We start from the raw sequence: 205,243 nt of genomic DNA, 5'->3' as shown, positions 1-205,243 counted from the left end.
TAAAGCATCCAAGATTTATAGCCCAGGAGGAGGTGGAAATTGAGCTAGGTTTGGAAAGGAGCCTTGGGAATATTGAAAGACTTAGCCCTAAGACTCAAAAGGTAAAATTAGGACGGTTCATTCTGATGATAATTCTAACAATACTACATAAGCAATAATAAACAGGTAAAAATAATACTTTTCAAGTCTCTTCAAATTTAAAACAAAGAAAGTTAGTTCATAGCTCCCGCTCCTTTCCACTGACATAAGCACCTGAGATGCCTTTTAAATGTAGCACGAAGAATGTGGTTAAAACAGAATTTCCGGGCTTCCCTGGTGGCGCAGTGGTTGAGAGTCCGCCTGCCGATGCAGGGGACATGGGTTCGTGCCCCGGTCCGGGAAGATCCCACATGCCGTGGCAGCGGCTGGGCCCGTGAGCCATGGCCGCTGGGCCTGCGCGTCCGGAGCCTGTGCTCCACAATGTGAGAGGCCCACGTATCGCCAAAAAAAAAAAAAAAAAAACAGAATTTCCTTGAGGTGAGATATGGAAAATATACTAAAGATTTATGGAGAAAGAAGCTAAAATCTCCTGCTGGGGGTTTCTTCAAAAATCAGATTGACTTTAGTCTGTCGGGAAATTTGGGTGCTCAATTTACTAAAGGTGTTGAAATTCATGTTTTGCTACATCAACTATTTCTAGTTGTGTAATTCTGGGAATAACGTGAAGATGCTCTCTTATGGGGAGATTGAGGAGGGAATTGAGCTGTATTAATTTATATGCATTGTTTCCTCTCTCCCCATGAACTTCTTTCACTTCCCCAAATACACACACAGATGCTTTCCCAAAGTAACTATCTGCTCTCAATTCAGCAGCAAACGTGCCTCCAAGTACTCAGTTAAAAATCCAATTAAGGAGTATCATTGTCGTCCCTGCATTGTGGAAGCTCTAAACTCAAAATATAATAAAGGAAGAACAGTCGCCATTTACCTAGGAATGTACTTATGTATTTTTAGTCTCATTAAATTCAAAGTAAACTGTGGGATGATCTGTGAAGGATCTAATAGAAATAATAGACAGGTTTGAAACAAAGAAATGAGTCAGATGATCATTTAAAATTTGCAGTGAAAGTAAATTTGGTTATACAGAAAAGTCACTTTTATTACTATTATATATAGTCAATGCCTAGTTGGTTATGTGTATAGACCATGGTCTTAACTGTGTATGGTAAATTTTTACCCTTATGCTGTGTTTCCTTGCCTAGCCAAGAAGTTCTAGCTCACTTTTCTTAATTACTGAGAACTTCGTAAGGGATAAGGTTGTCGTTCTCAACAAAATATGTGGTGCATTCCAAAATTATACTGGGATATCTATTATTTTCAGATAATTGAGCGAGCTATTCTGTGCAAAGGAGGAAGAATCATACAAGGAAAGTAGTCTGTGAGACTCCCAGGCTGTGCATACGGTCCGCTTCTGACTGAAAGGCAGGCAGATGGTGAGAATTGATCAGTAACTGAGCCCAGTCATCAGACATGTGAAGAGCAAGCATCTCTTTTCTCACTGAAGCAGCCCCAGTGACCGAGAAATGCCCTCTCCCTACAGATTACACATTCCACAGTTTTATTTCTTTAATGGTCGTTCAGTAACACTCATTTAACAGATATTTACTAATCACTTCGAGTGAGCCCTGCTCTATGCTGGGACAGGTTTATAACGGTAAACATCCAACTGACATTTGTTGAGAAACTTTTCTTCTCACTTTAGCTCAAGCATATTCCCTTTTGCCTTTTCCTCCTTGGACAGCGAAAATAATTTACCAGTAGTTTCTGCATAAAAGCTATTCAGATGACATAGGCAATAACTGTCATTGCTTATTCTTCTTTACACTGGATTTGCTAAATGTGTTTGAAGAACAATAAACAAAATAAAAACAACATAAACCCAAACAATAAGAAAAGCCCACACGCCTGATGCTTGGATGTATGTCTACAGATGGGAAAGGAAAACCTCATATGCATTTTCACCCCATATGGAAGGTGTTAAATATATAGTATTCATTTTATAAACATTCACTGAGTTCCTACTATGTGCCTGACACTGGACTAAGTACTGAAAGTATAATGGTAGATAAAACAGACTGCTTGGAGCTTAAATTCTATGGAGGGACAAATAATAAATGTACACAGAGGTATTGTGGGGAGATAGCAAGTAACTGGGAGAGGCCACTTTAGTTAGGCAGAAAGCTTCCTTCTAGAAGGTGACAGCAGCTAACACAGTATCTGACTCACATTACGGAAACGTTCAGGATGCTTTAGATCAGTCATCCAGTAAATATTCTCCTCTGTTTGCTGTTGAACTTTGTTTTCTTGCTCGATTATAAATGTTGTTATTCAGGTCAGATAAACTAGACCTACAAGCAAACAAACAAATACAAATGAACAAAACCTGGCTTCTTTAGAGAGCTATGAAAAAGGAATCCTGCAAAAGCAAATAATGATTCTTTTATTGTAAATATTGAAAAAAGATTCTAATATTTGGCTAATTCTTTCAGGCAGAACATTGAATTCTGTTACATTTTTGCTTCCTTTAGATCAGTTATAAAGTTATTTGGGGTCACGGATCCTTTTGAGAATCTAATTAAGACTATGGCCCCTCTCTCTAGGAAAATGCGTGTCTATTTGAACCATAGGGTACAATTTCAGGAGAGAGACATTCTCTGTCTCAGGTCACAAACCCTTGAAATTATTACCAAACATAAAACTTACTTGCTAGATGTCAAAATGTCTTATAAAGCTGCAATAATTTAGTGAGTATGATTCTGGTACAAGAATTCAATAGAAAAGAATAAAAGTGAAGAAAGTCCAGTGCATACTTAGTATTTTAAAGGCATCTGGAATCAATGGAAAAAGTTAGATTTTTATAATAGTATGGTGAAAAGTAACTAATAACATGAAAACAAATATTAGATTTCTACCTCAAACCACCCACTGAAAGGAATTCTTGCTGAGTAAAAGATTTAAATGTAAAAACTAAAATTATTAAAGAATTAGAATACCAAAAATATAGGTGAGTATTTTTTTATCACAGGGTGGGAAAAATCTTTCTAAGCAGAGATCACAAGAAAAAGAGTGACATATATGATAAAATGTGTATTTTAAATTTTATAACAGCACAACAAAAACAGACACAACACCTTCCCCCATAAAGGCCAATTTAAATTGTAATGTAATTAACAAAAGTCTTTAACCCATAAATAAACCTTTAGTGTAAATCAACTATACTCCAATAAAAATTAAAAAAATAAAACAACTGAGAAATATATATATATATATTTTAAGAACCCTTTACTAATCCTTATATAAAAAAATGAAAGTACCAGGTGAAAAATGAGCCAGAAATATGTACACAATACTTGACCTCAAAGCAAGAGGTCAATATACGTTGATTAAATGAATAAATTGATGAATTGGCAGAATGTAAATGGCCAATAAACATATGAAAAATATGCAATTATATGAATAATTTCAAGAATGAATATCAAAACAAAATAGGATTTTTGACCATCAAATTGGCCAAGATTAAAACAAAATTCTGATAATGCCTGTGTTGGTTAAGAGTACAGGGATATGAACAATCATACATTCCTAGGCATGTAAACTCATACCTTCCTGAAGGAATATTTGGCATTATAGATCAAGCACTTTAACACAGGAGGCAGAATTTGCAAATCTGAAACTCCATTTAGTAGAAGTTTCTCCAACCTTCTATAACAATAAAAACAACTCCTTTGAGCATCTTCTGGAAAATTCCTTTCTGAAAGTAAGTATGAAAAGTCCACAGAGCAATGTCAGAAAAGCTTGTGGCACATACATGCCTTTTCTCTCTTTGATGGATCCAGTAAAATGTCCTACACCAAGGCAATAGCATTCAGAATCTGTTTCTAAACTGGAAGATACAATGGCCTTTTCTTTCTGTTTTCTTCCTTCTTTTCCTTTTCTTCTCTTTCTCCTTCAACTATATTGTTGGTGGTACATTATTGTTTGCAATTATCTGCAACCCGTCTCCCCCCACGCCCCCCACCAAGGTTATATACACATCCCCACCCTGTTAAACTCAGTAGTGGCTATGTAATTGGCTTTTGTCAACAAAATAAGGGAAGTGCAGTATAACGGATCTGAGCAGAATCTTTAGTAGCCAGCTGATAGTTTGCCATGCCTATTTTTCCTTTGCCATGAGACAAGCTACATTCCTAGTAGAGGCTGCCTGGTCAGATGTGAAGATAATGTAGAATCAGCACTAACGTGGATATGTAGTGTGAGCAAAAAATACATCTTTCTTGTGTAGAACTTCAAAAGGTACAGGGACTTAGTTAGTATAGGCTGTTTCAGCCGATCCTAAGAGGATTGTGGAGGAGCCTGAATTTGAATATTATCTCTGCCATTCACTGGTTAAGTTCAAATCTGGGTCTGCTCTTACTATGAAACGTTGGCCTTAGTTCTGTAAAATGGGATTACTAATGGTGTCTAGCTTTTAGGGTCATTATGAGGATTAAATAACTTAAAAAAAAGAATAAATAAGTTGTTATTTGTAAAGAATAGTACCTAGCAAATACTAAATACAGTATTAGTGTTTGTTAAATAAATCCGTGTGTGTGTGTGTGTGTGTGTGTGTGTGTGTGTGTGCGCACGTGTGCAGAACAAAGTCTAGGAAGGAATACAACACAGTATTAAGTTACTTTAAAATGTTTCCTCTTTTTGTTTAGCCACATCTAGTTTTTCCTCAACAGGCATGTATTTCTGGTGTAATCTAAAAACCTATTCAAAAACTCCTAACTACTTTGCATTGAGAGTCTGTTTTCAAAAATTTGTACTTTAAACAAAATGTATGCCTTAGTACAATTCCATGACTTCCACAGGAACATAGCTCTAATTATACTACGAAAGTCAATAGAAAAACAGGTGTCAGTATGCGGAAGTTCTATTAACAGCAATTTTCTGGAACCACAGAGCTGGCAACACTTGTAGCCAAAATCTTGAGAATGAGGTAAAATAGTTAACTGTTGTTATGCACATTTTACTTTGCATGCATGCTCTGAAAATATTTTGTTTTCTAATATGACTGAAATTTTTCTCCTTAAATAAGATAAAGTTGTCCCCTGCTTCTTTGGGCCAGGCTCAAAAGTCAATGAACGATAAGCTCTGGCTTCTAATATTACAACCATGGGGGAGACAAATCATTGAGGAGCAGCGCTGCTTTTGATGGACAAGGGTAGGGGTGAGACCAGGTCACTTTCTGGGATTGTTGTCACTGCAACAACCTTGCTGCCTGTATCCAACCCCTTTTATTTGCTCTGGCTGAGAAGAAGCCTTGGCAAGGATTTACCCAGAAAAAATCAAGAGCAATTGTTAATACCCATGTCTAGGACTGGCCACAGCCATTACAGCTGAAGAATTCCATGCCTGAGAACAAGGGTGGGCGAACAGTGGGATCACTTCCTTTTTTATTCTCCATATTCATCATATGGGCTTTTTTTTTTTTGTGGGTGGGGAAGGGGTGCTTTGAGTCACTTGGGGAGGATGGAGAAGACTCCTCTGGATGGTGCACATTCTATAACAGGTACCTAACCCCAGGGAAGTTAGGAAAGGCGTCCCTCAGGAGGTTGAGTTTAAGAACAGAAGGATGAATGAGATTATGTTAGTGGGAGGGGTAAAAGAGGCTATTCTGGGTAGTGGGAACAGCATGCAAAAACTCAAGGTAACAGCCTCAGAACTATCAAAGAATAATAAATAAAACATCTACTCTAAAAATTACAAAATATTGCTGAGATTAATTAAAGGAGATCTAAATGCATGGAAAGGTATATTATGTTCATGGATTGTAAGACTCAATATTGTTAATGTCTCCATTTCCCCTAAACTGATCTAAAGATTCCAGGCAATACCAAAAATCTCAGCAGCCTTTTTGTTTTTAAAAGAAACTGATAAGCCAATTAAAAAATTTATATGGAAAAACAATGGATTTAGAACAGCCAAAATAATCTGCAAAATAAAAAGTGAAATTGGAAGACAAACTACCTAATTTCAAGACTTACTATAAAGCTCCAATAATCAAACAGATGAATGGAACAGACCAGAGAATTCAGAAATAGACTCATACATATACATCTATCATTTTTCAACTGAGAATTCAGTTGAAAGTCAATTCAATGAGGAGGAAAGTTTTTTAAACAAATGGCACTGAAACAACTGTATATTCCTCAAAACTTACCTCTATAAGTGAATATTGATTTGAGATGAATCATAGACCTAAATGTAAAAAGCTAGAACCATAACGTTTCTATAAGAACACAGGAAGATTTTTATAATCTTAGGGTAGGTAAAGATTTATTAGAGAGGACACGGAAAATATTAACCATAAAAGAAAAATATAAATTATGCTTATTAAAAATTGAAACATTCATTATAAAAATGAGTAAGCAAGCCACAGACTGGGAAAAATAGTCTCAATACATTTATATGACAATGGACTCGTAGCCAGAATATATAATCAACAATAAAAAACCCCAAATTACCTAATTTTAAAAATGAGCAAAAGACTTGAGTAGACACTTTATAAATATGCTTAACATACTAGTTATCAGAGAAATGAAAATTAAAACCACAATGAGATACCATTTCACATCCACCAGAATGGTAAAAATTTAAAAAACTGACATCAAATGTTGGTGAGGATGTAGAGAACTAGACCCTTTATACGTTGCTGGTGGGAATATAAAACGGTACAACAACTTTGGAAAATTGTTTGGCAACTGACATTCATTTCTTCAATGACCCAGCAATTCTAATACTGGGTATTTATCCAAGAGAAATGAAAATATATGTCTACAAAAAGACTTGTACAAGCACATTCATAGACCTTATTCTTAATATCCTCAAAGTGAAAACAATCCAAATAAATACCAATAGGAGAATGGATAAACACATTTTGATATATTTATATAATGAAATACTACTTAGGAATAAGAAGAAAGCATTGATACACACAACGAAGTGGATATTTCTCAAAAAATACCATGTTGAGCAAAAGAAGCCAGACACAAAAGACTACATACTAAATGACTTCATGTATGTGAAGGACAAAAATAGGCAAAACAAATGTAGGGTGATAGAAATCAGAGAGTGGTTGCCTTTGGGGTGGGGGAAATTGAACTAAAAGCACATGAGAGAATTTTCTGGACTGACAGAAATATTCTATATCTTATTTCTGGTGGTGGTTCACGAGTATATATGGTTGTCAAAACTTCTCAAACTGAACACTTAAAATCTGCTATTTTATTGGCTGTAAATTTTTCCTCAATTGAAAAAGAAAGCCCTGGATAAAAGAGCATGGTGTGTTTATACGTGGAAATAACTAAGATACTCATGGCTGATGGTTAATTCTTTTCTTTAATTTTATCCCAGAAAGCAAGAGTTCAAACCCCCGTCCCCTTTATAAATTATTCCTGTATTTTAATCCACAGTGATGAAAGAGTTATTTATTAAAGCCCTTTCTCCTCATGATATGTGTCATACGGGGGGTTGAAAACATCAAAATCGATGAAATAAATCTCAGCTCAAGTGGAATAACCCAGGACACGTAAAAAATAATTAGCAGCATGTGAGAAAAGACCTGCCATCTGGTTTTAAAAACTTTGGCTGGTGGAATAAAGACAATTTGGGTGGAGAGAACTACTCAAATAAGCTTCCATACTCAACTCCTTCCACCTGCAATTTATACTCAGTACGTTTTACCAAAAAAATAAAAATAAAAAATGATTGGTATCTGAAAAACAAATCCTGTGACCATACATTATATTATGATGTAAAGAACTTAACTAATTCATGAACCTTTCTCTTGTACATAATTTACTTTTACAGGCAAGGCACTGTGTCTATTGAAACTCATCTTTGTATCCTTAGATGAATCTAGGTCAGGATCTTGAAAATAATGGATCTGCAACAATTATTTATTGACTTGAATTAATAAATCAATGTATTTACTGATTAGTTAGAATTTAAGTCCAAATTACATGTTCCTGTAATGGGAAATTTACTGAAATTGTTTAATATCTTCATATAAAATGTTTGAACCAGCAATGATCTTATTTGGTAATTTATGAGAAATATGTTTAAAAGGAGTATATGAAATGATATATAAGTCCAACTCACCCTGGCTTAAAAATATAAGCACACTGTAACTATCTGACTAGATTTTTGAAAAAATTATTTAAAAAGTACAATTGTTAAAAATATAAAAAACAAACAAACAAACCCCACTGAGTCTAGGTTTGGTCTCCACTTGAATGTCTAAATGATTTTAAGGCTGCAAGTACATTCTTTTGAACTGAACCCCACACTGGCAAGATCAGAAAAGCTGTGAACTGAGAAAGAAATCACTATTCCAGTAATGGAAACTCCTCTTGTGAGTATCACTCTGCTGGCAGCTGAGACTTCAGGGGATTCTCACTATGAAAACCAGCAGTCCTTTAATCACAATTACAAGAGCATTTGTGATGCTTTGCAGGCAGCCTTCCTCCAAGACTTTCCTGCTGTGTTCTTCCCTGAGCACAATAGATTCAAGATGGCTAATGCTGTTTCCTAGTTATGCCAAGACCCTCCTGAATGCCACTGGGCTTTCATCACAGAGATGGATGGCAAAACATCAAACGTGGAATATCTCATTCTAAATGGGGACTCCCACAATCATGTTATTTTTGGGAGAGCAGCTCTCTGGCTCCATGGACATCACTTGAATGGAGTAGCCACGTTCTTCTGCAGCTCTTGCTCGATCCAGATCCACCAGGAACATGCACTGTTTTCCTGAAATACAGTAAAATGGTAACATGAGACACGCTTCAGCTAACAGTGCAGCTTCAATTTGTTTAAGGGACTCTCTACAATGACAAAATCTACGAGTACTATGCAAAATGATGTTTGCCCCCAAGTTCTGTTCCGTCTCTTTCAATTTAATTCTTGATCAGTATGGACAGAAGACAATTACAAATATAGGACATTTCACAGATTTGTTTCTGCTAGTAATTTAAAGAATGTTAACCTTTTAAAATGTATTTATAAATAAATCTCAAATAAAAATTACAGATTCCATTTCCCACTTTGGTTAAAAATCCATTTTAACACTTTTCCTCTTCATGCCCTATGAAAATACATTATCTGCAATATTGCAAAAAAAAAAAAAAAAATCTGTCTTTAAGAATGTCTAAAATAACATCCAGACAAAGGGATACCTGAAAGACATATTACATTTTGCACATGGAGTTTTTAGAACAATGAAGAAATAACAGAAAAATATTTGAGAAAATTCTCGACTGTGTGCTGATTATTTCAGGTGGATGTGTAATGTTGAGTGTAATATAATCTTAATTTAATAGAGCTCCTGTACCCTTCTGAAATAGCGGTAATTCAATTTTCTTTCTAATCTTGGAAAACAAAAGAGGAAACTTGACTGGCAAGCAAAGCAGTTATTTTGTGTCCTTTGGCAAATGCAAACTTCTAATTCAAAGTAGTTAAGGAAAAAAAACTGATTTGGGCTTGAATATATTCAAAGCTAAGGTTTACTTTTACACTTTCAATTTCTTTAAATTCAATATATAAACGTTTTCATCTTCTTGGAAAAAGGTTACTGACTATGCAGAACTTCATTCGTTCCATTTTTTCCTCAATAATTACAATAATTCCTATACATTATTTTAAAATGATTTATTTGAATGACAGCAGAAATTGCTAAGCTAAAACAGCTTAAAGACGTAACTGAAATAGAAAAGTTCTTCTGTGGAAGACAGATGAATCCTCCCACAAAAACAGTGGAAGGTGAAATCAGTAGGTAAGAAATTGACAACGAAAGATTCAAATTTAAAATATGTTGTATGGACTTCCCTGGTGGCGCAGTGGTTGAGAGTCCGCCTGCCGATGCAGGGGACGCGGGTTCGTGCCCCGGTCCGGCAAGATCCCACATGCCGCGGAGCGGCTGGGCCCGTGAGCCATGGTCGCTGAGCCTGCACGTCCGGAGCCTGTGCTCCGCAATGGGAGAGGCCACAACAGTGAGAGGCCCGTGTACCGCAAAAAAAAAGAAAAAAAAAAAATATGTCGTACATTTCCCCTAAAAGGTCCCATGCCAAAAAGGATGAACTGCGATAGAAACGATATAAAAAGAGATGTCTAGGATTCTATTTAGGCTAAATGGCCCCCTCTTCATCAACAGCTGCATGGCTGACATTCTTTTTTTCCTTAAAATACTGTTCCTCCTTTAAGACATCTGTAAATGCTCCCCGCTCCACCCCACCTACCTTTCAATTTAAAATGAAACATTCTCTGTCAGAATAGGATGCTCTACATTCCTTCAGTACCCACTCTGGGTTTACACTGCAGCTCATTTACCCTTGGCTTTGACCCCAGTCCAGTTAATTTTTCCTTTTGCATTACGTAGAAGAGTCTCATGTTTTTACATGTTGAAGAAGTGTCTTCACAACTGAAAGTCAGTTGTTGGTAGTCTACCTTTCAGGGTCTGGGAAGCTTCCTAAAATGTTCACAGAACAAAAGTATGGTTCAAAGAATAGATGTAGACATTTCATGGGGTCTGTGACTTTGAACCTGACTTTCCCTCCCTTCATGCCAGCGATCTTGCCAAACGGTCCTCCTCTTCCACTCTAGCAATTTCCCTCCCAGCCACTCCCTTCTGGTTTGATGCCTAAACATCAACATATACACCCCCATCCATCACACCAATTATGCCTTCATTGACTCTAGTGGAGCTGTAGCAAATGTAACTTGATACACACACACACACACACACACACACACACACACGTAAATTATACCTCTCTCTCTATATAGATTCAACTGTGCATTCAACTACTCAAAATGTTGGGAATGGGAAAAAGAGGAGGAAGAGGGAAAGAGAATGAAAGAGGTTGCATGCAGGAAAGAGCAAGCTTCTTCCATATGTTTATGCTCCAGGGTGTAGAAAAAGAAGGAAATCACTTGTTCCTTCAGACTCACGTCTCAAATGCCTCACCAACTGTGATTATCTTGCTATGCTGACCTTGAGTTTACAGTTTAAAGATAACTATTTCTCATGCAACATGGTCCCTGAATGCAAGCTAATTACTACACCTGGTGCTGAGCCAAAGAAACAGCAATCTGTTTTCTGCTATATCATGATGGTCTCCAATGCAGGGCTTTTCTGAATAATTTTTAAGATTAGTTTTGACTTTATTTAATCATGTTAAGCCCTAATTTTGGAACCTAACCTTCCAGTGATGTGACTCTATCACTGGGGGTCATTGCAAAAATGGAGCTTTATGTCTGGAATCAAATAATTAGGGTTTACAGTATGGCTTCACCATCCACCAGCTGAAGGATCCTGGCCAAGCTCTCCCATCCATAAAATGTAAACAACAGCACATACTCCATAATTATTTTTATAAGAATTTATTGAGATCATGGGTGGAGGACATTTAGCTCAGAGCTTAAACGTGCAATAGCTGTTAGCTGCTATTATCCTTCCAAATGTGATTACTTTTTCTAAAGCAAAGTCTTGGATAAATGCATTACTTAAACTTGAAATGCTATTTTTCTTCCACGTTAGGTAATGTTTAATATTACAAATGTCAAATAAATTGGTCTATGATTAATAATATACGAGTATACTTTTTTCTGAAAAGAAAACATTATCATCCTTGTTTATACATTTTGTAATATATCAATTTTGGCATGCATAGCTGATTTTTCCATCTTTAATATTTTCTTCTATGGCTTTTGATAGATTCTTCAGTTTGTTTGTAACAATAAGATTTAACATAATAATTCTATTCAATGTACAAACACTGAAAATACATTGGAAAGTATTAATGTTGACAAAAATGGGACAAAATATTGTTATAGTTAGAGCCCTTTTCAAGACAGATTTTTTTTTTCTGGGAAAAACAAACTTTAGTGCCTTGTTGATAAATGGACAAAATAGAGGTTCCCTATTTTCCCGTATAGAGTTGGTCCATTGATTCCTAGGCATCTTGTACGTAATCTACTCAACAGCTGCTCTGTGAAAACACATACCTATGAGCCTTCGTTGGGGTGGAAGCTGGACAGCTGTCTGATCTGCAAATCTGCATAGGATCATGTGTTCCTAAAAGAAAAAGCAATAGACTGTAGCTTTATTTTAATCTGCTTCAAAATTAAAAAACAAAAAATGAACTCCTTTTTCTGGAACTCTACATTGTCTGATTGCATAAAGTGCTGCACAAATAGTATTTTTGAAAGAAGCACATTTTCAGAAAATGGTACTCAATAACTTTTTCTCCCTTCAAGTAGACTGTTCTTCAGATATAGTTCTTAAGAACAGATGCATGGAAGGGCCTCAGGGCTCCTTACCCAGCTGCTTTTAGCCAAAATATGCTTACAATTTTGTGGTTATAATGTGTTAAACTAAAAGACCTAAAAGTCACTTATATTTTCCTTTGAATAAAATTTGAGTCTCAGGAACATGGCTCCAAGAAGACATTCTAAGTGGCTTTGCCTCTACTACGAGAAGGAAAGGAAGTACTATAGAAGATCACTACTGTGGCCTCTGCAGTTCTCCCACATCCCCAGCAGGGTGCTGGCTCCTCTTCTGCTTGGCTGGACCCTTCCATTCCCTCCATCCCTTCAGAGGAGAGAAGGCTGGCCCACTCCCTCCTCCCACTCCAGAAGGCTGCAGGAGGTGCATTATTTGTGCTTTAAGACAGACTGTAAAGGGGGCTGGAGAGAATGGGAGGGAGATTATTGCTTCTGCTTAACAATTTTAGGAAAGATTAATTTAATGAAAAGAACAAGCCTTTAAAGGGACAGAGAGGTGATGAGTCTGCACTGCACTCTCATATCTACCTGCAAGTAGCCCAAGGTGAGTGATTACTCAGAGTTGAGATGACTGCACTGCTCCCGTGACAACTGTTCATTCAAAACAGCTGTAGTTTCCAAGTGTGTAAATGATCTCACCTGTCAGTTTAGCAAACAGTGTTGAACTCAGATCAATCATTTGTCTCCTTGGTCTTTTGTACATTCAACTTGAGGCCTACATCTTTTAAAAAGGTTATCATGATTACCTTATTAAATAAGTGATTTGCAGTGTTGGTTCTTTTTGAAGGGTTATTTTTGTCTCAACTTTTAAATAAGTTTATTCTGATTACCTTATTAAATAAGTGATTGTGTGATGTTGGTTCTTTTAAAAGGGTTACTTTTGTCTCAACTCTAAAAAAAAAAACTTCTTTAATGGCCACTATAAAATTTAGTGGCAATGGGTAGGATACTAATAAAATGATTCAAATGAATAACATTTACTAAGCTCCCATGAACTGGCATAAAGAGACTGAAGAATTTAGAATTATATAATTTGAAGAAAAGCATGCTCTTTGTCCTCATGTTTGTAAATTAAGGTTCACTTTAAGTAAAGGTAATGTCAAGGCAATCACAACCTCAGATGAGGTTTGTTTCCCTTGTCCTGATAAGTCTCATCATATTTTATCGGAATTATTTGTGTATGTGTTCTCCCCAGTAGAAGTTAAATTCTGAAAGGGGAAGGCACATAGTAGGTACTCAGTAAAGGCTTGCTGCCTAAATTGAACTATGGAGAAAAATACTTCCAAGGTGACTCTCAAGATATCCGGGCACTAGGTTCATTTAGTTCTGCCTGCCAGTCCACCCACCATGGTTAAGAAATACTGAGATACCATCTTTTTTTTTTTTTTTTTTTTTTGCAGTACGCGGGCTTCTCACTGTTGTGGCCTCTCCCATTGCGGAGCACAGGCTCCGGACGCGCAGGCTCAGCGGCCATGGCTCACGGGCCCAGCCGCTCCGCGGCATGTGGGATCTTCCCAGACCGGGGCACGAACCCGCGTCCCCTGCATCGGCAGGCGGACTCTCAACCACTGCACCACCAGGGAAGCCCTGAGATACCATCTTGCAATAGCATCCGAGAGGTTAAGACTTCTCTGTAGAGCATTTACACCTAAGACACTCAAAGGGCGGGTAGCCAAGCAGCTCTGGGGGTGTGGGAGAAAGAGGAGATAAAGATGAACTGAGGTACCAGGGAGTTTTACGCTCTCTGAAAGAGCCTGGGTGTCCCATCTCTCCCAACTCTAGAAAGTTTACAATTTTTTCCCCAGCCAGTGAGGCTGTGGCAGCCTACCTCCTCACTGCCCTAGGTTTTTCCCATATACCCTCTTAAGAGTTTGCTTTACCCAGCATCACTCAAGTACGGATTAAAAACAAAGGTCTAGTTTTTGGTTATTTATTTTTTGCTCAGACTGGTGACTCAAAACTATGTAATGTTCTGACTACCGCTGGAAGACAATTCTCTGTGGGTCTCTTGTGTTTCTTCACATCTTATAAGCAGAGGCACTGTCTCTGTTCCAGACCAGGGGCTGGCAACCCAAATCTAGCCTATGAACTGTTTTTGTATGGCTTGAAAGTTAAGAATGGCTTTTACATTTTTGAAGGGTTGTAAACCAATAAAAACAATGACAAGGACAATGTAGAGTATGTGGGAGATTTGCAAGTGGCTAGCAAAGCCTAAACTATTTACTATCTTACCTTTTACAGAAAAATTCACCTCTGTTCCAGATTATCTTTTCAAAGACATTTGTATAGTGAATGGCCTTGGAAGCTATACAGTGTCTCCCTCTAGAGAAAAGGGGAGGCATGCTTACTTAAAGACTACATCGTAAAACATTTGAGTTTCCTAAACTCAGGTTTCCTCCCCTATAATGCAACTCACTGTATATATGTAGGTGTCCGCTAGCCCTGTTTGTGCTGCCCTGTGGGAACTGGGCCTCAGAGAGTCAGTGTAAAAATGATGATAGTCTGGCTACTCCTACTGCTGTGAGCAATTCTATCCTTTGTCTCTGACTCAGGAGTTTCCTATCTTCTGCCAGCATCCATGAAACTGTGGCAGGCTAACTTGTTAGCTGGTGAGTCGGGTAAACTCTCGGACCTTTCACAAATCTTGTCAACTACTTGAAGATTAATCTTGATTTGCCAACAAGAAAAAAAATCCGTATTAGATGTTCATGAGTAATTCAAGTATAACTATAGATTGTATACTCCATTACAAATTTGAGAGGGAAAATAAAGAAGCAATGAAAAGTATGTGAGGAAAACATCTAGATCTTTTTAAAGTTACCTTGTATGATAAAGTTTTCTTGAATTGTTCACTGAAATAGAAAAGAGAAAAGAATTACTCATTTTATTTAAATACCAAAGATTAAGAGTAGAAATAGTCTTGAAGAAATTAAATTATAAACAAAAATATGTATTTTATCTGAAGAGTATATAATACTGTCCTGAACTAAAAACTACGCCAGTTTGAAATATCTTTACAAAAAGTATACCATCGGTATGTAATGAATTTTAAAGAATTTCTTTCAAAGTTTGTTTACACTATTAGAGCAGTATAACTTTTTTCTCTTCCCCACATGGGTGCACACAGATTCAGGCACTTTAAAAATGTAGGTTTTGGGCTTCCCTGGTGGCGCAGTGGTTGAGAGTCCGCCTGCCGATGCAGGGGACGCGGGCTCGTGCCCCGGTCCGGGAGGATCCCACATGCCGCGGAGCCGCTGAACGGCTGGGCCCGTGAGCCATGGCCGCTGAGCCTGCGCGTCCCGAGCCTGTGCTCCGCAACGGGAGGGGCCGCAGCAGTGAGAGGCCCGCATACCGTAAAAAAAAAAAAAAAAAAAAAAAAAAAAAATGTAGGTTTTATTGTTATTCAGATGCGGTGAGGCCAACAAATCAGGAGAGGACTGTCACTGAAAAGAAAGTTTGTTATTCAGAGTTCCCAAGAAGAGGGGGCAAACCATGTCATACAGGGTCACATGGGGAAGCACCAGGTTGATCAGGAGGCAGAGACAATGGGGTAAAACACGGTCAATAGTCTTTATTACGTATTCCAGGAATGGCAGGGCAGAATGATCAAGCTTAGGACTGGCCGGTTGGAACAATGTCAGTAGGTTCTGAAGCATAGGGGCTATCCTTAGTTGTCTGGCACCTGGCCCTAGGGTGATGAGGGCAAAGGGCTAGTGACCTGGGAGTTGTCCTCTAATGACAAAGGGGGCAAATGTCAGTAAATCTATAGAGATGTGAAAAAGTTGACAGTCCCTAAATTGAGGCTTTAAAATCAGTTAAGTGAGACTGCAGGCTGAACAACTCAAATTACTATTCTTAAGAATCTTTATAGTGCTAGACTTACAAATTTCTTGATGGGTTTAAACTACACATTTTATCTGTATAGATTTAGAATAAAATAAAGTTTCAAGTATTGAATAACCCTCAAATTATATTTTATTTTTTGCTTTTCCATAGATCCTTTGTTCTTCTCTCAACAGTTGCAAATTATAGGAAACAACAAAATAATGAAATAAAGAAAAAGAAGGCTATTATTTTTACTTTAAATTACTTAGAAGCTCTTAAGTACAAATTCAAATGGAAATTTCGAAGGTTTCTAAAAAGCAATGATGAAAATGATCAAGAAGTCTTTTTTGACACATGATAGGATAGACTTTCCAAAACTAGCATATTTAATCTCTCCTATAATTAAAATGATCAGCTGGATTCTCCGTAACTATAAGTCAGAGTGAAATGTCATAAACACCAAGAATGGCCCTCCACTAGGTTGAGTTAAAGTGGTGAGAATTAAAATGTCTCCCTTTTCTATGTGGGATAAGGAGGACTGTAAAAATGGTCATTGAGCTTGCAGGTTAACCACCACCACTTGCGGGCAGAATTTAAAACTACTACTGTTACTACTGTAGTTAGCAACAGCTCACATTTATGGAGTGCTTACTCTGTGCCACTTCTAAGTGATTAACATATATATTATTCAATTCTCATAAAAACCTGGAGGTAGTTACTATTATAATCCCCCTTTTGTAGATGAGAAAATGTAGGCAAAAAGAGTTTGAGTAGATTGCCTGAGGTGAAACAATTTACAAAAGCATGAGGAGTTGGACTTCCCTGGTAGCGCAGTGGTTGAGAGTCTGCCTGCCGATGCAGGGGACACGGGTTCGTGCCCCGGTCCGGGAAGATCCCACATGCCGCGGAGTGGCTGGGCCCGTGAGCCATGGTCGCTGAGCCTGTGCGTCCGGAGCCTGTGCTCCGCAGCGGGAGAGGCCACAACAGTGAGAGGCCCGCGTACCGCAAAAAAAAAAAAAAAGCATGAGGAGTCAGTACTTGGCATTCAGGTGGAATACTTCCAGGTCCTAAGCACTTAACCACTACACTCTACTGCCTCTCACAGGTGATGATTTCCATTTAGAAGTACACAGAGAAGTGCTGAAGCCGGCAGACTTCCAGTCAGCTGACTCCTGGATACACTCGCTTCCAAATTTCAGCAAGAGCTGGATTTAGGAGAAAAAAATCAAGGGCAGACATGGAGGAGATCCTCTCTTCCTTATACAGCTTATAAACAATACTTGCCATTGTGGAAAAAGGAAATGAGCTCAAAACTGAAACCTCCCTGCAACTTTATACCAAATGAGTTTTGTGTACCAATTTAATACCCATATTGGTGCCTTTGGCAGAATACAAGATTTCACCTTTTTGGAAAATTAAACTTTGAGGTGTTCTGAATGAAACCATAACAGCAAGGGCACGTGACAAAGGAAGCCCGTGTTTTGATGCACTGCTCAATCACCATGTCTGTTGCCACTCCACAAGCATGCAACGCCACCTGGAAAACAAAACCAGACCTCAGCACTAAGTTCTTTTTTAACTAAGAGTGCTACTTTGTGCCATTAAAAAAAAAAAAAAAACCTTTTGTGAGGACTGTTCCTTAAGAGGTTTCAAGTTACCAGAATATTATTTCATAGTAGTTTAAATAGTTCTCATTTGGACATACCAAAGGACTAATTAGCTATTCATATTAATTAAGAAAATTAAGCAAGAGGCTGCAAGATTACAAATGGAACATTTGTCATGAAGCACAGGATTCATTCAATGGAAAATCTGATGTCATGTTAAATATGGAGAATTCAATACGTATGCATGTCTAAACTAATGCTCTTGCTGACTGAAAATTCAGTTCAGCTGTAGCATTGCGGAAAGAACTCTACATTGGAATCAGAATTTCTACTCCAGAACTGCAATTGGCTGTGTGATCCTGGGCTGCTTAAAATTGAACTTCTTTGGGCCTCAGTCTCCTCAACCATAAACTATGGTTAATAATACTGACAATGCTGTTGCAAAGATTTAATAGAAGTGTATTTGAAAACAGTATTTCAAATGCTGTCTGAATAGACTCTAATCAGTGTTGTCTAAAACTGATCAAATCATATTTATGTAGCACCTGTTCATATTCATATAATTACAATTCTTAACACCGAATGATGAACTGTATGAAATATTTTTAACGGGTTTATCTAAAAAGGAAAAACATTACGGATTGAAGTCATGATTAGCACGTCAATAATTCATGAAAAGAAAAATAACTTTAAAATGATTTTAAAACATGTTTTTGGAACAAATCCCTTAAATATATCTATACTGTTTTACAATCTAAAGTAGACAATTGTGAAAATTATTAGACTAAATAAGGAAAACTAGAACCCTGAAAGAAAACCAGATGTAGGGATCTTGAAAGATGAAGCATTTTGTCAGAAAAATGCTCAGATCTCCATTTCATTCTGAACAGAGGCAAATTGTATTGGATAATAATTGTTCTTTCTAGACACAAATCTCTTAACTTCAGGGTAAGGAGGCACTTTTAGGGTAAAGACAAAGAGATTTTCTGGAAATTTCTGGATGTTAAGTATAAGTCAGATTCCCCTTTTGAACTGGAAAACCAAAAACAAAGTGGTACTGAGAAGAGGAAAGCAAGCTCTCTGCTCCCAACACTGTTCCTGAATTCTCCCCTCCTACCAGGCGTCCATCACCTCCATAGAAGTCAACAATCCCTATGGCTGCCGTCAACCTCCCTTCCTGCCCCACCGTGAAAAAAGAGCCTAGGCAGGCTGCCGTCCAGTGAAGGCAGCACCAACTACTGGAGAATTAAAGAATCTTGGTTTCTCATCTGCCCCTTTATTTAACCAGCTTTGCAGGGTGAAAATCGGGCTAGTTCTTATTTTCGTGAGTAGCTGGAGAAAACCTCATAGTAAAAATTATAGATGCATTTTTCCCTGGAGGGAGAGAGAAGAGACCCAACACTCACCTAGTGCCCTTTATGTGTTGGCAGCTATGCTGGGTGACGGTGTGCAGATCCTTCTGTGCTCATAACAGCCCTGAAAGATTTTATTATCTCCATCTGAGAAGTGAGGAAACTAAAGCTCGGGGAAATGAAGAATATGCTCACAACATAGCAGCTCCTGAAGGGTGGGAACCTGACCCAGAGCCTGAGCTCAAGTGTTAATCACATCAGGCTGCTTCCCCATGAAACTGTCTTAAAGAAAATTTTGACAATTTATTTTTATTAAATCTCCCTTTACTTAGGTTCACATTCCTTTTGCTACATGCTAAAGAGTGAGTTTATTTCCCTCACTTAAACAAAACAACTAATTCTAAGAACTATTTACATGATGGATTTTATTAGGTCTAAAAGGTTTATTGCATCACATGCTCCTAATTTCCATGCCATCAAACGCAGGTCAGAAAAAAACAGGCAAATAGGGCTTCCCTGGTGGCGCAGTGGTTGAGAGTCCGCCTGCCGAGGCAGGGGACAAGGGTTCGTGCCCCGGTCCGGCAAGATGCCACATGCCGCAGAGCGGCTGGGCCCGTGAGCCATGGCCGCTGAGCCTGCGCGTCTGGAGCCTGTGCTCCGCAACGGGAGAAGCCACAACAGTGAGAGGCCGGCGTAACACAAAACAAACAAACAAAAAACAGGCAAATAATGATATAGATCAATGAAACCATATGAATACAAAAATTTAACATGCAACAAAGGTGGCACTTCAAACCACTGGGGACAAGATGAACTTTTTAATAAGTGACGTTGGGTTAACCTGATAGCTGTGTAAAAAATAAAATTAGATCCTTTCCTCTCACCACACATAAATTTCAAATGGGTTAGAGATTTAACATGCAAAAACAAATTAACAGATAAAAAGACATAAGTAAATTTCTCCATAACCTAGGGGAGTGGGAAATAATTTCCTAACTATGTCTGAAAGTCCACATATAATAAGGGGTAAGGTTAATAAGTACATCAAAGTAAAAATGAAAAAAAAAGACCTTTCAAATGACAAAACCCAAAAATTATATGTAAAAAGACAAATGATAAAGAGAGAAAAAGATTTGCAATTTATAGCACAAAAGGTTAATATCCTTAATATATAACAAGCTTTTAAATATAAAGAAAAAGCCTAATAATCTCATAGTAAAATGGGCAAAAGATTTGGACAGTTCATGAACAATAGTATGCAAACAGGCCATAAACCAAAGTTGTTCCATATTGTTCAAAATAAGAGAAATAATTATTGAAATTATACTAAGATAATTATCTAATGATCACCTATTAGTGTGGCAAAAATCCTAAAATTTGATAACAGTCTATCAGCCAGACTGTAAGGAAACAGATACCATCATATATTGCTGGTGGGAATACAAAAATGTCACAACTCTTTGGAGGAAGAACTTAGCAATATTCAGCAAAATTATGTGTAATTCGTGCTTTCATTGTAATAAAATCTATCCAGTGGACACACTGACAAACATATAAAAAGATTTATTCACTGAAGTAATATTTGAAATAACAACAAAATGGAAACAAGCCAATTTCCCACTGACAGAGCACTGGTAGAATAAATGTAATGGAGTACTCTGCAGCTATAAAAAGGAATGAAGACTATACATGGCTATGGAGGATGCTATTGCATGAAAAATAACGTTTAAAAATTCTCAAAACTATTTTCAGTAATTATTGTTACTCTTTGTTGTTTTAGAACTCTAATGTGCATATTATGGGATAAAACAAGAAACATGCTATGTCATAAGGAAACAGAATTTTTTTTTAGCATAGAAGAAAATATAAGAGATAGACAAGTGAGGTTAGGTTAAAATCCCACAGCGCTGAATTTAAGTTGGAAGTATCAGTATGAACCCATGAAGGTTTTGTTTAATAAACAAACAAACAAATAAATAAATAAAAGGTATTGCCTAGTTCAGATGACTGAAAAGCCTAGAAACAAAGACCAAACCAGTAGCAATGACCATCCCGAGTACCTACACTGTGGTAAATAATAGCATCTGCTCTTAAAAGAATTTTGAGCTCCACGGAGACATAGCTGATGTCAGACATGAGGCAGGAAATACCCAAGATGAGCTGGAACGTCTTGTTATACTGAAAGCATGGATGCTATCAGATACCATTGAAGCCTTGTCAAAAACACTCAGGAGCCAATGGGAATATCTAAGCATCAATGAGAACTGTAACATCAATGGACTGAAGTATTTCAAATATTAAATTGGCGAGTCAATAATAATTATACCAAAAAAAAAAAAGCCTAACTGGTCACATCTGGCATAAAACCAATTCACTTTGAAAACTGGAAAATACAGAAAAATAATAAAGTTTTCTCTGGCCTTTCCTATGTGAACTGTACCTCAGTGTAACCAAATAGTTGATAAAGGAAAGTAAATGAGGCAGAATATTAAAATAGAATACTGTCAGCAATTTGCAATCCTTACTGAAATAATGAGCTGGGGCAATGACCATGAATGCTGCTCACATTATACAAGAGACAACCAGACATGGGTCTACTGATAGAACACACCACCACCTGTGATGTAGTCTTATCCCAAAAGTGAACCTGGATCTGATTATGTCTCTACAATCTAGACCTAAGTAACAATCTCTAGGCAATACAGGGAACAGGGTAGTACGTGAAACAAAACCAGGGGGATGAAATCAGCAAAATCCACACTGCAGGAAACTCTAAAGGACAAATGACATGGTTATGTAAACAAATAAATTGCAAAAAAAAGAGACAGGGATGGTATGGTAGGCAGAATGATCTCCTAAAGATGTTCACATCCTAATACCTGGAATCCGTCAACATGGCAAGAAAATTTTGCAGATGTAATTAAGATTAAGGACCTTAAAATAACAAGATTATTTTGGATTACATGGGTGGGCTCAATCTAATTATGTGAGGCCTTAAAAGTAAAGAACTTTTGGGCTTCCCTTGTGGCCCAGTGGTTGAGAATCAGCAGCTAATGCAGGGGACACGGGTTCGAGCCCTGGTCTGGGAGGATCTCACATGCCGTGGAGCAACTAGGCCCGTGAGCCACAACTACTGAGCCTGCGCATCTGGAGCCTGTGCTCCGCAACAAGAGAGGTGATAGTGAGAGGCCTGCGCACCGCCATGAAGAGTGGCCCCCACTTGCCACAACTAGAGAAAGCCCTCACACAGAAACGAAGACCCAACGCAGCAAAAATAAATTAATTAATAAACTCCTACCCCCAACATCTTCTTAAAAAAAAAAAAAAGTAACTTTCTCAGGCAGGAAACAAGAGATGAAATAGAAAGAAAAGTCAGAGAGAAGGACTTGACCCACCATTACTGGCTTTCATGGTGAAGGAGGCCATGAGACAGGGAGTGTGGGTAGCTGTAGAACCTGAGAACGACTCCCGTCTGACTCGGCAAGGGAACAGGAACCTTAGTCTTATAACTGTGTGGAGCTGAATTCTACCAACAACTTGAACAGTCCTGGGACCACTCCCTCAGAGACTTCAGATAAGAGCCGAACCAAGTCAACAGCTGATTTTGACCTAATGACACCTGGTGCAGACAAACTAGTTGAGTCCACCCGGATTTCTGACCTACAGAAATAATATAAGTTATTTTAAGATAACATTTGTTATATGTTGAGATAATATATGTTATTTTTAAGCTGCCAAATTTGTGGTAATTTGCTACAGCAGAAATAGAAAATGAATGCAGATGAAAACCTATAGCTATTAAGCCTTAAGATTCACATCAACCATTTCCATTTTTGTATCTTATTTCAATCCTTAGTAAAATAAATACACGAAAAAAAAATCATGAGACAAGTGGCATGGAGAGCTTCTGCAGCAACATGAAGTTGAGTGATTTTGTTGAGGAATTTGTTATTCTTTCTTATTGATCATTAAAGGTCTATAATTATTAATAGTTCTAGAAACTGCACAATTCATTGATTCATTAATCGGTTCATTCATTAATTCACTCAGCAATCACTGGGCATTTCCTATATATCAGTATTATGGTAGTGGCTTGGAATACAAAGGTCAAAACTATGATCCCTTTCTGATGCTCTGTCAACAGTGACAACTTAATCCAAATCACGTAATACATTAATTAACTCAAGTACAAATTGCATAGGTTTAAGCAACTCACAAAGTTCTGGTTATTTCATGTGCTAACATGTGTGACTCACAGGGGATACAAAGAAGAGTAAAACACTACACACCAACAGCATCCAAGTAGTACCCAAACCTGTATTATACAAAACAGAATGCATTAAGTGCCATTAAAAGTACAAACAGAAACATCAAAGGAGGGAGTGGGATATTCAGATGGGGAAAAATCAGGGATGGTGAACTGGAGGAGGTGGTGTTTGAGGAGGGCCTTGTAGGGTAGAAAGGAATTCCGAAAGCAAAGGAGCAAGAAGCACAGCAGCAAACAGCAGAAAGCACATTCCTGAAGCATGGAGTGACACTGATAATAATGCTAATAATAATAAAATAGATTTGAGTAATGCTAAGTGCTTATTCTAACTGCTTTACATGGATTTACTTGTTTAATGCACAACCCTATGAAGTAGGTACTATATATATTTATTCATTTTTTCTACCTATTTTATTGTGGTAGAAAAACAGAGAACATAAAATTTACCATCTTAACCATTGTAAGTGTACAGCCCAATAGTGTTAAGTATATTCACATCATTGTGAAACAGACCTTCAGAATGTTTTCATCTTGCAAAACTGAAACTCTATACCCATTGAACAACAACTTCCCTTTTCTCCCTCACTCCCTCCAGCCCCTGGTAACCACTATTCTACTTTCTGTTTCTATGCATGTGACCACCTTAGATACTTCATATAATGGAATCATATAGTATTTGGCTTTTTGTGACTGGCTTATTTCATTTGGTATAATGTCCTCAAGTCTCATCCATGTTGTAGCATTTGATAGGACTTCTTAATAATATTCCATTGTATACACTCATCCCTTCATATCTGCAGGTCTCACATCTGCAGATCAGTCAACCTCGAACTGAAAATATTAAAAAAAAATTCCGGAAAGTTCCCAAAAAGCAAAACTTCAATTTGCCATGCACCAGCCACTATTTACATACCATTTACATTGTACCTACAACTATTTACATAACATTTACCTTCTATTAGGTATTATAAGTAATCTAGAGATTATTTAAGGTATCAATATATGAAAGAATGTGTGTAGGTTATATGCAGATGCTATGCCATTTTTTATAAGGGACTTGAGCATCCTCGGACTTTGGTATATGAGGGGGTCCTGAAACCAATCCCCCATGGATACCAAGGGACAACTGTATATATATGTACCACATTTTGTTTACCTATTCACCCATCCATGGACATTTTGGTTGCTTCCACCTCAGCTATTGTGAACACTGCTGCTATGAACATGGGTGTACAAATATCTTAAAGTAGGTACTGTTTTAACATGAGGAAATTGAAGCCCAGAGAGGTCAAGTAACTTGTTCCAGATGACACACAAATTAAGGACCCCAACTCAGATAGTTTGGAGTCTTCCAGCCTAGATAACTACTCTATACAAATACAGTAGTCCCCCCTTAGCCACAGGGGATATGTTCTAAGACCCCCAGTGGATGCCTGAAACCAGGGATAGTACTGAACTCTATAAATACTGTTAACCCTTAACCAATGCGGAGTTTAGGGGCTTTGACCTCTCCCCCCTATCCCCTACCCCACGCAGCCAAAAATCTAACTAAAGCTTTAGAGTTGGCCCTCATTATCCATGGTTCTGCACCTGTGGATTCAACCAACCACAGCTCATGTAGTACAGTAGTATATATTTACTGAAAAAAATAAGTGGACCCATGCAGTCCAAACCCATGTAGTTCAAGGGTCAATCAACTATACTATGCTTGTTCCTATGCTGGGGGTGTGGGTGGTGGCTGGCAGGGGGAGAGGGTATACAGCATGGAAACCCTGGACAAAGGGGTGATTCATGTCCTGGGCTGGTTGGAGGAGAGTGTATAATTTCAAACTTATGAATTGTTTCTTTTTTGGAATTTTCCATTTAATATTTTCGGACCATGACAGACCAAAGGTAACTGAAACAGAGGAAAGCAAAAGCACAGATATGGGCGGACTATTGTATACTTCCTCTCATTTTATTCATCACATTGGTCCTACTATCTTCTGGAATTACAACACCATAGGGGACTAGCATGTATGCAGTGTCTGCTAGATGTCAAGATCTTTACATAGATTTTTTTCTTGATTTAATCATTTAATTCTTTTAAAAAAAAATTAATACTTTAAATAGCTCTTATTATCTCTTGTAATCACATGACAAGATCACCTAGCCAGCAAATATTCCAGATGAACTCTGAATCCAGGTCTGACTCCAAAGCTCACAGGTTTTCCATTACACCATGCTATGCCTTCTCTGACCAACATACTTGGAGCTGGAAGGAACCTTAGAGACCATCTTTTTTAACGAAGAATTTCTGGGTATCACTCTTAGGTTCACCACTGATTTAAGAGAAGAAGGAAGGGTATATGTGCTGGTTACACATAAAGGAAGTGACAAAGAAAGGAAAGGATGAAGAGAAATACATCTAAATTTTTTTCTTAAACCATTCCTATCTACAGAAACTGGTATGAAATCTAATTTCTAATTACATTTAAAGCATCTGACCCAGAGAGTTTGTAATATAATATACAATGGAGAGATAGATTTATTAATATACACACTGATAGATCTGACAACTGTAGAAAGAGTATCAAAACATAAACTGTGAGTATCTAATAAAGGTTAATGTGCTGGGGGAAAAACAACCATATTTAATCAATGGTTCGCTGACAACATAGCAAACAAGTGTTTCACTGACTGACTCCCCAAAATTCAGTATTGTAGTTCTCTGTACATACACTGAATTCTAATAAAGGATAAAAATTGAATTGTAAACTTATCTATTGGCCAAGGTAATTCATATTCCAAAGTAAATGTAAATATTTTTGATCCAAATAAATGCTGCAGAATTCACGGACTATAAATTAAGGACCTTTCCTTCACATTTCTATTTCAATTAATCTATATGTCATAAAAGTTTTAACTATAACACATCTTATGATGTAAGCCAATGAAACATAACCGAACAGCCAGGAAACCTCAATCCATGTATCCTTGCTATATGTGGTGGTAAATAAACAAAATTAATCATCACTCACTCTCAGAATGTCTTTCAACTGGCAGCTTCTAAAAAACAAGGCAAGATTCTAGACAAACTGATTGATTCTTCTCTAAGAAAATATATGTTGAGAAAGATACCCATATAGTCTAAGAACATATATGTTGGTAAAGATACACATATAGTCTAAGAACATATATGTTGGTAAAGAGTGTGTATTGCTTTTTAATGTAAGACATATTTTGACAGATAGTAAGACTATGCCTTATTCATACTCCCAAAACTAAGCTTGTGCTAGATGTATTTGTGACTGTACTAGGCATCCTGTCCTTGGGGGGTTTTTGTTTTACTTTTTAAAGATTCATTTAACATTTATTAGCCTTTTCCTAGTCCAAACCATGCATACAGGTGTTGTTATTCCCCATTTTACAAAAAGGCCAAGTGGCTGGTCCAAGGTCACAAATGATGAAGACAAGATTTAAATTCAATTTCTCTGACACCAAAAGTTATTCTAATTCTCTATGTTTCCATTTACTCCTTTCTTTAGATGTGGGGAGTGAACAGGAAGTCAATGACTGGATTCTAGTCCCAGCTCTCACATTAACTTCCTATGTTCCTGTTCCCCAGGTGGAGCTTCAACTTTTATATTTACAAAATGAGAAGGTTGAACTGAATGACCTCTAAATTTGCCCCAACCCAATCATGCTCTGAGCCTTTGCTTCTCAAAGAAGGATTCTTAACCAGATATCTTAGAAGCAAGCTTGGTCCCGGTTGTGCGCTTCTGTTGCTCCTCTTTAAAAACTTTCACGCAATTATGTTATAGGTAATTGGCTTTAAAATTCAAATAATGCCAAAAGCCACGTAATGACTCAAATAATGCTAAAAGGCATGTAATGACAAAAAGAGTTCCTTGTTCCGTACACACTTCTCTACCCCGAAAGAAAATCTGGTGACCAAAGCTAATGCTTTTCAACTCATTGGTTTTCTTTCCTGAAATCCACCTCTGTTTTTCTATATAATCAATGTATACTGCTCTTTCAAATCAAAACTACCTGTGCCGTACTTTTTTTTTTTTTTTTTAACATCCAAGACTTTTCCTGCACAGAAGTTCTGTAAAATGCTCTATGGTAAAATTTTCCACTGTGTGAAAACTGTCAAATAATTGGCCAGCTCCATTTTTTTTTTCCTGAAGACATCTTTCCTGGGCCTCCTGACCTTTTATTAAAACATGGACTCACTGCTTTCTGTGTCTGCTACCTAGCTCTGTCTGGTCCTGTGACTTCCCTTTGCCATCATACCAAGAACTCTCTTCACCCACTCTTGATTAGATACCACTTACTCCTTTTTATTATCTACTCTCTTATTTTATTTTTATTTTAAATTTATTTAGTTATTTTTGGCTGCATTGGGTCTTTGTTGCTGCATGCGGGCTTTCTCTAATTGCAGCAAGTGGGGGCTACTCTTCCTTGCAGTGTGCAGGTCTTTCATTGCGGTGGCTTCTCTTGTTGCGGAGCACCGACTCTAGGCACATGGGCTTCAGTAGTTGTGGTGTGTGGGCTCAGTAGTTGTGGCGCACGGACTCTAGAGCACAGGCTCAGTATCTGTGGCGCATGGGCTTAGTTGCTCCACAGCATGTGGGATCTTCCTGGACCAGGGCTCGAACCCGTGTCCCCTGCATTGGCAGGCGGATTCTTAACCACTGTGCCACCAGGGAAGCCCTACTCTCTTATTTTAGTGAAGCACATCTTTTTTTTTTTTTGCGGTACGCGGGCCTCTCACTGTTGTGGCCTCTCCCGTTGCGGAGCACAGGCTCCGGACGCGCAGGCTCAGCGGCCATGGCTCACGGGCCTAGCCACTCCGCGGCATGTGGGATGTTCCCGGATCGGGGCACGAACCCGTGTCCCCTGCATCGGCAGGCAGACTCTCAACCACTGCACCACCAGGGAAGCCCCTAGGTCATTTTTTAAGCAGGCTTTTTCAGTCAAGAGAAACACATCCTGACACATTTTCTTATATTAGTTTTTTGATATTTTCCTCCCCACCATTTTATCTGTTTTCTCTTTCTGGTTCTCCTATTATTGAGAATATTGAGGTATTGGATTCATGGACTAAATCTCTATTTGAAAAAAAAAATGCTTCTTTCAGCTCCTATCTCTATGTCTTTTTTTTTTTTTGTCCTGTTTTTTTCAGATGATGTCCTACACTTCATCTTTTAGATTTTCTTCTTGCTTTTTATTTTGGCTAACATGTGTTTATAAGTTCTTTCTTGTTCTCTGATGGTTCTTGTTCTCTGATAGTTTTTCTTTTTCATTCTATCCCTGTTTCATTAATGCAATATCTTTTCTGATCTCTCTTTTCGTTGTGTTTGTTGCTTTGGTCTCTTCTATTTTGGAAGTTTTCCACGTTTTGTTATTCCTTGGCTGTCAGTTCATATAAGAGTGAATCACTAAAAAGTTGATTGGAAGTCTGAATGAAAGGCTTGAAGGTGCGCTTCTATTTTGGAAGTTTTCTATTTTGGAAGTTTTCCACGTTTTGATATTCCTTGGCTGTCATTTCATATAAGAGTGAATCATTAAAAAGTTGATCAGAAGTCTGAATGAAAGGCTTGAAGGTGGGCCTCCTTAGTGATTGGGTGGCCAGCTGGCTTTTTTTTTTTTTTTTTTTTTAATTACAGCTATAGTATTTTCTCTGGGGATAGTTCTGATTCTGTACAGGAGGCTCTTTTAATCTCTGATTGAGGAGATGATTCTAGATTCTGAACGAATTTTGGAATTAAGGGCACTTAGTTCTTATTTTTGGTGTCACATCATTCTTGCCCTTCTCTCCCTATACTTGGAGTCTCTTATACTTTTCTCATAGAATAAACTTCCAGTCTCCTGCAGGAGTTGGGGGAAATAGTTACTTGCCTACACAAGGTGGTGGTGGGAATCTGGGTCTCTAAATAAAATTTTTAATTAAACATGATTCCAGCTGCTTCTTATACCCTTCCTCTGTGGTTTCTGGTATCCTGAATTCCTGAAATTTTCTGGGATTCTGTGAGAGCAAAGTGACTTGCTTCCTGATAGCCCTCTTGACCCTCCCTCTCCCCATGCGTTTAAGTTTGATTTTCCTCTTCTCTACTAATTTTTTCTTCAGTCTGCTTTCTATCTTCAAATATTGTAGTTCAAGTTATAGAATCTCGAACATTGTTTCATTAAGGATGGAGTATGATTTTTCTGGTTCTTGTTCTCTTTGTTATTTGGGGGTCTGATCTCTCTTGGGGAGAAGGGGGTTGCAATACCTCTATCTGCCACCTTCACCTGGAAAGTCCTTTATTGCCTTAATGAATTTTTAAAAATTGTGTTTGCAGAATATATAATTTCTCAAGTTCCTTTCCCTTTAAAACAAGGATTACATAAATCATTCATCAGAAGTGTTACTGAATTACATTCTATAATTGTATATGCTTCTTCTAATTGTATACTAACATACATAACTAGAAATGAGCTTGTAATTAAGCACTCAGTACTGATGAATCATAAACAATCATATTAAAAATTGTTTTGGTTAAAAAAAAGTAAATACAGATAACTCAAAAATGAACTGTTTAGAGATTTTGATATATATTGGTAAATAGAAAATATTCACCAATACTGTTAGAAATCAATCACCTGTTTGAGATGACTCTATGTTACTATTGAAATTACCCAACTAAAACATTTCAGTGGGCAAGCTGTTCAGCACTGACACAGTTTTTGTTTCTCAATGCAAAGTGTGTTTTTCCATAGTCATGGTCCTTTCCGTAATACTGTTTGACAACAAGGTTTTTGTTATACTGTTTGAGAGCATAGGTATTACTACACATAATAAATTAGGTCTTAAAAAGTAAAATCTTATAAAGTAAGTTTTCACAACAAGGAAGATTATTTGTATTGCACTAGACAAGAAGGTGATAACAGACTTCTTAAAAAAATAGCCTTAAAAAGTCCACTTTTAAAGCAATCTTTTCTAAGTTGCCCTTTAAGGGTATGATAATTGATATATATTGTTTTAGTTTGGGCTGCTCTTAAAAAACTATCATAGGGCTTCCCTGGTGGCGCAGTGGTTGGGAGTCCGCCTGCCGGTGCAGGGGACGCGGGTTCGTGCCCCGGTCCGTGAGGATCCCACGTGCCGCGGAGCGGCTGGGCCCGTGAGCCATGGCCGCTGGGCCTGCGCGTCCGGAGCCTGTGCTCCGCAGCAGGAGAGGCCACAGCAGTGAGAGGCCCGCGTACCGCAAAAAAAAAAAAAAAAAAAAAAAAAAACTATCATAAACTTGGTGGTTTAAACAGCAAATATTCTTCTTAGATCTGGAGGCTGGGAAGTCCAAGATCAAGGTGCTGGCAGATCTGATGTCTAGTGAGGACTCCCTTCCTGGTTTGCAGATGGCTGTCTTCTCACTGTATCATCATGTGGTGGAGAGCTAAGAGGGGGCACAAGCTCTTTTCTTATAAGGGCACTAATTCCACTCAGAGAGCACCACCCTTATGACCCAATTACCTCCCAAAGTTCCCACCTTCTAATACCATCAAATGAGGGGTTAAGGAATTCAACACATGAATTTTTTGGTGGTGGAGGTGGGGCACAAACTTTCAGTCCATAACACATACTCAATTCAGGGTCATACAGCTGCATACATTTAAACTGGAAGGAAAAAAAAAACCTTCTCAGATGTTTCTCAATTTTGAAAGGAGTTTTGTATTTAAAAACAAAACAAAAAGGTATTTCTATGATAATCAAATACTTGTTTTAAAAGAAATTATATATACATATATAATTATATACGTATGTTACGTATCTTATATGTTCAGAATTCTTTTAGATATCTTATAGTAATCCTTAGGGTCCTATTAGCCTTTCTTGGCTAAATAAGCTAGGTATCTATCTATAAAATATTAAGCACATATATTTATTTCTTCTATTTTTACGGCTTACATGATTTGAATATAAAATGGTAACGTTAAATATGGAATATTTTGAAAATTTTGAATAAAGAAAAATATTATTACCTAGTATATAGAGATAGCCACCTTAAAAAAATACATATTAGCATAATTTACTCTCATCCTTTTTAAGCAGTTTTCACATGGCTGAGATCACACTGCGCAGAGTAAAAACAGGACCAATTTTTTCAGTACTTCCTAAATGCTAGGCTACTTGCTAAGTGGTTCATGCACATTGTATCAACATCCCATGAGCCAGATATGTTATGTCCATGTCATAGATGAAAAAACTGAGGATTGAGGATGAGGCCATACAACTAGTAAGTGGCCAAGCTGAGACTTTAGCACAAGTTAAATTCAATGTTAAAATGCATACTCTTAACCATTATATTTATATAAATTTCTCTGTTTACCATTGTAACTAACATTTCATGTCATTAACAAATCATTACAAATATCATGTAAATGAAAAATTTCAAAGCTCCCATATGATTAGGCCCCCTTCACTGAAGCCTTACAGTCAATAATATTTTAAAAGCCTTACAGTAATAATATTTTAAAAATCTTTGCAAACGTTAAGAGCAAGAACGGAATATCATTGTTGTTCAAGTTGAAATGCATCTGGTTATTAGAGACTTTGAACGTTATTTATAAGCTTATTGGACATATAAAGAAATATATTTCTCAAGTAAGCACAACGTAAATCAGAAACTACAAAATGCTCTTTGGAACAGACACTGTATTACCTCATTGATTCTGGTTACATGGGGGAGGCACAGCCCTTGGGGGTAATGGAAGACCTTGTTTAAAGACCTGAAAATATTTAGATTTGTTCTCTTCCATTATTTCAAGTCACACTAGTTTATCAACATTAGTAAATCTATTCATTTTTGCCTGATATAGGTTGTTGTATTAATGGAGATAAGAATAATAATTAGTATTTCAATTCTCATGTATAATTGATTTGTTTTAAATTCTGCAAGATAGTCGGTTCGAAGACTTTAAAATTCTCCCCTTAAAATCTTGTTTACATCATTAACTTTTATGTCTAAAGAAAAACAGTAGAAGAAAAAGGCATTTACTGAGCAAAGATAAATGCCAACTAAACCCTTATTTGAAATACCACAAAATTGTGAATTAATGGAGTTTTCTTGCATTTCTGATACCTGTTATTCTGATTTCCTCTCTAGTTACAGTATTTTCATTGGAATCTATTTAATACAAGAGTTAGAGCCACTGGTGCATTTAGTTTATCTAGTGACAATACTTCAATTATCATCCTAGGCAAATTATATTCTTTTTTTAATAAATTTATTTATTTTATTTTACTTATTTTTGGCTGCGCTGGGTCTTCGTTGCTGAGCACAGGCTTTCTCTAGTTGTGGCGAGCGGCGCTACTCTTCGTTGCCGTGCACAGGCTTCTCATTGCAGTGGCTTCTCCTTGCAGAGCACGGGCTCTAGGCACGCAAGCTTCAGTAGTTGCGGCATGTGGGCTCAGCAGTTGTGGCTCTCGGGTTCTAGAGCGCAGGCTCAGTCGTTGTGGTGCACGGGCTTAGTTGCTCCACAGAATGTGGGATCTTCCCGGACCGGGGCTCGAACCCGTGCCCCCCAAGTTGGCATGTGGATTCTTAACCACTGCACCACCAGGGAAGCCCGCAAATTATATTCTTGAGAGTAAATCTAATTTTGGTTTAATCCTCCAAGTAATTTTAATTCATTTTCCATATATCTTGACAAAGTAATTATGAAAAAAAAACCAATTATGGATACATTACTATGATATTTGGGAAAAATATCACTTCCCAAAAGACATATGCATTGTTAGTTGGTGTTAGTGAATTATATGACCTTGAAAGTTACAAGACTATGCCAGAATGATTTATCAACTTTAAATCACAGAAGGGTAAAGAGATGTAAGGCTGATAGGCCAGGAATTTTGTGATTTGAGAGGTGAGTAAATAGGCAGCAATATCTTGCTACCTTATACATTCTGCCTGGTGTACTGGTAACATGGGCATTGGTTTAATGGCTTGTTTTGTGGGAGAAGCTTTATCCTCTACCTCATCATTTATGTAAAATTTAAGCAACATATAAATATATATTTAATTTGAATTTGCTGTATCAGATGTCTTTATTTTCCTGAATAACCTTATTAACAGTTTTCTTAAAAGTTTACTTCTCTTTCTATAAGCTTGGCTTCAGATAACCAATCTATATTATATCTACAAAGGAAACAAACTGTATACTTTTTTTTTTTTTTTTTTTAACATCTTTATTGGGGTATAATTGCTTTACAATGGTGTGTTAGTTTCTGATTTATAACAAAGTGAATCAGCTATACATATACATGTGCTCCCATGTGTCTTCCCTCCTGCATCTCCCTCCCTCCCACTCTCCCCCTCCCACCCCTCCAGGCTGTCCCAAAGCCCCGAGCTAATATCCCTGTGCCTTGCGGCTGCTTCCCCCCAGCTATCCACCCCACCACGTTTGTTAGTGTGTATATGTCCATGACTCTCTCTCGCCCTGTCAAAACTCACCCTTCCCCCTCCCCATATCCCCAAGTCCGCTCTCCAGTAGGTCTGCGCCTCCATTCCTGTCTTATCCCTAGGTTCTTCATGACATTTTTTCCCCTCAAATTCCATATATATGTGTTAGCATACGGTATCTGTCTTTGTCTTTCTGACTTACTTCACTCTGTATGACAGACTCTAGGTCCATCCATCTCATTACAAATATCTCAATTTCATTTCTTTTTAAGGCTGAGTAATATTCCATTGTGTATATGTGCCACATCTTCTTTATCCATTCGTCCGATGATGGGCGCTTAGGTTCTTTCCATCTCCGGGCTATTGTAAATAGAGCTGCAATGAACATTTTGGTACATGACTCCTTTTGAATTTTGGTTTTCTCAGGGTATATGCCCAGTAGTGGGATTGCTGGGTCATATGGTAATTCTATTTGTAGTTTTTTAAGGAACCTCCATACTGTTCTCCATAGTGGCTGAACCAATTCACATTCCCACCAGCAGTGCAAGAGTGTCCCCTTTTCTCCACACCCTCTCCAGCATTTATTGTTTCTAGATTTTTTGATGATGGCCATTCTGACTGGTGTGAGATGATATCTCATTGTAGTTTTGATTTGCATTTCTCTAATGATTAATGAGGTTGAGCATTCTTTCATGTGTTTGTTGGCATTCTGTATATCTTCTTTGGAGAAATGTCTGTTTAGGTCTTCTGCCCATTTTTGGATGGGGTTGTTTGTTTTTTTGTTATTGAGCTGCATGAGCTGCTTGTAAATTTTGGAGATTAATCCTTTGTCAGTTGCTTCATTTGCAAATATTTTCTCCCATTCTGAGGGTTGTCTTTTGGTCTTGATTATGGTTTCCTTTGCTGTGCAAAAGCTTTGAAGTTTCATTAGGTCCCATTTGTTTATTTTTGTTTTTATTTCCATTACTCTAGGAGGTGGGTCAGAAAGGATCTTGCTGTGATTTATGTCATAGAGTGTTCTTCCTATGTTTTCCTCTAAGAGTTTGATAGTTTCTGGCCTTACATTTAGGTCTTTAATCCATTTTGAGCTTATTTTTGTGTATGGTGTTAGGGAGTGATCTAATCTCATACTTTTACATGTACCTGTCCAGTTTTCCCAGCACCATTTATTGAAGAGGCTGTCCTTTCTCCACTGTACATTCCTGCCTCCTTTATCAAAGATAAGGTGTCCATATGTGCATGGGTTTATCTCTGGGCTTTCTATCCTGTTCCACTGATCTATCTTTCTGTTTTTGTGCCAGTACCATACTGTCTTGATTACTGTTGCTTTGTAGTATAGTCTGAAGTCAGGGAGCCTGATTCCTCCAGCTCCTTTTTTCGTTCTCAAAATTGCTTTGGCTATTCGGGGTCTTTTGTGTTTCCATACAAATTGCGAAATTTTTTGTTCTAGTTCTGTGAAAAATGCCAGTGGTAGTTTAATAGGGATTGCATTGAATCTGTAGATTGCTTTGGGTAGTAGAGTCATTTTCACAATGTTGATTCTTCCCATCCAAGAACATGGTATATCTCTCCATCTATTTGTATCATCTTTAATTTCTTTCATCAGTGTCTTATAATTTTCTGCATACAGGTCTTTCGTATCCTTAGGTAGGTTTATTCCTAGATATTTTATTCGTTTTGTTGCAATGGTAAATGGGAGTGTTTTCTTGATTTCACTTTCAGATTTTTCATCATTAGTATATAGGAATGCCAGAGATTTCTGTGCATTAATTTTGTATCCTGCTACTTTACCAAATTCATTGATTAGCTCTAGTAGTTTTCTGGTAGCATCTTTAGGATTCTCTATGTATAGTATCATGTCATCTGCAAACAGTGACAGCTTTACTTCTTCTTTTCCGATGTGGATTCCTTTTATTTCCTTTTCTTCTCTGATTGCTGTGGCTAAAACTTCCAAAACTATGTTGAATAAGAGTGGTGAGAGTGGGCAACCTTGTCTTGTTCCTGATCTTAGTGGAAATGCTTTCAGTTTTTCACCATTGAGGATGATGTTTGCTGTGGGCTTGTCATATATGGCCTTTATTATGTTGAGGAAAGTTCCCTCTATGCCCACTTTCTGGAGGGTTTTTATCATAAATGGGTGTTGAATTTTGTCAAAAGCTTTCTCTGCATCTATTGAGATGATCATATGGTTTTTCTCCTTCAATTTGTTAATATGGTTTATCACATTGATAGATTTGCGTATATTGAAGAATCCTTGCATTCCTGGAATAAACCCCACTTGATCATGGTGTATGATCCTTTTAATGTGCTGTTGGATTCTGTTTGCTAGTATTTTGTTGAGGATTTTTGCATCTATGTTCATCAGTGATATTGGCCTGTAGTTTTCTTTCTTTGTGACATCCTTGTCTGGTTTTGGTATCAAGGTGATGGTGGCCTCGTAGAAGGAATTTGGGAGTGTTCCTCCCTCTGCTATATTTTGGAAGAGTTCGAGAAGGATAGGTGTTAGCTCTTCTCTAAACGTTTGATAGAATTCACCTGTGAAGCCATCTGGTCCTGGGCTTTTGTTTGTTGGAAGATTTTTAATCACACTTTCAATTTCAGTGCTTGTGATTGGTCTGTTCATATTTTCTATTTCTTCCTGATTCAGTCTTGGCAGGTTGTGCATTTCTAAGAATTTGTCCATTTCTTCCAGATTGTCCATTTTATTGGCATAGAGTTGCTTGTAGTAATCTCTCATGATTTTTTTTATTTCATTTGAGACTGTGTTGGAAATTTACATGGTGTTTCTTCTCTCTTGAAACATCTCTCACGCTGTCACCGGGTCCCCGCAGCCAGCGTCGCTTCGCGCTCCCTCCGGGTCGCTGCTACCGGCGCCACGGCGGTCCTACCGCTACCGCCGCCGCCGCCGCTCCGGCTGGCTTACACGCCTGACTCTGGGCCCAAACTGTATACTTTTTAGGCTATAAAAATAACAATAAACCCCACAAATTTGCAGTAGTTGGTATTTAAGAAATGAATTTCATTGGACAAAAATTGTAAGTACTACAAAAGGTCTGAACTTCTGAGACTGGACAAGAATTCCACCTAGACAAGCCCACTGTATATGTTATATGAACATATACAGTTGGGAATGCAAATTAGCACAACCTACCTAGAAAGTGATTAGGCAAAGGTATCAAAACTCTTAAGTGATGCATAAGATACACATAATAGTAACAATTACATTATAATAACAACAAAAAAGAAATATGATTAATGAGTAAAGTATTTTTGACAATTTCAGGTAAAGCAGGACCTATGTAGTATGACCTCAACAATGTTAACATTTGTGTAAACGTGCATTTGTTTGTGTGCATAAATACATAAAGACTAAAGGGTTTTGACAGTATTTATCTCTCACTAGCAGAAATACTGGTGACTCTTCTTTATATTATTATGTAGTTTTCTATATTAAGCACTTAGTCCTATAAAAATAAGCAAAAATTATTTAAAACAGATACAAGAGCAGCAGCAATGTTAACATCTTAATGAAACTCAAATTCCACCAGAGCATACAACCCTGGGTTTAAGTGAACTGGCAGAATCACTTTATCTTCGGTCTTTTTAGTAGTATCAAACAGTAACAATTTGATCTGAAGGTTTCAGAAACATCACCAATATACTTTCTGTCTATTGGAAACTTAAAATACATGTAGATATTAAATCCTTGCTAAAGAAAGTATTATCTAAAAGCAACTCTAGTACTTACAGGCTGTTAACAAGCTAATTGTCCTATTATATTCTCTGTTTTTCTCTTCTTTCATTAACTTCTAAAAATGTAAAATAAACCAAGAGAAGTCACCTTCATTAGAATTCATTTACTCATTCAATTATTAACTATTTTTAAGTACTTGCTATGTGCCAAACAATGTTTTAGGCACTGGAGATTCTGCAGTGAAGAAAATAAAATTCTTGTCTGGTAGAGGAACAAATATTATCTCTACCATGTAATGATGATATGCTGTGAATGACGAAATATTCATTAATAGGCTAGGCTTTACAGACAGTAGAAAACAAAAGTTATAAATTTCTTGTTTAGCAAAGAAAATAAAATTATCACCTTTATTTACTCTAAGACATATTATTATTCTTATTTAGTTAATTAAAGAAATTGAAATTGCTTGATTACTTACCCCAATATTAAATGTCCCTGTAAAATACTCCATATTTGCTTGAATGAACCAAATGTTGCTTAACCCTAGTTCGTCACTTCTCTTCTTAGCACGAATTAATGATAATTCCTTGTTTTCTATTAATGTAACCTAGATTGTACCCAGGAAACAACAGTATATTCAGTAACATAATTCAGACATTAGGGCAAAGTATTATTACTGTGTTTACTAGCTTTAATAATGTAGATCATATTATATTGATCCTTATCCTATGCCAGGAAGTAGGCCAGATAATATAGTACAAAAATGAGGGCTTCCCTGGTGGCATAGTGGTTGGGAGTCCGCCTGCTGAGGCAGGGGATGCGGGTTTGTGTCCCGGTCCGGGAAGATCCCACATGCTGCGGAGCGGCTGGGCCCATGGGCCATGGCTGCTGGGCCTGCGCGTCCGGAGCCTGTGCTCCGCATTGGGAGAGGCCACAACAGTGAGAGGCCAGTGTACCGCAAAAAAAAAAAAAAAAAAAGAACAAGGTCCTTGAACTCTTGAAGCTCCTAGATATAGTGATATAAGTGAAACAGGCAATTATAATACAGTGAGTGGTAAGTGTTTAATGAAATACATATAATGTGTTATCAGAGCATGCAGACTAAGGGAGGTTTTAGTCATTTAATGTGAAAGAGTAACATATTAACTGAGGCCTGAAGAGTGAATAGAAATCAGCTGCGGGAATAAAGGTGTGTTTCTAGCAGAGAGAGAAACATGTATGAAGGCCCAAGGTAAGAAAGATACGGTGTATTTGAAGAACTGAAAAAACTGGTATAGCTGGGGTACAGTGTGTGATGGTGATGGTGGAGGTAGGGAGACAGGGTGTGGGATGTAGGAATCAGGCTGGAGAGGTAACAGGAGCCAGATCATGTGCAATGAAAGGAGGTCTGGTTGCTGCAATGCATAGTATGGACTAGTGGGGGAGAGGCAGAAGGCAGGGCAACCAGTTCAGAATTTCTAACAGTAATCCAGGCCAAGGAAGGTGGAAGACCATCACTGGTTTAGATGGAGAAAAGTGGGCAGCAAAGTTGAGTCACTTTCATCACTATCATTCCTAGTTTGGTCCTTATTTTGTCCTTATGCTTGTCTTTGTGGAAAAATCCTGGATCCCTTTGTATAAAAAGCCTGACAGAGGACACTTGGGGTCAAAGGTTTTCCAGGCTTTATTCTAGTCAAGATTTCCCTTTTCCAGTTTCAACATTTCTAAGTTTCCAGAGCTGTTGGGAAGGGTAAAAAAGACACCATATCCCTGCCTGACTCTACATCTCCAGGATTCTGCTCTATGAGCTTTATTCCTCTTACTCCAACCATGAAATTGTTTTTCTTAGTGATGAAATGAACATCTGCCTGTTTCTCCCAGTATTCCTCATTTATTTTGCTCTTTATTTTCTAAGAAAGATAAAGAAAAATACTCTCTACTCTCTATCATTCTGCTACATATCATTCTGGCTAGTCTATGAGTTCTTCCACATTTTTTCTTCTGAGAATAATCACTTTAATTATTTTGTAATTTCCGGAGAGCTCACAAACAAAGGATCTGCCCCGGTTCAATCATCAGATTCTAGACTTCTATGCTGAAAGATGGTCACTGTGAGGAAATGATTTAATATGACAGAAGACTAAAAGCAGCACACACTTCTAACAAATGGTGGCAACAATCGTATAAATTATGGTACATTTACTTAAAAACATATTATGCAGTCACATTTTAAGTGATATTTTAATGATGATATTTGAAACTATTTGCAATAGCGAAAAACATTTATGATATAAGATTGAGTGAAAGCAGGTGACTGAAATTGTACTTGAATTTTTAGAATTTGCAGCAATAAGCATCCTCATGAACAATGACAAAAAGAACATGGGGAGAAATGCATTTGGTGGATCAGTTGGTAGATTTGCGGTTTCTTTTTCTTTAAAAAATGTTGTTACAATTCTGATACAATGAATAAAAATCAAGCTACCAAAGAATATGCTCAACAAGTTTCAGAGCCTAGTATTTCCAGTATAAAACTATATTGACAATTAAACTGGCTTCATCATTAATTATTTTATTTGAGTGGAATAATTATTTCTTTTAAAAATTATTTAAAAATACAGCCCTTTTATAAAAAATAAAAAATGTAGTGGTCCTACTTACTCTTCTTCCCTATGATTCTGAATCTTAGAAGTTTAGTTCAAAGAAATATAAAATGCCTGTGCCACATATTTGACCTGGGTGAATGATTATAAACTCAAGGAGGAGGAAAAAGCCAGACTCAGCTAACTGAATTGTGTAGTTTCCTTTCGTCTATTATTCAGACTTTACCTGGCATGACGGCAGCATGTGAGCAAGGACAATCCCAACATGGCCCTGAAAAAGGAAAAAAAAGAAACAAGTTAACTTTGGTCTCTAAGGCTTTTGTTTATTCTGAGACAATAATCTTGCCAAATAAAAACATGACCTTTAATGTAGTATAGTAAAGCCACATTGTCTTGGAAAGGCTAAAGAGAATAAAGGAGATATAGAATACCCCACCGCTGCAGAAATCCACAATTCTGTCACCAGGTTTGGCCTGATTTGTCACCACATAAACAAGGTTGTTTAACTGTTGCTGCTTCCTCAAAGCTCGATCACTGGACATTTTACCTGGGAAAGACAAGAGATGAAGACAATGACACGTTATATGTTGTAGGGGACTGAGATGGCACTCGTGGACTAGACTAGCAGCCTACAGGAAGAGCGGTACAGATATAAGTGGATTACACATTCCATGTAATCCTCCACGAGAGGATTAGAGAACTGGAACCCAGAGGTGAACTCTATTTTGCTTCTTTTTACTTTTATTCCTACCCAACTTTTCTTTCAAGAGTCATTAACAGGAAATCTATGAAAAAATGTCTTTGAAGGAGAGGAAACAATAAGTGAAACATTAACTCCAGGGTCATAAAGTGTTCAATAAATGTTTACTGGATGAATAAAAATTAACAGTAATAATCTCTTCCCTCTATCCCTCTCAGAGACATAGTGTAAAGATTACCTAATTTCAGCACATTGCTTAAATCGCTTTGGAGAAAAGAGACCTATAATAATAAAAACATTTTTATTATTTAACTGGCACATCCGTGATCTCTTAATTCTTCTAGTTAGGACACTTGGAACACTTGGAACATAGGTGTCACATTGTTTAAAATATATCAATGGTTATTATATTTAGAAATAAATTAGATTTTCTTATTTCTGCTTTGAAACTTCCTTTCCTCATGAGTGTGTCAGACACAGAAACTTAATGCAATTAGGGATTGAGGACAGGGCATTTCCAAGTACAAAATGCCTTGGGCCTAGCAGCATGAAAACATCCTTACTTTTCTTTCAAAAGCTACTAGTCAAGTCCACTAAAATATCTTCAGAAGAATGCATAAAATTATTTGTTTTTACATATTTCAAATGCACTGTTCATAAGAGCAAGATTAAGAAAATGTAAGACAGTAGCTCCCAGTGATATAGATAAAAGAAAAAACCCAGATAATCTTTTTGGCTTGATCAAAAATTATTTAGATACAAAGTTTCCCCACTCCATTTTCACAGAAAAATTGCATGGATTTTTTTCTTTTCTGTTTTCCTTCTTTCTTACGTTACTAAAATTAAAACACTGGGAAACTTTTAGGAAAAAATAGAAAATGTGGATTTAAAAAGATCTATATGAGAGAAGAAGTCCATTATCTCATAATTCATAGGTAATATTTCTGTATATATGTACTTCCAGCTATCCCATAAGTTCATAATTTTCTAGATGGCATAGGAAACATTATAATATAAATCTTTCTGTGCCCATGAATTTGTTTCTACAAGTTTTAATGGCTGCATAGTATTTTATTAACTATCTATACACAACTTATTTAACCAATTTCCTATTGTAACAATGCGGTCATCATCATACAACTGAATCATTGTGTGTGTTCTTAATTATTTAGCATCGCCTAATGTGAATTTCAAACATGAAAAGCATTTAAATCAATCGTTTGGTGATTTCATTTGTGAAGTCAGTTTCATGTAGCTTTAAAAAAATTATTTTCATTTTTCTCTCATAATATAATGGCAAAATATTTAAACAGAGTTAGTGAAAGCCCTTGTGATCCCACCTTCAGTGGATAGCCACTCCTAAGAGGTTTTATTATGACAATTTTCAAACACAAGGCAAAGTTGAAAGAATTAAGATTCAGTGAATAGCTCTATACCCTCCACCTAGATTCTACCATTAGCAACTTACTAGACTTGGTTTATCACACGTCTATCTATCTATCCATCCCTCTATCCATTCAGTCATAAATCCACCTAATTATTTATTTTTATTATGGCAGTGCAGTTTTGATTTGGAGGAAGAAGAATAAGAACAAGGAAGGGGAGGAAGAAGGGGAGGATCAGAAGGCAAAAAGGAAAAGTACTTTTGAGGCCTTTGGGAGAGCGAGTCACAAATGCTGCTATTAAATGGAGCCACCACGAGGCAAGAAATGAGCACAAGCATTTTAGACTGCTCTGTTTGTGGATTTCTTAACAGATCTTAGACAAAGAATTTTCATAAAACAAAGTCAAAAGAAATTATCTTTTGTTAAGAACAAGGAGATAAGAAAATAAAATTTATTTAATGGAATATCTAATAGTAAGTTCTGTACTGTACTTCTATTAGATATTTAGAATGACCTAACTTTCTTAGGTCTGTTTCAAAAGCAAATGTTGATGAAGATCTTTTTTTCTTGCTAAGCCTGCCTCTTTGCATATGAAGAATCTGTGCTTAAATGAAGGTTGAAGGCAAAGAGGTACCTTTCAGGTTTGTGTTTAAATAGAGAGACTATTAAGGTGCCCATAATATTCACAGGTTGGGCTAAAAATACACTAGCATGATGCCTCAGTGCTTTATGGAAAAACTGCCTCTAATGAAGCATTCCTCCTCACCATTCTAGTTTTATAAGTGAGTAGGGTCTTAAACACATCGAACAAGGTAATAAAGTGTTATTTTGAGACACCACATTCATTTAAAAACCAAATCCTACTTTCTATTTATATCCAACATTCTTGTGCCTGACACTATTTACAAGCATAAAAATGTTTACATATTTATTTATTGATTTATTTTTGGCTGTGTTGGGTCTTTGTTGCTGTGCGTGGACTTTCTCTAGTTGTGGTGAGCGGGGGCTACTCTTCGTCGCGGTGCGCGGGCTTTTCATTGTTGTGGCTTCTCTTGTTTTGAAGCACGGGCTCTAGGCGCGGGCTTCAGTAGTTGTTGTACACAGGCTCAGTAGTTGTGGCTCATGGGCTCTTGAGCGCAGGCTCAGCAGTTGTGGTGCACGGGCTTAATTGCCCGGCGGCATGTGAGATCTTCCTGGACCAGGGATTGAACCTGTCTTCCCTGCATTGGCAGGTGGATTCTTAACCACTGTGCCACCAGGGAAGTCCCTATATTTTTAACTTGACTAAAAACGATGGTTCTTTAGGTGTCATCATGGAAAAACAAAACCCAAGAATCAAATGTTTTAATACAAATGATCTTATTTGTCCTGCAATGTAATCCTCCTACAGTGGAGTCTTCTCCTTGTCTAATTCAAGTTAGAAGGAACCTGATTAGACAACTTCAATGTTGTTTGCATTACCCAAAAAGAGTACAAGAAAAAGTAAAGGAGACAATTTTTAAACTAAGGGAGAGCCATATTAGGACATCTGCATCTTTGGTCAGTTCAAAGCATCAAAAAAAGCAGAAAAAAAAAAAAAAGCCATGGATGGAAAATGTGCACATGTGCAGCCAGGACACCTGTTCAGTCTAGTAAATTGTGCTTAAGATCAGGCAGCTCTTAATTTACTCTTTCTTAGTCTGAAGCAACAAAGTACCTTGAATATTATAATATACTGGTAAAAGGAAAGTGGTTGGGTGCTTGGATACATATTAGACTTTATTTGCTGTTTTGTTTTCCAAGTATTTCTTTGAGATGTAGTATACCACCCACATTCTGTGAATTTTTAAAAAATATAATTAAATATGGAGACAAAGAAAAGGGCTAAAACTAATAGTTCAGAGATTTTTTTTTTTTTGCGGTACGCGGGCCTCTCACTGTTGTGGCCTCTCCCGTTGCGGAGCACAGGCTCCAGACACGCAGGCTCAGCGGCCATGGCTCACGGGCCCAGCCGCTCCGCGGCATGTGGGATCTTCCTGGGCCAGGGCACAAACCTGTGTCCCCTGCATCGGCAGGCGGACTCTCAACCACTGTGCCACCAGGGAAGCCTGGTTCAGAGATGTTTAAAATATGTTTTTCTTTGAAAAGCTATAAAACCAAGAGAGCAAGAATAAATTTCTTCAACAGTGATGGGTGCAGTACAGAGGTGGTAGAGAAGGTGTGAGACAATTGAATACACAAGGTGGCACCGATAGAACCTTTGGCAGGTGAGAAGGAAGGTGACAAACACAACTTTTAATGTTTTTAAGAGGCCTGATTAACAACATTAAGACAAGCTGATGAATGGTCACTTATCATGTTTCATAGGGCAATGGACAGTGAAGGCCAAGCTCCACCTTCAGGGTAGCTATGGTTTTCATGCTTGGAACCGTCACTAAGCTCCTACTATATGCCCAGTACTTGTCCAGGTACCGAGGACACAACTCAAAGTGAATAAGACGGTCCCTGTCCTTCAGGAGCTAAGAAGGTATCTAAGAAGACAGTATGGGTGTTCATTATGTGCAAAGGTATGTGCACTGCAGATAAAGAACTAACTAAGACATCACAGAGGATTTTGCAGAGATGTGTGGGGCATTTCAGCTGAGTCTTTAAGGAGGAACAGAAACTTGCCAGGTAGAATGGCAGGGAAAGCATGATATGATATGGCATACTTAGGGAGAAAATGCAATTAGCTCACTTGTGCTTGAAAATGAGGATCAATGGGAAAGTGGTAGAGCATAAGATAGAACTGAAAATTTGTCAGGGACAGATGGGAAATGGCATTGCTTGTTATCTTGCCTCTCTGTGCCGTACAGAAAACATGGCCTTGCTTTAATACTTAATATGTATGCTTAGAGCTCCTTAGAGACAAGTTCTCTTTGAATAGACAGCTCTGTTATTTTTACATTATTCCATACGAAAGATGCTCTTTTATATTGCTAGCCTGCATCATTTTTATTCTGGATAGAGTATATCCCCAAATTAGATAGAATTATTCATAAAATTATGTGGAGCATTCAACCTCAACTGATGCTAATGTCATTAAATGATTTAATTAAGAAAATGGAATTGAATAAATTGAGCTCATTGAATCATTTTGAGCTCTGCTGTTCTAGACGAGAAAGCCTTTGGTCTCCTTATTGGATTGTCCTTCCCACTCTCCTTCCCAGGCTCCTCCCCCCATGGCAGTCCCTGAAATGCTGTGCTCACCAGGTTCTGTCTCTGTGCCATAGCTCATCACTGAGTGTGATTTTCTTGAGTATATTACTAAAGTCCCTTCCAAAACTGCCTAGGAAAATACCTGTCCTTGCTTAAAATACCTTTAAAGGCTTAAAGGTATTTAAGCCTTTATGCCTTATGAAAAAAGTCCTGACTTCTTGGCAAAGGCCTTTAATGATCTGCGCCCTGTTAATTTGCTGACCTTACCTTCTGCTACTTTCATAATATATCCCCTGTGTTCCAGCTGGTGGAACGTGGCTGGTGAGTCAAGTTGCTTTATGAATTTGTTCTCTTCGCTTGAAACCTATTCCTCACTCCTGGCTACACTGACATGTATTCCTTTTGTAATAAGTTTTTTTTTTTTTTTAAAGACAAAAGAGACAAATGTTACTTTTTCAAACTATTTATTATATTTCCTGTTATTATTAACTACTGAAGAAGTTTTCTTATTATAAAATGATTTACCTAGGCATTATTCATTATACCAACTACCCAAAAAGGACCGTTAGCGGAAATTGCTTCTGTGTGCATGAAACAGATACAGATGATTTTTCCTGGAACTACATAAACTTGGGCCCAATTAAATGGATAGAGTATTAGGAGACTGATAGGCATATAACAGGTGCTTAATAAAAGTTTAATGAATGAAATTTCTCTGTAATTATGACTTAGCATTTCAAGGCAGTAAGTTAACTTTTGCACATATTAAGTATGAAAACAAATTCAACTGTATTTGAAAATATACTGTATTGAAATAGAAAAGGAAGTCAACTATGAAACAATTTTAAAACTGGGGATGGAAAAGCTTCCAAAAACTTTAATGAGGGAATAAGAAAGCTGCCCTTTAAAGCTATACCAAAAACTAGAACAGCGTAAATAAAATTTCTAAAGAAACTCCTAAGAAGCATGAAACTAAGCGGCAACATAAAGTTTACATTTTAGGTTAGGGCAACCTCATTTTAAATTTTGGAAATGACTTGTTGGAAATACTGAAAATTTAGAATAGTTGGAATTTACATTTTTTAAAGCCAGTTGCAGGCTAGCATCACTAATCCTCTTAGCCATACTGACCCCAGAGTGACAATACTCTTGCAACAGTGGATACCTTTTCCCTCTCTCCCCCATCCCCAGCCCATTCACACATCCTACAGTGCAGTCTATGAAATCAGTAATACTGTAACAGTGCGATGGCATTTTCACTCTGATAGTTTTGTTATAGATATTATGAGTTGTCAATAATTATCAATTAGAAATTCAAAATTCAAAAGAAGCCAATTTATTCTTCTCTAAATTGAGGAATACTGACCTCATAAAATATCTTTATCAATCAATCATTCAACCAACAAATCAACCAACTAACTTGACCTACACAGAACTGTTCTAGACAATGTTAGGGTCACAAAGATGTCTATCGCTTGATTTCTGTCCTTAATGAATTTACACCTAATTTAAAACAGTACAAAAACATTATATATGACCTTAGAAGATGTATTTTACTAACCACATTGTACAGTATTTTTAATGACATTTTAACAGCCCTAACTTACAAGAATCCATACTTCTTTCCTTAAAGCTTCTAAAATGATTGATAATTGTTTATATAATGCTCTGCAGTTTATTAAGCACTTGCACATTTGATACATCATCTAACCTCAATATTTTCAGGTTGCTAGGTGGACAACCTGTTCCTTGTCTTACAAATGAGGACACAGCACTGAAGAGGTTGCTCAAACTTAGCATTTGTTTAAAGACACAGCTGGTAGTCAGTGAACATGGGACTCTAACCAAGGATTTCTAACTTTAGGTTCAGTCTTCTTTGCAATATGGTCTGCCATTTCTTAAGTTGATGACTTTGTGATTTCAGAATTTCAGTGTTGGTCCTTTTTTTCTTTTACCTGTTCAAGGAAACGAGGTACTTTCTAGCAGGGAAATGAGGGATATCCCTAGCAATTATATCAGGGAAAAAAAGTGAATTCTTCAGAATCAGTCATAAAATGCATTTTATTTCAGTTTTCCTCTAAATAAAATTTCCAAAAGCAGGCTTACCAGTAAAAAGGATCAATTTAAGTTCTGAACTTCAATATTTTGGAATATATCACTAAGGCATTATCTGCAGGTCTCATAAGTCACTCTGTTTAATGAATTGAACTTCGAGTGTCACCCTTTCCAGAAAAAGACCATTTCCTCACCTTGGAACTGTAGCAACCTTTTAAAAAATTTTATAGAAAAGTGATATGGGGAGGTTGAGCCATCAATTTGTTGCAAAATCGGATTATCCAGGAGGAAAAACTGAAAATAGACTGGGATGATCTTTCTCGTTATAGTACTGCAGGTGCTGACAAATATAGCATGCACCTTCACCCTTCCATATCTAATTCCAGGGCATCTTTTAAAAAAACAATAACTACAAGTACTTAGGCAAGATGCACAGTTGAGGAACAATAGTTGAAGAAAGTATAGCCACATTATTTGCCAAATCAAAACTTCTGTTTTGTTTATAAAAGAACTTAGATACACTGAATAGTGGAAAATTTAAAACTTGTTATTCCTGCTATTTTTTTTCTCTAAGATGAATAAAACATTTTGACTTCAGAATACCAGACACCAGAGTTAATTGAACACATATATTTTCATTTCATTCAAATGCTATTTATACCACACAAAGTAATTGTTTCTTTGCCCTGGAATTTAGTTAAAAAAACATTTCACAATATCTTCCAACTTGCCCACAAGACCAAATTGAAATGCTTTAGAACCAAAAAAGTTAACTCTAGAAAATAGGTATTTATTTCTTCTCCCTCTTTTTTTTGGAGGCTTAAGTTAACAACAGTAAGGTATTTTAATAGTTTCATTAACTTTTGAGATCATTCAAGTAATCCTCAATTTGAGTTCTAATTTGATGTGTTTCACTGTATTTCGGTTAAATGATAGTAGCCTGCAATGGTGAGTGTTAACTTTCCTGGAGTCTAGTGATTTTCTAAAAATCACTTCTCTTATATACATAGTATTCTAATTTCTACTATGATATGACCCATAGGTTTTCTTGTTTGATTTTTTTCATATATTTTATTTTGATTAAAAAAATGAAAATGAATATATCTAAGGTGACATGGCTCCATATTCTTTTATAATATTAATACTATATTAATATACAGTATTCCCATCAAGAGATGGCATCTGTGTCTGTTCCCTTTAATTGAGCTCTATGACCACTTGACCAGTGTAATATAGAAGAAAGACTGTGCCCATTTCTGGTAGCTTCCATGTCCTATCTTTTGAGACACTTGCTCTTGGACAGTACCATGCTTTAGAAAGCCAAGCCTCCCCAGCTGATGCTGTATGAACAAACAAGCTTTCCCACCAAGTCTTACCTAAGTTGAAGATTTGTGAATAAAATAGATAATTGTTATTTAAATGCACTAAGTTTTGTGGTGCATTTATGCAGCTATAGATCATCTGAACAACATCTTAAATTGGGCTTGTAAGGATTATCATCACTGAATAGTATTTATTAAGTCATCTACCTATACATGGAATGGTTCTGGATACTATGACAATAGCCAAAATAGAAAATAGTTATTATACCTAAGAGTTAACAGCTCAAGGCAGTAGTATTCATTGCAAGTTACAGAGGGACTCCTCTACAAACCTGAAAGGCAGTCTTGAATTGCAACCCTACTATTCTTTTTCTCTTTCTAATGGTCCTAAACCTCATGAGCCTAACTGTAAAGACTGTTGGGATCTCAGCAGCAAGGGATGGTTGAAAGAAAAGGATTATGGTAACTAACCCAGGTATAGGCATGGGTAGGGATGGGGACCGTGACCCAAATAGGTGTTGCACATGTGGGTGGCAGGGCTTATACTAAATCATAAGAGATGACAGATCTAAAAGAACAAGGCTGCACTGAAACTGCACCATTTGGGAGGTTGGAGTTTACTGATATACGGACACACAGAGCAGGGTAAGACAGGTATTGACCTTTTTTTTCCTAAACTGGAATTTTGTATCTTCCTCCCATTCTCTGGTTCTTTCATTATAACCTCTACAGAGTAGTTTATTAATTTAGCAAAAGTTTTTAAGCACTCATTATATGTCTAGCCCTGATCAAGGAGCTAGGACACCATGGTGAACAAGGGAGATTCTTATATGTCAGAGAAGGGAGTTTGACATCAAACAATTAAATCAAGTGATAAATGATATGCAGAAAATTAAAATAGAATGATGTGGTTGAAATTGACTTGGTGAATATTTTAGATTAGGTGGTCAGGAAAAGCCTTACTGAGCAAGCAACAAAACTGAGATCTGAATGACAAGAATCCGGTCACGGGAAACAGGAGGAAAGACACTCCATATAAAGAGAACTGCTGAGGTAGTCATCAGGTGGAGAGGAGCTAAAGAATGTTTGAGGAAGATAATTATAATTTTTTATATATATATTTATCCTTATCACTAATATATAAATAAAGTCACTGAATGGATATCCTTATTTGCTGGTATTAGCACAACTGAAGGATTATTATGTGCTAAGCATGTTTCATTTATTGTTTCAATCTTTTGTCATGAGGTTGGTACTGTTACTTCATTGTCAGATGAATAAATTTGAAAAAAAAAAAAAGGTAACTTGCCTTGGTCACATGGTTACTCCATGCTAAAGCCAGGGTTTGAATCTCGCCAGTCTCAGTCCAGGACCTGTGCGCCTATCCACCACGCCAGCAATCACAAATCTGTATTAGTAAAATTTTTTTGAATAGGACACAAATATATATGGGACTACCAATTTGTCTGTTAAATATTTGTCTGTTAAAGTTTACTGTCTTTTTTAGAAAAAACAAATAGAACTTTTCTCTATTTTAGTATATACTATGCTGTTTCCTCTGTGTGGTATAGATATGTGTTTCATCTGTATTTCGACAGCAGAGAAATTTTCATCATTATCAAATATCATTCTTTTGTATTTTGGTAATATACTTAATTCTAATCCCAAAATCAGCATGAAAGGCATGCTAAAGTCAACTTTTCAGGGAACTGTCATGCAATGAGAGTGCTGGAGTTGAATCATATGTGCATAAATGGCTTTGACATAGTAAAAAAAAGTAGTTCAGGACTTATCTGGGTAGTTACTGTATATTCAGGGCAAGTGCTCCTTTTGGTCACAACCAAAGTTCAATAAATATGAATACTTCCATATCTTCATTGCTTAGACTTTTAAGTGCAAAAGTAATGGTCAATAGCAAATTAAAAACTATAGTGTGTGAGTATGCACAAATGTACATAACAAAAACCAACCAACCAACCAACCAAATGGCCAAAATAATCACAGCATTCTTGGCATTTACTTGGTAAAGGAATGCTTCCCAGATTCACATGATCATTAAAAATAATTTTCAGAAACCCAGAACAGAAGAACCTGGAAGTAAATTTGAAGTAACAGGATGGGTAGACCTTCCTTATTAGAAAGAAGTTTTTTTTTCTTTCCCTCCTCTAGTGGTTTGAAATACCATATCTATAGCAAAGACACCAAATCTGTAATTCAGCTAACACTGCTCTCTGGAACGCTACATGGGATCTAGATCAGGTTTTCCAATTGTATCTTTAATATCTCTGTTTATGCCAGTCAGGGACCTCAAACCAAACATGTCCAAAACCCAAACTCACTTATCATCCATTATGAAAACTGTTTCTTTTCTGGAATTCTCTCTGTTAATGGTACCACCATCTATTCACCATCCTCTATTCATCATCCTGCGCCCAAAGCCATATCCTCAGTTCACAGTCTTTTTATTTCTCACTTTTACTACTGTAACTGTCTTCTAATTAAACACTCTGTCCTATATTCTCACCTTTTCGTACCCATTTTTTAAAAAATGCAAATGTGTTCATGCTACTCCCCTTCCTGCAAGTCTTCAATGGCCCCCGGCTGACAGACCAGATTTTAAACACTGAGACGTCATTGTCTGACCCAGCTTACTTCCTGCCGCCTCTTTACTCCTTCCCTCTCACCACTCTTTCGTCAGATAGAACCACCAGGTATTCTCCAAATGCACCAGGCTCTGTCACTTTTCTGAGGTTTTAAACATATTATTTGCTTTGTCATGCATACCACTGTCCCAGAAATTACAAACTGTTTTTGGAGCACTAGCCCCTTAGGATATTAAGAGATATTGGGAGGGAAACAAAGTGGCTTCCATCAGGTAGCCTTAGCAAATTCATATATTATCTAATTTTTTAGAGAATCACAATGCCCATTAGCAGAGTAAAGACTAAAGAGTCTCATGGTAGAAATACAGTATTTCCCAAAATTATCTGACAACTGACTGCTTTGACTATCTAATTCTCCTTAGGGACTATTTTAGGAACCCACTTTAGAAAACATTGCTTTACCCTACCTCTTTGCTTAAAAATGCCTACTCATCCTTCAAATTCACTTCCAATGAATGCAGTGAGACAACAGAGACACAGACTAGATTCTTCAGACTACACAACCTCCTACCTCAGGACAAGAGTATTTCTCAGGGACCTCCAGAAATTACTTAATATACAAAACCCTCACATGCTAGTTAGGCTCAAGTCAATGAGTCAGCAACAAAAAGCAACAAAAGGCACCAAAACGTTTTTCTTGAAAGTGAGTTATGAAAGCTGTGTTTAGAAGTTCAAAGACATTAGCTATCATAATATTTCTTCTTGAATATTAACTTAGAAAAGAAAATGACATGACATATTAATGTAAACTTTTGAAATATTCTGAGAACAGAGTCATAAGTAGTGTTCACCACAGTTAAAATAGATGCTCTGTTTAGTTATATACAGAAACAGCTAATTGCTTATGAGAATTCTTGAGGAAAATGCTTCAAACTAAACACTTCTAGATACCCAATGAAATATATAATATTAACATCTAAATATCCTCCCTAATGAATAGCCCTAAAATCTATCATCTGATGTTTGTGATACCGACATGGTAGCATAAGGACATTTATGAATAACACCTACATATCTCCATACCCACAAAAAAGGTGAGGAAATTTCCTCACTCTTTAAAACAGGGAAACATATCTTGGTCACTTTCAAGACTGTTAAAGTCAGATTTGAAGTCACATACATTTCCTCCCATTATTTAGATCCCACATATATGATACACAGAGACACCAAACATATAGAATAAAAAAACACCTGGAAATGGTAGTTAGTCAAAAAGTTCCATCAATTTCTACTAGTTTACTCAAATCTTATAAACATGTAATTAGTTTTTACTTTCAAGTTAGTAAAAGAAGCAAGAACTCCTCTCTTCATAAGCTAGTAGAAAACAGGTAGACTTCCTGGAGAATAGGACATTAAAATAAACACTTGTACTGATGGGCTTTAAAATCCATTATGCGGATGATTCAGCAAAAGACTTTGTACTTTCATTTATAGTAAAAGAAACAACACTAGGCTAACATATGAGAATTTTAGTTGCCTTTTAAGGAATCATATCCAAACACTGAGGAGAAACATATTGGGATTAGGAATAAGAAGCAGCAAAACTATAAATAACACATTAATTTATACAACCCACACAAAAGAATAATATTTTTGCTACAGTATACTTTGAAACACTGTAAACAACATTTCAAGAGGAAAAGGAGAGCAGTTATAAAGCTAAAACTTTCACTAGAAGTGGGAAAAAAATATTTTCTTTCTATCATTAACAGATAAGAGGAATTTCAACAGCCAATTAGTAAATATTTATTAGGTGCTAAGCACTGCTCTCAGGGTTGGGGACATAGCAGTACCTCCTGCCACAGAACACATATTCCAGTGAAGGTAGACAGATGATACACACAAAACAAACATATACTACATCAGGGGCTAGGAAGAAAAATAGAGAGAGGGGGCAAAGAGTGAGGGAGAGGAGACTTATTTTAGATAGGATGATCTGAAAGGGACTCTCTGATAAGATGACATTTGAGATCTGAATGAAGTGGTTGAGTCAGGCATATGGATTGTCTGGGGGAAGAGTTTTCCAGGCAAAGGGGATAACAAATAGAGTTACTAAATAGGAGACTGTCAGAAGAAAAGATCAAAGAAATAGCCAGGGGCGAGAGAGAGTATGCACGGCTCTATAATCTATGTAAGAACTTTGGATTTTATTTTGACTTAGGTGGATTCTGTGACATTATTTAACTTTTTAGAAAAAATTTCTATAGGCAAGCAAGGGTAGAAGCAGGGAGTCTGATTAGGACAGTACTGTAGTAGTCAAGGTCAGACACGATAGCTGCTCAGACTAGGGATAGGGCAATGGAAGTGGTGAGCAGTGACTAGATTTGGTGTATATTTTAAAAACAGAGTGGACAGAATTTGCTAATGAATTAGATGTAGAGGGTAAAAGAAAGAGGAGTCAAGCATGACTCCAGAATTTTGGGCCCGAGCAACTAGAAGAACCGAAGTGTCACATGTTGAATTGCAGTAGAGGTAGAGGTATGAAGTCTAAATCCTGACATTTTTCCATGTTTAGAGTTTAGAGTCTGAAGAAGAACCAGTAAAGGAGACTGATACGGAGTCATTCTATGGTTTCTCAGAGGTCAACTGAAGAAAGTATATCAAGGAGAAGGGAATTATTAATTTTGTCAATCATAGTTGGTAAACCAAGGAAAATAAGGACTGAGACTTGTCCATTGGATGTACTAAATGGAAGTCATTGGTGACCTTGACAACAGCAGTTTTGTAGGAGTGGTAAGGCAGAAGCCTGATTATCATGAGTTCACGAGAGAAGGACAACTAATAAACATACAAGGCCTAAAAGAGACAGAAAATCATCATGTTACAATAGCTACAGTAATGATTGATTTGAGTAAGAATCATCAATGGATGCTAAAACCATTGGTGAAAGACTACTGGGGAATAAGACAGTCTCAAAGTAGCTTCCCAGAGATTACCTATTATTACAAAGGAAAACGAGTATCTCTGCAATGGAGAAATGTGAGAGACACCAGCTTAACCTAGTGATAAAGTAATCATGAATAATGAGTAAAACTGATACCACGTTCTCCCTGCTATGGTGCACTCAGAGGGGTACAACATCCACTCTGTAGCATGCTTGCCAAAAATGTTCAGGAGTCACTTTACTGCAGACCTGCCAACAGTTTAGCCACCATCTAATAAAGGAAACAGATAAACCCAAATTGAGAATATTCGGTAAAACACTTGGCCGAGATTCTTAAAAAAAAAAAAAAAAGAGGCAATGTCATAAAAGACAAAAATTGGGGATAGGAAAAGATATTCCATGCAAATGAAAATCAAAAGAAAGCTGGAGTAGCTATACTCATATCAGACAAAATAGACTTTAAAATAAAGAATGTTACAAGAGACAATGAAGGACACTACATAATGATCAAGGGATCAATCCAAGAAGAAGATATAACAATTATAAATATATATGCACTGAACATAGGAGCACCTCAATACATAAGGCAAATGTTAACAGCTATAAAAGAGGAAATCGACAGTCACACAGTAATAGTGGGGGACTTTAACATCTCAGTTACACCAATGGACAGATCATCCACAGAGAAAATTAATAAGGAAGCACAAGCTTTAAATGACATAATAGACCAGATAGATTTAATTGATATTTATAGGATATTCCATCCAAAAACAGCAGATTACACTTTCTTCTCAAGTGCACACGTAACATTCTCCATGACAGACCACATCTTGGGTCACAAATCAAGCCTCAGTAAATTTAAGAAAACTGAAATCATATCAAGCATCTTTTCTGACCACAACGCTATGAGATTAGAAATCAATTACAGGGGGAAAAAACATAAAAAAACACAAACACCTGGAGGCTAAACAATAGGTTACTAAATAACCAAGAGATCACTGAAGAAATCAAAGAGGAAATCAAAAAATACCTAGAGAAAAATGACAATGAAAACATGATGATCCAAAACCTATGGGATGCAGCAAAAGCAGTTCTAAGAGGGAAGTTTATAACAATACAATCCTACTTCAAGAAACAAGAAAAGTCTCAAATAAACAAACTAAACTTACACTTAAAGGAACTAGAGAAAGAAGAACAAACAAAACCCAAAGTTAGCAGAAGGAAAGAAATCATAGAGATCAGAGCAGAAATAAATGAAACAGAAACAAAGAAAACAATAGCAAAGATCAATAAAACTAAAAGCTGGTTCTTTCAGAAGATAAACAAAATTGATAAATCTTTAGCCAGACTCATCAAGAAAAAGAGGGAGAGGATTCAAATCAATAAAATTAGAAATGAAAAAGGAGAAATTACAATGGACACCGCAGAAATACAAAGCATCCTAAGAGACTACTACAAGCAACTCTATGCCAATAAAATGGACAACCTGGAAAAAGTGGATAAATTCTTATAAAGGTATAACCTTCCAAGACTGAACCAGGAAGATACAGAAAACATGAACAGACCAATCACAAGTAATGAAATTGAAACTGATTAAAAATCTTCCAACAAACAAAAGTCCAGGACCAGATGGCTTCACAGGTGAATTCTATTAAACATTTAGAGAAGAGTCCCATCCTTTTCAAACTCTTCCAAAAAACTGCAGAGGAAGGAACACTCCCAAACTCATTCTAAGAGGCCACCATCACCCTGATACCAAAGCCAGACAAAGATACTACAAAAAAAGAAAATTACAGACCAACACCACTGATGAATATAGATGCAAAAATCCTCAGGAAAGTACTAGCAAACAGAATCCAACAACACATTAAAAGGATCATACACCATGATCAAGTGGGATTTATCCCAGAGATGCAAGGATTCTTCAATATATGCGAATCAATCAATGTGATATACCATATTAACAAATTGAAGAATAAATATCATATGATCACCTCAATAGATGTAGAAAAAGCTTTTGACAAAATTTAACACCCATTTATGATAAAAACTCTCCAGGAAGTGGGCATAGAGAAAACCTACCTTAACATAATAAAGGCCATATATGACAAACCCACAGCAAACATCATTCTCAATGGTGAAAAACTGAAAGCATTTCCTTTAAGATCAGGAACAAGACAAGGATGTCCACTCTCGCCACTATTATTCAACATAGTTTTGGAAGTCCTAGCCACAGCAACCAGAGAAGAAAAAGAAATAAAAGGAATACAAATTGGAAAAGAAGAAGTAAAACTGTCACTGTTTGCAGATGACATGATAATAGAGAATCCTAAAGATGCCACCAGAAAACTACTAGAGCTAATCAATGAATTTGGTAAAGTTGCAGGATACAAAATTAATGCACAGAGATCTCTTGAGTTCCTATACACTAACAACAAAAGACCAGAAAGAGAGATTAAGGAAACAATCCCATTCACCACTGCAACAAAAAGAATAAAATACCTAGGAATAAACCTATCTAAGGAGGTAAAAGACCTGTACTCAGAAAACTATAAGACACTGATGAAAGAAATCAAAGATGACACAAACAGATGGAGAGATATACCATGTTCTTGGATTGGAAAAGTCAATATTGTGAAAATGACTATACTAGCTAAAGCAATCTACAGATTCAATGCAATCCCTATCTAATTACCAATGACATTTTTTATAGAACTAGAACAAAAAATCTTTAAATTTATTTGGAGACACAAAAGACCACGAATAGCCAAAGAAATCTTGAGGGAAGAAAATGAAGCTGGAGGAATCAGACTCCCTGACTTCAGACTATAATACAAAGCTACAGTAATCAAGACAATATGGTACTGGCACAAAAACAGAAATATAGATCAATGGAACAGGATAGAAAGCCCAGAGATAAACCCATGCACCTATGGTCAACTAATCTATGACAAAGGAGGTAAGGATATACAATGGAGAAAAGACAGTCTCTTCAATAAGTGGTGCTGGGAAAACTGGACAGCCACATGTAAAAGAATGAAATTAGAACACTCCCTGACACCATACACAAAAATAAACCCAAAATGGATTAAAGACCTAAATGTAAGACCGGACACTACAAAACTCTTAGAGGAAAACATAGGAAGAACACTCTTTGACATAAATCACAGCAAGATCTTTCTTGACCCACTTCCTAGAGTAATGGAAATAAAACCAAAGATAAAGAAATGGGACCTAATGAAACTTAAAAGCTTTTGCACAACAAAGAGAACTAAGAACAAGATGAAAAGACAACCCTCAGAATGGGAGAAAATATTTGCAAACGAATCAAGGGACAAAGGATTGATCTCCAGAATATATAAACAGCTCATACAGCTCAATATTAAAAAAAACAAATAATCCAATTAGAAAATGGGCAGAAGACCTAAACAGACATTCTCCAAAGAAGACATGCAGATGGCCAAGACACATATGAAAAGCTGTTCAACATCACTAATTATTAGAGAAATGCAAATCAAAACTACAAGGAGGTATCACCTCACAGCAAAAAATCCAGAAACAATAAATGCTAGAAAGGTTGTGGTGAAAAGGGAACTCTCCTGCACTGTTGGTGGGAATGTAAATTGATATAGTCGCTATGGAGAACAGTATGGAGGTTTCTTAAAAAACTAAAAATAGTATTACCATATGACCCAGCATTCCCACTACTGGGCATACACCCAGAGAAAACCATAATTCAAAAAGACACACGCACACCAATGTTCACTGCAGCACTATTTACAATAGCCAAGTCATGGAAGCAACCTAAATGCCCATCGACAGACCAATGGATAAAGAAGATGTACTATATATATACAATGGAATATTACTCCACCATAAAAAGGAATGAAATTGGGTCATTTGCAGAGACGTGCATGGACCTAGAGACTGTCATACAGAGTGAAGTAAGTCAGAAAGAGGAAAACAAATACTGTATATTAATGCATATATGTGGAATCTAGAAAAATGCACCAGTTTGCAAGGCAGAAATAGAGACACAGATGTAGAGAACAAATGTATGGACACCAAGCGGGGGAAGCAGGGGTGGTGGTGGTGGTGGTGGGATGAATTGGGAGATGGGGATTGACATACATACACTAGTATGTATGAAGTAGATAACTAAGAAGAACCTGCTGTATAAAAAAATAAAATAAAATTCAAAAAAAACCCCCCAAATTATAAAGATCAGCATTCTAGATTAAAAGAGACTAAAGATATATCACAACTAAAAGCAATGCACAATCCTTGATTGGATACTCGGTATTAAAAGAGAGAGTGAAAGTGTTATTGAACAATTGGGGAAATTTAAATATGGTTAGTAAATTTGATAATATTGTTGTACTAATGTTAAATTTCCTGTAAGTATTGGATTATGGTTATCTAGGAGAATGCCCTTGATCTTAGGAGATACTTTTATTCTGTGAATTAAGAGAGAAGGGGAGAGAGTATAAAAATTTGAAGAGAGAAGATATATGAAAAAGTTATACATACTGAGTAGACTGAGAAATTCTTAGATAAGGATTATTAGTCCTAAGGACCCAAAGATCTATATAATTGTAAAAATGGAAGAAACCCTAGAATGCATCGTCTAATCCTGTCATTTTGTAGGCAGAGAAATGGAGACTTGGATATCCTTTTATAATTGATAGGTTGAGAGCAGGAAAAACAGAATATGTAGAGATAATGAACATGGTTAACTGGCCAAATATAACAACAGTACTAAGAATATAAACCATTTATTGGAATCCCCTTACATGACACTACCATGATAAGTACTTTGTATACGTTATCTCCCGTATCGAAAACTACTTATATAAAAACGTATAAAAGGTATACATTTTAACTTCCATTTTCCATATGAATAAAAGAGGTTCAAAAAGTTTAGATACCATCCACAAAGTCATATAGCTATTTTCATCAGTTGGTGGAATTTACATTTTTACTGCAGTTATCACAGTCCTATTTTAAGGAATTCTCAATGAGACTTCAAACTCTTATATCTTATCCAGCTCTATACTGATTTCATACTTCCTTGTACCAAGTAGATTTTCAAATATGCTTATTGAGTCAAACACTTTAGTAACCTGAAGGCTATTAAGAAATCTAAGACTATTCAGGGCATAGTGCTGATCATCAGATACTTAAGAGAAAAGGAGAGGTGAATGAAGAAGAAACAGCAGCAGAAACCGAAGAAGTGAATATCATGCAAAATCAACCTAAGTTTCTCCACTGATTAAACACACAGATGAAAAAAACTGGACTCAATGTTGCTTGATATTAAAACATTTCTAACAGATGCAACGAAAAAATTTCTAACAAAACAATGTTTCATGCATATATGAACAATTAAGGCTTACCTACTGAGAGGCAAGCTAGAGTAGGCAGAAGGAAGGGGTCTGAATTAACCGGTAATTTATAAACTCTCACATAACAAGGGGGAGCTTAAGGAGTGAAACTCATTGCTTCACTTTACTGCAGTGCCAGCCTTTTAATCCCTTCCTGACCTATTTTTATTCAGCACTGAAAAGGGTACATTGTTTGATTTGGGTATAGCTTTTAAGGAGATTAGTTTCTAGGAGTAAAGCATTTTGCATATAAAGAGAGACCCTCATACAAGGCATCTGAGTGTACTCTGTTCCCAAATCACCTGTTAAAAAGAAATAAAAAACAAAGTAGAATCCAATATTCATTCCCTCCCCAAATTACAGATGAAATTAAAATTATTGTGTATGAAAAAATATTTCTCCAAGAAATATTTGAAAACCTTTCAAAATATATATGTGCCTTCTACAGTTTTAACCAGAAGGAAGCTGAATCCTTTTATTCATAAGCAAGAAATGAAAATTAATAGGCTTTTCTTCTTAATCATGGATGTCAATCTGCATTAGATTATTAATTATGGATTATAATGCAATTAAAATACAAACACAATGGGGAAATACATAAAGCTTCCTAAATCTTCACATAATTTTATTTTCCTTAGAGACTTCTGGCTCGATCTTAACCCTTCAGAAAAATGTGTCCATGTATCCAAGTAAGTACAGATTATTTTTTTCTCAGCCCTAATAGTTCTAATACCCCTTTTATAACAATTGTTTTATAATATTCTCTTTAACTATTATGAAGTAAAATGCAAAGATAATATAGCTTACCTACCTATATAATCTAAATAAAAATAATCACTTAGCTATAATAATAAAGAAGTAAAATATTTTATAGAATGATAGTACTGTAATATGTCTAGTCATTACTAGAGGACCAAAATGTCCACTCAAATTTCTAAAACACTCTCAGGGCTTAACATTAAATATCACAACATGTAAATTCTCTGAATTAGGTGACCTTTTCTCTAGAATTTAAGGCAGTGTTTTGTTACTGGAATTTTGCTCTTTATTCACCCAAAGCACCATAAATTTTAGGAAACAGGTTTTCACGGAGCATATCATAATTTAGGGGATTTGACTTCTATTTGAAAAATCCCCCCCTATAAAAACCATCTTATGTACATTAGTACCCAACATTCCAGTATAAAGGAGTTTCTTTAGGTAAGTAAAGTAATAAATTTTGGTTTTGAAATGAGCTCCCTGATATAGCCATCTGGTTATTTTTATGTTTCTTTTTAATAATGATAATGAATCACATATCTGATATCTTTGGAAGTATTTCTCATAACTAAAATTTTCTAGATAACGAAAACATAAATTTCTTAAGAAGTAAAATTTTTTGTTATTAAATATTTCATACATACAACTGTATTTTATATATGTATATTATAAATACTACTACTGGTAATAAAATGAATACTGGGGTATCTAATACCTAACCTAAGAAATAGAACATTACTATTTCTCTTGAAATCCTATGTATATTTCACTACCCAACTGTACCTCTCTCACCTTTCCCTGCCCTAAGGCAATCAGTATCCTGACTTTTGTGCTTGCCATTGTATTGGCTTTCTTCTTAGTTTTGCCACATAGATGTATAACCCTAATACTATATTATTTAGTTTTGAATACTTCTAAATTGTAGGTAAATGGAATTATATTTTATCAATTATTTTTGCAAATTGCATTTTTCACTGTTTTCTAAGGTTAATCCATGTATACATATGAAGCTATACTTTGTTTTCACTATGCTAAGTATTCCACTGTAGAGCTGTAATATAGTTTATCTATTTTCCTGTTGCTAGTCATTTGGAATGCTTCATTTTTTTTTACAGTTACAAACAACTTTGGAATTTCTTAAGTTGGCTGCATATTTGTTAGCCCTCTTTTAAAAACTTGAATACAATTAAAATTTTCCTTACTGAGTCCAAGACATACTTATGACTACCAATTATATACGATCCAGCATTATGATAATGCCCTCAGAGGTTATAGAGATGTATATTCTATACATATGTGTATTTTTACTAGAATTAGTAAATTTTGTCTGCTTTTTATAGTTCTTCTCTCACTCTCCAGCTATTGGAAAGAAACTTCTTGCTGATACAATGTTTATTCTAACATTCTCTATTTTCAATTTCCTCCCTGTAGACCTGGAGCCTGGCCAATGAAATCTGAGTACAGTGCCAACAAGAAGAAAAAATAGATTATGAGTGAAAGACCAAATGGGAGCTTTTCTAGAGTGAATGTGATAAAATGGTATTATGGAAGGAACAAAGGTTTTGGTATTTCAAGTCTGGCTCAGGCATTTATTAGCTGTCTGACCTTGTCAAGTTACCAGATCTTTCTGAGAGTATTTGCTTTCTCATCTGTAAAATGTATGTAACAATCCTATCTGATAGGATTATTGTGAGAAATAAATCATACCATAGCATGGTCCCAGCTAAGCCACTGGCCTTCAGCAAATGTAGGTTGCTTTTCCTTCATATCTACTTTACATTAGAGTGTGGTATTTGCCCAACTATTGTACTTCAAGAGACCAGTGACTTTTTGGCTTAAACCCAGCTCAGAGATGTGTTCTACCCAGTTCCAGACATATGACATCCATGGAAGTGGGGGGTATTATTATAGCTTTAAAAATCACAGCAAGCACCTCATAAATGTTAAGAAGCAGAACTGCTACTGCAGAAAAACTGGTTTATGACTTAAAACCTTCTCAAATGCAAAAAAGATAGGCAAAGAAAAAAAGTTAAAGAAAAGAAAGAACTGAGGAATGTGGTGAAGAGACGATGAAAAGTCAATTTGTGGATAACCAGCGCTCCTGACAAGAAGACCAGAATAAATGGAATGAAAATTTTATTTGAAGAAATATTGTCTTGAGGGAAATAAATCTTCCTAGACAGATTATGAATTATACTTGAAAGAACTCACCTGCTACTGCGAAGTTAATAAAAGACTATTGCTTTTCCTAAGAAAAAAAAATTGAACTTAAGACAGAATTTGATCAGATGAAAAACTTTAAGTATTATGGCATGAAGGCAGGATAACTGTTTATCTACATATATACAAAAGACAGGTTGGCTTCAGATTTCTCTACAGGATTACATGAAACGTAAGAAAGCAATATTTAAAGAGTTTTGGAAGAAGACAGCTGTGGCTTAAGAATTCTTTACACAGCAACATTTACCTATGAAGGCAATAGAGCCATCTTCTCTGATACACAAGTGTTTAGAGTCTATTACTCTCTCTGGGGAAATGAAGAAAAAAAAAGCAATGTCAGGCTCTAGTTAGTCTGCATAGTTTTTATATAGTATCTCATTTCATCCTCATAATATTAGCTTCATTTTACAAGTGAAGATATTCTCATTAATATTATTCTCATTTTACAATTGGAGAAATCCCTCATTATCCTTATTTTACAGTTGAGGAAATAGCATGCTCAGGAAGTTAAACTTGCCCAGTCACATAGCTAATAAGTACAAAAAACAAGTACTAGAAACCACGTCCATCAGACTCCATCAGTTTGGCTTTGTAGGCACCCACTGAACGTCTGCTGGAAGAGAAAATTATAAAAAGAGAAGATAGAAAAGTAGACATAAATTATTATAAGAAAATGACAGGTGGTTTTATGTAATCCTGGTGTGGATAGCCTTTCTAAATCTGGCACCAAAAGCTTGCTTCTACTTGTATTTACTTTAAATTTTTGTTCCTGACATAATACCCATTTCTCTCTTTGTTAAAAAATCAGAGACTATTTCAGGAGTGTGAATCAAGTAATTTATTGATGAACTTCATACAGAAGTCCTACCACCCATAATAGATAACTATTTACTTCTTAATTCAATGTTATAAAATTAGAGTTTAAACTTGTCATTTTATTTTGTCATTTTATTAAAGAAATTTTGAAGAAGATGAAAAAAGAGGGAGAGGAGGAGGAGGAAGAGAAGGAAAACCATCTTAACACAAAAACCCTAACACAATCCACTTAATAAGGTCTGCACTCATTCATCTTGATATCGCTAAGGCCTGGCATAGAATGAAAACATCAAATAGAGTCAATTCTCATTATTCACAGATTCTGTATTTCTCAATTTTCTTACTCACTAAGATTTATTTGTAACCTCAAAATCAATACTTGTGGTGCTTTTGTAGTCATTTGTGGACATGCACAGAGCAGCAATAATTATGAGTTGCCTGATACACATGTTCCCAGCTGAGGTTGAACGAGGCAATGATCTGCCTTCATGTTCCAGCTATCATACTGTAAACAAGTGTCCTTTTCATGGTCTATTTGGCCCCGTATTTTCATGCTTTTTTGTTGGTGATTTTGAGATTTAAAATGGCTCGCAAGCACAGTGCTGAAGTACTGTCTAGTGTTCTAAGTGCAAGAAGGTTGTGATGTGCCTTATGGAGAAAATACGTGCAGTAGATAAGCTTTGTTCAGGCACGCATTATAGTGCCGTTGGCTGTGAGTTCAAAGTTAGTCAACAGTATATATTAAATAAGGTGTCTTTAAACAGAAACACACATAAAGTTATGTATGCTCAGTTGACAAAAATGTGACCAGAGGCTTGCAGGAACCTAATCCTATATTCTTCCAAGAGCAATGGTTCAGTTTCTGCTAAACTGATTGCAGTGATTTTATAGAACATAACTACCATGAATAATGGAATTTACTGTCATTATTGGGCAAATATTATGCATCAACAGCAACTGATATAATTTTTGAGTATTCCCTTCCACACTTTGCCTCTCGGTGAAATAATTCAAAATATTTTAGCATTTTGTGTAGTGAATTTATAAAAATCATTACTTTGTAAGAATAAAATTGATATTTCTAATTTTTCTTCATGTCCATGCCTGAAAGAAATTTCAAACTCAAGATTCTTAAAACCTAGAAAAGTCCCCAAGAAATCATAGTGACAGGAGGCAAGACTGCTTACATGGTATTTACAAATTTTTATATAAGGTCAAAAAAATGGATTTTACAACCTTCTGTGAAACCTACTTCAATGGCTAATATCTCTTGCTTCTAATTTAAATTGATTCCATAAGCATTTATTTCTACCATCGACCATGCACTGTGATATATCCCAGAGGTCACAAAGATGAATATGATATAGTCACTACCCTTTGGGATCTCAAAGTGTAGGGAAGGCTATATATAGGAACAGGCAGGTAAACAGACCATTATAATGCACTGTGATAAGTCCTAAAACAAAACTACATAATGAGTGCTATGAAAGCATATATGAGAAGTACTCTCCTCTGGGTATCTGTGTGTGTGTGTGTGTGTGTGTGTTGGGGGAATGAGAGAAAAGGAGGGAAGTCTGGGAATGACTTCTGAGGGTGACTAAACCTCAGCAGGTGACAGCTAGACAGAAAAGTGGTAGAAGGGATGAAGAAGAGATGAAGAATTTGAGAAATCAGTAAAATGGTCAAATAAGAATGAGGGAGAGGGGAAGAACTGAAGATGCCGCCCATGCTTCTAACTTGGGAAATTAAGGAGATGTTAACACTGCACTCTTAATAGAAGAGAAACAGTTTTAAAAGGAAGCACAGACCACAGGAATGGAATTGAGCATATGGGCAGAGGAAATGATGGGTTCAGCTTTTGGCATGTCCAATTTTTGATACAATGGGACCTCCACCAGAGACACCAAAACACTCTTGGAAATATAGGTCAGGAGCTCAGAAGAGAAATGAATTTGAGAGTTAACAGCACATATGTGGTGATCGAAGCCATGGAAGTAAGATAAAGTATCCCAGGTAGAATGTGGGATTTAGAAGAGAAGAAAGTGGAATCAGACCCTAGGGAATACTAGTATTTAAAGAGCACAGCAAGGAAGAGAAGTCAATGAACGAGATTGGGTGAAGTCACAACCAGGAGAGCATACTGACACAGATGCAAGAGCAAGAGCCTGGATTATTAGCAAGGAGGGGCTGAACAACAGTGATACATGCCACAGAGAGGTTTAGTGAGTTAAGAACTGAAACATGTTCAATGAATTTGACAGAGGGGAGGTCATCCCAGAGAGATGACTCTAGGCAGCTTAGTTTCAGCAAAGTGATGCAAAGAGCAGGCAGACTGCAGCAAGTTTAAGAGTAAATGAGATGCGAGGAAAGAGACACAGGGTAAACCCACTTTCGAAGAGCTAAGCTTTGAAGCCAAAGGGGAGACATGGGAGAGAAGACGTTTTATGGTAAAGACACTCAGGAAATGATAGGGATGGGATTAGCCTAAGCCAGTAGAGGCAGTATCTTTTTTTTTTTTTTTTTTGCGGTACGCGGGCCTTTCACCGTTGTGGCCTCTCCCGTTGCGGAGCACAGGCTCTGGACGCGCAGGCTCAGCGGCCATGGCTCACGGGTCCAGCCGCTCCGTGGCATGTGGGATCTTCCCGGACCGGGGCACGAACCCGTATCCCCTGCATCGGCAGGCGGACTCTCAACCACTGTGCCACCAGGGAAGCCCGAGACAGTATCTTTCTGAGCTAAGATTGCCATGAAGTTGAGGGAGTTTCTGTTTTCCAACATGTAAGTTTCATGCTCTGTACTCTTAGCAAACTTTCTTTAGAATTCCATTCCTTTCTGAAGTACAGTATACTAACATAACAATCTTCATGTGATATTACCCCAACTACTTATATACATATTCCAAAGAGAGGGAGAGAACAGGAAAGTAAAAGGCAAGAAGAAAGGTGAAGTAGTGGGAAAGAATATGAGTTACATTCTGAGCAAGAATGTAACTGAGCAAGAATGTAATTCTCAGGAGTCTGAGCACCAAACTCCTGAGAGACGTGCTGCTGTCTGTGTACCTATACTGACAAACTAGGCCTCCTTTGCTCAATCCCAAACACAACCCACATATCTTCATCTCTTACTGCTCCCTCCCCAATCTTCCTCCATACCCTAATGGGTCTTTTTGAGGTGATGTAACCTTTCTGGCCTAGAAAGAAATGGAGTCAGCACAGTGGGCTGTAAGAACTTCTTTGAAGGCAATCTTCTGCTTGGATGGCTGGCAAGAACGCTACTATACATGAAAGTGTCTCTAAGCCACATAAATATAGGCCCCAAATCCAAACTAAATGTATATTCAATCCAATTTCCTCTTAGCCAGTTCCAAAAAAATACCCATATACAAATCTGTAGCTTTTTAAACGTTGGCAAATAATTTAAAAAAATGTTTTAGCAGTGTGTGGGCCAAGGAACACAAGTGTGTTTCCATCTGGCTTAAGGGGCACCAGTTGTGACTTTCACACCACAAACCAAAAGTAAAAAGGTGGGGAGGGGGCAAGAAAATGTGATCAAGCTAACAAAATTCAGAAAAAGAGAAAACTAAACATAATAAGAAACGATGACCAAAAAAAAAAAAAAAAAAGCTAGATGGCCTAAATAAGACCAAATGTGGTAAATGTTATATATGGCTACCATAAGATATGGATGCTCAGGATTAATAATAATAAAAAAGACAACGATTCAACTAAAATAAAATGATAGGGGAAAATGGAAATAAATGGGCGAATAACAATATTCCAGGTAAAAAGCTAGCAAAAAAAAAAAAGGAGTTGCAATATTAATATCAGATAAAAGAAGTCAAGGCTAAAATAATCAACAAGCACTCTAATAAAAGGTAGACTATATGACATGCAGCAGTTTTGACCTTTTATGCACAAATGGCAAAGTATCGAAGTATATCAAATAAATAATTTAGAATGAAAGAAGACTTTGACAAACCATTATCAAAGTGGAAACTATAATATACATTTTACAATTTAATCAATAAAATATAAGTAAGGGGACTGAGTGTTTAAATAATGAACCAGGTAAACTATCTATAGGTATATGTTTATATGTACGTGTACATATATAGACAATTGGCTGGAGCCGAGGAGTGAATGACCTCCCTAACTAAGTGTATGTGGGGGTAGGCTTCTTACTCAGCTTCACCCAGCTATTCCCCGGGAGATTATAGGCCTAATGTTCCTAGGTATTTCAAAAGAATCTAAGATATTTTATTTATGAACACATACATGTGCACACATATGAACTTTCTGTCCAGCATAGACAGAATGCACATTTTTGAATGAACATTGAAAACTGATCATGCACTGGTTTAGAGATTCTGATCATAATGCAATAAAAACTGTCATAAAGTCATCAAAACAAACAAATACAAAGCAAGCACCTGGAAATTGAAAACACTCCATAAATAACTATAGTAGCTATGCAAAAACCTCATGGTAACCACAAACCAAAAATCCATAATACATATAAACACAAAAAAGAAAAATGAATCCAAACACCATGATCCAAAACCCATGGGACACAGAAAAAGCAGTTCTAAGAAGGAAGTTTATAGTGATACAAGCTTACCTCAGGAAACAAGGAAAGTCTCAAACAACCTAATCTTACACCTAAAGCAACTAGAGAAAGGAGAACCAACAAAACCCAAAGTTAGTAGAAGGAAAGAAATCATAAAGATCAGAACAGAAATAAATGAAATAGAGGCTAAAAAAAATTAGAAAGATCAATGAAACTAAAACCTGGCTTTATCTTTGAAAAGTTAAACAAAATTGATAAACCTTTAGCCAGACTTATCAAGAAAAAACGGGAGAGGGCCCAAATCAGTAAAATCAGAAATGAAAAAGAAGTTACAACCAACACCACAGAAATGCAAAGGATCATAAGAGACTACTATGAGCAACTATATGCCAATAAAATGGACAAATTAGAAGAAATGGACAAATTCTTAGAAAGGTACAATCTCCTAAGACTGAACCAGGAAAAACTAGAAAATATGAACAGACCAATTACCAGTAATGAAACTGAACCAGTAATTTAAAAACCCTCAAAAAACAAAAGTCCATGGACCAGATGGCTTCACAGGCGAATTCTATCAAACATTTAGAGAAGAGTTAACACCTGTCCTTCTGAAACTATTCCAAAAAATCGCAGAGGAAGGAAAACTTCCGAACTCATTCTATGAGTCCACCATCACCTTGAAACCCAAACCAGACAAAGATACCACAAGAAAAGAAAATTACAGGCCAATATCATTGATGAACATAGATGTAAAAATCCTCAACAAAATACTAGCAAACTGACTCCAACAATACATTAAAAGGATCATAGACCATGATCAAGTGGGATTTATCCCAGGGATGTAAGGGTTTTTTAGTATCCACAAATCAATCAATATGATACACCACATTAACAAACTGAAGAATAAAAACCATATGATTATTTCAATAGATGCAGAAAAAGCTTTTGATAAAATTCAACATCCATTTACAATGAAAAACTCTCCAGAAAGTGGGCATAGAGGGAACATACCTCAACATAATAAAGGCCATATGTGATGAACTCACAGCTAACATCATAAACAACAGTGAAAAGCTGAAAGCATTTCCTCTAAGATCAGGAACAAGACAAGGATGCCTTTTCTCACCACTTTTATTCAACATAGTTTTGGAAGTCCTAGCCACAGCAATTAGAGAAGAAAAAGAAATAAAAGGAATCCAAATTGAAAAAGAAGAAGTAAAACTGTCACTGTTTGCAGATGACATGCTATACATAGAAAATCCTAAAAACGCTACCAGAAAACTACTAGAGCTAATCAATGAATTCCGTAAAGTTGCAGGATAAAAAATTAATACACAGAAATCTCTGGCATTCCTATACACTAACAACAAAAGAGCAGAAAGAGAAATTAAGGAAACAATCCCATTTACCATCACATACAAAAGAATAAAATACTTAGAAATAAACCTACCTAAGGAGGCAAAAGGCCTGTACTCCAAAAACTATAAGATGCTGATAAAAGAAACTGAAGACAACACAGCAGACAGAAAGATATACTCTGCTCTTGGATTGGAAGAATCAATACTGTTAATGACTATACTGCCCAAGGCAGTCTACAGATTCAATGCAATCCCTATCAAACTATCAAAAGCATTTTTCACAGAACTAGAACACAACATTTTTTTTTTTTTTTTTTGGTATGCGGGCCTCTCACTGTTGTGGCCTCTCCAGTTGCAGAGCATAGGCTCCGGATGCGCAGGCTCAGCGGCCATGGCTCACAGACCCAGCTGCTCCACGGCACGTGGGATTTTCCCGGACCGGGGCACGAATCCGTGTTCCCTGCGTCGGCAGGCGGACTCTCAACCACTGCACCACCAGGGAAGCCCCTCACAACATTTTTTTAATGTGTATGCAAACACAAAAGATCCCGAATAGCCAAAGCAATCTTGAGAAAGAAAAACAGAGCTGGAGAAATCAGGCTCCCTGACTTCGGACTATACTACAAAGCTACAGTCATCAAAACAGTATGGTACCTGCTCAAAAAGAGACACGTGGATCAATGGAACAGGATAAAAAGCCCAGAAATATAAACCCACACACTTATAGTCAATTAACCTATGACAAAGGAGGTAAGAATATACTATGGACAAAAGACAGTCTCTGTTGAGACTGGACAGCTACATGTAAAAGAATGAAATTAGAACATGTACAAAAATAAACTCAAAATAGATTCAAGGCCTAAATCTAAGGCAGGATACTATAAAATTCCTAGAGGAAATCATAGGGAGAACACTCTCTGACATAAATCACAGCAATATATATTTTTTATCTCCTATAGTGGAAATAAAAATGAAAAAATATACAAATGGGACCTAATTAAACTTAAATGTTTTTATATAGCAAAGAAAACCATAAACAAACTGAAAAGACAACCTACAGGATGGGAGAAAATATTTGCAAACAATGCTACTGGCAAGGGATTAATTTCTAAAATATACGAACAGCTCATACAGCTTATCAAAAACCCCCCAAACAACCCAATAAAAAACTGGGCAGAAGACCTAAATAGACATTTCTCCAAAGAAGACATACAGATGGCCAACAGGCACATGAAAAGATGCTCAATATCATTCATTATTAGAGAAATGCAAATTAAAACTACACTGAGGTATCACCTTGTATCAGTCAGAATGGCCATCATTAAAAAGTCTACAAATAATAAATGCTGGAGAGGGTGCAGAAAAAAGGAACCCTCCTACACTGTTGGTGGGAATGTAAATTGGTGCAGCCACTATGAAGAACAGTATAGAGGCTCCTTAAAAAAACTAGAAATAGAGTTACCACATGATCCTGCAATCCTACTCTTGGGCACATATCCGCAAAAGATGAAAACCCTAATTCAAAAAGATACATGCACCCCAATGTTCATAGTAGCACTACTTACAACAGCCAAGACATGAAAGCAACCTAAATGTTCACTGACAGATGAGTGGATAAAGAAGATGTGGTATATATACACAATGGAATACTACTCAGTCATAAAAATGAAATAATGCCATTTGCAGCAACACAGATGGACCTAGAGATTATTATATTAAGTGAAGTAAGTCAGACAGAGAAAGACAAATATCATATGATATCACTTATATGTGGAATCTAAAAAAATGATACAAATGAACATTATTTACAAAACAGAAATAGACTCACAGACATAGAAAATAAACTCAAGGTTACCAAAAGGGATGGTTGGGGTGCGGGGGGAAGATAAATTAGGATCTTGTGATTAACACATACACATTAATATATAAAACAGATATATAACAAAGCCCTACTGTATAGCCCAGGGAACTATATTGAATATCTTGTAATAACCTATAATGGAAAAAAATCTGAAAAAGAATGGATATATTTATATGTATAACTGAAAAAAACCCCTCTAGGATTAAATATTAAAAAGGAACTGCATACTATTAAGAAATGGATAACAATGAGAACACTATATAAAAATTTATGAGATATAGCCAAAGCAGGTATCAGAAAAAAAGTCTAGAGCCTTTAGTAGACATAAATCTATTGGAAAACAAGAAGCATGGAAATGTAAATGACTGAAGCATTTGACCCATGAAATCAAGTAAATAACAATCATAATATATAAGGAAGAAAATAGTATGATAAAAGCAGAAATAAACTAAAAAACATGGCAGAAAGAAAAAGCCAACTCAAATTTTGAAAATGCAAAAGATTTCAATAATTTTTTTTCATATATGAATCTACTTTGCTGGTAGGGATATAATTTACAATAGAAGACATTTTATAGATCCAAGTTGTTAAAAATTTGTGGTCAATTCAGGAAAAAATACACTAAAGATAATTATAATTTTGTGTTTTTAGCAGTTTTAGGTTTGTAGCAAAATTAAGCAGAGGTTACAGAGTTCCCATATTCCCTCTACCCCCTCCACATGCACAACCCCCGCCCCCACTACCAACATCCATACCAGAGTGGTACATTTGTTACAAAGATGAACCAGCTTGCAGGGCAGAAATAGAGACACAGATGTAGACAACAAACGTATGGACACCAAAGGGGGAAAGCCGCGGCGGGGAGTGGTGGTGGTGGGATGAATTGGGAGATTGGGATTGACATGTATACACTAATATGTATAAAATAGATAACTAATAAGAACTTGCTATATAAAAAATGAATAAAAGAAAATTCAAAAAAAAAAAGATGAACCTACATCAATATAGCCCAAAGTCCAAAAGGTTCACTCTTAATGTTGTATATTATATGTGTTTTGACAAATGTAAAATGACATGTACCCACAACTGTAGTATCATACACAATACTTTCACTGCTCTAAAAATCCTCTGTGCTCCACCTATTCATCCCTCCCCCAACTGCCCCCCGCCGGAACCACTGATCTCTTTACTGTAGCTGTAGTTTTTCCCTTCCCAGAATGTCATTTAGTTAAGAAGTGTTTTTAGTGTTATATTTCAAGAACATGAATAAGAAAACATTATTGTATAGATTAATGAGGATTAAAATATCTCATGAGATGCTAATTTTCTATATATTTTTCAAATCTCCAGAGTATAAACAAATAAATCTTTTTTGGGCATAGAAGGAAAAGCAGCTCATCTCTTTTCATATCAAATTAACCCACAAACACAGTTTCACAGGAACGTAAGTTCTCAAATTCTTTCATAGTAGAGCTAATCCTACTAAAACCCAAAATATCGGCAGTATGTGTTTCCACGATTCAAGCTTTTCAACATTATAATTTAATGGGCACACCCTGTTTAGTGCACCCTTAATCCAACTTCAAAAAGAGCACAGCATAGCTCTGTCAGGGTGGGCTTTATGCTACACTCACATAATTTATACAGGTAAAAAATACCCAGAAACCAATTAATCCCTTTTACTGGCTAGTGGAAAAAGGACAGATTTTTACTGGGGTGGGTAGGAGTTGGGGGGTGAGAAGCAAGATTATGTAGTATACTGAGATTTGAGATAGAAGCTACACATTGTAAAGCACCTCCCCTTAATTATGTATGTAAAAATATAAGTATGGTATTAGGAAAAGCAAATGCGAAAATAGAAGTTGAATTTAACATAAAGGCAAAATTTTTTGCAACTCAATTCAACTCCACAACACAAAAATAGTGCATGTGTTAGAAAGAATTCTGTTGTTTTTTTCCTCTCTCTCCTCCTTTCCCCCTGTTACTTTTTCCTTCCAATATTTATAAAGCTCCTAACCAACAAGACAGACATTGTCCCTGATCAAGAAACTTAAAACAGTTTTGGGGAGGATAAAGCACTGAGAAATAAACATAAGTAAAATATATATTACTTAGAACTATGATAATGGAAATACCTAGAACAAAGGGAGCTCTTAGGCGAACCAACACTTAAAGATAGGGTAAAGGGGGAGGAGGAATGTTTCAGGCAGTGGAGCTGAAAACAGTGCAGCACAGGTAAAGCAGAGAGTTCGGGAGAATGGCGAGAGTTAGGCAGCAGCAATACACAAGCCATGTTAAGGAAGTAGGACTTTGTCTAAAGGCACTGAAGAATTTTAAATCATAGGAATGACATATCCAGATTTGTGATCATTCTAGATGTGAAGTAGAGAATGGACTACAGGCAGTGAGACCTATTAGTAGCCTCTTGCAGTAAACCGTCTGAGAGACAATGATGGCCTTTAATAGGGCAGTGACAGAGGACACAGGGTGTGAAAGAAATTTCAGAGATATAACTCAAAAAACAACCCAACCATAAGACGTAGTGATTAATTGGATAGGGGTTGAGTGAAATGAGGGAATCAAGCATAACAGCTACCATTTCTCTAGCATTCACTGTGTGCCAAAAGCTGTGTGTTTTTTTTGTTTTTCTTTTTTGCGGCACGCGGGCCTCTCACTGTTGCGGCCTCTCCCATTGCGGAGCACAGGCTCCGGACGCGCAGGCTCAGTGGCCATGGCTCACGGGCCCAGCCGCTCCGCGGCATGTGGGATCTTCCCGGACCGGGGCACGAACCCGTGTTCCCTGCATCGGCAGGCAGACTCTCAACCACTGCGCCGCCAGGGAAGCCCGAGCTGTGTGTTTTAAGTACATTATCTCATGTCATCCTCACAGCAGTCTTACAAGGTAACCGATTACCAGCCCCACTGTGAGCCTAGCCCAGGCTTGGGAAGGGAGCTGAACCTCTCATGTGTTAGAGCCAACTTAGAATCAAAACACAAATAATTCTGTCTTTAATTTTTCCCATTGTAATTCCTACTTCCTCTTTTGTATCTTCTTTGGTAGTGATAACTACTTAAATATTTATAGTGGCTCAGCAGGGTTCTTACAACTATGAATAAGTAATGCTCCAACGATGAGATGCGCAATTGTCTGTCTTCAACATAGAAAGTAAAGTGGTTGCTTCCACAGAGAATTTACCTTCTTACTCAGAGTTTATCAAGGCAAATCCCAAACTTGGGTCACTGAATTGTGTATCATACCACTGATTTCAGTGATATCCTAGGGTGGAAAGCAAGGCATTTGAACCATATAATATATTCAAAAGGGGTTTTATCTCACCTAAGAGTACTGGAATGAAATCTTTCCAACTATAGTTCAGCCAAAGAAGCAGACGCTTCAAGCAAGGCACAAGTCTTGGTGCACAAAACAGAGTGTGATTCCATAGATTTTCATGTTCTTTGATCAAAACCACTCTTGCACATACCCAGTTAAGGAAATATATTTTACATTATTCGGGTATAAGAGTTAGTCCTAATAAAATATATTGAAATGAACTAAAAAATCTAATGGTTAACTATTTTTTAAAGTCCAAATCATAATTAGGACTTCTGAGAATATGTCTGATAGTCCTTTGTCACTGTACTCATGAATAAATGTACTTTTCAGAAAGTCTGTGAGATTGCAAGAGATTTAAAAAGCGTTTGGAAGATGCAAATGAAATAACTATAAGTGAAAAAAATCACAACATGTATTTTGTCTGTATGACTGCATCACATGCAGATAAAAAGACTGGAAAGAGTGATACACAAATGATATCAGTTGTTTGGTTTACATAGTTTTCTCTTTTCAAAAAGCTTCCTGTTATATTACTACGTCACTTTCACAATATTAAAATTAAACCTAAGATATATTTTTTAAAAAAAGAAAATATTTCCTTTGGAAAGGATATAAAATAGCAGCTAAGTTTAATTTTTGGGTAGACTGAAGGTCTTGAGTAACATCTTCCACAAAATTTTTATCATGCGTCTACAGCTTTACCACATAGGAAATTAGCCCCCTCATGAGAATTTTCTCACCTGAAAATACAGTCACATCTGGTTCCAGTCAGTGATACTTTGGGCACTATAATTCCCTTTCACCATGCATTCCCATCTGTTCTTGCTTTTACTTCCCCACGTTAACCATGATTTTGCCTATTCTCTATTTTGTCCTATTTTTTTCAAAATTAAACTTGAAGATATAAAGATTACACACAGAGATAGGTTTTGGAAACGAAATAGATAGGAGGACATCTTCATATAAGGATTTTGGTCCTGTTCTCTACCAAGAAATATGCGGTTGTCAAAGAAAAACCAGACATCTTCTACCAAAGAATGCTACAGAAAATCTGAGGTGAGACTCTAACTCTGAAATCGTCCAGTGGTATAATTAACTTTGCAACTAATAACCACCAACAGCCATGATACATTTTTTGCTGGGAGAAAGTGGCTAACATTGTTTCTCAATTAAAAAAAAATAGAAATGAGAATTTAAAAACATATACAAAAGTAGACAGCATAATGAAATTCTATGTTACTTATAACCCAGCTTCAATAAATAGCACAATTCTGCAAATCTTGTTTTATCTACCTCCAACCTGAATTTTCCCCCTGAGGTAATTTTAAAGAAAATTCCAGACAATCATATTATTTTACTTCTAAATATTTCAGTATGTATCTCTAACAGATAAGGGCCTTCTTTTTTCTAACATATTCATGGTATCATACCCCCCAAAATTAGCAATAATTTCTTAATATCACCTAATACCCAGTCTATGTGCAAATTTCTCAACTCTCTCAAAGATGTATTTTTGCAATTTATTTACTTGAATCAAGATTGAAATGAGTTCTTTATTGATTAAGTCAATATGTTTCTTACATCTTTTATTCTATAACAGTTACCCATTCTCTTATTTCTTTTTTTTCTCACAAAAGTGGCTAGCTTTACCTATTCATTTTCCTTCTAGATACTTCTGACTGATTTCATAAAAGTAGATTATACTGCTAAGAGGAACCTACTGACAATAACATCTCTTGCTGTTGCCACTCACGCTTTCTAATTATTTACTCTTCCAGTGCTAGTTTGTTAATCAGTTGGCATCCAACTAATTTATCATTTAGAGAAGAAATCAAGGCAAAATCTTAAACAAAGTGTTATTAAATTCTTTGTCCTCCAGAGGATGACAATGGAGGTCTTATTCAGAGATTCTCTCAAAAAACTGGGGCTGGGGACAAGAGCTCTGAATTTCTAAGTATAAAGAGATATGTGGAAGAAAGCTGCTACTTTCCAACCTTTCCACATCTTTTCTTGCTGTATTTTACCACGCTACAAGGTAGGTAGAAAGAGGAATGGCCAGGAACCTGTCCATGTAAGAAAAACATTCAAAATATATTTGTTTGCTTGAATACATTTTGATTAGAGATAGAATTTAGAAAATAAGCTAACAGAATACAAGGAACCCTTATTAAGATCTTGCTAAATTACAGTGTCATGTATGCTAAATAAACTAGCAGGCATCTTACTATTATAGGTTGTTACAAGTTAGGGATGTTTCAACTCCAATTAATTGGTGGTGGCTGATTAGAAGAGGGTTAAGAATTTGCTAACAATTATAAAGCCTAGCATATGGTAAGATTTTAATACATATCAGTACTGTTCTTCTGCTTTTATAAAAAGTGTTCACCATAAGTTTGCCTATTTTAACCAATTTTAATTTAAATTTATATACATTAAGATTACAGATTTTATTATCTCAATGATCCCAGTATTTAAAAGCTTTATGTCACGAAAACTGTAGGCTTTTCTTGTTCATAAAAACAAGCTTTTTTTAGTGTGATTGTTTCACCTTTGTACATAAAACTGACTCCTGGGCTGAGCGCCATTATGATTAGAATAACGGAGAGGACATTTAAGGAGATGATTTTTAAGTTTCCTTCTAGTAGAAAAGATTCATAAGTATAAAAATATTGCCATATTATGTAGATCATAATATTGTGATATTATATAGATCATTTATCTAAAAGAGATTTACAAAGGATCCTATGGGTCATCTGGCCCAATGTCATTTTCAGTGCAGGGAAACTCTCCTCAATATGATAATAATATTTTGTACTCAGACTACAATTTTGATACTAAAAGCATTATCTTGTTTGATATTCCCAATAATTCTATGAGGATACTATTAGCATGTTCATTTTACAGGTATGAAACCAAGACTAAGAGAGAGAAAATGGCTAGGCTGAACCACACAGTGAATAAATGGAAAAGAATGTCATATATCAATATCAAATTCTTCTGAGTTCATATTCTATGTCCTTTGTACAACACAGGTGCAACTTTTAAAAAATTATTACAACAATACTGTGAAGTAACCAAGGTAGGAAAACTATTCTGACTTTTACAAATGAGAAAAATTATGCAAGTTTACAGCCATGCCCAAGGTTATGCCACCAATGAGCACAGAGCTGGGGTAGGACATGGATTTTCTGTCTTCTACTATGTTTTTTCTACTACACCAGTGTGTGTCTATCTGAAAATTCTAATTTGGGAAGTTCTTTTTTTCCTAGCTAAAATACATTTAGCACTTGACTCTTTGGGAAAGAGTTAAGATTATTTCACTTGCCTTGACTCAGTGCAGTTGAATCTTTAAAATACTACACACTTATGAGTCATATTTTATTCTTAGAAAAGTTAAGATATACATTAACCTAAGTTCATACAGATAAGTTAACACAATTATTAAGATATACACTAACTGTTAAAGACTCCAGCAATTAGAAGGGAAAGAAATGAAACTATAAATAGCTTAAAGTGCTTTGAGTACAAAGCTGAATATTTATTTGACATTTTATTTAAACTGAAAATCAAAGAGAGGCAAAAAATATCTTGAAATGCACTTGGTATTGTAGAGTGTTTAGAAATATAAACTATTTAATTCTATGTTTTGTAAACAATTGTAATCTGTATCTATCTTAATCCTCATCACAAAGGAAGATCCTATGCAGAATCTTGGGAAATACCCAAAAAGAGCCAGAGAAGAGAGGATCCATTAGGAGGTGAAGTGCTAGGCCATCCTCTCAGCTGCTGATTGAAAAACAGCCGAATTAGCCCAGAAGTCTTTTTATTATACAAAGGCCAGTGAGTTTACACATCTACCTATCAATACTCTGAATTATGATATTTCACCCACTTCTAGATCTGACCTTAGAGGTTCTTGAGTTGTTTAGCAGCCTGACTCTGCTCTAGAATTATTTAACATGCCCCGATTCTAATTACTTAGGTATTTACTATGATTGATTCTTCTAAGTCGATGCATCAGACCCTGATCTGGTAATGACTCTGATGCTCTCTGTACTGCATGGATTCATAGGAATAGACTGAGCCTCTTTCCTGGACATTCAATCTTTCAATTTATGGCATTAAAAAAATGAGATGAACCATTTTAGATTATGGTTCCCCAGGGAGCTATAGTGAACTTACAGCAGTATTGTGGGATATTTTAAATTTTTGAAGGAAACACAGCTATACTGAACGTCTATTGGATACCACACAAATTACTAGATGAGATAGTTCAGTTTTAACTGTAAATCATGCTCATTAATTTCATTGGTCTAGGGGTGCTGTGAAAAAAACTATAGGCACTCTAAAGGTAAAAGTTTGGAAAACTCTGACATACATATTCTTTTGCTGTATGTGTTTGGAATACTGTATTCAACAAATAAGTATTAAATATCTACTATATTCCAGGTAGTATTCTAAATTCTGGGAATCCAGTTGTGAACGAGATAGAAAAAGTATCTGGTCTCATAATAGACAATTTTTAAAAATAGGTAAGTGCTATGAACAATTACATGGGATAACCTGATAATGACAGTAACAGGGAAGGAGTAAGTTTAGACTGGGTGGTCAAGAAATACCTCTCTGAAGAAGTAATTTTTGCATTGAGATATATCAGTGACAAGAGGGGGTCATTCAAAGCATCTTTTTAAAAAAACATGTTTTACTCATTAATAACCAAGAAAGTTCTATATCTTAACATTCCTTGTTCTTTTTTTCTTAGCAGTCTTCACAATCTATAACAGAGGAATGTCTGTCTTCTATTTTTGTTATGGATTGTATTTTAGACCATAAAAAAAAAATCTCAAGTACTTGAGAGAGACATAACAAATCCTTGTTTGCTAGGTGTATATTAGCTAGCCATGCTTTACTACAGTGATAAAACAGTAAGTTTGACTGGATGTTGATTCTTATCACTTCCTCTTGAACTAACAACTGCTCTAAGAACATAACATTAAGAAGGCAGCAGTAGCGATAATTTGTCTTGCTTATTTTTTAACGCATCTATTCTACAAATCACAAATTGGGGTGTCCTCCTTTGTACTCCAACCCCTGGCACGCTATAAGGTTATTCCTCAGCATTTGATGGCAATAGCACCAACGGACCCAAGCACACTATTACTGATGCCTTTCATATTTTTAAATCTTATTAACACCACTACTTGCCTATAATATATTGTATTAGTACTGTAATTTATGTAAGGACTTGCGGAGCATACTAATGTTCTCATCAATCATTTTCTTTTAAAATGTGAGCCTATTATAGAAGTGCCCAACTAAGAAATATGGGTCTAGCTGCATATTTTGAAGGCTTAATTGGGAGATCTCTAAGTTCTCCCTTACAACCTTGCTTCTAAACTTGGCATGATTTCCATTAATTAGAAAGCAAAATCAGTAATATTATGCTATGCTTCCCTCTCTGCATCTTTCCCTTACTGCAATATTATAAGTAATCTCATGAGCTGGGGAAATTAAAAGTCATTTCTCTTCTCAAAGAGAAAGAGTTATGTCATCAACTCCTTTTCAATGACTAAAATGCAAAAGCATAGTGGACTGGGAATTGAGAAATCAGAAAGCTGACCCTACTTTGCCACTAAGAAACTGTATGTATGACTTTGGATACTTCACTTCTCTGGATCTGTATTGGGAGGCAGCTTCCAAGATGGCTCTCTATGATCACCCCTCCCAATATTCACACCTTTGTGTAATCCCCTCCCCTTGATTGTGGGCTGAAACTAGTGATTCACTCCTAATGAACAGAATACAGTAAAGGTGACAGGATGTTACTTCAATACTTAAGTCATAAGAAGACTGTGATTTCTCTCTTTAGCTTTCTTTCTTTCTGGCTCACTCTGAGAGAAGCCAGATGCCATGCTGTGAGCTGTCCTATGGAGAAGCCTATGGGAAATAAGGTCAAAAGTCAGTGATCCCTCATTCCAGTAGTACTTGAGAACTGAATCCTGCCAACAGACATACAAATGGGTAAGGAAGTGAAACATCTCCAAGTTGAGACCACAGCCTAATTGACATGGTGACTGCAGCCTGTGAGAAGTTCTAAGCCTGAAGACCCAGCTACGTTCCATCAGGGTTCCTAAACCAAAGAAATTGTGAGATAATATCAGTAAATGTTACCGGTTTTAAGCCACTAAATTTTGGGATGCAGCAATAAATAACTAGTACAGTCTCTGTTTCCTTCTCTGTTAAAAAAAGTTTAGTGATTTTTTTTGAGTCCCTTTATAGCTCTGCTTCAATGAACATATTATGTTGATAGCAAATGCATAGAGAAATCACATATAGACACACAAACTCCAGTTTCATGTCCTTATAGTAAAATTCATAGTTTAAAAATCCACGATAGTTTTAAAATAAGATTCAAGATTTGTTTATTTGCCTTTGGGCATGCTATGGCCCCAAGTCTGCTTAGCAATACTGCAGTTAAGAAGAAAAACTTGAAAAAAACCTTTCCTTATAAAGTATGCATTGTTAATGGATATGACTATAAAGGCTAATTAAATATTCCAAAATTCACATTTGTCCACTTCAGAAATTGGATTAAGGAACAAAGCAGGTTTGTTAGCCTTTGTATTAAAAAAAAATCGGGAATGATATGAGAAATACATTTACTTTATTATTAAGTCAATAATGTAGAAAATGTCATATCTATGCTAAATCAATAAGATATATTTGTTATGTGCCTGAATTTATTTTATTCTAAAGTACTTTTTGAAAAAAGTATTTGCAGAGAGACTACGATAAACTAAACATGTGTATTTTAAACCTTAGGAAAACTACTAAAATTTTTTTAAAAGTGGGATAGAACAATCAAGTCAACAGTGAAGATAAAAATGGAACCATAAAAAATACTCAAAATATCCCAAAGCAGGTTGAAAAAAAAGGAAAAAAGAAACAACTACCAAATGGGACAGACAGAAAACAACTAGCAAACGGTGAATTTAAATTTATGCTATTTCTAGTCAATTTTAAAGTACACAGCGTAACACTGGAATAATCAGTAGCATAGAAGTGAGGAAATAGGTTTTAGCACCACCTCCACCACTTTTTAACTTTGTGACTTTGGGAAAGTCACTTAAATTATCTGTAAAATGGGAAAGTTGAAAGTTCCAATTATAATATTCTATGAGTCTAATGAAAATGTATGAACTGTAACTCCTAAATATCTAAAAACGTAAAATAAATGGTGATACAGCTATAATTCAATAGGTCATACTTATAAAGTTTTCACAAAACCATAGGGAAATTATTTATGACAAAAAATTCAGAGGGAGAAAAGGAAACAAAGCTGCATATACAGTATCATCACTAATACAAAGTAAAGACACCAAGAAATCAAATAACAACTCTGCATTAAAAAGAAAAAAAGAACTGCCAAGAAATTCAGAAGTTTTACAGTGTTAGTGAGATCAGGATGAATATTTTTTTCCTTTCATTTTGCCAGTTTTTTTAGTCAATAAATGTATCTAATGAAAAGAAACAGTTGTAAATATATGTAATAATGATACAAAAAAGGTACTTTACATAATATCTACAGTCTTGGAAAAGTGTTTGCAAATAAAACTTAAGTATAAATCTAGCTTGCAAGGAAAAAGAAAAGCTTCTAAATATTTCTACCTTTTTTTTTTTTTTCGGTATGCGGGCCTCTCACCGTTGTGGCCTCTCCCGTTGCGGAGCACAGGCTCCAGACGCGCAGGCTCAGCGGCCATGGCTCACAGGCCCAGCCGCTCGGCAGCATGTGGGATCTTCCTGGAACGGGGCACGAACCCGTGTCCCCTGCATCGGCAGGCGGACTCCCAACCCCTGCACCACCAGGGAAGCCCCTAAATATTTCTCCTTTATTGAATGCTTTACACTCACTCATGTCTTTTCTATCAAGGTCCTTTAAAAGGAAAGCTAAAGAGAATTTTCCTGACTCTGAACTTATTCCTAGCCCAAGAGAGTATCTGAAGAACAGTTTGCCAATTCACAAAAGGGACAGTGCTGCTCCTTCCTGCCTGACACCTGACATCCCACCACTCTACTCTGCAAGCCCCAAAGCAGTATTTCTCAAAAAGTGATGATCCTCAGGCCTACGGAGTCAGAATCACCTATTGTCACTGTTAATGCAAAATCTGAAGCCAAACCTCGCCTAATGATTCATAATTTCTAGGGACGGGGTCTGAAAAGCCATACTTTAACAAGCCTCCTAGGTAAGCTTTAGAATAAGAAGGACAACTAAGTTCTCAAAGAATGACCCCTGCACCAGAAGTACTGGCATCACCTGGAAATCAGTTAGATGCAAACTTTCAGGCCCCATCCTAGACCTACTGAATTAGAAACTCTGGGGATGTGGCCCAGAAATCTGTGTTTCAACAGACATTTCTACTGGGTGTGATGCATGCAAATGTATGAGAACTGTTGCTCTAAGGCCACGGTCTCTAAGCTTTTTTGAACACTTATTTATTCCTTATCAGTAAAAAAATATTTTGAGCATGTCTCCAGTTCTCAATATTTATAAGTTACCTAAATATATCACTGCTAATCCATATATCACATATGTCACAAACATGAACATTCATTGCATAAATTTTTATGTAAATATGTTTTCATTTCCCTTGAATACAGATGTAAGAGTAGAATTGCTAGGTCATATTATCTTGTTTAACCTTTTGAGGAACTGCCAAACTGCTTACCAGAGTGGTTGCGCCATTTCACATTCCCAACAGTGGTGTACGAAGATGCCAATTTATCCATATACTCACCAATATATGCTATTATGTGTCATTTTTGTTTGTAGCCATTCTGTTAGGTGGGAAGTGGTAGCTCATTGTGGTTTTAATTTGCATTTCCCTTATGGCTAGTGATGTTAAGCATATTTTCATGTGCTATTGTTCATCTATATACCTTGTCTGAAGAAATATCTACTCAGATCCTTTGCCTATTTGTTTCTTTGCCCATTTTTAATTGGGTATTTGTCTTTTTATCATTTGCATATTCTAGATACAAGTCCCCTATCAGATATATTACTTGCAAGAATATTCTCCCATTATACGGGCCGTCTTTCTACTTTTTTGATGATATTTTTAGAAGCATACAAATTTTAAACTTTTGATTATGTTCAATTTATTTTTTTCTTTTGCTGCTTCTGATTTTGGTGTTGTATTTTAGAAGGCTCTGTGTAATTCAGGATCACAAATATTTATGTCTATGTTTTCTACGAAGAGTTTTATAGTTTTAGGTTTTACTTTTACACCATCACTCCATTTTGAGTTAGTTTTTGAATATGGTTTGATGTAGGGTTTTTTTTTAATTCTTTTTGATGGTATAGTAAATGGAACTGCTTTCTTGATTTCATTTTCAAATTATTCATTGCTAGTATATAAAAGAATAACTAACTTTTGTATATAGCTTTTATACCCTGAAACACTGGCAAATTCACTTACTAGTTCTAATAGTCTTTTAGTGGATTTCTTAAGGTTTTCTATATATAAAATCATGCCATCTCCAAACAGAGATAGTTTTCCTTCTTCCTTTCCAATTTGGATGTCTCTTTAGTTCTTTCTCTTCCTAATTGTTCTGGAAAGGGAAGACATCCTTGTCTTGTTCCTGATCTTAGGGAAAAAGCATTCAAGACGTTCACCATTAAATATGATGTTAATTGCAGGTTTTTTGTGGATGTCTTTTAACAGGTTAATGGAGTTCCTTTTTTTTCTCTAGTTTGTTGAGTGTTTTTATCATGAAAGCGTGTTGGATTTTGTCAAATGCCTTTTTGTGTGTATGTATTGGGACAATTTGAATGTCAAAGTAAATTATGACAATAATGGAGTATATTCCATTGAATAAGACTCCATGCTGAACACTGATATAAATAAATGTCCTGTGTTCTCTTGATATAGTGTATTACATCCACTGACTTTTGGATGTTAAACCAACCTTGCCTTCTTGGGGTGGTGTGGGGTGGGGTGAGGGTGGTGGTAAATCCCATTTGATTATGGTACGTAATTCTTTTTAAACTCTGCTGCTGAATTTGGTTAGCTAATATTCTGAAAATTTTCACATCTATACTCAAGAGATATTGGTCTGTTTTTTAATTTCATGTGATGACTTTATAGTAGGTTTGTTTTAAAAGTGTTATGGTTTAGCAATTTTGAAACTACATTCTGTGTATTCTACAATTGAGCAAATGACTAAATATATTAAGAATAATAGCATTCTCGGGTTTCTTACTGTTGGAGAAAGCAAATATAAACATAGAGAAGAAATACAAACGTGAGAGAACTAGAATGAATTCCCTGCTGCTGGGTTAGAACCTGAAGTGCATCTGTTAGATGTAGCACACACATAAACTGACACACCTGTATCCTAGCTGTGGCCACTGAGAAGGCCTAGAAGCAGTAGCATCCCAGTTTCAATTATTATACGTAGTAAGCAGATCTCAGAATAAAGGCTCCTTCCAGGGTTAGGTCAGGAAAATGACAAGATGATGATCTTGGAATATTTAGTTGTGCTGGAAATTAATGAAGTGCTCAAAGAATGATGGAAGCATGTCAAAAGGATGTAGGAGTCAGTTTGAAGGGGTGCCTACTGGTCAAATCTGGGACAGTTTGAGTATCAAAGTCAATAATAATAGTAATGGAGTGTAACCCATTGAAAAAATAGGAATCCAGAAATCTATACTGATATAGAGAATAATAAATAAACAAATGAATGGCGAGAAGGGAAAAGTTTTCCTTAGTTTGCCAACAAATAAATATAGAAGGAATGATGAAGGTTAGAAAACCACCATTTTGTAAACATTATAGTAATTAATAGTAATTGATTCAGGCAAGAATCATTAATGGATGCTAAATGAAATGTGATGAGGAACAAGATACATAATCACAAAGTACTTCCCCACAAATTATTTGTTAAAAAATAAGTAACGTTATAGTAGAGATACCTGCATGTGCCATTTTAACCCAGGTAACCAACATCACCATTACCAATAATGGGATAAACTGACATCATGTGCCTTTTCTGTGCCTATCACTTCTGTGGTATTTCTGCCCCAAATCTATAACCTGAATCTAATTATGACGAAATGTCAAACAAACCAAAATTCATGGAAATATTCTTCAAAATAACTTGTCTGGTCAAAAAAAATGTCAAGGTCATAAATAACAAAGAAAAGCCTAGTAATCATTCCAGCTTAAAGGAAACTAAAGAAACTCACAATCTAAATACAATATGATCCTGGACTACATTCTGAACCAGATAAAATATAAAAGACATTATTGGGACAATTGATGTAATTTGAATATAGACTATGGAGATAATAATATGGTATCAGCATAAAAATTGCTGATTTTGATCATTGTACTGTGGTTACATAAGAGAATGGGTTATATAAAAATGGGCAAAACATCTACAACTTACTTTTAACTGGTTCAAAAAAATACATATATATACACACATATGTATACACACAGATACACATATAGAGAGAACTAGAGGAGGGAGCGAGAGAGAGAGAGAGAGAGAGAGAGAGAAGTGAGCATGAATGATAAAGCAAATGGGGCAAAATGTAAAGAACTGGTGAATCTGGTTATTTCTTGCACTATTTTTGCAATTTTCTGTAAGTTTGAATTATATTAAAATAAAAGTTTTAAAGCATACATATCAACAACTACCAAAAAACATTGAGTTTTATCAAGAACATACCAAGAAATTAAGTTTCAGAAAGTGTATATATCATTTCGATAAAGCAAAAGGAAACTACTTTTTCGTAAAGCCAAAAGATTCTAGGTAGCAGAGTTAAGTTAAAAAAATAAAAAACAAAAAAGCTAACACTGTACCCAACATATTTATTTCAGAAAGCTGTTTGTTCTAAAGGGTAAAAAGAAGTTCAATTTCCTGAAGATGTAATCTAGTCTTATCCACACCAGGTGCAATATCCAGTCTTAACCAAATAAATCAGTGCAAACTTATGCCTCTAAGAGCAAGAAAGGTCAAAATTCGAACAAATCGTCCATCTCAAACAAAAAGAAAGAATGTGAGAAGTGCTCTGTATAAAAAAGGTGGACTTATGTTCTGGCGCAGTTGCTATTAGCAACAAGATGACTGACGTTAAAGAAAAAATTACTTGAGGTTAGGCTAAATGGGTGCAGTTTTTTCTTTTTATATACAATATACAAACAAAAACACAATAATTCTTTTTATATAACTTAAAATGAAAAACCTGAAGTAAATTCTTCGTATATTCATTAAGACAAGAGATCAGAGGTGATTATTAAAAATTCTGAAGCAATCATAATTTCTAAGTATTATGAAGCCATGAAAGATTTGTCTGTCTCCTTTTTTATTTCTCTTTCTCTTCCTCTGTTCCCCATATTCTCTCCCTTTTTTTTTTTCTTTCAATCACCCTGCCTGTGCAGGCTAACCTGCATGGCTTAGTGTTGCCAGGGGCAATCAGAGTACAGAGGTTGCTGACCTAGTACAAGGTGGGCATAAGAAGTGGCACGTTTATTCTGACAGGGCATTTAAATGAAGCAAAACATCTTTCAAAGCATCTTACTGGAAAACAGTTCCTGCTGGGAAGAGTCTCTGGGCTTCAGAATGTGAACTTCCCCCCACTGAGATACTACACACCTTCCAGAACAACAGCACCATGTCAGTCAATCTCTGACAGCTGTGTAAGGTGCATTTTGATTTATAGCTGCTTTCCCCAAACCTGTATTCTCCTTGTCAAAGAAAAATTTAAATAGTTTAAGAAACCAAGAAACAGGGTCATAAATGACCAAAAAAAATCTGAACATTTAGATTTCATCTTTAACCATCTTACCAAAAATACATTTGTGTTTTAGTACTTCCTTCCCTTAGTAAAAGAAATACTTTCACCTTTCCCTGCTTATTCTACTTTTATTCTGCTGCAGAATACTTCTTAAGAATGCTAATAGATCCACAAAGTTATTTTTGTTTCAGAGAAAGGAAAATCAAATTTAAGAAGTTCAAAGAAAAATGAAATCTCATGATAAAATAAAATACCAGGTAATGTTAACATTTCTTTTCCATTTTCTGTGTCTCAACAAAAATACTAAAGTACTGGGTGAGACGAGAAAGTTGAGGTAGGCACTGGGCAAGATACTTTACATACTATTTTACTTATCAATGTGAGATAAATGATTCTCTGAGCACTAAATCTTGGAGAGATTAGGTAATTTACTTGAGATTATACACCTAGGAAATGACTCTAAATTCAGGCCTGACTGAAAACTAAGTTTACCTTGCATGTCTCTCTCCTGCCTCCCTGGAATTTTTCTAATACTACAGTAACATAAGAATATCTTGACTTGGGCTTCCCTAGTGGTGCAGTGGTTGAGAATCTGTCTGCCAATGCAGGGGACACGGGTTCGAGCCCTGGTCTGGGAAGATCCCACATGCCGTGGAGCAACTAGGCCCATGAGCCACAACTACTGAGCCTGCGTGTCTGGAGCCTGTGCTCCTCAACAAGAGAGGCTGTGATAGTGAGAGGCCCGCGCACCGTGATGAAGAGTGGCCCCCGCTTGCCGCAACTAGAGAAAGCCCTCGCACAGAAACGAAGACCCAACACACCCAAAAAAAAAAAAAGAATATCTTGACTTTTCAAATAAATCAGGGGGTAAAGAACTCTAGAAATAAAAAATTTTGAAATGAATTTTAGGGATATAATATATACTGGCCTTTTAGACTCTCTGACAAATTAATCTATATGTAATTTGACTAGTTGATCAACTTCATAAATGAAATAAAAATTATAAATTAACCCTTCTTATTGAAAAAGAATGTCCAGACTTGTGTCAACTGTATGAATCACTAAGAAACTAATCTGTAAATGTTTTTTAAAAAAGGGTAGGAGGTGATAACAGTACATTTTCTCCTCTGATGTCTATAATATCTTCCTTGGTGAAGACTACACTCCCTCATAATGACTCACTCAAATATTTCATCCACTTGTTCTCTGTCCAATCAGCTTTTATATGGCTCAGACTTCTTGTTACCAGCTGGGGAACAGGACATAGTAAAATTTCCTAGCTTTAACCTAGCAATCTGGTTGCTAGCCAGACACAGTAGCACATATGTTAACCTAGCCAGGAAAAATTTTCCAGAGCATCATGAAAAGAGGCCTTAGGGGAAACCAGTGAGCCAGTGAACACAGCAGTTGAATATTATAAGACAGCTCTTCCCTAGTCTGAAAGGCTCAGATCAAATTCCCTGCAGAGCCATCAATTTCACACTTCATCATCTAGAGCAGGTTGCTGTTAATAAGCCATGGGCCACCAATGTGGTGAGGACACCATCTCTGAAGCAACCCTGGGTCTATCCATCATGGGAAATGGCAGAAACATATTTTGTGCTGCCCTTGTTAAGCAAGGTTGATTATTCATTATTATTAACATGTATTTGTTGGCAAGGAACAATATGGAACATGTAATTAGATACAACATCTGTGCAGCAGCTTTTGTATTCAGGCAGTACTCTTTTCTCTGTAGAGGGGAAAATAAGGAAAAAAGAAAGATCAGGTTTAAAGTCTGAGTATTACATATTTATCTATATAAAGAGCACCGCTGATTTAAAATGAATTTTGACCTAACAGAATACAACTTTTCTTGAACGTCTTTGAAAAGCTAACCAATACTAAATGAACATTAACAGGAGATGCCTCAATTCTTTCCCTGTCAGTGGCCTCAAACTTTGGTGACAAAATTTGGTAAAAATATATCTTTCAAACCACTTACTTCAAGCTCTTTGTCTATGTCTGACAAAAACAAACAGACAAACAAAACTTGCCATAATATTCTGTTTCATCTCAAACTCATGTCATCACTTACTGCCACAGATACTAAATTTCTTACTAAAGAGTCTCTGCATTTACCTTCACTTAACAATAAATATACTTGGCAAACTGCAATAATTTGACAGAGAGAACATTGCAGGGAGAGTGTTATACAATACTGAACACTTTACTGATAGGCTAAAAAATAAAAATATGAAATAAAAATAGAGAAATATAAATTTGCAAATATTCTAAAGAATTATAATGGTGTTTCTTTTCCATACTAAAATTCATCTTTTAAGATTTCTAGTGTCCTCTTGACATGACACACTGAGAGGAAAATAATATCACTTCTGTGATATTCGTCCTCAAACTGCATCACCTGAATCTAATCATAAAAAAATCAGATAAATCCAGATTGAGGTGCATTCTTCAAAGTAACTGGCCTGTGTTTCTTAAAATTGTCAAGGTCAAGAAAGACTAAGACTGAGGAAGTGTTCCAGATTAAAGGAGAGATAGAGATATGACAACTAAATGCAATCCAAAATATGGAATTTTTCTGTTATTATAAAGAACATTATTAGAACAAATGGCAAAATCTGAATAAGACCTGTAATACTATATCAATGTTAATTTTCTAATTTTGATGATTATTTTTTGGTTATTTAAGAAAATGTCCTGGTGTTTTCTTGTTTTTAGAAGATATATTCTGAAGTATTCAGGAGTAAATAATGGGCATCATGCCTGCAACCACCTTAAATAGTTCAGAGAGAGTGAGAGAGAGAAGGGAAAAAGAGAGTGAGAAAGAGAAAGAAAGAAAGAAAGAAAGAATGAAAGAAAAGAAGAAAGAAAGGAAGAAAGAAAGAAAAAGGAAGGAAGGAAGGAAGGAATAAAGAAAATATGGCAAAATGTTAACATTGCATAAAAGGTATTTGAGAATTCTTAGTACTATTATTGTAACTTTTGTAAGTCTGGAAAGTATATCAAAATAAAAGGTTTAAAGAAACTATAACCAAAAAAACCTGTTACTATAATTCAAGGCAATTTTAATTAAAATAAAGTGACCGTGGGCTTCACATAATATATATCCCTTGATTGTTTTCACATATCATGCAGTTACAGCTGTTGCAAGCTGTCACTTAAATAGTTTTTTCTCAAATTTAGCTAAACCAATGGGGAACAATGGCATGATAATCCTTAACAGCTGATAATTTAAAAGCCATTTGCAAAGTATTATCTCACTAACTCAAACAAACAGGAAGAATAATATATAGCTGGACTAAACAATATTTTAAAATAAATGTTATCTTGTTACTTTCTAACAGGTATTGCAAACAAAAATATTAAGGAAATGTTGCCATATAGAAGCCCTTCAAGCTTACATGAAAGAATGCGTGCATCACACACATACATATATACATATGAGTTTTTGTTATGTAACATATAGTCTATATATGGGTTATTAAAACAACAGCTAATACTTACTGTATTCTTACTATGCCGGTACTTTTAGATGCATTTATTCTCCAAAATAATCCTATGAAGTAGGTTCTATTATTAATGTTAAGCTAAGACTGCACTTCTCTCTGAAATTGCATGTTATTGTCTTGGCTTCAAATGCCCTTTTTTGCTCATTTCTTCCTGTAAAAATCATACCTCAGACATGAAAGTTCAAATGCCAATTTCAATCAAGTGTTCCTCAGTCCCACAATCAGAATTAATCACTCCCTCTTCTGAGTTTCTATAAGCCTTTATTCAACAGCATTCATTAAAACTTTTCTAAAATATGCATTAGACACTTAGCTATTTGCAAGAGGTGACAGGGAAGAAGAAGGGATTATTAACATAATTTTAATTATATAATAAAACAATGGTGTTATTAGGAAGGCCTTGAATTTATTGGACACTTATCAACATGCACAGCAGGGTACTAATCACCTTATAAAGAAGTCATTATTAACATCTCCCTTTTGCAGATGAGGAAACTAAGGCTTAGAGAAAACAATGAACTTGTCTAATTAGGCATAACTGATAAATGACAGAGCCTGGTCTGACTCTAAAGCCTATGCTCTTAAACTACTTACTGCCCTCAAAGGTGATAGTCTAATGGAGAAGAAAACATGCACCTAAATAAATTATAGCACAAGGTAAAAAAGTAATGTTGTATAAAAAGAAAAGGAAGAGGTTGAGAAAAACCTTGTAGGTAACATCTGAGTATTGAAAGATAAATAGATATGTGAGAAAGGGAGGAAAACCATTCCAAACAGGCAGTGATGGGGAGGTGTTGGGAATTCTGGGAATGTTATGTTTGGAAGGTCCATAGTCTGCATTAGGAATATTAACACTAGAAAGACAAGCATATATATCCCCTATGAAGGTTAAATACAAAATGATAGGATTTGAACTTCCCCTTAGTGTGAGATGCATAAATTTGAAATCAATTCAGTACCCCTTGTTCTAAGAACGTACCAGACACAAAAATGTGTCAATATATTTTTGCTTAACAAGTATTTAGTAGGCTTTTAATAAATCATATTCCATAATAATCCCAACACATGAAGAAAGCTACTATCATTTTAGTCTTTTCCATTCCAGAACAGCCGTTAGATTTGATCAGAGTTATACACTGTGAAAATAAATCTGGCAGCAATCTTAAGAGTGGGCTGGAGGAAAGTAGAAAATGAAGGCTGGGAGAACAATTATAAAGTAATACAACCCCTTAAATCATACTATAGCATATTAGAGATAGATGGCCCCATAAAGATCATCCAACAAAATTTCCTTATCCCAGAGATAAAGAAACCGAGACAAGATAAATATAGAATCTTTAAGATTATAAATGGCAGATAGTTAACTTTTGTCAAGCAAGTAATTCTCAGAAAGGTATATGTGGGGAAGTGCTAAAATAAAATATGATGAGCACAAGAGACTAAATAGAAGAAAAATATAAGAAATAGAACAGAGAAAGAACAGCTATACCCGTGCTGAACTTTTTGTGTGTGTGTGGTACGCGGGCCTCTCAATGTTGTGGCCTCTCCCGTTGCGGAGCACAGGCTCCGGACACTCAGGCTCAGCGGCCATGGCTCACGGTCCTAGCCTCTCCATGGCATGCGTGATCTTCCCGGACCAGGGCACAAACCCGTGTTCCCTGCATCAGCAGGCGGACTCTCAACCACTGCGCCACCAGGGAAGCCCTGTGCTGAACTTTTAAGACCTGCCTGAGCTTCACATTCAATACAATTGTCACTCTGAAGTTAAGTTAAAATGTACTTTTACACAATTTTTTTTTCTTCTGGCAATCTCTGTTATGCCCTGTAAAAATACAGATGTGAATAAACAAATTAAATCTGTTTTCTGATTGTAAAAGTTACATATATTGATTTATACCAGTGGTAGAAAATTTGAAAAACCAACCAACCAAACTAAACTATAGTTGAAAGAATCAACTATAAAATTCACCAGCCAGAAACAGCTACTATTAAAAATTTGACTTAAAGAATTGATAACAATTCTGGGGACCCTGGGACAAGAAAACAGCAGTTGCAAAGGCACAGAGGCAAGAAATCATATAGGGACTTGCAAGGATCTAAAGATAGCAAAAAATTGGAATACAAATCTGGGGAAAACAGGGTGGTGGTGAAACATGAGGCTGCAACAGATAATAAACTGCATCTTCCAATTGTGGATTCATAAAATGTCGTCACCAAGGGTATGTCAATTTTGCCCATGCATTACGGGCTGCTTCCTTCATCATCAATAGACTATTAGTTCACAAAGACTGACCCTCTGTGGCTCTCTGCCTCATGACAGGGAGTGACAGCTGGCTATGTATAGTATGTATACATTTTTATTGAGGTACAATTGACATATAACATACAAGCTTCAGGTATACAACCTAAGGATTCCATATTTGTATATATTGCAAAATGATCATTACACTAAGTCTAGTTACCATTTTTACCATACATAGTTACAGAGAAAATTTTTTTCTTGTGATGAGAACTTTTAAGATCTACTCTCTTGGCCACTTTCAAATATGCAATACAGTATTATTAACTATAGTCACCATGCTGTACATTACATCTCCATGACATTTACAACTGGAATGTATTTTTTGTACCTAGAATGTACTTTTTTTAATGACATAGATTGTACTTTCTGGGATAAATTAAGTCTGTTCTTAACTGAAAATAGCTGAATTGACTAACCTTTCAAAACCTAAAATTTCTCTTTACTTAGAAACATGAAGGAAAGAGTAAAATGGAAGACATTCGTCAACAGATATATTTCTCTCAGGAATAAAAATGTTCAGACAAATTCAAATAACCTTATCTGAAATAAAGGCATAAATCAACTCAGAAAACAGTAATTTTTAAAAGCTTATGTGGGTCTGTAAGTAAAAAAAGCAAAAAGTTTATCAATAGAAACCAGTCACTGTAAATGGCAACCTGGAGTTCTGAAATGTCAATTTCACACTGCGCTAAGCATATCCTACAAAATCCGACCAAACTGCTGTTCAGAAAAATAGCAACACCTGATGCTACATTCCTTGAAGTAACAGGTCAGACATATTAGCCAGGTCAGATACAAAACTGTATCCACTAGGACCTACCCACTCAGGAATCATTTTCTATTTGTTTCAGTGTTTATCACTTTTAAATCAGATGTGTTAATTGACCTAGAAAAAGCAGCTAACTCCAAGTAACTCCATAGTTTGGCTCAATACAAGTAAATGCTAAGAATATCCTAAAAAAGCAGGTGGGGGAAACTTAAGTGAAGTAGAACATATTCATCTAGGATTTCAGGCTGAAGCCTGAAATATATAACCTACTGCTACGATCTGCCACTCACATGCCCTCTTCAGTCAGGTGTCCACCATAGTGCTGACAGCCCCGATCTGAATCACTTATTTGGTGATAAAAATTATTCTGTGGAGGGCTGACTATTTTCCATATGAGAAGTTCTTTTGGGAAAACACTTGAAACCTGGCCTCAGGGACTGAAGGCAAAGATACTTCCAATCTGACAACAAAAGAATATGTTGCTGTCTTACTCAGAGCCTCTGGGGAATTTTCTGCCTCAGGGAGCTGGGGCTGCGGCATACCCAGCACTATCCAGTCCCTCCCTGACATAAGTAAATGAGGTCTCTCAGTGATGTGCAAGTAAAGAACAACTCCCAAAATACAATTTTCAAATTCAAGCAGATTTAATTGAGGGTGATAAAGCACACACACAAAAAAGGTGACTTAGATTTAAAGCACACAAAAAGGCTAATGTATCCTTAGCAAAAGTAACAGAGGGAATTCTCTCCATGTGCTTTTGGTCAAGTTTCTTTCCATGGTGTGTGCCCACACTGCTACACTCCAGACACAAATGGCAAAACAAGTCAGCTAGCTGTCCGTTGCACTGAAATACCAGGTTTTAATTATATCATAAACAAAATCGTGGTCAAGGAGGAATTCATAAAAATGCTTTAGCCCTTAAGTGAAAGACAACAGGCAGAGTCAAATAAAGGTCTGGAGAATCAAGAAGCCAGATAAACACCACTTAATATTCAATAAATATAGTAAATTTACTGCAGCCTTCTCGCAGAGAAAGATAATCTATTCTGCTCTTTTAATAGACTAGTCACAGGTTTCCAGTACTCATACTCTAGAATGTCACTTATTAATGTCCAGAGGTCCAGAAAACTAATAGTTTATATCAATACTGGTGCATCTGTTTCTCTCTTGAAAGCTCATTTTTAGGAATTAACAAGCAAACCTATAAAGAGATATATACAATTGTTAGTTGTTATTTGTCCTTAAGAAGAGTTCTGAAATAATAACAATTATTTTGAAATCAAAAGAAAACAGCAAGAGAGACCTCCTACAAGAAGGCGGAGGAGTACGATGTGGAGATCACCTTCCTCCCCACAAATACATCAAAAATACATCTACATGTGGAACAACTCCTACAGAACACCTACTGAATGCTGACAGAAGACCTCAGACTTCCCAAATGGCAGGAAACTCCCCACATACCTGGGTAGGGCAAAAGAAAAAAGAAAAAAACAGAGACAAAACAATAGGGACGGGACCCGCACCTCTGGGAGCGAGCTGTGAAGGAGGAAATGTTTCCACATGCTAGGAAGCCGCTTCACTGGCAGAGACAGGGGGTGGTGGGGGGAAAGCTTCAGAGCCACGGAGGAGAGCGCAGCAATAGGGGTGCAGAGGGCAAAGAGGAGAGATTCCCACACAGAGGATCGATGCCGACCAGCACTCACCAGCCCGAGAGGCTTCTCTGCTCACCCGCCGGGGCGGGAGGGGGCTGGGAGCTGAGGCTCTGGCTTTGGAGGTCAGATCCCAGGGAGAGGACTTGGGTCGGCTGCGTGAACACAGCCTGAAGGGGGCTAGTGTGCCACAGCTAGCCGGGAGGGGGTCTGGGGAAAAGTCTGGACTTGCCTAAGAGGCAAGAGACCATTGTTTCAGAGTGCGCGAGGAGAAGGGATTCAGAGCACCGCCTAAACGAGTTCCAGAGACAGGCGCGAGCCATGACTATCACCACGGACAACTGAGACAGACATGAAACGCTAAGGCTGCTGCTGCAGCCACCAAGAATCCTGCGTGCAAGCACAGGTCACTAGCCACACCTCCCCTCCCGGGAGCCTGTGCAGCCGCCACTGACAGGGTTCTGTGATCCAGGGACAACTTCCCCGGGAGAACACACGGCGCGCCTCACAGTGGTGCAATGTCATGATGGCCTCTGCCGTGGCATTCCGTACCCCTTCCTCCCCTGGGCCTGAGTAAGCCAGAGCCACCTAATCAGCTGCTCCTCTAACCCCGTCCTGTCTGAGCGAAGAACAGACGCCCTCAGGCAACCTACACGCAGAGGCGGGGCCAAATCCAAAGCTGAACCTGGGAGCTGTGCAAAGAAAGAAAAGAAAGGGAAACCTCTCCCAGCAGCCTCAGGAGCAGCGGATTAAATGTCCATAATCAACTTGATGTACCCTGCATCTCTGGAATACCTGAATAGACAACAAATCATCCCAAATTGAGGCAGTGGATTTTGGGAGCAACTGTAGACTTGGGGTTTGCTTTCTGTATCTAATTTGTTTCTGGTTTTATGTTTATCTTAGTTTAGTATTTAGAGTTTATTATCATTGGTAGATTTGTTTACTGATGTGGTTGCTCACTTCCGTTTTTTCTTTCTTTATAGATAATATATATATTTTTCTTTTTTCTCTTTTTGAGAGTGTGTATGTGTATTCTTTGAGTGATTTTGTCTGTATAGCTTTGCTTTTACCATTTGTCCCAGGGTTCTGCCTGTCTGTTATTTTTTCTTCGTTTCTGCTTTTTTTTTAAAGTATAGTTTATAGCACTTGCTATCATTGGTGGATTTGCTTTTTGGTTTGGTTGCTCTCTTTTTTTTTGTACTTTTAAATTTTTAATAATTTTAATAACTTTATTTTATTTTTTTCTTTCTTTCTGTCCTTTTTTTCTACCTTTCGTTCTGAGCCGTGTGGTTGACAGGGACTTGGTGCTCTGGCTGGGTGTCAGGCCTGGGCCTCTGAGGTGGGAGAGCCGAGTTCAGGACATTGGTCCATCAGAGACCTCCCAGCTCCACATAATATCAAACAGTGAAAGCTCTCCCAGAGATCTCCATCCCAACGCTAAGACCCAGCTCCACTCAGTGACCAGCAAGCTACAGTGCTGGACACCCTATGCCAAACAACTAGCAAGACAGGAACACAAGTCCACCCATTAGCAGAGAGGCTGCCTAAAGTCATATTAAGGTCAGAGACGCCCCAAAACACACCACCGGACGTCGTCCTGCCCACCAGAAAGACAAGATCCAGCCTCATCCACCAGAACACAGGCACCAGTCCCCTCCACCAGGAAGCCTACACAACCCACTGAACAAACCTTAGCCACTGGGAACTCACACCAAAAACAACGGGAACTACGAACCTGCAGCCTACAAAAAGGAGACCCCAAACACAATAATATAAGCAAAATGAGAAGACAGAAAAACACACAGCAGACGAAGGAGCAAGGTAAAAACGCACCAGACCAAACAAACGAAGAGGAAATAGGCAGTCTACCTGAAAAAGAATTCAGACTAATGATAGTAAAGATGATCCAAAATCTTGGAAAAAGAATAAAGAAAATACAAGAAACATTTAACAAGGATCTAGGAGAACTAAAGTGCAAACAAACAATAATGAACAACACAATAAATGAAATTAAAAATTCTCTAGAGGAATCAATAGCAGAATAACTGAGGCAGAAGAACGGATAAGTCATGGGGAAGATAAAATAGTGGAAATAACTACTGCAGAGCACAATAAAGAAAGAAGAATGAAAAGAACTGAGGACAGTCCCAGAGACCTCTGGGACAACATTAAACGTACCAACATTCGAATTATAGGGGTCCCAGAAGAAGAAGAGAAAAAGAAAGGGACTGAGAAGATATTTGAAGAGATTATAGTTGAAAACTTCCCTAATATGGGAAAGGAAATAGTCATTCAAATCCAGGAAGCACAGAGAATCCCATGCAGGATAAATCCAAGGAGAAACATGCCAAGACACATATTAATCAAACTATCAAAAATTAAATACACAGAAAAAAAAGTAAAAGCAGCAAGGGAAAAGTAACAAATAACATACAAAGGAATCCCCATAAGTTTAACAGCTGATCATTCGGCAGAAACTCTGCAAGCCAGAGGGAGTGGCAGGACATATTTAATGTGACGAAAGGGAAAAACCTACAACCAAGATTTCTCTACCCAGCAAGGATCTCATTCAGATTTGACGGAAAAATTAAAACTTTTACAGACAAGCAGAAGCTAAGAGAATTCAGCACCAGCAAACCAGCTTTACAACAAATGCTAAAGGAACTTCCCTAGGCAGGAAACACAAGAGAAGGAAAAGACCTACAATAACAAACCGAAAACAATTAAGAAAATGGTAATAGGAGCATACATATAGAGAACTACCTTAAATGTAAATGGATTAAATGCTCCCACCAAAAGACATAGACTGGCCGAACAGATACAAAAACAAAACCCATATATATGCTGTCTACAACAGACCCACTTCAGACCTAGGGACACATACAGACTGAAAGTGGGGGGATGGAAAAAGATATTCCATGCAAATGGAAATCAAAAGAAAGCTGGAGTAGCAATTCTTGTATCAGATAAAACAGAATTTAAAATAAAGACTATTACAAGAGACAAAGAAGGACACTACATAATGATCAAGGGATCAATCCAAGAAGAAGATATAACAATTGTAAATATTTATACACCCAACATAGGAGCACCTCAATACATAAGGCAAATGCTAACAGCCATAAAAGGGGACATCGACAGTAACACAATCATAGTAGGGGACTTTAACACCCCACTTTCACCAATGGACAGATCATCCAAAATGAAAATAAATAAGGAAACACAAGTTTTAAATGATACATTAAACAAGATGGACTTGATTGATATTTATAGGACACTCCATCCAAAAACAACAGAATACACTTTCTTCTCAAGTGCTCATGGAACATTCTCCAGGATAGATCATATCCTGGGTCACAAATGAAGTCTTGGTAAATTTAAGAAAATTGAAATCGTATCAAGTATCTTTTCCAAACACAACGCTGAGACTAGATAACAATTACAGGAAAAAATCTGTAAAAAATACAAACACATGGAGGCTAAACAATACACTACTAAATAACCAAGAGATCACTGAAGAAATCAAAGAGGAAATCAAAAAATACCTAGAAACAAATGACAATGAAAACATGATGATCTAAAACCTATGGGATGCAGCAAAAGCAGTTCTAAGAGGGTAGTTTATAGCAATAGAGTCCTACTTTAAGAACACACACAAGAAACATCTCAAATAAACAACCTAACCTTACACCTAAAGCAATAAGAGAAGGAAGAACAAAAAAACCCCAAAGTTAGCTGAAGGAAAGAAATCATAAAGCTCAGATCAGAAATAAATGAAAAAGAAATGAAGGAAACAACAGCAAAGATCAATAAAACTAAAAGCTGGTTCTTGGAGAAGATAAACAAAATTGATAAACCATTAGCCAGACTCATCATGAAAAAAAGGGAGAAGACTCAACTCAGTAGAATTAGAAAAGAAAAAGAAGTAACAACTGACACTGCAGAAATACAAAGGATCACAAGAGATTACTGCAAGCAACTATATGCCAATGAAATGGACAACCTAATCAATGAATTTGGTAAGGTAGCAGGATACAAAATTAATGCACATAAATCTCTTGCATTCCTATACACTAATCATGAAAATTCTGAAAGAGAAATTAAGGAAACACTTCCATTCACCACTGCAACAAAAAGAATATGATACCTAGAAATAAGCCTCCCTAAGGAGACAAAAGACCCATAAGCAAAAAACTGTAAGACACTGATGAAAGAAATTAAAGATGATACAAATAGATGGAGAGATACACCATGTTCTTGGATTGGAAGAATCAGCATTGTGAAAATGACTATACTACCCAAAGTAATCTACAGATTCAATGCCAACCCTATCAAACTACCAATGGCATTTTTTATGGAACTAGAACAAAAAATTTCACAATTTGTATGGAAACACAAAAGACCCTGAATAGTCAAGGCAATCTTGAGAAAGAAAAACGGAGCTGGAGGAATCAGGCTCCCTGACTTCAGACTATACTACAAAGTTACAGTAATCAAGACAGTAGGGTACTGGCACAAAAACAGAAATATGCATCAATGGAACAGGATAGAAAGCCCAGAGATAAACCCACACACATATGGTCACCTAATCTTTGATGAAGGAGGCAAGAATATACACTGGAGAAAAGACAGACTCTTCAAGAAGTGGTGCTGGGCAAACTGGACAGCTACATGTAAAAGAATGAAATTAGAACACTCCCTAACACCGTACACAAAAATAAGCTCAAAATGGATTAAAGACCTAAATGTAAGGCCAGACACTATAAAACGCTCGGAGGAAAATATAGGCAGAACACTCTATGACATAAATCACAGCAAGGTCCTTTTTGACCCACCTCCTAGAGAAATGGAAATGAAACAAAAATAAACAAATGGGACCTAGTGACCGTTAAAAGCTTTTACACAGCAAAGGAAACCATAAACAAGATGAAAAGACAACCCTCAGAATGAGAGAAAATATCTGCAAATGAAGCAACTGACAAAGTATTAATCTCCAAAATTTACAAGCAGCTCATGCAGCTCAATATCAAAAAAAGAAACAACCCAATCCAAAACTGGGCAGACGGCCTAAGAAGACATTTCTCCAAGGAACATATACAGATTGCCAACAAACAGCTTAAAGGATGCTCAACATCACTAATCATTAGAGAAATGCAAATCAAAACTACAATGAGGTATTACCTCACACCAGTCAGAATGGCCATCATCAAAAAATCTACAAACAATAAATGCTGGAGAGGGTGTGGAGAAAAGGGATCCTTCTTTCACTGTTGGTGGGAATGTAAATTGATATAGCCACTATGGAGAACAGTATGGAGGTTCCTTAAAAAACTAAAAATAGAACTACCATACGACCCAGCAATCCTACTACTGGGCATATACCCTGAGAAAACCATAATTTAAAAAGAGTCATGTACCACAGTGCTCATCATTGCACCTCTATTTACAAAAGCCAGGACATGGAAGCAACCTAAGTGTCCATTGACAGATGAATGGATAAAGAAGATGTGGCACATAGACAATGGAATATTACTCAGCCATAAAAAGAAACGGAAGTGAGTTATTTGTAGTGAGGTGGATGGACCTAGAGTCTGTCATACAGAGTCAGGTAAGTCAGAAAGAGAAAAACAAATACTGTATGCTAACACATATATATGGAATGTAAGAAAAAAAATGTTTCTGAAAAACCTAGGGGTGGACAGGAATAAAGATGCAGATGTAAAGAATGGACTTGAGGACACGGGGAGGGGCAAGGGTAAGCCGGGACGAAGTGATAGAGTGACATGGACATATATACACTACCAAATGTAAAACTGATAGCTAGTGAGAAGCAGCACAGGGAGATCAGCTCGGTGCTTTGTGACCACTTAGAGGGGTGGGATAGGGAGGGTGGGAGGGAGACGCAAGAGGGAGGAGATGTGGGGATATAGGTATACATATAGCTGATTCACTTTGTTATAAAGCAGAAACTAACACACTATTGTAAAGGAATTATACTCCAATAAAGAAGTTAAAAAAAAAACCAACAGCAATTCCACTTCCCCCTCAAAAAAACCCCCACAAAAACTGGCCTTTACTATGAGAGGAAAAAAACCCATAAAGTATGACATTAAAGGCTCTCAATGAGCTGATTCCTCTTAAACAATCATCCCTAGTTGGTATTACATCATAAAACTAGTTTTCTGACATTCACCTGAAATTTCCTTTCCATACCCATTTTCCCTAGTGTTGTTAATGCTCTTCCCTCTCACTAGAATAATTCACATTCTTCTTTCTTTTAATCTAAAATTTACTCTGTTTCAAGGCCAAATTCAAGAACTGCTTGACATCTTTCCCAACTAAAAATCAACATTCTTTTTTTGTGGCCTTTTACAACAGCTACTGCTTCAGTGTTTCCAATTCAGTAATCCTTTCACTGCAGAAATTATGTTCCTAAAACATAATATGTTTGGCAAAACCTAGCTGGTAAGATCAAAGTCTCAGTAAACAGGGGATTAAGAAAAATATTAACTCTTTTAAATCCGTTTTCCTTAAAAAGAAAGTTCTAGAAGATATCTATTCTAAAACAATATAGATTTACTGGAGCTATCTCCTCCTATGGGCTTCCAAATAGGAAATCCTGCTGCTGAAGCTGACTCTCCAAGTTCAACATCAGGTGGCTCTAATCTCTTGAGGAAGCCCTTACTGACCTAGAACTCTGTATTTTGTACATGAAGTTTCTGTTATTTTTTATTTCTTTCTCTCTGTGTCTTTTCTTTCTTTCTTTCATCCTTTTTTGTAAATCTTAGCAAAATGCTTGTGCTATTAACTGACCAAACTACTAGGTTACACAGCAGTTTTCTGGACTGGTCTTCTTCATATTGTGAAAGTAGAGAACACACAGGCTTCAGAGATTCAGTGAGATGTCCTACTAAGAAGGATGTACAAAATCTATCATGCTCTGCTCTTTGGGGACACAATTATAAGAATGAGTTATCTCAAAACACTGGTTTCGAAGAATTAATGTATTGCACTTCATTGACCATTCCATTAAAAAACATGAGTCTCACTGTAATAATGAAAAGAAAAACGTTCATTTTCGTTCTGAGTCCATCCAGATGTTTGCAAATATTGTTTTCAGTAAATTTTAAAAAATCAGAACTTGGATATAATTTTTTAATTGACTTATAGTTCATTTACAATATTGTGTTAGTTTCAGGTATACAGCAAAGTGATTCAGTTACATACATATATATATTTCAGATTCTTTTCCATTATAGGTTATTACAAGATATTGAATATAGTTCCCTGTGCTATCCAGTAAATCCTTGTTTATTTAATATATATAGTAGTGTGTATCTGTTAATCCCTTACTCCTAATTTATCCCACCTCCACTTTCCCCTCTGGTAACCATAAGTTTGTTTTCTATGAATCTGTTTCTGTTTTGTAAATAAGCTCATTTGTCTTATCTTTTAGATTCCATATATAAGTGATATCATATGATATTTGTCTTTTTCTGTCTGACTTACTTCACTTAGTATGATAATCTCTAGGTCCATCCATGTTGCTGGAAATAGTATTTCATTCTTTTTTATGGCTGAGTAGTATTCCATTGTGTGTGTGTGTGTGTGTGTGTGTGTGTGTGTGTGTTTGCAAATATTTTCTCCCATTCTGTGGGTTGTCTTTTTGTTTTGTTTTTGGTTTCCATTGTTGTTCAAAAGCTTATAAGTTTGATTAGGTCCCATTTGTTTATTTTTACTTTTATTTCTTTTGCCTTGGGAGACTGAGCTAAGAAAATATTGCTATGATTTAAGTCAGAGACTGTTTTGCCTGTTTTACCCTTTAGGAATTTTGTGGTGTCATGTCTTATATTTACATGTTCATGCATTTTGAGTTTATTTTTGTGTATGGTGTGAGGGAGTGTTCTAACTTCATTGATTACATGCCGCTGTCCAGCTTTCCCAACACCACTTGCTGAAGAGACTGTCTTTTCTCCATTGTATATTGTTTCCTCCTTTGTCTAAGATTAATTGACTGTAAGTGTGTGGGGTTTTTTTCTGGGCTATTTTGTTCCATTGATCTATATGTCTGTTTTTGTGCCAGTATCATGCTGTTTTGATTACTGTAGCTTTGTAGTATTGTCTGAAGTCTGGGAGGGTTATGCCTTCAGCTTTGTTCTCTTTCCTCAGATTGCTTTGGCAATTCTGGGTCTTTTATGGTTCCATATAAATTTTAGGATTATTTGTCTTAGTTCTGTGAAAAATGTCATGGGTAATTTGACAGGGATCACATTAAATCTATAGATTCCTTTGGGTAGTATGGCCATTTTAACGAGGAGATATTTCTTAATTTATTTTCTTCTTCTGAGGATGCTCAGTAGTCAGAATCAGTATTATACTTTAAACTCCAATTGCCTCTCATACTATTTCCCCCCATTTGATTCATTCATTATTTCATTCAGGAATTCATTAAATCTCTGCCTTCTTTGTACTGGTCTCTCAGTCAGGCAAGAGTTACAAACACAAATACCTGATTCTCTCTCAAGGAGCTGTCTCGGGGGAGAGACAGTATCTGGGAAAGTAATCAATCACCTTCTTTACTGAACTAAAACCAACTACTAACATTTAACCTTCCAGGTGTAAGACAACTGGACCAAGTAGCCTCCCTTTGTCCCATTCAGCTTCACCTTTCAATTGAGCTTCACTTGAATTGCCACCTCCACCTTCATGCTGCCTTCTCAGGGTATGTTATTCTCTTTCAACTAAAAATAATAATAGAAAGATCTTTCTTGGGCTCCCATTAACACAAAGGAGACAGGCTGGGATTTTAAAAGACTTTTTTAAATACTCGAGGTAGAAAAAATAGGAAATTAATAAAATAACACATAGTTTAAGAACAAAATAATGCCATTTGTAGCAACATGGATGGACCTACAGATTGTCATAATGAGTGAATAAGTCAGACACAGAAAGACAAATATATAATATTGCTTATATGTGGAATCTAAAAAAAGGGTACAAATGAACTTATTTACAAAACAGAAGTAGAGTCACAAATGTAGAAGACAAACTTATGGTTACCAGGGTATAAGTGGGGGGAGGGCTAAATTGGGAGATTGGGATTGACATATACACACTACTACATATAAAGTAGATAATAAGAACTATATTGCACAGGGAATAATAAGAACTGTATAGCACAGGGAACTCTACTCAATACTCTGTAATGGCCTATATGGGAAAAGAATCTAAAAAAATTGGATATATGTGTATGTATAACTGATTCACTTTTCTGTACACCTGAAACTAACACAACATTGTAAATCAACTATACTCCAATAAAAATTTTTTTTCAATGGGAAAAATAAACACAAACAACTTAAAAAATAATCTCAGATTTCTGATCTTACCATTGCTAGCTGACTCCTAGAGTGCAGACTCAGTGCTAGTGTTTAGCCTGAGACTGTCATCCTCTTAAGGACCTATAGAAACTGCCCACTTCTGCTACAGTTTTCTGTATACAAAATAGAACTAAAACATAAAACTGGAATTTCTCAGCTTTAAGAAAAACATGTTGCTAACTAAAATAAAAAAGGCAAACAATATTCTCTAAAATAAAAAAGGCAAACAATATATAGTCTTAATATATTAAGAGTTTTATAGACTGCTTTTAATTTTAATCAAATGAGTCCCAAATTTTAAACCTCTAAAGCAAAGATTCCAATAGCTAGAGGGTTATTCTAATTCCTCTCCCTATCTTACCTCCACAACTCTAGGATTTAAGAAAAGTCACATTAAACAGCAATTTTCTACAGCAAGTATGGTCATTGAAAGTAATTTTCAGGCAATTATAGTATGGGCTGATATAAGATTTATGGGATGAAGTACTATGCCAAAACATTTCCTCTAATAAGTGCAAATCCCACCCACCAGGTTAAAAATTTTCAAATTTTATTAATTTTGTTAACAGCAGTACAAATCAGTGTAACTTCCCACATGAGATGTGCACAGATGCTGTAAGAGGTGACTGTGGCATAATTACAAAGCATAATGAATGTAGAGCTCCAGTTCTGGGCACAGCTGACTGACAGACAATGCGTCTCTGTTGTGTGTAACACAATGCAGGCTGCTTATCCTCTCCACAAACCTCAGATTTCCTCATTCTAGATGATCTCTAGTGTCTCTCTCAGCCCTGAATTCCATAATTACTCTGCCAGGTATCTTAGGTTTGCCTCCTCCAAATTCAGCTAGCTCTCTGCCCTGGTGGTGACCTGCATAGGATACATCAACAGGCTTCCTTGCCCTCTGGCATCTGGATGGGTTTGGTCAGGGAAAAGCCCCAGCAGGAGATCAGATAGATGGTAATAATAAAGGAGAATGAGGGCAGGGTAATTTTACTCTCCTCTCACCCCTTCAGTCACTTGAGGCTGCCTGCCTCTGTCTCTTGCCTGAAGGTTTCTGCCCCTCTCAAAGCAGCTTGCTCTATGGACTTTCTCTTTTCTTTTTCCTCTTTGTGTCCAATCAGGCCTAGAGGTAGAAACAGCTCTGTGGCTACTAATGCCAAGTTCCTGCCCTATCCCTTTACAGTTAAGACGTCCTGCCTACAACTTTATAATTAATGTCTCTACATATAAACCCCCTCAAATATTCCCAATTTGAATGTGTCATCTTTTCCTTCTGGAATCTGACTCATACAATCACTTTTTATAGAATTTGATCAAGAACGTAAGTCAGAATCTGATGAAAAGTAACTATAAATGTAAATATTGCTTATTAAAGAGATTTAAGGTCACTTGAAAGAAACTTATCAAAAGCACTTCTTTCATAAAATTATTTTAAAACACTTTTTGGTTAGATCATAGTAGTCCAACAATTACCTGATTTTACAGTAAACCATCTAGATTAGATGAAAGCAGACAGGCGTGACTGGAAAGTCATTTTGTTTAACACTGCCTTTGACAGCCTGGTTTTCCTTCCTTTCCTTGTTGCTGAAAAAATTTAAGTATGAATAGGTACCCTGGGCATGAAAGTATTTAGTTAATAAAGTTGTTTTAGAAAAAAAAAAAAAAAAAAAAGGGAGGGCTTAGCCCTATCTAATCTCTCCCCTGCAAAAAACCCTGTAGTTTTTCATGCATGTCTAGTTTGTTAGATGTGCACACTGCCACAAAAATATTAATACTTTTGTTTTCTCATTGCAGTAGACATAGAGTAAAACTGTCATGTAAAGTAATTTGTTTTAGAGGACATTAAACTAAATGAAATAAGTGAAAGGCAAATACTGTAAGATCTCACTTATATTGAAGTATTTTTTAAAAATTCAAAAAAATAAATTATTTGTTTTAAGATAAGGAATTGTCCTAGAAATTGAGTTTACCCTAGTATTATAAAATATTTGTTATGTGATCATATATGTATATGTATAGCTGATTCACTTTGTTATAAAGCAGAAACTAACACACGATTGTAAATCAATTATACTCCAATAAAGATGTTAAAAAAATTAATTTTTTTAATAAATAAGTAAATAAAACATCAAACCCTGTTATTAAAGTACCCATCAGAAAAATTCTGAAAGAAAAAAATGGAATGAAATTCTTAGGAAAAGTCTTATCTTAAAATGGGTACACATCTCCAGCCCTAAGAAAACTTGGTGCTGCTAAAAACATAGCAGGACTAGAAGGGTGCTCCAGACCTACCGACCAGGTAAGTCTTGTTGAATTAAAATGGTCCCATTCCAACTACATTTCAACACAAACTAAAGAGATCTGAACCTTTGCCTAGTACTGGTTTTCAGAAATAAGTACTTCATTACTCACATAAACCTATTTCAATCTGCTGAAGTCATTTGATCTCTGAAACATACTAATAAACAATATTCACCTAAATGGATAATTTGAGGTTTCTTATCAGTGAATTAATAATATTCCTAAAACAAACCATGGTAACTTTCAAACTTGCCTAGTGCTATAATAAATGACTTAGTGAAGTTAGGAATAGACCCAAATCTCCTTGATTGTTCAATAAATTCTCAATTTGTTCATTTGTACACAGACAAAAAGTTGCCAAATAATTTCATACTCTACATATGACCTAATTAAATTAAATTCAGATAATTGCTTACTCACATAGATACTTCCTCACATCAAACACTTTTATTTATTTTGTTTTAAAAAGCAACACTCTTAGAAGATTCCATGTAATCCACCTTAGATAAACTGGCCATTAAAACCTTTCTTGGTAACCAGTCATCATGGGCTCTGCTTGCAAAGTACTTAAAAACATGGTCTATAAATAGGGTTCTTGAAGTCTAATCCTAAAGGATAGAACAAAGCATAACATAATACTGGGAGGAATTACAACAAATCTAACTCCAGGAGAAAAAAAGACTTTTAACTTTTTCTTTAATCACATGCCATGATGAAGTACACTTAAAAAAAAAAAAGCATTGTATTTTCCTACAAAGACAACCCAGTTTCATGGCTTAAAAACAGAAAAGGAAAAAAAAAGATAAGAAACCCAGTGAGCCCAATGCTATGTGGATATAAGGTACCAAAGCCGTGAGCCCATTTTACCAATGCTCCCCTAGTTAAAGAATTTCTGCCTCTCTGGTTGATACTGGCCCTGCACTTATTTTTGTTGCAGCATGGAAGTAATAAAACTTGAATTTAATCTTGCTACTCTTTTTCAGGCCTTGTTTACAGCAAAGTGGCTCCAGATGATTTAGTTAGTAGTACATTATACACCTGGGTCATTTCCACACCTGAGCTGATTTAAAGTTCAAAATAAACTTAATCACTCAACCATTTTGACAGCCAAAACAAAACACTCAGTCCTACGTTTCAGTACTTTGAAATACAAATGTATAATTGAAATTGGACACGACTAAACTTTCAGTATGAAAGACCTTTCTCTACTTCTCCTCATGAACATAATATCCCTCTCTATCACCATAACATATGTAACACCATGACAGCTTCAAGGAACCCTGAAGTTTTCTGGTGGCAGCCAGGAGCCCTAGTGCAAACTATCAGCCAGGATTTATACTAGGGCTATTCCTAGGTCATACCAATTAATATTCTGAAGCAATGTTGATATAAAAAGACTCAAATTATGTTATGCTTGACTCTCTCCATTTCTCTAGGAGCTTGAGAATAGCAACCTGTGAAATGGACTGTCTGTCAAAGTTAAAGTCAAGGTTTAACTGTGTATATTAGCATTGCATTGTTATTCATTTTTTAGTTCTTGACTTGTATCAAACTATCATTTGATTTATAAATAGTCTCTAGAAGTTTTCTGATATTTTTGAAAAAGATGAGCTGAGAAATAATTTCAGTATTCTTTATTTTCTTGATCTTTTCCAATTTCTACTTAAATTCTATTTTTAACTTTTTATTTTGAAATAATTATAGGCTCACAGGAAGTTGCAAAAATATTACATAGAATCCTGTGAACCCTTCATCCAGCTTCCCCAATGGTGACATCTTATATAATTACAGTACGATACCAAAGCTGAGAAATTATTTTTAGTACAATACTGTTAACCACAGGCCTTGCTCAGTTTTCACCACATGCCTTTATTTGTGAGCATATGTACAGTTTTATGCAATTTGATCCCATGTATAGGTTCACATAACCACCTCATCACCACAATGGAACTCCCTTGACAGTAGCACCCCTCCACGGCCATTCCTGTTGCCTGCCAACCATTAATCTGTCTCCATCTCCCTAGTTTTATCATTTTGAGAATGTTAAATAAATGCAATCATATAGTACAGGTAACTTTTCGAGATGGGCTTTTTTTCATTAATCATAATGTCTTTGAGATCCATCCAAGTTGTTACAAGTATGACTAAGCCATTCCTTTTTATTGCTGAGTAGGATTCTATAGCAAGGACACACCAGAATTTGTTTAATCATGTACCCATTGAAGGACATTAGGGTTATTTCCAGTCTGAGGTTATGATGAATAAAGTTGCTATGAACATTCAGGTGCAGGTTTCTGAACGAATATAAGTTTTCATTTCTCTGGGATAAATGCTCAGCAGTGCAACTGTCTTGTGGTAATTGTATCTGTAGTTTTGTAAGAAAGTACCAAACTATTTTCCAAAGTGGTTGCACCATTTTACATTCTTACCAGCAAGGTATGAGTGATTCAGTTTCTCCACATCCTTGTCAACATTTGCTCTTGTTACTTTTTTAATTTTAGCCATTCTGATAGGTGTGTAATTATATCTCACTGTAGTTTTAATTTACATTTCCCTGATGGTTAAGAAGCAGAAATTTTTTCATGTGCATAGTGCCAACTATATATCCTCTTTGATAAAATGTCTGTTCATGTCTTTTGCTCACTTTCTAATTGGATTCCTTGTTTGTTTGTTTTTTACAGCTGAGTTTTGAGAGTTCTTTGTACATTCCAGATTCAAATTCTGTGTCAGATTTGCATGTATTTCTGGTTTGCAAATATTTTCTTCTAGTCTTTAGCTTGTTTTATCATCCTCATAACAGAATCTTTGGCAAACATTTTAAATTTTGATGAAGTCCAACCTATCAAAATTTTTTTATGGATTGTGCTTTTGGTGTCATGTATAAGAATTCTGTTTCTACTCCCAGTTCCCAAAGTTTTTTTATATTTTTCCACATTTTCTTCTAAAGTTTTATAGTTTAAAATTTTACATTTAAATTTATGATCCTTTTTGAGTTAACTTTTACATAAGGGATGCATTTTGATATTCATTTTCTTTGCCTATGGATGTCCAATTGATCCAGCAACATTTGCTGAAGAGACTGTCCTTCTTACAACTGAGTTGCTTTTATGCCTTTTTTAAGGTTCTCTATTCTGTTCTATTGATCTATATGATGTCTACCTCTTCAATTACCATAGCTGTACAGGAAGTCTTAACATTGAATAGAATGATTCTCTCTACCATTTTTTTTTCTAAATTCTTTTTTTCCACATAAAACTTAGAATAAGCTTGTCTATATCTACTAGAAATCTTGGGATTTTGATAAAAGTTACATTGAACCTATAGATAAATTTGAGGAGAATTTGATTAAATTATTTAAAGTGTTACTTCATGTGAAATTTTAACAGGTATATCATTTTTTAAAGGTTTAAATTAAAAAGGCTTAAATAAACAAAAATCAATGAATTATTATTACACATTTACAGCTGACCTGTGATTTGAACTGCACAGCCCCACTTATAGGTGGCTTTCTTTTCACAGTAATACAATAGTATTAACTGAATCCACAGTTACTTGAATCTGTGGATGCAAAACCGCAAATATGAGAGGACCCTTGTATACCAAGGGCTGACTAAAAGTTATACAGGGATTTTCAACTGCAGGAAGGATTGGCACCCCTACCCTTGCGTTTTTCAAAGGTCAACTACATAACAAAAGTGTGTATTTTACATAGTTCTCTTTTTCTTATTTAAACTTTTAACATTTCACATGAAGAAACTTTAAACCTTTTAAAATTCCACATGAAGAAAGTAACACTGAAAAAATAAAGATAACTTTCCACTAGTTCTCTACCTCTTCATATTACCTTCCTTTCAAATAAAGATTACAACACAGTACATTAATTCTTTTTAATTAAAATATTCACCTAATGGTTACTCATTCAAACTTACATAAAAAAATTCCTACCATCAGTATAACCTCTCTTGATTACCAAGTACAATTAATTAGTAGTTTATAAAAGACCACCATTTTTATATAAGGAATGTCTAATGCTATAATTGGAAGAATTTGCCTAGTAACATCTCTCTGCCAGTTTCAATTCCTTCTACTATTACTTTAGCTGACTCTAACTTTCTACTAGAAAAGGAGATGAATTTAACACATGGTCTGCTTTATATCATTTGTATACGTAATATATAATACATATGTGATATATCTCTCTATCTCAGTCTCTACATCTATATGTATTCGTGTTTGGCACTAAATCAAAAGAGCACCACTAAGCAAATAGCAAACTTGTTCTTTGCAACTTTGTTATATTTTAAAACATTTAACATAAATTCTGTCTATATTTATACATACTATGTTTTAGAGGCTTTTAGCTTCAGATTAAAATGCAGTTTAAATACAAGATTGTATTACTTTTGGTAAAGCACCAAAATTCTTGTTGAGAACCTCACTCTTGAAAGGAGAGAAAACAGTTACAAATTTGTAGAGTTCTGAGTCAAATATGGTCAGGTTTTGAATTTCACAGCTAAGTATAACTTAGAGAAATGAAAAACATTTATGTTAGAGAATTTCTTCTCCAGAAAAGTGGGGAGAAAAAAACCCCCAAAAACCTTTGATCTCATTCTCTTGGTGTGCTTTTAGTATTTTAAGTGCCAAAAGTTCAAAATGTAACAGCCTTATAGTCTAAAGTTATTCAATATAAATAAAGTGTTGGAGACTATATCCTTACATTGTCTCACTGGAGAATAATTTTTTTAAAGTAGGAAAACAAATATGCTAATTTTGAGTCTCATCGTAAGAATCTAGGACAAGTATTTCAGGAAAAAAAATTTCTTGAAAGAGACAGTTACTTTTATTTACATTATCAAGATACTTCTACTTCCACTTATATTTGCTAGCATATTGGGCTTAAAGTAGAAGTTTTCATAGTTACCAGATGGTCCAGAGGTATGCACAAATGCTTATATTTGATGTACTCCATGCTAAGGGCCAAAAAATAATTCTTTAGGTTGTAAAAAAAAAAAAAATTAGAAAACTTTGGTCTTGTTCATCTTACTTTGGTGGCAATCAAAGCAGCCCATGCATGCACTATACCAGTTACCTGGAGTGAAACTTCACACCCTGTGGTCCCCAAAGCAGCAGAAGCAGCATTAGTTGATACTTTTTAGAAATGAAAATTCTAGGGCCTGTTCTCAGACTCTGGGGTAGGGCCCATCGATCTGTTTTAACAAGCCATCCAAATGATTCCAATGGATGTCCTAGTTTGAAAAGCAATGGTTTAGGACAATGTAGCATTCTTATACCCTGACTAGAGACCCTAAAACAAACTTTTATGTTTTATTTTCCCCAAAGGAGGGCAATGCTTATATTACAGATGAGACAATTCTTCATTATGGTGAACTTTTAGCATCCCTGGTCTTCTGGCACAAACAGCAATAAATAATGCTATTTACCATATCCTTTAGCATTGGTAAGAACGTTGTTAAGAATCACTGATAGAGGAAAAGGCTCTGTTTAGTCCTTCCATTCTCCACATTGGATATAACTCTCTCCAAAGACCTTAACCACACCCTTCCCTTCCATCACTTCTGCTGGAAAAATAAAGGGTGACCCTGTTGGTTTATAGAAGCATATAACAAAGAGGTCAGGGGAGGGCAGAGACTTTGCACTGAGGCCATCTTTTACTAGTTATATCATGTATCACTGTCTTATTTTATATTTTTTCCTAACGTCAAGGATCAATCATTCTTTTACACCCCAAATACTCTATGGCAAACAAATGGGGGGAAAAAATGAGTATTTACATAAATGATCCTCATCAGGATAAGCTTTTAAATTTAAAAACCTCAGCCATCTATAAGTGCTATATATAAAGGTTGATAAAAAGGAACATCTCACTACTAATTGAATAATCTGCCACTAGGATTGAAAAATGATACATTCCTTTAGAACCATAAATTCAATCAGTGACTTACATAACAGGAACTAAAATATAGCAGTTTGTAATTCTTGTTCTAAGAATTCATACATACCTGTCCCAAGCAAATGAAATCTACTAGGTTTAAAACCCTCTTGAAAGGTGAGCTCTTACTACCTCCTTCTAGTAAAACTCTGCCGTTAAATTTTTCTTTTATCTCAGCTGATAAGTATATACTCTAAACTCCGGGGCAGGGGGTAAGGGTGAATGAGTGGTTATGTTTAAAGTTTTTAGATACCACCCTTATATCAGTATCCCTAGGAGTTAGTGCTCTCATGTAGCCCAAAAGCAAAACCAAGGCCTTATGTATACCTAAGGGGGCCATATTTCGAAGACAGTGCAACTCTGAATATAAGAATAAAAGAGATTGAGGGGGCAGAGCATCCTCCAAGGTACAGGGTGCTGAGCACCTCTATCATCACAGTGATCCAGAGCCATGTGGCTGACAGGGCCTTGGTGCTCCAGCCTGGTTTCAGGCCTGAGGCTCCGAGGTGGGAGAGCCGAGTTCAGGACACTGGACCACCAGAGACCTCCTGGCCCCACTTAATATCAATCAGCAAGAGCTCTCCCAGAGATCTCCATCTCAATGCTAAGACCCAGCCCCAGCCAATGGCCACCAAGCTCCAGTGCTGGACGCCCCATGCCAAACAACTAGCAAGACAGTAACACAACCCCACCCATTAGCAGAGAGGCTGCCTAAAATCATAGTAAGGTCGCAGACACCCCAAAACACACTAAGGGATGTGGTCCTGCCCACCAGAAAGATAAGATCCAGCCCCACCCACCAAAACACAGGCACCAGTCCCCTCCACCAGGAAGCCTACACAACCCACCGAACCAAATTTACGCCCTGGGGGCAGATACCAAAAACAACGGGAACTATGAATGTGCAGCCTGTGAAAAGGAGACTCCAAACAGTAAGTTAAACAAAATGAGAAGACAGAGAAATACGCAGCTGATGAAGGAGCAAGGTAAAAACCCACCAGACCAAACAAACGAAGAGGCAATAGGCAGTCTACCTGAAAAAGAATTCAGAATAATGATAGTAAAGATGGATCCAAAATATTGGAAATAGAATGGACAAAATGCAAGAAACATTTAACAAGGACCTAGAAGAAGTAAAGATGAAACAAGCAACGACGAACAACACAATAAATGAAATTAAAAGTACTCTAGATGGGATCAATAGCAGAATAACTGAGGCAGAAGCACAGATAAGTGACCTGGAAGATAAAACAGTGGAAATAACTACCACAGAGCAGAATACAGAAAAAAGAAGGAAAAGAACTGAGGACAGTCTCAGAGACCTCTGGGACAACATTAAACACACCAACAATCGAATTACAGGGGTCCCAGAAGAAGAAGAGAAAAAGAAAGGGACTGAGAAAATATTTGAAGAGATTATAGTTGAAAACTTCCCTAACATGGGAAATGAAATAGTCAATCAAGTCCAGGAAGAACAGAGAGTCCCATACAGGATAAATCCAAAGAGAAACACACCAAGACACATATTAATCAAACTTTCAAAAATTAAATACAAAGAAAAACTATTAAAAGCAGCAAGGGAAAAGCAACAAATAAGATACAAGGGAATCCCCATAAGGTTAGCAGCTGATCTTTCAGCAGAAACTCTGCAAGCCAGAAGGAAGTGGCAAGACATATTTAAAGTGATGAAAGGGAAAAACCTACAACCAAGATTACTCTACCCAGCAAGGATCTCATTCAGATTTAACAAGGAAATTAAAACCTTTACAGACAAGCAAAAGTTAAGAGAATTCAGCACCACCAAACCAGCTTTACAACAAATGCTAAAGGTAAAACAATCCTGAGAAAGAAAAATGGAGGTGGAGGAATCAGGCTCCCTGACTTCAGACTATACTACAAAGCTACAGTAATCAAGACAGTATGGTACTGGAACAAAAACAGAAATATAGATCAGTGGAACAGAATAGAAAGCCCAGAGATAAACCCATACACATATGGTCACCTTATCTGTGATAAAGGAGGCAAGAATATACATTGTAGAAAAGACAGCCTCTACAATAAGTGGTGCTGGGAAAACTGGACAGCTACATGTAAAAGAATGAAATTAGAACACTTCCTAACACCATACACAAAAGTAAACTCAAAATGGATTAAAGACCTAAATGTAAGGCCAGACACCATCAAACTCTTAGAGGAAAACATAGGCAGAACACTCTATGACATAAATCACAGCAAGATCTTTTTTGACCCACCTCCTAGGGAAATGGAAATAAAAACAAAAATAAACAAATGGGACCTAATGAAACTTAAAAGCTTTTGCACAGCAAAGGGAACCATAAACAAGATGAAACGACAACCCTCAGAATGTGAGAAAATATTTGCAAATAAAGGAACTGACAAAGGATTAATCTCCAAAATTTACAAGCAGCTCATGCAGCTCAATATGAAAAAAACAAACAACCCAATCCAAAAATGGGCAGAGGACCTAAATAGACATTTCTCCAAAGAAGATATACAGATTGACAACAAACACATGAAAGGATGCTCAACATCACTAATCATTAGAGAAATGCAAACCAAAACTACAGTGAAGTATCACCTCACACTGGTCAGAATGGCCATCATCAAAAAATCTACAAACAATAAATGCTGGAGAGGGTGTGAAGAAAAGGGAACCCTCTCGCATTGTTGGTGGGAATGTAAATTGATACAGCCACTATGGAGAACAGTATGGAGGTTCCTTAAAAAACTAAAAATAGAACTACCATATGACCCAGCAATCCCACTGCTGGGCATACACCCTGAGAAAACCATAATTCAAAAAGAGACATGTACCACAATGTTCATTGCAGCACTATTTACAATAGCCAGGACATGGAAGCAACCTAAGTGTCCATCGACAGATGAATGGATAAAGAAGATGTGGCACATATTTACAATGGAATATTACTCAGCCATAAAAAGAAATGAAATTGAGTTATTTGTAGTGAGGTGGATGGACCTAGAGTCTGTCATAGAGAGTGAAGTCAGAAAGAGAAAAACAAATACCGTATGCTAACACATATATGGAATCTAAAAAAAAAAAAAAAAAAGTGGTTCTGATGAACCTAGGGTCAGGACAGGAATAAAGATGCAGACGTAGAGAATGGACTTGAGGACATGGGGAGGGGGAAGGGTAAGCTGGGACGAAGTGAGAGAGTTACATGGACATATATACACTACCAAATGTAAAACAGATAGGTAGTGGGAAGCAGCTGCATAGCACAGGGGTTCAGCTCGGTGCTTTGTGACCACCTAGAAGGGGTGGGATAGGGAGGGTGGGAGGGAGACGCAAGAGGGAGGGGATATGGGGACATACGTATATGTATAACTGATTCACTTTGTGATACAGCGGAAACTAACACATTGTAAGGCAATTATACTCCAATAAAGATGTTAAAAAACAAAAAAGAAGAGGTTATAACTGGAACAACACCTAAGCAACTATCTTCTTATTGCCTTTCTCTTCTATAAGGTTATGCTTCTGACTCTCCTCCTTTCTATGTGATTGATGTGATTATTAGGGACTAGGAGCCACTCCTTTTTTTTTTTTTTTTTTTTTTTTTTTTTTTGTGGTACGCGGGCCTCTCACTGCTGTGGCCTCTCCTGTTGAGGAGCACAGCCTCCGGCAGGCCCAGCGACCATGGCTCATGGGCCCAGCCGCTCCACGGCATGTGGGATCCTCCTGGACCAGGGCATGAACCTGTGTCCCCGCATCGGCAGGCAGACTCTCAACCACTGCGCTACCAGGGAAGCCCTAGAAGCCACTCCTAATACAGGAACCAGCCACGTAAAAACTACTGGAGAACAGAAAGGCCGTAGGGAAATATCGATGGAGTGTGACTTAGAGCAGCTCTATTCTAGGTCTTAAGGCAAAAGACTATATCCATTCTTTCTTTCATACTCAGAGGGCAAAAATTCAAAGGTCAAGAACAAAAGGTGTCTCTGGACTTAACAAAATGAGTCTTCAGGTTCACAGTATTTATCCTAGTTCATTAGAGTAAGAAATCACAGGTATGTGAGGACAACAGGTAGTAGAGAACACGCAATTGCCTGGATCTTCTCAGTGCAGGGAAATGTTGGTTGAAGATTTTCTATCAGGGGACATGACTAATACTAACTTAAACATTTCATTTTTCACTTTTCATAGTTCATCTTCCGTAGAACCATCTGATCACAGTTACCTACGTAAGAACTGTGACCATATACCCTAAATTCAAAGATGAAAATAACTGCAAACAAATTGGAACTCAACTTAGTAGGTGTATTTTTCACAGAGATATGGGTAAAGCAACTCAAATTACTGTCCATATATTCTAGGACTGAACAAATGAGCAAATACATAGGTGATGTTTGGTGCTTTAATTTTTACTGTTGGAAAATGTAGATGCAGATACTGAATTCAGAAAAACTAGGAAGAATCTTGTGGTATTGGATTGGAATTAGAGGTATCTGCATAAACTCATGATTTTCAATAGATGTAGATAATAGACACAGATATATAGATATAGTAGATATTGATATGTATGATTATGTATGTGTGTGTATGTAGATGTATGTATACATACAGCTATTTCCTAATGAATCTGTCTATATATACATCTCTCTACCGAAAGAACCTAGAAGCAATACTGTTAGCAATGAGCATACCTAGTGCCCAAATCGTAGTTTCTAAATACTATTCTCTACTAAAAGAAACAAGGGATCCTTGGAGAAACAGTTGATTCTATGGCTGGGGCAGGGAAATGACAAAATGAGCCTGTAATTATTTTGTTATGCCAGAAATTGAGGACATGATCATAGAATGATTGGGGAATTTCCAAAGGATCAGGAGCCAGCTTAAAGGCACCTACAACCTGGGACAACTTGAGCACTGAAATAAATAATGACAGTGATATATTATAACTTGTTTAATAAAACAAAAATTCATGAATCAAAAGAAGGAAAGAAAAGAAAAGAAAGAAAGAAAGAAAGAAGGAAAGAAAGGGAAGAAAGACAAAAAAGAGAGAAAGAAGACTTTCTTACAGTAGAGTGGCAACTAATAAATATAGAATATGATGGAGTTGAAAAATCACTATTTTGCAACTATCACAGGCAAGAAAGCATCAAACGAATATAAATCGGTGAGTGAAAGTTTGAAAAGAAACAAGTTATTATGTAGTCTGGAATATCTCCCCATGAACTACTTATTAATTCAGTAGAGCAAAATAGTAACATTAGAGTAGAGACACCTGGCAGACCCCACCTTAAACAAATGATTAAAGTTAACATCACTGGGCCCAAACAGACATAATATGCCTCCTGATAATGAGGCACCGAGAAGGACACAACATCATTTCTGTGTTGTTCCTGCCCAAAATGTGTAACTTTAATCTAATCATGAGGAAAACATCAGACAAATCCATATTGAGAAATATTCTACAAAAAACTGGCCTGAACCCTTCAAAAAAGTCCATGGTATGAAAGACAAAGAAAGGCTGAGAAACTGTTTCACATTAAAGGAAATTAAAGAGACATGACAACTAAATGTACTACAATCTACTGAACTGAATAGTAGACAATAGTATGTACTGAATTAAATATCCTATTTTGATCATTGTACTATGGCTATATAAGAAAATGTTCTTGTTCTTAAAGGAGACAGTTAAGTATTTAGAAGTGAAGAGTCATGATGTCTGCAACTTACTCCTAAAAAGTCCATTTAAAGATATGTAATGATAATAATATTAACAATGACAACTATAAGAATGATAATGTAAATTAAATATTCAGTTCTGTTTTCTTAAAACTAAATAATCCCAATTATTTTAGCCTTTTAAATCTATATGAGACAAAAACGTTGCATGGTTTAATTAGAAACTTGGGAAGTTAAAAAAAGGATCTATAGTCTCAATCCAATTCAATTTAATAAAAAATTATTGAGGACCTATCCACAGGAGTCCTATATTTAAAGAGCTCACAGTTTATTGGAGAAGGAAAACATGCATGTAAACTAGTATAACAGAAGTATCCTATAAGTATCAAAATGAAGTATAAGAAAGTACTAAAGGAATGTTGAGAGAAAATGATTGACTACTGACTACTCTGACTACTATATTAGTATTATTTAACATTTACTATTTATAGTTAGGCACTGTACTGTTTTATATATTAATTCATTGAATGTACTAACAATCTCATGAGGTAGGTAGTATTATTATCCCCATTCTACAGATGAGGTCATTGAGGTACAGAGAATTGTCAGCTGAGAAAACAGAGAATTCAGACATTCTCAGTAGAGAATCTGGCCATAGGTTACCTAGCTAGCTAGTAGCCCAAGTTTCAAACTCAGGCAGGCTGACTCCATAATCCATGAAGAAGGCTTAATGAAGGAAGCAGCATTTGAGTTAATCCTTAAAAGATGATAATAATTTCAGTGGAATGGGAAGAAGAAAGAAGACTATGTAAGGCTGGAGGAAAAATAATGGTGAAGGCAGGGAGACAGTAAATATAGATTGTATAAGGAACAGCAAAAAGTTCAGGGGATGTTATGTAAGATGTAGGGAGAGAAATGGGTGAGAGCAGAGGATAAGAGACTAGACAGGCTTATGAAATATATTAGACTCCATCATGAGAATTAATATAATATAGTCTTTGATGGTAAAGAAGCTGATTCTTACAATATGCACCACAATCTTGATGTAACTCAATACAGTCAGTATAAGCAGTCTGAAACATCTAAATGAACCAAGTACCAATAATACCTTATTACAATTCAATTTCTCCTAAAAGACAGTACCAGAGCACAAATCATGAGAACACATTCATAGTGACCTCTGCACCTCTATGTGAATAATTTCATTTCACAAAGATCCTATGACTATGCAATATTGAAACTGCCAGAACTGAAAACAGAAAATCTAAAATGCCACAATTCTACCTTAGTTTAACAAGACTCTAAACGTTTAGGAAACAGTAAATGAAATGTGAGTACACCATGTAGCTTTGCCGTTATAGCTCCATCTTTGTCATAATATTTATGAAAACAAGGTGATCCAACTATATAATGAGTAATATATTCCATGAGCTCCATTAGATATGCACTTCTAACCAGTAAAATGACTAGACACGAATACTTAATGTCAACTTTGAGTTGTTAGCAGATGTAATTGAGTCCTCACATTAATAAGTGAAAATATTATTTTGCCTTCATAGCAGACATTATAGACAAAGCAAAGCATGTGGCACTTAAAAGCTGTTTTACTTTTTAATATAAATATTAATAAAAATATGACTTTTATTTAGTAAATTATAGGTTTAACCCGTTCAGAATCTATACTATAACTGAAGAGTATAGAAAATCTAATTGCACATAAAAACAAACATTTAAGCTTTGTAAAATGTCAAAATATTTTAAAGTAAAACATTAACAAATTCATTAGTGACTATTTTTCATATATTTAATAAAAGACAAAAAATAGATTTCATTTTTATACAAATATCTTTGCAACAGAGTTCTTAACCAACATAATCTTCTTCCATTTTGGAACAATACTGAAGTATTTCCTCGATTGACAGAACAGAATTGATTAGTAAGATACAGGCAATATCAGGAAGCATCATAGAAGAGAAGAATATGAAAAAGGAAGACAAATGATTTCAAAGAGCATTTGAAAAATCAAAACATATTTGGATTAGTATAAAACTAAAGAATACATGAACAGTTAAAGAAATAGAACATTGAGCTAAAAAAAATTCTTCACCTAAAAATACCTAAAATGGCATTTAAAATTCAACAATCATCCTTTACATGTCTAACTGGACTTCTGAGAGTAAGGAAAATCCATAGGGCCTTAAAAAGGGGGAAAGGAACTAAAAAGTAGTGTAATAATCTTGAACTGACACTATAGCTCCCTGAAGGGTATTTGCTGACAACAGAGATCTAGGCTTTAACAGCAAGACAAAGAAGATAGGCTAGTCCTTGATCCCTAGCATGGTGGAGAGTTGAAACTAATATCACTACATGAAAGCAGAAACCTTGAAAAGCTATATTCATTATGAAAAAATACATTAAAAAAAAAAGAGTTCTACCCAACAGCAAAGGAAGGTAAAAAAAGTTAACTTTTCTGTTTAAACCTCAGTTCCAGACAGAAAAGGCTGAAGGAATCTCAACCTGAAAAAATAATATGTTAAGATCTAGTGCCTTAAGTTAAATACTTTAAGATGTCTGGCATAAACAAATATAAATCCTTTCCATGGGAATTCATTCCTATCCCAGGCCCCACAAGATTCCAAGATTTAAATAACCAAAAAAATCAATTTATAATCTAAAATTACAGAACTAATAGGGATATGAGACACTGGCAGTGAAGTCAACAGAAACAACAAACAGCAGAATTAGACCTCTATGAACATCAGCTATTAGAAATAATAAATACAGAATATAAAATCACTATGTTAAAATACATAATATAAAATCACTATGGTTAAACAATTATAAAAAGAGGAAACTGAAACATGAACAAAGAAAAGTTTATTATCAAAACAAACCAAATATAGTTTTTAGCAATAAAAATATTATTTAACTAAAAATCTAACTGTCAAAATATTTTTTCAAACAATATTTTAAACAATTGGAAATGATTATGAACTGGTTATCAGATGATGAAGGAATTTTTGCTGATTCTTATAAAGCGTGATAATGACGTGATTATTTAAGATGTCAATATTTTTTAGATGTGTGTACTATAGTATGACGTGTTGTCTGGGATAGGCTTCAAAATACTTCAGCAAAGACAAAAAAAGGAACAGATGAAGCAGTGTAGGAAAATATGAGAAATATTAAATCAGAGCAATATGTATCTGTAAAATTTTGTAATAAAAATAAAATGAAAACTCAGTGGATAGTATGATCAGAATATTAGATATAGACAAAGAGAGAACTAGAGAACTAGAAGATGGATCTGAAGAGGGTATCCAGATTATGAGTAATATTTAAAGATTAAAAAAAAGGGGCTTCCCGGGTGGCGCAGTGGTTAGGAATCCGCCTGCCAATGCAGGGGACACGGGTTCGAGCCCTGGTCCAGGAAGATCCCACATGCAGTGGAACAACTAAGCCCGTGCACCACAACTACTGAGCCTGCGCTCTAGAGCCTGTGAGTCACAACTACTGAAGCCCGTGCGCCTAGAGCCCGTGCTCCACAATAAGGGAAGCCACCGCGATGAGAAGCCTGTGCATCACAACGAAGAGGAGCCCCCGGTCACAACTAGAGAAAGCCCGCACGCAGCAACAAAGACCCAACGCAGCCAAATATAAAATAAATAAATTTATTAAAAAAAAAACAACCTTACCTTCCTTTGGGCTCACTGCTGCAGGAAGAGTATCCCAATCAAGGGTCCAAGTAGGGCAAGGGTGGGGAGAAAACATCACTTCAATGCCTTTTTCCTAGAAAAGGAGATAGGCCCTTTCCAAATTAATAAATTAATAAAATCCTGTTATGTTCTAGAAGACCAAATTTCTATTTTCTATACTGGCAAGGAGGGACACAGATTTTAATAATCATCAAGTATTCCTCAAAATATTTAGTTACATAAGAAACACATGTTGAGTTTCTTAACAGCATTGTTACTTTCCTATTAAATTATTATTAAATTTCCTATTTAAATTATTACCTGAAGTGACACAGAAGTAATAAGCTACTTAGAAATATTGCGTGTCAAAGAGAAAAGTCACCTGAGAATAAAAGTTTTGTCAAAAACAATCCACATAATCAAAACTGACTCTGCATATGTCCATCAAGTTCTGTCTTGGATTATACAAAAATTGCCACAGCCTAGGAGCTATATTCACAGAATCAAAAAGTCCCTACTTTAACACTCATCCCAAAATATCATCCATACTAGTCTTTTACAAGTATCTACAAAGTCTCTAGAAAAGGATCCCTTTGTTTTAACCAAATGGTTCCCAACATTTTTTTCCTCACCATTTTAAAAAATGATCATCCCTCTTCCATATATAAAACAATTCTCAGGTTCCTTCCTCATGTTAAAAGTTATACATTTATTTATTTGATCTACAGACAGTGGCATGGCATACACGTGGATTCCCAGAACCTTTTCAATCACATTCTGTGTCCACAGCCTACAGAATAGATATCCATGGTTCTAGATTTTTTTTTTATCTGCAGGAATATCGTATTCAAAAGAAAAATCCCTGAGAATCTATCATTAACCCCTTTGTATCGGTTAGTTCGTGAGATTACTTTCCATTACGAAAACTAGCTGAATTTCAGTGCCAAAGGAAATAGTACAAAGTTCTTTTGTTGGGGTAGAGCTATAGCTACAAGTATAGAGGTCTAGAGTACTTACCTCCCCCAGAAAGATAAACACATCTCTCTGACATCATCTACCTCTCTCCTATCTCCCTTAGTCTAGCCATATTGAACTCCCTGCTATTCCTCATTTCATCACACTTATTCCTAACTTAGAGTCTTCCATAAAATACAACTATATTGAGATATAATTTCTATGCCATAAAAATCTGTCCCTTTACAGCATACAATACAATGGTTTTAAAAATATTCACAGTTGTGTATCACCGCTATCTATCTAATTTGAGAACATTTTCATCACCTCAAAAAAGATGTCCCATACCCATTAGCAGACACTCTCCATTCTCTCCCCAAAGCTCCCTGCTCTAGGCAGCTACTAATCCACTTTCTGTCTCTGTAGATTTGCTCAGGGTCTTCTTACTAGCTGGATCCTCTTAGAACACTTCATCCAAATCTTCAAATGTTCATTCAGGTCATTTGCTCAATGTCTTCACCTAGTCAGATAAGCCTTCCTGACCACCTTATCTAAAAAATGATCCTGATCTCAATCATCTGCACCCGCCTCATCCCACATTATTTTTTTATAGCATTTATCAATACCTAATGTGCTATACATTTGTGTTTTTTCTTTATTTACCTCCCCCACCAGAATGTAAGCTCCATGAAGGCAGTCCAATTTGTTCTTCATACATCCAACATTCAGAACAATGTCTGTTGTTTAGTAGACACATATACATTTTTTGACTGGATAAATAAATTTAAAACCTCTATAGAATAAGGGAGATTTTGGAGGCAAGATTGTGCGTAAGAAAACAGAAGGAAAAAAAGGCGAGATGTGAGCATTCCTAAGGAAAACTTTCCTACTTTACACATCTGCTTAGGGCCAATTTCATGTGTCCTCATTGCAATTGGCAAAAAAAGAAAAAGAAAAAAAGCAAAAACACAAAAAAAAACAACAAAAAAACCCTGACTATATGGAAATGAAACGTTACAGTATAAAAAAAATTAATACATTCATAGAATATGTTAATTTGATATAATATTGTCTTTCAAATATGTGACAATAGAGAAACTCGTAAGTAGCAAAAACAATGCCCTATTAAAAAGGAAAATGTTACTATGGTGAACTTCTTTAATAAGGTTGGAAAAGTGAAAAAGAAAAAAAAAAGAAAATGTATCCAATATACACTATCAAGTTAGAATTACATGAAAATTGAAATGATAACTTTTTAGATTTGAACATTCTGTTCTTATAAAATTGCAGATGTGATGTCCTAGTCAACTTTTATATAATCATAAAATTTTAAATCAGAAATGACTCGTACAGAGTCTCCTCTGTACGAGTACAGAGGAGTACACTCTCCTAATTTATAAAGGGAGAAATTGAGACCCTATGGTTAAGTGACTTACTGAAGGTAATAATGTTAGCTTGACTACAAAGCTGGGACCAGAACCCAAGTCACCTGGTCTCTAGTATAGCCTTCCCATGGACTGTTCCCAAGCCAATGCCTAAGAGTCTCGGGCTCAGAGACTGAGTGGCAGACCATTTTTGAGAAATATGGAACTCTCTGACAGATGACTCAGGCTCAAGGATTCCCCACTAGCTTGACAAAACTTTCTTAGAACTACACTGAAGTATGACTCTTCTGACCCAACCTTCCTTCCCTTCCCATTTTCAAGCACAGGGATCAAAACTGCACCACGTTCTGAAGGCTCCCGCAGCTTCCTCTGGCTCCCTCCCCACTTTCCCTCACAGATGTTTCCCTCAGTATACCTCTTGCCCATCTAACTCCATCTTGGAATTTGCTTCTGGAGGACCTGAACTAACACATCCCCTGTAAATTAAAAATTCAGGATTCCTTTATATTTTTTATATTATTACAAAAGTGCTTATTTTTATAATTTTTTTATTGTCCATATGTATTTTATTTATTTTTTAAATTGGGGTATAGTTGTTTTACAATGTTGTGTTAGTTTCTACTGTACAATTGTTTATTAACTTTTTTCTGAATTTAAATTCTAGTCACCTGTCTCTTTTTTATAAATATTTTTAAATGTATCAAATGCAAATGTCTTTCCTGATGTCATTTTATTGCTGGAAAAGCACAGGTAGAAAAGTTTGAATTACCAATCTCTTTTTCAAGACTGCATATGTATGAATTAAAATAAAAGTACAGATTTTTGGTTTGTTGAAATTTTTAAAATTAGTATTTTAATACAAGAGTACTCTCCTGACAATTATTTTTTTAAAAACACTCAGGAGGTAAACGAGAGATCGCTGAGCAATATAACCATCTGATCAAGACACATCAAACTCTGGACCTGCTTTGATATCTTCTATAATCAACTGTACCATCTGTTTCATTGTTTCACCACTAGGCTAACAAAGCTTAGCTGAAGAGATAAGGGGTTGGTGTCACTACTAAAATCTGCTTTTCTAAATCAGCAAACTTTCGTTAACTATAGAACTCAAATACTTCCTAACCCAAGTTAAAAAATATAATGATTTTCTTTCCAATACAACTCAGATGACTAGCTCAAATTACTTCATGAATTTTCTATTCAAACAAATCTTTAAACAGTCTAAGTTAAAAGCAAAACATTTTCGCAGATTGTTTTGAATGATAGAGAAAAGAAAGCCTATTGGTGAAAACTTTTACGCTTAGTACTATTAGAAACAAATTATGCTGCAAAGAGAGAAAAATAAATCATGTGCTCTTATTACATAAAAAGTCATAAAATCAAAGAATAAAGTAAAAACAGAATTCAAAGAATTCAAAAATCTTAAATTTAGACAAAACCTTGGACAATATATTGAGATAATCATCTTCATATTTCTTTAATTCAAATCATCACCTCAAAATTAAGAAACTGAGAAACCAGTTTCTTGCAACAGAAAAACGTCAGGTTAAAACAATAAACTTGACCAGGTGTGATATGACTTTGGTGTCTCGAATATAAAAACAAAAAATTCTGAGAAAAAAACTCTTAAAAATATATATTCTGACTTGTTTGGCTCCAAAGACACATAATATTAAAAATCTTCAATTTACTATATTTCACTTAAATCCAAAGACTAGCACAAATATTAATTGGTCAAGAGAGATATAAATAAAATTTATAAAATGTTAAAACAAAAATGTTATACAAGTTGGGGTAAAATGCTCAGCAACTTTATTACATGGAATCTTTCAAACAAAATTTTAATAAAAACAATTTAATTACCATTAACTTAGTCATGGTGGGTCTTGGTCCTCCTATAAATGAAGGATCATTTTGCTCCTCTACACATGGGACCTCATCTAAGCTTGGTTGCTGTTCATTCGAGGTGGTCTGTAATTCTGGTAAATTGAGAAATTGGATCCCACACTGAGAAGCTGTTGTTTTTACTCTTGGCACTTCCTGAATTCTCTGGTACCAGGCAGCCAGCAGTGGAAATTCTACCAGCTTTTCAGAAAGTTTCTTGCAGATAATTACCTAGGCAATTACAAAGAACAAAACACATTATTATATAATTTTTGTTTGTTATAAGAGCTGATTGAGGTAACTTTACAAACCATAAAACTCACACATTTAAAGAATGAGTTTTAGTAAATTTATAGTTGCACAACCATAATCTAGTACCATTACGCTCAACGTCACACCAAAATGTTCCCTTGTGACCATTTGCAATCAGTCTCTGCTCCACAGTCAGTTGTAGGCAATCAATGATCTGCTTTTCATGTGTATAACTCTGACTTTTCTAAAATTTCATATATTTAAATGGAATCACAAAATGTGTCTTTTTTCACTTAGCAATATGATTTTGAGATTCATCCATGTAGTTGCATTTATCAGTAGTTTCTGTTTATTATGATGCAGCATTTAAAGTAAGGCTTTTATTTATTCAAATGAGAAGCATTTGAAACCATTACCCCTGATATAAATTAATGTTTATTTTCTCTTAGTCAGATGCTTTCTCTCCAGCACCACCACCAAACTTCAATTTCTTTAAAAATTAGAATGTTCTTGCTTCTTTGTGAGACACTGAATGTTGTTTCCATAGAAACAGTTATAATGTTACAAACAGATTATGACTTATGAACAGATAAAATGAAAAGGTCAAGTCACAGAAAATCTCGACAAATGTATCTAGCAATAATCAGTGCCAAAACAGGAGCCAGAAAGGATGAAAATTAATGAAAAATTTCACACATATATGTAGTCTATTTTAACTGGACTTTAAGGTTAAATGAGAATTGATTATAAGAATAGGGTTTATGTGTAATTCTCTTTGTATACTACAAGCGCTTAAAACACTGCCTTGCAAAAAATACTGAGTGAATGAACAAATTATCAAGAAACCATTTATTGACCTCAAAGAATAATCCCCTAAATTATTGTTTTTCAAACTGCTGCTTACAACCCATTAGGAGATTTAAAAATCAATTAAAAAAATTTTTTTTTGTTTTAAATGAAATTAAATAGAAAATATCAGAGTACATAGCATGTAGTAAGGTGGGTTAGTTTCTGTTTATATATCTATATTCATATATATAATATAAAGATGTATATTTGTATTTGTATGCTCAGTCACCTTGTAAAATGCATTATTTACCGTGAAAAGTAAAAAAGTTTGAAAAATACTGTCTAAATGGTACTCTGGGAGCCAAAAAGTTTCTAATTCTCAACAAAATACTTAATTGCCTGGAAACAGATTATGTGCTATGGGAATTGAGCTTTAAGCCATGATAAATTAATCAAATAAGAAATTTCTCATTTCCTCACCTTTCCTTTACTCCCCTTGGTAGTGATTTATTCTTACTTGTTAGACGCATATGACATCTTGCCCTCCTTTTGAAAATAAGTTGTGATTAAACAATAATTCATGTTTAAAAAATTTGAGGAGTTTTACTCTGCATGACAGGTCATCCCATTTAATCAATATGCCAGGCTGCTCTGCTAATACCCGGACAGCTCAGGAGGTACGGCACCACATTCATTAATTACACTTGAGAAGCCATATTTAAGGATGAGGCTAATGTTAAATGTGTGAAATGAAAATTAAATTTGTTCCTAAGAACATGATTTTTAAAAGATGTTACCTGGCTGATAAGATCAAAACATTATAAATACCACAGTTACTTAAGGACAAGAAAATAATTTAATCTCAAAATATTGGTAAAAAATTGCTATCAAGACCACAAACTGAAATCCTAGTGGCTTTGTATTTAATTATAGCAAGAGGCAGAAAAACTTGTATGAATAAAAAGAGAAGCAAGATATTACACCTATCCAAAAGATCTCCTCCTCTGCATTACTTTCCAGTCACTTATTATATAAAATATTTTGTAATTCTTTTATGTCATTTCCTCAGTCATGTCTACCCTTTCAAAAACACATCATAACCAACAAATGTTTAGGTGAGCAGTGTAAGCAGTATAAAAAATAGTAAACAACCTGTCTAAATGGAAATATAATCCTAGTTCAGGGTCTTTTCTTATCGTCTAGAACTGGTGAGTTAAAACTGAAAATTCTTAAGGACCTCAGGAATAGGACAGGGGATGGAAAATATAAATTAACTACGGAATCCATAATTTTTGCAATATGCCAGCCAGTAGTGAGATTTCCATTTTATTCTCAATTTTATGCCAATGGGAACAGTGAAAGAGGTAATTAACATAGGTATTTTTGCTCAAAAATCAATTTCTACAATGATTTTACTTTAGTAATAAATGCGTCATACTTTTAAAAAACTAAATTCAAAGCATTAGAAGTCAAAATGTATTAAGTTAAATCATAAATGTTCAAGTTACAAAAATATTTCATAAAATGTCAACTTCTCTGTCTTCCAGGAGTAGAATAATCTTCTAAAGAGTTCTATCAAAGTGTACCTGTTTAGTAGCAGTAACTTAAAAATAACTATAAAATGTTCTGGCATCAGAGAGAAGCAAGATTTTGCCTTAGTATGGTTATTCATTGTTATTTCTCCCATCTGCTTCCTATTCTGTGTACTAGAAGGTTCTAACAAATAAAGGGAGGGGGGAATCATAAGATGCATTTTAATTTATTCTTTTTTAATCCATTCCTGAAACTTTCCAGAGGAGAGGATTTTATCAGGCACCTTCCAGGAAGAAGTGTTGGGCTATCAGTGGTTAACTTTGCAAACTAACATCCTATGAAGAGGAAGAGAAGCTTGGAGCAGAGGTTTAGATGTAACACCTCAGCCTCTCTCCCTGCTGTTGTTTTGCATATTTGGCTTTATTCTGTTTAGCAAAACTGGGTATTTTCCCTAACTCTTCTAATTTTGACCTCTGGTATACCAAACCTTGAATTAGCAAAATTGACTGCTCTTTCATATTCTTGATCTTATTCCTGTGGCTAAATACTTTGGCCCTAGATTCAACTCCATGTTTCTGATCCAAACCTAGTAACTTGAACTTCATTCCTGATCATGAACTTGATCTTAATTCTGATCATTTGGACCACTACTCCATCACCTCAATGTGTGTTAATACAAGTATAAAGGCTCAGCTTCATAGCCACCGTCTGAACTAAAATGGCTGCTTCATAACCCAAGATGACTTACAGGAGGAAAATAAATACAACAGAAATAACATCAAAGCTTTGGCAAAGAAAGATTAACTCCTGAAAGAAAATGTGATGATCTAGGAAAAATACAAACAAACAAAGGAAAATATTTAGAGAATTCGTTTACGTAATGTCAAATCAGAAGAATTTAATCATAGAATAAATGTAATAACAAAGTTTTCCGCTATTTTAAACTGAGATGAAAACAGAGTTCCTTAGTTGTATCAATATTAGGTAGATTTACTCAGCAGTGGTCAGGCTGATGTCCCACCTGATTAAAGGGGGAAAAAATCCTCTCAATTCGGAACACCTCCACCTCAATTGATCCTCATCAGGTAAACAGTATTTAAATTAAGCTAAAATTAAATGCAATTTAGCTGAAGATAGATGTCTGGATAATGATCTAAAAATAACCTTTATGCAGGTGAATCCAATTTTTATGTTTTGTTGCCTTTGAAAGCAAATAATCAAGTCTTCTCTATCACCTTGTTTGATTTTCTTTGTAGCACTTACCATTATTTAAATATGTATTATTTATTTGTCTATGTGTTCATTTCTATCTTCCCTATTCTTCTATTTCTGTTAGAATATTAACTCCGTAAGGGCTGGGACCATTTCTGTCCTGTTCATCACTGTATTCCTAGTGCATACAACAGGGCATGACATATACAGTAGGCTTTCAATAAATTTCTCAAATGAATGAATTAATGGTTGTGCCGCTTTGATTCGATTTTTATGAAATTAGGAACAAATAGTTATCCCAGGAGACCAAGAAGCCATAAATACCAACAGTATTTCCTAATATGCAACAAATGACTGCTCTAATGATTGAAGTCGGTAATAACAGCAGAGGTGGGGGACTGGGGGGAGTCAGGGACAAGAGAATTTAGAAATCGTTTGACTACAAAAAAGAAAAAATCTATGTTTTTCTCCCCACCCAGCACCATGGACAATATGAATACACATGACGTTTACAATACTAATCAACATCTAAACGATTCCTAGATCTCTTGTTCTCACATCCTTTGATTCTGAAGTTATTTTGATTTCTAATTTTGTTTCATTTACATTTTAAAGAAAGATGTTCTTTAAGAAAATGCCAATTGGTTAATGCCACCTCACTTATTAGTGAAGCCTGGTCCCCAAATATATAGATTTTCGTTAGAAATCTCTTCTCATCTGTCAGTAGAGATGCCTGAAGTGTTGGTGATATATAATCAAAATGAAATCTAATATCTGATTCCTTAGTAAGGGAAATGGTGAAATACTTCAAAGTGAGAAAAATGCAGTTCTGGAAAACCAACTGGAAAGTTGCAGAGAGCTCTAGCTTCCCATGTTCACTCTGATACTACTTTTACCTTGTCCTTTTTCCCTCCACAGGCAGAAAAAAAATACATACATACATACACTTATATATGTATGTATATAAATATGTATATATATGTACACACACATATATATACACACACATATACATATATGTGTACCTGAAAAAGGAAACTTTCCTTATATAATCTCCCACAGCATTGAATAGTACTGCCAGCTATGTAACATAACAGAGACGAGGGTAAAATATTTCTGATTTAAAAATATCTAACATAATGAAATTAGCATTTGAAGAGACTACATAATTATAAAATATAGCTGACAAGAGTCTTTAGTATTTTAATACTGGAACCTCTAGTATTAGAAGGTGATCACCACAGCATTTTAAAATTAATAATCATAAAAAATGCTGTTTTTAGCAACTCAAAACTAAAAGTCATAATAATTACTAACATGTATTGAAGGCACTATTATCATCTCTATTTTACATATAAGAAAACGGAGACAGATATTAATAACTTGCCCAGAAGCATAATGGTATTAAGAAATGAAATAGGGACTCAAACCTGGGCAGTTTATAGACTGAAACATACAGCAATGTATCCACTCCTGATAAACCTTACCAAAAAATGATGGATACAGGGCAAGAGCACAATATCTGCCAAAGTGAAGTACAGGCCTTCTACAAACACATGGTCCAGAGGCGGAAGGTCAGAAGCTTTCGCTTTTCTGACATGAGCTGGCTCCCTGTTGGCAGAAGCTGGTTCCTCATGTACTGTGAGCTTTGAAAATGCCACTCTCAGTTCCAGGCTCGCCGATGAAGAGTCCACCTCTTCAGATGTTTCCTGTCTATCGACCTTGCTCTTCGTTTCTTCCTTAGAAAGGGAAGGCCTAACCCCAGCAGCCTTCTGCTGCTTCAGCTTCTGCCGCCGGAGTTTGTCATCATTATGTACCCTAACGGGCTCACTAAGCTTCTTCTCAAGCTCTAGTATTTCGGCAGGGATAGGTGGGGGCTGGTCAGAAGATTCTTTGAGAAAATTCTCAGTAGCTAAAGGGATGGTAAGTTCGCATAGCCTGGTCCACTGACTAACCTGCAAAACAAAACAGGAAATGAAAGGATTCTTTACTTTCAAAATAGCTTGAAGAAAAATAACTTTCTATTGGGAAATAAGACCGGTTTAGAGAATTTAAGTCTTGAGCTAAACCATCTCTGGGCTAGGCTTTTACGCTCTATCAAGAGACATTACAGTGCTTCAGAAGTGATAACATTAAACAATGGAGGTTCAGCATTCCTGTATCTGGAATATATGCTATTCTCCTGTGTCCACTTACCGAATAAATCCTCACTTCCCAAAGCCTTTAAAGTACACTCCCCCTAAAAAAGCTCAGTTTCCGAAACACTGCTACTTTGAGCTCCTGTTCATATGTAAAATTCGCTTTAAAAATCCTCAACGTAATTAAAAGGTAAAGAAAAAAAAAAAAGAGAAATCTTTCCCTAAAAATAATGTCTCTAAACCTCATAAATTAAATCTTAAATTCTTATCTTCCAATACTGCGCTGAAATATCGGTATATTGGTTACTGTAGTTTCTTTTAAGTAAATTAAATTTTATTTTCCAACAGAAAGTTCAAATAAATATTCAAGTGAATGTGTTGTCACTTATGGCTTTAAATAACAGAAAAGAGACATTATACTTACTTCAGCACAGGCTTTCAAGCAAGTCTTCTTAAAACCCAGAAGTTCCAAAATTTCCTTCTTTGAGGGGTCTGCTTCATATGATTTCTGGATTATGTGTCTCAGAACAACAGCAAGTCCTGCTCTACAGAAATTGTCTGGTCTTTCTACTACTGCAGGTAAACAGCAACTCTGGACTATTGGTGGAAGCTCTTGCCTTGAAATAACCTGTATTTCAACATCCTCCGACAGTACACTTTTAAGTAGTGAAATGCCTGTGCTTTCTCCAGTGAGGACTAAGCAAACTTTAAAGATTTTGCAGTCACAGTATGATAACAAAAATAAAGTTATAGACGTATGAAGAGGAAAGATGCACCCTTCTTTTTGGTGAGAAAAGTCCAAGTATAGATATTCTTCTGTAAGACTTTTCTTAATGCCTTTCATTTTCTTCTTTCATTGGGTTACCTGAAGCATAAATTGAAGTGGTTATAGGTCTTAGAATATAGCAATTGCAAAGCTAAAATAAAAGATGAACATTTTAAAAACATTTTCTAGAAATCAGCAGGGATTTGTGATAGATATGATTCTACAAGAATTGGTTCTTGGAACGAATAAATGGCTTCCAAAAGAAAGATTCCTACCCTGTCCAATTAACTAGTCTTAAGGGTGATTTTATATCCAGCTCCTTTAAAAAGAGCATACCTCAGGTGCTTGGCAATAGAACTCTCCCAGTCAAGTATTGATACTTTGGGGTCTCACTACAGGTGAGAACAAAAGATGAATAGAATGGGACATAAGAAATAACCAAGAATACCTAGAGTTGTCTGGGGATAATAGCTCTGAGAAGCTTGACGAATACTGCTTGTTTTATGCCCCTAAAATATAATAATTGAGGGGGGGATATATTCATTCTCTCACAAGAAATGGATTCTCCCAAAGTGGATTTTGATATGTGATGAGCTATTGTATGCTGAATCACAATAGAAAAAAATATTTGAAATTCTCCATAACTTAGATGTTGATAACTGAGATATCTCAAAGTTAACATGTCCAAAATCAAGTTTCTTATTTTCTCCCTATGCCCAAAACCTGTTCCTCATGTATCTTCCCCATTTCAGTTAATGGAACACCATCCTTCAGCTCTTCAGGCCAAAAACCTGGACAATCATTTTAAATTACTCTTTTCTTTCACACCCCCATAACTAATCCATTAAAAATTTATTTTGGCACTACATTCAATATATACCTAGAATCTGATTATTTCATTCCATCTTCATTGCTTCCACTGTGATCCAAACCACCATCACCTTTCTTCTTAATTATAGCAATTGCTTCCTAACCCGGCTTTCCATCCTCTAGTCTATTCTCAACATAGTAGCAAAAATGATACTGTTAAAAATGAAATAAAATCATGTCACTTCTCTGCTCAAGCGCTCTAATGTCTTCCTATCCTACTCAGAGAAAAGGCAAAGCTCCTGCAATGGTCTACAAAGATCTCCTTGATCTAATTCTCTTTGTCTCTTTGTCCATCTCATCAGCTCTCATCTTCGCTCACTGCTACAGCAAAAGTGGCTTGTTGTTCCTCTAAATCACTAGGTACATTCCCACCTCAGTGCCTTGGCACTTGATATTTCTAGTGCCTAGAACACATCCATACCTCCTTTAAGTACCTACTCAAATATCAACTTTTTGAGATGTTCCCTGGCTACTGTATTTAACTTGCAAACCCCAACTCCCACTTTTCCTGAAAAAACATTTCCAACCCCCTCTATGCTTTTCTTCACAGCACTTATTACTATTGTAACATACTACGTTATCTATTTTGGTCTTAGCCCAATAGAATGTTCCATGAGAGTACAAATTTTTATTCACTGCTATGCTAAAACAGGACCTGCTATATGTATATATGTGTATATGTATATATATGTGTGTGTGTGTGTGTGTGTGTATAATATATATATATATATATATATATAGTCAAGAAATACTGAGTGAATGCATGGACGAATAGACATGTTGGTTATTTTAAAGATGCAAACATACACAACCTTGTGGTCAAATTATTGATGGGTGTTTTCAAGTCACAATCCTTAAGACTTTTGTCAATTATGACTTTTTGTTTGATTTCTACATTTCCTGGGTCTAAAATTCCCCATGTTCTAATACATAAATCAAAATTCCCAAACTGACACTAGATGGCACTCTTTAAAAGCATTCGCCATGTAACAGGAAAATGGTATATTGGAGAAAAAATTATTTTAAATTATTTAAAAATTATGTTAAAAGCCTTTAAAAAGTACACATGCAACTCTTTCTTTTAAGTGTATTTGAAATGTTAGTGCACCTGAATTTTAGGGTGCTCAAATTTACTAAATTTCCTTTATATTCTCAATTCCTTAGATTTTTTTTTTTAATCAAAAGCAAAATAGTTAAGTACTCTTTAATCATCTTGGTCCTCAACTTTTTTATTAAAGGGCTAATAATCCATTATAACAAAGAGATATAGTTAGTAAAGTACTGTCGTGGAAAACTTCTTGATAATGCAAGTGATCACCAGTGTTTTATACTTCTTTTGTTAAAACATAACAGATCTGCACCATGGTTTGTTACTTATTTAAAAGATTATCTAAGGGTAAATTATTTCATGTAATTTAAAAGCAACAACACTGTAACCCATGGAAACCATTTTCTCCCTGAGCTAACTTAATTACCTTTTGGATTTTTTTTTCCTCCACCTAGAGCTGATTTTAAAACAAAATATTAAAGGGCATTTGTTAAAGCTCATAGGCAAAAGAAACCAACATTTTGTAGAAAATCGATAGTCTCTTTGGAGAGCTTATCCCTATATATCTATTGCTGATTAATTTACCAATCCTCTTAACTCCCTTTGTTGACAGTGAGATGCTATAAAGAAGATCCCTAAATGTTTCCCCAATAAGCAGATTTGAAAGAAAACATAATCGATTTCCTCATTTGCCCAGCAGTCTAGGAAATAGTAATTAGAGACTAGTCCTGCTAACACTTAAAAAAAACACACACACACAAACAAAAAACTAAAAACATCATACTATTTTACAGCTTTTGATTTAGGATATGCAGAAACATTTTTTAAAAAATTAGAGTACGTGTATATTTGCCACTTCCCAATCCACATAAGAACCTTGAGAATTAACTTTTACACATTCTAGAAACTTTTTTTGCTGTGAGCACTTAATAAATGCTAAATGTCAACAAAATAGAATAGCAATAATCTGCCCTTGGAGACATCTAAAAATTAATGAGATGCCTAAGAGAAAATGCAACGTACTGTTGATTCTTTTTAAAGATTTTTTTTTTTGATGTGGACCATTTTTAAAGTCTTTATTGGATTTGTTACAATATTGCTTCTGTTTCAAGTTTTGGTTTTTTGGCCGCAAGGCATGTGGAACCTTAGCTCCCCGACCAGGGATCGAACTGGCACTCCCTGCATTGGAAGGTGAAGTCTTAACCACTGGCCCGACAGGGAAGTCCCAGTACTGTTGATTCTTAACATAATTTATTTCTTTAAATATAGATGTTGGGTTTTTTTTTTCTTCCCCTTGAAGATTAAAAATGTTACTTAATGATCTTAGAGTTAAAAAAAAATTACTCTCCCTGGGCAATTTCTCCACATTAAATACTACTGTAATTTCAAAAATAAATATTAAGTATTAGCAAACCTGTACAAATTTGATATTTGGTTTTGGCTTGTACTATGTCTTTAATTTTTCAAGAAAGTAGAACACAGTTTTTGCTTAAAGTCTGCAAATACCCTCAAAAGAAACCTTCTTTTTTTTTTTCTTCTTCTCCAGTTCTACCTAGAGAATTTCTTATTTTATTACTTTTATGTCATGAGCTTTAAAAAAGGTAGGTTTTGTAGAATCATCCCCTAGGTCTCCAACACACAGAGCTGGGGGCATAGCTCTTAGTCCAGACTACATTCCTGCCAAGCACAGAAGTGCTGTATGTCATTTGCTCTTTCTCAGCTTTGACAGGTGCCACACTGCAACTGTTCCTGTGATGGACTGAGAAAGCAGCAGACAACACCACAAACGTGAGATACTGAACAGAGCTGATGGAGTGTGCATCTCCTCCCTGGAAAGGCCAGCCTGCTTGGGAATGTTGCAGAGGGAATAAAAACAGGTAAAAAGAAAATACTTAAGCCTTGGTTTCATTATTTGGGAATCTTTAAAGATATTTTTCAACAAATGAAGTAGTCACAGGTTTAATTAGGAATTTAATCTTTTTTTTTTTATTCTCATTCCAATTAATATATCTTGGTGTTGATAAAATGAAACATTTCACACATGAAAGGGGAAATGAGTTTTATAGGTGTTTTCTTATCTAAAACCATTTTACTACTTTACTCCTTGCATATGTATATAGAGAGAGAAAGAAAAAAATACCATAAATAAGTATGAAAATAAGCATACTTCTCTGGAAGCTGGAAAAATAAAACTTTTGTGCTCAAAATTCAAGTCTGGATCTATGGCAACTAAATATTACATAATAGATAAATAAGTTATATATTATATATAAAGACCAAAAAGTGCACAACTGCAACTAAATATTAACCAGTTGATTTTTTTTTTTTTTTCTTTTGGTACACGGGCCTCTCACTGTTGTGGCCTCTCCCGTTGCGGAGCACAGGCTCCGGACGCGCAGGCACAGCGGCCATGGCTCACGGGCCCAGCCGCTCCACGGCATGTGGGATCTTCCTGGACCAGGGCACGAACCCGTGTCCCCTGAATTGGCAGGCAGACTCTGGACCACTGCGCCACTAGGGAAGCCCTGATTGTTTTTCTTTAAATAAGAAATTATCACTGGGCCTGGGATTTGATAGGAGCTTAATAAATGTTAAATGAACAAAGAATACAACTCTAAATAATATTATGTACATTTTATTGTCCACCAGCTATGTGCTAAGCACACAGAACTTTTGTGCACTACTTCAATCCTAATAATCCTTAAAAGTACATTTTACTCCCACTACGTAGATAAGTACTGTACTTCAATCCAAAAGCATTATTTGAATCTATAAAGGGATCTTATTGGAAAACATTAAGGAATAGGTATTTTTCTAACATAAATAGCACTACTTTATAAACTTCATAAATTGAAGCATATTGCAATTTTATTACAGCAACTATTTCACCAGAGTGAAAATCATCAGAAATTATGTTATTCTAAGCAACCGTCCTTGATAAAAACCTCCATGCTAAAGGCAGAGTTATTTGACAATTCTCAGCACTGGATTAAGTTTTTTGATAGTTCCTTCCTAATTCCCTTTATTGGATCCTCCTCAGACCTCTTAGTGACCTGTAGCTCTGTACTTTACCCTATTCTCAACTGACACTCACCCCTCTGATGACTGGCTTTCAAAATTTGATCATGCCACACAATAAGAAATAAACCTTATAATGAAAGTCATTATACACTGAATAATACTGAAACAAAAGAATCACCAAGAAATATCCTACCACATGAGATATAACTGACAGTTCACTCTGCTTTTTCTTTCTTCTTCTCCAGGGCTGTTTCATTGTTTTTAATGTTGGTTAGTACTCACTAAAGTGATTCCGTGACCTATGGGCCACAACTTACACTACAACGGCACTACCCGAGGTGATTTGCAGTGCCATAGGGTTAAATATCATCTAAGACTCCTATACATGTATTCTACTTGACATCTTCACTTGGACATTTTTCTAAACCTGTTCCTCTTTCCTCAAGTAGTCCCCATTCTTGATAAAACAGCAATACCATTTACTTAGATGCTTGGGCCCATAATTCTGAAGTCTCACTCAACTCCTTTTTTCTCCCTCTTACCCTACTATTTCTACCTTTGAAATACATGCTAAATCTAACTTCTTAGCACCCCTACCAATAACACTTTAATCTAAGTCATCACTAGCTCTTACAAAGACTACTGCAAAAGCCCATTAACTATTTTCCTCCACTCAACACAACTGTCCATTCTGCAACTATAGTTAGGGTGATCCTTTAAAAACATAAATCAGACCATGTCTTCTGTTCACAACCATCCAATGGCTCCCCAGAACATTTAAAATAAAATCCAAATTTCCTATCATGGTCTCTAGGGCCTGATGTGACCCTAGCTGTGTTTCTTTTTTGACCTGATCTTCTGCCCCTCTTCCCTCTTGTTCACTTCCCTCCAGCCAGTTCTCCTTGCTGTTCTGGGAAGATGCCAGCAATGTCCCCACGCTTGAGAATTTTGGTACTTGCTATTCCCTCTGCCTAGAATGCTCTTCTCCAAGATATTCACATGGCTTGCTCCTTCATTTCACTGAGATCTCTGAATATTAACTCAGAGCAGTCTATCCTGAGAAAAAGGACTCCCATCACTTCCTAGCCCCTTATTCTGCTTTCTTTTTCTTTACGGCACTTTTTTTTTCCAGCTGTTATTCTAGATGTTTATTGGAATTATTAGGTCAATTATTTGAGAAACCCATACACTCATTCAACATATATTTATTGAGTTTGCTACTATGTGCGAGGAATACAGCACTTATTACCTCACATATCTCCAATGCTGAAGAATACTCAAATTTTAGTTCAAGGAATGTTTAGTTCAAGCCTTAAATTATGCTTTATATTTCCAAACTTCTCAGGGAAAATAAGGGATCTGTGTTGAATTGAAAAGATTTTCTCCAACCAAATATTCAAAAAATCTGTTTGTTACTGAGGCTGAAAGCTGGGGAGTCACAAAATGCTGGAATATAAATGTGACACCCTAAGTCCACTTGAATATTAACTGCTTATATTGTACAGAATAAATAGTTCAAAGTAGTTTACAAATACAAAAAAATCACAAACTCTTATTTTTCTTAAAGATTCAAATTTAAATTTAAACCCATTAAAATTCCCCACTACATCAAATGTTCAACATTATGAATATTAGAACTTAGCTTGTGTTTTATACATAACAATAACAGTATTTGGTTGCAAATCTCACTACTTTCTTTCAATAATATAGATAAACAAAGAAAAGCCTGCCTCTACAGAGTTAGATAGCAGCTTATTACCTTAGATAGCAAAGTTTAAAAAAAGAAAGAAAAAACTGAGCCATTTCAGTGCTCACTACATTATGTAATGTGAGGACACACATCGTTAAGTCCTAGAGGACAAAATCCTATGATTAAAATTAGCTGCTTATCTGGGCAAGAAGTGAAAAAAAAAAAAAGTTTAAAAAAGCTTACTGTAACCTTAGCCATAAGGGAAGTGTGTCCTCTCTGGAGAATCAGGGAATCATCTGTTGCCATAGAATCATAATGCTTGCAGCTAAGCCTGACCTCAAAATTAACAGGGATCCACAGCATGAAATGCTAACGTGTTAGAAACATCGGCAAGCCTGAAATAAAATTACTGAATACCCACAGCAACCAATACCTGTGCTTATTATGAACTAAATGGTTTAAATTCTTGCTTTCCAAGTACTAATCATAACAGAATTCAGTAGGCTACTTTAAAAACTTGAAGATAAAAACAACATATGCTAAGGAACTGTGTATGCTACCGATATTTTAGTTGACTGGCCTCAAAATTTGTTAAGTTTCAAAAAAAAATGTGTTAAGTTTCAAGGTCTGCTAAATTGTTGCTGTTACCCACTTGCATACTCAGTCTTTATTCTTATTTCAAATCACAGGTGATATAAAAGCTACAAAGTAAATACAGGTTAAAACAAAAATAAAAACAAACCCCCCAAGACCCTTGATGGGCCTTCTACTACAGCAGTTAAAGTTTGAGCTTTGTTTAAAGCAGGCAAACATGTAACAGAAGTGTAAAAAAATAAAAGAATTGATAAAATAAATGTCAAATCTCACTGAGTTTTTCAGATTTATTTTTGAAGTTAGGACTCTTAAAACAATGCCTTCAGGTATAACTCAAACATAATTTCAAATAAGTATGCTTAAGGCAATCCTTTCAGTAGTGTATATTCCCCACCAGGCAGCTGAAAAGTCACATAGCTTAATGTTTGATTTATTAAATATGATAGCAAATCACTCAGTTGTATTTATAACAAAGAATTTATTTTCACAATATTTAAATGACCATGGTTAAAGTTTAAATTGTCACCACTAGTTTTTGCCAGCTTTTGCATTTTCTCCTTTAAACACTGTTTCTAGATAAGCTTAGAAAAAAGTAGTACTCTATCTTCTCTTATCAATAATTTAGCAGAAGACATATTATTAAATGCTGGCATTTTCTTGATATTCAAGAACTTATGACAAGGAATGGGATCATGGCATTAGGGGATCATGATGCTAAGAATAAAGAGGGGGAGTGGGGGAACAAGTCACCTAATCCCAAACCAGGTAGAGAAAGTACTCGTATCAGTAAACGTTTTGGAAGTCAAAGCAATTTTCATGTAAGTTAAACTCTAACTTTCTATAGAAATTTAAAACCAAAGTGAAACACTGCTTTGATGGTGTAACAGAAGCAAATGGCCCCAAATGAAGCAAGTTCATTAGGGTAACTGTTAAGTAGTATTCACATACAACTGCTTTCTCCAGTGAGGAAGGGCTGGAATAAAAAACTAAGTGGAAAAAAAAAGTTAAAGCGCGATCCAAGAGGTCTTAAAACCACACCTAGCAGCAAATGGCAAACGACCCCACAGACTGCTGCAACTGGAAGCTGCTCCATGCCCCCATCAATAAAGGAAGCCACGGGGACTGGTCCTGGAAAAACTGAGAAGGGGCCCGGACCCCTCCACCCTTCCCGCCATTCCCCACATCCTCAATCCTGTTTCCCCAGATGCCAAGAGGCGGCTTTACGGCGTCTCAGGGACTGCGGAGCCGGCGGCCCGAGCGCCCTCCTTACCTGGTCGCAGAGGCGCGGCCAGGCAGGGAGGGTGCGTGAGCGTGTGGGCGACACGGACCGCTAGCGCATTCCCGCCCCGCCCGAGCCGGGTTTCCCGAGGCAGCTTCAGAAAGTCTTCGCCCGCGGGCCACACGGAGCCAAAGAAGCCGGGAAAGAAACAACGAAGGTCACGCCAGGGAAGCAGCGGCCCCCGCAATCATTCATAATCCGGCGGACCGGAAGGAGTGGGTTACGTCACTTCCTACCGTCGCACAGCCAATACGTTCCCCGGTCGACCCTGCTGCGGGAACCTTTGTTTTTCCGCTCTCGGAGCCGGCAGCTGCCGGGAGCGGTTCGTGAGGCCACCGGGAACTGACGGGGCAGCGGGGCGGAGCGGTGAGTTGTTACCAGCTCACCGGCTCCCAGTCGACTCTGGGAGGCTCAAGACTTTTGCGAGGGGCGAGGTGGGAGTGTAGTTCCGTGCGGTCTTAGTTTCCTCGCTCCCTGTGGGGACACCTCGTAATTTGCAGGCGGTCGAGTGCCCAGGATGACCGCTCTCCCCTTAAGTGAGGGTAGTGCTTCCTCGGAGGTTGTGGCGGGCTGGGGCACGCGGACCGGGGGCACACGGACCGAGGGCACAGCCCCAGGAACTAGGTCCTTGGAACCCTGTCTCCGACCTTCCTCGGAAGGTTTTGGCGACTTCTCTCGACAGCTCTCTCTGTCGGCCTCTCACCTTCTCTCGAGCTCACTTGTCAAGGACCTTCCCCTGTGCTAGGCCTTGGGTGTGTTATGACTTTGATCAAAAAAGATTGGCAGTCCTTGTCTGAGTGTCTCTGGTCGCTCTTCAGATTCACTATCACTTGGTTGGTTTGGAATCAGGGTCTTTCCGCTTCCCTTATGTTTCCGGACGTATGCCTAAGGTTTCAGTGTAATCCAGGGTCAGGAACTCAGTGAGGGAATGAAAAGGGCAGCATCTTTAAAAGGTTGTTTATTAGAATGGGTTGCAAGAGCTTGCAAAGACATAAAGGGCAAAGCTTTCTAGAGCCGTTATGTGATGGCAACCCTAATATTGCACTCTGCGTGAACAGGGTCGATTTCCTTCATCTCGTTCACGTGCAGATGATCAACTTTAGACTTCTTTTAAGATTCGCATATAGGGTGGGAAATGAGATCTAGAGGAAAGAATATATTTATATATGAGTACCCAATTTGGGTTGGAGAAATCACAGAAGCCCTAGAAAGTGACATTTAAACGAAACCTAGTTCATTCACTCTACAAATACTTTGGAGAATCTGTGAAGTTCCAAGCACTAGGTATATAACTGAATAAAACAAGTTCCTGCTTGCATGGAGTTTACAGTCTAGTGGGATTAATGAATTTAAATCGGATCAAGGATTGGGAAGAGAGTACTGCAGATAGGGACATTGTACAAGTCCCCAGTCATGAAAGAGGTGTTTTTGTTTTGTATTGCTTTTCTTTTTTTTTTTTTGATGTTTGAGGGTTTGTGGGGAGGGGCAGTTAGGTGGGGATGGCTTAGAATTTCTTTTTTATTGCTTTTTGTGAAGAGATTTTGGACATGATTAGAATTGTGTAGAAGAAGAGGAAAGACCTTTATACTTTGATCTCTATTAATTCCAAAGCCATTATTTTGTGGTACTTTGCAGAATAGCGAAGTGGTAGGCAAAAAAGAGAGCCTCTCCCCTTAAAGTACTCAGAGTGTTATAGAGAATGTACAAATGTACAAAAAAAGAGTGTGGTTCAAGGTAGAAAGTTCCATTACCATGAGAATGCATTTTGAGATATCCTAGGAGGACAAGATTAGTTGTATAGGGGGTAGAGAGGAACACAGTAGCTGTGAGTAAAGTTCTCATGAGAAGGAGTATTTGAACTGGGACTTGATAGCATTTGGAAATATAAAAATGGGTTATAAGCTTGTCAGAAAAAATGAGTAGAATTAGCAAGCCCAGCTAATGGCTCTGTACTACAGAAGGTCTGGGGATGAAGAAGTAAAGTTTTTGTGCCAGTTACTGAATCTTTTTAAATGGTAGGCCAAGAAATTCGGCTTTATTTTAAAGGCAGTGGGAAGCCTTAATTTTTGAGGAAAAAAAATGAAAACAGAAAGAAAGGAAAGAAGGAAGAAAAAAAATGTGTTGCAGTAACATTAATATGGCAACAGTGTTGAAGTCAAGAATAACTAGATTGTTGCTATAGTACAAAAGGCAAATAACAACCTGAATCTGAATAGTAACTGTGGAAATGAAAAACAGGAATAAATGTGAGAAACGTTGCAGAGTCAGAATTCACAGGAAAGGCCTGCTGATTGTTTAGATATAAGGAATTGGGGAGGACTCAGTGAGGCAGAGATTTAGGCCTCAGACCCGATTAATGGAGAGTGTGTCATTTATTGAAAGAAAGTGCAGGACAGGGAACTTTTGGGGGAAGATATTCATAATCTCAATTTCAATCATAACTGAATTTGAGATACCATTAAGGCAACCAGGTACACATGTTTACTAAGCAGTTGGAATTGTGGGGGTTGAGCTTAATAGAGATTGGAATGGGGATAAACGTGAAATCAAGTTGAAAACATGATATATATAAGATTACCACAGAAGAAATTGGTAGCAGAACTAAAGAAAATAGACAAGAATAGATACTTGGGCAATACCAAGAGCAATGGGGATGAAGAGATGACCCAGAGAAAGAGTAGCCAGAGATAGAAAAAGAAAACCAGGAAAGCTGAGTATTACTCGTGGAGGAGGAAGATTTTTGAAAGAGAAAGTGAATAACATGTATTCACTTGGCCAGCATTTACTGAGTGCCTGCTATCTGCCAGGCACTCTGTTACAAACAGGGATTACAGCAATAGGTAAGGTCAGTGCTGGCCCTCATGGAACATACATTCTAGTGAGAAAGACAAACCCTGTTTACACAATTAACAGTGTAATAGCTGTGACTTGTAAATACAGGATGTTTTAGGACCATATAACAGTAAGACTCCTTATTTTGTTAGGGGAATGTACAGAAAAAAATTGAGACGAGAAGGGTGAATAAGATGAGGCAAGGGACGCTTTCTACTGAAGAGCTGGGGTAAGAAAGAGTATATGTTGAAAGATTTGAAATAAGTCATGTGGTTACAATAGAAAGTGGGAATAGCTTGAGATACTAAGTAACATTTAATGAGCAATTGTACTCTGTGCCAGGTACTGTTGTAACTGCTTTACATGTATTACCAGATCATGTAGGGCATTAGAGACCTTTTTAAGAATCTTGTTCTTTAACCTTTGGACAGTATGAAGTGAAAAGGAGTATCTTAAGCAAGTGGATGATTTAAAAATATTTGGAAAGGCGCAAGAGTGATTTTGAGTTTTTTCTTTTTTTTTTCTTTGGCTGCATTGGGTCTTTGTTGTTGGCGTGGGCTTTCTCTAGTTGCAGCGAGCAGGAGCTACTCTTCTTTGCAGTGCACGGGCTTCGCATTGCAGTGGCTTCTCTTGTTGCGGAGCACGGGCTATAGGCACGCGGGCTTCAGTAGTTGTGATACGTGGGCTCAGTAGTTGTGGCTCACGGGCTCTAGAGTGCAGGCTCATGAGCTGTGGTGCAGGGCCTTAGTTGCTCCATGGCATGTGGGATCTTCCTGGACCAGGGCTCGAACCCATGTCCCTGCATTGGCAGGTGGATTCTTAACCACTATGCCTCCAGGGAAGTCCCAATTGTGGGGTTCTGATTAAGCTCTTACAGTGGGCCAGATAATAGCTGCATGATGGTAGCTTGGTCTAGGGTGTGGTAATAAGGATTGAAAGAGGTAGGTGAATTTGAAATATATATAAGAGGTTTGGTGATTGAATGGGAGGCAGGAGTTGAAGTGGAAGGAGTTAAAGCTGATTCTCAGGTTTCTGGCTGGAGCAATGGGATAAGTATCATTTGAGAAAGGGAAGATTAGGGGAAGAACTGGTTGAGAGAAGAGTTTATGAGTGTCTCTGTTAGGGGCATGTTGAATAGGCGGCACCAGTGAGATATCCAGGTCAAGCTGGCAGTTGAATCTTGGAAGAGATGCATGGGCTGGAGAGATAAATATATAATTACTGGCAAAAGGGTATAGGTCAGATTGTCTAGGGCAGTAATTCTGAAACGTTTAGAGTAGATCAGAACCATCTGGAAGATTTAATGCAAATTTCTCGGCCTCACTCCCAGAGTGTTTTCATTAGTAGCTATGGTTGTGGAGACCGAGAGTTTGAATTCCTAACAGGTTCCCAGGTGATGCCTGTTGCTGCTGATCCAAAGGGGACATTTTGAGAAGAAGGTGTAAAGTGAAAGAAGAGACCCAGAACCTAATCTTGAGCAACTCATTTTTGATTCCTCAAGATTGTTGAGGAATCTACAAAGAAGACCAAGAAAGAAGTAGGAGGAAAAAATAGTATTTATTATACTTACCTGACTAAGGCTGTGAATGCTTTGGTGAAAATATTTCCATGGTATGGTGGCACAAAGGCCAAATTGCAGGAAATGCTATATAAGCAGAAGGAGTAAAGAAAAAGTATAAAATGTAGGAGAAGTTTTGCTCTAAAATGAAGAAGATAGGATAGAAGATATTTAAAGGTCAATGAAAAGATGCCAGTAGAAAGAAAGAGGCCGGGGGAGGGAGGTTTGTGAGTGGCGGAGAAGGCACAGGAATAGTTTATAGCTCAAAGTTTCAGGGGGGAGGAAAAAGTTAGGTTCCAGGCATAGGTGGCATTACATGGAGAGCCACCTTCTTATTTAAAAGGTGGGAAAGAGGAAAGGATTGGAGCAGGTATATTTGTAGATGTGTCAGAAAGTTGATTTAGTTCCTCTCTGACAGTTTCTGTTTTCTCTGTGAAGTAGATGAGGACATCTACTAAGATAGAGAAGCAGTTTCAAGGAAAATGGAGAAAATGTGACTGGTCTTTGCAGAAAGTGGGGAAGTGAGTTGACCAGAGAAACATGATAGGATTGCTAAATTGTGTTGAGTGCCTAGGTGGGATTAGTGACTCTGAAGATAACAGAGTGTATGTATTCCTCTCAGCTGTACTTAGATTTTGGGTGCAGGCAGGGAGAAGGTAAATAGGATGGATGACTATAAAGTAGTCGAAACTGTAGAACTATGGGACAAGGATGCTTAGAGTGCTAAAAGAGAGTCTTTGAAAGGCTGGACGGACCATGAAGGATAAAAAGGATGGAGAAAACAGATGATTATTTAGAAGTAGGAATTTCTGTGTTACTTATATACATTTACTGTATATAACTAAGTTATATAAGTCTTAGCTCCTAACGTGAGCTAAGACTTTGTTCCCACCAACACCACTATTGCCACCTTCCCAGGCCATTGACATTTTTTAAAGTGGTGATTATTATTAGTTTTCTGCATTCTTCTTTTTTTAAAGCAACATCTAGATTTGAAATTAAATCTACGTTTAAAGCATTAAATTTCTGTGTATATTTGTATCTATATCTACACACACCTAGGACTTTGTTTTCTAGAATTCTAATCCACAATAAGAAAGCTCCTTTACAATCTATTTTGATCATGAGTTTTAGAATATACAGGAAAGAACTATATAGAAGTAACATGATTTGGTGTAACTCCTGGAAAATATTCTTGGAAATAATAAAGGAGATAAAGTGACAAATTTATACCACAGTTGCTGACCTCTTTAGGACTTCAGTAGCAGGAAATAAATTGCTTTCACTATTCAGTAGTCCCCCCTTATCCATGTGGGATATGTTCCAAGACTCCCAGTGGATGCCTGAAACCATGGATAGTACCAAACCCTATATATACTGGGTTTTTTCCTATACATACATACCTGTGATAAAGTTTTGTGAATAAATTAGGCACAGTAAGAGATTAACAACAATAACTAATAATAAAGTAGAATGATTATAACAACATATTATAATAAAAGTTATGTGAACATGGTCTCTCTCCTCAGGTTCTTCAACTCTGCCAGAAATGTGGCAGTGGCTTCTTCATTGGCAGACACAGCCTCTCCAGTAATTTTTATATTTTTCAGTCTAAACCTATTCCTGAATCTGTGTAACCATCCTTTATTTGCAGTAAATGGCTTGGTGTCACTCATTTCAGGGGATCTCTTGCTGAAGTTTTTGTAGATGTTCAATGTTTTCTGGCCCAACATATTGCTGTCAGTCGGAACATATACTGTTCATGTCCTCCATCCACAAATTTAATGCCTTTTCCATTCTAACTAAGCACTTATGCACTGTGGCTATAACTTTTGCACTCTGAGGTACGACAGCAAAACTAGCACAAATTTTCCTTCTTCACAATTTCACAGATAGAAGACTCGTTCTTACCATAAATTTTAGCAACCTCAGCATATGAGCATACAGTTTTTTTCTTACTAAGTTTAAAACTTTCACTTTTTCACTTAGAGGAAGCACTTTGCAACTTCTTTGGCATATCTGAATAGCACTCATCACTACTCTGGCTCTTTGGGAGCATTAAATAAATAATAATAAAGTGACTTGAACACAAGCCCTGCAATACCATGACAGTCAATCTGATAACTGAGCTGGCTAGTGACTAACAGAAGGGATTCACTGGACAAAGGGATGATTCACATCCAAAGCAGGATGGACTGAGCTAAGGAGCTGGCATGAGATTTTATCATAGTACTCAAAATGGCGTGCAGTTTAAAACTTATGAATTGTTTATTTCTGGAATTTTCCATTCAGTATTTTCCAACTGCAGGTAACTAAAATATCAGAAAGTGAAACCACAGGTAATGGGGGGACTGCTGTATGTGCGTTTGCTGGTAAGAAAGGAGAAGTAATAGAAACTGGAGAAGGCAATAGAAAAGGGGGAGGGAAAGGAAGATAGAAAACTAAAATATAAAGGCTAAAACACATAACCATGAGTGTTTTATTTTAGGTCCAACTCCTGTTTTTTCTGTTGGACAAGGAAAAGATGTTCGGTCAAGAAGGTGCCAGTAAGGAGAAAGCAGAGGGACCAAGAAAGTGGAGGTCTCTATAAATTCAAAGGATAGACGAATGGGAGTAAAGAAATTTTTTAAAAGAAAGAAAGATTGACTTGGTACCCTGAGGAGGCTCCTGGGTCAAAGCAGTAAAAGAGATAGAGTGATAGAAGATTGTAGTTAAAAAGGAGAATTGACTGTAGTCAAGCAGGAGAATACTTGTGTCAAGTTTCGGGTTTCAGTGGCTGAAGATGAAGCTCCTTGAGGTTGAAGATCTAAATAAAACTAGTGCAGGAAGTTGGAGAAGAACATCAATATATATGCTAAAATTACCAAAGATGATGGCAGGGGGAGAGGAAAAGATGAGCTTGGTGCAAATGTTCTGTACATTAGCAGCAATGAAGATGCAGGTGTGGATTTCAAGAGAAGATGTTGATAAATGGTGATCGTGGAATATTTTTCCAAAAGCAGCGATATGGAGTATTGCTCTTTGCTCTTTGAGTAGGAACAACTCACTACTTGGGAGAAGGCTGTAAAACAGGGGATGTCTGTGTGGATGAGTGGGGATAGTAAAGGTAAAGCGATAAAAGGACTGCTTGAGAAAAAAATGGAAAATATAGGGGAATATGTTGGTAATGAGTAGGGGCTAGAAGACGATGGGCAACTAGCAATGAAGTTAATGTGGAGAGGGGGAAGGGCTGAGCTGAATGAGTGCTGGAGGGATTTTCAAGGGGAAGGTAAGTTTGTACCTTAAAGCAGCCACTATGTATATATAATAGGGAAAGGGAAACTGGAAGTTGCTAGAAAGGCTAAAGTATTGGTCTCCAAAGTATTCTCATCATTCATTCCATGAGTAAAAAAATTGAGCTCACTTCCTTATATGTGTATTTAGTTGCCAATTATATGCATACACTGCTATCACTGTATATTAATAGCATTTTTTAGTAAAAGATTAAAAATAAAGAAGAAATTCTAACTTTTTTTTCTCTGTATTCCACTGTGGAGACCACTGGCTAGAGGAATATGTTAGTAATTTAGGGCAGGGGTATAAAGTCTGTTCAATTTTATAATTGCAGGATCATATAAAAAGAACTGACTCCAAATTGGTGTTGATGACGTGATCTGTGGTCTGGTCTCGTAATCTAGGTGCTGACTCTTGTCACCTAATCTGTAATGTAAACCTTTTATCTGTGATTATGGAAATACATAACCATAAATACTTGGCTTCTAATTTTCAGCATAGAAATTTCAAGTAACGGGTTTTCTAGTATATTAAAAGGATTCTTCTAAGTTGCAGTATTTTCAGTACCTCATAATACAGATTGTTAGCTCTTTAGCTATCCAAAAAAGTTAGGTCAGTAGAAAGACTAGGCTGTGTTCCTTTGTGCACTCAGGAGTGGCAGCTTTACTCCTTTTCATCATGGACATTTTAATGAGGAACTCTTCTCAGAATGTATATGATGACCAGCCTCATGCGTAAATTTAAAACAAAATGACCCCCACCTTTCCGTACCTATCATTATATATAGATGATGTATGTAATAATACAATCTTAGGAAGTGAGAGAGGTTGCTTCTCAATTTTTATTAAATTACTACCAATTTATAACTGTTTGAGGTAGATTATTTTTCTTTTAGTATTGGCCTTTAGACCGCTTCTCATGGGTGATTGAGTAGAGCACAGAATTTGACAATAATTTTGTGGCTATCAGATAAATATCTAATACCCTGTTTAAAACTTTAAAAAAAAAGGCTAGTGAGGTGTGTGTGTGTGTGTGTTTCCTGTGACAGTTGGAGAAATATTAGGGGGGAAGTGGATGGGGAAGGAACAAACAAAATCCATTTTCAGGCTGAACTTTCATATGCCAAGATTCAATCTACGGCAAGTTTTGTGTGTTTTTTTTTTTTTTTGCGGTACGCCGGCCTCTCACTGCTGTGGCCTCTCCCGTTGCGGAGCACAGGCTCCGGACGCGCAAGCTCAGCGGCCATGGCTCACGGGCCCAGCTGCTCCGCGGCATGTGGCATTTTCTTGGACCGGGCCACGAACCCGTGTCCCCTGCATCGGCAGGCGGACTCTAAACCACTGCGCCACCAGGGAAGCCCTACAGTAAGTTTTAATGGCTTTATAACCCCCTGAAAATGAGAGATTACTGTGGAATTGCGGACAGATCCTTAACTCTAGCAGTGCAAGTTTGTTGCATTATTATATTAACCTCCGGGATAGAAGACAATTTCAAGCCCTAGAATGTTGATCAAAGGATTGAACACAAAGTATACATTTTTATTTTAATAATTCCTTGCCTGGAGGAATATTTGAAAAAGTAACACCGGAAGTAGAACAACATGATAGCATTGGTATTAGCTGAAAACAAAACGTTTTAATGTTTTAGAATTTCTAAGTCTTTGACGTATATCTTCACTATTTTTTCAGTTCCTTAGGACACAGAGAATATCATAGGCCCTATGGGAGATCCATATATATATATATATATATATATATATATATATATATATGGTTTGGCACTATTTCTCAGACACCTTGCTTCTCAAAAACAGGTTAATGCATGAGATACCACAATCTAAATGTGATGCAATAAGATTATCATTAGTATGTTTTCTGAGGCACTCAGAATTGGGGCTGAGGACTAAGGAGGCAAAAAAAAGATAGTTGAGGTAAAAGTTTCAGCACTGACCTTTAAAGCTTATTGCTTAATACGTCCTCTAACCATTGTCCTCCAGTGACACCCTTACCCCAATCTTTTTCTTTTCTTTTTTTTTTTTTTTTTTTTTTTTGTGAAAATAAGGTTTGAGGGCTTCCCTGGTGGCACAGTGGTTGAGAGTCCGCCTGCCGATGCAGGGGACACGGGTTCGTGCCGCGGTCAGGGAAGATCCCACATGCCGCGGAGTGGCTGGGCCCGTGAGCCATGGCCGCTGAGCTTGCGCGTCCGTAGCCTGTGCTCCGCAACGGGAGAGTCCACAGCAGTGAAAGGCCCGCGTACCGCAAAAAAAAAAAAAAATAAGGTTTGAGAAGAAGAAATTTTGACATATACTAAACTTGACCTAAACACATCAAGTTCCTGTGTACTGAATTATGTGTATTATTTTAAAATGGTGTTAGGGGACTTCCCTGGTGGCACAGTGGTTAAGAATCCGCCTGCCAATGCAGGGGTTACGGGTTCGAGCCCCCTGGTCTGGGAAGATCCCACATGCCGCAGAGCAACTGAGCCAGCGAGCCACAACTACTGAGCCTGCAAGCCACAACTACTGAAGCCCTCGCGCCTACAGCCCATGCTCTGCAACAAAAGAAGCCACCGCAATGAGAAGCCACGCACCACAAGGAAGAGTAGCCCCTGCTCAATGCAACTAGAGAAAGCCCGCGCGCAGCAACAAAGACCCAAGGCAGCCAGGTGTTAGGAAGGGGCTCTGTGGCAGGGAGGAGCTTATCTGGATTTAAAATTTTGCCAAGGATATGGATACAGAGAAAACTGGTAACATTCTTGCTTCAGGAGAGAAGTACTAGATAATGCCAGTTAGAGAAAAGAAGAAAATTTACTTTTATCTGTAATAACCTTTTGGACAGTTTGAATTTTGTATGAGGTGCACAGTATTACCTATTATAAACAAAAGAACAAGAAAAACTTGGACAGATAATTACCCGTTGTCTGTAAATTACTTTCCTCTCTTTTTTTACTTCAGGTGTTTGCAATGGCTGCTACTGTGAACTTGGAACTTGATCCCATTTTTTTGAAAGCACTAGGCTTCTTACATTCAAAGAGTAAGGATTCTGCTGAAAAGCTAAAAGCACTACTTGATGAATCTTTGGCTCGGGGCATTGATTCAAGTTACCGTCCATCTCAAAAGGTACCTACCTGGATAAAAAGCTTGGAGGAAGTTTTGTAAAGCCTGTAGTAGAACAGTGTTAACATTTAGAACGTCTCGAAACAATCTCTCTGCCAAATAATCTTTCCTTGTGGAATGAAGAAATTTATAGTGTTCTTTTCTTCCTTCAAGCTTTCAGAGAACTGTTACACTATATAGAGAAGTTAGCTGGGAGTGGGGGATATTCAGTTCTACTACTTTATTCCTATAGAAACCCACTTAAGATATATTTCAGTTTCTAATTCCTTATGATTTTTTAAGCTGCTGAATGAAACCGTAACCTGTGTTATAATTATTCTCTAATGTTTTAGGGGCGAAAAATAAAAGGACAGGGATTTTGCAATGAGGTGAATTAAATATGTATAGGATAATGTGAGGAATAAGGAATAAAGGAGGTATAGATGAAATGTGAGAACTGTGTAGCTCCCATCATAATAACAAAGTCACCAAGCAGCTTTATGTGAAAAGAATATACATTTTGGAACCAGACAAACCTGTTTTAAATCCCAGCTTACCTCTTACTAGTGTGGTGATAGATAACTTATCTTGAACATTTACTGTGTCCTAGGTACTTTTCTCAGTGGTATATGTTTATCATTAATTTTAGTTGTGATAATTATCCTTTGAGATAGGTATTATTTATTTTTATTTTACAATAAGGAAATTGAGGTACTAGTAACTTCATTTCACCCAGCCTCTGTTTCTTTATTATTAAAATGAGGATAATAAGAACTACCTTACAAAGTTGTGAAAATTAAAAGAGATAAAGTATGTCAGCCACCTAGTGCAGTGTCTACCTGGTACATAATAGACTTTTAGTGAATGATAGCTCTTATTAGATTCTCTAATACCTAAGACATTCTTTCAAACCATTCTAAAGCTCTAGCCTTGAAACTTCATGTCACCCAGGTCTATGAACACCTAGATACCAAACTGAGAAGGAGAGGACAGAACTACACGACTAGCTCAGTCTAATCCAGAATCTCAAACTCAAGACAGGGCCAAGTCCCAGACTGAGTGTCCAAGTGATCAGTGATATTTTGCTCCCAGCCTTCTTTGAAAGCTACCTCTAGTGTTCTCAAACCTTTTTATTGTCTTTTGAATAGTAGAGCCATTGTGACTTCATTTCTTTTACCATTCTCATTCTGGTAGGTTCAAAGAGCTCAAGCCAACCAAATTAATAAAATTCAACAAAATATACTAACAAATTCATTCTGCTCTGAGTATGGATATAGGCCAAACAGGAAATTCCTATTATTACTAAAGAAGCAGTATTTTGAGATTCTAAAACAGAAGGAATTTCATCTGTTAAAGTACATAAGAAGTTTGTTACAATTAAAAAGCCTCCTGCCCTTAGGTTTCTAACTGGAAATGACTTCTCATGGTCAGTTTAGAGAAAATACTCTGCTAGCTGTTTTTAAAACACAGATTCATTTAATTTTAGTCTTTAACTGGCCATTTCCATCTCTAGAATTGTGTGAGAATCACCTAGAAGCAATGGTGTGCTTATAAACATTATCAACTGGGGATAATTCCAAGGAGCTAGTATATGCATAAGCTTTCTTTTAACAGCAACAGATAACAAATATATATACATATCAGAGTAAAAATAACAAGGATTGCAAGTTTAAAACAGAAGGGAAAGATAAACCACAGACTGAGAGAAAAGGTTTGCAAATGATGTATCTGATAAAGGACTTGTATCCAGAATCTATGAAGATCTCTTTATACTCAATAATTTAACAAATGCTTTAGCAAAGAAGATAAATGTGTGGCAGATAAGCACTTGAAAAAAATGTTTAACACCATTAGCCATTAGGGAAATGTAAATTAAATCTACAGTGATATGCCACTACATACCTATTAAAATGTCTAAAATTAAAAAGATTAGCCATACCAAGCATTGGTGAGGATATGAGGATGTGAAGGAACTGGGACTCTCATATACTCCTGATGGAAATATAAAATGGTATACCACTTTGGAACATGGTTTGGCAGTTTCATAAAAAGTTAAGCATAAACCTACCATGTGATCCAGACATTCCACTCCTACATGTTTATTCTAGAGAAATGAAAGTATATGTCCATATAAAGATTTGTACCTGAATGTTCATAATATCTGTATTCGTAATAGGCCAAACTGGAAACAACCCAAATGTCCATTAATAGGTAAATGAATAAACAAATCATGGTGTATTTGTTCAATGGAGTACTATTAAGCAACAAAAAAAATGAATTTTTGCTACACTCAACAACATTGATGAATCTCAAAATAAATATTGCTGAGTGAAAGAAGCCAGAAAAAAAGAGTATATACTGCATGATTCCATTTATGAAAATTTCTAGGAAATGCAAACTAATCTATAGTTGCAGAAAGCAGATATGTGGTTGCCTGAGACTGGGTGGCTTAGTTTTTCTAGGATGTCTACCTCTAAGAGTGAAGTTTTTCTAGGATGTCTACCTCTAAGAGTGATTACAAAGGGCAACCAGGACACTTTGTGAGATGATGGATATGTTCCTTATATTGATTGTCGTGAAACCATAGAGTGAAACATATCCAGTTTTACACTTTAACTAGGTGCAGCTTGTATATCAGTTATTCCTCAATAAAGTTGTTTAAAGAAGAAGGCAACACATTGGTCACTACGTGATGTCTTAATTTTTAACTGATAGTTGTTTAGATTTATGATCTGTTTTTTTTTTAACAGTATATTAGTCTGAATATTTAATTATGGGTATCTTTTTAATTTCACCTATAGGATGTGGAACCACCCAAAATTTCAAGCACAAAAACTGTTTCCATTAAGCAAGAGCCCAAAACATCATCCACTCTTCCTTCTGGCAATAATAACGGCAAGGTCCTAACAACTGAAAAGGTAAAGAAGGAAGGTGAAAAGAGACCTGCTGATAAAGTAAGATTTTATTTTACTCTAGTAAATCAGTCAATGAATCAATCAGTTTATAGGCCAGAAAACGTTTTGTGCTTACTTTTTGTATATAATAGTGGGTAAAAGTACATAATAACCACTCAGTAAATACATTTTGATAATTATGGGTGTTGGTTTTTTGAAATTAAAATTTAGAAACATTTTAAAACCATTTACTGAAGTCGTTGTCAATAAATATTTGAGCTCTAGAAGATGTACTAATTTCATGTATAACTCAAGTATTCTAGATGGAACTGTTGTTGAAAAGAAAAGATGGCGAGGAAAGAATAAAGATGTAAATGACTAAACATGAAATTTGTTACAGAATGGTGTACCTTAACAGGGTTACAGATACAGATAACTCTTGGATTGTCTATTTTGAATGATTTCTGCACATAATTATTAGGATTTTATCACTTAGTAAAAAATACATTTAAAAAAACTTTTACTACACCTGCCCTTAAGGTGGGGTGTTTTCATACTTTTTTCTAAATATTGGCTACTCATAAACTATATTGCATTGTTTTTATATAAATTTAAAAGCACATAAAACAATATAATATAGTTTATGAATAGCCGATATTTAGAAAATATATCTCTATTTTCCATATATATATCTCATATATATCTTTTAGCAACTTTTTCCACTCAGCAATGTGCTTTTGAAATTTACCTATGTTGATACATGTAGATTTGAACATTTCTTTCAGCTAACATGTGGAATATTAATTCTATAAATAAACCAGTTAGTCCATTCCCCCGCTGATGAGCAGTTAGCTTATTTCTCCTTTTCCTGTATTACAGTGGGGTTTCAGTGAGCTGCTTTATACGTATGTCTTTGCCCACATGGTGGTAGTTTCTATAGGATGTATACCTATAAGTGGTTGTAATAGGATGGGTACATCTTCAACATTATTAGACATAGTGGACGTTTGAAGCAAGTATGGCAATGTGTTAAGCCTGAACGACTGGTAGAAGTTCATTATTTACTTCTTTTCAATATATATTAACTATCACTACTTCATTATTTAAAATTTTAAAATAGCCTTAAAAATAGCCTTAGTAGTACTATGGCTTCTCAATTCAAAGCATCCAATGGGGGGTTGGGAGGGCACTGTAAGTAAATCCACTGAACTTCCAGGATTCTTTAATGGATAAAAGAGTACAAAGAGAAATACAGATGCATGCTAAACTGTTCTGATTTATTTATTTCTACCTTGTTGGAGTCTTTTAACATACTGATTATGAATTTATTATAAATGTTCTCCAGGTCTTTAGTGTGTACATCTCTCCCTAACTATGTGAAAATATCTGTTGAGTGGACTTGGTCATTGCACACTGTCTATCTTATCTTGTAATAGATGTGATAGATGTCTATCACATCTCTCAGTGATTTAAAGGTTATTCTAACGTGTTACTTTCTGATTGGGTGCTTTTTATAGATGAAATCAGACATCACTGAAGGAGTTGATATTCCAAAGAAACCTAGATTGGAGAAACCAGAGACACAGTCCTCTCCCATTACTGTCCAAACCAGCAAGGATTTAGCTATGACTGACCTTTCCAGCTTTGAGGAGACCAGTGCTGATGATTTTGCCATGGAGATGGGATTGGCCTGTGTTGTTTGTAGGTTAGTTGTACCTTGCCACAGATTCTTTTGTGTCTTTGTAAAGAGCAAACAACTTAAAAGAAAAAAAAAAAGACCAATTGTTGGGTGTTTTTTTTATTTTGTTTTTATAATTTGGAGGTGGGTAGGAGATAATTAGATCGATAAGTAGATAAACCTCCCATATGGCAATTTAGTGTCTTAAAAATTGTCAAAATTTTATATTCTTGACAGGCATCTTTAATCAGTTATGTTGTAGTAATATTTTCTGCGTTCTTGGCTTCTAGAGGGAAAGCAATTATTGCTTTTTTTTTTTAGTGAGAAAGAGTCTGTTCAGCAGACTTAATAATTTTCATCTTCCTTTTTTTTTTTTTTTTTTTTTTTTGCGGTATGCCTGCGGGCCTCTCACTGTGTGGCCTCTCCCGTTGCGGAGCACAGGCTCTGGACACGCAGGCTCAGCGGCCATGGCTCACGGGCCTAGCTGCTCCGCGGCATGTGGGATCTTCCCTTACCAGGGCACGAACCCGTGTCCCCTGCATCGGCAGGCGGACTCAACTACTGCACCACCAGGGAAGCCCCTCATCTTTCTGTTTAAGAGGACTATGTTGCTTTTTTTTTCCTGAAGCGTTGATAGTATTTATAAAGTAAATGGTTATATATCATTTTCTAAAATACCATTAAATTTTTTCCTAAGGATAATGGAAATGAAATTAATGGATCATGTAGGTTATTCTGAGTGTTGTTTTGAAACGTGGGTTCATAATTATAAAAACATAGATAATTCTGCTTAGTAGAAGATGCATCTTAAAAATCAGAATAATTAGATTTTAAACTCCTTGATGCCAGGAGCTATGTCTTTAATTGTTAATGACTTTCATTGCCTAGCACAACAGAAAAAATTACCACCTTTGTTGCTGTTTTCTTCATGAAAATGTTAAATTCTGGTGCACTGGGACTGAGTGCATACCTATAAACTTTTGTGAACCTTATAGAGAATCAGTTAATGTACTTCTGAATAGGATCATTTCATTAGACCTTCGTTGTTTTAACATATATTTGTTTATTTCAACTTTTATCTACTATAAGAGTTATCATTTTTATATAAAGAAGTAAATGGTAAAGTAATAAGGGGGAAAGGACTAGTAATTGTAACCCTCCGTAAGGAGACTCGTTATGATAGTCTAAGGCTGTTGCTGTTGGAATTTATACTTTTTTGATACACATATTACTGCATTCTATTTAGTTGATTAAGACATTTATTTATTGAACACCCTGTGTCTGTGCAGTAATGTGCTAGGCCCTATAGTTAATTAGGTCCAGTTTCTAACTTTAGGCAACTCAAATATTAATGAAGAAGATAGAACAATATGTAGGCAGCAAATATAAAGGAATTTAATAGAGGTACAAAGAAGATGTTATGAGACTGTTGGAGGACTAGCCAAAGTCTACTATGTACCTTCTGGGAGAAAGAAAAAAATTCCAATGAGAAATGACAAGGAGAATATAGCCAAATTTAGTCTTTAAGTCATCTTATACATTTCTTAATGGCTGAGCATAACCTTTAAAAGAAATGAATTGTTTGTGCAGGCTACAATGTTGGGATTCGTTAGTTTGCTCTTTGGCTTTTCTGGGGTTTTTACCCTCTTTAATTTATCAAACTTTACCAGAACAACCCTAAAATGGCTTTAAATTGTTGCATTCAAATAAATGTAATATTTAATGGTATACTTTCTTAGGCAAATGACAGTGGCATCTGGTAATCAATTAGTAGAATGTCAGGAATGCCATAATCTCTACCACCAAGATTGCCATAAGCCGCAGGTGACAGACAAAGAAGTGAATGACCCTCGCCTTGTGTGGTATTGTGCCCGATGTACCAGACAAATGAAAAGAATGGTAGGAATCATTTTTCTCTATTTTAAACAATCTCTGTCAATTTTTTTGTTGATATGTGCTTTTTAAGATAAAAATTTGAACATTTATGTTATTGAAAAAAATCATATAAGCTGATGATTTTAAATGTTTGTGTATATGTGTGATTTTTGTGTCTATGCCTAAATGGACCAGACCATGTATATGCATTTTTCTCTGCTCAGCTTTTAACTTGTTCTGTTATAAAGATCAGAATTGGAGACCCACAAAATATAAATATTCCTTACTGGTATGTCAGTGTATTTATAAGCATTTAGAAATACTACAAAGCACTGTGGGAAGTGGTGAGATACAAAGCCCCAGACTCTGCTTCTGGTAAGGAAATATTAGAAATATCTATTCCTGAGTGAGTGTAAACCACCAAACTTACAAACTGTGTACAGAGGCAGTATTTGTATGTGCATCTCTGTCTTTCCTCCTGTGTTTCTCTCTCTGTTCCTCAGTCTTTCCTTCTCATTGTCTTCAAGTGACCATTTATCCTATATTCCCCAGTACTTTCTCAGTTTACTGCTCACAAACATAACTGTCTTTAATTTCATACTGAAACATGTTTTCATTTGTTATATTGGATAGTTTTCTAACTTATTTAAATAGTAGATGGATGAATGTTATCATCTTCCTTTTAAAGAAATCAAGTTGTTATTTACTTCAGTGACTTGTTTGCTTCCCACATCCGCCCTCCCCTGCCTTAGATTAGGGACGCTCTTTTTGTTTTAATTTTATTTTTTATTGAAGTATAGTTGATTTATGTTATGTTAGTTGCTGGTATACAACAAAGTGATTCAGGATATTGACTATCCCTGTGCTATACAGTAGGACCTTGTTTACTCATTCTGTATATAATAGTTTCCATATGCTAATTCCAAACTTCCAATCCATCCCTCCCCCACCTCTCCCACCTCCTTGGTAACCACAAGTCTGTTTTCTGTGAGTGTTTCTGTTTCATAAATAAGTTCAATTGTGTCACATTTTAGATTCCACATATGATATCATATTGTATTTGTCTTTTTCTTTCACTTAGTATGATAATCTCTAGGTCCATCCGTGTTGCCACAAATGGCATTATTTCATTCTTTTTATGGCTGAGGAATATTCCATTGTATAAATATACCACATCTTCTTTATCCATTCATCTGTCAGTGGACATTTAGGTTGCTTCCATGTCTTGGCTATTGTAAATAGTGCTGCTGTGAACATAGTGAGTGCATGTATCATTTCGAATTGTAGTTTTCTCCGGAAGATTAGGGACTCTTGATAGAAGAGTTCTCATATTGTTAACCAAGTGAGTTTCTACATAAATTTTTCTGACCAAATATATCTTTTTAAAGTTAGAAGTACTTAGTTAAAAGTAAAAAAAAAAAACAAAAACAAGATACCTACTTTACTTTTTAATCACTCAAATCAGAAATAGATTATGTTTTATTCCTATGAAAAGTAGTAACATTTCAGTAGTATTTATACTTTCTGTTTGTAATGGGAAATTTCTTTGACATGATACAATTGTTTTCTGCTCAGTCTGATTTTTATTTAGTTTATTACTTAAACTAGCCCCCCAGGACCTCAACCAAAGTAATTACGGGTGAGCACAACAGTGCATTCCAGTGCCTTGACACAAGTAGTCACTAAGAATTGGTAGTCAAAATAAATAATTTGTGACAGTAATCTTTCTTTAGTGTAGCTTCAAAGTTTATTATTATTTTATTGTAAGTCTCTTAATAAAGTAAGTACCGTTCTCTCCTAAGTTTTTACTCCCTTACATTTTGTGACTTAGTTTACACCAGGTCTATGTTTATAGTTCTAACCCTCTTCCTGGAATGAATTTTGGCAGCTGACCAGATATCCTACAGTTACTTTAAGTTCAATGTTTTTAAAATTAAAATTGTTTTCTTCTCCACTCAATTTTTCCTCAGTTGCCTGAACTAGAAAACATTATCCTTGATGCCTCTCTTAATTCCATATCCCTTTGTTTACCAAACTTGTTAATTCTACCTCTTATGTATTTCACAAATCTGTTCATTTCACTTTTGTTACCCTGTCCCACAAACCCCTCATTTCTTGTCTATTGCTTTAGCTCCTTCAGTCCACTTTACACACTGCAGTTAGAATATTCTTCTAAAGTAATTATCTAATTTTATCTGTTTAAGTGTGCCCAGTGGCTCTCAATTACCTATATAATGAAGTTTTCCTTGTTAGGGTGGATGTATGGACCTTCTCTCTTTGACCCAACTCTACCTTTGTATCCTTCTCTCCCACCACTTCATCATATACACCCACATACTGTGGCCATGCCAGACCAAATGGTTCATTCCCTGAGTATGTGGTGAACTTTTCGTGTTCCCATATGTCCTGCTTCTCAGCTTCTCCTCATCTGGGATACCTTTTATTCTTTATCAACTTTGCAAATTAAATGTCTAATTAATTTGTCATTAAGACCTAGTCTCATTCACTGGCAAAGCACCAGAGCAAAGCTCAGGACTGGACACATCCCACATTCTGTTGTTCTCATTTTAAGATACATAAATGGAGGAAATATAGATTTGCACCAGAAATCAGCAGTCAGTAAGTTCAGTCTGTATGTCCAAGAGTCAAGTGCTGAATAAGGGGCCATGACTAATGTCAGAACATGATTAGATACACCAAGAGTGGACCTGGAGAAATACCAAAAGATGTGATCTGAAGTGAGCCTGAAGATTAGGATCCGGTAAACACAATGTTTAGTGAGAGAAAGAAATTTGGAAATGGTGGGGATGCTAAATCCAGTCATTCTTACTATAATTGCTTTCAGTGAGGTTCTCATATATATGTGCATTGGTTATTGGTCCAAGATATCTCAAGGATACCATAAATAACATCTTATATCCCCTTTCTCCTTGCACTAATTTCTTAACTAGGGCAGGTTCTGCAGTACACATTATTATAGGAAGACGGGAAGACAGAGTTTATAATGGTGGGTGGCAGGGTCCAAGATTATTCTTTTGTTTTGTAATTTTCTGTCTACCAGGTAATGGGTTTTGCCCCAGCACTAGGTGAGAGACTCACCTAGGTGAGTGACTTACTGCAGTGGTTCTCAATCTAAGGTGGTAACACACTCCTACTCAGCAGTAATAGAAATACATGGTATTTTTGATTGCTGCCATACTGGCAACTATCGCCTTGAGTGGTGAATGTCATATATTCTGCACTATGTGAGTCAGTCACCCAATGAAAAATTATAGTGCCTTTGTTGAGCAGCACTGAGTCAGTGATAATATCCTAGTTCCCTAAACTAGTATTACCAGCAAAGGACAAAGGGTCTTGGGTATTTCTTACTCAGCTTCTAAGATGGCTAGGTGAAATAGAGGAAGCAGAAAAAGATCCAAACATGATCTCCTAGGCAGAGGTTCTTTCTGGGCTTCACTGTAATGAATCTTCATCTGCTAAAGCATACAAGTTAGGTGGGTCTTCAGAGTCTAACCACATCTGCTGATGTGCATAGAGGGAAGTATAAGATTGAAAGCCATGGGTATGGAACCGTGTATTTCTGATTTACTCTGAAGGCTACATTTTCATAACGTGGTTTGCAGTAGAGGGTAAGATAATCTTTCTTGGTCATAAGAGATATTTTTATCATAGATATCTAACAGCATCCTTAATAATATTCTTAATCTGAGTGTTGCTTTATAAGTGATGTCTGAAATTAGGTGTACTTTCATGTGGAAAGTATGTAATATAAAAAATGGGATGAATTGAGACTTAAGGCTGAAAATTATATTGTATGGCAAACCATAGCACAAGAAAGTCTAAACAGAGATAAAACAGCTACATTCAAATTTCCAGAAATGAGAACACATTATTAATAAATTTTCTGGTATTGTCTTGCATGGCCTTATTAGTATTGTCAAGGACAATGGAATGGCAGGGAGCATCTTTACCCATCCCGTAGAGATGGGTTCTTTCAGATTCAGTTTTCTTACCTTTTGTAAATAATGATAATGAATAAATAGTAACTATTATTGTCTGCACTTAATATGTGCCAGACACTATGTAAAGGCTTACGTAATCGCAATTCATTCTCATAACCCACCTTTGAAACAAGATATTATCCCCATTTTGCAAATGAAAATGAAACTTTTAGAGATTTACATATTTTACTTGAGGTAACATAGCTAGGGAAGTAGTTGAGCTGGGTTTTGATTCTAGTTCTGTTTGACTCCAAAGACTGTTCTCTCAAACACTGCACTATACTGTTTATATAGTTAATATTATCTAGCTGGAGAACACTAAAGAACAAACTGAAAAATGATTAGAGTTCACAAGAGAGTTTAGTAAAGTACCTAATATAAAATAAAGGAAAAGTCAATTTTTGGTCAAAATAAAACTGAAAATGCTTATGTGATTTTTTTTTTCTTTTTCTTTTTATCAATTTGGTTTTGTTAAAATGACATTTAATTAACCCTAATCTGGATAATTTTTAAAGTTTTGTATTATCTTTACTGTTTAGAAACTAATAAAATCTATAAAACCATTAATTAATATGATGATACAAATAATTTGTTGAAGAATCTATATTTTCAGTGTCATCACAATATTTTTTTAATGTTCATCTGTATTTCAATTCAATGAGGAGTCCTGTGATAGATTTTATTGTCTTTCTGTGCATTTAACTAAGATTTTGTAGCTAATTTAATCTTAACACTGATTTTTGCAGGCTCAAAAAACTCAGAAACCACCACAGAAACCAGCCCCCACAGTTGTTTCTGTAGCTCCAGCTGTTAAAGATCCATTGGTTAAGAAACCAGAAACTAAACTCAAGCAAGAGTTAACTTTTCTAGCATTTAAGAGATCAGAAGTCAAGGTATAGTATATTCCATTTTTATCTAAGATTGGATTTAAATTTAGTTGACTTAATAGTTACTTGGGAAAAAAAATAATGTGAAACTTTGTATACTAAATGGCCATATGTTGGAAATTAAGACTACATTAAGACTACATTACTATTAACATTAAGTAGAAAGAGAACATTTATGTAATTATTTAATCTTGAGCTCTGCTATTTCTCTTTTTATGGTGATTAGGAACTGTTTGTGAGCATTCCAAGATAACATTCTTTACCATTCCTATGTAGTCAGCCACTTCTCTCCAATTGGGAATTTGGTTTAAATCTTAAATACCTTTGTCCTCAGTAGCAGTAGTTTTGCTCCTCACATTACTTGTGCTGATTGGCCCCATAGCTTTTTTCTTCCTGCTTATTGGCTATTGAAGTTTTCTTCTTTGTCTTATTTTTTTCAATTATTATCATGAATTTTCCCCATGAATTGGTCCTCTCTTATACTAAGGAGCCAGATTATCTAGTGAGAGTATCACCTTTCTCATTCCTAGATTTTCATCCTTGATATCATGCTACATTATTATAAATATTCTGGCATTTTGATATCATGGAATAAAATATTTTTCTAATCTAATTTTATAACAAAAAGAATGCTTTTATTGAGTTTCACATTCCAATTTTAAGCAGAAGATGGAATTTTAAAGATGGAAGAAAAAAATATTAGCCCCAAATTCTCAAAGGTTAACCCCAGAAAATTCTAAAGCTGTTACCTTGTCCAAGTGGGTGTAAGTAGCAAAGATCAAGAACATTGGTTTGATGATAAAGAATATGAGTATAAAGTACTCTGAGAAGGATACTGATAATTTTATTTGCAGATCATTTTTAATTTAATTTACCAGGGAAGAGCTGATATCCAAGGGATATCCATTATTGATTTGTCACATAGAAACTTGGTGAGCTAGAATAGAAGTAAGAATAACTTATTGAAAGTAATTAGATTTGCTATATTCTATACTTATATCACTTTTAGGTAGCTTTTTATACTAACCTGTTACTACTAAAGTTTATTTTTAGGAAACCAATATGAAATTATTTTACAGCAAATAAATTAAGGGCTTGGCTGTCATGTTTGTTCTGATTAAGAAGAGGTTTTGATGTTTTTATGATAAAATACAATAAATTTTTACTATGAAAAAAATTGTTCCCATTTATATATAAAAAGCAATTTAAAAATAGCTTTCTAACTAGGATAATAGGCAAGAAAATATTTTTAGTTGAGAACAATTGTGAAATTTATTTTCTGCACTGGAATAGTAAGAAATTACTTGGTCTCCATTGTTTGTGTTATTTTACTTTTGTGCATCCTGATAGTATTATAAGCCATCTGTCATTCAGTTGAAAAGCAATACCAGTAACAGCAAACCATTAAAATAAAATGCCATACACACAGAACTTGCTTTGTACTTCGTAAGTGTTGCTCTTTTTGATTACTTCAGATGGGTTTTCTTTTGTGAAGTTTGTTGAAAGATCATTTAGCCATATAGCAGGCAGTTTTATGTTTAATATAAAGAAAAGGAAAAAATCAGATCTTTCATCACTGAAAATTAAAAGTTTGCTACACCTGTGTCCTTTTGCTTCCTTGACTAACTTTTTTTCATTACCTGTATGCATATCTCTAGGAACTTGTAATTGATGTAAAGTTTATCTTCTTTGCATAACCTTATGAGATAGTCATTGTATGATGTTACTGTAAAAAATCCTATCGGGGCTTCCCTGGTGGCGCAGTGGTTGAGAGTCCGCCTGCCAATGCAAGGGTCACGGGTTCGTGCCCCGGTCTGGGAAGATCCCACATGCCATGGAGCGGCTGGGCCTGTGAGCCATGGCCGCTTAGCCTGTGCATCCGGAGCCTGTGCTTTGCAATGGGAGAGGCCGCAACAGTGAGAGGCCCACGTATGGCAAAAAAAAAAAAAAATCCTATCGTTTTTCGGAGTATGTGAACAATAATCTGGACCCTCCTCTGATAAAGACCTCAGAGCACTCTATTTACATTATTTTTCACATTGGTTTAAAATGTTTAATGCAGACAGTATTGACGGCTACTTTGTAAGAACTAAAAACGTTTTTCTCAACTCATTCAGAGTTCAGTTCTAAAATATAACTGAGTATATTTTAAGCATGATAACTACCATATTTTAAAGTAAGATACTATTTGTAAGACTTTACCTTTTACGTATTTAGCACTTTTGTGAATCTCAAGAATATGAAGGTAGAAAAAGTGCCAGTGAGAAATTCAGTCCATAATTAACTTGAACAAAGTGCATTTTTCCCTAAACGTTAAGGTGAAAATAATTGTTCTCATATGAATAAGAACAATATTTATGTAGCGACATTGGTATCACTGTTAGCTTTCGACTGGCCAAGGAACTTAATTAGAGAAATTGAAGTGTTATACCTTTAAGAAATACATCTGGGAGTGAGTCAGGCATACCCAAAATGTCACTATGCAGCTTATGAGGCAGTTGATTAAAAATGTTATACAGAAGTAGGGATCTCTTTGTGATAGTTTCAATGGAAACATGGACAAATTGTGAAAATAAAGTCATGAGACCTTCTTAGTATATTTCGACCTTTAGAGTTGTACAATTCCAAGTAGTTAACATGGTGTATCTGTATATATTTTGCAATGCAGTAGCTATTTGCTCAAAATTTGGGAGGGATTTTTAAAAATAGGTTCAAAATCTTATGTATTCACTCAATATTTATTGAGTGAATCTCTTCATCTCAGACATCTCCTACATATCCTGGGCGTGAGCATTTTTGTCCATTAAGAGTGGATTCTGTTTTTGAAATGATCCACAAGTCATTTGGAGCAAAGCCTAAAGAATTAGATGTTTTACTGAGCTAAATAGTAACCTTTTTGGGTGAAAAACAAGTTAAAGCATTAAATCTGATTTTCTGATATGGCTTGTAACCGAATCTAGGAGCAGTCCTCAAAAAGGAATTCCCATATATTTTTTTCTGCAGTGATTAGAAGAAGAATATGACATCCCATAATTTCTGCTTTATAAATGGTAGCACCCATTAGCTATGGATAGGTTTTCTTGTATGTGTTTTTTCAGATCAGTTTAGCAGAACTTAATTTTGGTGCTATGCTTTAAGTTTCCCAGATCATTATTTTTGTATAAAAAGTCTTAGCCATTAAACTTGTTATATGTTTAAGAATATTATATTAAAAAAAAAAAAAAGAATATTATATTAGGTGTTAATTACACTTGGCTCTAATATTTATATTATGTTTTTTAGGCATCCACGGTTGTTTCAGGAAATTCTTCTAGTACCAGTGTTTCCTCTTCAGCAACTAGTGGCCTAACTGGATGGGCAGCTTTTGCAGCCAAAACTTCTTCTGCTGGTCCATCCACAGCAAAATTGAGTTCAACAACCCAAAACAATAGCGGGAAACCTGCTACCTCATCAGCTAACCAGAAGCCCGTGGGTTTGACTGGTCTGGCAACATCATCCAAAGGTGGAATAGGTTCCAAAATAGGTTCCAGTAACAGCACTTCACCCACTGTACCACTGAAACCACCTCCACCTCTAACTTTGGGCAAAACTGGCCTTAGTCGCTCAGTTAGTTGTGACAATGTTAGCAAAGTAGGTCTTCCCAGTCCAAGTAGTTTGGTTCCAGGAATCAGCAGCCAACTAAGTGGGAATGGAAATAGTGGGACATCAGGGCCTAGTGGAAGTACCACTAACAAAACCACTTCAGAATCAAGCAGCTCTCCCTCAGCATCCCTTAAAGGTCCAACTTCACAAGAATCACAACTCAATGCCATGAAGCGATTACAGATGGTCAAGAAGAAGGCTGCCCAAAAGAAACTCAAGAAGTAATGTGGCCAAGTAGGTTTTTATATCATATTACCCTAAAGATTAAAATCTTATTATTAAGACGTAAACTGTAGTATACTATAATTTAATAAAAATCTTCATAATGAAATTTATTATTTCTTACCTTAAAATGCTAATTAGTAGTTAATGAAACTTGGAAATGTTTATTTTAAATCTGTTTAGCATTTTTATTTTGACAGTTTTCATAGTATGTGAAAACAATGATTAGAATGACTAATTCTTGCTAAAACTTCTGGAATCCCAGAAGACTGATAGCATGTGTGAATTTTTTTTAAAAATTCATCTTCTGGCAAAGTCCCAATAATTGATCCTGCTGAATAAGTTGCCTTACAAAGAGCCAGGGATGACCCAAGTTTTCTACTCCCTGCCCTGCCATAGTCTGGATATTCATTGGCAGTCCCAGCCTCATTTCAATTGATTCTCCCTCTCCTCCAAAATATTTCATCTCCCCATTTTCAAAATTAATTTTTCATAATTGATTTCTCATATCCCTGTATTATGTTTTTACCTTTTTGTCACCTCATATCAGTTATTTAGGGATTTATCTCTTCCAATAGATTGTGAACCCCCAATCCCTTTCAGTGCAATAGTTTTCTCACATTTCCCAGTTTCATCACATTGCCAGTGTAACATATGCACGTAGTATATGCTTAATAAATGTTGACTTTTGATTTTTCCTGGTTACACACATTCCTGAGAATTCTTGAGGAAAATACCCATTCCAAGAGTCTTTATGGATGGATAATTTCTGATTTGTTTACATACTGATAGCATCTTCCTGTACCATGAAAAAAAGGCGATTTTATTTTTACTGCCCAAAATATTACAGCAATTTACCTAATTTTAGTTAACTTTGTATAAAAGAAGCTCCCATATAATGATTAATTCTTGAGATTCTTTTGAAGTGTGTGTGTGTACATTAAGTCAGAAAGTATGAAGGGTCTGAGTTGTTGACTTTTTGCAAGCTAGCAAATTATCCTGCTCTTGTTTTACATACATACTCTGACAGAAGACATGAGGCTTTCTGGATCAGAGCAATAGCAAAATGTAGCAGCCATTTTTATATATTTTATACTTCGTGAATACCTCATTTCATCCAGAAACTAGAAGTCCAGCAAATTCCTACATTCACTAGACTGAGCAGCCTTGTTCTTTCAGCTTTGATGTATGCAACTAACACTTCACTATAAACCTCTAATCTCAAACCCTTTCCTTAATTCCTATATTTTCCTCATGTTATTATTCTAAAATATATTGATAAATGATTTCTGTGAATTTAAAGCTTTTTAAAGTAAACTTGGTCTTTTTTAAGGAAAGATATTTTAAGCTGCTTTGTTGAATAATGGCACTAAATTATTCATGGTAAATTACGATTCAATATTGAAATAATCCATTGCTTACAAAGTGGAGTAAACATTTATTTACATGTTTAAAATCTGCCTGCAGATGTTTTTGTTTTGAGAAACTCAGATTTCTGTGGAATAAATACCAATTTGGCATCAACTCCAAGTCCCCTTTAGTGTCAAAAGACCAAAAAAAAAATGTATATTCATCATTATTTGCTTATAGTTCAAGGCCAGTTTGGACTAAACTGGATAAAACAACAGTGTGACACAAGTTCATCTCAACAACTATAACAGTTAATATAACCTCAGTACCTACAAGAAATTAAAGCAATAATGCAGACAGTTGTACATTGGCAATTGGCACCTGTAATGGAAAATTTTATCCCATCATAGTCAAAACATCTGCTGAATAGAGTTGAAAAGAGAAGCAATTATTTTACTTTCTATAGTATTTCAGAGAAGACTTTAGAAAACTTGTTTAGGAAGTAATTTAACTTTTATTGAGCATGGCTCTTTGTATAGATTATATATGTGTATAAATATATATTTAGAATCTTCACATATGTGTAGGATGCATACATCTAGTAATGTATAACTCACTCAGTTTGGTATTTTATAGAGGTATATTTGGTATTAGAGTTTATCTTCAAGTAGCTCTTAGACCTTGATTTTACCATATCATTAAGTGAGCTACAAGGCTTTTTAACTGAGCATGTGATGAAAGTGGCCAGCTTTATATTAATAATATTTATCACTTCTTTTATTCTGTTAATGTATCGTTTGTTTTTCCCATCGAATTTAAATTGTGTGACGGCAAGGATTTTGTTTGTCTTGCACACCATGGTATTCCCACTGCAGCTTTTGGCTCAGTGAATGAATAGACAGATATATAGCTGAGCCAAAAAGCAAGCTTTTAGGATTGTAAGTTCAAATCCCATTTTAGTAGAAATTTGGTCAATATCACTTTTCTGTTTTGTATATCGTGCTTTCCGTTAGATTATTTAATCAGATAATTTAGTGACTTAAAGAAAACGTTAAAAGAACACTGGCTTAAAGTCAGAAGACCTGTTTTTAAATCCCAGTCCCTCCGTGTATTAGCTGTGTGATCTTGGTTTCCTCCTGTATGATGATAATGAATGAGATCAAATGAAAGACCTCTAATATTCAAAGGTTAGGTGATTCTGACTCTTAACAAGGATGTGGTAGTACTGTTTATTAGTAACAGGTTATAAACTGTGATGACCATAGGTTATATAGGAAATACATCATTTTATAGAAATACACTTGGTGCAATAATTATAAAAATTATATAAGCAAGTAGAGAAAGCCATACATTTACATACCATAATATTATTTCTTTAAAGTAAGATAAGCTGTATTTAATTAAGAATACATTCCCTAGATTTTTGAACAAGAACATCTTGTTCTGATATATACTAAAATGACTTATTTTCCTGAAAAATTAAAGCAAATTTTGTCTGTATCTAGAGTGTAATATTGTGTGTGCAGTAACTGGCTTACAGAGACTCAGCTTGAATTCCTGGAGTAAAGATGTTTATATTGGAATAGTCTTGTAGATCACAGAGAATTTAATGACCGGCTTTTTATATATATACTATTTAGTATATATAAGAGGAGGGAGATAATTTAAAAAAAATTTTAAATAGACTTTAAAAATAGTATCATTCCATAAGTAGTAGGATATCTCGAGAGTATAAAGTCTAGTGTCCTTCCAATCAATCAAATTTAATTCCTTCCTCATCAACTATAATGTAAACTTATATGCCTAATTTAGCTTAAATTTTGTGAGGTTTTTAGATGTATTCAGTATTGAACGGTGCACTGAGTGCCTTAAGAAACTGTAGTTCTGACAAACAGGATTTAAATAAAGTGGTTTTGCCATCTTAGAATATGAAGATTTCCTCTCTTTACTCACAGAACTTTGAGAGGTTTTTGCAATTGACAAAAGTCCAAGAAGTTTATGGAAAAGTGAAGAGTTTTTAATTCCATGTTTACTAATTTTTGTAAATCATCTAAATACTCATCACAAATAGTGACAAGCATCTGTAAAAGTCCAAGTTGTAGATTAGGGAAGATATGGAATATACCAGCACTTAAAAGTGTTCCATGCAATGCTGCATTTATATGATTAACGATGTGCATTATATCTCTTCTGCACAATTCCTCCTTCATAGAATTTTTATACTAAGACCAGATATTTTTCTAAAATATAAGGAATGTTCATATAGTGGCCTTGTGACTTTTTCACATGACTTAAGCACCCATGTTAACTTTGTATTACTGGTTTTTTTATAATTTCTAAACTTTATTATGTGTATAGTTTAAGGCATCTGTATTTAAAAATAAATACTAAATAAAATGTATATATACACCTGTTTATTTGTTTTGTGAAGAAAACTAGCCACAAAAATTTCCCCTTCATTCTTGGTAAAAATACCTATTTCAGAGAATTCTATACTATAAAATAACTTTTAATTTTAAAGATATAAAGAAAGAATATATAATTATATTAGCATACCTTGCCTAAATTGTAATGATGGCACCAACAGTTTTATCTTTTTAAACTTCTTTAAGACTTATATACATCATAACTGTCTTGGGATTTTATTTCCCTTAGACCCAACAAAATAATTCCTGACTTCAAAATTACAATTACTTGATTTGAAATAACATACTTAGAAAGCAAGTGTATCGCATAATGTTTTAAAAAAAAAAAAAAGCCTAAATGGCATATGAAATGTAGGTTGTATTTTTAAAATAGCAACAATGTAATGGATGTTCTGCACAATAGTGGGGGACTGCAGAAGGTGGCTTCATTACAACTCTTGCTCAGCAACTAACTGCAGCCATGATTTTAGTGGTGTGGTGTCTTGTAAGGTCAGACTGGAAGCATCAATCCTAAGACCACACAGGTAGACAAAACTTCTCATATACATCTAGTCACTTATATCAGCCAGAAAAGCAGATATGTGTTACTTTTATAATGCTTCATTTTGGGGCTGGTGGGGGGAGTTTTTAGGTCACAACTAATTTAAATTATATAAAAATTCCCCACGGGTTGGGTATATTCATAGTTGGCACAAGTTAAAAGACAAAAAGTCCCTGTATGTCCAGTCTTCTTTTGGTACCCAACTCAAAAAAATATTTTATGTATAAAACAACTATACTCCAATAAAAAAAAGTTTTAAAAATAAAAGAAATATGCCTCCTTCTGTGGTGAAGACAGCCACTGGACATTTTGCTGGCTCCAATATGGGGCCTTTCCATGGGTGATATTCAGAATACTTAACAATAAGCATGGTAACATAAATTAATATATAAATCCAATATTTACATTTTTTCTATTTTCTAAATCAATTAAATGATGTAGCATACAACTCACTAAGCAAAATAAATTGTGCAAATTATTCATCAAAAAAAAATTTATGCAGAAACGACTTATAAGTAGAACTTTATAAGTCCAGGTTTAAATTAAGAATTTTAGAAACAATATCATAAAATATAAATTTTTCTGTCATGTAAAGCCTTATCATGAGTTTCTGTGGTTATACATGTCATGTATGCTAAAGTCAACAGCTCTCTGAGAAGGAGCATTCTTCATTTGTTTTTCGTATTCCTCAGTAATATATGTAACGATATATATTATAGAGATCAAATCTTTGAAAGTAATTTTAATCTTAAAATTTAATGTTTTATATGGACAATGAAAATCCACCTTATTTTGGTGTTTAAAGGAAACCACCAAGTCAAATTTAATCCTTTTTCTGTTTCAAAGAAGCATCTTTAGTTCAATAAAATGTCTTGGGACAAAATATGCCTGAAATCTTAGGGGACAGTTCTGAGCTATTCCTAAATTAAAGTTCAGTGTTCCGGGACATTGTGTTACAGCAGATGTTATCCTCAATGCCTACCTGGTCTAAGTACAAATCAGCAACTAAAACTATTTACATCTTAGCTCAGAACATGGAACACACATTCCCCATTCATCATCTACATGATTGAGTGATCCAAAAATATTTTCTCATTAAAGTATCATTAGTGATCATGTAGGATAGTTTTTAAACAATTATACTTTCAAAAATGTTTAAGCAAAAAATAAAAATAATAAACCTAGGTGCTTCCTTTTCTCTAGGCTTATCATGGAAGTTCCTATAGCCCTTGATTTTGAAAAACTTCTCAATACTTAAATATGGACCTAAGAGGAAAATGGTCCTCATCAATGTTCATTACTTTTATCACTATGTTCTTTGCTCATAGTAAATGTATACCATGTAGTGGTTAGGGGTATGGACCACAGAACCAGACCTGGGTTTGAGTTTCAGCCCTACCACTTACTAGCAGTGTGACTTGGGTTAAATAGATTACTTCACCTCTTTAGGCCACAGTTTCCTTATAATGTTGTGAGTATCAAATAAGTTACCACATATAAAGTGTTTATAACAATGTCCGGCATGTGGTATGCATTCAGTAAATGTTATCACTATTATGTTATTCAGGTTTCTTTTTGTTTTTTTTTAAGTTCGAAACTTACATTAGAGAGAGGGTCCAGGGACTTCCCTGGTGGTCCAGTGGTTAAGACTCCACGCTTCCAATGCGCGGAGTCCAGGGGCGCGGGTTTGATCCCTGGTTGGGGAGCTAAGATCCCACGTGCCCTGTGGTGTGCCATGTGGCCAAAAAAATAAAATAGAGGGTCCATATCAGACTTCTAGTTGACTGTTAATTAAGTATACAATTTCTATTCTTACGTCTCTTTAGTACACTCCCTGGTTCATGCATATGTGTATATAATCTGTACCATATAGTACACATATATGTGTGTAAACTATGTAATGTATATGGTATATATTTGTGTTTATGTATATATGTGCATGCGTGTGCAAAAGAGAGAATATGAAAAACAAAAACATTGAAGGCAAAATATATAATACAGAAAAATAAAATACAGTAAATTGAAAAAACCTTGTCCTTAAATCCAACCTTTCATGACGATAAAAAATACATTTACCCTTTCAGAAGATCACTTTTAAGTAGTTGATAGTTGGAGCTTTGACTGTTTGTTTTGCTATTTGTTCGTTTAGTGTTTCCTTCAACATGTATTCTTCATAATACATTTTGAAATAATCTTGTTTGGAAGTACAGTCTTCATTAAAACCTGGTATCGTATCAGTTCATGTAGTTTGGAGGTTTCTTGATTTCTAGGTCAACATTTTGTAATGTCGGTTTTATGAGGTAGTCAGTCAACAACTTGCCAGAAAATAAAAGTCAAAGGCTTATTTTCTTAAGCATAAGTCATCTTCCCAAGGTAGTTAGCTGGAACATAGCCCTTCTGCCCTTGAACTTCAGCTAACCACCACTCTTTGTTGCCACTTAGGTCACAGAATCTAAGTATATGAACTCTTTGGTATTCCTGAAGGCTGAGTTCATGGTCACTCCGTGCCTGAAAGGCATGAACTGCATAGAAAATCTAGACACAGAAGCAAATGACATTATTAGAAGCAGAGCCTAAAAATTTAGACAAACATAATAAAGACTTCCAAGCTTTTAGAAGAAATGCTGAAGTTTTCTTATTTTTCCAAAGTCACTCCCCAACTCCTTTGTTGGATTTATTTTGCTAAAGTATGGCCCAAGATGAAAATAGAGTGAAATTGCCATTCTTATTGTTCTGTTGGGAGGAGTCTAAACTGTCCATTCTTGAAGGCAATTTGGCACTTTCTATTATATTTTTTAAATGTTAACTCTTTTTGATTCAGAAATAGCTCTAAGAGTCTCTTCTATGAAATAGAAACATTGGCACAGATTATTGCATAATAATGTTACTGCAATACCGACTTACTTATAAGGTGAAAAGTGGGAGGGAAGTTGGAATAACACTAAAGGTTCAGCAAAAATTAAATTCTAGATACTTACATTAAGGAAATTTGTAGTCATAAAAATAGTGTTTTCTGAGACTAATAACACAGGAAAATTCTTATGATAAAGTGCTCAGTGCCCCCCCACAAAAGATACAGAATCAGATGTGCAATATGTGTCTAATATTGTTAGATGGTTTTCTTTGAGTAGTAGAATTAGAGGTGATTTTCATTTTTATTTGTTGACTCATTTTATAAACTTTTATAATGACAATGTATTAAATTTATAATTTTAAATTATTTGAGTGACCTAGAGAGACGAATAAAATATATTTCAGTCAAAAGAATTTTTCTTTAACCTCAAAAGAGTACTTCATAATTATTAGATGTATAGGAAGCCTCTAAATAAGTGATTAGTCCCTCCTCCACTAAAATCATAAGACTGTTAATAAAAATGTTCAGTTATGATATAAAATTTAGCAATCAACTAACAACATTTATTTATTTAATTAGAAGTTATTAAGTATCTATTAATAACCAGATATTACGTTATCAGAGAACTTACAACCCAGCTAGGAAAAAAAAATGCCAATAAAGGAGCACATGCAAAAACAAAAAAACAAAACAAAAAATGCCCTACAAATGCAGGTGATATATATATCAGCTAATTGTGAGCTGTGTTTTGGAAGAAGTAACCTTTTACAGGTGACGAAGTTGATAAAGGGGTGGGTATGTCTTATTCAAAGGTACAGAGATGAATACATGGAAACAGTATATGGGAAAGGCAAGCAGATTAACTTTCTCAAAATTGAAGGTCAATATAAAAAGGAAATTATGAGAAATAAGGTGACTCCATTGAGCAGGAAAGAGACTGGGTAATGTGGAGGGGGGACTACAGTCGACCCCTGGACAACACCCAACTGAATGGGTCCACTTATAAGCAGACTTTTTTCAGTAAATTTTTGGAAAAATTTGGGGAGATTTGCAACTATTTGAAAAAAGTCACAGACGAGCCACATAGTTTAGAAATATCAAAAAAATTAAGAAAAAGTAAGGTATATCATGAATGCTTAAAATATATATAGTAACTAGTCTGCCCTTACTCGCATAGGCATAAGATGAGTGATATTTAACATAAAAAATAATGTGTTCGTTTTCTTACTGTTTTATAACTTTGCTTTCAAAGAATTATATTACTGTTCAGTATGCCTCTTCCTCATAATTGGAGAGACTGCGTATCAGCCTATCATCACAGGTAAGTGGTTTTTTAAAAGTAAACAGTGTTTCCAATATTGTACTATGAATATGGCTGTAATACTGTATGCCATAAAAATTTGATAATGATTCAGTCATTAGTGTATAGACTAGCCTACCAGGGAGCAATCATATTGATTACACTAGGCTACCATAAAGCAATCCTATTGCCTTGTTTTCAATGCATGAATCATTATACCTGTAAATAAATATGAATTGCTTTTTCATATTATTTTTTCATTTCTGATGTCTAGTGTTAGCAATACATTTAACATCTACAGTGTTTTGTATCATATAATACAATATTGAAGTGGGTATTAAATGATTATTTTGTAAACAGATGACATAAACTTATAGTATCAATAAATACAGTACAGTACTGTAAATGTATTCTTTTCCTTATGATTTTAATAACCTTTTTTTCTAGCTTACTTTCTTGTATGTATATATAATACATAAACATACAATATATATGTTAATCAAGAATTTATATTATCAGTAAGGCTTCTGGTCAACAGTAGGCTATTAGTAGTTTGGTTTTGGGGAAGTCAAAATTTTTTGTAGATTTTCAGCTGCCCAGGGGGTCAGCACACCTCACCCCCAAGTTGTTCACTGTATAAGTACAGTGTAAGCTATTGTTTAGATCTTGAACTATTTAGCTTTTGATGGTATTCTGATACCACTGACTTATATATCATCTCATCAACTCTAGCATGAGCTCCACCTCAGAGAGAGGAACCACATTGCAACTTTGTTCCATTGACCACATCTGGTATACAGTAGGAATTCGAATATATGTTGATTTGATTTTAAAGTAAGGCTGAAGGGCTTGGATATCATACAAGAACATTCAAGAGATCATCTTGTGTCATACAAAACAGATTGGTGGACATGGGTTATTTTGTAGTTTTAAAAAGTAAAGAGAGAAAAAAAAAAAAAAAGTAAAGAGAAAACAAAAAGGGAGATGCCATAAATTCTTGAGCAATGGAGTGGTAGCAATAATGACCACCTTTTATAACTCTCATAACAGTTTACATGTCAAATGTGTTTTATCCTCAACAACCCTGTGAGCTGTGACTTAAAGAACTAACAAGCTCATAATCATAGAGCTAGTTGGTACTGCTAGGACCATATCTTCTAACTCCAAATCCTGTGCTTGGTCCATTTCTCATAGTACTTTAGGAACCAAACTCTTGTTCTAGCAAGGATGTGCAGAGTGTATTCTTGTGGAAAGGGACTGGAATCTCTAATATGTTTTGTTGTTTAGAAAGTGAAGACATTGAATATATCCACAAGAACAGAGTGGAGGATATGGTTTGCAAAAGCTTTCAGGAATATCATGTATCATAACACAGCTTCTGAAATAATCTTAAGAGCCCACATTAGCAGTTGCTAGCCATCTTTTGCAATTTTTATACATAATGTATATACTTTATCAGTGCAGCTATAGATTTTTTAGCAGGTCAAATTACCTGCTAATATATGATTCCTAAATATCTGTGGTGGTCTTTCAATTTGGCACATATACTCTCAAGGGCAATATAAAATCTTCCACCTAGATCTATTTGGTATGAAATTATGGCAAAGCTTATGTTTTAAACGCTCAATATAGATTCTCATAAAATTGTAAACTTAAAGTACAAAATTATATACTTTCAATATTTTAGATGATCATAGTCCAAAATTAATTTAGGATGAAGATTTTTCGGGTTTTATATATGTTTGTGCTTCCACTTAAGATAGATACTCAAAATGGAAGTAAGTCTGCTTTTAAAGAGACAGTAGTCAATCACGTTAGACTACAGGTTAGAAGTTTTCAATCTGTTATGGATTTAAGAGCTAAAGGTTTTCTCTCTTTTTTAAAAAAATATTTTAATTGTTCTAGGCTGTTGGACTTTCAGTGTTATTATGTTTTGGTCCAGACACATTAAAATTTTGTAAATTTAAGACATAATCATCTAATCCTTTTTTTCCAAACCTTGGCATTTATGAAAATATATTTTATTAGTTGCTTCTTTGCAATCTGTAAAGCTCTGACGCATTTTATGGACAATATTTTATGACTACAACCCAGTTCTCCACAGCATTTACTCTTTTTAAATAACACTCTGTATTACTGTATTATTGACTCATACCCAATTTATTACCTACTGTTCATAACCACCAGCTCTTTCCTTGTGGTGCCATTGCCAGTTCAGCATTTCCTTATGCTATATTTGTGCATTTAATTATTCTCCCTTAGTGAGCCACATTACCTATCTTCACTGAATTTCATTTTATTGATTTCATCCCAGTTCTCCAGTTAGCAACAACAAAAATCATAATGTATTTTAATCTTTCTTTCCAAAACTAAAAAGCTACAAAACCAGCATTTACAGTATTATATCATATTAGCTCAGGAAGCCAAGATAGTTATATTGCATGAAAAATGCTCATTCTTCTCTCTTACCCACCAGGAGCAAGCTTTCTTGTTCTTTAGTTAACAATTAGGAATTGTTATTACACAAGTAATTTTTGTAAAAAACAATTTTAAATAAAGGTAAACACAAAGAAATTTACTAATTTTTATTAATACCTTGTTTTATCCTTTCTTCCTTTTCTTCTTCCACTTTTCTTTCTATCTACCTACCTACCTAAAGTGGTAATAAACGTGTAATTATTGTACACATAATTTTTGCAACCTGCTTTTTCACTTCAAAATATATTTTAAAACCTTTTCGTGTCAATAAATAGCTCTCTAAAGCATCATTTGATGACTACTTAAATATGTTACAGCCTGCTGACTTTTGAAGCACTTTAAAAATAATGGCACACTAGATATATAGCATTATCGTCATAAGCAGCTGAAAAATGTATAGAGGAGGGACCGGACAATGAATCTAGAATTAGTGCAAAACAACTTTTTTGATGTCAAAAATTATGTTCTCAGTATTATTTATGTGAAAAAAGAAAAGAGCACTGATTCTCAGCCATTACTTCCCTCTAAAACTTGGTTTTAGCCATTATTAAACTTGGTCCTCTTCAAGAAGTACCAAAGATTATCACATTAGTCCAACATCCTGCTTGCCAAACAAGGCATCTTACATACTGTGGTAGGCAGAATTCTAAGGTGAACCCCAAGATTACCACCTCCTGCTGAACTTGTTCTGTATAATCCCCTCTGTGAATATGATGGGATTTCACTCTTGTGATTAGGTTACATTACATGGTAAAGGTAAAGGGATCTTACAACGGTGCCTAATAAGGTCCCTAATAAGTTGACTTTGAGTTAGATGAACACTATCCTGAGTGGGCCTGACATAATCAGGTGAGTCCTTTAAAAGAGAGTCCAGTCACCTCTGAAGGGAAAGATTTGAAATCAGAGAGATGCTCTCCTGCTGGCCTTGAGCAAGCCAACAGCCATGTCGTGAACTGCCTATAGGGACAGCCACGTGGCAAGGATCTGAGCACAGCCTCTGAGTGTTGACAGTGGTCCTTGGTTGATAGCCAGCAAGAAAATGGAGACCTTGTTCCTACTGGAACAAGGAACTAAGTTTTGCCAACTACCGTGAGCTTGGAAGACAACCCTGGTTTTCAAAAAGAGGCACAGCCAAGCAAACGTCTAGATTTCAGTTCTCTGAGATTCCAAGCAGAGCACCCAGCTAAGCTGTTGCCTGTACTTCTGACCATGGAAACGGTGAGATAATAAATTTATGTTGTTTTAAGCTACTTAGTTTGTGACAATTTGTTATGCAGCATAGAAAACTAATACAGATCATGCCATTATTATTTGATCAGAAGAGACCTGCAATTTGGGTTGCATTATTTCAACTCAGAGCAAAGGTATAGGGGATTCTATGTGGCCGCAGATCCAAGCTGCATTTTCTAATCCAGCTATATTTGTAATAATGTTTAGATTTATATTCCTGACACCAGGGTCTGTTTTGAATTGGTTCGAAACTCAGAGGAGAAAGAAAACAAGTAGCACTTTATGGAGAGGTATCATTAATATACTTTCTGTTTTGGGCAAAAGAAAATTATCTCATTACTTTTCCTCTCAGCAATGGAAACTTCTAATGGATCTAATTCTCATTATACATAATAGGTTTACTCAAAGACAATTACTCTGCAGTAGCAGCTAATAGGCACTAGATGCAATTTTAGACTATACAGTTCATGCTGAAAGAGCCTAAGTGAGGTGCTTAATCTAAAAGTCCCTGTAAAGCCAAGTAAAAACTAGAACTCAACATCAAGACAGCTTTAGGTCATCTTCACAAATTTGGTCCTCCAGTGTCTGTCCTAGGTTATTAAGATAACTTAGAAAGTTCTCTTAGTAACCTAGAAGTTATTAAAAGCCAGCCAGGACATTTAATCAAGTATATAGATTTCACTGATAAAAATTCATTTATCAGTTGGTATTATAACATTATATTGTCTTATAGAAACTCTGAATAAACTAAGAGAGTGAATGAGTAATAGAAAAACAGGGTTTTTGAAACTTCAAGACAGAAAAGTGGTAAGAACACATAGTAATGTATAAATGAGTTTAGAATCAGTAGTGACCCGGACAAAGTACTTGCAAATTATATATCTGATAAAGAACTCTATGCAGAGTATATAAAGAATCTGTATAATAAGAAGGGAAATGACCCAATTTTTTAAATGGGCAAATATTTGAAAAGACCTTTCACCAAAGGAGATGCAGGAATGGCCAATAAGAACATGAAAGATACTCAATAGCATTAGTCATTAAGGAAATGTAAATCAAAACTACAATGAGACACCACTTCACTTCCATTAAGATGGCTGTGATAAAAAAGACAGACAATAAGGCAAGGATGTGGAGAAACTGCAATTCACAATCCTCATATGTTGCTGTTGGGTACATACAACGGGCAGTCACTCTGAAAAACAGCTTAGCAGTTTTTTAAAAACTTAATCTTACCAATAAGCAATTCCACTCCTAGGGATCTACTCAAGAAAATGAAATTCACACAAAGACTTGCACACAAATGTTCATAGCAGCATTATTCATAATAGAAATTACCCCAGATGTCCATCAGTTGGTGAATGGATAAACAAAATACGCTATATTCATAGAGTAAAATACCGTTAGGCAATGAAAAGCAGCAAAATACATATACATACTACAACACGGATGAATCTCAAAAAACATGCTAAGTGAAGGAACTTGGCTGTAAAACACCACATATTTTATGATTCCATTAATACAAAAAATACAAAGAAGGCAAATCTATGGAGGAAAAAAGTGATTAAAGATTTCTTGGGGCTAAAAGTGAGAAAGAGGAGGAGCTGCAAATGGGTTCAAAGGATCTTTTAGGGTGAAGGAAATGTTCTAAAGTTGGATTCAGGTAATGGTTGCAAAACCCTGGTAATATACTAAAAGTCAGTGAATTGTATACTTAAATTGCATAAATTGTATGGTATGTAAATAAGGACTTAATAAAACTATTTTTTAATGTATCAGTCATGAATTGGACAGCAATCAATGTATTGTTGAAAGAAGTTGAATAAAAATAGTTTTGAAGAGCAGTATATCAAGACTTTATATATCCTTTGACACTCCAGTATTTTCAGGAACTTGCCCTACAGATATATATATAAGTGTATAAAAATAGATGAACAAGGATCTGGCCTGAAATATTGTTTGAAATTTTAAAAACCTCAAAATATTCTGAATGTCTATTATTATGGTAATAGTTAAATAAATTATGATGTATCCAGATAATGAAATACTATGCAGAATTTTTAAGGAAGAAGGTAGATATTTAGGTACTGTTTTATCTAAGATATATTGTTAACTGAAAAAAATTATGTACCATGTATATGTTCCCACTCGTCTAAGTATAAATTCACTCATGTAAATACAATATCTGAAAAGATATACCTGCATGTTGTCTCTGAAAAGTAGGACTGAGGAGAGAATAAAGACCTTTACTATTAATTTACATATATCTTTCTACTGTTTTAACTTTCCACAAAGAACATGTATTAACCTTATTTTTAAAAAAAGTTAAAATTAATTAATAAAAAGCCACTAGGGGCTTCCCTGGTGGCTCAGTGGTTAAGAATCCGCCTACCAATGCAGGGGACACGGGTTCAAGCCCTGGAAGATCCCACAAGACCATGCACCACAACTACTGAGCCTGTGCTCTAGAGTCTGCGAGCCACAACTACTGAGTCCATGTGCCATAACTACTGAAGCCCACGTGCCTAGAGCCTGTGCTCCACAACAAGCCCCCGCAATAAGAAGCCTGTGCACCACAACGAAGAGTAGCCCCTGCTCGCCACAACTAGAGAAAGCCCACGGGCAGCAACGAAGACCCAATACAGTTTAAAAAAAAGGCCACTAAGGAAAAAAAAGCAAGTTTAAAAAAGGAACCAGTTAGTTCGTCACCACTTGGGGATTAACATTTCTGAGGTAGCAAAAAGGAACCCTATATTATAGTTAACTTACCATTTTGGGAAAGGGTTATGCCAATAGCTTTTGCACTGGTTAAGTGAGAGAAAGGTAGCTTTTAAAAGTTTCAGTATATGTCAATAGTATATGTCATTATGCAAGAGATTAAAAGTGACTGATTCATAGATAGTGCAATGAAGATACTGCTCTCAAAGGAACTACGGTCAGTTTTCCACATGCTGCTGATGGCGGTGATCTGTTCTGTATTGAGCTGTTTTCCTCTCATGGGGGAAGTATAAAGAGACCATCTTCACTCTAAGTAGTAACAGCTACTATTTATTCAGTGCCTACTCTGTGCTGGGTACTTTACATATAAAATTATCTCTAATATCTAATATCTCTAATATCCACACATCAACTCTGCAAAGTAGGAATTATTGTCCTCTTTTCTTCATTTGAGGAAACAGACTCAGAGAATTAAATTCCTTGCAAAAAGGTGCACAGAGAGGAAGTGCTAGAGAGAAGTGCTACAGAGAAGCTGACACTTCCACCAAGTCTCACAGTAAGATAGAACATCTTTCATGATTCCAACAGCCAAGAGTCTTTACATCAGGTTCAAATTCTTACCTGTTCATCTACCTCTTGAAAACTGTCAACATCAGTACCGTTTGTTTCAGACTTCCCACATGTTCCACTAAGAGATGAGCTGCTATCACTTATGCTACCTTCTGGGGTGCCTGTGACACTGTCACTGGCTGGTCGTGAAGACACAAAGAGGCTGATGTTATCAAAATCATCATCACAGAACCTGTTCTCGGCGTCCACCTTCTGCACTTTTGCTGGATTGTAGGGTTTTAGGAAGGAGGAATACACATATCCTTTTATAACTGGATAGGAAATAGAAAGAAGAAACATGGTTATTTATAACTCTTTCCAAACAGTTGCATTTAGAGAAGGACACAGAGGCCCCCTGGGAAAATCTCAACTAGAAGAGAGGTGGAAGTTCTTTGCTTCTTATGAAAAAAACTTACTTCCTGTGTCAACAAGCCACCTGCTGGTACTCCCCAACGGATCCTTCTGTTCCATCACAGCCACCAACTCCCCTTCCAGAAGATTGATGTCATATTCTTGTGTAGCGTTGCACTTGCGCTTAGCTTGGTAGAGTTCCTCTGTACTGTACGTGCATAGAAGTTTGCAGCGGTGAGTGTCATTCTGACGTGGCACTTCTGGCTGGGAGAAGTAAGGAGAGCTTTTGGTTCAGATAGATGTATAATAAAATCCACACAGATAAATATTGGTAGATATTTCTTCTCTGGAGATTTTTTAACTGTTGAAGTCATACATTGATTAAGGATTATTTCAATGTTGAGGCAGAGATCAAGTTATTATGTGAAAGTATTTAGCTGAGTTATGCAGGGAAAGATTTTCTAGTTAGCACATGAGGGCAGTGTTGTAGAGAAAAAAGAAAATTCAGCTGAGAATACGAAGGCAGAGGTTCTAATCCTTCTTTGACGTTGAACAATTTTTTAATTCTTTGCCATGCTGTAGGCAATCACTTGTGTATTAAGCACTTGATAAATAATATTTAATTAAGTAAATTGTACATGTGCATGTATTTTTCCAGGAAATAATATCAGTAAATTAGGCAGGAGTCAAGAGGCCTGGCCCCTGTCCCAGCTCTGCCACTAAGTGACTTTGAGAAAGCCACATCATCTCTGCAAACTGGGATTCCTTATCAAGAAAAATGAAAGGTTCGAACTGTAATGATTTTGCTCTATAAAATTCTGTTCATTCATCCAACAGATATTTATAGAGTGCCTACTTTGTGTCAGGCACGATTTAGGCACTTGTTTTGTACACATCATGTACAAAACAGGTAAAAAATCTATGACCTTATGGAGTTCATAGTATAGAGGCTAGAAATAGACAAGAAATTCTACATATAATAAGTAGGTAAACTATAGGATATTAGAATGACATAAGTGATATGGAAAATAATATATTATGATTTGATCAAGGCAAAAAAGTGATAGTCATCATTGTTACTGAATGCTACCAAACTCACCAGAATTTGCACAGTCTTCTTCCTTTCAAAACTAAGTTTCCTCTCAATAAATGTAGCACAGTTACCCTTCACAAAATTCAGATTTTGAACCTCTTCTAGTACTCGATTCTGAATTTCAGAGATGCTTGAAGCCAACAGTGGTACCTGTAGGTAGAAATACGATGTTCACAGACAAATACTTAACCATATTAGGTATTGAATTTAGTAGATCTGTGATGAACAGTGAAAAATTATACCATATTCCACAGTGAAAAATTAGGGCAACATTAAAACTCCTATATCAAAACCATCTAATTTGTTGTCTCCAGAAATCCCACAAAAATGACAAGGATTTTTTTAAAGTTCAAGCTTAAATAAAAGGAAACAGCAGAGAAAAAATTACAATAGCAATAAAATTTTGGGAAGAAAGACTCAGTAATTGATGGCAGTAGTGCTCTCCAATGTGGTGGGGTGGTACAGTAGGAAGGAGAAAAAGGCTAAAACAAAAAACATTGGTTAAGATCCTGTGGTGGTTAAAACAAATAAGCAAATTCTTTGGTATGTTTCCCATCAAGAGGTGGAGTCAATGTCCCCTTCCCTCAAAATTGGGTAGGACTTTATGATTGCCTCAATGAATAGAATGTTGAAATAAATAGAATAAAGGAAGTGATGCTGTTTGACTTTCAAGATTAGGCTAAAAAAGATCATGCAGTTTCTGCTGGTTTCTCTTGGGACACTCACCTTAGGGAGACTTTAGTTGCTATGGAAGAAGTCCAGTTGCACTGTGTCCACCATATCAGAAGACCATGTTGAAAGATGGAGTGGGGAGTGGTGGTGGTGGTGGTGGTGGGATGGGTGGGTGTCTGTGGGGCCCCAGCTATTCCAGTCCCCAGCTGTTTGAGTCTTCTGTCATCTTCCCACCACCAATCTTAGAGGCCTGAGAAAGTCTTTGTGACCACTTCAGCCCCAGCTATTATCTGACTGAGACACTGAGAATGATTACCTGATCCCAATGAACCCCAGAACTATGAGGAACAATAGTAAGAAATGACTATTGGTTGCTTTGTACCACCATGTTTGGTGTAATTTGTTATGCAGATATAGACAACTGGAATTGTTTTGAAGCAGTTGTATCCCCAGATTCTTTCTCCATTTCAGTAATTCTTGGTGATTGCTTCTTCCCTACCTTAGCAGAAGATGAAGTTTTCTTTTCTGCAAATGGTAAAACAGAGAGTATCTAGACTGGGGACACTAGGCACAAATAATGGTGGGGGACTCATGTTAGAAAGAGGGTAATTAAGTGAGTGGATATAGACTGGACCCAGAGACCCTGCCAACCAGGCCTAGCAGTCAACCATTACCCTTTAGGCAGAAAACTTGAAGGGACATGTCTGGAGACTCTGACCAGCCTAAGAGGAAAGACCTAATGGTGCTATCATCAGGAGTTCCCAAATGAAATTGCAGTCAAATTGCTCTACACAGTAGTGGATGCTTAGAGTTTTCAATGCCTATCTAGGTGCTCAATGCTGCCAATTAGTCCTCAACTCTTTATCAGTGGTGAATGATCAAGTATATCAGACATCTAAGTCATAACTATAACAAGAAAGAGTCTTATAAAAATAAAAGCAGGGGCTTCCCTGGTGGCGCAGTGGTTGGGAGTCCGCCTGCTGATGCGGGGGACACGGGTTCGTGCCCTGGTCCGGGAGGATCCCACATGCCGCGGAGCGGCTGGGCCCGTGAGCCATGGCCGCTGAGCCTGCGCGTCTGGAGCCTGTGCTCCGCAACGGGAGAGGCCACAACAGTGAGAGGCCCGCGTACCGCAAAAAAAATAAATAAATAAATAAAAAAAATAAAAGCAACCTGTTTTCATCTTAAGAAAGCCAAAAACAACTTTCAAAAATTAAAATCATGGGAACAGAAATAAGAATAAATCAAAAGATGGGTTTGAAGATTAAGTAGGAAATTTTCTTAGGAAGTAGAGCAAAGCAATAAAGAGATAGAAAATAAGTGGAGAAAGATACAAGATTAGTGGAACAACCCAGGAATTTCAGAAAGAGAGTAAAGAGAAAGGGTAGAGAGAAAAATCCATGAAATGTTCAAAATTTCTAGAAGTGGAAGACATAAATTTTCAGGTTGAAAGGATCCCACAAAGTATCTGACACACCAAGGTTCATCATCATTAAATTTAAGACTGATGAAGACAATAAGAAAATTCCATAAACTTTTAGAATGGGATAGGGTGGGGAAAGTGCATACAAAGAACCAAGAACCAAAATGCACCCAGAGTTCTCAACAGAAACAGTGGAAGCTAGAAGACAATGGAACAATGGAATGCTTTCAAATTCAGGAAGAACAACTTAAAATTTTACACCCAGCCAAACTATCAATTAAATATGATGATAGTATAAAGACATTTTCTGATATTTGAGGTGTCAAAATATTAACCTCCCAATTTTCCTTTCTTAAGAAACTACTCAAAAATTTGCTCCCCCAAATAAAGACAGAAAGCAAGAAAGAAGGTCAACATGGGATAAGGAAATGTGAGATCCCACACAGAAGAGTGGTAAAGGGATTCCCCAGAATGATGAGGAAGTGTAATCCCAGGATTACAGTTATTATGAGATAAAAAAGATAAGTTCTCTAAGAGATTTCTGCAAAAAGACACAATTAATAGAATATATCATACATCTGAATGTCTTAAGAAGTGATCCAGTCAAACTGGCAGATAAAGTTAGGCAAATGAAAATTAAGCTGATAAAAGACAAACACAATTCTTAACTTTAAGAAAAACAAAAATGCTATACATAAAAGAAAAAGTAATCATAGTGTGGTATTGCTGAACTCTAACCAGCATTCACTTTGTGTGCTGAATATCTTTTGTTTGTTTTTTCAAATTTATTCTTTTCCCATTTCCATCCTGCTCTGTGCTCTGGAAGGCTGACCAGTATAGAGTGTGTCAAGAGCTTCCTTGCACTCTTGTTTCCAGATGGGTTCTTGCAATGAGAAGCACCCACAGGAAATCAGAATAAGGGAGGAAAGTGAGATAAGGAAATTTATTTCCCAATAAATTTCTTTAATATTTATTGCTTTCTGTAGTGTTGACTGATAGTCACAGATCCTGTCAGGTAAACCTTTCCATTTAGCTCTCTCTGCACATTCCTATAGCTACTCCTTCCCCATGTCCCTTTGAAGACTGGGTGTTTTAAGGCTCCTTCTTTTATTTTACTGTATATAATCTTTTAAGTTACACTTCAACTTTAAAAGTTTAAAAATAGGGGACTGATAAGAGAAATGCAAATCAAAACCACATGAGATATCACTTCATACCCACTAAGATAGCCATAGTAAAAAAGACAGATGTGAGGAAATTGGAACCCTCAATCATTGCTGTTGAGAATGTAAAATAGTGCAGCCACTTTGAAAAACAGACTGGCATTTATTCAAAAGGTTAACACAGAGTTACCATATGATCCAGCAATTCCACTCCTAGGTATATACCCAAGAGAAATGGAAACATACATCCACTAAGAACTTGAATGTTCATAGCAGCATTGTTCATAATAGCCAAAAAGTGGAAATAACCTAAATGTTCATCAACTGATGAATGGACAAATAAAATGTGGCATATCCATACAATGTAATATTATTTGGCAATAAAAGGAATTAAGTTCTGAAACACACTGCAACATGGATGGAACTTGAAAACATTGTGTTAAGTGAAAGAAGACACTCACAAAGAACTACATGTTGTATAATTCTGTTTATGCCACATGTCCAGTATAAGCATATATGTAGAGACAGAAAGTAGATTGGTGGTTGTCTGGGACTGGGGAGGTTAGGGGGAAATGTGGAGTCACTGCTAGTGGTACAGAGTTTCTTTTGGGGGTGATGACAATATTCTAAAAATTGATTGTGGTGATGGGTTTCACAACTCTCACGAATATACAAAAACCATTGAGTTGTACATTTTAAATGGGTGGAGTGTATGGTATGTGAATTATATCTCAATAAAGTTGTTACCAAAAAAATAGGAGGCTGATTACACACTATTGTACAACTATGCAGTGGACTAATATACAGCTGTAAAATAAATGAGGAAGCTCTCTATGTACTGACATGGATGTTAAAAGCAAGTTGCAGAATGTACTATAGTTTGCTAGTTTGTGTAGGAAATAAAAATATATATTTGCATTTACTTTTAATGGCACAAAGAAACTCTAAGTATATAAAAATGAACTAATATCAGTTGGGATGAGAGCAGGAGTTGGAGGGGTTTGGACACAGAATGAGTAGGGGACTGCTTACTTATTTTTAAATAGTTCTTCCTTTTGAGCCAAGTAAATGTAGCACCTCTTTATTCAACTTAATTTAATTCAGATGATAAGTTAAAAGTTAATTAAATATACAATAAAAAGTAAAGTAGGGACAATTAATTTTCCTCCAAATGTCCATTAAATATCACACGAGCTGAATGATAAGTAATACACTTGAAATGAAGGGCCAAGAAACGAAGCTGATTTTTTTTTTAATTAATTAATTTATTTATTTTTGGCTGTGCTGAGTCTTCATTTCTGTGCAAGGGCTTTCTCTAGTTGTGGCAAGCGGGGGCCCCTCTTCATAGCGGTGCGCGGGCCTCTCACTGTCACGGCCTCTCTTGCTGCGGAGCACAGGCTCCAGACGCGCAGGCTCAGTAGTTGTGGCTCACGGGCCCAGTTGCTCCGCGGCATGTGGGATCCTCCCGGACCGGGGCACGAACCCGGGTTCCCTGCATCGGCAGGCGGACTCTCAACCACTGCGCCACCAGGGAAGCCCACGAAGCTGATTTTTTAAAAATTGATATTAGGTTGTAAATATCTTTCTTCCTCTTCAGAAAATAATTATAAGGACTTCCCTGGTGGTCCGGTGTAAAGAATCTGCTTTACAATGCAGGGGATGTGGGTTCAATCCCTGGTCAGGGAACTAAAATCCCACATGCTGCAGGGCAACTAAGCCCACGCGCCACAGCTACTGAGCTCTGCGTGCTTCAGCGAGAGAGCCCACGTGCCACGAACTACAGAGCCCACGTGCCACAACTACAGAAGAGAAAACCCGCGTGCCACAAGCTAGAGAGAAGCCCACGCACCACAACAAAGAGCCCGCGCGCTGCAGCAAAAGATCCTATATGCCTCAGAGAAGATCCCGTGTGCTGCAACTAAGACCCAAGGCAGCCAAAAAATAAATAAATCAATCTTTAAAAAAAAGAAAATAGTTCTAAAATCATACCCTAATGGAAAGCTAAGATACATACATATATTTATACATATATATATATATATATATATTTTTTTTTTTTTTTCCACACACACGTCAGGCTTCTCTTCTTTGAAGGAAAACAAAAGCAAAACAAAGACTGGTTTGACTGATATCCTATTTCTGTCATTACGGTGAGATGGTCTTATTTTTGGATCCATGTCTCAGTCATGGTTAACATTTAAAAACGGTTGAATGGGAAGAGAATACAAAATATAAGTTGATAAGCTTCAACATAGCATCAGGCAGATGGAGCTACATTGGTTCCATCAATGAGGGGAGCAAAGCGGAAAGATGTTTGGTGTTTGAAAAGGACTTTCCAAAAAGAGCTCCAAGGGTATAAGTCACAGCAAACCAGCACTAGGAAAATTGATTTTACCGTCCTGTTCAGAAGAGCGATAAGGAGCAGAATATTCTCTGACTGGCGTCAGCTAAAATAGAAGCCACACCATACACTACACTCAGGCACGCTATGAGCAGGCTGCTTTGCATGCTGTGCTTTCTGACAGATTCCGTAGGCCAAGGTAGCCAAGTGCTGATGCTGTGCTTACCGGCACCACCGTGGAATAAACCCTCTGGGCCACAAGCATCAGGTCCCTGAGGAGGGTGATGAAACTGCACAGGCAGTTCAACAGAATCTTCCGCGCGGCCCGGTTGAACACCTGGAGCTCTTCCACAAGCTGGGCATTGAGGGCCTCATATTCCCTTTTGGCCAAGTCTGACTCATCCGCCACCACCCGCTGCAGGTAGCTGTTGTAGTCCAGCAGTTTGTCATAGCGTTTCTGGATTAGCTTCTGGGGCCCTGGGAATAGGGACCGCAGGGCTGACAGGGGCGTCAGGACAAGCTTCTGCAAATGAGCTGCCTGCCAAAAGAGTGAAACAATCCCATCACAGAAGGAGGAACACCCAATACCATGTCTGGAGTTGTTATCAGTAGGCTTACCTCCTCCCTGCAGCAGCACAGAGGAAGGCAGGAAAGTATCTAGACAAGTTGAAAGAGCATGGGATCATTTTTTTTGTCTAGCTAAACCTGTTCAAGGACTTAAAACAGCAACTCTAGACTCTAACGTTGAACCTGAAGAGTGAACAGGAAGAAGAATACAAAAGTTGAAACCTGCACACCCAAACTACGCTCCACCCTTCTCTCTACAGCCATTGGTTTTGTCAGTGGGGTCACCTCCCACAATACTTGCGCCTTCCCCTTCTTTCTAATCCCAGAGCCAACTGGAGCTTCTCCAGAACATGGGCTAGGGGGTAATCTCCACCTTTGACTACCAAGACTGCATAATTTATTCACATATCATTCCCTTTCTTTGCTACTAATAAAAGGAAGACAATTGGTCTTAGGAGAGGTTGTATCTTACTCCTCCCACATCTACCCCAATTCCCTGGCTACCCTGGTGGCTGATTTTGGTAGTGGAATCCTATCCCCTATACAGATAGTCCCCCCTTATTACAGGTATTTTGTTCCTGTTATAGAAATGACCAGAGAGTTATTGCTTCCTCTTTAAAGACTTTGAAGGATTAAGCTGATGCTGATTCTGTGTCCTAAATTGTTATATTTTTAGGTCTGAGTCATTGAAAATGAACATTGTATTAATGCCTAACTCCATGCCAGCAACTGAGAACCCTAGATTTAATTTCTTCTATTTCTCTTTCCTCCCCTCTATTCTGAAGTACACTAGTATCCTATGTTTGCTGACTGCCCAAATTTATCACATATGCTTGGGTGTCATGATTATGTTATGGCAATTTGGAAGTAGTTTTCTCTTTTGTACCCTGAAAGATGTTCTAGGGAATCCACATCTGAGCAGCAGCTTGTATTAATTAAGTGACCTCTAGTAAGTTTGTCTGAACTCATGGGAAATCTAGAAGAGGAGGGAGACCGATCTCTTACTGGCACAAGCTATCGCCAACACAGATTAAATTTGATGTCTAGCTTATAAAATAATCATTATATACCTGCAGACTATTTAATGAGCCCTTCAACTAAGCGAAGAATCTATTTACTGTTCTGGGATAAATTACTGTGTTTGTGACATACTTGAATTCTACAGGTAATCTAATTACAAAATTACAATATAATTACAATATATAAGTCCTATGACCCACAGACATGAACCAGTTCATCTGTACCTGGGAATTATGGTTGGAATGAATAAGAATCAGATTTTATTCTAATATTCTGTGCTATACAAAATATGTAGATAGGTACCTCTCATGATTAGATAAAAACAATTGCTCTGCCTTTAGGTAGATTCGAGCTCTTAATATTTGACTTTTAAAAAGAGTTCAGGGGCTTCCCTGGTGGCGCAGTGGTTGAGAGTCCCCCTGCCGATGCAGGGGATACGGGTTCGTGCCCTGGTCCGAGAAGATCCCACTTGCCGCAGAGCAGCTGGGCCCGTGAGCCATGGCCGCTGACCCTGCGCGTCCGGAGCCTGTGCTCCGCAGCGGGAGAGGCCACAACAGTGAGAGGCCCGAGTACCGCAAAAAAAAAAAGTTCAATATACCTTACCATAAAAAGGTACTTCTATATTGAGCTTTCTGACAATTATTTTAATTGAGCATACTTTATCATCCTGTGATTTTATGCAAGGTAGGGAAGGACACCTTCTTTTTCATTCTGTCAAGTTCTGGGTCATGCTTGATGAAGGAGAAGTTATATACCATGCTCTTCCTGGTGTTCAATAAATAGTTATTACCTTAACTAATGTCAGCATTAAGCTAGAGAGCAAAGCCTTAAGGACTTTTCTAAAATGTGCTTACTGTAATTAAGCCCAGAAAACATATAAAGAACTAGGCACACTTCTTCTATTTAACATGTTGTAGAGACTGACTTTCTCCTTTCTCTCTCTCTCTCTCTCCCTTCCTCTCTCTCATCCATCTAATCTACCATGTTAGTTCAGATGTAATCGTGACTTTCCATTCCCCAGTGCCAGGAAAGCTAGGTGCTTCTGGGTATTTTTCTACTGGAGTTGGTACTGTGGCAGTATCCCTTCCCAGGATTCGGAAATATGAGATGGGGGACGTTACTGGGATTTAGAGCCTGGTAGGAAAGCTAAACATCCTCGAACACAAGGGTAACTCAATGAAGATTTGTCTGACCCCAAATGCCAATAATACCATTGCAAAAATGCCAGTTTCAAGGCTCTTCAAGATGATGGAGTCTATTATATTTTTTATATAATCCTTGAAATACTACTATGAAATAATAATACCTGCGGAACACAAGATACTAAATTAATTTTAGTATTACTCACTGGTTTGCCACCCAAATACTTTCTTGGCTCAAGCATTTTTTTTTTTACATCTTTATTGGAGTATAATTGCTTTACAATGGTGTGTTAGTTTCTGCTTTATAACAAAGTGAATCAGTTATACATATACATATGTTCTCATATCTCTTCCCTCTTGCGTCTCCCTCCCTCCCACACTCCCTATCCCCCCGCTCTAGGTGGTCACAAAGCACCGACCTGATCTCCCTGTGCTATGAGGCTGCTTCCCACTAGCTATCTATTTTACGTTTGGTAGTGTATATATGTCTATGTCACTCTCTCACTTTGTCACAGCTTACCCTTCCCCCTCCCCATATCCTCAAGTCCATTCTCTAGTAGGTCTGTGTCTTTATTCCTGTCCTACCCCTAGGTTCTTCATGACAGTTTTTCTTCCTTAGATTCCATATATATGTGTTAACACATGGCATTTGTCTTTCTCTTTCTGACTTACTTCACTCTGTATGACAGATTCTAGGTCCATCTACCTACTACAAATAGCTCAATTTCGTTTCTTTTTATGGCTGAGTAATATTCCATTGTATATATGTGCCACATCTTCTTTATCCATTCATCTGATGATGGACACTTAGGTTGTTTCCATCTCCGGGCTATTGTAAGTAGAGCTGCAATGAACATTTTGGTACCTGACTCTTTTTGAATTATGGTTTTATCAGGGTATATGCCCAGTAGTGGGATTGCTGGGTCATATGGTAGTTATATTTGTAGTTTTATAAGGAACCTCCATACTGTTCTCCATAGTGGCTCTACCAATTCACATTCCCACCAGCAGTGAAAGAGTGCTCCCTTTTCTCCACACCCTCTCCAGGAATTATTGTTTCTAGATTTTTTGATGAAGGCCATTCTGACCAGTGTGAGATGATATCTCATTGTAGTTTTGATATGCATTTCTCTAATGATTAATGATGTTGAGTATCCTTTCATATGTTTGTTGGCACTCTGTATATCTTCTTTGGAGAAATTTCTATTTAGGTCTTCTGCCCATTTTTGGATTGGGTTGTTTGTTTTTTTGTTACTGAGCTGCATGAGCTGCTTGTAAATTTTGGAGATTAATCCTTTGTCAGTTGCTTCATCTGCAAATATTTTATCCCATTCTGAGGGTTGTCTTTTGGTCTTCTTTATGGTTTCCTTTGCTGTGCAAAAGCTTTGCAGTTTCATTAGGTCCCATTTGTTTATTTTTGTTTTTAATTCCATTTCTCTAAGAGGTGGGTCAAAAAGGATCTTGCTGTGATTTATGTCATAGAGTGTTCTGCCTGTGTTTTCCTCTATGAGTTTGATCGTTTCTGGCCCTACATTTAGGTCTTTAATCCATTTTGAGCTCACTTTTGTGTATGGTGTTAGGGAGTGTTCTAATCTCATTCTTTTACATATACCTGTCCAGTTTTCCCAGGACCACTTACTGAAGAGGCTGTCCTTTCTCCATTGTACATTCCTTCCTCCTTTATCAAAGATAAGGTGACCATATGTGCGTGGGCTTTCTATCCTGTTCCATTGATCTATCTTTCTGTTTTTGTGCCAGTACCATACTGTCTTGATTACTGTAGCTTTGTAGTATAGTCTGAAGTCAGGGAGCCTGATTCCTCCAGCTCCGTTTTTCGTTCTCAAGATTGTTTTGACTATTCGGGGTCCTTTGTGCTTCCATACAAATTGTGAAAATTTTTGTTCCAGTTCTGTGAAAAATGCCAGTGGTAGTTTGACAGGGATTGCATTGAATCTGTAGATTGCTTTGGGTAGTAGAGTCATTTTCACAATGTTGATACTTCCAATCCAAGAACATGGTATATCTCTCCATCTATTTGTATCATCTTTAATTTCTTTCATCAGTGTCTTATAATTTTCTGCATAGAGGTCTTTTGTCTCCTAGGTATTTTATTCTTTTTGTTGCAATGGTAAATGGGAGTGTTTTCTTGATTTCACTTTCAGATTTTTCATCATTAGTGTATAGGAATGCCAGAGATTTCTGTGCATTAATTTTGTATCCTGCTACTTTACCAAATTCATTGATTAGCTCTAGTAGTTTTCTAGTAGCATCTTTAGGATCCTGTATGTATAGTATCATGTCATCTGCAAACAGTGACAGCTTTACTTCTTCTTATCCGATTTGGATTCTTCTATTTCCTTTTCTTCTCTGATTGCTGTGGCTACAACTTCCAAAACTATGTTGAATAAGAGTGGTGAGAGTGGGCAACCTTGTCTTGTTCCTGATCTTAGTGGAAATGCTTTCAGTTTTTCACCATTGAGGACGATGTTGGCTGTGGGTTTGTCATATATGGCCTTTATTATGCTGAGGAAAGTTCCCTCTATGCCTACTTTCTGCAGGGTTTTTTTATCACAAATGGGTGTTGAATTTTGTCGAAAGCTTTCTCTGCATCTATTGAGATGACCATATGGTTTTCCTCCTTCAATTTGTTAATATGGTGTATCACATTGATTGCTTTGTGTATATTGAAGAATCCTTGCATTCCTGAAATAAACCCCACTTGATCATGGTGTATAATCCTCTTAATGTGCTGTTGGATTCTGTTTGCTAGTATTTTGTTGTGGAGTTTTGCATCTGTGTTCATCAGTGATATTGGCCTGTAATTTTCTTTCTTTGTGACATCTTTTTCTGGTTTTGGTATCAGGGTGATGGTGGCCTCGTAGAATGAGTTTCGGAGTGTTACTCCCTCTGCTATATTTTGGAAGAGTTTGAGAAGGATAGGTGTTAGCTCTTCTCTAAATGTTTGATAGAATTCGCCTGTGAAGCCATCTGGTTCTGGGCTTTTTTTGTTGGAAGATTTTTAATCACAGTTTCAATTTCATTACTTGTGATTGGTCTGTTCATATTTTCTGTTTCTTCCTGATTCAGTCTTGGCACGTTGTGCATTTCTAAGAATTTGTCCATTTCTTCCAGGTTGTTCATTTTATTGGCATAGAGTTGCTTGTAGTAATCTCTCATGATCTTTTGTGTTTCTGCAGTGTCAGTTGTTACTTCTCCTTTTTCATTTCTAATTCTATGGATTTGAGTCTTCTCCCTTTTTTTCTTGATGAGTCTGGTTAATGGTTTATCAATTTTGTTTATCTTCTCAAAGAACCAGCTTTTAGTTTTATTGATCTTTGCTATCTCTTCCTTCATTTCTTTTTCATTTATTTCTGATCTGATCTTTATGATTTCTTTCCTTCTGCTAACTTTAGGGTTTTTTTTTTTTCTTCTTTCTCTAATTGCTTTAGGTGCAAGGTTAGGTTGTTTATTCAAGGTGTTTCCTGTTTCTTAAGGTAGGATTGTATTGCTATAAACTTCCCTCTTACAACTGCTTTTGCTGCATCCCATAGGTTTTGGGTTGTCGTGTCTCCATTGTCATTTGTTTCTAGGTATTTTTTTGATTTCCTCTTTGATTTCTTCAGTGATCACTTCGTTATTAAGTAGTGTATTGTTTAGCCTCCATGTGTTTGTATGTTTTACAGATCTTTTCCTGTACTTGATATCTAGTCTCATAACATTGTGTTCGGAAAAGATACTTGATACAATTTCAATTTTCTTAAATTTACCAAGGCTTCATTTGTGACCAAAGGTATGATCTATCCTGGAGAATGTTCCATGAGTACTTGAGAAAAATGTGTATTCTGTTGTCTTTGGATGGAATGTTCTATAAATATCAATTAAGTCCATCTTCTTTAATGTATCATTTAAAGCTTGTGTTTCCTTATTTATTTTCATTTTGGAAAATCTGTCCATTGGTGAAAATGGGGTGTTAAAGTCCCCTACTATGAATGTGTTACTGTCGATTTCCCCTTTTATGGCTGTTCGTATTTGCCTTATGTATTGAGGTGCTCCTATGTTGGGTGCATAAATATTTACAATTGTTATATTTTCTTCTTGGATCGATCCCATGATCATTATGTCATGTCCTTCTTTGTCTCTTCTAATAGTCTTTATTTTAAAGTCTATTTTGTCTGATATGAGAATTGCTACCCCAGCTTTCTTTTGGTTTCCATTTGCATGGAATATCTTTTCCCATCCCCTCACTTTCAGTCTGTATGTATCTCTAGGTCTGAAGTGGGTCTCTTGTAGACAGCATATATATGGGTCTTGTTTTTGTATCCATTCAGCCAGTCTGTGTCTTTTGGTGGGAGCATTTAATCCTTTTACATTTAAGGTAATTATCGATATGTATGTTCCTATTACCATTTTCTGAATTGTTTTGGGTTTGTTATTGTAAGTCTTTTCTTTCTCTTGTGTTTCTTGCCTAGAGAAGATCCTTTAGCATTTGTTGTAAAGCTGGTTTGGTGGTGCTAAACTCTCTCAGCTTTTGCTTGTCTGTAAAGGTTTTAATTTCTCCATCAAATCTGAATTAGATCCTTGCTGGGTAGAGTAATCTTGGTTGTACATTTTTCTCCTTCATCATTTTAAATATGTCTTGCCACTCCCTTCTGGCTTGCAGAGTTTCTGCTGAAAGATCAGCTGCTAACCTTATGGGGATTCCCTTGTGTGTTATTTGTCGTTTTTCCCTTGCTGCTTTTAATATGTTTTCTTTGTATTTAATTTTTGACAGTTTGATTAATATGTGTCTCAGCATGTTTCTCCTTGGATTTATCCTGTATGGGACTCTCTGTGCTTCCTGGACTTGATTAACTATTTCCTTTCCCATATTAGGGAAGTTTTCAAAATAATCTCTTCAAATATTTTCTCAGTCCCTTTTTTTTTGTCTTCTTCTTCTGGAAACCCTATAATTCGTATGTTGGTTCATTTAATGTTGTCCCAGATGTCTCTGAGGCTGTCCTCAGTTCTTTTCATTCTTTTTTCTTTATTCTGCTTTGCAGTAGTTATTTCCACTCTTTTATCTTCCAGGTCACTTATCTGTTCTTCTGCCTCTGTTATTCTGCTATTGACCCCTTCTAGAGTATTTTTAATTTCATTTATTGTGTTGTTCATCATTGCTTTTTTCATCTTTAGTTCTTCTAGGTCCTTGTTAAATGTTTCTTGCTTTTTCTGTGTTCTATTTCCAAGATTTTGGATCACCTTTACTGTCATTATTCTGAATTCTTTTTCAGGGAGACTGCCTATTTCCTCTTCATTTGTTAGGTCTGGTGGGTTTTTATCTTGCTCCTTCATTTGCTGTGTGTTTTTCTGTCTTCTCATTTTGCTTACGTTACTGTGTTTGGGGTCTCCTTTTTGCACACTGCAGGTTTGTAGTTGCCGTTGTTTTTGGTGTCTGTTCCCAGTGGCTAAAGTTGGTTCAGTGGGCTGTGTAGGCTCCCTGGTGGAGAGGACTAGTGCCTGTGTTCTGGTGGATGAGGCTGGATCTTGTCTTTCTGGTGGGCAGGTCCACGTCTGGTGGTGTGTTTTTGGGTGTCTGTGGACTTATTATTATTTTAGGCAGTCTGTCTGCTAATGGGTGGGGTTGTGTTCCTGTCTTGCTAGTTGTTGGGCATAGGGTGCCCCACACTGTAGCTTGCTGATTGCTGAGTGAATTTGGGTGTTGGTGTTGAGATGGTGATCTCTGGGAGATTTTTGCCGTTTGATATTACGTGGAGCTGGGAGGTCTCTTGTGGACCAGTGTCCTGAAGTTGGCTTTCCCACCTCAGAGGCACAGCACTGACTCCTGCCTGCAGCACCAAGAGCCTTTCATCCACACGGCTTCTCAATTTGGGATGATTTGTTTTCTATTCAGGTATTCCACAGATTCAGGGTACATCAAGTTGATTGTGGAGATTTAATCCGCTGCTCCTGAGGCTGCTGGGAGAGATTTCCCTTTCTGTTCTTTGTTTGCACAGTTCCCAGGGCTCAGCTTTGGATTTGAACCTATGTTTCTTCATCTCCCTTGAAAGTCTTGTTTTCTTTTTCCATGGAGAGTGGCCCTTTCTCACATCCTTGTATGTGCAGAATTTTATCTACTGAACAAAAGGAACAGCTCATCCAGAGATCCAGGCAACTTCTGGGAAATAAGACTGCTGTAAATTCCCTCTTTCGGGCATGTCTATTTGTGTGTTAAGAACTTTCAGACTTTGAGCATTTTTTCCCCCTGGTCTGGGTTCTGAAACTGGCCGGAGTTGGAATGCAACCCAAGCATGTTTTTAATGATTCCCAATGTATGTTTTATGATTCTGTATATTTTACAGAACTCTTAGAAAACAAATATTTTACCACAGAACAGAAGATATATGACTCAAATAAAGCACTTTCTGAATAGGAAGGCCTTAATTTCCAGTGAATAATAAGTTAATAAAAGTCACATCCTCAGAAAGTATCTTTGGTCCTCATGTAAAAACTCTAGGCATTTCCAGAGACTCCTCTAAGAAAATCACATCTTTCTAACTTAATAAATCCCTGATACACCACATGCAGACTTAAACTAAATATTGAATTTAAAAGCTGCACAGACACTGACTACCCTAGAAACAGAGTCTGCAGCCCTCTTAAAATTTGATTATAGTAAAAGCCTCACTAATCCACTTCAAAATATTTAATGATAAAAAAATCTCCTGTTTAAATCTACTAATTTTAACATTAGTATTTGCTTTAGTGCATGTTTTATTTTTAACTTCAAAAAAGTAAATGAAAAGCAGCTTTTCTCTTAACCCTACTATTTCATTTGCATTCATCTGCGGGTATAAATAACTTACAAAGTCATCAGAGGGATTTGGGGCATTATTTGGAGCCTCTGAATAGCCCCTCTCATCCTCATCTTTGTTGTGTGAAATCTCTCGGAGCTCCATTACACTCTGCAGAGCTAAAGGCATGGCATCCTGAAACCCAAGAACAAAGTTACCAAAGGGCAAAGTTCTGAAGTCAGTACAATTAAATGTATCCTAAAAGTGTACTTCATCAACATAACTATTACCACTTAGAGAAAAAGAAAAAAAGGAAGGAAAAAATTTTATGCACACTTTGTACAATCAGGTTACCTATAACAATCTATTTCCTTATTTTTCCCCCATGTCACTTTCTCATACTGCTCCGTAGGTATGACACCCTCTTTTTTTTTTTTAACATCTTTATTGGAGTATAATTGCTTTACAGTGGTGTGTTATTTTCTGCTGTATAACAAAGTGAATCAGCTATATGTATACATATATCGCCATATCCCCTCCCGCTTGCGTCTCCTTCCCACCCTCCCTATCCCACCCCTCTAGGTGTTCACAAAACACAGAGCTGATCTCGCCGTGTGATGCAGCTGCTTCCCACTTGCTATCTATTTCACATTTGGTAGTGTATATATGTAAATGATACCCTGTTACTTCCTCCCAGCTTACCCTTCCCCCTCCCCGTGTCCTCAAGTCTATTCTCTACGTCTGCATCTTTATTCCTGTCCTGTCCCTTGACACCCTCTTTTATTACGTGAAGTCCATCTTAAATTCCCTCTTTGGCCATTCTTCATCATTCAATTCTCCCAGATCTCTTATTTTAAAAATCACTCTTGTTTTATGTCTTTAGTTTTCCTTAGTGAATTTAATCTTCTCTTTAAGAGAACATGCTCGTACTTTTTCTGAATCAATTAGTGGAAATGGAAGACTTTTCTGTAGATATTCCCAAGAGGCACTGACTTCTTGAAAAGTATATCAAGGACAGGGTTCTCACTGCCCTCTGGATGTTATAGCTATGTTTTTGTTTTCCTTTCACAGAAGGCAGTGCTTTAAGAAGAGATTAGCAAACCTGACTGCAAAATCAGGCTTTGCATCAGTTAATGAATAAGAAAAGAATGTGGCTTGTTGGTTATGTGACATAGAACCTTGTCTCCAAATCACTATGCCTGTCAACTTAATCTTCTGTTGGTGTGATAGTCTATCAAAGAATGGAAATATCTTCCAAAACAGACATCCAGAAGAAAAACTGGAAAATAGAAAGGAACAATTTTTTAACTAACTTACATGTAATTCTACTAACTTTCTATGTCTCATAGTCATGACCATTGTCAGGATGTTGTTAAAACACTATGTCCCCTTTATGAGATCCATCAGAAGAAACTCCTGACTGGTCTTTCTACTGAATATAATTATACTGTACTCCAGCTGGTTTGTCTAAGTCAGTGATTCTCAACAAGGGCAGGAAAACCTAGGAGACTGGAAATTTGTGGAGGTGTTTTTGTCTTCTACTCTGATTGTGTGGGGATATTTGCATACTGTGTTCATAATATTTTGTTAGAACATGTTTTCCTTTATATTGATTGTCTTTTATGTATACCTACCTACCCAAGGTTAAATTATCTATGAATTTCATTCAGAACTGTAAAGGGGGCATTACAAAACACTGGTTATAAAATAAATAGAGGTGTTTGGTTTGTCTTAGAATTGTGTGATCATATACCCCTTTTTGGGTTGGCTGCTAGGTAGCCTACAGCTAAATTTAAGATGCACATGTGGGTTTTTGTGGGTTTTAGGGCATTTATATTATGTACTTTTTACTTTTTAACTCCTCTAATTTTATGTTATGTCTCCTTTTGATTTTCTTTTTTCCTTCAGTGCTACTCTTAAATTTGTAAATATGTGTTTCAGGTACTGGAAAGAGATATGTTAGTATAATCAAACAAATCACATTTCTGCCTTGTCTGGCATTTTGCGTTAATTAACTCATCTCTTTTATAGAGAAAACATGCTGGTGGTCCAGCTCTACGTGGCAACCATATGAACAAATGTCCCACCATATGGCAATTTGGATTGGGGGAAGGATGGAAGAGGTAAGGGAAAAAAGAGCAAAACCCAAGTCCTTATATTAGCTTCCTTCACCAGCAGCTTGCAGCCTCCCAAATTTGATACAATAAGCGTCATCATATAAATGATGAACAGTCACATTTACTCTTCATAATAGCCAGAGACATCAAGACCTTTCTGTGGAAACATTGAAAACAGTTTTGTCTTACCCACCTGTACGTGTTGAAGACAGAATGAAATGTTCTTCACACAGTGCCTCACAGTCTTTTCTAAAGATCTAAATAGTTTTTCTTCTCTATTAAAGGTATTGTCTTTCACCTAAAATATAGATGAAATTATTTATTTTTATAACTCAAAGGAATCTGGTATTTAAAAATATTACAAACCATATTGGCCCAGCACATTACAAAAAACTCCTTGTTGAGATGAAAACTTTTCATGCTACGCTCTTTTATTTTAACGTCTTTATTGGAGTATAATTGCTTTACAATGGTGTGCTAAGTTTCTGCTTTATAACAAAGTGAATCAGCTATACATATACATATATCCCCATATCTCCTCCCTCTTGAGTCTCCCTCCCCCTCCCTATCCCACCCGTCTAGGTGGTCACAAAGCACCCAGCTGATCTCCCTGTGCTCTGCAGCAGCTTCCCACTAGCTACCTATTTTACATTTGGTAGTGTATATATGTCCATGCCACTCTCTCACTTCATCCCCGCTTCCCCTTCCCCCTCCCCGTGTCCTCAAGTCCATTCTCTACATCTTACGCTAACTGTCTTAACACAGAACTTTCTGTGTCCAGCACGTGGCACAACTGATGTTCAAATAGTGTAACAAAACCGTATGGTGCCGCTTAATTTGCTGTTCAGTTTTCACATTGCTTCACCTGTGTCACGGTAGCTGTGGAATGTAAAATTTTTCTCTGCAGTTTTTAATAGCATGTATTATGTGTGTACTCAAATGACCCTGCATTTGTGGCTCTATAAAATAATAAAATTAAAAATTAAAATAAAAATTTGATCGATTGATTAGAATTTATTGTTTTGCTGATATGACTCATCCCAATTTATTTCACAGTTGTTATTTAGAAAATATTCTTAGGGTCTTGGCTAAAGAAATATGATAATTCTTTAGCAGCTCAAATTTGAAAGATGATGAAAAATCTTAACAAAAACTGTTCTTCTGTTAGGAAAACTCTGCAGAGTTAAGATGGTGATCACATGTGTTCAGTTATTTTTTTGTTATCTTACATGTATACCTACTAGCATTCAGAAAAATATGCTTTTTTATATGCTTGTGGCAATTTCTAGGAAGACACATTATTCTATCAACGATGAGAAGTATTTCTTGGTGTTCAAAAAGGCTACAAGATATCAGAACCAGCTTTGTGTTGGCAAAATCTGTGTGAACACACACCTGTTTTGTGGAATATGTTGTGTATTCTTCAGTTTGGTACTGGCTAATAACCGTAGCTGTTCTCAGTTCCTACATTTGTTAATTTAAGGTGGTTGACCTTAGAACTGAATGCATAGAAAATGGTGACATTTTATTTTAGTAGTTTAAAACCTCTTAATATTATTTATCTAGAAAGCTTTTCATTAAATAGGCAGCATAGTTCTTTGTAATCCACACAAAATTCATCACCCTCTGCCTTAGCATCTCCATGCTCTGACCCAGTTTGAGGCGAGGCATATAGCAGTATGCTGGGCAGAGTTTTTAAAAAGCACTTTTCAAGGACCAGCTATTTTACTTTGTATACCTTGGCCGAGGACCCTCATGATGCTAAAGTAAGAGGTTCAAGGATTACACGATGAAAAATACTGCCTAGTTCTACTTCTTTATTGCCAAGCCTTCTCTTGTTGCTTTATTTTGTTGGAATATGCTGCTGTCCCTTTTCTGCCCTGCAAAATCCTGTTTATTTTTTTTAAGGACTTGCTCAACTGTCACCCCTGCTACAAGTCCTTCCTCTAGTTCCTATTCTTTCCACTCCATAAAAACTAATTGTACCCTCCTATGTGCTCTTACAACACTAATGATTTAAGTAATTTTCTCCACTGATGGACTGCAAACATTGGAGATGAAGTCTTTTTTTCTTAATATAATAATCACTAACATTTATTAAACACTAACTATGTTCTGGACACTTGTGCTAAAGCCTGTCTTCCACTTTCTCATTTTAATTCTTATACAACCCTGTGGGTTAGATGCTATGATAAATCCCATTTTAGAGATAAAGAAACAGAAGTTCCAGGAGATGTGGCAGAGATTGTGAACATTCCTGTTATTGACCTTCTACCAATGGCACCTGCACCTCTAGTTTAAGATGGACGCGGCTGCCCTGCTAGAGACAACACTTTCCAGACTCCCTTGCAGCTGGCTCTGCCTTTGTAACTGGGTTTGGGCAAATAAGTTGTGAGTGAAAGTGATATGTTTCATTTCTGAATCTTGGCCTTAGAACATTTCCCTTGGGACTTTGAATGAAGACATGGCAGTGGACCCAGCTTCAGTGAGGCAGATGAAGACCATATATTTAGGGAACATCGCAGTGCAAAACTGGGGAAAACTGGGTTCCTGAAAGATCCTGAGCAGCACAGCCCATCTGCACTATTTTAAGAGAGAGAAATAAATGACTATCTGACTTAAGCTGCTATGTTTTGGAATCTCTTTGTGACAGAAGCATGGCCTTTACCCTAACTAATACAGAAAGTTAAAGAAACTTACCCATGTTAATAGTTAGGTCCAGGATTCCAACCCAAACCATCTGAATTTAGAAACCTCTCTGCATTTGCAATCTCTAACAGTGTCGAGTAAGAGTTCAATACATGTGTGATGAATGGAATAGAATCTTCCTCTTGGGTAATAGTTTTTATACCCTAACTCCACCAAATATTTCACTTGAGCTGCTGACAAGTGCAAAAATTGACTGATTTGAGATTTATCTTTTCTACAGTCCAGCCTATGCTGCTGATTTTCTGATTAACAGTGAAATGCTTCATTGCTGACAGGACATCCTCTCGAAAGATTAAGGGGAAAAATCTAATTAATATCCCTTCAGGCTACTTTAACTACAATTCACTTTTAGTT

The 205,243-nt window shown here is 36.2% G+C and overlaps 3 protein-coding genes across 5 annotated transcripts in view; 1 reads left to right on the top strand and 2 right to left on the bottom strand.

Moving 5' to 3' along the window:
* Positions 1 to 8,698: 8,698 nt before the first annotated feature.
* On the bottom strand, positions 8,699 to 133,635 carry GSTCD (glutathione S-transferase C-terminal domain containing). Of its 2 annotated transcripts, none has more exons than XM_065877885.1 (11): positions 133,216 to 133,635; positions 132,141 to 132,608; positions 126,847 to 127,098; positions 122,642 to 122,735; positions 40,549 to 40,664; positions 40,344 to 40,388; positions 38,014 to 38,142; positions 17,595 to 17,728; positions 15,188 to 15,218; positions 12,088 to 12,157; positions 8,699 to 8,835 (listed from the first exon to the last, which is right to left on the bottom strand). In XM_065877885.1, the coding sequence occupies exons 1-11, from the start codon at positions 133,633 to 133,635 to the stop codon at positions 8,699 to 8,701; spliced, it is 1,896 nt and encodes a 631-aa protein (XP_065733957.1). The 2 variants fall into 2 exon arrangements, with proteins under 2 accessions (XP_065733957.1, XP_065733958.1); XM_065877886.1 differs by having other exon boundaries at positions 133,447 to 133,635.
* Positions 133,636 to 142,311: 8,676 nt separating this feature from the next.
* On the top strand, positions 142,312 to 168,124 carry INTS12 (integrator complex subunit 12). Of its 2 annotated transcripts, none has more exons than XM_065877902.1 (7): positions 142,312 to 142,425; positions 152,676 to 152,840; positions 155,618 to 155,770; positions 157,228 to 157,415; positions 159,128 to 159,287; positions 164,011 to 164,157; positions 167,434 to 168,124. In XM_065877902.1, the coding sequence occupies exons 2-7, from the start codon at positions 152,685 to 152,687 to the stop codon at positions 168,016 to 168,018; spliced, it is 1,389 nt and encodes a 462-aa protein (XP_065733974.1). In that variant the 5' UTR covers positions 142,312 to 142,425; positions 152,676 to 152,684; the 3' UTR covers positions 168,019 to 168,124. The 2 variants fall into 2 exon arrangements, with proteins under 2 accessions (XP_065733974.1, XP_065733973.1); XM_065877901.1 differs by having other exon boundaries at positions 142,381 to 142,432.
* Positions 168,125 to 174,681: 6,557 nt separating this feature from the next.
* Positions 174,682 to 205,243, bottom strand: part of ARHGEF38 (Rho guanine nucleotide exchange factor 38) — a 153,668-nt gene continuing 123,106 nt past the window's right edge. The window contains exons 8-14 of the mRNA XM_065878263.1: positions 202,374 to 202,478; positions 200,136 to 200,258; positions 190,791 to 191,102; positions 184,972 to 185,115; positions 183,938 to 184,136; positions 183,534 to 183,793; positions 174,682 to 174,867 (exon numbers count right to left, since the gene is read on the bottom strand). Coding sequence (XP_065734335.1) covers positions 174,682 to 174,867; positions 183,534 to 183,793; positions 183,938 to 184,136; positions 184,972 to 185,115; positions 190,791 to 191,102; positions 200,136 to 200,258; positions 202,374 to 202,478 — 1,329 coding nt within the window. The remainder of the gene's footprint in view (positions 174,868 to 183,533; positions 183,794 to 183,937; positions 184,137 to 184,971; positions 185,116 to 190,790; positions 191,103 to 200,135; positions 200,259 to 202,373; positions 202,479 to 205,243) is intronic.

The sequence above is a fragment of the Phocoena phocoena genome, chromosome 5 (assembly GCF_963924675.1).
Source record: "Phocoena phocoena chromosome 5, mPhoPho1.1, whole genome shotgun sequence".
In the NCBI taxonomy this organism is placed as follows: Eukaryota; Metazoa; Chordata; class Mammalia; order Artiodactyla; family Phocoenidae; genus Phocoena; species Phocoena phocoena.
This window is presented reverse-complemented; position numbering and strand designations above follow the sequence as displayed.

Bases quoted from the DNA above. Each gene is read 5' to 3' on its own strand.
- INTS12 (XM_065877902.1), top strand. From the start codon at position 152,685: ATGGCTGCTACTGTGAACTTGGAACTTGATCCCATTTTTTTGAAAGCA. The intron at 155,771-157,227 runs GTAAGATTTTAT...TGCTTTTTATAG, and splicing joins AAAAGAGACCTGCTGATAAA to ATGAAATCAGACATCACTGA. The intron at 164,158-167,433 runs GTATAGTATATT...TATGTTTTTTAG, and splicing joins TTAAGAGATCAGAAGTCAAG to GCATCCACGGTTGTTTCAGG.
- GSTCD (XM_065877885.1), bottom strand. From the start codon at position 133,635: ATGAAAGGCATTAAGAAAAGTCTTACAGAAGAATATCTATACTTGGAC. The intron at 127,099-132,140 runs GTAAGGTTTATC...GTAATTGCCTAG, and splicing joins CCTGTATCCATCATTTTTTG to GTAATTATCTGCAAGAAACT. The intron at 8,836-12,087 runs GTATGTGTTTTC...ACTGTATTTCAG, and splicing joins ACCCCAACGAAGGCTCATAG to GAAAACAGTGCATGTTCCTG.